At 35.9% G+C, this 237,489-nt stretch overlaps 1 protein-coding gene across 3 annotated transcripts; it reads left to right on the forward strand.

Moving 5' to 3' along the window:
- Window positions 1–5,073: 5,073 nt before the first annotated feature.
- Window positions 5,074–114,762, forward strand: LOC124410141 (protein bric-a-brac 2-like). Of its 3 annotated transcripts, XM_046888287.1 has the most exons (9): window positions 5,074–5,399; window positions 7,789–7,983; window positions 8,140–8,391; window positions 9,094–9,229; window positions 9,322–9,387; window positions 60,565–60,734; window positions 74,580–74,799; window positions 87,448–87,562; window positions 113,955–114,762. In XM_046888287.1, the coding sequence occupies exons 1-9, from the start codon at window positions 5,211–5,213 to the stop codon at window positions 114,004–114,006; spliced, it is 1,395 nt and encodes a 464-aa protein (XP_046744243.1). In that variant the 5' UTR covers window positions 5,074–5,210; the 3' UTR covers window positions 114,007–114,762. The 3 variants fall into 3 exon arrangements, with proteins under 3 accessions (XP_046744243.1, XP_046744242.1, XP_046744244.1); XM_046888286.1 differs by lacking the exons at window positions 60,565–60,734; window positions 74,580–74,799; window positions 87,448–87,562; window positions 113,955–114,762 and adding exons at window positions 11,630–12,041; window positions 12,078–12,582; XM_046888288.1 differs by lacking the exons at window positions 60,565–60,734; window positions 74,580–74,799; window positions 87,448–87,562; window positions 113,955–114,762 and adding an exon at window positions 48,760–49,324.
- Window positions 114,763–237,489: the final 122,727 nt, after the last annotated feature.

Below are 237,489 nucleotides of genomic sequence, written 5' to 3' on the forward strand. Positions count from 1 at the left end.
TAAAACATCAAAAACTAACATTTTGTTACACGAGACTCAAAAAAAAAAAAAAAAATAGTCGATTTTTTTGGGCCATCCTAGTATATATGTACATATTCTTTTTTTGAGAATTATTATACGACAGAAAAAAAATATCTATGCAACAAAAATATCTATCTACGGGGGGGGGGGGGGGGGGGGGCAATAACTTTCTCGCAGAAAAAGCAACAAAGAAATTGGTGTGAATATTAAAGAAGAATATATTATGTAAAAAAGAGGCAACATCGGTTTTTTCGGGCAGAGCGTAAGTTTGCAATATAAGTCGTAGATGAGTAGAAGACGAATATTGCAACTACGCGAGGCGAAAAGACAGTCGCATCCTTGTTGCAGACGATTTTTTACACAAGACGAGTACGTTACACATTTTTTCACAAAGCACGAATTTGAGGTTAGGATCGCGTAACGTCTGATTTGTTCGCTACAGCGCATGCGTGCGGTGCAGAAAAGACCGCTTTCGACTCGTAGAACTTGAAAGTGGTGTTTTCAGTACTCCGCGCATGCGCATTCGCAGATTCGACTCATTCGGTCGTCATAGAAAAGGGTACTTTGTGTACGGAAAAAACATATAAAATAAGTTCGTTTGTTTTTATATTTCAGTAGGTATTGAAAAATTTTCGCAGTTATCTGATGATCCGAAGCTTTTACGTAGATTTAAAATAATTTTAGCTCGACACGTGTAATTCGTGATTAAACGGGATATAAAAAGCCACATTTTTACTCTGTTTCAGGTTCTGATAGCAAAGGTGTATCAATATTATACATACATTTATCAGGGATACCACCATGTAGCTGTTAATGATCGAACGTAAGGACTAAGAAGAATAGGAGTAAGAAAACGAAAAAGAAAAAGAAAAAGAAAAAGAAAAAGGAGAGGGCGAGAAACTTGTGGGAGGAACTGTACAGTGTTAAGTCCGGCCGACACCTAGCAAGATTAAGGTAATGCCAGCTGCCTGATAATAACATGATACACAATAGTTATGTAGCATTTCAGTGGTTATGGTGCTTCACAGTGGATTGCAAGGAACGAACGCCATTTCTTTCTTGCACCAGACATATTGTTATTCATGTAGTCGTCGTCGTCGTGTGAGGGATAAAAAGAAAAACCTATTTTTACGTAAAGTCGAAAAAACAAGACTGGATCAGTGGGATCGAGAATTTGGAGAGTGTGCCGATACGTAAAACATAACAGCCGAAGAGTGTGGTACGTAAGTGCGGTGCAAAATCAGCTTATCTAGTTTCACAAATCAATTCTACGTAACAATCGGTGTGATTTGATCGGGTGATTTGATTTATTTAAACAGCGATTCATGATTATTGCAGTTTTTGTTACTCAACAGTCATCATCTGAGCTATAAAATATGATTTTTTTAGTAGGGATCTAAAATGAGTTCCAGTAACTATTATTTCGATGATTTGATGTTAGTGCAACAATAAGTTTAGTGTACTGACCAAACTGTTTGGTACGTAAAATAAAATTCTCGATAACGTTTTTCTCAAAAGTTCTGTGCAAAGATTGAATACAAATGAATTGATGAAAAAATATGAGGGTGAGTAAAAAATTGAACATGATCTGGTGAAGGAAGATCGAAAGTTTTTAAGTAATGTATAATATATATATTATACGTAATCTGATATTGCTGTTTGATTAATTCAATACCCTTAAATCGCTCGAACGTTAATTAAATAATATTCAAGATTTTCTGTTAAAAAATTTCCTAGCAATTATTCGATGATTCGTATAACATCTGAGTATTTTTATATATATATATATACATACGCATAAAAATTTTGAAACAAAAATTATTCTTTAGAATAAGGTTTTTTTAAATTTTTCAAAAATCCATGATCAGAAATGGAAGTAAGGAAGAAAAAATATGTTTTTAAATATCTTCTCGAGTAAATAACAGAAATTTATTTTAAATAGAATCTCATGCATGGAAAAAATAAAATCCATGACTCATATAAACTATTTCCCATTTATTTTCATCGAATAATTGAGTTAATTGTAACGAACTTCAACGGCAAGTAAAATAGTCACAAAATAGGTAAGAATACCTACAAATAAAGTGCATATTCCATATTGGCAACAAATTTGTGTATCGTGTATCGCTAATTATTCATTTTTGAGTGTATTTTGTTCAAGAGATTTTTTTAAACAATCAGGATTTCATACTAAACAATTAATAAGTGGATAGTTTGAGCTCCCTTCACTCCGTTAGACTTACCGTTAGCTAGTACCGAGGTCTCGGTTTCCACACTGGAAACCGCAATGATCACCAGACGATGGCCAAATCTGCCTGCTGAAATTGAAGAAAAAACGATACAATATTAAAAAATTGTTCAATTGATATTCATTTCTTTTTATATACAAATATTTATATACAAAAGTCATTCGCTATCAGGCATATATATATATAGTCAACATCGATGTTGAATACTATTTTCATACTTTATATTCTATTTCTTAGCTTCTTCCTTGGATCAGATTTATTATTACAAAAACATGGGAGTATAATAATCTGCTAAAAGTGAAGTCAAAACTTTTTCATCCAAATAACTTTCTAAAATATTCCACTCGTTGCGCACAAGCGATAAAAAAAATAGGAAAATTGTAATAAAACACTCGCCTATGAGTGTTTCCTGGAAAAATTATAATCAAAAAACATAGAAATAATATAAATTTACTGTTTTTCTATGAATCTTGGGTAGAGGAAGGAAAAATGTTCCCATGAAATAGAATATATATAACATCATTTACTCGCTTACAGTTTACTCATATTCAATGAAAAAAGAAACAAAAAATGAACTGAAATAGAATGTCGAGATTCTTAAATTTTTTTTTATTTTTCTATCTCTGCTTGTCGAAGTCTATAAAAAAACTATTTTCAACATAACAGATATATATTGGATTCAGAAAAGTTTTATTTAAATAACGATGATGTTGACCGGCAAGACTTGACAAGCTTGTAAAACTTTAATATCGATCGACCTTCTTCCAACATTCACGTAAACTTTTCAAATTTTCTACGCTTCCGTAAGAAAAGAAAGGCGATTTGTCCTCCTTTCCCGATTCACATATAATCCTAATATTTGCTATAGGGAGAAATAATGAAATTTGAAAATCAGTTTTTATCCCAAAGCGACGATAACGGAACAACAATAAAAACTATAAGCATGTTCTCGGCGTTGTAAAAAAAAAAAAAAAAAAAAAAAAAAATTGATCAGCCGTCACTTTCATGAAACCTTTTTCAGCTTCGTAAACAAAAAATAATGAAAAGAAAATTGAAAATGTGAAAAAAAAGACATTCATACAGCACGTATTGTAAATAACCTAAATCAGAATGACGAAAAGTCAGTGACAGTTTTATTATTGTTTCTGAAAAGTGACTCAGAGTGATTTACCAGGCAACTAAAGGGGCCCGAACCGGTTTTATTGACTCCAGACGGGACTCTAAGGCCCGTGCGAATAATCGTATGCATGACGTAAATCGTAACTGTGATTATCAAGCGGGTATGACGTCACGAAGACGATTAGTGCCGGGACACTACTAGCGTGCTCCGAGTAAACTTGCAAGGAATAAATGCGTAAACGGACTTTTCAATCGCACTTATAAATCGAGCCAGCTAACAAACGATCGTCTTTTTTTATCCTACGACGATTCCGATTGGTCGAAAGATCGCCGCAAGGCACGCTGGGGCTGCTCGAAGCACGTTGAAAAACAATCGAACGTAGATGCAGCAGATTTCGATTTCAACCGACCGCGTAAATTGATGCAGATTTTCGAACCCATAATTAAGAAGAAGAAATGACGATCGAGACACGTAACGTAACGTAACGTAACGTAACGAACCGTAGCCGTGAGGCGATTAGATCAGCTGTTGATTACACGAATCGAAACCGCGTGTCGTTGAAACGCAAGGAGACGCGGGGAAGGAACTGTCACACACAGGAGAGGAGGAGGAGGAGGAGGAGGAGAAGGTGCAGAAGGAAAAGCAGTGACCGCATGTTTTCCTCATGTCGTCTGTAATACACGCGATAATAAGTCGAGAGTATCGCTTGGTGCCCGGGTGATCGCGTTTCTTGGAAGCGGCGTAAGTATCGATCGCTCAAACCCGAGAAGGAGGCTCCCCGAGGTCGACTGAACGATCCGCGACGACGAAATTAGGTTAAACTCGCTCCTCCGAATTATTCCCGTCGTAGATTAACTTTCGATCGTTTATTCTTTCGAAGATCGTCGTCCGCGCGTCATTGATTATGTCCGGATTTCTAACGCCTTGGGATATGAAGAAATGAAAATCGAGAGACGACGATTGACTCACCGATAATTCAGAGCCGGGTTGCATCCTCGGTTAAATTTATATTTGTTGACACTGGCACTGCTGGCACTCATGCACCCCACAAAACTGCCATTTTTATCCTCATAACACACGATTCACAACCACTCGAGTAGACGACACCACCGCGGTTTTCAATTGTTTCGCCGAACCTTGGAATCTTGGAAACGGGGTTAGGCCACCTTTAATTAAAGTACACCCTGCGTGATATTTTTTTTTTTTTACTTTATTACGCTCGCTTCCCCCCCTGCGCCGCTCTCTCTCGCTCTCTCTCTCTCTCTATAACAGTTAAAAAATATCGTCGCTCATTCTCTACGTTTCTCTGTGTGCTACGTGCATTTGACGAGACGTTAAAAAGCACCGATATATCGAGGACGCTCGGCTGCTCCGCTGCGCTGCGTACACGCCGTACAGATCAGCGCCATATGCCGGAAGTACGTGATACTAGACCAGCCGCGAAACTCACGGCGTCGTCTGCTACGTTCGAAAGTAACCATCGATACGTATTTTTTGACAATTAGACTTGATTTCCGATCGATAAATCGGTCGGATTTTGTCTAGTTTAACTCGATCCGTGAAGGATTATCTCACTTTTATTACACTTTTGATAAAAATTTCTAAATTCTTAAGATGGAGAATTTTTCCGCCGTCAAGTTGCCCGGACTGAATATCGATTGTCATTATTTATATCGTACGTTTCCTCTTCAGTCATCGATTCACTTTTTACATTTTACATTTTTACAGTAATGAGAGAAATAAGTTTAGTTTATTATACGGTACTTTAGGCTTTCCCATATGTGATCATAGGTGTATAAGGGAGTCGTCGATCGAAGAGAATGACGGATAGCCAGCAGCAGTTCTGCTTAAGGTGGAACAACTTTCAGGCAAATATCACCAGCCAGTTCGAGGCCCTTCGCGATGACGAGGATTTCGTCGACGTTACCTTCGCCTGCGACGGCAGACGTCTTCAGGCCCACAAAGTCGTACTCTCCGCCTGCAGTCCTTACTTCAAGGAGCTGTTCAAGGTTAGATCATGCCTTCACCTTCTTCAACCTCACCTTCCACATTTCCACTCATTTTCTCGGGACGATAAAAAGCCGATCTTTGCATTGCACGCACGCCATGGATCGTTCGGCTTTACCCTTCGACCCCGTCACGAGTCTGCTTAACAATTTTCATCAATTCCATTATCCTTATTTTTTTCCATTTCCAGTTCTTTTTTGCCGTACAAATTTATCCCATCAATTTCATGGCCAACCATTCTCTGACAAATCTCCAAAGATACACCTTGCGAGATACGCATCGAAAGAAACGCCTTTCAAAATGTCGACGTCGATTCGTTCGCCTAATCGTCATTGGTTACAGGAATTCGTTCTAACTTCGAATCGTCCTTATGGTCTGGATAACGTTGTCTGTAATTATTTTTTACACAGGCATATTACTCTTCGACGACGGACTCGAACGCAGTCTCGCGTATCTAACGGGACGTCAGCCTGTGGCTAATTCTCTTTTCATTTGTTCGGTATTCAGAATTCGTCGAGTAGATCGTGAGACTTTGATATTTCAGCGAAGAAACTTCTATACGTCATAATTGCTTAGTTTCGTTTTCAACGATGACCTAAGTTTACGGCGTTTGGTTTTTGGATAGTAATTTTTATTCGCAAACATCCAGATTTTTTTCAGAACGGTTCGATTAGTATTGTCGCTTTCCATTTTTTTTTTCTTTATTTTTTTGCTTTTCTTTTAGTGATATTATTTGATGACGCCGACATTACCTTCTGTTATGTAACAAACAATATGGTCAGATGCGAGCAGTAACGCTTCGAAATCACTCGTGGGACTCATTTTCATTGTATTCGATACCATGTGACGTAAAATCGTCGTGCTGGATTATCGCAACGAATTTCATTTGCCAAAAGAATTATAAATTACGACTGAAAAGTATCGTTGAAAGATAAACGACGATCGCATTACAGTTTTTCCAATTTTTATACTAATTTTAAACCATCTATCGACAGATAATATTGTATTTTCAATTTATTTACAATCGTTAAATTATTTACGATTGCAAATTTACGCTGCAATTAATCGATGTTCAATTTTTCTTCATATGCGTAAAAGTTTTTTTTCAAAAGTAACCATAAATTACGTAACAGATGCCGAAGTCTCACCCGTCATGCTTAAAGACATGTTGGAATTCCTTTGAATTTTCAAGCACTTGCGCTATGCATGTAATTGGCGTTATACCCATTATTTTACCAAACGTCTTCTTATTTCTAATACGGTATAAATTAAATATTTACGCAACTGGTGTAATGCAAATGAATCATTGTATTATATTATTACCTTGTATTCGATGCATTGCATTGTTTTCTATTATACATATTATATATATATATATAGGTACCTGTATACCTGTATCTGAGTGAAACCAGTATTATTTTAGATTATTTTGTATGTAACCTGATTTGTATCACCTAGACAAGTTTTTTATTCAATTTCTTTTTACACGACACTTTCTAAATCGGCATCATCCGGCTTTCAGACAAACCACGATATATACATTATCGGTACTTCTCCGATTGAAATAGTTAGACGAGTATACATTTTGAGATATTATCAATTTATGCATCCGCAATCCTTAGAGAATTCTGTAATCTTTCTAAATTGTAGCTACCCGATATGAAAAATATACGTTTCATTTTCTAATCATTCTAATCTCATTAAGCGCCTTGGCATTGTTATTCATCAGTCTTTTGTAACGACGGTCAATATTCTCGAAGCAGCTCATTTTCAAGAATTGGTCTGTGTAAATAAGAAATCTACTTTTTTTTTTTTTCAATCGTAATTCGATAAAAATTACAGATATTGTAATCTGTAGAAGACGCGAAAGTAAAAACCATTCTTTAAATATAACTCGCAGTATTATTCTTGATCATACACGTATGGAATTTTACAGAAATATTCTGCAATTACGTAATTTGGGGAAAACCCAGCAATTTATATATAGACATCCAACGTCACGTGTCATTCTTCATTTTGAAGAATGCAACAAACGTTATTCCTTGTATGTACAATATTTGCTTAAATTTCATTTAACGTTCGACTTCAAATCAACACGATAAAGAATTGATTGTAGCTTTGTGGGTTTTCTATTAAATTTCAAAGGTATGCGTTGAATTCTCAATTCAATACAATTACCGAAATTACTCGATATTTTTAGCAAAAAGAATTTTCATTCGCACAATAAAATCAAAACATTAAACACCATAGACAGTGAAATACGTTTCGGCTTCAGGAGAATTATTGTGTGCACAAATTTTTTTATTCTTTCATTTTTATGTACATACATACATACGACAAATATTGACGTGTGGCAAGAACAACATCCACTTGAAATTATTTTCTTTATAGACAAATCCATGTAAACATCCGATAATCTTCATGAGGGATGTCGAATTTGAACATCTGCAGTCGCTGCTGGAGTTCATGTACGCAGGAGAGGTAAATATCTCTCAAGCAGAACTGCCCACCTTTCTGCGCACCGCCGAATCTCTTCAGATCCGTGGTCTCACCGACTCTCAGAGTAATCGACACAACAACGAAAAGGTAGTTCATCCCTTACTTTTGTCTCGCTTAATTGTCAAGAATGTTAAGAATCTGTAATAATCTTTTAAATAATTGAAATCGGTTTACCCACAAATGAATATTCATTTTTTTGTCCTTTATTCTGTGGTTTTATTTCAACAATCATTTTATCCGTAGCACTCAAAGACTAATAATATCCATGCGTCGAACGGCCGTGGCCTGATCTCACCGAGCTTGGATGATGAGCGTAGCAAGAGTCCACCGGCAACGAGTCCTCCGCCGTTGAAAAGGCTGTGCAAACGAAGTGATTCACCTCAAAACTCTAGTCCAATACCTACGGTGCCGGCAGGCGCCACTTCCACGCAACGTTCTCGTCCGCCGATCGAACCTCACGTTCAGCTTGATTATAAAGATCTCGATATTGTGGAGGTGTGTTATCTCACTAAGGATGGTTTTATCTCACACTTTTTCAAACCTAAATTATATTCATAGTAGAAGGGATAATTATTAGTACTTTATTCTCAAAAATGAGATAGTTTTATCGAGAAATAACGAATTTTGCCAGTAAATCAGGAAATGCAAAATCGACGTATAATGATGGTTAATTATTATTGGGTTTTTATTGATTCAACTAAAATTTACCAAGGAGATCGAATATTAATAAGGATTTGACATATTCTAACTCCAAATATTGGAATTCAAGTATAGAAGAAATCTTTTGCTTATTTACTCGTTCGTTTGTGAAAAAAAGTTGTGACAAATTTGTTACATTTGTTTATTGTGCTGAGATTAACAGTTTCTTGAAATTTTTTACAAACTTTTTTGTCGGAACGATGACCTATTAACCAGATTTTTCAAATCAGAAAAAAAATACTTTAATATAAGATGAAGATCGTTTTTGTTGAAATCGTTATTTCGCAACGTCAAGTGTGTTTGAAATTAAATTAAATCATAACAGAGTCAAAAATGCTCACATTTCGCGAACTCAACACTTTTAAAATTATTCTAAAGTTAAAAAATTGTAAATTTTTGGCCACAGTTTCGTTACGTTAACATTACCAACCTCTTTCTAAAGCCTCGCTTGTAATACTTTTGCCCTTCGATTATGAAACAAGTTTTTTTTCTTTCCAGCCAAAAGTAGAATTACCAGAATATGGCAGCGACGACGATTGTTCTACAAAACCTGAGATCAATGCATTGCCGGGCGGTTTCCTCAGCTTGGACGGAGGCATGGAAGTCCTCCCTACGTACCCACCTTCATATCAAGGTAAGCGAAACGAGAATTGTCCAACGATTTCGAAAATCTTAGAATTAGTAACATAGCTGTTTAATTTTAACAATTTGCTGCTAACTTTTCAGGAAGCGGAATGGACGGAGGAATGGCAGGACCTTCGCACGGGACTGAGTTGAACCAGGAGCAACAGGGTGAGTGAAGTTTCAAATAAATAATACGGTAGTGCGAGCACCATTACAAACAGCAACAACCTAGCCGTTACATCAAAGTATCGAATGTGAATAGAGAGAAGGAAGGAGAAAAGAGTCTTGACGGTTTGAAATGGTAAGCTCGTGTGTAGCTCGGTAGGTCTTGGTAGGCGGTAGGAGACATTTGACACTCAAGAGGCTGGAGAACGGGCAAAGTCCACACCGAGTGCAGTTTGCAGCTAGTCGGCTGTGTTGTATGAAAGTTTTTATATAACCCAAGATGATTTATTATTAACAACCGTAATATCCTGTGTGTAAATATTTCTAAAAATTATCTACGTCCCACTCCCTGATGCTTTGTACATAATATATATTAAATCGTTCTTTTTTTTTTTCGTTTTTTTCGTTTTTTTTTTTTTATTATTCTTATCACATCTTTGTTTTCGTTGGGTTTTTTTTTTTTTTTTTTTTTTTCTCCTCCTCCTCATACATTCTTCTAATTTTACTTCACATCTCTTTGTTGTCATGCTTTTTGTAAAAATTCATATACCGCAATGCTGTACATAAAACGCTGATTAACGCTATTCGCTTGACAAGTTGAGAAAAGAAAAAAAGAAAAAAAAAAAAGAAAAAAAAAGAAAGAAATCAGCATAAGCAAAACCACATGGTACTTAAGTGTACTCAAAACTCAATGTCCAAATTCATGCTGTTTATCATCTTACGATCATGCTTTTGTGTTCGATAATAGTAATACCCTAAAGCTTAATCAGGACTCGTCGTAGGTTTTTTTTTTTTTTTTTTTTTTTTTTTTGTATTTTTTTTTTCTAATCAAACAATCGCGAAAGAGGTAAATTTTTAAAGCCAAGTTTTTTCAACCACCCTAATATATAATACTTCATTGCAATTAGCATCATTTATGAAATTTTTATGGTCAGTTTATAAAGGATGAAAATTATTATTTTATTTCTTTCATATTTGCATATTATTTCGACGTAGGTAATCTAAATAGGTACTTTCTGCGAGAAATATTCAAGCAGCAGTTTATCAGTAAATTACGTTTATTTGCTATCAATTCACTCGAGTCTTCCATAAAAAAATCGATATTGTTACATTTCAAGGAAAGAACATTTGTTGAAATTATTATTATTATTATATCAACTCAATCGGTAATTGTACAGAATATTTTGTTTACTTGATAATTCTGAGTACCTTGGACGGTGGAAAGGTAGAAGAATTTTGTTTTAGTTACTTTGTAGCCGTGACGTCACGATTTATTTTGACATGTCGATATCCGTGATTTTTTTAAAATATTATCATTAACGTCAAATAAAATAAAATTGCGTTTCACAAAAAAAAATCAGACAAGCTTGAATACGTTTTCTCAAAGTTTTGCTTTAACTTTTTTGACAACCGTTAATGTAAAATCATTTCTCAAAATCTACAGGAAGAATTAAACGTTTCACTATTTATTCTTCTTTTCAAGTTAAACACGATCAATTATAAAGAGTCGAATCGTAAGACGAGTCGTTCAGGATTCTTCTCGTTTCGATACAAAAGAAAAAGATAAAATTATAATATTTACAAAAATCTCTGCAACAACGTTAAAGATAACAATTCTGCTAATCGGATTATCATACTCGAACTCTCTGCCCGAAACGTCTATAGATTAGAAAAATTGAAATGATTTTGAATAATAACGTAGTTATTTCAACTTGCCATGCATACATTATTCACCGTCACCTTCCAGTCATAAATATCGGTTGTGCGACTAGATCATACATGACTTTAGAGACTCCAGTCTTCTCACCTCTAACGTGTCGATAACAAAACGATAACCCATTTTTTGTTTCTTTTTTATCTCCTCCGTTGAACATACAACGTATATCCGTAACTCACTTCACATTACCACGATTAAACAGAAAACAAAAAATCAAAATCATTGCTATAAATGTAGTGACAATAATAATAATAATAATAATAACAATAATAATAATAACAATAATAATATCAGGCACCACACAATATACTTAATTGGGTAGCGCTAATAGGGCTGTTTGCTGGTTGTTGCTGTCCTGTGGTGGGTGGTATTTTGATATCGTATGGTGTGAAAAGAAAAGTAAAAGTAAAAAAAAAGAAAGAAAGAAAGAAAGAAAAGAGTAAAAGAGAAGAGGTGTGGTGCTATGTTGTGGTAACGTGCTATGCTGTGGGCTGCTACCGGTTAGAGCAAGTTGTGTGTGTGTTGCAGCTGACCTGCGTAAACTGCACTCGTTGGACCCGCGCCCCTGTCCTGTGTGCAACCGCATGTACAGTAACTTGTCCAACCTGCGCCAGCACATGCGCCTCATCCACAACCCTCAGAGTGTCACATGCCCTCTATGTAACAAGCCATTCAAGACCAAGCTCTACCTGAAACGACATTTGGTCAGCTTCCACGAGCTCAGCATGGCAGACAGGCAACGACAAGAGGAAATCTACCAGCATCAAGCTAAATCTCAAGGCCAGGGAACGGGGCAGGTTCAGGTTCAGGTTCAGGTTCAGGGACAGGGACAGGTGGAGGGAAAACCTTGTTTGACCGCGTCGTCTTTGCCTCCTCGGCTTCCTCCCGGAGAGGGAGGAGGCTGCGGAATGAGTACCAGCGGAAACGCAAACGCAAACGCAAACGCAAACGCAAACGCAAACGTAAACGTAAACGTAAACTCAAGCGCTGGCGTCAGTGGCAATCCTGGCGGCGTTGACGCCAAGGCGAGAGGAGTTTATCAGGCACAGGTAGCCGACGGTTCGTACATGATGGAGGTGGCTCAAATTGGTGATTCAAAGCATTTTATTGCCGGTATGCAACAGCAATTCAATGCTACGCATCACTAATCTTCAAGTTATATTTATTTTACATCCATTCTTATTGCCCGGTATAATTTTGTGATATAGTTAAAAAGAGAAAAAAAAAAACAAAGCTGAAAAAAAAAGAAAATTAAATGAAATGAAATGAAAAAGAAACGAAACGGAAAAAGGAAAGGTAAAAAGAAAAAAAAAAACAACAAAGAAAAAAAAAAACTACAACTAAACCGAAGGAAAATGGATGAAGCGAAAAGAAAAGAAACTGTGAAATTGATTAACAATATTGATATATATATACTTACCTATACTATATACTTTTTTAAGTCGTCGTACGATTCGTTAGGAAACGTCTATAATATTGACTAGAAAGAAAAAAAAAAAACAAAAACAAAAGAAGAAAACAAACTGAACGACAAGATAGGTAGAAATTATGTGACTGTGTATTGGCTGAATTCGGTATTCAGCATACGGTAAATAGACGTAAACGTGGTTTATTTTTAATTGAAATTTTTCTTTCTCTCGACATCATTCAAATCAAATATCTTTTCAATTTCTTGGCCAACTAGTCTTTGACAATTTTTTAGTCGTTTTATTCATAAATCCAGATTACAAATCGATCAATTTTATCTGAAATCTTTATAAACAAGAGATAACGTGAGTCACGAAAGCAATGTGATTTGATTATTGAAATTTGAGAAGGAACGCTTACGTCTATTATACCCAAATATAAGGGAGAGAGCGACTAAAATCCCGTAGGTGGATAAGCCACCCCACCTCGTACTGATATTTTCCGCAACCGGATAATTGTTATTTCATTTAATGCTACTATAAAGTGTTATACAAACTACAGATATTTACAACAATATTATATTCTTACAGAGAATTATATTTACTTTAATATTATTATATTATGGTTACAGCGCGCAATGTGCAATACATATAGCTCGTAACATGATATAAAAAACTATTTTTCACGTGCATACAATTACAATATACAGCCAATCCAGCAGCTCAACACAGTAAATAATACTTATTAATTAACAGTTATTCTACATACCGTGATTTGCAACAATGCAGCTAATTCAATTAAACGACGCATTAGGATGCCTTTGTGCCGCTTCTTTCTTCTGTCTCAATGCTAAGCGTTCTTCTATTTTAAAAAGTTACCAAAACAGTCTTCTTTTTTTTTTTTGTTCTTATCATAATCTTAGACGCGGAACAACGATCGATCGAATGAAATAAGTAATTCGATCGAAAGAAATACACGAACAATTTCTACGATAAACGCTCGTCGCGTTACAAATTACTTTCAATATTAAAGAAGTAAATACAATGGATTACTTTCTAAATTAATAATCAAATTTGCAGATAAGACGGAAGTCAAGTTATTTCAAACATTTGTGTTCGTTTTAAATCTCCTTTCATTTTTGCAACGGATGAAAACAGAGAAAATATTAATTTATAGTTAATATTCAGTCAAAATGTTACAACTCGATTCGGTTCCAGTTCTTGATAACAATTCGTTTACTTATATTTGTCACGCATGTTCTTCGAACGTGGAAAGCGAGCAGAAGAGAAGCGGCATTCAGCCATTTTATGCAGTTCCATAGCCATAGTACCACACAGTACAACTCAGGATCTTTTATAATTATATTTTACAGATGACAATAGTTCCATATATAGGTATTATCTTAGGGCAATTGACTCTAGCGAACGTGCCTATTAGCTCATTTATTAGGGCTTGGCGATGCCTTAAGGGATACCGATCTTGAAAAAGAACAAAAAAAAAAAAAACAAAAACAAAAAACAAAATAAAAATAAAAATAATTAAAATAACAGGAAAATTAAAAGATAACCAATATTAAACAGGCTCTTTACCTCACATACAATCAAATTACTTAACAGATGCAGCTATATATTATTATTATTATATATAATATATTTACATACAACAAGTTTACAATAGCAGTGAAAAGTCGCAACAACTGCGGCCCACACAGATTAATTAATTAATGATATTATACAATAGAAAGAAAAGGTTTTTTATTATCAGCTGTTACTACATTGGTAAGCAACGGGACGTTGTGTTTCCGTTTGAGTTTGTTTGTTTGTTTGTTTGTTTGTTTTTTTTTCTTTCTTTTCTTTGTTCTTTTTCTTTCTTTCTTTTTTTTTTCCGTTTTCCTTTTCTCTATCTTATGTAACAACATTGAAAGAAAAGAAACAGATATCAGTTTTAAATTGTTATCAAAACTGAGGGGGAAAAAAAAAAAAAAAAAAAAAAACACAACAAGTTTCAGTTACAATATCTACTCATGGATGCCCAGCATTACTGACTATTAGTAAACGAATAAGATTAGATTATAAATGTTGCATATCATATTATAAATATTGTTATACATTTACCAAGCAGTGTTACATTGGCCACGTCTCGAGCTTTGGCTTATAACGTCATTTCATTTCAATCATTTGTCAAATCTATGCATTTTTTTTCTACAGTTCTTAGTTTCTTATTTTACGACAAGTTCAATGCTGTCGATTTATAAAAAACTTACTTACATTTCGTATCTCGTTTTTTGAATTTAATCTTTTTAAGTGTCTTAAGTATTATTTTCTTCTAACGTCGTAATCTTTGATTTCTCATCGGAACTTATGGATAGATCATTTATCTTCAAAGTTTTTTTTTCCACCCATCGCTCGAGGCCCGCAATTACTTAAAAGTAAAAGTGCATTACAGAACTTGATTATAATAAATAATAGACTTCATTATATAGACAGGCTGGTCTTCGCTGGGCATTATAAACCGGTTACCTAGTTGTATTACATTACAGAATTCACATACATACAATATACTCTTATACATATTGTCTGTGCCTTGATTTCCAAGACACGGCGTTATTCTCAAATCGTATTGAAATTTTAATCATTACTGGTATTTGACGAAAATTCATTTTTTACCATCGAAGTGATTTTCTTCCCAACGGGTAAGAAAAATCTGATATAATCTGATAACGAGAGAATAATTATCGTTGCGATCGGAATGAAAGACACTTTCTATATTTATATCTACGAAATGGAAAACAAATAATTATAGTAATGAAATAATAATATTAATTTCTTGCGCAAAACGAATTTGCATAACGCATAATAGAAACCGTTTTTTTTTTTTAACGCAATTTATACGTAAAATTGTTATAACCACGTACAATAATCTTAAATCATTGAATTTAGTCAAATTTTATCCTTTAATCAGATCACAGACTTGATTTTATTCGTGATTTAAAATATAACGACATTACTACTGATTCTACCGATAAGGCGAAAGGCTGAGACTGTGAGAGATTAAAAGAATTTTAACTTAACAATCAAAACTTGAATTCTTCGACTATTTCAGATAAGAAAATGTCTGTATAAAGTTTCATTGTTTTCTATGTTGAAACGTTGTGCTTTCTAACAATTTCGTATCGTTTATTTATATTTCAATTAACAAACCAGCATTATACATATATATTACTACTATCACCACTCTAAATTTATGTCTTATATTTATGTATATATGTAAATTTTTCATCGATTTGCATTCGCTTTAGAATTTATTCACCCAATCAACTCGCTGCAGTTGATGTAGTTCTTTATTTCTGTACATTGTACGCCTAGAAGCGTTAAGATTTACTAATTTCAAATCACCAATATTCATCGATAATGCAATGAAGGGAAAAAAGAAAAGAAAAACGGTTGAAACAAAAAAAAAACATGAAAAATTCATTTTGTACTCTAGTCAATCAGCAGTAATAATAATAATGAATAAATAAAAGGAATAAACGTTAATAATAAAAAAAACAACAACAACAACATCAACAACAAAAATAAAAAAAAAAACATGTTTCGTCGATACTCTGATGCGACGAACAAATTGTGTTGAGCAAATTCCTAATGACAAAAAAAAGTAGTTATCGTTTATCCGATGATCACATACATATATATATATATATACATATATATATATATACACTATAGCGAAGAACAAATATGTATCATAATATCACGTCATTCGTTATTGTTAATTAGGTATTTATTTTTTAAGTATTCTTTCATTGATCAATGATCAGAAATGCGCTGTTTACATGTATTGTATTGTATAGTTGTGAGACTGAATTATGCCACACGATTCGGCAAAGCGTATAAGATATTCTATATATATATATATATATATATATATATATATATATATATAGATATCTGTGTGTATATATATATATCAGTTTTATTAGTAGGCCTTATTGACTAATTAAGAAAAAGAAATCTGTACGGTATTACATATATATATATATATTCATAGGGGTACAGCGTTTTCAAGTCGGTGGTACATATACATATAACTTGTAAGTATAATAAGTGATTTGAAGAAGAAGAAGAAGAAGAAGAAGAAAAAAAAATAATGTCAGCTATTCCATGTTCCAATGCGAGAATGAATAATATATATTTTTTTTTTTTTTTTCTTCTCGTACTATCCGATTTTAGTAGAAAGATAGATATTTTTAATTAACTTTTTATTATATTTGATGATTTTATTGACGACGATATACAGAGGGTTTATCTTGAAAGGACATGATAGAAAATCGCAAATCGCAACTCGCGTCTATACAGTTTATAGGCGTATACAAGTTCGTAAAAGTGTTACCAACATAATTGTAATTGTCGGATGAATGACCGATTTATAGTGACTCGCGGGAGCGTCTTGAACCGGTGATTTTTAGGCTACGTTCCGAAATTAACTTCTTTTATCTCTTTTGCGCTGTCGAGTTTGCGAGTAGCTTTGCCTCTGTCCTGGGGAATTTTCTAGCGTTGGCAGTTTGTTTCGGAACACACATTTGGTGGACGGGAGGTTATGGTTGACTGTCAATTGTCGATCAGTCGAATCTAGGGAATTTTTTCTCTCGTCAGCGAAGGGTTTGCTTCAGGCTTGCCAGCACGCTTGTCGGCCAATCAAAATTGAGAAATTTCGTGCGTGTCCTTTCAAGAAGAACTTTCGTTATGGAAAGCTAAAAAAAGAAAGAAGAAGAACAGAAAAATCATGAGATAATACGAAATAAGGGGGAAAAAAAAAAAATAAAAAAAAAATAAAATATATAAAAAAATAAGATAGAACTTGGAAATAAAAATTAATGAATGAATGAATGAATGAATGAATGAGTGAACGAATGAATGAACAAATAAATAATAAAAGTAAATATTAATAAAAATTAAAAGATATATAGTGATCTCTTACTGGTACTCTGTATCAAAATTAATTGTTAAAAATTTATTTTTTCGAAACGACACTTTCGATTATTCAAAAAAAAAAAAAAAAACTTTCATTTTATTCACATGTATAAGGATTCGGTATAGCTATCTATTATAGATAGATCGTAGTGATTGGGATCTGTATGACGCTCCAAGTGAAACGAGTATTTCGAAAACAAACAAACAAAAGCAAAAAAACAAAAAACCAAGAGAAAAAAACGAACAAAAAAAAAAAAAAAAAGAAAAAAAAAAGAAAGAAAAGTACAGCATTTGTGTAAATAATTATTAGCAGTTTCAAAAACGTATGCTCATCGTTTGATAACTTTTATTATTTTCGAATCGATAGTTCAGCAGCTATTTGACGTAATACATACACGATTACACGAATAATAAAATCAAATGAATAAACAAATAAATAATCATAATATTTATTCAAATATAATTCAGTATAAACGAGGTAATTTAACCGTAGTTTAAATTATATCATCACTTACATCAATAGAATTTTGACGAGTTGTAAAACACTATCTTCGACTCCTATTAAGAATTATTATTATTATAACGACATTAATACTACTACTACTACTACTCCTACTACTACTCTTACTCCTACTATTAATAATAATAATAATAATAATAATAATAATAATAATAATAATAATAATAATAATAATAATAATAATAATAATAATAATAATAATGATAATAATGATAATAATAAAAATAACTTTGATTGTAATTGCAAACCACAATAATAATAATGAAAAATTAATGATTAATACGATAATGATAATAACAATAATAATAATAATAATAATATATATATATATACATTCATACATACATTAATATTAATACTGATGAAAAGTAACGAGAAATCACTAGATTGATTAAGTGTGACTGACGTGCATATTGAAGTACGTATAGATGCGTCTGTTTCTGGGATAGATTATTAATTATTATCTCCTATTACGTACGCAATTGTGGATGAAATAATTATTTTGCATTATGGGAGGGTTGAAAAATCTGACATTTTGAGTACTTACGCTATGATTTAGAATAAATTTGGGAAAATCGGGGGGGGGGGGGGGGGGGATTGATGGATAATTGAGGTAATGAAACAATTATTAAACCGAATTACAGATAAAAAGTTTGACACATCTTAATCGCAGTTAATTGTTTTTCAGATTTAAATCACCGACTTGTTCTTATATTTGAATTATGTATAAGCTTTTGAACTAGTATAAATAAGTATTATAGTTTTATGGACGTACTTATCGCAACGATTTTGCTTCCTTTCAACCCAAAATGCAAAATGCAAAAAAAAAAAAAGAAAAAAAAAAGAAAATAAAAAAAATTTCGTACGTATACGTAGAAATAGTCGAAATAAATAGCAAGTATTAAAACATTTACCGATCACTGTCTGATTTTCTTCTAAACAAATGAACACACACGCACACACACACACACACACACTGGCAACATGTTCACGTTCAGCACGAACCTGATGGGGAAACTTTTTCTTATTCAAAGTTTGCGATGAATTGTGAAATTTATTTAAAAATGTTTGAATGGATTGCGAAAAAAAGAAAAAGCACATAACAAAAAACAAAAAAGCAACAACGATATCCAGAGAGACGGTAAAACGTCGAGGAAATTTTCAAACAATATCTGTAAAAAAAAAAAAAAAAAAAAAAAACGTTGTAATATCAAAGTAATGAAATAAGAAGTAAATTGCAGGAAATTTGAAAGAAAGGCAATAAACTGTACGATCCTGGAGTTGGAAAAAAAAAGAAGAAAAAACGAAAGAAAGAAAGAAAAAGTCGATTCCATCGGGGGTCAATCAGACGAATTAATGCTTAATACATGTCGTTGTTCGATAGATACTATGAAATTTAGGTTAGGTATGGAAAGTGAAGTAAAGTAAAGTAAAGTAAAGTAAAGTAAAGTAAAGTAAAGTAAAGTAAAGTACAGTAAAGTAAAATAAAGTAAACTATCAGTTTTTGTTCCTTTCGCGTTGTACTGTATTCTTTTTTTTTTTCTTTTTTCTTGTATCCTAAATGTTTGTTTTCACTTTTTTAACAAGTAATAACTGTGTGCAGTGGTGAATAATTGTGATGTTTTGAAGCTATAATAACCCTGCAGCATACCTATTATATATATATATATATAATAATTAACGAGGCTGACTTGTCAGGATTAATATTGCTTTTAATGGACCTCGACTCCGTATTTCCTTATTCAATTCTCGAACATATATATATATAATAGATTTATATAACCGTGAAAAATATTATAATTACACTTCTACATATATATATATATATATATATATATATATATATATATATATCAACAACTATGTATATAATACACATATACATATATATATACATCAATTATTCATACGTACATAGATACAACGTACATGTATAAATAATATTATTAAATTTGATTTGTAATATTATATTTCAATACGCATCCTATATACCATGCATAATATAGGCCTGAATAATCAAGCCTCACGGTGCAATCCTTTTTATATTACGTAGTAGATAGTTTTTTTTTTTTTTCCTCTTTCTGTTTGTTTATATATTTATTTTGTCCAATTTTGCCATAATAATTAATCAAAATTGAATAGATTCTTACGAGTTTCATTATTATCATCATAATCATTATCGTCATTATTATTGTTATTGTTATTATTATTATTATTATTATTTTATTCATCAGACGTACGCGCGTCATGTGAAATTTACGTTATTACATAAGTATTATTATGTAGTGCTATGATGTGCGATAATAGCAATGTTCCTATTTGAAGCTTATTTTTTGTATTGCCTTTTGATATATATGTATATACATACACGCATAAATATGCGCATGCATACATACATATGTGTGTATATATATATATATATATATATATATATATTATGTATAAGAAAATAAACATCGTATTTTTTTTCTTCCTAACGCTGACCTCTCGGTTGAAAGTTTTTTTCATCTTCTTCTTTGTGCCTCGATCAATGAGTTACAGTTGATTTTGCAAATCAATTGAACTGTGCCGGAAATTTGTAATTTAGAGTTTTTTTTTTTTTTGCTTTTTTTTTTTTCCCAACGAAAATAACGACGATCCGTTAATTTATGTTAATTTTATCAAATCAGCAAGCATCTTTTCTCCTCTGGATTAAATTCATCCTCGTATACATAATTATTGTAAATTTTTAACCCCGGCGAAAGTTTTTTTTCTTTAAATTTTTTTTTTCCAAACTCTGTACTTCTTTGTTAATGTAATTATGTATTTACTGTACTAAACGTATGATTGTGTATCAAATATCACTCACCTACGGTATGCATGTATGATACAAAAAAAAAAAAAAAAAAAAAAAAAAACAAAGTACCAACGGTCATTGATATTATATATAACTGAAATTGAGAAATAAATAAACAAATAATCAAACAAATCGAAGTCCGAATTCATGCACAATGAGAATAGCTTAGTTCGACTATCAAGTGTAAAGTTTGGTGAAAGAAAAAAGAAAACAAACAACTGTAAATTGCACTTCGTCTTGCTTTTGTCGATCAGCTGAACGGTGAGGAAAAAAAAAAAAAATGCAATCTGTATTTCAAAAACCCACACAACTCCAGTTTCTTGAATGTGTAAATTCATTCAAGTGTCTTTAAGTTTTTTTTTTTTTTTTTTTTTCACTTTTTACTGAAATTCACAAGAACAGACAATTTTACAATCAATTTTTGTGTTCGAAATTTTTATTTTTGCATCTTTTCTTTGTTTAAATGAAAAATGTTTATAAATAAATAAATTTTTATCCCATTATGTTCGAATAAATGTTAAAAAATTTTTTAAAAACTGTCCATTTTTTGTTTTCTGCACCCACGAAATTTATAATCGTTCTCCGTTTTACGTGTCTCAGGTGGAATTTTGAACTTTGAGAATTGTGAAAGATTTTTGGACGAATAAAAAAAAAAATAAATAAAAAAAAAAAAAAAAAAAAATCACACACGTTATACTTGGAATTTATTTGACGCAGTTGATTCCCGATGTATGTACTATATATGCAAATGATGTTTGCATATTCAAGAAAATGAAGGTGTGAAAATTTTCAAACAATACGCAAATCCCACCAACAGTAAGGGAAAAAAAATGATTTCCATTTCATTATAGATCAGCACGTTTCAAAATTCCGAATTACACATGGATCAGTCATTTCACGGATGGTTGAATTCAGGTGAAGTAATCAGTTCCTGTTGGTGAATTAATATGGCAATAATGGAAATGAAAAACGTTGCGCGGAAGATTTTTACTGTATTTTTCTTCCTGTCATTTTATAAAAATTTATCAGTTTTTTGCATAGAATTTTATTCGCGGTCATTATTTGCACGATAATGTCTAGAAGTTGGTATAACAATTCAGACTTTTTATTCGGCTGAAAAACACTTGAGCCTAAATAAATTTAAAGTGGCTAGAGGAAAAACGAAACTTCAATTATCTCTCATTATTAGATTTTGAAAAATTTCAATTTCAACTTTTCCCCCCGATTTTCTTATAATTTTTTTGTGGTTATTAGCGTTGACTTTGTCTTCACCTATTTTGTGCTTTAATAAAATATATATAGTTAATTTGAAATGAAAACTTTCACCGAATCTTAAGACATTGCAGAGTTTTCACTTATTATTTAAACAGAATAATATTATCCAACCGAAGACTAAATTCGACAACATTTTTTTAACCTTTACTATATACTAGACAATTTTCTTCGTTCCTACTGTTTTTTTAAATTTTCAGACTGAATAGTCGCTGTGATTCAGATTCAGGATTTTTTTTTTTCTTTATTCAATTTTACTTGGCAATGAAAAGAAATATCAATCGGTGATTAGGTTTTACAATATTATAGTAAAAATTATTTCTAAAATGTGTTTTCCTTTGTGATGAAATATCGGAAAAAGTGACAATCATTGATTTTCAATTCCTTGTAATTGAACAAGAGATTTTTAGTGATTTTGAATTTTTTATTCGCATCTTGATTATCCTCGGTTTTTCTCTAATTAGGATCGTACATCATCGTATAAAACGTGATATTATCGAATCTCTATATTGACGAGAGGGGTTTCGACCCAAAGACTGACGAATCTGTAACACAAGTCAAGTATGCAGGGATTCGGTATTTCGATATCTCGTTGGTTAAATTTTCTCTTTCCTCAGAGTTGAATATTTTGTTATAGATCGAATTCATCATTTAATGTATTAATTATCATTATCATGTGTGCGTCTGTAAAAACGCTGAGATATTTTGTACATTTAAACAATATGGTATTGCAAAGTAGTTGAGTAGATGTAAATTGAGATTAGGCCTTTTGATATAATAAAATAACACAATGTCGTACAATTTGCTTGCACATTTTTAATACTTCATCTAGTTAAACTGCATAATAATAACATACATACATACATACATATATATATATATATAGCTGTATAATAAATATTTGAGCGTATGGCTGTAATATAGAAAATTTAATCTGTATAATCTATGCGTCATCATATATATATATATAAGAAGAAGAAAAGAAAAATTATAAATACCCGATTGTATACTTATCAAAAAAGAGAGAAAAAAGATTTTCATCCGAGTCAGTCAAACGTACTAAACGAGTATTATTTTACCGTGAAATAATATATTGTTTAACAAGGAGGCAAAATCGAACTTTTCGGACCAAGCGTAAGTTTGCAATACGAGTCGTAGGCGAGCCGAAGACAAATACTGCAAATACGCGAGACGAAAAGAAAGTTTCCTCCTTTTTGCACACGATTCTTTGTATAACAAAGGCACATTACGCTTTGTTTCACGAAAGTGAGGTTAGAGTCGCGTAATATCAGATTTGCTCGCTACAGCGCATGCGCGCGGTGCAGAAAAGACTCACGAAAGTGAGGTTAGGGTCACGTAACGACAGATTTGGTCGCTACAGCGCATGCGCGCGGTACAGAAAAGACAGTTTCGACTCCTAAGACTTGATCACGTGGTCTCTCCTGTACTCCGCGCATGCGCATTCGCAGACTCACTCGACCGTCATAAAAACGGGTACTTTGCCTGCGGAAAACGCGTAAAAGATATCACGTGATTGGAAAAAAAAATATGATAATACTGTCATCATTATTCAATGAAACTCGATTTATTTTATTCAATTCCGAAGTATCGGAGAAAAATACACTCTTTTCGACTAAACAGTTTACTCGTTTGGCAAAGTAAATTCGACGAATCTCTTTTTTTCTCTTTATATATATATATATAGTATATAAAATTACAATATCTTAGATTAGTGATTGAAAATATGCAAGTAAGTCGCACTAAATCTGTAATCCATTGAAATACGTATACACACGCATAATAAGCTGTATAAGGAAATCATTTGATCGACACAATCTGTTTCAATTATCGTCATATGTGTATATATATGCATATATACTTGTATGCATACTTATATATGTATACATATAGATATTATCCGCAAGTATAATACACGAAATCAGTATTAATGTTATCATTGTGTTTCAATTGAAAATATATATCATCTTTGTACGGCAATATATGTTTTTATATACTTATCTTGTTCAATATTCCAATTGCGTAAGGCCACACTCGTGACTATTTACCATTCCACGAGAGTATTTTTCTTTCTTTTCTTTTTCTTTTTCTTTTATTTTTTGGTTTCTACCCTTCTTCTTCACGGTGAATTATCAAGTTAAAAATTGACGTACACGAATGACAATATTTGAATTCGAGAGGATTGTTTTACGCGCATTTACTTCGTCCCGATTAATAGATATGATTTTCGTAGGTCAATGGAAAACGAAATGAACTTTCCCGAAATTCAAACTCGAATATTTTCATTTCACATATATTATTCGTTTGTACTTTTTTTTTCTGTCTCTTCTCTTCTTTTCTTTCTATGCGATAAAAAGCGTTCATTCGGATGTAATCTATCTCATTGTCTGTGAGCTTGCACAGCGGACAAAGAGCTTCACGCATCCCGCGAGTCAGTTCGTATTCGTAACCCCATTAATAATTAATTCATGCAGCAAGTTTAATTCTCATTGGGAGGATACTTCATCAGGTTTCGCTAGATTAAGCATGGACTTCTCTACTGCAAGTTTTTGCAAAAAGTAATATATAAAAAAAAAAAAAAAAAAAAAAAAAAAATAATAACGAAGTATAATAAATGAAAAATAATGGAAAAAAAAACAACAAAAACGTTGAAAGACTAGCTTTTCGCACGATTGAACATCGTTTATATTTGCTGTGAAACGTTTGAGAGTCTCGTAATGCTGGCGATGTATTATTGTATACGTAGAATTTTTTCACACCGTCGAATTGTGAAATACATATTTCAGTACTTTGGTTATCAAGTTATTCACGCCATTAGAAATGAACATTTATCGAGAGAAATCATTGCATTTTATTGACCTTTTAACTTGCAAAGTTTATATATAGGTGCAATAAGAATAGACCGCTGAAAAAGTGAGCTAATATTTGGGTTTTCGTATGCATCGATATTCAATTATTCAATTCGATTGAGGTTTGTTTTTCTTGTTAAAAAGTATTTCGATAGAGTTTCAATGGATTTTCTTTTTTATTTTCTCTTAGACAGAATCAATTAATTGGATGTATTTTTATTAACAATAACTTGCTTTTGCGGTACCAACGATATCTCTTTATATTTTTTACCCACGATGTCACTTTTTTATCTTGATATTTTCTTTTCTTTTTTTTTTTTTGCTAGCTGAATGAGAAAAACCGTATGATTAGAACGAAAAAACGAACGTTAACTTCAAAACGGTTTACATTTCGATGAATAGAAACATTTCAGATAGTGGAAAAGTTAATGAGCTGTCGAAAAATTCGAAGTAAATCGATTTAACCCTTTACTCAGATATGAGAAAAAAATTGTTAACGTTATTGTCAATAACAATGATTTATAATTACTGATTCAAATGAAAAATGCGATAATGCGTAGTAAAGCTTGATTTACATACTTTGGAATGAAATAAATACAAGCTAAATTGAATAATTGATTTTTATCGAGTTATAAATTCTCAAAATTCGCCCTTTTTCGGCTGATTTATAGTCGTATATACTCGCTTAAAAAAAAAACAAATAAATAAATAATAAAATAAACGCATAAATATAACTGATCTCTTCATAAATTATTATTGGAACGAACTTTTTTTTCTGGAGTCACGCGTATGCGTTACAATTTATATTCACATTCATTAAAAAAAAAATCTGCCGCCATTTTTATCCTGAGTCAAATTCTCACCCTGCCATGCACTTTAGATTAAATCCTGCAGGTTTTTATCCTGGGCTTAATTTTTTAGCAAATATCCATTATGTGAATTTATGCTTCAAACTTTGACGAACATTTTTCTTTTTCAATGCAATTTTTCTTTGCGGTAAGAAAGACAAAAAAAAAAAAAAAGAAAAAGGAAAAAAAACTGAGAACATCTGGCTTCAGACTAAAATCGTAATTAAATTGTTTATTATCTTAAGCAGCCGGTTCTCAGACGAATTGATTTATACTAGATCGTATCGTCGAGACAATTTAATAAACCGATTATAATCTTTCGATTGAAGCTTCAGGCGCAACGATGACAATTATTATTATAAACATTTTAATCAGCGGCTTATGTTATCAGATAAGAATATTTTTTCAGGTTGTCTATCTCCTTGAAAAACTTGGAAGTCTTGAAAATTTCAGGGAATTCTTTTAATCCTGGATTATCCTGATATTCTCAGGGAATTTTTCTAAAAGTGATCGATTCAAAAATTCATTCTTAAAAATTTAAAACCATTATTAATTTGAGAAAAAAAAAAAAAAAAAAAAAAATATTAGTCAATTTTCGAAATCTAAGGACGCGAAAAAATTGACAAAAAGGAGAACGAAAATAAATATAAAATCGCCGTAAACCTTGACGTGTTTATGTTTCATCGCCGAATGTTGCTTCTCGTTGTTGTTGAAACTGTTATGTGAAAATTTACTCGAAATTTATTCACTCACATAAATTACGGTCTCTTTCCTCTTCTCGAGCTGGGATTTTGGATACTCAGAGAAATAAGGCGCGGAAACATCGAAATCTTAGATTGAACTTTGTGCCTATCGATTTTAGATAAATTTTATACCTTTGAACCTACTTCAGGAAGCGTGCCGGGTTGTTGTAGTACGTTTCCAATCTCAATTGCGTGGCGTTTTTCACGCCTCTTGGTCGAAATTTACGACCGAGGTACGTCTAACAGACTTCTTTTTACTCGAGCCTGTATCTGCGTAACTTTCCAACGTTTTTCGCCTCACCTTTTCCACGTTTTACATCTCAAAGTTCAAACAAGGTAAACAAAAATCGATCACATCTCGAAATTCGATTCCAATGCTTACTTAACGACGAGTCAAGTTCTTGAATAAAAGTTCAAAAATGCAATTCAAATTACAGTTGTTGGTGAAATTTTTCACGTACGAATAACGAAATTTATTTTACCAACATTCTTTGTCGTATCGGATTTTAATTCCGAACTAAAAATGGTAGAACAGCCCGGATGAGGGTTGAAAATTGAAACGTTTCGAGTTTGGAGTTTGAACCAGACACTCAGATAATTGCAGGCCATTTTTTTGCAACCTGGATTCACGGTGTTGAATGAAGATGCGAAATAGAATTTTTTGAAATCTTAAAATATCATTTTTGCGATTCTAAAGTACGACAAAATCAGAAAACAATTTGGAACCTACTTTTGGCGTAATAAACGGATCTCTGTTACAGTTAATTAGTTGAAATAAAAATAGATCCAAAGAATATGTCAAAATATGCATTTGAAAAAAATGTATGCTGAGAATGAGCGCTATTTTTCTTGATACTAAAAACTTGCTAATCCCAAAATTATTAAAGTTTTTTTTTAAGAATTTTTTTTTAAAGTTTTGACTATAAACATTGATATAGGCTTTGTTAGGCTTAATACATACACTCTCGAATTAAATATAAAAAAATTTTTTATTGATTTTTATCACTTTTTATACACCAAAATCGTAGTTGAAAATTAGTCTGAAAAAAAGGTAGCTCTGTGGTGTTGATGATTTCTTGGAGATGGTTTCCTGAAACCAAAGAATCGAACGGTTTTAGATTCAGCATGTTAATGGCCTTGGAATGAATCATACGATTTTTGATATGCGGAAAATTAACAAAATGGCGGCTATTTTTCGAAAAAGTTGAAAAAGACTGCTTTTTTCGCCGTTTTTTTCAAAAAAAAAAATAGTTGCAATCAAAATTTCAAAAAAATGTATGATTTATTCCAAGGCTATTAACATACCGAACCTAAAACCGTTCGATTTTTTTTTTTTCAAACTAATTTTCAACTACGATTTTTGTGTATAAAAAGTGATTAAAATCAATAAAAAATTTTTTTTAATGTATTTCAAGAGTGTATTTATCAATCCTAACAAAGTCTGTATCAATATATACAGTTAAAACTTATTTAAAAAACCCTTTTTTTGCTCGTCAGTTGAGTAAACCCCTTAAGAACCACTCTTTACTGTAAAATTTGAAAAGGAATTGTAATTTACAATCTTCCATTTGCAATTGCCTATAGTTTACTTATTTTCTATCATCTTCGTTTTGTTTCCACCGAAAATGGCTTTTCAATTCGAACATAGCATATAACTTGACAAATATTGCTTACAAAAAAGCGATACTCTTAACGATTTTCTCGCACATCACATCAGCAATTAAAGAATTTTTATCGGATATTTCTGATCTTTCTCTTTCGTCTGGATTCTAATGTGTTCTAATAAAGGACTTCTTCAGACTATTTCCCATTAGGAAAGATTTTCTTTTTGCTGGACTAAGGATATAGTCGTTTTGAGTAATTGAATTATCTTAAAAAATGATGATGTCATTTTAATAAGAGAAAAATCCGAACTTTTCATACTTTTTGTACGAAAATGGTGGACCAAACATGAAAAAAAAATACTTTATTATCTTAAATTAATTAAAATGAAGCAAATTGAATAAATAACCAAAAAAAATCTTTGTCCACATCTTATAATATAATAAAATTTTAGATTTATGTCGAACCGCGGTCAGAATTTTTTGGTACCGTAACGGATTGCTGGATGCGATGGTAATTATAAAACGGGTTGTGTTTCCATCGAATGCATTAGCAGCTCTGATTTATGGGTCCGTAGTCCATGAGTTGTAGGATGTAGCCTCTGGGCATCGTTGGCGAAGGAGCTTCTGGTCCTGATTTATCGAGTAAATCCCTGTCTGAGTCGGTGAGGTGCTAGAGAGAAGGGATGATAAAGAAAATCAGGCCATTTTTCAACCCCCCTTTCCTCTAACCACCCCCTCCTATTTTTCCCGCGATTGTTTTATTCAGGAGAATTTAAAAGGAAATCAGACTCTCGAGTAAACAAAACGTGACTCTCAAATTGAATCTCCTTAAATCACTAAGTTCGAAGATTTTTCCTTTCTTCTTTTTCTTTCTTTCCTCTTCGAGTTTACGATTTCCTCGCGGCTTACATTCACCGATTTGAAATAATCTGGGGGTGGAACAAGATTTCGGATTACGGTTCATCGGTTGGTGTTATGATAATTCAATATTATTATTGTTGTAGAAGGAGTTAATCGCAAAATCTGATCGTTATCCGAAAAAAAAAAACTCGACTTATCGTTATTCGATTCGAAGAAAAACAGTTTTCATAATTCGAGCTTGAAAAATTCCTCCCGTCGAGTTCACCAGAGTTTAGCAAATATTTACATCACGGTGAAAAAAATGGGAAATTTTTCATCGAAATCATAAATTCCAAATCGCGTTAAATACTGATTTTTATTCACTCACAAATAAGTCTTTGATCTAACTTTAGCAGCAGCAAGATTTTAATGAAATTATTTTTGCACTACACGAAATCGAAACTTGAAAAATTTTCAACAGCTAACAAAAAAAAAAAAAAAGAATTTTTCCCACCTTCCAAAACCAGATTCGTATGACAAATCTTTTTGAGTACAAATTCAGGTTACATTAATGGTCATAAAAAATATCAAATATAAGGCAAAATCCGGGATTGAGAGAATTAGATCTGTAATTTACAAAGCGAAGTCTGAAAGCCGGATGTAATTTTCACTCGACTCGATCACGTAGCTACTCTCTTCCAATTTCTGTTTAAATTATAGAAAATTGTTCGAAAATCGAGCTTCCGAAATGGATGGATCTTCTCAACATTTTCACACGTCACGCCGGATTTTTGAAATTTTTTCCAAATTTTTTGCAAGAGTTTTTTTTTCTTCTTTTTTCTTTTCTTTTTTCTTTACTTTGCTGACAAAAGTTTTTTCAATCACGATCAAATAATAAAAAAAAAAAAAAAACCTAATTTGTGATGATAAAAAAAAATTCTCAATAATCCGGTTTGAGATATGAAAACTTTTCGGCAACCATCTATGGTAAAATGATTCCCGCTTCTAATTTTTTCAACGTTTTCCTTCGGAAAAATGTCCTCATTTCGACACTAGGCTTAAAAATTTTCGTATCTGAGATTCGATTTTTTTGTCAATAATTAAATTCGGCAAAATTTAAGTAATCAAGTATTCAATTTATCATCGCAAGTCCTGCAAACTCGTTTTCAAATTTAAATATATCGATTTTATTTTCGTTATATTTAGTTACATTAACCTCACGAAGTTTAATCTTGTGACAATTTGGTTTTCAAAAATATGCGATTTTTCGAAATTAAGTCTAAATTTGTTGCTCAATCGTAAGACAAAAGATGAATCATTCATTACGAGCTGAAATCGTTTCTCTCATCTTTGATATTTCACGAGTTGAGAAGAAAGAAAAAACAGTTTTGAAAATCTCTGATAATGTTATTTGCGCCAATGATTGTTGTGAATATAAATGAAACGCCATACTTACGAGGAAAGGTTTTGAAATCAGAAAATACAAAATTAATAAACTCCGGTATTTTTTATCCCATTCTAATTATGATTTAGGTCGAAATATATAGACTGTCAAATTTTTTTAACACTTCAGAAGGTCTAATATTCAATTTTTTCACAATTTGTTATAGTATATTGAATCGAATGAATCTCGACGTCAACTAAGCCTAAAATTGTAACGTGAACCTTATAATTTGTGAGTGGATTTTCGAACGTTTAAAACTCGTTGACGCTTGAATTCTGTCGATATTTCAGAAATTCTTTCAAATTCATTTGTCGATTTGACATATTTTAGTTAATTGACATAAATAGGCTAATTAATTATGAAAGATAAAGTGGAAAACAAAGGAGAAAAACTTTTTAAAAGTAAAAAAAAATTTCACATTTTCGTAAAGTGTTTCTACCAGCGCACAAGGCGGAACCTGTTTATAAGTAACCGAATATTTCTTTGTGTTTAAATAATCAGAGGACCCGTCGAATATCTTTTCCCTTCTCAAATAACAAGATTTACCGTAATAGCAGTGAAAACCCTTTTAAAACAGACCTTAAAGCTGAGTGAAGTTGCGAGACATTTATAATTGCCTAACAAATTTACGATTTCAGAGAACTTTCCACTTGCGATAGCCTCTCATTAGTGTTTTTTTTACCTCCGTGGCTATAGTGTGCTCGTTTTAATTAGAATACATAATTTCCACTCAAAATTACACTCGTTCTTATTATGTCGTTAAAAAAGGTCAGTGTTTAATTGTGAGAAATTTTAACAATCTCGATTCTCAAGAGATATTTAAAAATATTTATTCGCTTAAGGAATTATATACAGTCAGGAGGCCGAAAAAAATCGATTTTCCAAAAATTTTTCTTCAGAAGAAGTTTTAATTTATTATAGTAAAAATTTGTACACATATTATGGTAACTTTGAACTATTTTAACATTTTTTCTTGTTGTCAATATTTTTCGGATTGTCAAGAAATTTTCTGTGTGTGTAGTTAAATATATTACATTACAAAAATAAGATTTAAAAAATAAAATCGATTTTTTTTTTTGAAAATTTTAACTGGATATAACTCCTTTAATTGAGTGATTTATTATTATTTACTTTTCACAGTATTATAGTAATACTCGATCACGTGTAGAGAACAACATTTCCTTGTTTTTCCACTGTGAGAATCTCAGGTTTTATTGAAAATTAAAAGAGAAACACGACGGTATTATTTTCATAATTTTTGCTTGTGTCGATCGTGTAGACAAGTGTCTAAAAATTTTCATACTGAAGAATAACATGGTGGTCACATTCCTGGAAAACCTGGCAAACCTGGAAATGTCTGAGAATTTTTATTCTGCTCACGGGAAAATCTCTAAATATCAGTTTACTTAAATTGGAATTAAAAATGATTTTTTTTTTAGCTGACAAATTTACTCCTTTCTTAGAGGCAAAGAAAAAAAAATTGGCTTAAAATAAATTTTTCTGTGGAAAATCTGGAAAATCTGGCAATGTAATGGAAATTTTTTCCCAAAAATTTGTGACCACCCTGTGAAATGTGACTAGAAACTGTATTAAATCCACGATATATGGTTTTCTGACATATTTTTCCAACCGTTTTACTTTATTATCGGTACCGAGGAGAAGCAAAAATAGAAGAGAGGTTAGGAGTCGTAGAGTGAAAGTATAAAATCAAGTCGTCAGCAAAAATCTACGAGGTGATATTAAATTCATCACGGTGCAACGATTTTACTGCGGACTCATGTGCCAGTCGTGTGAGGAAGTGCCCGCCATATTTTTTTTGCTGATCAATCGTTTGAGTATAAGACGAGAGACGGTTTATTGCGATAAAAATACTGGAAACCAGTAAAGTAAAAGTGCATTAGAAAAATGGAAAAAATTTTTAATTTACGGATTATGACTTTGAATAATTGATTCTACACAAGGATAGGATTAATTTTACTTTATTTTCCTAAGTTTTATGCAATTTGATACCATTTTGAGACGGTAACTTACAATTAATCCAGTACTCTCAAATTTCGTTGGTATTTCGTTACTTCAATGTACCCGCGATATGGTGTCGAGTAAAAGCTTTTTTCAATAATTTTCCTTGTTTATCTGGCGTAAAAATCAGGCAGAGAATTGAAACAAAAGAAGCACGAAAAGGAATAGCAGAGTATCGATTTTGCGATTTAATTGGAACCAGGTGCCGTTCGGATAATCGAAAATTCGAAAAACCGAAGAGAAAATTCTGTAACTGAAAAAATTACTGATCTGTTCGAAGTGATGGGATATATTTATTCAAACACCATTAGAAACGATCGCATCGATCGAGCTCAGATTACTCGAAATTAGTTTATTCCTCCTCAGATATCGATGAACGAAAATTTATCGCACGAATAAATGTGAACCTCACGTCACTCACGACCGCAAAATCTAATCCAAAAATACAAAATTCTACGCTCTTGGGTTAGGTTAGGTTATGTTTACCATGATTGATAAATTGCGAAATAGAAAAAATCTTTGTGGACGTAACGTCACCCACGACCGCAGAATCTAATCCAAAAATACAAAATTTTAGGCTCATAGGTTAGGGGTCGTTCATTAATAACGTAAGGGTCTCAAGGGGGGGGGGGGGGGGATTAAAGTTATTCTTACGTAATATTTTACAAGTCGGAATGTGCATGATAGACATTTTTCATTGCGAAAAAATGTCCGTACAGCAACGTCTTAGGAAGTAAAAATTGCACAGAAAATGAAAGAGCAGTTTCAAAACCTAGAAAAAATGTCTATTCAGACGTTCTAAAAACTGTAAGATCTAGTTTTTTATTTTTAATATACAATTTCACTTACATATTGTTATTTGTAAAAAATTTTATTTCATAATAAGTTTTTAAAATCGTAAATGTGTTCATATTTACACACTTTGAAGCTTATAAATAAAATCTTTCAAAATAATAATCTTTTATGAAATAAAAAATTTTAATTTATGTCAAATTATGAGTATTAGTACAACTGATCCTCTTCTAACGACATTTAACTGTAAAAGAAAACTGTAAGTAAAATCTTATGTAAGAAGTGGGAGGAGGAGTCCAGGAAATCTTATGTGTTCTTACATGGGGGTAGGGGGGGTTGAAAATGGCTAATATCGTCCTTACGTAATTAATGAATGGCCTTTTAGGTTATGTTTACAGTGGTTGATAAATTGGGAAATAAAATAAATATTTGTGAACGTAAATCACTCACGACTGCAAAATCTAATCCAAAAATACAAAATTCTGCGCTCATCGGTTAGGTTATGTTTACATTGATTGAGCCCGTTTCGCGGCCAGCCGTCGGTGGCGCTGCAGGCTGTTTCGGCATTGCCAACGTAACTGAGTTGTAGCAAAAATTAACCGTTTCAGAATAACCGTGGCAACGTGGATCTGTAGGTACCTATTCCTGCATAACTCGACCAATTTGCAATGAACGCATAGCGAGTCTCGAGGATTTTGAACGACGCGTCCGCCCATAAAGGGGCTTTACTACTTCGCCCGCCATAAACTGGTTCCGCCTTTATGCTACTTCCTTATTTCCGAGATCTAACTATTCCCGTATGACATACTAGAGCTACTCGATGAACGAATTCTGTACGGAGTTGAATCGCGGATCGTATCGTAAGGCAAAATGCGTTTACAACCGACGAGCGTTAAAATTTAACCCATATCCACCCCGATTCTTGATGTCGTTGATACATTATTATGTATAACGCTAGTGAAACGGAAATTATTCGAGTACGAGGTTTTTTTACGTTAAAGTTACACTTTTTATATTCACATATTACTCGCGTTATTAGCATGCGATTATAAACAAAAAGCAAAACTCGCGGTTTGACTTTTCAGTTGAATTATTGTTTACGTAGAATTTTATATATATCAATTAACTCACTCTATACGGTAAAGAAGTTTCATTCAATCCGAATTTGAACGTATGTATGTATTTTGTTTTGTTCGAAAAAGTTTACTGGAAAATTTGTGTTTTTATTCATTTTGAAGCAATCACGTGATTGAACTTTACTTCAAACGCGCCAAAAGTGGACGGATATATACTTGAATCTCGATATGCAGGAAAAAGTCAGTTGAATCGACTAAATCAGCGATCACTGGTGGCGAAAAAAATTTAATCGCTGCAAGTAAACATTAGTTGATTCAATCGTCAGTTACGGCAATTGATGGTCAACTGCAGCAACTAAACTTTCTTCTTCTTCTTTTCTTTTCTCAGTCAACAATTTTTTTCATCCTTTTGTCGATAAATAATTCAAATTCACTATAAATCCTATGGAATAAATTTATCTTTCTTCGTCACCTCAAAATTAGTCAATTATCAATATTCAAAATTATTATTAGATAATAAGACCAATTGATATTTATATTGATAAAAAATCGAACAAATTTAAAACATGTGTAAATAACCTGTAAGAAGCATTCATTTATCTAACTCCGCATCGACAATACGATGTGGAGAATATTTATAAGTTTATTTTGACGCGAGAAAACGCATTTCTGCATCCACAAATTGACTTCCATTTCGACTACCGTAGACCGCATAAAGTTTTAGGAAACCCTTATTGCACTAATCGAAACACGATAGTTTTCACGGCAATAACGGAAACGTGATAGTTTTCGTAAAAAGTCGAAACGCGATAGTCTTCGTAAGAATTTTGAAATATGCTAGTTTTCATAAGAAGCATCGAACTAAACCTTTATCTGAACTTGTGGCACTCGATTTGGTATGAGGATGAAGTTGGTAACGTTATTGTAACGATCAACGTTTCGGAAAATCGTCATTTCACAATTGCAGAAATATCTGAAATTCAGTAAATCATAATAAGGCAAAACGTATTCATATTTTGAAAACTTGACTACATACTTCAAAATCCCTATAAGCTTACAAAATCGACATTTTCCCCCCCAATGTTTCGTCGCGTTAACGTTACTAAGTTCAGCCTCATGATTCGGTCCCCTTTCTTTCCAGTTGCTAGATCGCTAAATTTTCGAGTACCTATTACTTCAAATTTCTCGAAACTTCTCCGAAATTCTGATCGTAAAATGTGTTACTAATGAGGTCCCTTTGTGAACAGAGTTAAACGCATTATAGGTGGAGGGTAATGTGCCTTGTAGTCTCAACGGAAGTGATTTTAGCTCACGATTCTCAGGGACGCTGGTATCCGCCTAGCTATTGTGAAGCTTCAGGTTTCTATGTTATTAAATCAGGGCCGAGGATGTTCCCCGAATATTGAACAGCCAGGGTACATGATACTTATTTCGGGTCTGAGCGAAAACTTTAATCTTCTCGAATTCCAAAGTTTTCCCCACAATGTACCGTGTAATACATGCCCATGCATTTATATAACAGGATACACAAACATTGCATGATTTCGACTTTTCATGGTTAAAACCGAGAGATCCCGCAAACCAAAATCCGTACAATGTTGCCAAGTGCCGAGTTGCAAAACATTTCGCTATATCAGTATTCAGAAATCACTAGAAATCTCCAGTATTTGTCAAAAAATTGACGATCAATATATACAATAGTTAGATGGCGAAGATATATTCAAATTACAACCGTCAAAAAACTATAATAATATTTTTCAATCATTGAAGAGCTCTCTATTGCACTCGTGTCAAACACCCCAACTATAAAACCCTATCAGTAAAAATACTTGAGGTAATTAATGTAAACTACCGACGGTCGGTAAAAAAAAAACTATAATCTAACTTGTTCGAATATCTTTCAAATTCCGTCGACGAATCTAACGGAAAATTCTTACACTTTAGTTATCGGACGCTCTTTTTCGAGTTGATTTCGAATGATGGAACACTGGCCTCGTGGTACAGTGAAAAAAAAAAACACTAGCACTGAAAAATCATTAGATATCCCTAGACAATCGCAAAGAACTGCAAAAATCCCCAGAATTTTCCAAAACTCCTTGAAAAATCGCAAGTTTTTATTCTCCCTAATCATTTACCGCTTGTTCAACTAAGGAACGACTTCTTTCGTTTGTTCGTTTGTGCAAAACCAACGAATGTCAAGACTAATGTTCAAATAGAATATGGGACCGGCCGTGATCGAGAGGAAAATTGATGCTCTTCCAGCATTTTATCCCGAGAGGAAGACGAGGGCTCGTTGTTTATCAACCTCGGAGTCATCTGACCCGCTCCTTTGGGACTTGATGCAATCTGTACGACTTAGCCAGAGTCTCGAAGCGGGGGATGAGGAACTAGGCAAACTCGCTGACGTCAATTTAACTTTATCGGACTTCGTTACACACCTCGGCCTGCTCGGTTGTAACATTACGTCGATGCACCCCAGCTGCACTTTCTGATACAGGTATGCATCAACCAACCAACGAGCTCGAGCTTACCGAGTTGGGTTTAAATTGCATTCCCCTGCAGACTTGAGTTACTGCCTCACATGGCAGAGAGATTTTCTTGCTAGTGCTTTTCGAAAACTTTTTTCTCTCGCAATTTTCCTCACGGATACATGCTGATGGGGATTCCATGGTTATGGTCGCCACAATAGCGTTGGGAACTACAGTTACTGCGGAACTTGCAATCATATTCAGTATCTATACGACTCTTTGCTCATTCGCAACGAACGATTTTTATTCGAACTGCATTGAACTGATGATAGGTAAGCTAACTTCTGCAATTTCTATTCAAATCCAATTCATTCCACTCGTTGAAGACAATTATGTACCAAATTCAAACTTAGGTATTCAATGCATAGGCGGTGCCTGATTCGACCCAGTTCTCTCATGTTCATCGAAGGGAGAATACTCAGTCCTAACATGACATGGCATGTAATCGTTCAAGTAAAACTACATTCTGACCAACTTGGAGGTGTTATACAGTTTCAAAATATACATTTTTTTGCGCTAATCAAATTTTGTCTGATGTCATTATCTATGGAACTAGAAGTATTTTAAACATGTTGTACAATAAATTCGAGTCGATTACACGACGTTACTGGTTACATAGACTCTGCGTTCGACACCTGATTAGAATTTCATATTCTTGTGAAAAGTTTATTACAATTCAAGATGGCGAGTTGTTTAATCAACTCTTGACAATTTCGACTTTCATTTTGTACATCAGTTGCGATTTGATGAATCGTGTTTGCGTTTGTTCAAAAAATAATTCCTGACCTAACCTAAAATTCGGTTCTCTATTTTGTATCACAAGCTTGAATGACTAACCGTAATGCATCGAGCATATTTCCTGGCTTTTTGACGCGTTTGGGTTAAATCTGAAGCCCAAAACACGCGATTCGTGCAGCTTGCCCAGCCCACGGTCTCCTTGCTCTCGAGTTTTGATCGTGATTGATGAGGTTTTTCGATCACGAGCCTCGCGGTAATTCGATAACATCTGTTAACAACGGCTTGCTGCGGTTTGCCCATCGACGAAGGCGCATCGTCGTTAAACTTTGATAGCCTAAAAATCATTTTACACGTCGCAAATTTGACCGCTCTACCGGTGATAAAAATTATCAACGGAGCGAACTTTATTATCATCTTTTTCTCCACGTTCAGTATCACGAAGAATACTTAAACTAATGATTACTTTTTTACGGCACATATTTTTTTTAAATCCATTCTTATTTTCCACCGTCACGCAGAGTTCAAAATAAATAAGTTTTTGGTTTGTTTTTATCTTGATAGATACCGTTTAATTAGAAGACTCAATATTTCAATAAATTTTTTAACAGACACTTTTTTTTGTGTATTCAGTGCGTTGCATTTTTTACGATTAACTTTTCATCCTACATTTTGAAAAAATAAAATTCTTTTCTGTTACAATCAAACGGCTTTAGCCGTGACTTACGTTTTTCACGGTCTTCCGCAGTTTTTTCTTGCTCGTAAATTGACTTTCTTCGTTGTGAAAAATGCTGTCCGTGTTAAGGATAAACAAGAATTCCGAACCTTAATCAACGATATCCTTTCCCCTTGCTAGATTAACTTTATAAATAAATAGGGAAGTGATTAAGAAATCTAATTAACTCTTGTGTTTCCATTCAACCTTGTCTTCTTGCAATTAAGTGAACCTGAACGCGGGGAATAGAAAGACTGTATAAGGTGGCTGGAAATTGCAGTCTCGTGTCACTTTGTTGAACGAGAAATACTCCGATCTTGCCAGCTACCTTTCGTTGTCCTGTCACGTCGGCGAATCTGCACCGTTGCAATTTCACGCTAAAGATTAAAAAATATTTTATAAACGAGATTTCTTTTCTTCCGTGTTTATTTCACCTCTTTAGATAGAGGCCACGTTAATTTTTGTATTATGTCATTTATACTGAGACAGCAAAGACGACGCAGAGTGTCCAGTGTTCATGGAAATTATGGAATCAAGGAATTCTCAGGGAATTTGACATTCTCTGGAAAAAACCTGGAAATCTTAGGGAATTTCATGTCGTATCTGGAATATAATAATTTTCATCCTAGGTTCATAACAATTTAGCCATTTGGTGAGGAAAAAAAATTTTCTTTCAACTTTCAGGCAATGGTCATGAACGAAGTTCTGATTTCTTAAAAATTATACGTGCTAATGAATTCTTACAAATTTGCCTGACAATGAGCTGTGCACTAGTCAAATATAATTTGTTCGTATGATTATTGCATTTTTCATTTATTGTGTACATGAGAAGAAACTGGATAAATAATGATTCTTGTCCGGAAAACCTGGAATTCTCAGGGAATAAATGTTTTCACAAATAACTGGAAGAGAAAAAATAATATCTTATGATTGCAGTGTAATAACCGTTTGCATCTGATTTCGAGAGATGTTTTATCGCTTCAATATTTAACTTATCAGCGTTTTTCAATTTTCGGTGGCCCACTTGATAAAAGGGATTGTCACCACGAGAGATGGTCATGAATCGTATCAAGAAGTGAAAACTCGTCGAACAGTTTGCACTTTTTGACTATTTTTCCGATGCAGTCTTGCCTGTAATTTTATTTACGATCATTTACGCCATTTTTATTTAAAATATTTTCAAGACATATTGTTTCGTCGAATAACACGTTTAGATTTCCTAGAAAATTTTATCACACTTCACAGAATTTGTGATAGAATTAATAAAGGAGCAGCTAGGATGATCGAAGAGTGAAAAAATGAAACAAATTCGTCATCACAGAAATATTTCAATTCTCCAAAGAGTTTCGAAATATACAAAGTTGTTAGATCTTCTCCTTCCAACGACTAAATTCTCGGTAAAATTACAATCAATCCCGCAGCAGAGATACAATAGAAAAATGAATTCTTTTCTGCATTCTTCTTTTTTTCTTGTTTAGGATTTAAGAACAAAAGAATTCGTTTTGAAAATTTGAAAAAATTTTTTGCTCTACTAATTCTATTCCCCACTATTCTCGCACTCGCAGTCTTTTTCTCAGTATTATACTCATATTCTAACTCTCAACAACAATAATACATCTAGACTTCTTACCTACTTTCCGAACAGCGCACGTCGTTTCTACCGTTCCATCAACTTCCTCATAATAATCATATAATTGATATTCCAAACATACCTATAAGGTTATTTAACCCTCACCCCCAACTTCCGGTTGTCCTAGAACGTAAAAGCGAAGCCGAACCAGTTCATTCCTTATCGTTCGGGAATGAACGACCTTTACCGACGTAACGAATTCACAAAATTTTTTTCAAACTGGTTTTAAGGGGGTATTCTGGTCTAGAAGCCTAAATTTTAGGCATTTTTCAAACTAGGATAAAAAAAAAATGAAAAACATTTTCACCATTCATTCTTTTAGATGATTATTATTGATATTTGAAGAATACAAAAAAAAAATTAAATAATCGTCGAATTACGGGCCGGTGAAGTGGGGGCTACAAAAAAAAAATGGTGCTCCCTGGTTGACATGATTCCAACCCTTGTAGTGATCTAAAACAAACAAATTAAAAAAATTCTTCATTAGTAAATATGTCGCTAGTGGATTGACCTTTGCCAAAGAAAAAAAAAAAAAATTCACAAAATGGCGTCGTCATAAAGAAAAACATTTCTTTTACTTCCTTTTTTTGACCTTTTCGAATTTTTAAAAAATACTTAAAATTAAAATTTTCCAAAATCCAAGGCAGGAGCGATAGAGAGATATATAAAAAAGATTTTCATCAAATATCAAAGGAATCGGTAAGGTAGAACTTGAGATATCATGACAACCACCTCGAAAAATGTAGTTTTGAGAAAAACGCGTTTGAAGTTTGAGAAACAATTCCAGTAGAATAACTCAGATAAGAATAATTAATACTCACATGGATTAATCAGCGATCCCAGATCCATACATTGGGTCTCTTTCTTTTTCACAAGCAATATCTTGCGAATTTCTTTCTGCTAACCGAGCTGTTCTGCCTTCTTTTGAAGCAGCAGAAGCACGCAGTTCAGAGCGATCAATTCAAACTTCGTTACGTCTGTAAATCCGCTGTATCTCCGAAAATAATTCGAATTTTGAAACATCCGTTTAAGGGCATATTTTTGAGGGTCTAAACTTTGAAAATATGCAAAAAAAAGAAATCGATTTTTCCAAATTTTCAGACCAGAATACCCCCTTAAGAATTTAAGAAAAATTTGAAAATCTTCTGAACCCCTATAGTCGAAAAACACGTCGTCGAGTTCGAAATAAAAGAAAAAAAGAAAAATCGTTCTTATTCAACTTTGCAGAAAAACTGTGGAAAACGGGAGAAAATCCAGATACCAACTCCACACACGATCCCTACAAGTCTCGTAAATTCAACGCCGGGTGAAAACGACTCAGCACGACGGTCGGTTATCGCGATTGATCAGCGTGCGGAGGGCGAGAAGAGAAACATCGCTGTAAAGCGAAATATCGCTGGGATCCGGGTCGAGCTTAACTCGCAGGGTCGAGGGTACGAGGGATGTCCGTAAGCACACAAGGACCTCGTAATCCGGGCGACGCACGCGGCTTCGGTTGATGTACCAACCTTTTTTATCACCTCGTGTAATAATTATATCCTCAGCGAAGTTCGGGACGCTCGGTGTTCCTCGCCCTTCATCTGATTGATCTGAACTCAGCCGCAGTTGAGGGTTGGGCCGTTTAATTTCCGCCTGTTTAATTCACTAATTACAGGATTGTGTTACACCATCAAAGATGACGAAAGGATACGAATTAACGAGCCTGCTCTGGCGTTTTTTGGGCCAATGGAAACGCGTTTCGCGATAGCTGTTCGTCATTCGCAGTCGACTTCATGGGGATGGAAAACAGTTTTCTGCATTCTAGTTTACTCGTCAAGCACGAACCTAACAAAACGCCGACGATCTCAAAACTAAACACCGCCAAATCTTGTGATTCCATTGGTAGATTCGTCAAATTTTTCGATTCATTGTCAGGTTTACCAACTCAGTTGCGCCCGGATGTAAACTACCGAAATTTGCATGCATTTTGAGGTTATCTTGCGGCGAGGATTCGAGGAGATCAAAACGTGACGGGTCTGCACTTGAGTCAACGTAACCTCAAAACGCTTGCGCGTACTGACAGTTCGCCTCGAAGCCCGACCAGACAAAGTTGGCCAGCCTGTCTACACGGACGAAAAACTTGACGCATGCGCACTCGGGCGCTTAATTTACCTGAGACGTTCTGGCGTTACACGGAGGTGGATAAAATTCGCGCGATACCTTCGTCGAAATTTCGCTTCATGCAAATTAATTAATGCTTTTCTTACTCGCTGCTTCATAACCCCATTTAGGTATACGTATACGAATTATGCATAATGCATAGCCACTTGGAAACGAATAACTATCCTGCGTTCGAAATTGCCAACGATTTATTTAAACGATGAAGGAGGGGGGCGGGGTTAATTATCACAACATTTCTGCTGGCATGTGCGGTGTGGCAGACATCAGGGCCGGATTTAGGGGAGGGGAAAAGGGGCTGAGGCCCCGGAGCCTCTATAATATAAATTTTTAGGTTAAATTTGCTAACAAATGGTATGCAAAATGTGAGAAAAATCACTCTTCGGACAAAAAAAAAGTTCTTTCACTTTTGTGAGGCATTGTTTTTTGCTTTCTCATGGAGGAAGTTTTGGGACGATGAAATTTATTTTTCAAGTTTTTGATCTCGATTTGTTTAAAGTTAATATTTAAAAAAAAAGGTCCGGATGTGCATGTGCGTGTGTATTTTCTGGCACTGTAAAATTGAAACGATTATAACTTGAGAACTGTTTCAGTTATAGTGATCTTGTATTGCACAGATATTGATCTACATAACCTCTATATTCACTGCGAATTTTGTCGAAATTGAAAATGAAGAATAATACGGTATTTTAAAACTTTTAAAAACCTCTGTGACCAAATAATTTTCAACAAATTTTCAGATTTTGTAGACAAGTTTGTTTTTTATAAATAAATTATCATGGAAGGACGGTCGGATTTTTTGAGTTTTTGGAAAAATGGTTGAATTACTCTAACTTGTAAATTCCAAGCAATCGTACTGATTTTTTTGAAAGAGTATCTCGAAAGTAAAGTTGGTATATAATTTGACGAAAATCGGTCAAACGGTTCGGAAAATGAAAGAATTCGTAAAAGTGTACAAAGACGATTTGGAACCTTATCTTAGCAATGAGTTGGTCCAGCTTGTATCATTATCAAATTCTCGAAAGCTAAACTTTCAGAGCTACACTTGCAAACATTGAAATTACGCTGATAGTGTCGAATTGCATTGGAAAGCGTTTATTTTCCGAAATGAAGGTTATGAAACATAGGCTACAAACTACGATGAGACAAAATGTCTTGTTAAAGTCATCCATCCTCAGCATTGAAAGTGATATATTTTAGGAACTGGATTTTACCAAAACCATTAATGATTTTTCGTTGAAAAAAGCTCGCGAAATTTCGATCGCCTAACGATTTAATTCAATTCGATTTGTTTCTTGTATTTTACGACATTTGCACGATATGTCGTAGTTGACAGGATAGTATTTTGTCGCACAATAAATTATTGAAACGTTTTGAAAATGAAAGTTGTTTACCTTGTTTGAAAAATGATTGGAGAACTTCGCCTTTTGTGACATTCTTAGTGCGACGTTTTTCGTTTACTCTTCATTCTCGTGTTTTCTTCCGTTCTATGTCAGTGCGTGTTCCTGTCGGATCGAGTGCCTTTCACTTTTATGCTCCCGGCTATCTCGCATTTTATTCACTCTCAGTCAGCTTTGATTTGAAACAGATTTAAAGGGTAAACCTGCACCCCTATAGATATCACCGAAAACCCATTGATATGCATTCCATTATGTGGCCTAAGAAAACACAGACGATTTTCCTGCCACCTTGCATATTCTCAATTTGATAATCGACACCCGATACATTAAGTACTAAATTAAGGGGACACATCCGAGCAGAATATTTAAAAAATCGATTTTCGTTCTCCTCACGCTTCTGAAAGTTTAGAGTATAAAGAATATTGTGTGTAAATTGTATGATGAAATCCGATAAATTGCCAAAGTTGCGGCCGATTCGCCGAACTTAAACTCGATTATCTCCAAACCACGTTTCCGAGTTCGTGTCTGGGATATTTTGAAAACGACACGATGAATTTTTACCAAATTTGGACACAATGTTTTTGTACATTTTGTTTCTTTTGCTGCGTATGATTTGTTTTTTTTTAATTCAATTATTTATTTTTTTATAGTCCAAAAAAGGTGTTGAATTTAGGCGGTGTTAATTAAAAAAAAAAAAAAAAATTTATTCCACCAAATCAAGGTACCTAAAAATCGTCACTTTTTTCATAAAAATTCATCCAATCCTTACCTTTTCCATGTTCGCGCGTACTTTCTACTCCACCTGATACCCGAAATCTCTACCGATCGTACCGCTACCAACAAGTTGCGGTAAGTTTAGGCGCGATCGCGGGGCTACGCGATTGAGTGGTTCGTCGTTAACCGCAAAGATGGCGCTGATCGTTGGAAGAATAAATAACTGACCGGGAATCGACGCTCGGTTAGTCAGTCTAATTCGAGTCTCCAGCCATTCCAGTCGCGCTCGGAACTCTCTTGTTCTCTTCCTTTCTTCTCTAATCAAAAACAGTAAATTCTCGCCATGCGATCGAACCTTCGTAGATTCACGCCTTCGGCCCTCTGAATTTCACGGCAGTTCTCCACTTGCGAGACACAAGCATTGATCGTACACTAACACCTCATACGCTCTTGAATAATTATAAGGAGTTTTTATGCCTCAGCGGCTTTTCCCCTGTGAGCGAATAAATTGCAAGAATTTCTCTTGGCTCAATTGAGTATTTAGACGAATTTATTTCGTTCCATATTTCATCCTTAAATCCTTATTTCTTTTCGTATAGAATCACGGAAGCTAGCCGTTTCATGTTGGAAAGTTTTTCGACGTTACACACAGTTTTTACTTTGAAGTTTGATAATTTCGTTTTGCTTTTGTTTACCCTACGTTCAAGTCGAAACGTCTGGAATCGGAGGATAGAAACGCGTGTCTCACTCGTTTTTCGTAATTCCGACGTCGTCTGTTCTTCCGCCACTTTCTACGAATTGACAAAATTTGGCGTCCCAGCGAGTTTGTAAACCGTCTAGCTCCCTTGTGCTAACTTGTGTGGAATATAATGTGCTTGTTAACACTGCAGCTATTTAGTCTCGCCAACGCAGTTTGAGCTCACAACGGAGGGCAAAAAACGATGACGAAAAACCTTACTTCAGTCTCGTGTGAATTTTACACTGAAAGCATCAGATGTTTGTTGAAAATGAATTGAGCGCTTGACGACGTCACAACAACCAGACCCAAAGCTTTAATAAAGAAAATTTCGAGAAAATGAAAACACATTTTTCATCATTTCATTTTATGTTATCACTTCTTTTTATAACAAGATCAAATATCACTTCAATTTTCATACGGTATTTTTCGTTTACTAAATATATCTACCAATACGTAGTAACATAATGTAATCGACAAAATGTACTTTAAACTACGAGATAAAAAATTTCCTAGATTTGGGCACGTTAGATTGTTTCTGAGACAAATAATTTGCGATTTTTCAACGTAGCATCGCTTGAAAAGTTTGTTTGGGTTGAAAGAAAGATTCTTGAAAAAAAAACGAGCGTTTTAGGTTATGTGGTGCATCTGTCTCATTATATTTTATCTGTTTCACATTATATCTTTTTTTTTTTTATTTTTTAGTTCACGAAGAATCGTGGTGAAAAATTTTTTCGTCGCTCAAATCAATCAAAATGTCAATTTACGTCGCGAGGAAGACTCACATTTGTAATATTAAGTCTCCAGTTGGTGTTTGAAAAATGTATCGAACAATTTTTTCATTGTTTAGTGCATTTCATAAAATAGTCGTATTTTGACGTGAATTACGTCATGACGTGATTCCCATGCGATACAGTGCTGGGATAAAGATCGAGATCTTCGGGTTGAATATAAATTTCAGGAAAGAAACAATAATTGATTTGCTACACGTGTTTTTTCATAAATTAAAAATCAAAATTTTTGAAAAAATCGTTTCAATAAGTGTAATTCTAATTTCGGACAGTTTTCCACACGACTTAAAACGCTCATTTTTTTCCGGACTCTGTTTTTTGATCTAGAAAAAAAAAAAAAAATTTCGTGGATCCCACTTTGGAAAATTGCAAGTTATTTTCTTATGAAAAAACTCTGATATACACATGAAGTGAAATTCTATTAACAGCGATAAAATATTTATAAAAATCGAAAGAATCGATATTGCATTTATTTCCAACCCGAAATCACTCGAGTCTTTTTTTCGCGTAGTTTTTATTCGGGAGTCGAGGGCGGATCGTCGCTCGACGAATATATTCCAACCCGTCAATATCTGTCCAAGCTATTGCATGTAGCGAATTCCGACGGAAATAAATGACAATCTGAAAACCGAACTGTAACCCTGCAAATTTACGGCTTTGGCAGCTACTTCGGTATACCTACGTTAGCGTGATGCGAAATCGCTTCGAATATTTGTATCATGTATATGCTGACGTATTAAGGGTGGCACATCCATCTTGGGCCTTCGAAATTTCAACCGTTCTTCGCGATCTCCAACTCGAGGCGTGTTTTCACAGTTGCGTATGTTTTATCTAGTTCTGAAATCTCATTTTTTTTCGTTACTAGGTTAGTATTGGAAGCAGAGGTTTAATCTTGGAAAAGAATCCACGTAACTAAATACAAAAACGCGAACTAGAGTGTGCTAAAACGAAATTTTAACACTGTAAAGAAATATTCCGAACCTATTATGTAGCGTTTTTTTTTGTTTTTTTTTTTAATTTTTGCGTACGTGTGATCAAAAATGAAAGCAAAAAAAAAATAAAATTCATATTTTTGTACGCTATCGTAAGGAATTTAAAGTAAAGATTTATTATATTCAGTTCAGTAGAAATTGATTAACTGTCATGTGTAGGAAAAATTGTATCCTGAAAGAAAAAAAATATGAATTGATATAAAAATTTAAAAGCTTCTACTCTAAGAAAAAATCTATTCGGTTTGGTAAAAACTAGTCGGAAATCCAATTTTCAGAATATTATTTTGGATAGCACATCCGTGATTAAAAATCCAAAATCTATTTGCCAAATCCATATTGATCGTGTAGTTGAAGCCTCAGTCTCAATTCTGAATAAAGCTAAAGTCATTTTCCTTTTTTGAAAACAATTGAAAATCCATTTACCAGACACAAAAAATCGAATTAGGAAATAAAATTGATTCTTTAATTACGAGATAGCTTGTAAAATAAAAAAAAAAAAAAAATTTGAATAAAATATCAAACGTCGATTCAAGAATAATTCTTATATCCTATTTTTATACCACTTTTTTTTTTATCCATTGTGTAACGGAGTTGATGTCCACGCGAGATGCACATTGTTATCGAGTTAACAATAAGCCGATTGTCGATGCACGACGAGCTGAGTAGACGTAACTCGTTAATGCGAGACGATCTAAATATTGTTCCAAAGTTGTTACTCGTGAAGTTTCTGCTAAACTACAATGTCGGATATTCTCGCTTCGTTGCACATCATGGCACCTAATTTGCAGCCACAACAAGAGAGCGCAACAACAATATGCAGCTGTTGAAACGACGCGAAAATTAAACTCATTGTCAACACGACGCGCGAGAGCTGCTGCTGAGATGAAAAAGAACATTTCTTGTGTGAGAAACGTTCCCGACTTTGTAATTAACGAAATACGATATTCTCGAGTCACTCGTAGAGAGAAATTCTTCCGCGGTAGAAAAGGACAGATTATTCCATCACGTGATGTCACAATGATCAGATGAAATGCGATCAGTTTCATTTTATTTCATTTCATTTGAACAGTTCAACCGCTTTTTCGTAAAAATTCATTAGTAACAAACTGACTCTTACCTTTTGTTAACGACTCGACTTGCAACAAATGCGAAAAGAACAAAAACAAAAAAAAACAAAAAAAAACTAGAGTTTAATCATTTTGAACTTTATAATCGTAAAACCTTCGATCAAATTGTTGATACCTGGTTCAGCTTTTGTTATTCGACTTCCCTCATACTTTTTTCAAACACCAGTTATAATAACGTTACCGTAGATTTGTTCAACGACTTTTAGTCTCTTCCTAACCCTTTATTTAGACTGTGTCGTTCATTCTTAATGTCGTTCCATTTTCCAATTACTCGGTGACATTCAATGACGACAGAAAGGAGAATGAGCGTAGAAAATATAGGTATCGTTAAAATCAGGATCTCTAAAATATTTGACACCATTAAAACTCGGTTATTTATGCTCACTAAATCCTTGCGATCTCAATCTCACGAATTCACTGTTCAATTAATGGCTCGTTAACCATCCGGGGTGAAAATTTCATCAATCGAACATGATGATTGATTGAAGAGTCATCGTCATACCCATCACTTGTCATTATAAACTCACGTACCATCGATCGGTAACTTCATTCCCTGTTTCACTTCCAAGTCAACGATTTTTCACATACTTATACCCTTTGCGTTGGTGGATAAAATTTGGCGAAGTTTTCGCAGGACGATGATTGTTCCCGACTTGCCCTCACCGTCTCGCGTAATCTCTCCTGATCCAGGATCAGATCCGTCAGTCCCATTGAGAAGTGTTTACGTCCCTTCGTGATCGGTGACTTTTCCACATGATAAACTTTCTGTCAAACAAACAAACAAACAAACAAACAAACAAACAAACGTTTCTCTCTCGACACGTGCGACAGGAGAGGCAGGAGAGTGGCGGTGGGATCCAAGGACTAATCCATTTGGTCGGCTGGTGTGTTGCAGTCGCCGTCGGCGCGGACGGATCCTGCGGAACCTCGGCCACCTCGGGAGGATCAGGATCAGGATCAGGATCTGGAGGCACGGGTCCAGGTGATCCTTGGGGATCAGGAGCCGAGGCTGCAGCCGGAACTTGGGACTCTCCTCGACTCTGTCCACTCTGCGCCCGCGTCTACAGCAACAACAGTAACCTCCGAAGACATCTGAGATCGGCCCACGCGACGGCGACGGATCTCTTGGAGTTGACGTCCCTGCAACGGAGGCCTCCACCACCGCCGCCGCCGCCGCCACTCTCCCCCTTAACTTCCGTTGATCATAGATCGACGACAATCGCCACCGCTAAGACTGCGACTTCCGCCATTCTCGAGCACCTGCAACCGACCTCCAGCTTCCCTCTTAATCCGGTTCAGCATCAGTTGTACGGCGATGTTCGAGGCACTTCGTAGTCTCCGCGAAATTCACACTCGCTTTAAACAGTGTATGGCTGGGATATATTTTATCAGGAACACGCTGCTTTTTCACTTTAACGAGGTCCGGACAATGGTTTTTGACCCACCAAAAAACGTCTTGGATCTGAGATTTCAAGCTTGAATTTGAGAAGTGCCTCATTGCGTAATGTTACTTTTTCTCATTTGGATGACGGGCAGTGTTGGAAAGTACATTTGTTGAAGCATGGTTTGAGGGTTTGATATGAATTAAAACTGATTTGCTTTTGTAAATATCAATATTTCGCTTTTGGTTCGTCCGTTTTTAACAAAAGATATAAAATGTCGTGATTTTCTTAGTGTTTGGTTTTTGCTTTCTGTAAGTTGACAAAGCCGTTTACCATTCCCGAAGACCATTCAACTGGAACAAGTAGTAACGTTTCTTTGCACGTCGTTTCAATGGGAAAGAGTTAGGTACAGTAAAACGCGTGAATGCCAACCTTCTGTCTAACTTATACGAATTACGCGACGATGCAGGACACGAAAGAATGGGCTGCACGTCGACTGCAACAAATAACAACAAACTAATATCACAGAATTAAACTCGTGTTTTGTTTCCGACTGCAAAGAAGTTAGCCGGAAGGTTAAGGCTTTTATGCATTTTACTGTCAATGGAATAAAGAAGCGCCTTTTACATCTGAGACGAATGTCCTATACTTTGGCTGAATATCCTATATTGCTCTAATCGGAAACAGTTTAGTGTACACTCCAGGCCATTAATGTCGCCATTTATTTTCTCAGGAAATGTCTGAGTGTACCGATCGAGCGAGCAAATCGTATGTTACATACTTTTCTATCTCCTGAGTAATGGGATGGTTTCAAACCGAGGAAATCGCAGAGCTTACAATTGAACGTGATCATTAAACCGCGGACAGAAATAGTTCTATGAATATACTTGCGACTGAATTTTTTTTCTTCCTTTAAGGGTACTACGACACGCTGCTGCAGATAAGAGAATCCCACGATTTGATATTTTTTCATTACACTCCAAGCGTTTTCAGTGATCACGTGAACCCCGTCATATTCCAAAGTTTGAAACGATCTTACTGTTTTGGAGAAGAAACAAAGTTGCAAAACGATTTGCTCAAGTTTCGACGAAGCTTTCAAGTAGTTTCATCATTCTCTTGAAATAATGTTAGATGTATTTATCAAGTTTCTTAAATATTCTCCCAATATATCTGGTAACAAGTTTCTGCTAGATTGACATTTCTAAAAAATGGTTTCGGTGAAAACCATAACGGGCACATAATTTGCAATAATCTTATATACGTTTTATTTATCAATTGTATTACATCAATTCCGTTGGAACACAATTTCCATAGGATTCGTTCAGGGCGTTTTTCGCTTTTCGTTAGCATAGAAAAGGCCAATACAACGAAAGGGGTGATAAATATTTGACTAAGCCTTCGCAGATCTTGCAGAACAACGTTTTATGTGGCTTGATTTTCGGGATGACGTTCATCGGCGTTCCAAATCCAGATTTGTGCGGCCACAGAACCAGGATCGATGGTCTGAGCTCTCAGCGTTTTATGTATCGCGATAGGATGAGACGAAATTGAATTTACAGGCAGTTACAGAAGAGAGGAATATAATGCGATGCGACTTTTTTCGATCTCTTTATATGCGAAAAGACAGCGTTGAACATCCCTGGATTCACACGCGGATACTTTTTCTTTTACTCCTCGTCTCGAAAGGGATGAAGATTTATACTCCATTCGATACTATTCCCGAAACTTGATGAATTTCATAATTATTTGCTACCGATGTTAAATTTTTTTATGTGTACTGTTTAATTTTGTAAGAAAAAAAAGGAGAGATTTCGATTAAAAATTCACATATCAAACTAGCGTTAAACATAAAACATAAACTTAAACCGCAAGAAAAGTTTTTCAACATTTATACGCGGGATTTAATAAATAAAATTTTGAGAGCTGATCGTTGTAGAGAAACCTACGCAAAAAAGAAAATCTTCTTTGGACCCTTAATAAAAATGAGCAAAGGATAGCAAGTGTCTGTCTTTTGTTTCAGAAAATGGGCAAACGATGGAAAATTATTTGAAAATTTGCAAATCTGCAAGCTCACGCCTTTACCAAATTCACATATAAATTCTCTACAAGAGTTCACTGCTTCTTGAAAATTGCTTTGTGTAGATTGTGCAGCTCGTACGTGCAGATATATACACACACGCTGCTGCCTATATTTGCGTGCGGATTACGCGACGACCGCCCGCAAGGTGATGCATGAAAATGGAAATATTCCACCGAGATAAAGTTTCAAGCTCAATATCCAGGCTGACGAGATACCGACGGAGTTTCGGGTTTACAGGGCAAAGTTGATTAAAGACTGCCGCACCGTTTTTAGCTCGAGCAAGGGTAGATTTTCTTTCTTCTCCCTCGAAATGGGTGGATTAGTCGCGGCTGCGAACAGTATACAGAAGTATCTAGTTTCCAAAGTTCATCAATAAGTCTTCTCAATTTCGCGAGAATTTCAAATTCCATGAAACCGAAATTAATATATAGTTCATCCCATTTCGACCCGCGTCCGACCCTTGATGACTCGGATTTGACCATCGATTTTTCATATAATTATTCTCACATTAAAAGGCCCAAATTTTTTTTTTTCCAATTTTTCCAACTCAGTTTGAATTTTCTACAATTTTTTAAAACCATTTTATTCATCGGAACAGTTTAAAAATTATGAAAAATAGCTCGTCAGATATCAAAATTTTCTAAGCCTAGAGTCGAAGTGGGGAGGTTTTTTCTTCTAACTGTTTTCAAAAAAAACGTTGAAAAAAAATTTGAAGTGGGAATTATTTTATCGTATATGATTTGTCCGTGAAAACATTTTCATATGTTACAGGATTTTTCAGCATTTTTTTACCATCTTAAATTAGGTTTTTTTTTTTTCATTTATTAATCGTGATTGAAAAAACCTTTATTAGCAAAATAGTAAAAAACTAAAAAAAAAATTTGAAAATCCGATGTGTCGTATGAAAATGTTTCAGAAAAGATGAAGAAAAAAAAAGAAGAAAAGAATACAATATAGTACAAATTAATCTACCAAATTTAAAATGATTTTTTACAACTTTCATTAATTTTTCCAAAAATAATTGCCAAGCGTTGTAATTTATCTTCGTCGCAAACTCTGGCAATTTTTCATTTTATTTTTCGTCCGAGTTCACGTATGTTAGAAAGAAACTTGAAATGACAGGAAAAAAGAAGAATAAATGAAACAACCGAATCCTATTATACCTGCACAATGCATGCACCCCATGCTTTTTGGGCAACGCGTGTCGTTATTGTAAAAATTTTCCGACAGCTTTTAGAAACGAGTTCGTTTCGAAAAATATTTTTTTTTTAAATTATCCATCCTCGTAGCGATCTGCATTGTAAATTTTCTACGCATATTTGCATTGTTTCTCTGTAAAATTAATCAGACTATCATCGTACAGTACACACATAAGTTTATTTTCATAAAAATTTTGTCACCGAAGAAAAGCTTCTCACCTTCATCAATATGGAAATCCTCAGCCTTTTTTTTTTGAGATATTTTTAACATCGTTGAAGACTGATGCTTCGATGAAATCTACCAATTAACCTAATTCCAAGGTGCCAAGCACCCTCGAGGGTTTGTTACTTTTGGGTTACCCCCGTAAACCCGATCTGTACATTCACGTATGCCCATGAGGTATCAAAACAAATCAATGCGTTACAGTATTTTACCGCAAACCGTGTATTATATTATAATATAAACATATAACAAATAGACATAAATTCTCTACGTGTACATTGCTGTAATGTCTACATATTTCGGATTATATTAGGAACGAATGAACGGACGGATGTATGAATAACTGAATAAACAAATAAATAATTCATTAATTAACATCGATCTTCGCACTCTTACCTTACACGTCTAAAATAACTAAACTACTTTCAACCTGAAGATAATACACAAAGTAGTTACAGACTTTTTGTCCGCCTTTCTCTCCTTTCTCATTTCACGAACGAGAACTGAGCTCTCAATATTGCAAGCGCAACGTACTTTAAGCATCGGCAAATGTTGTTTTTTTTTTCTTTTTTTTTTTTACCGGGTAAAGTAATTAGCGGCTCGTAAATATCGATTACGAAAGCTTGGATAAAAAATTTACAAGTTGTTCGGTACTCAGCGCGTGTGGAACCCAACAGCCTTACTTTTGCTCTTCGTTTTTTTATTCCCCCAGCTTTTTTTTTTTTTTTTTTTTTTTATGATTTATCTTCCGAGTATCTGAATCAGGTTACACTCGCTGGTTTAATTTTTCTTGTTTCGCCCTGGGATTTCTCGTGATTCGTATGGAGCTGTATTACCCGGTCGGAATTACTAGGAATCAATAATTCAGGGCTTTCAGATGTGTTAGCGAATCACGGTGATGAAAACAGCACGGTTACAAAAGTGATTTCATATTATCTGATCATTGATTTTACACTAAAAATTGTATGGAATAATTATTCATTTTTTCTTTCTATAATCGAAGCTAACTTAAACTTTCTTCTTGAAGTTAAACTTCGATTTCAATCTTAAGGTGCTTATAAAGACCCGTTGTACACCTCGAAAACGCGGGGATGCAAAACTCCTATACCGCTCAAGGGATCAGAGTGAAACTTAGGCAGTTAATGCCTTCTTTTGGCAAAAAGTGGAGCGTCTTTTTACTTTTTCAAAATTTTGCAAAAAAATTTACAGATTGGTTACCACTCACAGAAATTGGCCAAATTTTCACACTTGCACTGAATGGATTGGACTTTCCGGTATGATGCCACTCGGCGGTGATGAAACACACATTTTGAGCCCAGTCCCATGAGATTTGATGGTGAAATGACGAAATGGCAGCTGATCTGGTTTTCGATTACGAAGTACACCTAAATCTCATTTTGGAGACATTTGTTATCGACATTACGCGCATGCCGGTAATGTATGCGTGTATTGTCGGTAAAATATTACCGGCATGCAGGAAAGGTTGGTAACAATTGTCGCCAAAATGAGATTTCGGTGTTCTTCATAATCGAAAACCAGATCAGCTGCCATTTCGTCATTTCACCATCAAATCTCATGGGACTGGGCTCAAAATGTGTGTTTCATTTCCGCCGAGTGGCATCATACCGGATAGTGTGATCCATTCAGTGCAACTGCGAAAATTTGGCCAATTTCTGTGGGTGGTAATCAATCTGTAAATTTTTTTTCAAAATTGTGAAAAAGTAAAAAGAAGCTCTACTTTTCGCCAAAATAAAGCATTAATTGCCCAAGTTTCACTTTGATCGCTTGAGCGGTATAGGAGTCTTGCATCCTCGCGTTTTCCAGGTGTACAACGGGTCTTTATAAGCACCTTAAGCAATTCTTGCAAAAACAAAATTGCAAATACGAAATAATAATTCTTATTCGCGAAAGCTATACTAGTACGAATATGAAAAATGCTGAAAGCTCATTGTTTTCCGACAATGGCCGGACACGTGACGCAGTACTGAGGTTAGTTTTCCGTAATAAACTCTTTCTCAGAATTATGAACATAGACGTGTCGTATAATAACGTATTATACTTTTCCAGACCCCATACGGGGTAGTTTTTATTATCTTGCTAAGTAATATCTCTTGGTATAATCTAACTCAACAGCGCAACGGTATATTCCCGAAGGAAGAGGGTGAAGAAGAAGAAAAAGAAGAAGAAGAATAAAAAGAAGAAAAAGGGGGATTATCTAGTTAAATAGTCTTGCCAGTGCATGGGACTCTGCATGGGAGTCGATATATATGTGTTCACTTTTCCATTTCATAGTCACAGTTTTTTCCTACCAACCCTTGGGCTATGATTTGAAAAAATGAATGAAGAAAACGAGATATTGAATGTAAATGAAGAGAACCTTCTGCACCCAGCTCGAGCTATCAAGACGCTTTTCACGGTCTTGCGAGTTCATTGCAAACTTGAGTAGCCTTCATCCTCCGTCATGAGAAGTCTCCGTAATTTTGGCTGCAGTAAAAAGCGTTAAAAAAAATCAAAAAACAGTCTCAGTTTAGGTGACCAGACTTACGTTACTTGAAACTAAACCAAAAAGCATTAATGAAATCGTTCGTTTAGTTTTCGTTCCTTGAATTTGATCAAGTAAAGACTGATCTTTGTGAAATACTCAAATTGTAAAAAAAAAATTGAGTTTTCCAAAGCAATAAATAATTAATTTTGATTATCGTTATTACATGTTTTTTACATATCAGTGATATCAGAGATAAACTCACGTACATAGTTGAAGCTGTGCTAACAATTAACAATTGTTAAATTACGATTCGCGAACCGTACAATCGGCCGTAAATATTCTGGAAATCGAATTTCATTACACAGAAGAATATTTTCATTTAAATTTTCTGCTTCTATCTAATTTATCATCGAGTTGTTATTTCATACGAATGGAATGAGGAATGAAACAAACGAATAATCCCAGCGACTATATGATTTTGCAATTACACCATACCGACTTGAGCTCATTGATGGTTTAGTATAATTTTATTCATTTAAGGGTGACTACCATGAGAAATTACTTGCAATTAGCATATCGTACATCTATATTTTCGCGTTAAAGTAACCGAGTGTTATGGCTATAAAAGCGTATGTGTATGTACCAATCTAATTTGTAATGGGTTATATAATGGATCTGTTTACCTACTGTGGTGGGATTATTGTATAATTCTCTATGCAAATTTTCCACCGTATCGAATATGTCGAGTAATTTTCATGGCTGTTACCGTTTTCCGTTCCGTACGATGGCTCGCTCGAATATAAACATATTAATTCTCGTCGACTTCATTTGTATTGGGTTTGCTAATTCGACTGAGAATCCTGAATATTCTCAGATTCGGAATAACGAGTTTAACGATTTTTTGATAAAGTGTAAAATTCTATTAAAAATCTTTAATAGTGTTAATTCGTCAACTCCTCGTGAACACGAATGAAACCAAATCTCTGGTGCGTAGTAAAAATGAATCTGAGCAAATTCGAAAAACACAAGCTGAGATATCAAAATTTTGAGAAATCTCCAGACGTGGAACGATCTTGGATATGAATGTCATTTATTAACAGCAATAATTTTTTACGTCAACGTTTCGACTTACTGATTGGAGTTATCCTTAGGACAATTTTTCATTTATACATCTAAAAAAAGCAAACGTTCTTTACAGAATCTTGCTGATAACGTCAAGATGAACGAGGAAAGTGAACTGCAAAAAAATGTTTGTACTGTAGTATCATGTAAGATTTTGCGAACGTTTTTCAGACAATCCATGGCGATCATGGGTCTGTGAGTAAAACGAGTCCAAAAGCATTATAATCGGTTCAAGACAACAGAGTTTAAGTGATTTTGATCATTCTTATGATAAAATTTTTTCTCAAACTGCAAATGTCTCAGCCCGTGTTGCTCAAATGCGCTCTAATTAATTTTTATCACATATTATAAATATTGTTTCATTCGTGCATTGTTATTATCATTGGTGCATTAGGGTGGCGCAAAAAAACGACTATTTTTCTTTTCAGTCTCGTGTGACAAAATGTTAGTTTTTATGTTTTGAGAGCCCACTGCAAAGGACAGTTGAAAAAAAAATTTTCAAGAGGTCGCTCCAAATTTTTTAAAGTGTCAAAAATCGTCAAAAAATTAAATTAAAAAAATTATATTTTCAGTATTTTGTTTGATTTTTAATTCATGTCGTGGTGTATTGTTATCGATTTTTTTTTACTAAATATAAGAAAAAAAATTTATGAAATTTTAATATGAATATTCAATGGTCGCTCGAAAAAATCTAAAGAAATGCACTAACAAATTAAAAAAAATTATGAGCGACCTTTCGAAATTCAAATTTTGAACTAAAACTTTCGGAAACTTATTTTTTTTGGTCTATAATATTATACCGTAACGAGAAAAAAAAAAAAATAGATTTTTGACGTTTTCTGACGTTTTAAAAAATGTGGAGCGACCTCTTAAAAATTTTTTTTTCAACTGTCCTTTGCAGTGGGCTCTCAAAACATAAAAACTAACATTTTGTCACACGAGACTCGAAAAAAAAAAAAAAAAAAAAAAATAACAATCGTTTTTTTTTTGCGACACCCTATTGGTGCATGGAACACTGCTGGAGATTTTTACATGTTTTTCTTTTCTCCTAGACTTTGGTTCAGACGCTACAGCCTATTCGTCATTAAAGCTCTTCGTTCCTATTCCGCCTCGATTTTCTTCACAAAACTAGACATTGTAGTGAATGGTCGTTTTTTCGTTTCGATTGGAAAAAGTTTGCCTTCACGTTGTCTCACTAACGTTTACCCAACGCGTGGGCGGTCAGCGTCTATGATCAACCCTACGCTGATGGACGGAGCAGTTTATTTTTAATTAAAAACTCTTAACGAGAAAACGTATCGACCCCGCTTCCCAAAACGAAGGGTGTCTCTTCCGCAACGCAACTGTAGCCTTTAACGAGAAACGTAGTGACCGTTGAAACGAACCTGACGATCATTGGGATATAAAAAAATTTTGACCACATACTAAAGCGGAAAAAATTTCTTACAAAGGAAAACTGGTCACGTACAAAAAAAAAAAAAAAAAAAAAAAAAAACAATGAACGATTTGGCAAGATAAAAAATTAGCTGATAACCTTGGTCCCATTTTGTTCAAATAAACCGGTTCGAAAATTATAATCTGTATCTTTTAAGACTCTTTGTCGATATTTCTTACAATTAAAGACGCGCTCTAGATTAATTGTACGGAGGCTTGCTGACCCCGATACGATGTAAAAAGGTCGAGAGCTTGAAAACCGTTGACGCGAGTACACTTAAGCCTGTTTCACCGCGTTTCTATTTCCGGCTTTTCTCACCTCGTTTTCCGATCCAATTTACTGTCACTCGCAGCTGTTCTCCATTTGTCGATTCTCTTGCACGTCAATTACCGTGTGAGACCAAATTCTCAGTGCTAGAAAATGTTAGTTTGTTTCTTTGTCTAATCGACCGAAACAATCGAGAAATTTCATAAAGAACCGTTGAGAATTGCTTTTTTACAAAACTCCGGCACTTTTTTTTCACATTATTTTGGTCCTGTTCTTCGGTATAGTTATTGGATTTTCAATTTTTTAGTTTCCGATTACGCCGATTTTTTCCCTTATTTATAAACGGGAATTTTAAATATTATATCAAAGCTATTATCATGGTATGAGACACTTCTCAAATTTGAGCTAAAAATTCAATACATTGGCAAGAGAGACTGCTTGAGAATTATATTCACTGATTTTCATCATTTCCCTGCCAATTGCTTACAATATTAAAAGCGGTGACAAAAATGAGATAACTATACAAAAAAATTAATCTTCTAGGGCAGTCCCCTCTCTATTAAAACTCGCTAATCTCGTCAAACCTCGGCGAGTTCAATTACAATTAGCTGTAGGTACCCTAATTGCGACCCAAATTAAATCCAGATAGTATATAGCTAAGATTCAGCGGTTCTCAACGGTCGACCCCTGCGCCAACCTTCGAAAATCTCGTCAATATATTCCGGCTACATGTAATACCCTGCAAGTATCTGTATGGAGAAGCTCTTCAGCTCTAATTGTCAGGTTCAGCAGGTGTTTTCCGTCAGGAAAGAAGCGCGCTCGTGCTGCTCTCTGCAATATCATTAACAACACCTCAAGAGTCTGGAAGCATCAGCCCAGAGATCAAAGACACGTCGAAGTGACCTGGGGAAAAACATCCCTCACAATATCGCGAGCAGAAACCTACATCAAGCAGGGTTGCGAACTATGAAACTGTGTAATGAAAACCTGAGCCTACCTTCATTATCCTTGGGCAGAACTTGGGGGAATAAATTTTCCCCACTTTCACTCTCGTAGCGAAGCTTAGGCGGATCGTCCCGTAATACGTTGTCTGCCTTCACGCTGTCGCGTTGTCCCGAAGGTCGGCTCTAATTCGCCAGGATTAGCCCTCGAGCGTTTAGGTGGTGTAAAATTATCGGCTAAACGGCCCGGCGCGTAGATGAACTCATTGTAAGTATGCACCCAACATCTGGTTCCTCAAAGATCGTAATCGCTTGGTACCTACGTGAAACGAGTCATCGTTTGGAACAAGTCGACAGAAACCTTGCTGTGTCGGTGAACCTCTACCTCTAGTATCATGTGAAATTTTTAACTGACATCATCATTCATCGGGCTACTTCATTTCTGAGAAAGCTAAATGATCAGTCTGATGTAATTCCAACCAGTGACCATTGGTACTCGTACTACGTTTTATGGTAAACTACAAAGCATCTCGTAGAAGTTGGTAGTAACACCAATCGTTGGTGTGCCAGACAAATTGAAAAGTAGAACTGAGAACTTCTATTGGCAGTTGGAAGTTGACAATAGCGAGACTTAATAGTGGTATTAGCAAAACTGTTGCTATTTTCACGGTACTTTATAATAAATCATACAATTCAAGCTGCTAGTAGCTATACTATAATATTGTGGTAGGTACTATCAGTCTCATCGACGTCACGGTAGTGAAACTGCAACAGTTTTTGTACTTATTCCTACAGCAGAAATGTTATAATATTCATGTTGTACAGCATCATTTTTTTTTTCATGAGGTTCAAGTTGATAATGTTATTTATAAAGTTGAAAATCACTACTTTGGAATTTTTAAATTACTTTAAAATAGTAGTACAAATGCTTTTTATATCGTGACAATTGACGGAATTCCAGACAATCCCAAAGTTGCGGAATAAAATTTTTTCCTGAACACACATCGTCAAGACAACGTTATCGACTTTAACTTCATTTTTTCCGTCATACGAATCTTACTGATCAACGTAACTGTCAGCGGTGTTACTATTGTCGTCCGATACCTATTTCGAGTCTTTAAAACTGGAAACCCTTTCTGCTTTCTCGGCTTGACAAACGAGTCGATATTCGATAAGCGATACACCTGTTCCGCATCTTGGGCTCGCATTTGTCGTACTCTGGTCTGAAACCTAATCGGTTCTCCAGTTTCAGAGAACTCCATACAATTTTTATCACTTCGGAAACATTTTTCTCCTCGTTACCTGTCGCGTTGTATAAAGACAGTCAGCGAAACCAGCTGACTGCTCAGTATTATTATGAATCTAGAAAACTGTTAATTTTAATGTTCAACGAAAGAAAATCAATGGAACGAGTGTCATTGAGTAAAATCTGAAGGGAAAGTTGATATGGTTGAAAAAGTTTTGTTTTTCGTCGAGGAAACTGAATTGGAGATCTGCGGATTCGTGTCGTTCGACGGCGAGTTGAAGAAGTGATTTCATTTTTTTTTTTCTCTTTCTCTTTGACAGGTCGAAGAGTGCGACGTGGCAGGCCACGTCTTGGGACTCGAGGAGGACGTCACCTTTCTCTTCACGGAGATTCACCGTCCCGTGGGGATTGGCTTCCTTTGGACATGAGGACCGCCCCTCCTGCTGTACCAGCATTTCGCGGCTTCGAGGAAGCTACCTCCGATGGGGTGGTGAGTTATGAATAAGTCTATACATTTTAACCACGCTTAACAACGTCACGCAACGGATCACGGTTCAAGATGCTTCGCTTCTCGGTTGGCTCAACTTGAGTAATACCTTCAATTTTTGTTGCGTATTATGCCACGCTCGATGCAAGCATCTCATTCAAATTTTCCTCTATGAGAGAATGTTATAAAGTTATGCCAAGTCAGAAATAAACAAAAACGTCGTGAAGCGCATATCTGCTAAAAGGTCTGCAGTCGCCAGTAAACAAGGTCGTAAAGTCATTTAGCCCATTGTGCTGAACTCACCGCACTGCGAGAGACGTTTGGTGACCAAATGTCCACCTATGAAGTCAAATTTTTTTATATTTTTACAACTCTTTCTAAGAATTTGCAAAATCCTTCATTCTGTGTTTTCCATTTAGTCCGACTGGACATCATATATCTAATATGTGCATACATACACATCTTCTAAGAAAGGCCATTTGACAGCCCTTCACGTCAAGGATCTCGTTCAATTCTAAAAATCAACCAATTACAATAATCAACAAATAGCAAGCATTTTGAAGGCGAAGGAGCAATCTGTGTCGTGTGTTTTTCCGAATTTCAAAATTCTTTTCCAGAGTCGTAAAAAACGACACTGAAAGTGAGCAAAGTTCCCGTCGTAATAAAACAGGAACGAATTTTTTTTTCAAAATTCTACGAAATACACGACACAGATCCATCCTTTACCTTTAATTTAGGACTAAGAGCAATAAAATCGAACTTGAGAGTTGAGAGAAAACTTGCACGAGCTGAGGCAAGAAACAGCGAATTTTCACCGCGAAAAGCGATCGTTTGCTAGCGCCATCTTTGGCTCAGGCCGCCCGTCGTGCGAACTAACGGCCGTAGCGTGAAGTCAGCATCGGACACGTGCAGACTCGTAATTTAAACCGCGAGCCGTGAGCGTTATTCAGTGCGTCCTTCGCGAATAAACATTAGTAAAGTATCTGAAACTCCTTGATAAGTGTTCGCTAGTCGTTCACGATGTCTAAGATATGGAAAGTGTTACGGAAAAGTAAGAAAGAGGGCCAGGGTTGGAGAAATTTGGCGGCTTATCAGCGGGAGAGGTTGAGGTAAGTTTGTTTACACGGACTCGATTGTTTTCATTTTCAGACCGACTAACTAACATGCACGTTTTATTAATTCAGAACACCGCATTTTCCTAACAATCTCTTTGAATTGTTATTTACCGTCCGTTTCTCAATGTGTATTTTGTTAACCTTTTCTTCCGAAAATCAATTTCCATCTTTCGTCCACTCGCAATCACAAACTTATCGATGACTTTTACCGTACACTGATCTTCCTAACTGACTATTTGAGAGTTATATTTGGTATGTAATTGCCAAGGTCGATGCACAATACACTATTGACCTGAAAACATGACATGCTGTCTAAGACATTGTTGCAGCGTAAAGTTTCAATGCTAGCTACGTCCGGTACGCTACATTTACGTTTCGAAATGAGCCAATTATTCAGCTCCATGAAACCTGAGATTTGACTCCGGCACTGATTCAGTTTTATCAGTTTTGTTAATTGGAAAAAAAATTGAATGAGCTAGCACTGTCCTTTTCGAACAAGTGTGTTACTGTTTATTATTAGTATTTATATATAGTATTTTCCAGTCGCGATATATTTTCGCCTAAAATATCGTAAATTTGACTCGCAAGTGGCGGATGCAAAAAAATTAATTTCTCTTACGTATACTCCAAAAACTTGATCATTTTCTCATTGTCAACACATCTTGTATCTAGAGTCAAGTGTTGTTAAAAAACACCAAGTTCTAACTAAGTCTGATGCAAGTGCAACTCACTCGTTTCATCAAAACATTCCTACCATTAAACTAGTCATACAAGGACGTTGTAGGCGTGTGACACGAACCAATTTTTATAGTATAATTTGTAACATTTGGCAACCATTTGTTGATAATATCAAAATTCAATCTCCTAAGGCCTTTCGGATGACTTTAAAATTGGATCTAACGACTAACAATAAAACGAATCTTTTTTCATTGAGAGTGATGATACTTAGGATAGGACATTATATGCTCCTTTGTTCAAAAATAATTAATGAACATTAAAGACAAACCAATTTGTGTAATCATGATAAATTTTTATCCATCTTCACACGAGTTGCGCGTCCAATTTTCCAAAAAGAAGAATTCTTATAATTTAATCACCTTTTATTCAAACATGGGCTTTCAAAACAGTAATTGAAATAATTTGAACTTTTCAAATGACTAGAGCTTACTTACACTCTATACACACCACTACCAATGAAGAGTCAAGTAAGATAGCCAGAAAATAATTACACCTTGGCCGAGTGTTTGCGTTTACCCCACTTGGCAAAATCAACTCGCACCTTGTTCCTCTGAGATTGCTCCACTGTTTGAATTGCTTACTCGTGCCCTCGTTTAGAAGGACGATGACGACGCGACGGTACGGTACGGCATGGCACCATAACCGTAACTATACTCCTCGTAATATAAATTATGTCCGTTTTCTAGACACCGGACTCTGCTTGTTGGTTTCTAAATTTATAACACTTGAAAGACCCGAGACGTCATGACTGACATTGCTAAGCTCGTCATTCCTCAAGTCTACGATAGTATTCGCAACTCCTAGGCACTAGTTAACTAGCAAGAGCCACGCCCGGCTTGCCCATATTTCTCATTACTGCTAATCTCGCTAGTCTGCATTGCTGGCCACAAGCAAAATCTCCTCAAGGATTATTGTGTGTGATATCCACCGTTGTGTAGTACTACATCAAGAAATATGACAGAATATCGAAAAATAGTCTCACCAGTTTGAACCCAGTGGTCCTTCGATGTATGTAGGAAGTCATAAATTCGACAGTTGAAAATCAAATTGTAAAATTCCGAAAGAACTTACCAAGGGATCTACATAGTTGTTCAATGATTTTCCACGGTTTTAGGTGAATTTAAGTCATTTGATATGATATCCTGTGATTCTATCCAATTTGGAAATTTAAAAAAAAAGTCAAGCACACGCAGAAATCATTGGAAATTAATGGAAACCATTTGGTGAACTAAAAATCAACTATAAATCACATGACAGGATAGAAATCAATAGAAACCAATCTCAACAAATTCAAGTGGTTCGAAAGCTACCCAGATTCTCTTCCACTCACAATAACTTTCTTTTCCTTCATACGCCAACAATCGTACTTTGATAGATGTAAACGCAACTCTATTTACGATAGCTGGTAAATGCAAGTCACGGTTTTATCACTTTCGAGGTAGAGTCTTGTCGAGATGCACTTTGTGCTTTTACAGTGTAATACGACTGTATGTTTATTTCTTTATGCGCATATTTTACCTATTTCCAGCCAAAGAAGATATATATGGAATATGAAAGACGATGTCGAGGTTGACGGAGAAAATGTCCCGTCAAAGGATTGTTAGAGAGAGACACTTCATAAATACTCGTATTTCCTGCCAACTGTGTAAAGTATATACCTGATACAATCTTTTACAAGCATAAAGATTGGCGCGTTGGAAATAAGACTTTGAATTCTCGGTCTCTTCGTCTACCGGGACAGAAAACTCGACCGAACTCCAACAAACTTTAAGGGCTTTATTTTTCTCGGAGGAATTCATATCCGTATTCCATGAGTGGTGAAATTCCTCCAGATAAAATATCAAAGACCGCGCGGACTAAAAAAGAGATCTAATCCCTGAAAACGATCTGCGGTCTACAAAGTTCAGAGGAGTTAATCTTCTGAATAAATATATGCTTGGCGAGTTCTGTGTTCTTATCTACAAATCAGTCATTTCGTATGAGATTTTTCGGAAATCGAGACAATTTCCCCCATATCACGTTAATGTTTATTTATTTATTTTTTTTTTTTCTATTTAGATAAGAAAACTTATGGCAGTTTTAATATTGTCATAAAATTTTGAGTTTTTTTTTTTATGGGGTATTTTTATGGGGATTATATGGGGTTTTGGGAATTTCTATGGTGTTTTGAGATTTTTTTATGGGGATTTCATGGGGTTTTTACAAAATTTAGAAAATTTTGTGCAGAATCTGTATTGCAATTAAATGAAAGGGTCTGAAACTTTTATGGGGTTTCAGGAATTTCTATTCATATAAGAACTATTCGTGAATTGAATCAATTTTCTACGGAGGATATTGGTGAGAATCTAACGGGGCCCTATACCTTTGAATTCTTTAACGTTACGGCAGCGAAGCGTGCAGGCGGCCATATATCTGTCTATTATAATATGAAATTTTTGGATAAAATGTTTGTCCGCTCCTTATTACCGATCTACTCCATCAACGTGACATCCAGGAATTGCTGGACCCGTGCGAATACTGTGGATGTACATATTTAATAGAAATATGACGACCGGTCGTATGATCGATAGGGATTTACGTTAGTTTAAAATTGAAAAGCGCCTTTTCTGTCGAGGCTGTGATACAGGCACGGGTATAATAAATAAATACATGGCAGATTTCATGGTATTTTTTTTCGCATCTGAGAGAACGTTTAAGTGATGGAATTAAAAACTCTTTCTCTCTTGAACGTGAAACGACTCCTGAATTGAGTTGTTAACGAAACGCTTACTTCTCGTGGGTTTGCTATGTCGTCAGAACCCAGTAGTGCCGAAAATAAAGGTTCATCGTTTCGGTTATAATTTCTCAGCAAAATATCTCCTCGTTATTCGGTTTAGCATATTCCTGCAGTATATCGATGGGCAATGCTGGGGTGAATAGTAATTTTGTCTCACCCTCACTTTTTCCCGATGTCATATACCTACTCCACGGCTCACGTTGCGCTGACCTCAATAACACGTATAAATTTAAATATTTCTACATTTTTCGAACATTCCAATAATAAATCGAGCTTAGCGGTTCCGGATTTTAAGGTCTTTCAATTTTTCTTCAAAATTATTCTGCAAGTGCAATCCAATTTTTTGACAGAAATTGAGAATACTTGAAATATTTATCATTTTTTTTTACAGTTGCGTTGTGGAGGAAAGTGAGGACGATATCCTAGAATGACGATTTTTCTCATCACATGAGGCTGAAATTAGTAACGTTAACGTACCGAAACATGAGAAAAAAAGTCATTATTGTACAATTTTGGAATGACTTTCTAGGAGTTGGTTTTGCAAAATATAATTATATTCTATTTATCATCGTTTACTAAAAGGTGCGAAGTTACGAGCTTTCCAAAAACTTGACTTCATACTCATCTCATCACTGGGTACTTCCACGAAGAATATTTTCGGCTCGATGTGCAATCGGGTCATCATGTTGACATTAGCCTAATATCCTCGATATTGTGTACATAACAAATTGTTTACCATGGAAGGAGTCACCGACGTTTCATTATTTTTCTCTGCTTCCTTTTCCTGTGGGTACTAAACAAACCCAGTTTCTTCCTCCTTCTTGTTTTTTTATTATTTCAAGATTCTACCCATTGAAAATCAAACCGTATCAATTAATTGTATATGCCATGGAACGTGAAATGAGCAGGATGTAAGTCTTAACATCCATCTATAATATCCTCCTTGGTTTATCTTCCATTTTCTATTTTACTGTTCATCAGAATACAGAATGGCGTTCGGAATTAAAGTTGGTAGCAGCACGTTTTTCAAGGCTTTCAAGCAGAGTACATACGTCGGTTTTATTGATGAATAAAAATGTATTATCGATGCGTGACAAGATGAAGCATACCTGAGAGTACCAGCATCAATCTTCGTAAAAAATATTCCCCTCATCTCCTATATCCCTGCGGGCAGAGGAAGCTCGTAAAAAGAACGGAAATTGAGAAGCTTCGACGTCTAATTTGGAGTTCGGATTGTCGCTGTCAGGCAGCGAGCAGATCCCGGAACGAAACAATCAAAGCACTTGCGAATTCGAGTTGTACCTGTTTCTGTACGAATAACGAACAAGCTTTGACTCGCAATTGTAAATTACGTTGAATCCATTACACTCCTCGAAAATTTTCATGTGCTTTCGAGGCAATCCCCAGGGGCTTTTGGAGGCCCTATAAACTCGATATCGCTTCGCTCCTTTGCTGCTGGTATTTCATGAAAAAATTTAACAAACGATGTTCACATTCAAGAAGTGAATATTCTTGAATCTGAAAGTGCAGCGTTTGATATTAATTGTATTATCCAAGTTCAAACTTTAGACTTTTCTTCTTCTCTCTTACCATTTTACTAATATTCATAATTGCTTTAGGTTCGTCAAGTTTTGCGCTTCGATCGGTCACCAGCTGCCCTCTTACCCAATTCAGCTTAAATTTGAACGATTTTCATTCTCTGTAATGGTTAAGAATTCATTCATTTTGTCCAAAGGGAACAAAACTGAAGAAAATTGCACTTCGAATATTATAATTTCATTAAAATAAAAGTATAAAGTTATTATGATATTATATAAACAGTCGAGTGACGGAATTTCACGCCTCTTGAGACGAGATTTATTTTTTCAATTTTGTCTCTCTTTTTTTTTCGGTATCAAGATGCGACCGTCAAAAGCCAGGAGATCAAAAAGTGGAGTTTAAATTCATTCTATTTAATTAACTCGGAGGATATAAAATGTACGTAATTCCGGTGAAAGCTCAGATCTATTTACTCAACGCCTCTTGTTGACCTGCCGTGAATATATAAGTACGAGTTTTCACTCATCCGCGAAGTGTACGATTCGATTATGTAATGCCTACCTACAATATTCTCTGTTTAATTAATTATAAGCCTAAATTTAAATCTATTCGTAACTGCCAAACCGCGAATATCGAGCGCACATATGAAAGCGAATTTAAGGGATTTTATTTTACTTCATAAATTCATCTCGAAGCCAATTACATCTCGTCAATGTTGAAAGACAGGTGATGCTGGTGAATTATAACTGAATATATATTTACCTTTCAATGCGTTTTACCTTTGTACCTTATATTCCCGAAATATTCAAACTGATTTTAATATCTCAGGTGATTTTTTCAGCGTAAAAGATTTCTGGTCCAGCAGGCGTAGCTGCTTTCAAAACTTTTCACGTTCGACTCTGGTATTTAAATAAAATTTTCATTCCTGACTTGAATTGTGTAGATATGTGCAATATATACATGTTATATGTATAGTCACATGTAGAACCTTTCAAACTTCTGATATTGCCATTTTTGCCATTTTTGCGAGGCCTCGTGTAGGTATAATTCATACAATCTATACGCGCAACGGTGAAATATTACAGGGAAAGGAGCTTATGACAATAGGATAAAGATTTCAATATTTTCACCTCCGACTTATTTTCGTCAAATATATCTTCACAGATACTCGAGCACAAAGTTACCGATATTTGAAAACGAAAAAAGGGTCCTTTGAGCCACACGAAGAACGCACTTGAATGTACCGCTTGCACGTACCTACTCTAAAGCTCGATTCAATCAAAATCACATCCTTTGGTTAGCGACTTCAAATGCCGAAGTGTCGAATTACTTCTGGAAAGGACCCCGCAGAATCCTTATGGAAATTGGCTCTCAATCGAATTGGCTGGAATTTCAGTGTTTTGTAGTACAAATCCTCCTGATCGAAAGTTCTCATGAAGACAAGTCCCAAAAATCAGTAGTTTTTGAGATGCGGGCTTCGGAAGAAAGGTGTCCAGGTTTTTTTATATTCATGACTTGCGCGATTCTTACGTATTGCAAAGCTTCAAGGGTGACTTGATACCAAATACATCACTGAAAAACTTCGTGAATGGAATCAATGCAATGACAGAATCGATCACAGCTTCTTGCCTATCTTTGAGAATCAATCATCCAGTCTTTGAGTGATTTTTTCAATTCCAAATCCCTTCGAAGGATTATAATTCATGAAAATCACGAAATCCATAGATATTAAAAAATTTGAACACCTTTCTTCCAAAGCCTGTATCTCGAAAGCTACTGATTTTTGGGACTTGTGTCCATGAAAAATTTTGGTCAGGAGGATTGTACCTACTATGACATACTGAAAATCCAGCCAATTCGACTAGCTGACAATTTCTATAAGGATTCTACGGGGTCCTTTCAGCATACGTTCAGCTTTCGAGTGCGATTTACTAAACTGACTAGCAGAATACAGTGAAGTTTATAAGATGAAGACCCTACGTTTTTATAGCTGTATCGATTTCTTATATTTCAGCATACGATCTGGTAAAAACAAAAGAGAAAGTAACAGCAACAGGATTTAAAGACTGAACTTAAAGTCTTTCGAGTTGAATTTTATCAAAAGAAACTTTCCTTGACAAGAGAAAAATTAAAATTTACGTTATTGTTTCGTAACATTGATACAAAAATCGTATTGTTTGTTGGACGGTGATGGATAGAACTGATTTCGTTTTTTAACCGTAATTGAATAACGTTAATATATTTTTTAATTAAGCACAAGTTCATCAATCAGTCTGCTATTACGATTTTGCCCAAGGAAGAATTTTTGTGAAATCGGACAAGATTTTAAGGTGCAATTTTTTATTTTTTGTTTCGTTTCCATTTAATTTTGACCTGCCTATGCGAAAGAACATTCATCATTATTTTTATCTCATTTCGTTCTTGTGTTATGAATTTTCAAAAAGTTTCCTGTTCTAACTTTTGAAATGAATATAACTCGAGAACGAAGAGATATTGAAAAAAGTGAAAAAATATTGTTTTGTCCTCAGACACAGATTTGTGTAAAAAATATGAAGAAATGATATCTCCGTTGTGACGAAAATCAAATTTTTATCTGACATTCCAACAGTTCGTGATTCGGAAAATCAGTTTATAACTTTTTCATACTTTTTTCACGAATCTATGATTCTGGCTGCAAAAAATGTTTTCTGTTTTTTCAACATCTCTTTTCAATTTCGAGTTACATTCATTTTCAAAGTTCTGTAACGTCTCAATTTAGCGATTGGACGCTGGTGGTGGAACGTACTTCTTTTTTTCTTCTCGCGCATTGGTCATTCTTGATAATGTGATTGACAATGAGAAACAGCTCGACCTTGTCGAGTTTGTTCAACTTGGCTTTTTCAACATCTCTTGATGAGAGGACGTGCCACCGATCACTACAAGAGCTCCCGGGAATGCCGCAAGCTGTCGTGGGAGGCCAGACGTCTACGACTTGCCATAAGATGCAGCAGACATGCCTCGTATATACACCACTTGAGTTGGATGTTTCGTGTATCTGAATCCCCATGGATCACTGACAAGCTCGCTTGACAGTGCGAAGCATCTGGATGTAATCCAATTGTCAAATCACGAAACCCTATTGATTAATATACCATTCGACGTTTACATATATTTTTTCTTATGGTGAACTGGGTCCTACAAATCATTCCCAAGAATCATTGATGGAAAATCTTGTCCGATTTCACGAAGTATGCTCTAAAGCTATACGTAACGTTTTTGTGGTTAACTGAAAAGCAGAGGAAAGAATTCATCATTTTTAGCATTGGAAAGTATATCGTTATAGTATATCCCATTGTGTACCATAAATGGTTCTGAAACGATTAACGATGTGGCTTGTTCGATTGTGAAACCCATGGGTTTGGATTTAATTGTTTGGAGACGAAGACGTCGTTTTAATTAAATTCATCTTAATTCATTTGAACCAAAGGTTCTGAGCCACCACTTTGACGTGGTTTTTGTCTAGACTGTACGCCTGATGCATCATTAACTTCTCATTATAGTATATTATCATCAGAACGTGCAGAAGTGTCTCTCTTAAGATCGCACGCCTTCGGGTACATTCCCAGACCATTCCTTTTCGCCGCAGATTTCTTCAAGTCACTCGTCTGGCTTTCCGAACGACTAACACGACGTCCAGGTACCAGCATTGAATGACCGAGTTCTTTTACCCTCATCTCCAACGCCTCTCATTCCCTTCCAGTGTAACGTCACAAGATGACTCGTCATTTTCTCTAAAGAAAAACTCTGCTCGACGCGGCGTGACAGTGCAGCACACTCCTTCTTCTGGAGAAGAAGTCCCGCGTGCTTTATGTCGCGTGATATGAATGCTCCTCTCATCACAATGTCCACATTCCACATCATCTTTCGTGCAATACCTACTTTCCAAGCTAACCCCACATCCACGCGTCAATGTACCGCACTGCCACCTTACGAGTAATTAACAATGCTTCCAAGGACGCTTGTGAGACTAGCAGACATACCAACCCCGTTTTCCGCCCCAGAGTCAGACGCAATTTTACACTCCATGATCCTTTTCTTTCCCACTGTAATCTCGCCCCGGAATAAACCTTTGAGTACCTTTCCTCTCGTCGACACGGAATCCTGCATTCTCGTTTTGCCCGATGGCATTTTTGCGTTCCACAGACCATTTCTACCATCGACTCTCCCTCGCTTCACTTGCTTGGCGCAGAGTCCAGAACGACTGCTTTCTGGCTTCGATAAGCTTCTCGGACAAGCGACATGAGACGACTTTTCCCGCCATTCGCAAGCATCAGCGAGTAGGTTTTCCGAGTGACTAAGCATGTTCCAGTACTACTCTCGCTTCCGTTTGTGTTGAATCAAAGCATCTCTCAGCACTTTTCTACTGGCCTTTTCTCACCCTCTTTAGTCGATGAGTTTAGTGTGTTACGTGTGAATGACGCGGTGAGTCATCATCATATTTTTGGTAAATCCTAACGATCCTCATCCCCCTTTACCGGTAGACGAAACGCTTTGCTCCCTTCGTATGGATCATCTCACAAGATGGACTGTCCCTTGCATGTTAGTCTAGCTTGAATGTCTGTCGCACAACTGTTATCACGACAAGGATCAACTTGCAGCCGTTCTATGGCTGAGTGATTTCGCTAAAGCATTCGACATTCGTGTACTTCTGTGCACACACGACCATCGACAAGTCCTGGCAATCGATAAGGATCCACGTAACGTTCACATGCGTGTGCAATTCACCAGGTAACAAGGCTTGTTGAGAATTCATCAAACTTTATCGTGAACGATCGAAACAACTGACGAACTTGAAATATATCTGCCTTGGTACGTTGTACGAACTTTGACAAATAAGATGAAAAGACAGACAGACGTCTGTGCATAATTTACTTCAGGTAGTTTCTAACGCACTTTCGCGTTTGGTGTCGCCGGCATTAATAATTACTCCAGAAAACAGGCAGCTGATGCCTCATCTCAGACGGTGAATAATATTTTTCCATGTAGCGACTGGTGAACCAATGATTGGATGGAGAATCTCGCCAAGTGCGCGAGGAAGTGGAAACGCCTGGCAAGATCAGTGATACATTCTGAAGGGAGGAATTCTGCGAATTTGTACAATTCACGGTTGTGATAACCGCGAGCTTTTCCTCTTACGAGCCTCTAAATGCTGCGTGCGTTTCTCTCGCTTCCCATAATCTCTCCTGATTTATGCCGTCGTCGATATCGCTCGGAATAAGGGCGGTGAATTTTGTTTTCTTGGGGGTTTCAGTGTCGGAAAAAATTATTACACGACTTGTAAGCATGCGTTGATCAATTCAGGTACTTACGCCGATCAGTAATGCAGACACTTGGGTATCCTTATCATTGTTGTCGACGAGTCTTGATCGTGAGAGAATACCCACCCATTCGATGTCCCTTTTTTCATCAAAAGTCTGCGAGTCTCGACTATAACGCCGACCGAGTTACGCCAATTTTGAGTGGTTAGCTTTTTTACGACTTAGAAAATAACTTGTACGTAGTTTTCAGGCTCGATTTTCATCGGATCTGCAGACTTATTCAGGATGTGAAATTGAACATTTACAATACAGTTTTTGAAAATAATGAAACCATTCAATGTTGTGTCCTGAATTTTGGGAAAATGGCAACATCGATTTCGATGAAAGTTGAGTGAAGAATCAAGTATTGGGTGAAGATGATCCATGAAACTTTTCAAACTCGATCGGACAGGTTGGGCAATGGAGTTTTGTGTACAAAAAAATTTTGTCTCTCACTGTACTTATACACGGCAATAAATATTGTATTTTTATTACTATCGCAAGGAAACTGAAACAAACTTTACTCAATCGAACACTTCGGTATATACTTTATACAAAAGTTTAAAAAACCTACAAAAAAATCAGAATAGTGGACATCATATTTGAGATTTATTGCATTACGAAGTTCGGTGAAAAACTGCTTTTTTCTATTCACAACTTTTTTCGCCAGACCTACTAGACATTGAATCAATTGTATTATCTCCTTAAGTCTTTCCACATACAACACCTGACTTTATTTACTTCGCATTCGAAATTTTATTAAAACTTTTTTTCATAGATATTTCTAATAATTGCAAGTAGTAAACAAATTATTCAATCACCCGTTCCAATCGAGTTTAATTTCTTCTTCAAATCTGTTCAAGTTTAGAATGGAGCAAGTTACAAGAAAAAAATAATTCATCTATCTAAAAAGTTTCCCAATTTCATGAACCTTCAGTGGAATCGATCAATATTTCTATGTTCATAATACTGATTTCATCGGATGAATCAAAGTTTTTTTTTCGTTCAATGCAATTGGCTCGTTTGGAGTTTCATTTGCAGTTTTTGAGTAATATTTTGGGTTGCGTCTAGAGCCTACAAAAAAGGTTACGCTTTAATGTAGAAGTGAAAAAATATTACAGTGAACGTCGTAAGAAATTCTTCCCTGTGCATTCAATTGAATTTTATTACATTGGGTACCAATACTTCAGGTATTCAAATATTTTCTAACGTTTATGCATAATTTTATATTTTACATGTATATTAATACAAAGATTATAATACATATTTTAATTTAATAGACCTCTATCTCATGCCTCATGGCCAATACACGCTAAAAATTGCTGAAGCTGTTGAATTTCCTGCAAATATCACGTAAGAATTCCATCACCCCAAAGTAAATTCCAGGCTTAGCCTTGTCGCTATTTTTCTCGTTGTTTCCCACAGCGGCACAATATCTGCAATAAGAACGCCGCGCTTATCGGATTTCGTTATGGAAATCCTTACTCGATGAAAAATTTACTGTATAGTATATATGTTAGATTGTTTTAAATTAGGGTAATATTTTTATTTTGGTGGAATAAATTCCAAATGTTATTTTTAAACGAGCAAAAGTTCTCCCGAAGTCGAGGATTTTGAGGTTAAGTCTTAGGACGTGTCTCATTTCATGTTATTCTTTCCCACTCGAAAAACTTGTCAAAAAAGAAAATTTTTCCAGTTTCTTCACGGAATTTTCAAAAATAATCGTGTAGTAACTAATGACAGATGGACTGGCTTCATCTTTATATAAATAATAACATATTCACTTTTCGTATTCTTTAAAACAGTATACAGCATCATTTTTGAAGACAATTTAATTATCCGTATGATTATATCCACATAAATTTACAATCACATTAGTTTTGTAAAATTCTGTGATTAAACTAGAATAAATACGGTTATTGAACATTTTATTCAATGGTCAAAAGTCATAATACATGATGTGAAGTACCACTAATACTTGAACTGCTGCAAAAACTAACGTTTGTGCCTTCTTCTAGGAAAGAAAAGAAGTGGTATATTGTGTAACAAAGAGGGAAAGACGATTCTTCGTATAACAAGTGTATGTTACACATTTTTTCATCGAGCACGAAATTGAGGTTAGGGTGGCGTAACGCCAAACTTGTTTGCGATTGCGCATGCGCGGAGTACTAAAAGGACCTCTTAACTCCTAGAACTCCGCGCATGCGCAATTGTAGTTACTTCGTGGACGGAAAACACGCATGAAAAAACTCTGAAACTGGATGAGGTTTAGAATTTGCATAATCTCGATATTCGCATCTGTGCAATAGACTACAGCTCCTCAATTATTTTCTCACAACTGCAGGTTCACTTGGGCGAGGGAATCGCCGTGTGCGAGGAGCAGCTGCGTGCCGTGAAGTGGAGCGACTACCGTAAGCTGACTCGCGGATTGGCCGCAATTCTCTTCAGCCCTACCGAGCTTGCGACCTGTTCTGTGACTGGACAGCGCTGGAGCAGAGCGGGCACCGCGACGGAGCGCCCCGTCAAGCCGGCCCTGGACCGTGCCAAGGTGCAGGCTATCATATGTGAGTACTAGCAAGTAGAAGGTAGCTGCTCACGTGTGTTTCATCACCGCCGAGTGGCATCATACCGGATAGTTCGATCCATTCAGTGCAACTGTGAAAACTTGGCCAATTTCTGTGGGTGGTAACCAATCTGTAAAATTTTTTTCCGAATTTCGAAAAAAGTAAAAAGACGCTCCACTTTTTGCTAAAATAAGGCATTAACTGCCCAAGTTTCACTCTGATTGCTTGAGGTTTGCACGTTTTCGAGGTGTACAACGCGTCTTTATAAGCACCTTAATACGATAAGTGACTCTCGATATTTTTTATTGCAAATTTAAGGAGTTTTTATCGGACAAGAGGTTGTAATTTATTTATAAGTTTCATTAGTTTTTAATAGATGGTGGCGTGAGTTGATCTATTTACATCTGAATTAAGCATCTAGCACGGCAGTCAAACATCCTTTGTTATCTAGGTTGTGTAAGTGTTCAACAGATGGAGCCGTGTTTCAATTTCAAACGTTTCCATGATGCTACAATTTATTCCACGTAACACTTGTTCCACAGATATAAGACGTAATCAATGTGTGTGTTTAGTTTTTTGCGTATCATTATTTTGAGCTGAGCCGCAGCAGCGCGTGGTCGGGATTGCTAGTAATTATATGAAAATTCTATTCAGATAGAATATTTGAATAAGCATTACAATATCCAACCTACATAACCTGACTCAATCTCGATCCGTATAAAATAAAAATTCTGTTCTGTTAAGACAATCTTGTTTACGATTAAGAACATTTAAATCAAGATTAATAATACCCGACCTAACCTCAAACTCGACGTCTTCTAACATCGTTCTTAAAATTCTACCATCCCAACCCAACCAAATCTAACTTAACCTAACCTCTATCTGTATGAGGTTAGTCAACGTCCACATAATTGTATGACCCCGTTTCGATTTGGCTTACAAATATCGTTATATTTCCAAAACTATTGATTGTAACGAAATATAGCCTAAAAGCTGGCCAGACGTTGTAGCTATCCCCATAAAAATATTAATCAAAATCGGTTCAGTAATTCTAGAGATATGAGCGAACATTCGTCAGAAATACTTTGAGTTTTGTGTCGTGAGTTTTTCTAACAGCGGAACGATCCGTGCGCCTGACGCAGGCAACTGGAGTTACAGCTCATGTTCAGGCTGAGCAACCTATCGCGCTCCGGCCATCCCAAGTGCCAAGTATTATTTGTAAAAATAACCTAAACATCAGGAAATGTGGAAACCAAAAAATTTACTTTGGACAACCAACTATGGCAATAACGAGACGATTGATAGTGGGACGTTCATCAAGTTCGGTTTGATGTTTGGAGTGACCGTGGCGGTGGTGACGGGGCCGCGGTGCTGAGATGATTTGTACCTCCGGTTGCCTGCTTCAGGCGCACGGATCGTTCCGCCGTTAGAAAACCTCACGGTATGTGTAGCGAAAAAAGGAAAGCAAAAGATGATAAGCTTTTGATTTTATCGGAAAATTTTTTCCCGCTTCTTCCGCATCATTTTCTGGGAAACTCGTTTCTTGCGGTAGCCGGAAACTTGAGAAAGTTTATGGATTTTCAGCCGACAAACAAGGCGATATAATAAAATTCGCAAGGGCTTCGAAGTGAGCTTTGAACGGCTCTCCCGGAAACTTTGAAAATTGTTTTATATTGGATGTTATAATAATCCTTGAAAGTTTTGCGGGGTGACGAAAAGCCGGCTTATACTCAGACCAAATTTTTCTTGCCGACGGATGAAAAAAAATATTATTCCTCGAGAAATTGAATAATCGATTCTCATCGATGGAATATTTTTTCGAACCAATTCGCCTGAAACAACATTCAAAAATCCACAATGTCCGAACTTCCCGAGATAGTAATGTAGGTAATAGAGCTAACAATAATGTTGGATGTAGAAAATATAACCGACGATAATATTTCCACATGGCCAATGGAAACCCTGTAAATGTTCGACGATTCTGACATGTTTTCGGTAGTAAATAGATAAATAGGAATAGAACTTCATAAAACATTGAAGAAATCGTGGCTTCACTCAATTCCACGAAAATGGTCTAACTAATATTATGAAAATCATATTATTCAGCATTTGTCTACAGTAAATCGGATGAAAGTGATCCGCATAATTGAAATAAATTACGTTTAGTTCTCTGACTTTAAATTTTGTGGATAATTATAATTCATTATATTTCGAGAGAATTTTGTACGGAATTTGCAGTATATATTGAGTTTGTGGCGATAACTGATTAGCTTCGGTAATTGCTGCAAGTATTTCTCAACTCCAGCTGACTTTTCCTCTGATCTTTTCAATCTGAAATGAGATTTAAAATCCCTCGTATAAACGTCGAGGCGTAGTTGTTTTCTGGCCCTACTAATTATGTATATTTGCATAAATTCCGAAAGTACGAATTTAATTTAATTTCGTATGGAAATGAGCAAAGGTCGAACTATGTCGAAGGTAAAGGCAAAGGACAGTGAAATTTGACGTTAATGAGACGGAGTCGCTCACCTCCGTAATCGAGAAGCCTTAAGCTAGAGGCGTACATAGAGGGTGTAATAAAAGTCAAGTTCGCCCGTTAAAACGACGGATCGTTTGACACTCGAACACTGCGATACGTCTAATTCAAGGGCTGCACTCTGATTTGCGGGGCATCGAATTTCTTAATTAACGACACCCGAAACCCACTCAAACATACTTCGTAATCACCCCCTACTTCCAATCTTATCGCTAAATCCACCCTGTTCCACAGTTTCGCCGTTCACCTTCGAACGAATCCAGCAGATACGAATTTTCGCTTTTGTCTAGTCTAGCTCATGGAATGACGATAAAACTACTCACACTAGGATTCACAGACAAGTTTGGATACGAAACAAAAAAGTTAGTTGTGAAAGAAATGTTTTTTCGATTCAAACAAATCTCATTCGATTCAACAAAAGAAGTGGTCACGAGAATAATTTGTGTTATCAAGTGTAACCATGTTTATTTCAATTAACAAAACATATCTTCGCGGTATCCAATCCCAATATTTGGCAAATTCCACAAATCCATTCTTCGTGTGCATGAGATAGTTTATATCTAACTAGTCGACCTCAACAAAACTTAGCCCCTCTTAAACCTCCTTCCAACTTACAATTAGTAGCTAAGGGTACGTATGATTTTTTTGTAGATTTGTAATTGAAGATGTTTAGACAACAATATTAGGGGATAGTGGAGCACAACGGCCCCATAAGCCGGTTACGACTTCTTGTGGCTTTTTGCCATCAAATAAATTGACTTTTGTTCTACTTTGATCAAATTCACCGAAATTTTATTAAAACTCTGTAAAACTCTGTAAAATTTTCTTTTTTCTGGGGCACGTTGGCCCCCCTCTAAAAAATGGTAAAAAGAATTTTTTCGGGCAAAGTTTTTAGGGGGTTAACGTGCCCCACCCTCCCCTATAAAGACATTTCGCCGCTGCCGCCATGTCAGGAATCCAGGAGGAAGGCCGCCCTTCTTTCCACGAAACACCGTCCCCTACGCTCTCCCTATTTGACCCTTGACCCTTTACATATATGTATACACCCTTATACTTGTACAGATTGAACCCTTTACCCCATATGTGTACCCTTATACCTATGCACATTTAACCCTTTACCCTACATGTATACCCTAATACCCTTATAGATATAACCCTTTGCCCTACATACATACTATTACATACCCTCATGCCTATAAAGTCTTAACCCTTTACCCTATGTACATATATACAGCCATCCAGGAATCAGGGATTCAACCCGTTACTCGATAGTATATGTATATCAGAGTGGTCCTTAAAGAGGTCATTCTTGAATTTCGACTGTCAGGAATCCAAGAATCGTGACATAAAATCTGACCCACCCCTTCCACATACACGAATACACCAGAAGATACCCGATAACACTCGAAGATACCCGAACACACTCGAACTCACACGAAAACACCCGAACTGACACGAATATACCTGGAACTTATTTTTAATGATGGTTTCTTATCGTAAAAAAAAAAAAAAAATAAAAAAACACTCCGTTCTCGTAAAATTCGATTTTCTTTTCTTTTCAATAGTAAAACGAAGAAAACGAATTTTTTCTCAAATTAGCATCGTTCTCTTCGTTTTACTCTTGAATTAAAAAGAAAATTGAATCTTACAAGACGAAGTTTCGTTTTTTTTTTTTTTTTTTTTACTTTTTGATTTAATTTTTTACTACTAAAAACTATTACAAAAAATAAATTTGAAGGAAAACATTTTTATTTTGAAAAACAAATGTTCAAAAAAAAAAAAAGAAAATGTTCAGCATCTTCATCCTATTATCTAATCACGATGAACAGATTTGTTTTCGAGTCCCTTATTTTACAAAAAAGTTTCATCGATTTAAAAAAAAAAGTCCATTTTCACGTCAAGGATATTTTGGGTCGCCACGATTTTACAAAATGGCGGAACAATTTCGAAAAATTAGACGTATCATTTTTGACCGAAACAAGCCAAAAAATCCATTGAACATCAGAATTACAGGGGTCAGGCCGATAACCCGTTGGTTTAACGTGGAATGCTTCATACATATATTAACAACTGACGTAACTGAGCAATTAAACTCACGAGATGAGATTAATTTTTTCCACTGGTATAATTATTAGAAAACTTTCTGACAGTCTTATAAATCATTTCGCACCAAATGGGTATACATTTCCTTTTCACGGCTGTGAAAATTGACGAGGGTTGTGAAAAGGGACAAAAAAGGAACCAGTAATGATAATATAATCCAGCCCTGCAAGGCCACGTCAGAGTAGCGGCGACGACCGGAATTTCATCTCGTGAAATGAATTCTTCTATTTATCTTTCACTCGTGCGTATCTGAAATTTGGTCGGCCTGCAAAGATCACGGCACATTTCCCGTTGACCGGAGAAAATGAAGCTGAAGGACCGAAACGCCCTCGTCACCCTAATCCGTTCCAGTCACGATTCTATTGGCTGTTATTCCAGCCTTGACCATATCCTTTGGGTGCCTTGTACAACATTGTCAAGAAACCGAGTCAGGATTAAAAGGAAATTGGTCACCAGGCGGAAATAGGTAGTTTCGCCTAAGGGAACACGTCCCGGAAAGTCCGGAGTTCTTGTTTTCCGAACGTTTTCGGCTCCCTAACCTATAATTTTCGATTCGATGATCCAGGTCACGTCTTGTCAACTTTTCTTTTTGATTTATATCGCAGTCATTACTTTAATGTGACAACATGGTCATCATTGACCATTGAAAATCTTCAACGTGACAAGAGAATCATCAAACGATTTTATATAATGTCATTTGATCGTGTTATGAGTCATTTCATATCAAATTGGACATTCTCGAAATGGTCCAGTTTTCAAATTTTGTAACAGTTGGTTAATGATGGTGGTCCTTAAAAACATCGTTTCTGAATTTCCAATGTCTCACCCCAGTCAAAAAATTATTCCCTCATTTTTTCAGATTCTTATCTTAACTCTAACCTGTACCGCCAGAATTGAATTTCCCATAAACCCTCTTCAAGGGAACAGCAAATCTGCTGAACAGATTTCGATGAAATTTGATAAAGGGAGGTTACTTGGGTCACTGATTAAGAATCTAGACTTAAAATTTCGAAATTCAAAATAACGGTTCTTATGTTTGTCCGCCATATTGTTTCCGCCATTTTGATTTTCGCAAATTCGAGTTCAGATTGGTAATCAGCGACCCAAAGATATCAAATTTCATTGAAATCCCTTCGGCCGATTTACTGTCCCCTTGAAAAGGGTTAAATTGGAAAATCAACTCTGGCGGCGCGGGTTAGAGTTGAGATAAAAATCTGACACAGTCGAAATTCTAAAATAACCTTTTTGAGGACTGGAGATATTACAGTTTTTAAAGAATTTAAAAAAAATTTGAACTTTCGTTCCATCCTCGTACGCACGCTCCACAATCTTCGAAAATGGAACCTTCCGAGCAGGTCTTGGAGAAACAAAAATTATTTCCAGGTAATGGATGTCACCAGTTCTGAAACTAATACTCATTACTTTTATGCCGGTAAAAGTAAGCCGATGATATCAAATAAAATCTCGCTTTTGAACCAAAATACTAAAAAATTTCGAGTTGATAAGTTTTCTTCCACGTTTTTTTTTGCCGTTTTCCGTAGTGAAAAGATTATTTGAAGTGATTTGAAATAACGTATCGATATCCATGCATTTCTTTATAAATCTAGTATTTCCTAATTTTGGATTTTTTTCAAAAGATCTGCGTTGCTTACGAATACAATAATTCGAAAAATGCTCAATTTCCATACCAACGTCTATCTCGTAATGAAATTATTAAAAAGTACAAATTATTTCAACTGGCAGAGAATCCCGGCCAACAAATGAACAGTACAAACAATTTTTCATTCATGGCACAATCAAGCAGTAAGAAATGAGATTGAAAAAACTGGTATTTCAGATTCTTAACTTATCCAAATTTCGTCCTAAAGATCTAGTGACCTCACGCAAATTGATAATTTTCGTAGAAAATTTTCACTGGTTTAAATCAACCGTTAAGATAATTATCTTGAAAATAATAAGAGCGTAATCATTAATTAAAACCCGTCTCTCGTTATCTCAAATTTCGCATCAGCCAGCTTTTATCAGCTCAAGTTCTCTCCACTTAGTCACTGGATTTTGACTACCTGAAATAAACAGCTGTGTTCTCATATTTAAATAAGTACAACGAAGACAAAGTAAACCTCGTATAAATTTCAAACTTACTTTTCGTTTGTTTTATTTTCCCTTTTCACTACACTTGAATTCGACGTAAAAAAAAATTGACGCCATTGTTGATGGTTATTTGCTGTTGAGAATATTAATTACTTATAGGCAATTAAAATTTAGAACTGAATAGCCAAAGCAACAAAGCATTATGAATTTCCTGTTGAAAGATAGAAGGAAGATAAATACTTTGAAGTCAGTGAAAATCTAAAAAACCGCTTTCTTACATCTATTTTCAATAAACTCTGGCATGCAAATGATTATTCGTAACGTTTTATTTTCAAGAGTGAAAATAAATATTCGCAACTCACTTCTGGATAATTAATTCAAAATTTATTCACTCCGTTAAGCTCGTTGTAACACATTTTTCGAACGATGAAAGGACTTGTTTCAGAGTTTTTTCATCCCCTCAATTCCAATTTCATTTAACGTTTTTCGAGAACAATACGATTAATCACCCGAATAATGAGAAGTTCTTTGCTTTTCGAACGTGTATGAAAATCTTGGAACGACAACTCGATATCTGTTGGACTTAAACAAACGCTAGAAGCCAATAATTCACCGGGAAAGATGTTGGTAATTGGCAAAAAGAGAAAGAAAAAATTGGCTCAAGAATATCGGTGATAACGAGGGTGGAACCAATACGAAGAATGTTAAATAATTGACAAAAAGTCGACATTCTTTTGCACGTCTTTATTCTGACTGAATTATTCGATCTGTTGAAAAAGATTACACCTAAATATGGGTAATTCTGGCTCAAGTCTAAAGGGTTCTGAATTTTTAAGCTCAGATTTTTGTGGAATCAAAGTTTTAAGAAAGTGAAAAGAATGGAAGAAAAATTAACAATTCTGTATACAATCATCGGTTTTATTTCAGAAGGCCCAAATTCAAAAATTCGTTTTTGAATAACATAAGAGTATTTCTTTTTACATAAGAGTATTTCTAAAAAACATTATTGAATACAAATTTCAATTTTTATTCGAATTCGAACATGTGAATTATTGTAAAATCGAAAAGATCTGAAATTTTTTTTTTTAATTTTCCAACGCTCGTAACTAACATTTGTTTTTGTAAATTCAGGACTTACAATGTACTGATGATCTTGTTTTTATTTAATTGCTCCATTTTGAAACCAGTCTTAGAATAATTGAGACTAAAAAACGGAATTCTTAACCAAAAAATTTGTACTCTTTAAACAAGTTTTAGTATTCGTGACTTGAAAACGATGGTGTAGAGGGGGCGAAGTGAGCACCTCGAAAATTTTGATATCTCAAAAAACTTATGAACAAAGTGGGTCCCTTGAAATTTTTTAAATAACAAGGAACAAATTTAAGCACCTTAACTTTTTATTAAATATGTATTATTCGGAAATTATTTACTCGCAGTAATTGCACACCTCATAACACGAAACGTATGAATTAAGTTGTGCTTTACTCTCAACTCGTCAAAGTCAAATAACTTTCTGAACTTCAATTTACGATTATTTTTTCTCGAGAAAGCTAGACAATAATTAAACATAATTGTTCGTATGAAAACTAAAGATTTTATTCTGATTTTAAGCATTATTTTCTTAAGGGGCCCACCTTGCCCCCCCCCCCCCCCCCCCCCCCCCCCCCCCATTGAAGCAGAGCAATTGATTTTTAAGACACTGCTGTGTAACTTAAAAAACATTTTAGCCAAAAATTTAATATCTCACCTCATGAACATGACGATAAATTTCCTTTTTTCTCGTTCGTAAAAGGTTAATAGGAAAATCTGTGTACCGGAAATGTTGGTCTCTTTACCGCTTCATGCTTCCCGTTGCCGTTAACGTGAAATCGATTTACCCGTGATTGTCTTTCTTGAAATACTTAAGCCTGTTACAACGTTTGTGTAACGCTTCAGATTCATTCGCATTTGCATTGTTCGTATAATTAACAAATCAACGCTGGGAACTCAAGCGGATCAGTAACCTATTGAAAAGCGCCGATTCACTTCTCTTTGGCGTCCAATAATTTTACCTAATGAATATCATCCTTTGCTTCGTTATTGCGAAATTGTGTAACGACGTTTAGTTAGTCAGTACATTTCCGTCTGCTCGAATCTCACGGACTTTTAAGTATCCCAGAATCTTTCAAAGCTTGTTCTTTTTCAGAACTGACTTTAATACAATTTTCCCGTTATAGCAGCTAACCAAAAAATTCTCATGGTATTTGTCGATCGTTGATTTTGAAATTTTTCAAATGGAATTTAAACGTCAACGGTAACGAATTTTTTTTAGCATAAAGGCAATTTGGAGAATTTTCTGCTTTGGTTACTCCTTGGAAAATTAGTTGACTTTTTAGAAAATAATCATGATACGAATTGATTTTCTCACATGTAACCGTCCCTTTTTTTTTAAATAAACCATCTTCGCATTCGTTTTCCCATATTACACCATAAATTTTATTTACGTCAATTAAAAAGAAAAGTATTAAACCTCCGGTTCGGAAATTTTTTTTTATTTTGAATTTCAAAATTTCGACTTACGATTCAAGCTCATCAAATGGAGAATCTTAGATTTGTGCTGATTCTTATTCGGATTGGATGAGTTTCAAAATAACACCATACGTCACCATATTCGATTCAAAATTTTGAATTTGCGATTTTGGATTTCTGATTCAAAACCCGAAATCATAAAAATATCCGAATACCCATTTTCACGCATGAATTTTAAGATCTAAGTAACGTCATTTCGGATTCGCCAGTTTGAATTTTGAAATTATGAATTCAGATCTGATTTTATTGCATTCTTACAAAAATTTGAATATTTATTGTAACATGTCCACTAAATTGGTTCGAATAGAATTATCGCAGAAGAATAAGGAGCATTTCAACCTGTCTTTAACCTCATAATTTTCACCATCACGAAAAACAAAATTTGCAAAGTTTCAAACTTGCAAAAAAAGTCAGATAAATTCTTTGTTAAAAAATGAATTCTTCGAGACTTGAGGCGTGCATTCGGTTTGTGAGATATGAAAAAATCAATTTATAACAAGAAAGTCAACAAAAATTGAGAAAAGAAATAAGTTTCGTCGCGATTGAACATGGATTTCAAAATTTTTACTCTTTCACTGACCTTTTTTCTGCCCTTCGAACTATTTAAATCAAATTTCGCACGTACGTATTGCTCAATTGATTTTCAAGAATCTCTTAAGAAAAATCCACCGTATACATAAGCCTACAGGAAAGTTCATCTGGTATAAATATAAATGTTTACTCGAGTCAATGAAGTTTTTTATGCCTGCAGATCCCCGTTGAAGTGGAAAATTTCTTCATACTGAATTAAATCAATTTCAAGCTGAATTCATAGTCACTCAATTTTCAATGTTAGTTAACATGCTGAAAAAAAAAATGCACGTCAAAAAATTCATACCTCTGGCAATTCGTTTTTTATGTGCGCAATCCTTTTCTCTTTTTTACACCTTTTTTACGCGCTAAAATGGTGGGTGAGATAACCTTTCATTCCTCAAGGGAAAAAACGAGGATGGAACTTCTGCTCGGGAAGGTCTAGGAGTTTCTGGAACGGCGATCTATTTCTCGGTGACACCAGGCATAAGTGGGTCAATTTTTTCCGGCTCCGCTTCCGGTTCCGGTTCATGCAGAGACAGAGCTGCTTTGTTTCCCACGAGAAAAGGCGATCAGCGGTTATCGCGACTCCCACCTTCTACTTATCTTGGATTTCAAATTGCAGAGGTCAGAATTTCGGGAAAATTTCGAAATTCTAACGTCTGCTAGGAATTTTTATTTCAATGTTGTACTAGATAATGAGTATCATAAAATAATAATTATTTCTTGAAGCCAAAGGGCGGGTGTCAAAAAAAAAAAAATTAAATTTCACTTTTTCCATAGATTTATACATTAAAAACATTTTTAAGTTGATTGGAGAAAATTTTTTTTTTTTTCGTGATACGCCCTTTTGTCATTAGTAACGCGATATTGTTTAGTTAAGGATAAGATTATTTATCCAGACAATATGAACGATAGTTTATCACGCGATCATCTCTGTGAAATGAAGATGAACTGCTGAAGTATCTAGATAAAGAAGAAAGGTAAACTTAACTGTAAGATAAAAGATGATGTAACTTTATTCGACATGACTATCTAATACAAAATTATCTAGATAACGTCCAACACTGATTTTCTATTTTTTGGGATCGTGAAATATTTCTGCAGAACTTGGAAAAGATGAAAAAAATCAAATTCTGACCCTCGAAAATTTTTAAGTTGTTGAAAAAAAAATTCTTTTCTTTCGTTACAATCATTACGAAGATATTTTTAAGTATTTGATATCTTAACATTTATTCTAAATCCGTGGAAATACGAATTTGTTCGAAACATTGTTGCAGCAGCGTGGAAAGTTTAATCGGGCCAAACTCATTCCAAGTATAAGTAAAAAGATGAAGAATTTGCGATTATGAAATTGGATTTCAGAGAGTTCTGATTCTGAATCCTAAATTATAGATCCAGTGACGAAATACCGCTGGCTGCATAGATATAAAAACGGCTCACTTCCTTAGAGCGGAAGACGAAATACGATGTGTAAAAAAATTGCCTAAATAAATTGCGAAAAATTGGCTCGTAACTTTCAGATCTTGAAGTTCAAATACTCGCAGAGTTATTGTTCCTTATTGGCTGTTCGCCGGGCTGAAAAGCGCGTGAAGAAAATAAAACGGGGCGTACATATTTCAATTTCCATTTCAAATTCCATTCCAGCCAAAAGAGGATTTACGTTACCGTACCTCACGGAGTCGCTTTTGCACTATGGCATCGCAGCCGAGACACACAGACGTGGCTCTGAATTTTCCGTAAAATTCAATCACGAATCAGCCCTTCTACTTTTTACTCTCATGTTCGTCTTTCGGTAAATAAAAGTACAACTTCCACGGATATTCTTAGCATTGGTATTGTGTACAGAAACCGATGCGAAAAATTGCGATTTTCGGATGTTTAATGCGCACTGAGATACGCAAATAATCCTTAAATTTTTTCTACTTTCTAGACTTCTTTGGAACAAAAATTTTTCACTTATTACGAACCTATTTTATTGTTTACTTGGTTTTTGGTGAGTCAGCAGATTTTCTAATAGGCTCGTACTTGAGGAGATTTATTTTTTTTCTTTTCTTCTTCAAATTCGAAAATCGAAAAAACGACCTAATTCACTCAATTAAAGGCTTTAAGGTGCTTATAAAGAAGCGTCGTACACCTCGAAAACGCCGGGATGCAAAACTCCTATACCGCTCAAGCGATCAGAGTGAAACTTGGGAAATTAATGCCTTATTTTGGTAAAAAGTGGAGCGTCTTTTTACTTTTTCAAAATTTTGCAAAAAAATTTACAGATTGGTTACCACTCACAGAAATTGGCCAAATTTTCGCAGTTGCACGGAATGGTTCGAACTATCCGGTATGATGCCACTCGGCGGTGATGAAACACACATTTTGAGCCCAGTTCCATGAGATTTGATGATAAAATGACGGAATGGCAGCGGATCTGGTTTTCGATTATGAAGAACACCGAAATCTCATTTTGGCGACATTTGTTACCGACCTTTCATGCCTACCGGTAATTTTTTACCGACATTACACGCATACCTTACCGGCATGCGCGTAATGTCGGTAACAAATGTCGCCAAAATGAGATTTCGGTGTTCTTCATAATCGAAAACCAGATCGCCGCGTTTTCGAGGTGTATAACGCTTCTTTATAAGCACCTTAAGGCAGATCTTCTGAAACTGTCAAAAAACACGTTTTTTTACGTTTTTAATTCTGCGTATTATGTGAAGATGATGGACGTTCGTAAGAGGTGAAAATTATTGTTTTATTCAACTTGTGTTATTGCTTAATTCCAGCCTATGTGACTTCGAGATTTCCAACGGTGGACGTGAGCAGTGTGAAGCAAGTTTTGGCCTACAAGTGCAAAGAAAATTCGACCGCCCTCAAGATGAAGTCCATCCGATATATCTGGTGAGTTTTCCTCCATATTGAAAGATATATTCACTCTGCGTCTCAAACGAGATACTTTGTTTCGGAGCAACATATTTCCTCGCGATCCCTTCCGTAACACTTGTAGTACATAGCAAAAAACTCACTCACCCAAGGCCCCTAAGGATATCTGTTAAATCGAATTTTAAAGGGGCGGTCTTGGAATTTCAAGTTTTCTCGTTCAACGATTTAAGTCATAGCGGTAAGTATTTTCAACATATTTCTTTGCGGTTTTTTGCTATTTCTGAAAGTATATTAATAGATTTTCAATATTCGAGAGGAATTATTATTATAAATTATTATAGCGAAAAAAATTTTTGACTGTACTCGATCAAATTTGAAATTTTCGTCGGCCATATTGGATGCACCATCTTCAATTTTGAAATTCTGATTTCGTATTCATAACCAGCTACCCCGAGAATCCCTGCTTAGAATTTTTTGACTCGATTCGATCAAATTTGAAATTTTTGACCGCCGTATTAGATCCGCCATTTTGAATTTTGCTAATTCTGATCTTAGATTTGTAATCAGCGACTCCAAATCCATAAAGATACTATCTTGTTATAAAATTTGAGTCAGCACAATAATGTGTGACTCGAAGAGTAAAATAACTTGGAAAAAAGAATTTTTTTTTCAAATTCTAACCGTCATCTTGCCGTAATTAATGATATCGACTAAATTCTACAGGCATTATGTAAAAAATTCAATTGCATCCAGATTTATTCTGTGGTTTTTCCTCAAAAAAATCAATGGATTGTCACTTAAAAATGATTTTCAACACTTATATTCTGTAAACCGTTAAAACTACTGACTTTCATCAATATTTTTGGCCAGTTGAATTTATATTCGGAAACCAATAATTCAGCCACTAAAGGCGTTTGAAGATGAATTTTCACGCAACATTGTCTCCGACTCGAGACGAATGATTTTTGAATCGTTCAAGTTACGGATTTCGTTCATTAGTTTAATTCTCTCAACAATTTTTTTTCTTTTTTTGAAAAATCGACATCTTCGTATTATTTAAACGGAAAACCTTCCAATTCCGAGATTGTCCTTTCAAAATTTGATACCAGAGACATCCTTCCATAAAGATTTTTTATTTCATTTTATTTTATTTATTTATTTTTTTTTTTTTATGGCATTATACAAGTTTTTCGGTTAAAAGCTGAATAAAAATAAAAACATGAAAATGTTGCTTCGAAAGGAATCTCATCCTATTTCCCCATATACCTTCATTTTTATACCACCGCTTCCAACTTTTTTACGATAATTTCTTATTCCCTAATCCTGCCGCTGGTATTTCTCTCGCGATAAAAATCCGCCGCATTATTTTTAACTCCTAAAACTTTGAACGAATCACAACGAATTCGCAAAAAATATCGAGGCCGAGACTCGAGACCGAACTTAAGGGGCTTCTCGCATTCCTGAGTCCTGAACAACGATCGACCGACTAACCCTTGCCTTTGTAGACGGCGAGGTCGTTTACTTCAGGCACATTAGCGGGGTCTTTTCCTCCCAAATAGCTCTAGGAAACGCCGGGAAGTTAACGGGGATGAGAACTGATCCATAGACCATTCACGCCTCACTTCAGTTGATTCGGCCTCGTTTAGCCGCGACCAACCCATAACCGTGATTTAAAGGACCTCTGAAAATGTCTCCATCAAAATCGGACAAAGAAAAAGACTTCTTTCCCAACAAGTCTCAATTTGTACACCATGAACTTTCATCGTTTTTTACTGATTTCGGGATAAAATTTCAACATTTCCTACAAAATTGCAACAAATTTTTCATTTTACACATCAGTAATTTCTGATCACCGGAAAAAGAGATTCGATTCAATATGTAATGCGTATAAAAATTACTCGTTTTTTTTTTGGTTTTTTTTTTTTTTTTTTTATCCATCAAAAGTATCATTCAAGCAAGTTTGGATCATTGTTTTTTTTTTGTTTTTGTGTTTTTAATATGTTATAATTTGATTGCACCTATTTTTACTCCAACCTTCTAACTAGTAGCAGCCTTTAGCACTGGTTGTGAGACAAAACGATGAAAAAGTCTTGTGCTTAAAGTCAAAATTACTTTTCGAGTCGAAAACAGTACGGTAATATTCAGAATCTAAGAATTGTGGAGGAAACGGTGATGAAAACAATTTCATTTTTGAATCGGGTTTTTCATGAGAAAGTAAAATATTTTCAAATTTGGCGACATTCTTTTTTACGTGATTGGAAAAGAATCATGTATAATAATTTCCGAAATTTAGTATCATTACCTACCAAAGTAAAAAAGAAAAGTGCAGCGAAGCTTTCGGAAAAAAAAATTTGATGGTTAATATAACTATTTTTATGGTGAACCGTAATATTACTCAGATGACATCACAGTTCAGCAAAGACATCAAAATATTTATCCTGACTTTTTTTCTCTGAATGTAGAAAATCCAAGTCCGCGATTTCTGAATTCATTCCGATAGAAAGCACATCTCGTTATTTTCCCCCACCTTGAGGTCATGTAATACTCCTACCGTTACCGACCGAGCAAACTCACGTTTTTCTACCTATACTAAATAAACAAACAAGCAGAAAGAGTTTAAATTACGACATTACATCGCTCTTTTGTTGCGAAATTCAGAAAAATTACTCATATCCCGAAAATTGTGCTGAAAAATGTTTGGTTTTTTGACACGTATGACAGTATTCCCACATTTCCCGCATTTCGGGAACCAATAAGAACATGGCTGAGATATTTTGCGCAAAGAGCGACGCACTATCGAGATGTGAACCCTTTCAGGTTAGATCATTTATTTCAAAACATGGGAAGAAAAAGGGTGAATTTACTCGGTCGATAAAGGTAGGAATACCGCATGGCCTTAAGAGCTCGCTTGAGCCAACGCCGTTTGTTTCTGGAATGCGTCATAGTGCACACATAGCCTGTCCCTGCAACGAACGACGAACGAAATGAAGGCGACATTCGTGTACACACAGACTGTCAAGTTTATAAAAAAGTCCAAGCACCTGCCATCAAGCCATTCTGAACAAGAGTCCGGGCGATAGTAAACATTGTCTACGAAATCCACTTGCACCATGAAGAAGACGAGGCACTCGCCTAAGCTTTAGTCGGTAAAAACGTTACTCGAATGACAAACGCCTTTACGTCGGTTTAATTCGAGATCTTTTTCGACGACCGCTAAATCACGAATGTCGAAATTATTTTAACCGTATGTTTGTTCTTATGGTGATTCGGCAACGACTACGAAGTTATGGAAAATTTCAAATTTTCATTTTTCGCGAGTGAAGAATTACTCGAAACTGGAGTGAGACAAGTTTTTTCAACTGAATTAATTAACGTAATTCAATTTAGTTTTTTTATTTCAAATTAATTTCATTAATTCAGACTTATTTTCTTTTAATTCGACATAATTTGTTTCATTTTTTTCTTCGATAATTCACTGGAAACAACTAAGGAGTCAATATTTATTAATCGAAAAAATCTATTCCAGTAACTTGTTACTGGAAAAAAATGAATTACTAAGAAATGTCGATTGAAATGTTTATAAAAAAAAAATATGTACACAGCAATCATCAGGAATATCATAGAATCACTGTAAAATTTGGAGAAAAAAAAAAAAAAAAATGTGACACTGTCTGTGGGCAATAACGAATCTGCGAAAATATTGTTTTTACTTTTATGGAAGAGGAACTTTTCAGACTGCGGCACGATGAATAATTGTGCATTGAATACACTAGTAAACGAACTCCATAAATTTCACGCTCGTTATTATTAAAACTAACCAACGAGAGTTGTTTTTTTTTTTTTGTTCTTTTCTTTTAATTTTTTTTTCGAATTTCAGCATCATTTTCATGCAAAGTGTGCGTGGAACGTCGTTGAGTAAACGCGAGCGTTGAATTTTATGCATAAATTCATGAAGTTCGACTAAGTGCATTCAGCCTTTTACTTTTGCTCTATTTCCTTCCTGCTGATTTTCCTCATTACAAATTGCTACTCGTGTAAATCCTTGAATATAGAAAAGCTCGCGATTCGTCTCTGATTTTATTGCTTACACGGGTTACTCTTACCTCTGCCTAGAGTAGAGAAACTAGGAAATTCTAGAATTTGTTGCTGTAACTACACTTCCGCCGGGGATATAACTTTCGCAATAAAGTTTCAACTTATGTCGGTCGGCAAGTCTCGTATAACCGTAACGTTCGCTAACTCTTCAGGGAGCGATGTCAAGTGGGTGGTATATGGTCCTATGCATATGGAGTGTTTCAACGACCATCGCCCACGGTTCCATTCCACTTTCTCGTCCATTCTATGGCTCTAGATAAAAAGTGTAGTTTCTGATTTTTTGCCAAACTTATTAAGTTCATCTATTTTTTTTTTTTTTTTTTTATGAATATTCTTCATTTTGGAACGATTGAAATAATCAGTTTCGATCATAGAATATCGAACATTTTTACCGACAAAAATATGGAATAAACAAAACGATACGTTATTCGTCGAAATTTGTATTTCATTTGGAAAATTGTCATTAATTGAGAAAAAAAGAAATCACAGAATCATAGAGAAAAGTACAAGAATAAAAAATTTCCGCATTTAATGTAGTGACATTTTTCACATAATCGTTTCACAAATACCAAATTCAGTTTTTACCATATCCGTACCTTTTACTGGCGATTAGAGTCATGTTCCAATGCGTTTATGCCTAGAACGTGGGATGATTTTATTTTATATAGATACGTATATTAGGGTGGCGAAAAAAAACCGACTATTTTATTTTTTTTTTTTCTTTGAGCCTCGTGTGACAAAATGTTAGTTTTTGATATTTTAAGTGCCTACTCCAAAGGACAGTTCAAAAAAAAATTTTTAGAGGTCGCTCCACATTTTTTAAAACGCCAGAAATCGTCAAAAATCGATTTTTTTTTTTTTAATTTTTTTAATTTTTTTTCTCGTTACGGTATAATTTTATAGACAAAAAAAAAAAAAAAGTTTCCGAAAGTTTCAGTTCAAAATTTGAATTTTGAAAGATCGCTCATAATTTTTTTTAAATTTTTTGGTGCATTTCTTTAGATCTTTTCGAGCGACCTTTTAATATTCACATTAAAATTTCATAAATTTTTTTTCTTTAATTTAGTAAGAAAGAATCGATAACAATACACCACGACATGAATTAAAAATCAAACAAAATACTGAAAATGTAATTTTTTTAATATAATTTTTTGACGAGTTTTGACATTTTAAAAAATTTAGAGCGACTTCTTAAAATTTTTTTTTTGAGCTGTCCTTTGGAGTGGGCTCCTAAAACATCGAAAACTAACATTTTGTCGCACGAGACTCAAAAAAAAAAAAAAAAAAAATAATAGTCGTTTTTTTTGCGCCAACCTAACGTATATGCATTACATAACAGCCAAAAACTTTTGTCAGTAAAACATTACAGAAATGTCGTTGCCTTTGCATCGTCGGTGGAATTTAATTTCGTGTTATTCGACATCAACTCTGCGTTTTTCTGTTCCAACACTTGATAACGAATTTTTTATAATTTATTTTTCTAACCAGTTTTCATTCTAGATGAAATAAATATTTATCGAAACGTCAGAAGTTAAAGCCGGTAAGCTTTGATCTTGAGAATATTCTCAGTTTCTTACAGCGACTTTTGCAGTCTTCTTTCGTTTGCTTTTCTCTTTTTTTTTCTCCACCCCTCCATTTTCTGGGTGAGCATGAAATTACGTGAGCTAAAGTCTGCGGCATACGGCGGTTGTTTTTATTTCCAACTCACAGCACCTGCCAGACAGAAGAACAAAAATATAATCTGACGCAGGAAAAAGTTTCTCTCTTCCTTACCGGTAAATTAAGACGCCCCCTTATAATTTTCTCTCTTGCAGCTTATGAAGAATAGTGGAGCATGGGGTTAAAAAGATGACAAAGACAATGCGTCGTATAAAACAAAATTAAAATTTATCTCAAGTCTTGTCTTGGAAAATTTATGCCACATTCCCGGGATTCGTAATTTTTTTATATCATTTCTGTTTTTTTTTTGTCAATTTTTTTCTGCCAAAATTTCATTCCCCAGTTTATTCTCGGATAGAAGGAAAATTAAACTCATCCAAAAATACCTTTTTCAAAATTTCAATCATTCATACGAATGCAACAGATTTTTTTCTTGGAACATTTATTTTTCGAAACATATTTGAATTTCTCGTAAAAAAAAAAGTCTAGTTTCATACTTTTGTTTCGTGATATTTAGTACGAGTAGCCGCAGAAACTCGGAGGGTTTGAAATATTTCTTTAAAATTTTATGAATGCTCGATGCGTCGATTATTCAAATCAGTACCTGCCTTTCAAATGTATTCACTTCAAGGTTTTCATCGCATTATCGAACCCTGGCGCAACTTTCTATGCATAAAATAGAAAGGAAGCGTTAAAAAGCGCGAGATTCTTTTTCCCAAGAACTTTTCCAACCGCGCAGTTATTCAGTCGACTTGATGTGTATTTAACCAATAGTGTGCGTACAGATATGCATAGTCAGAGAATAAATTGGTGTAAATTTTTTTGCTGTCAAAGCGTCGTCGGTGCCGCAGCGAGAAAAGTAAACTTTCTCTTTCTTATTCAATATCTTTTCTATGGTAGAAATAGGTGGTGGATCGTTTCAAAGCCATAGAAAATTTATCGCTCGGCTTCAACACGGGGGGTGGGGAAGAAAAATAGAAAATGGAAACGAAACAGTTATCAACTTTTTGCTCGATCGCACTTTTTATGCACTTCGAAGAAGAGAGACCACAATTCCTTCCAACAATGATGTTCATTTACATTTATCTTGTATGGAATAAGAAATTTTTCATACCTTCTACCCACGGTGATGAATGTGATGGCAAAATTCCATTTAAATGTTGTAAATCATACGATAATCAGGTATGTAGATGAAATTTTAACAAACTCTCGTCGTACTTGAAGAAACTTTTTTATCGTAAAACTTTCATAACTTTCGTGTGTGAACTTGTTTAGGAACCTAACAGTCATAGAACTAATAAATTCTATATTTATGGATTTACGCTATCAAACTCACTCCTACATACAATGAATGAATGATCACCTAAAAGTATAGTTCGGCAAGGGAGAATAGCTATTTATGTGGCATGCCCGTAAACCGCCTGTTTTTAGCGAGGATAAAGATTTCAGGACGAGCTGAAGGCGAGCCGGAAGCGAGTACTGAAATTATCCGAACCAACAAACGGTTTACGGGCATGCCACATACAATATTTTTTACGGTATGGGCATTGAAAAGCAAAACGAAGAGTGAGGTTATGTCGCAATTGTTCGTCGAAGCTACTTTATAAGGCAGTTTGGGAAGCGCACTTCGAACTGCGCATCAAAACTGCGGAATAAAGACTTTATTCCGCAACTTTGTTCGCTGCCGTATAAAGCGTTACTTTACGGAACGAGAACTGTCACAAAAAGAGGACTTTTCAATACCCGTGGCGTAAAAGAAAATTTATAAGTTGCTACTTCTATTTCGGTGACGTCATCGAGCCACGATGATCCGATCAATCGCTTCTTATAAAAGCGCCACCATTGAGCGAGAGCCTCTTCTCGTTTGATCATCGCCTTTCACGAGAGCATTTAATTCATGCATTGTACTTAATTGCACTTGGTTGGTGCAATCTAGTCCGCAGCGCCTAGTTGGCGCTATTTTCCCTAAACGACTTGATCGTTTACCATTATTGAACGCATTTTCTGCATACCTTACTTAATTCTGAATACGAGATCTACTCACTTATGAGAATATCTAACTTGTGACTACATTTCCGGACCAACTTGTTCAATCAACAATTAAATAATATTGTTTTTACGGCATGGGCATTGAACAGTCGACTTTTTGTGGCAGTTTTCGTTCCGTAAAGTGACGCTTTATACGGCAGCGAACAAAGTTGCGGAATAAAGTCTTTATTCCGCAGTTTTGATGCGCAGTTCGAAGTGCGCATCCCAAACTGCCGAATAAAGTAACTTCGTCGAACAGATCGCGACATAACCTCACTCTTCGTTTTGCTTTTCAATGCCCATACCGTAAAAAATATTGTATGTGACATGCCCGTAAACCGTTTTTTGGCTCGGATAATTTCAGTACTCGCTTCTGGCTCGCTTCCGGCTCGCCTTCAGCTCGTCCTGAAATCTTTATCCTTGCCAAAAAAACAGGCGGTTTACGGGCATGCCACATAAATAGCTATTCTTTACTTTTCAGATAGTTCCGACGTAAAGGGCAATTTAGTTGTAAAACCTCGATTATTTTAACCTTTCTATTTTAATTATTATCATTTTTTCTGAAATAGACTTCCTGTTCAAAGGTCAGGTCTTGTCCTTGGACGGTTCATCCAAGCCCACCTCTCAATTTAATAATTTAAACAGAACTCGTTGTGTGAATTTTCTGAAATTTTGAGTTATTTTATAACATTGTGCCCACTTGGTGTTGATATTTTTTTTTTTATAAATATCGATTTTTCACCAATATCTGCGCTTTGAATAAATCCTCTCGATGCAAAATTATTTGCTCACCGATTGTAGTCATCTTCTGGTGCTATGGAACGAAAGTTTCTTTCTAAACCGACTAAATCGAGAAAATGTTCTTGACGAAAGCTCAACGAACCCTAGTTAAAAAAAAAATTTATCGACCCACCGTATGCATAACCTATCAGTATGATGTTACGGCAGCCGGTTTTTGTCATAAACGACTCGCCAAGGGCTCATAAAAGTCAGGCAGATTTTAATGCCGATTCAAAATATTCATAAATTCATGTCTAACAAGTTATATTTTTCAAGTCAACGCTCATCGTCAACACACAATGCCGCAATCCTTCACTGCAGCTTTAGCAATCCATCTGCCATTCGAGCTTTTCAATTCATAACTGGTAACGTTACCAATCAGACCTTTTCGTTTTCACAATTGACTAATCAAACGGCTAAAATTGAATCGTCGACTATCTGGGACGGGGTTCAAGTTCCGAAATCGAAAAGTTCCGAAAGCGCAACTTGAAGTGAAGAAATGAAATTGGTGAAATTTCACCAATCCAAAAATTCAGAGAGCTGAAAATTTTCGATCATTCGGAATTTCGATGATCCAGACTTTTAAATTTTATCATTTTTGTAACTTTTTTTTCGGAACTTTGCACAGTCAAAACTCCGATCTTTCGTCAAAGTTTTGAGATAAAAAAAAAAATCCGAATTGGACGCTTCCGGAACTTTTCAAATTCGGAATTCCAACCCCGCCCCAACCATCAACTTTTCGGTGGTCTCTTGATGGCTACCGAATCGAATATCAAGGCAGTTGCTTCGGTGGTATCAGATCATAAACCACGTTCAGCATAAAGCAAAATACACTTGAATGGCACCGACGAATTAATTTCACCTCACTCGTGCAAAACGCCGATATTCATTTTGGTGAAAAATTTCTGCGATTCGTTGAACGAAAAATCAATGTTAAACTAAAATAACAAAGCGTGCTTAGGGAAATTCGGCGCTTCTCGAATCGCTGCCAATCCAGCTTACAGAGACAATATCGCCTCGGTACCGCGCTTTGCCAATAACGATAATTGGTTGGGGTCTCAAGTGGCAGCTGTATTATCGAGGCTTTGATTTTAGCGGCGCGGTCCTCGTATCTGGTATAGAATGTCTGAGTTCCAATCAATCACGCTAATTATGGAATAGTAATCGACCGGATGATTCGGACAAATTGCGATTCCAAGGTCATCAACTACGATGTTTCACCGCCGGTCGATTATCTTTGACTGCTCAATTCTCTTCTGGAAAATTTTGTTGCTGATTAAAGTCATTCATTAGATTCGATTGGATTTTTTCCAATTAATTACGACATCGCACGATAATATCACGCCGACAAGAATTATCCTCAACGTTTATAACAATTTGAGATGCGTTTACTTTTTGTTTTCGTTCTTATTCAGTTTTTACTTCCGTGACATGATAGTCTGGCAAGCTTCAAGGTGCTTATAAAGAAGCGTCGTACACCTCGAAAACGCGGGGAAGCAAAACTCTATACTGTTCAAGCGATCAGAGTGAAGCTTGGGCAATTAATGACTCATTTTGGTAAAAAGTGAAGTGTCTTTGTACTTTTTCAAAATTTGAAAAAAAAATTTATAGATTGGTTACCACTCACAGAAATTGACCAAATTTTCATAGTTGCACTGAATGGATCGACCTATCCGGTATGATGCCACTCGCCGGTGATGAAACACACATTTTGAGCCCAGTCCCATGAGATTTGATGGTGAAATGACGAAATGGCAGCTGATCTGGTTTTCGATTACTAAGAACACCGAAATCTCATTTTGGCGACATTTGTTACCGACATTACGCGCATGTCGGTAATGTATGCGTGTAATGTCGGTAAAAAATTACCGGCATGCATGAAAGGTCGGTAACAAATGTCGTAAAAATGAGTTTTCGGTGTTCTTCGTAATCGAAAACTAGGTCAGCTGCCATTTCGTCATTTCACCATCAAATCTCATGGGACTTGGCTCAAAATGTGTGTTTCATCACCGCCGAGTGGCATCGTACCGGATAGTTCGATCCATTTAGTGCAACTGTGAAAATTTGGCGAATTTCTGTGAGTGGTAACCAATCTGTACATTTTTTTCAAAAATTTGAAAAAGTAAAAAGACGCTCCACTTTTTGCCAAAATAAGGCATTAACTGCCCAAGTTTCACTCTGATCGCTTGAGCGGTATATGAGTTTTGCACTCCCGCGTTTTCGAGGTGTACAACGGGTCTTTATAAGCACCTTAAGGGGTCTACCCAACTGAGGTGGAAACAAAAAAAGGGTTTTTGAAGAATTCATTTAATCAGTTTCAACTGTAAAAAAGCCTAATAAAGCCTATATCAATACTTACAGTTGAAACTTATTAAAAAATTCTTGAAAAGATCCTTTTTTTTTGTTCATTAGTTGGGTAAACCCCTTAATACTGCATCGGATGTACCGAAAAAAGTCCTGACCGCCACCGCGACGAAAAAACAAAGTTGAAAAAAAATTGTCATCTGCAAAATTTTTCCCTTGCAGTTTCGTGAATTTGACTTGTGAAACGAAATTTCATCACGGTTGAAAAATTACGAGATAATGTATCAGGTAGAGTTTCGTTATCATCTTTCCTGAAAATTACTCAAGTGATCGATTGCACGCCTGGGCTTGCGAAACGCGAATACGAGCACCTGGTGTTTGTTTTCTTGGCTCACGAATCCATCGCAAAGTAATTTACCACAATTTCTTAATTTTATTCGCGCCATTTTGCGCTGCTTCAAATGCAAGAATCAATATAATACATATTATATTTTTACTTTTCGCACTTGCTGCGCTGCGCTCATTTTACAGACACTGATTGCCGATCAACCGCTGTCACCAACAAAGTCCATCGCTGCTTCAATTTTGAACATAAATCTTCTTGTCCTCCATGTACTCGTTTATTTATTTTCCAGGATTTCACGTTCCTCGTGAAATCCCAGGCGTAAAATAAAATATCCACTGGAATATTCCGAGTTGTGAAGTTATGAGTTTTCTTTCAACAGGGCAGAAGGATAGAGGCAACAATCGATCGCGAATTTCGATTCTAGAAAGATATCATCTTAACATACGGTGGGGGGGGGGGGGGGGGGGGGGGTTAATTCGGTCAAAAAACAGCATATTTTTAGGATTTTAAAAAAATTTTTTCCAAAAATATGGTGAATATTAATTATTTATTAATAAAACATCTGACCGAGTGAGGTTCTAAGAGTATTCTGTGAAATTTTAATTTAAAAATATGAAAAAATGAACTGGTGACATCAACTCTTAGTGGGCGCCTCAGAAAAAAGGTGATTTACGATGGACACGAGAACTTATTACTGGATAATCTGAAATGAAAAAAATAAAAAAGTTTTATCAGTTGATAAGTTTTTCAAGGTAACGCTGTCGTGTGATTTTTTTTTTCATTTTATGATTTTTAGTAGCTTTTAGAAGTCAAAACACCGATTTTTGACTAAAGAGTCAATAATTCAGCTATTATAAAAATTAATTAAAATTGACAAAAAAACAAAAAAAACGGACAGCGTTACCTTGCTGGTAATGTGTAGAATGAATGTGCAAAGTTTAAAAAAGATCAATGCAGTAGATTTCGAGTCGCAGTGAGTTAAAGATTTACACCAAAAATTGTAAAATTAAACATCAATAAACAAGTTTTTTCTTTTTTTTTTCACTCACACAGAATCATCAATACCAGGTCCATACAACGGAGAGCTTTCATCTTGGATGCCTATTCATTCATATTTTCACATTCACATTCCCGCTGCGCATGCGCTATATTTAAAATCGTATGAGAGGCACGGAGACTAAAAACGCTTTGTCTCTGTCAGTTTTTTTCTGATTGATTTGAAATTTTAACACAATAATCTTGAAATATTGTACAATCATCTGACAAATTTTGAAATTAAAAGTGGTGAACAGGATTAGCTAATAATTGAAAAGACAGTAGAAAAAAAAGAAAACCAAAAGACACAAGTACAGTTATGAAAAAAGAAACTTTCGAAGACCTGAAGTGTGATGTTTTAATAAATGTAAATATCACGCGGCAACAAATCTGCACCTCTTGAATGTATCAGGACTCCAGACAAATCTCCATTGCTTCAGAATCAATGGTTCGTAAATCCGATCGAAACGGGTTTCGGACCAATCGTTCGCATCTGAATAGCTCTCGAGGCAATTTAATCCGCCGCTTATTTGCCCGGCACTCGACGCGACGCCACGATTTTCATCGATTATAAGCGCTGAGCTATGTTGGAAATAGATCGGAGAAAATGAAATAAAAACGGCACTCGATAGATCAACTTAAAGCAAATTTAAATCGGGTCGTATCTCAGGGTTCATCCATTTAACATCGGGCCAAAAAAGTTCCGATTAATCGGTCTGCGAAGCCCGACTGACGTTGAGGAAAGATTTTTCCAATTGTAGAAAATTCCAATTGTAATACGTGAAAGGATGAATTTATCTTCCCATGATTTTCTCGTTAGTTTAGTCGGTGCTTATTTCCTGGACGATTCAGGAACCCAGTGTTCCTGCTTTTATAAGACTTGACTTTTGTACAAAAATATATTATCTTTGGCAAAATTAAACGAACAAAGAAATTCGAAACCGAAAATCTAGAGCTTCGTTGTATTTCGGTTTCAACTGTTTTTCCAGATTAATCAACTGTAAGTTCGTCTAGAAATTTTTCTGAGTCAGACTGGAAACAGTAGACATGATTAATGGCTGGTCAGATAAAAATGATAACAACTTTTATTTTACGTAGCATCCTCTTTACGGATTAAAGGTTTTATATAACGCAATATATCATCGTCCCTTGTGTCTCATGACTATTTTTGGGGCTCTGATAATTGAGTAGATCTTTCGCCTCGGTAGAATAGACGGTGGCTCAACATAAAAATAAACGATTCTCTTCACAGCGGGTCCTTTAATTTTGAAATTCAAAATCATAGTACAAGAAATTCTGTGAAATTGAACAAAGGCACATTGCTATGGGAGTCATCCCACGTCAGATAAGACAGAAATGCCATCTTGCTCTCACCGATTTCGACCAAATGTTGCACAATTTCGGGTTTTTGAATGAAAAAAAAAACGAGTTTTAGCTTTATTTCGAGTATTAGAAGCTTGAATAAATCCCAAATGTGAAATCGAGCGGAAATTTTCCGGGGAACACGTTCCCGCCATGAGTTTTTCGATATTTTCACGTAAAAACCTGACAAATCGGAAAAACCCATAGAATTGGAAAATGAAATAACTCAAAAACGTATGCTTCAAATTGGCTCTAATTTTCAGAAAAAGTTCTTTGAAATATGTACTTTCAGTCCACTGTACTTGCGTTTCTTATATCAGACCGATAGATATAGTTACTTTCCCTCGAAAAGGTATTAGAGGCTAAATACTTTAATACTAACGTAGAAAATTCCTTGATGGATTTAAAAAATGTCATGGTCAACCGTTTACTGAGTTGGCATGGAATGCCCCATATACTTTGTACATACACTTATACATAAATGTGATCAGTAAAGTAAAATCGGCGAGGTCACGATGACGTTTTCGTCTTTCCTGACGTGGAATGACTGATGGATAAGATGTATGTATGTCCAATGACCAGGTAATGCGGCGTTACGTCAAAATTATCAAAGCTTCGTCACGTCGCGTCGTCCGTTCGTCGGACTTGTAACAAATTTTGTTCAGCCCCGACATTGCGTCCCTTAATTAGTTGAGTCGAGGTTAATGGCGTGACTTTCCAGTTTCCCGTTGCAGGCTATTCGTTGCCAGCTAGATCACGCGCTGGTGTTCTCACAAGTTCTAACTCATGGAAAAACGACCCGTGAAAGCAACGGTAAATTGTTTATCCAACGAAAAGGGATTTGCGGCAGGTAACGGGCTCGCAACCCATCATTGGTTTGGCGGGAAAAGAGGCTTTTCATTTTTCATTGGACTGTCTTTTTTTCTTTTTTTTTCATTCTACTTCTCTTTCATTTTTATTCACTTTACTGACTTACACTTCCAGCCATTTTCTTTCTAAAGAAGATCAATTCTCAAGAAGATCGGTTATGAGTTAATCTACCAATTTTCAATCAGCTTTTTAGAGTCAAAATTTTTATACGGCCGCAATTTCGATTTCTTTACAGTGTATTTTTGTACAGAAAAATCTGATTTCCTTAGATATTTCAAAAGAACATTTCATTTTGGACATTTTCAGTCTCGTACACGCAAAGTCAAGAACATATTTTAATTTTTATTCTTATTCTTATTATTATTATTTTGTTACAAACTCGACATTTTGGAACATTTCCTGAGGTTTTTTGAATTGAGTGAAAACGAGTTTATAATTAAATCGGTATGCATTCCCGGGATCTCGAATTTTCTTTAAATATTTTATATCTCTGTGATATTTATACCGATTCAATTATGATCCCATTTTTATTTCACTATCAATACACTCCAAAGTCGCTTTTGGAATAACAATTCATTTCATCCTCTGGGAATATACAGGACTGAAAACGTGAATGAAATGTGTTTCTTATGCTTTTTTTTAACCGTTCCTGAGAATCTATCTCAAAATATTTTTGTGAATGACAAGATCAGAATATTTTGTGCAGAAAACACATCGAGTAACTTTTTTTTTACTTACAGGAAGTGGTAAAAATTCAAAGACAAAGATTCAATTAAAAAATGTGAGACAATTGCTCAACCTGTTTCTCAAAATCGTCAGGTCTGAAGGCCTACAAATTTTAGTTTTCTGATATCTTTGTGCACACTATAAAATATCGAAATTATAGCCAGATGGAAACTTGGAAACTTGAAATCAGACTGAAGGTTTCCAGATTAACCCATATTCAAAGTTACCTTACCGAACTTAAAAAACGCGGACAGTCGCGTACTGAACCGAAGAGATTGCACTCTGTGCCCCACTTTGGTGTAATTTTTGAACGTAATAATGAAAATGGATAGATAAAAAAAGCAATTACCAGTTGACGGGAGCTCGCCCATAATTTGAGATGTATTCCGAAGTCTCGATGAAGCACTTGACGTAGCTGAGACGGGCCTAACAACCCTACACAAGTTTTCCTAATTTTGGTTGAGTGGTAGCTTCCATTTGCATGAATACCGTTGGTATCCTGATCAGAGAACTGGACCCAAATTCTGGTGGCTAATATTGGCTCGGAGTCAAGTAATTTGGGAAACCTCGACTTCGAGTAGTGCCGATGTCAATGATTCTTAATTAATAGAATCTGATTGACTTCGGACAATCTTCCCAAATGACGCAACAACTTTGATACTATAACCCTCGAGGAGAGTATCGAACCTCAGGATCACAGACTCTGGCTGAAATCTGTTGGAATGTTTCTTTGGTCCAAAATACGGAGCTTCTGATATGTAGTTCCATCCATTGGGCCTTCACTCGCTCGATTTACTATTCATCAGGTCTTCGAAAATTAGCCATTTATATTTTACTGTGGCTTTGAAGTAACGATACATCCGCTTACACTTGAATCCATGAGAAGCTGTCATCAAAACGTCAAAAGAGTATGATGAAAATTAATATTTCAGATAAAAATGAGCAACAGCTTTCGTTTAATAAGCCATTCCATTCAATGGATGAAAGTACACTTTTTTCTTCAACAGCTCCATTTTTCAGGAAATTTCATAAAGAAATACTCATAGAAATTGCAGCACGACCATCCGATCCGGAGGTCTGATACTCTCCTTGTCGGTGTAGCTATTCACTTCGTCTTGAGTGGAGTACGTGATGTTTTTTTCACGATTCCATCGACTTGATTACTCGTAATTGCGAGCCGAAATTGGTGATCTATGGTTCATGTAAGTCAAGAAAGAGGCCTAATTTAATAAATCACTGACGTAAATTGTCTTAATTTGTTTTCCTCAGTCGGAAGCAATTGACTTATCCTGCATACGATTAACCTCGATGTTTGGACAGACGATATGTAGGACGATATTTCGTTCTTTTTTTAGCTTTTTCGTAAATTAACTCGCAGATGAAAACCCAAAGTTTTACATCACGGATGTTCATATTTTCGAGTATTTGGTACCACTGGACATGGATGATAAAACAAAGTTCATTATGAGTGTTATTGTGTTTTAGTTATTTCACACAAATTATAAGTTTTTGGGGTCGTTGATTACGAACTTAAAATCGGATTTAAAGAGTTCAAAATGGTGAATCCAATATGGCGGACGAAAATTTCAAATTCAATCGGACCCGGAGAAAAAACCCTGATCAGGGATTTTGGGGTCGTTGATTACAAATCCGAAATCAGATTTTGAAACTTCAGTACGACGAATCGAATCAGCGACCCAGAAAAGTCCTGCATCGAGTTTTTTGACCGTATTCGATCAAATTTGAAATTTTCGTTCATCATATTGGATCTGCCATCTTGAATTTTTTATATTTGATTCGGAATTCGTCATCAGTGACCCCAAAAATCATAGAATACTATATTGTTATCAAAATTGACTCAGTCTAACAATGTGTGACTCAAAATGTTAGGACGGTGGATAATACAGGATATTTTTTCCGTGCGATCAAAGTTCGATAAAAATATTTAACAATAGATGATAAGCAAAGTATGTACTGCAGATTCTCGGTTCATCGGCACGAAATGGATTCTCGTTATTCGCTTCTCTTCCCTTGATTCTGATTCTTCTTCTGCTTCATCTGCTGAAAACACGTGCCAATAACGTTGGTAATCATTTCCCAGCAGCCAACTAACATCCTCTCACTTGATTAAACCAGTACGTTCTAACTAATGATATCAACGCATCTACTCTATTCTTTACGCGTGGTAGCTTCTGTATGCTCTTTCCTGTGACATACGCGGATTACACGTTCGTACAACGTATAATCTCTCATTTCGCGTGGGATTTTATCTGTTTCTCGTTACCCACCTTTATCAGCAATTTACGGGTGTGTCAAACACTCCTGTTTTACCGACAGGTTCGAAAATCGTATTTTAGGAGTAATTCTAAATTTTAGGAAGTCGTAGGATTTAAATTCTAGATTATATCCCCATCAAGGGAAGTTAGAAATATTGACAGAAACTGTATAAATTATAATACGTCACGTTACTGTGTATCAGAACCGTGTTTTTTTTTGGTGTGTATGTTTTTTGTCAATTAGTCAAACTACTCATACTCAACCGCGTGTCTTTACTCAACGTTTGAAGCCATTTTGTCGTTCAAGAATATAAAAAAATGTAAACTATGTTAAGTTGATTCTGTCGGTAAGACAGGAAGGTTCGACTTTTTTATTCCTTTCACTTGAGGTGCTTATAAAGACCCGTTGTACACCTCGACAACGCGGGGATGCATAACTCCTATACCGCTCAAGCGATCAGAGTGAAACTTGGGCAGTTAATGCCTTATTTTGGCAAAAAGTGGAGCGTCTTTTTACTTTTTCAAATTTTTGAAAAAACTTTTACAGATTGGTTACCACTCACAGAAATTGGCCAAATTTTCACATTTGCACTGAATGGATCGAACTATCCGGTATGATGCCACTCGGTGGTGATGAAACACAAATTTTGAGCCCAGTCCCATGAGATTTTATGGTGAAATGACGAAATGGCAGCTGATCTGGTTTTCGATTATGAAGGAAACCGAAATCTCATTTTGGCGACATTTGTTACCGATATTACGCGCATGCCGGTAATGTATGCGTGTAATGTCGGTAAAAAATTACCGGCATGCATGAAAAGTTGGTAACAAATGTCGCAAAAATGAGATTTCGGTGTACTTCGTAATCAAAAACCAGATCAGCTGCCATTTCGTCATTTCACCATCAAATCTCATGGGACTGGGCTCAAAATTTGTGTTTCATCACCGCCGAGTGGCATCATACCGGATAGGTCGATCCATTCAGTGCAACTGCAAAAATTTGGCCAATCTCTGTGAGTGGTAACCGATCTGTAAATTTTTTTTTCAAAAATTTGAAAAAACAAAAAGACGCTCCACTTTTTGCCAAAATAAGGCATTAATTGCCCAAGTTTGATTCTGATGCTTTGAGCGGTATAGGAGTTTTGCTTTTCCGCGTTTTCGAGGTGTACAACGCTTCTTTATAAGCACCTTAAAACCATACCAAGACAGCTTTCGCTATTATACCTATACCCGGGATATGAAATTTGTTGACAAAATGGTGACTCGCAGTCACGTCGTGTTGAACCCGTCAGAGTGAATTTGCAAAACGATTGAATGGGTATAAATATAAATATGAATAAATAGAAAAAACTTAGATCGTGCATTAATATGCTTGGCAGCGTACCTCGCGATACACCTTGGATCGATAATATCGCCAGGTCGTGAGTTTTCAATACTGCCAACAAGGGTACCTACAGGAGACATGCCATCGCCATTATTCATGTGACATACGTGACTTACCCTCGGATCGAACAGACGCGATCCATTTGGTATCAAGAACGGAACAAATAATGAGACGTACAAGTGCCGCGGTTGTGTTTCGAGTGTGGAACGAACGACAGTTGGACCCTTTTATACGCGTATCACCGATATCAGTTGAAAAGATATTTGAAGAGATATGGGAAAACAGTTCATGTATCGAAGCTGCATTCACGCTTTTGTCGGACTGTATAACATCGAGTCCGTCGTCAGAAGAAGAAAAGAAGGGGAACGAATAGAAAATCCAACTGCGTTTCAGATTCACTGTATTCCCAGTGACATTGTTATTATTATTATTATTTTTTTTTTATTGTTGTTATCATTATTGGTACATTAAAGTTGTTCCTGGCACTGAGATCTGGGCGAACGATAAAGATGAATGGCTTCATTTTCTGCCCTTGTGTCCGTCTCGATTCCGCCTACGTATTTCTGTATTGGTCATAAAATCGATATTCTTTCATAGATGGAACGAACTTGGCATTCGCAACACCGAAGGGTGATATCTTTTATCGAAAAATTATAGGAATATCGACGCCGTTTATCTATGAATAATTGACATTCGAAATCGCCGACTCATTGGATAAAACGAAGACTTGCTCTGCAGATTTTATCTTGAGAATGAAAGAAATCCTGTAAAGTCACCAGCAGGGCCACCTTTACCTTTCGGTAAAGGGAAATCTTCTATGGTGTCTGATCTTTTCCACTCGAAACCCCACGATGAGGTCGTCTATTTCTGTTTTTGAAAATGTTTCGTCGCGTGTCCATATTTAAAACCTAAACATTCTAGGTTCGATGAAAAACTACCCTGTTGTTTGAGTACTTGTCTCCTTTCTCAAATTCCAGGTTGAAATATCGAAGGATCATGTCTTTCTAATCATACAAATTAGGGGATGCTGATACTAAATTATTTTCAAACCTCTTCAATTTTTTTCCAACTTGGTTTTTGAAAAACGTGACACCGATGTCACTTCTTGAACGTTGTGATTTTTACTGGTGGAAATTCTCTGTTGGATTATCGGTTTTTATACACTTGACTTCCGATTAAATGAGAAATGCTATCGCTGTTATGAATTGTGTTTAACCCTTTGAGGTCACACTGGGACAATCGACCTATCGATCATCTTTTGGCTTTAATATTTAATAGTCCCTGGCTTCAAACGCGACTTTAGTTCTGATATACCTGCGGTTTAAGGTTTTCCCTATGAGTACGGACGATTAGTCATTTGAATCAAGCTTCAATGTTGACCTGACACCCGATCAAACTACATCGTGCCCACGGGATAATTACGTTTTTTAGGACGTGCACTATGCTACTAATTTTTTCTTAACAGTATTATATATAAGAAGTATCATCTCCAAATTTTAGTTGAAAATATAATAAACTTATAAAGTTATAATTTTTTAAGCGAAAATGTTCTTTTTGCGCATTGACCTTCTCATGATTTTTTTTTTTTCAACATGTCACCATTTTATTTCTCATGAATAATTTTTTTCTACATCATCTAGAGTGTTCAAAGCATATTCCGTGATTTCTTGAACCACTTTGGACGGATAGTTTGCTCATAATGATACCTTTTTGGAAACCGATTGAGTATAATCGACCCAATGTGACCACCGTGATTAAAATTAGAGGTGTGACCAGGAAGGGTTAAATGTGAGGAGTTTTTTGTTTTTCTTCTTCTTGATATTCAGACTGAATTAATTTTTGAAATGTTTTCTACGTCTGACCTGTCAGTCAGACATCTTCCATATCCTTTCCGATCATTCGTTACGTATAACTTCCACTTACTAACTCTCCTAGAATTCTTTATATTAACCTCATAGTCACTTTCCAGTCCTCATATTTCCGTCGATTATTTTGAGTTTTTACACCTTACCTAAATTCACACTTTTTGACTGTAACTCAACTTAACATCAAAATTCAACCAATTAATTTCTACTTTACAACTCAACAAGACCAATTCCCAACTCCAAGTACTGATTTCATTCATTTCAATATTCACTTCGTTTAACTAAACAACCTCTGAAATGCTTAGTATTCGGCTAAACTATTCGTGCACTCGAATAGAAACCTTCCTTACATCATTTCTTACTCCTTCCTCCATTCTCTGAGTTGAAAGGAACGACCAGAATGGACCCAAAGGTACTCGAAATAGCATCTTGAGTCGGTACAGAGGTAGGTTTGTCCACCGTTCGTCAATATCAGACCTCTATTCTGTAACATATTTGAAGAGTCACAAGAGAAAAATGGTATATTCTGTAGCAATGAGGCAAACTCGGTCTTTTCAGGCTGAACGTTAGTTTGCAATATGAGTCGTAGGTCAGCCGAAGACGAATCCTACAAATAAGCTAGACGAAAAGACGTTACGCGTTGTTTCACGAGGCACGAAAGTGAGGTTAGGGTTGCGTAACGTCAGATTTGTTCGCGACTGCGCATGCGCACAGTACAGAAAAGACCACTTTCAACTCTTAGGACTTAAAAATGTGGTCTTGTCTGTACTCCGCGCATGCGCATTCGCAGACTCACTCTACCGTCATAAAAACGGGTACTTTATGTACGGAAAACAGACATGGAAAAGCGCATAAAACATACTTGCTTTGTATCAAAATTACTATTGTTGTAAATGAAAGAGAAGAAATCTTAAAGACCATATTTAACCCACGGACTCGTAGTGAGTGTAGTTTCGATTTTTTAATGAGCTTTAGAGAGAGTTCAGAACACTTTTCTCAATGAAGATACCAAAGGGGCTTACAAGTCTGAAAATTTTTTAATGCCTCCGCCTGACGATGATTTGCTAGTTCAGTTGGCCAATTGTGACAGTAGCAATATATATTTATTTCAATTAGATTATTCAATGCCGTTATCTCGATCAATCACAAGACGTAAGCTTTTTCGATCTGACAGCTTCGTGACGAGGATTACCTCGCGTTTACACCGCGAACATGTAAAGACTGGCAGGTAAGGAGGGTAGAAATTGACGCCTTAGTCTTTAATCGAAGCTCACCGCAATTCACGGCATGACGCGACATTTAGATCTGTGTGAGCAAAGATGTATCAAATCAAAGACGACACCAGATGGCTGGGCTGCTGTAAACCTGGCAACACCCCATTTACCCGGTAATGGAATAGTTGATGTACGATTTCAGGCCTGGCTTCAAGCTCCGATTTACCGTCACCGACTTGTCAGACAAGCATTGGTTATAACCAATGTCGCATACGACATTACGCATTAAATATGAATGTGCAAATCTCGTTTGTCACCGGAAATCACGCGTGGTTATTTGCTAACGTACCTGAGGATGAAGCTTCAGTCCAATCGGTGTTACCGATATGGAACGGAAACTCATCCTTGTAATTTGATCTATGAAGTAATTAGACAATAAAAAGTCATGGAATACAAATCCTTGAACTGATTTTGATCAGAATGCGAATTTGCAATAACATTTTCAAGTGTATTTGTCAGCTAGTGCATCATAAATAATCATGAGCTAACAGTGTTTGCGATCCAAAGTGTGATCTGGAACCTGATCACTTGCGACTAGGTCGAGTGTGATTAGCAGGTAATGTTTCATTAACAAAATACAATTATACCGTAATACAACAACCGTAATAGCCATTGTATTTCCCGTTTTAATTTCATTTTCGCATCCGATTGCGGTAGATAGATCAACATCGGTATTGCACACGCGATATGGTTGAATCAATGATTGCTCTCTCACGAAGAACAATTTATCAATACTGGTCACGTGGTCATTCCAGGTGTTTTCAGTGAACTCGATTAGACCAACTGGAAGTTTGATTTCTCACCATAATTAGTTGAGCAGTGATCCAAACATCCATGATATTAAGTGCATCCGATTGACGAAAGGTGTTACTAATTTATTACCCGAGTTTCATTCTTCAAGCGGATAAACCGAGTAGTTGAACCATAACTTAATGGAAATAGATCGCTGAGTTCTGAGTCTATTCCAGTTGTCAGCAAGAGACTTACTTTCTGGAATGAAAGGAATACTGCAGGAAAGTAAAGGTCCATCCATTATCCGTGATAAAATTTGACGCTTCCACATAGTAGTAGCATCCATTCAAGCGTTATCGGAGAAATAGTGACTGAACGGGTGATCATAGCAACGATGACTGTTTATCCTATTCACGTGCAAATTCCTGTTCGATGAAAGAGCTATCGGGCATGATACAATATTCCAGCGGTACTTCAGTTTCAGCATGCAAAGCGGCCAGAATTCATTACGTGCGTACGGGGTTACGCGAATGTTAATTATTCGACTGTTCTATCCAACGAGTAAATTTTGCGTTATGAATTAACGCAGGCTTCTCGGGGAACCGCGTTTTGCATGCTTCACCAGATTTTCCGTTCATCGAATACCTTACAGCCCTCAAGCAATCGACTATAACGAAACGATAACTCTCAACTCGTCCAAAAATTCTTTTGAGAACTATACAATCTTCGCACCATAATGTCTGTCACTAGCTACGTACGCACGCATGCGAAGAAACCAGATTGCGTGAATCTGTCGCTTCGTTATCATCCTCAGTAGACTCGATCCCACATGGAGGCACGTGACGGAAACTAATCAAATCAATTGTCTTCGTACAACTTGTCAGTCCTACTGTGTAAGCCATTGTCTGAGAACGAGCTAAGTTTGGAAATAGTTAAGCCGAAGTTCATCCTTTTGATTTCCTGCGTAATCACTCTGACAATTAAAATCCGCCAGTACTTCACTCTTGAATTACTTTGGTAGTTATTCGAAACTTATTCTTTGAACTTTGTTCCGGCTTTTTTTCGTTCACCACTGCCAACGAGAGGATGAGATCACTCGAAGTGTGTCACGATCGTTTGACATGCTTGGACTGATAACGGGAACAGTGAATGCATAAAAATATAGATCAGTCATTATTACCGGGAGTGATACGTATTTTTCTATCAGCAATCTCGCCAGCATGCCAGCAAGGCTTATTGTTCGCAATAATAATTTACGACGCCTAATATTTTATGTAAATTGGTCTAAGTACGCGGTTCGTTTATCATCGCTGCATCGCCGTGGTATACGGTTGAGCTTTGCAATCAAATTAATGCCTCTTTCTCCATATTATTTCTGCGTCGCACCCTTGTTCCTATTCATATACGAGCAGCCAGGTACGCGCCATGGCAGGACAAAAAGCTTGATGCAAAGCATTCATCATTCGCCGCTCGGTTGATGTGGATAAAAGTATTAAAGAAAATTCACAGCTAACGACCCCAGTGCCTTTCTATTTCCATGAGTAATCTCTGTTAGTAAACGAACTGATGTTGTGTTTGCCCGAGAACCATTATTCACTGCGCTGCACAACACACGTGCCCTACCTGAGCTGCAAAAACTACACGGTAAAATCGTTCTAACTACGATTTATGTTGTGGTTCATTATTGATAATTGAATTCAAAGAGCAGTCAATATATGTACTCGTGTAAACCATTCAAATTTAATCACTTCTCAACGTCGATAGATGTTCATGTGATGAATAGGGAAAAGTCGACTATCTCGTGCCATCAAGTAAATCGTTATACTCTATATTTATTGTTTTATATTATTTCCCTTACTGACGCGAAAAGTACGGTAATCGAAGCCCAAGCTACTCACGAATTTTCCAAGTCTTTTACAATATCGTTCTTGACGGTGATTTCTTCAGCTGTGTTCATGTAATCATTAAGGGCTCCTATTTCCCAGATTATTTAACTGGTGCTTTGAAAGAGCACGACGTTACCGATTATCGGTAGTAGAAGGTTCGTTAGGATCGTTTGTGAGGCAGCCTTCGATTGCACGTGTTCCCTGAATAATTATGCAACTTGTCACTACGAAAAGTGTAGTGATAAGCATTGCCACTTAACCGTCACAACACTAACTTCGCCTTAATTTCGAGCTGATGCCAATTAGTGGGATTCGCGGATCTAGTTTTTGCCAGTGTACTGGTGTGACTAATTAGCTTCGACGATTTCATGTGAAACGGTGGAGTCAATCAATACAGCTACTGCCCAAGTCATGATTACAGCTTTCCCGTGTTGTTCTCGTTTATCTTGAAACCACGATTTTATACCATCAATCGTTAAGGTGACAGAATCGCGAACTCCTTGAAAGTAGACTTATGTTCAAATTCGAGTATTTTCAAATTAACGGATATACCTTTGCATATGGGGCAGTCCACGAAGTATCGATCAAGATCGGAAATTGATATTTCCGGTTTGATCCAAATTCTTTTCTGCGAAATTATTGGTTGGAAAATAAAGCCTCGACTTTTGAAAAAAATATCCCATCATCCGTGTCTGAGCTATTGGTATTTCGAGACCACAAAAAAAAAAATCAGATAATTCTAGGAAAATGTAATCAAGTTTTTAAACCCTGTTTAAAGATGGTGATTCCATCGCAAATGAACAGTCACTATTGGTGTATTCGGGTTCGTAAATTTCCGAAAAATGCACGAATCTGACATTTGAAAAGTAATCTTGCCTATTCTCTCTAAAAAAAAAAAAAAAAATGTTGGTGCAAATTTATTTATCCAGTTTTGCCTTTCCAATTTTTATTCTTATTCTTCTTCAAGACAACTCTCCGTATTTATGGTCTTTCTACGTTGTTCACTGTCTGTCATTTGACTTTCGGGATTTCGTTGCGTCGATTTTTTAGTCTTTCGCATTTTTGTCTCTCTCTCTCTCTTTCTCTGTTTAATTTTTATAATTTCCTTGTTTAACTCTGCTGTACTCCCTTTTCCCGAAAAAGAAACAATCTTAGAAACAAGGAGCTAACTCTTTTTTAACTTTTCACTTCTCCTTCTTTACAGATAAGAGAAGTTAATGTAATCACTCTCAAAATTAAATTCGTTCCACTATATCTCTACGTTTTAATTTCATCCGACGATATTTCGTGGTTGAATTACCGGATTGTGATGACTTTGGTCTCAATCAACAGGGCTTTTCCTAACTTAGGATTGTTTAGATTTCGAATATGATCGGTCCAGCAGTTTTCGAATCACTCGAATAACATCGAGTAAACATAAAAAAACCAATTACATTCTAATATCTTGAGCACGGCTCAACGAATTTCTACCATCTTGACCGATGCGGCAACTTTAAGCTAATAATCGCTTAGCTTCTAAATAAGATCGATCCAGTATTGGTCGAATGACTTGAGTGAAATCATTAAGAAAAAAAAAACGATTCACTTAACGATGTTGCTCAAACTGAAAATGCACCTGAGCGTAAATCTTAAGGTCAGCCAAATCAGGATCGTTCCCATGAACTTCGCGTTTCCTTCGAAGCCACAATCGTTGGTTCAATCTCTAGTTCCATTAACCCTCCAGCTTAAACTGTAATTACGATTATCGATACTTAGAATTAAACCCCTCCCTTCGTTTGTTTGTTTCAGTGAGAGGCAGGACACGGAGACGTCGCCGATGGGTGAGTCGGAAGAGAAGTGAGCCGGGGCACCGGGTGTGCGCAGGGTGGTACCTCGGTTGCCCTTCCTGGTCCGTCGCGTCCTCCCGCACCCCGAGCCTCACCCTCGCCCCCCTCCACGGACCCCCTCCCCCACCCCTTCCCCGTCATCCTCTCCATCCCCATCCCCCACCCCACCATCATCCCTGGGGGGTCTCATTCGGCTACACGCGATCCACCGCGCCCTAGAAGCCACCCTCCATGCAGCCGCTGTACGCGCCTATTTTTAATAATGGGACTCTTACTGTTAGGATGGAAACTATCTAAAAGGTCCTGATCAGAGAGAAGCCTCTGTTAAATATTTATTCTCTGCCGATTGTTGCCGTAAACCGATTTGATCTCGCGCACTTCGGTGCTGACACTGGTTCGCTCTTGGTTCGCTCTTCCTGAGTCACCTGCATTACCGACAGTAGGTACAAATCGAACGATTCCAAACTTCGCCACGTGCGGACCCGTTTCTACTTATTCTGACCCCTGAGTATTCGGTTCACGAATTACCCTCGGCGAACATCTGAATATTTTACCGTCCAATTTCTTTCTTTGACAATGACGTTAACTCGACATTCAACTTGTGACCGAAAGTAGGGTAGTTTAAGTAAAAATACACCGAGAGGAACGCTCTCAGCCTACTGAAAATTCATGTAACATTGCTTCCTAATATTTTCCTCCAGGATGATCATTCTCGCTATTGATATAAAAATTGTACGGAAACGAGGCAGGAATTTTTGCGCGGGATTTGGACGAGGCATTTATAAAAGTTTTTTTGAGGTTAAAAAAATCAAGCTTCATTATGTTCCAAGTCACAAAATCGGTTTTTTATCGTCGATAAACAACGACAACGAAGTTTTTTGCATATAAAAATATCAAGTATAGGAACCAAGAAACACTCGATTCAATTCATTTAACCGACTGTGCTAACAGTTTTCGTTAAATTAAAACAGTCCAAACTATTTCATGCGTTGAATTCAGCTAGTCAAATGAGTGAAAAAAAAGGTAAAGTTTCGAAGTCGGAGGATTACCCATTTCGAGACTTCTTCCTCGGGACGATAGGATTCAAAAAAATGTAATTCCTTAATCGAAACAAGAACCTTGTCAGTAATAAAATTTTACAAAGAAGTTAACTAGAAAATATTGGCCACGCGTGTGCGAATAGAAAAAATATCTGGAACCGAGCTTCTCAACTGTAACAACATCTCTCGTTGCTGCTTAGTTCAGCGCTTTGCAGGTTATAACCTATTAGTGCAGATATTTTTCCCTCTTGAGCTTGAAAAAAGAACACATCCGAATTTAAAAAAATTGAGGAACGGTAGAATTCTTCGCAATGCGAACTTTGAAAACTCGGTGGGTCAGAACTTATGAGTCGAATGCCATTTTGGGATTGTCAGTTAGCGATGCGGCGTCTGGCGGCAGAAAACCAAACTAGTACAATATGGGAACGCCGATGTGCCGGTGCGACATCTGGTGACAAAATCCATATTATATAAGTTTTGCATCGTATTTCTTGCAGTACATAGATTCAATGTGAAAAAACTGAATCCCCACAAATCGCAACAAGTCCATCGTATTTTTCTGTTCGTATAATTGGCCTAAAGCCGTCTACTGACCGCCCATTTTAGTCGCCATATTGCTTAGCTTCGCCCCAAAATTTATCACCGAAACCGTAGTTCGACTACAGAAACGAAAGTGACGTTAGTTGAAGGAGAATTCATGTCGTTCTCTGGATTGCGCGAGATCAAACAAATCCCGGTTCGGTGTTACAGTGATCTAGCTGTGCTAGATACGCCAGATCGCGAGGTGCAAGAACATGAGAAATTTGATATTTGCAACATATTACGAAGCGAGCATCGCGTGGGGGGTGAAAATTATTTGAGTACAGTGACGGACGGGAGGCGGGAGTTTAGCAGATCGGAATGTATAGACACGTAGGTAATAATAACAGGTAAGTTACGTAATATTGCATAAAACGGAGAAAGAAACGAAAAATGGTAGGTAATATGAACATAAAAAGAGAACTCCGGCCTACTCCGGAAGGCTTTGCCCTCTCGGCCCTGACCTCACCAATGCGGCTGTAAACATAAACAAACGAATAGAAAAGTAAATAAATCAATAAATAAATAAAATCTCATATATATATATATATATGAGAATGTATTTTGTGCGATAGATAACTGGCAGGCGGGTCGAGAGTAATAAGCATATACATATATATATATAGATTAGTAAGTACATAATTGGTGATATATAAACTGAGAAGGAGCGGCTACAAGGGTGATAAACCGTACTGCAGTAGTTTTTGCTTATCTAATTGATTTCCTCTTTCTTTCTTCTTACCTTCTTTTTTTTCTTCTTCTTTTATTTTATTCTCCTCCCTTGGATAAGATTCGAAACGCCGAGAGATGCTGCTGTAAACTACTCGTGCAGGTTTTAATGTTAATAATATATATACATTGGTTTGGCTGTGAGCTCTGACCAGACGAAATTGACGATGGGAGCAGGTATGTAACTATGTAAGCAAGCAACGCGGAGATAATGGGGCGGGAGGGGGGGGGGGGGTCAGGGGAAGCGTTATTTAAAACGGAAATAGAAAGGGCGGGTTCGAATTCGTTCACCGCCCCTTCCGGGATACAAGGGTAGTTTTTCATAGATATGCCTAATATATTAATATATTATACGAAATATAATATCAATTAACGAATAGATGAACTCTAAATATATATATATATATATTATATATCGATATTATATACATACGCAAATATATATACATATAGTATATATATGTGCGTGTGTGTGTTGGGAGAGAATATTATTATTATTATTATTACTGCTACTACTACTACTACTACTACTACTGCTACTACTATTATTATTATTATTATTGTGTATATTTAATATATATTAGTAGGGTATTTATTTGTTGATTTTTTGGTGATATGATTTCATAAAGGCTTAAGGCCTATAAACCTTCTACGATATTTACACTATAAATTATATATTATAAATACATACATGCGATATATACGATATATAACATCGAATACATTCGTTAGGCGAGAAAGGATTAGTAATAGTTGTTTAACAAATAAAAGGAGTTTGGCTACAGAGAGATTATAATGACGAATAAATGTGTTTGTGGACACGTTTGTTTATTAGCGGAAAAAGGAAAGGCGGTATAAGTCGAGGCGCAAATCAGTATATTATATGGTTGCTGAAAGTCGTTTTAGTTTATTAAAATCAACCGAGTTGTTTTGAAAAACTTCAAAAATTTTTTCTACTGTTTTACGGAATTCGAAAACTATTTCACTAGACTTGAAATAGTGAAATAAATAAACACTAAGGGATTTGAAAAAACGTAAAACTTCGACGATGTATTACTAACATCTTTTACCTTTGATACGAGAGAAAAAAAAAACAAAAAAACAGAAGACCATCACAGTTTTTCGAAAGCAATTAAAACACTATACTTAGTAAATCCTTATACCGAATTATCTTGACATGCCGAGTTCCTTGAATAAAATAATTTTCCGTTCGAAATATTAGCTAATTGAAATTAGAAAATAATAGGGAATTATTTATAACGTATCGAGTGTCACTTTGCGATGCATATAATACGTATTACTTTCTATAAGCATGAAAAACGGTCCTGATTCATGTCTGTCTTTCCTCATGCTGCTCAAATTACTCCTCATACCGTATCATGCGAATGTAAAAAAAAATAGATCTACGCACGCTGGATTATTGGCATGAAATTTTACTCGTAAAATACATCACGTATGTCTGTAGCAAAATTTTTTGAGTGACTCGTTCTGTCCCATCGAAAAAGATTTAAAAAAAAAAGATAAGACAGAAAAAGTCGCTGAGCCAACAAAACCTGTCTCTACACAAACGGATCTAAACTTCAGTTGAATTTTTGTTTTTTCGGAAAATTGAATCGATTTTCAGCTGCATCATTGAGGTATGGATTAAAATTAATTTCGATCCTCGCGATCCCTGAAATTTTGACTATTCAAAAAACGTACGACGTCTCCGTTATAGTTGCGGAATGTAATTTATTGCACGAAGTAATTTACAGTCAATTTTTCAACTCAAAAACAGTTTTAGTTTATTTTCAAATTGTGAATTTGTCAAAAACGACTTTGGATCATATCTCGCGGCGCGAGTATTTAATTCTCTATTGCATTATAAATATTATACCAACACTGATTTCTTACCGATGAATTTTTTTCTAATGTAACCACAGATATATTATCGATAAATTCTGTTTTCGTTAGGAGATACTTCTCAGTTCAGCCGCTTCGTAAAAACGAGAATTTAACCGCTTCTGGTAAGAGAAAGAAAAGTTTTCCGAAACTTTGATGTCTGGTTAAGAGAACTTGGAGAATTTTAAAGCCGAGGTTGAACCTTGCGTACGTTGTACAAAACATTAGAGAATATTTTTCGCGTGAATTTTTATTCGAATAACAAAAGTCGTTCCATTAATGAGCGACTAGCGCGAGTTATTGCAATAATTATATAGAAAAAAAATATTGGGTTGGAAAGTTCCTTTTCTTTTAGTGATTAATTTTTCTCTTTTTTCTTATTATCATCATGAATTTTGCGACAATTTTACTTGGATGATAAATAAATGTTATACGATGATTGATGTATCTGAATACTGATATAAATACGGGTTTCGATTACGGGGGAAAAACGCAGGGAAAATAAAAACCCGATTAGGTAACCCACGCGATGCAAGAAAAGCCATTAATCACAAGTGGCCAAAGTTCAAGATCGTCAAAGATTTTTCAATACTCTAGCGTCTGAAGCGTTAATTGACTTTTTATTCTCCTTCGTCTTTCGTCTTCATCATTATTGTCATCATTGATCTTGTTATGTGATTATTACTGTCTCTTCACGATCAGAAACCGATCAGACTCGACAAACCCTTTCAATTGTCTCGCGAATGCTTTACCTACAGTCGGTAAAGGATTAAAAGAGAAAGAAAAAAAATTCGTAGCCAACGAATATTCTTCAAAGGAAATGCTGCCAACTTTGAGTGAACTATTTACCTCCGTCTCCAACAACCAGCTTAATTGCAAACACATGCATGGCGTTTGAAGCGTTTAATTAAACTCAAGCTTCGTATCCTTGCGTTTAATCTTAGCCGCACGTATTTCCACGGCAGGTAAAAATCTTCCGCTACGTGTACATTGCAGTGAAAGAGTGAGTCTGCGAATGCGCATGCGTGGAGTACTGAAAAGACCACTTGTAAGGTGCATATAAAGACCCGTTGTACACCTCGAAAACGCAGGGATGCAAAACTCCTAGACCGCTCAAGCGATCAGAGTGAAACTTGGGAAGTTAATGTCTGATTTTGGCAAAAAGTGGAGCGTCTTTTTACTTTTTCAAAATTTAAAAAAAAAAAAATTTACAGATTAGTTACCATCCACAGAAATTGGCCAAATTTTCACAGTTACACTGAATCGATCAAACTATCCGGTATGATGCCACTCGGCGGTGATGAAACACACATTTTGAGCCCAGTCCCATGAGATTTGATGGTGAATTGACGAAATGGCAGCTAATCTGGTTTTCGATTACGAAGAACACCGAAATCTCATTTTGGCGACATTTGTTACCGACCTTTCATGCATGCCGGTAATTTTTTACCGACATTACACGCATACATTACCGGCATGCGCGTAATATCGGTAACAAATGTCGCCAAAATGAGATTTCGGTGTACTTCGTAATCAAAAACCAGATCAGCTGCCATTTCGTCATTTCACCATCAAATCTCATGGGACTGGGCTCAAAATGTGTGTTTCATCACCACCGAGTGGCATCATACGGGAAATTTCGATCCATTCAGTGCAACTGTGAAAATTTGGCCAATTTCTGTGAGTGGTAACCAATCTGTAAAATTTTTTTCAAAATTTTGAAAAAGTAAAAATTCGCTCCACTTTTTGCCAAAATAAGGCATTAACTGCCCAAGTTTGACTCTGATCGCTTGAGCGGTATAGGAGTTTTGTATCCCCGCGTTTTCGAGGTGTACAACGGGTCTTTATATGCACCCTAAGCCCTAGGAGTCGAAAGTAGTCTGTTCTGCACCACGCGCATGCGCTGTAGCGAACAAGTCTGACATTGCGCGACCCTAACCTCACTTTCATGCTTCGTAAAGAAACGCGTGACGTACTATTGTTGTATAAAGAATTGTTTGCAACAAGACATTCGTCTTCGGCTCACCTACGACTCATATTGCAAACTTACGCTCGGCTTGATAAAACCGAGTTTACGCCCTTGTTACATAATATACTATTTGTGAATCGATCATTATAAAGCGACGTAGGTTTATTCACAGCTCGTTTTGTTATCGGTTTGTTAGCCTCCCAGAATATCACGAAGCACTTTCGTCTTTTGTCATTTTATCGAGGAATCTTGCCGGGAGTAACGAAATGAAATAGAGTGAGACGGAGGAGAAAAAAATTGCGAAGTTTTATTTTCATCGAGCATCTTGCGTCGGTTTATTTCGTTATTATTAAATTTCTCAAAGATTCTCTCATCCTCCATGTCTTCTAATATCTACTTTTCATTTGTCTATACGTCGTATTCACCGGCTTTCGTATAATACAATCGATACGACCCGATCATATTGCGTCTAACTTATGAAATATCAGGTACATCGCACACGTTTAGAATTAAAAACGAGTAAACATAAATAAAATATAAAATAACCCGTTCAATGATAAGTAAAAAAATAATCGAATAGTAATGAAAATATAGTAGAATGTTAATATAAACCAAAAATAACGCGAAGAATGAAGAGAGTGAGTAAATATGTATCACTCTATAACTCTATAAATTGATTAGGGAAAAGGAGTCAGGTCACTCGACGCAAGTCACATACTCCATGCCTTACAATGATAGCTAAATAGACACACGTAATATATATAAACAAATAAATAGATACATATATTATACAGATATTATACATGTAATATCGATAATGAAGTTGGTTAAGCGTAGATAGAAAATTTTTAGTAGCGATTATTAACTTATGTGTAACACACGCATAGCGTGTTACTTTCGAGATGTAATTCAAACGTCTGAAATATCGTCAACGTTGCTTTGACGACGAAATACCGCAATGAGATAAACCAGCGGCAACGATTTAAAATCCTCGCTCGAATCACGAAGACTCTTGTCCAAAATCACATGTTCTATGCAATACGACTCGATCCACCGAGCTATACATGTTTTATTTATTTTATTTTTTTTCCAAATGGTTGCCAACGTCGAGTCGTTTAGTGAATAGCTGAGGCTCTCCTCGAAACATCTTCATACACGCCAATTTAACAACAAAAAAAACAAACGCGCGACTTTTCATTCCCCGCTATTTTATTTTTTTTTCTTTCTCTCTCTTTTTTTTTTTTTTTTTTTTTAGCTTCACCTACTTTTCAATCCCTCGCCGAAATACGTGAAGAATTTCCAGTATTAACATGTCTCTCATCCGTTAATAGAATTTCGACGACAATACTTCTCGATAACGTGTTTGTTTGTTTGTTTTTTTTTTTCGCACGTACCTCGACGGGCTTCACTTGTAAAAATCGGCAGAAATTTTTTCGGAAATACGATTCGGAGGTATCCGTTTCTTTTTCTTTTATTTTCTTCCCCCGCCATCATCGCAAATCTCTACACTTATCTGTATTATCTACGAACGCGAGTCTTGCTCGGCAAAAATGATCACTTCTTCTGGTCAAATTTATTTATAACACGTCGGAAATCTGTAATATTTGTAAAAATATTTCAAGACTTAACATTCAAGTGATTTTAAATATGCAGTAAATGCGAAAATTTTCATGCAGCAAAAATTTATAGGTATCTCGTCGTAGAGGTATGCAAGAAATTCAAAAAAAGAATTTATTCCGTCATCTGAAAACGAATTTTCATTCGCAATGTTGTAATTCAGAGTTTACTCCAAATATTTATGTACCTATGTTGTAAGAAATTTACGCATTACATCACATTAGGGAGTTTTTTTTTTCTGTTTGTTTTCTTCTTCTACTTCTTCGCTTTTACAGCTTAAAACGAACCGTCGAATAATATCTAACAGGTATGACAAGTCGTCATGTTTCTCCGTTCGAGCGATATTTATTAATCGAAAAATTTACATCGTATAATATTTTATTGAATTCGTCGCGTAGAGAAAAAGAGGATTAAAGCAAAAAAAAAAAAATAAATAAACGAAACAAAACGAACGAACCTCTCCATCGATCTATATACGTATGTAAAAAAAAAAAATCTCTCAATCTTCTTTCGACGAAGGTGTGCGCTCTTATTTGTGTAGCCTTTTCACATTCGTTGTATATTATATATATATATATATATATATATATATATATATATATATATATATATATATACTCTTCGCCCTGCCTTGACATAACAAAAACAGAAAGCAATAACGCGGGTATAATATGACGTGTCGTAAATCGTTTAAAAAAATAAAATAAAAAAAACTAAATAAAATAAAATACGAGCGCGACAAGCCCAGAGGATAGTTTACGAGTTGAAAATTCTAAAACTGTGTCTGTTTAACTGTGTATGACATATTGGTATATTGTAAAAAATACGATACGAAACGGTAGGCGATTTAATATAAATGTGCAAAACATAGAACGCTGCATATTCGTACTTAGGTAGTGTGATTTTTATACGAAAAATATCGACGCGTCGTCGTTGTGTCGTAAAAACGGAGACCTTCACGCACGTTATATGACGTATCGGAATCGGTAGGCAAAAAAAAAGTGAGAACCAGAGACAATTTATAAACCTGTGTAATATGAAAGTCGGAGGTTCTTGCCCCTGTTTTTCGTTTTTTCTTATGTGGTTCAGTCAAAATTTGTTTGAATTCTAAGGCATTCGACCCTCAGGAACTGAAATCTGATGTCAGTTTTCAGCTGCATAACCAGGGCTTAGAGAAAACTGCTAAATTTGACGGTTTTTTACGTTTTCCTCAAAAACTGCTTTCGATAGATGAAAAATGACTTGACCATCGCGTAGTGCGGAAAATTCTACATGGAATTATGTCCTCACACATCGGAAACGGAGTCAGATCAACTAATAAAGAAAAACTAAATTATTTCACCAAAATTCCCCAGACTCCGTCGATAAGTAGAATTTCTTTTTTCAAAATTTGTTGATCCGACTTCGTTTCCGACATATGAGGACATAATTCGATGTAGAATTTTCCGCTCTACACGCTAGTCAAGTCATTTTTCAACTATCGATAGCAGTTTTTGAGGAAAATGCAAAAGACGTAAAATTTTGCTGATTTCTAGAATACCCGGCTATGCAGCTCAAAAATGGCTTCAGATTTTACTTCCTGAGGGTTGAAAACCCCTGTAAACCAAAATACAGCCACGAACCAAATATTTTTGATTCAAACCTATTTTGACTGGACTATATGGAGAATGTTTTGGGATTGGTTCTCCAAACTGAGCAGCCTTGTCTCTATTTATTTTTATATATTTTATGGTTTTCAATGTCTTTTTGTCCTTTTTCCTCGGTATTCTACCTCTCTATAGGAAAACCTAAATCATTTTATTTTATGCCCAGCTGTTAGAGTTGGATGTAAAAATGTTATAGTTCGGATTTCTGAGGATATAAAAAATGGGAAACATATTTACTCTCAAAAAGACTTTATCACTCTACGAGGCAGTAAAAACGTACCCAAGACAGCCAAATGCGTCTTGAAAATTTACGCTCGTTTAAAGAAACATTTAGCTACAACTTCGCGGAAATATATTTACTGATTTTTCTTTTCTCTCTTCAATTTTGACCCATATATTTGAAATTTTATCTAAAAACATTGAAAACCAACAAATTTGAAGTGTTCTCAAAAATTTTAAAAACCACAAGCTTTTTTTTATCGTTAATCTATTGTATACAACATTTACTGAAAGCGATGTAGAGTGAGAGTATAAGAACAAAAAAAATGGCGGTAGTTGAAACGGAAATTTTTCAACTTTGCAAAAAATTCATGAAAAAAAAATTGAAGCTCGAGGGGAATTATTTTTTAAATCAGATGAGATTTTAGGTTTGAATTTTTTTTTAATCTATTTTGTTTCCTCTTTCGTATCGAAAGGACAATTAAGAAATTTGAATACAAATTGACTTGAATTTATAAAAATTGTAGTATTCATTTGGAAAATGAAGGAACAATAACTGTTTTAAAAATCATAACCAAGAGAATAAGTTTAGGTAGCAAATTTCAAAAAATCATTAATGATACTTTCGATAAGTGAAATCGAATTTGGAAAAAGAATTGTATTCAATATTCGACCCTAAAATCTTATCCGTTTTAAAAAATAATACCGTACAATTTTTGTAATAACTATTTGTTTTATGCTGAGACTCGTAGATTAAATCTCAGAGAGATATTCATTCCAAATTTCATATTGACCGGTACAAGAGCTTTTTTAAATCACTGAGGCCGTGTAAGAAATTTTCAATTCCAAAATGAATAATTTCAAAGTTTTCAATCTGCTTCTCAAAGTCCCATGAATCTGTTAATTTTTTGAAAAATCATCGTAAGAGTACCCTGACATATTTTGAATCCTTTTTTGGGCAAATTAACCCAGTCAAAAAAAAAAAAAAAAAAAAAAAAAAAAAACTCATTTCAGGAGCATAAAAAATCTGGTTAACGTTCGTTTCGGCATTTTTATCTCAACGATTTTCCTCCTGAAGTTGATACGACCTCGATTGAATTAGGCTCATTATATACCCATAATACCTGTAACGTAATAAAAACGGTAATAAAAATCAAATGTTTCACTAGCGAGGTACAATGAAAAATTTTAACACTGTTGTATGATATTATTATATTATTATATACACTGAGCACATATATATATATATATATATATATATAGTTATTTATTTGAATATCGATGACGTCGGTCGTTACGGGCTTCCGTCGCTGCAGACCGTTAACTGTAACGCATTGGTCGCACTCGTTTCAGCCACTTTCGCCGTAACTTATCGCCAAATTATTCGTTATTATTCCAATTTTATTGTCGCTTTCGTTTTATGCGTGAAACAGTAAAATCCATCTTACACGGCCATCTTATACCGCAAATTTAAATCGATTTTAAATAATTATCCTTTATCAGATGTAAATTTTTTTTTCTACAAAATTTAGTTCAACCTTTTTCAGGTTTTCAGAGAGAGAGAGAGAGAGAGAGAGAGAGAGAGAGATTGATTAATTGATTGGTTTATACATGCCTTGGTTGTGCCTTAAGGCAATTTTAAATTTCTTTCAAAGTTAGGAAAATTAATACAAATAATATAAAATGAAAAAAAAGTGTGAGAGAGAGAGAAAGAGAGAGAGAAGAAAAGGCAATAACTGAAAAGACTTTACAGTCTGTTACGTTTGATTAGATTGTTTAATCTACTCCTATTTTGGTTTACAAATATTTTACGATCACGCGCGTAACTCAATATTTTCCATTTTATTTTCTTTTTTTTTTTTTTTTTTTTTCAATAACCCTTATTGCAATTCCCGTTTCAATTTCGGTTGAATGGTATATATTTACCAAACATCCGTATTGACGTTGGGAATATCCTCCCCTCGCTTTTCATCTACTCCGCTCATTCCATTTTCACCTGTTTTTGAAGGCAGACCTTTGATCGAATCCCCACGTAACGTGTTTCGCTAAATTGATCCGTACGATTTGGAAATATTTTTCAGAATTACATTTACCCAGAAACAACCTGCATCGGTCATCTTCTATCCGATTAGTTTACTCGCTTTAACTGCAATTTTGAAACGCAAACTTACAGCTTTTGGCCTTTCAAGCACACCATTTTCACGTTATTTTATTATGAAATCACAGTTTGACCCCACCAAAAAAAAAAGAACAAAAAAAAAAACGGACTACACTCGCTCTGCTTTGCATCGAAAAATAAGTGAATCGTTTTTTGTCACTAAAAACTCGAGAACTATTCCACCCATTCGTTTGGAATTTGAAAGAGACTTTTTGCCACTTTTCCTGGCTATGAATTTTCCAAATATTTTGATTTTTTTTTCAATTGTTAGTATCTTGTGAATTTTTCGAAATTATAAATTTACACTCGATATCGTTTTTTTTTCTAGTTTCGGTAATACTCTGTTAATTAACGATAATGATTAGCAGTTCCGAATTCGTTCCATTTCACTTTGGGATGATCAATGTCATTCGAAATAATATTTTCTACAAATTTATTGCTACAGATTTCTGTCACGTTGGCATCGTTAACTATTTACTTTTACAAAATTACACCATAAACAATATGGATAGCAATTATGCATAAAATAAACGATCGTGAGTGAAACCGAACGAATCTAATAAATTTTCAACAATCTCAAATTCAGTTGAAAAACGAAGCATCGATATCTAAGCGTTTATTTATAATTCCACTATTAATTAATTCTACTTTTACTATTTTCAATGAGACTTAAAATTTTACTAATACATTAATTTTATTAATAGTTCACTCAGGATCACCTCGTAATAAAAGAAATAAAAAAAACATCCCCTTGGTAATAATGCATTAACCATAAAAAAAAAAAAAAAAAAAATTACGCAATTTCTGTAGCCACCAGAAAACGAATTCGCTGCACTCTTCACTTTTTCCTTTATAAATTGAATTGAACGTCACTATTTAGCGTAAACTTCAGCCTCCGGCTGTCTTTTGCACGCTTTTGCTTTCAGACTTAGGTGTACATAATAGCTAAATGAATCGATCAGTCTGCCAAACCGGAAGCTCCTCGTCGATTCCATCAATTTTCCCTGTTCACTCCACGTTTCGTCGCACAACTGATTGTTCCTGTCGCTTTATCGAACCATTTTACCCCCTCAACTTTTCCCTCCGGCATTTTCGGGTTAGCTTTACTCTGGTCTTCTGACTCTTTGGACTTTTCGGCGTATTTTTACCACTCAAAAAAATGAAGAAGTCAATTTTCATTCGATTTGTATAACCAGATGAATTTTACGGGAATTTTTGAATTTTTTTCACTCTCGATAAAATTTTTTATTTTTTTTTCAATTTTCAATTAGTTGCCTTTTTCAATTCATTATTGCCGGTTACAGTGAAAATTTTCAAAAACCCACGTGCAAAATTTCAAGATTCAAGGTCCTTAGAATTCACGAGAGATTGAATCTGTGATTTTATCGAAAATCTAATCTCAAACCATTTTAACTGGGAATCAAATTCATGAATATTATTAACGGATTCGTAATTCAATTATTCAATTTAATATCAAGGAGTAACGAATTTCACAATTTACTGCTTTTCAAAATGTCTGCGTAACATCTGCGGGCGAAGGGCTTTGTAAAACGAACATACATATAACATATAATCGGAAAGTTTTCTTAATTGCCACGGCAAAAATTAATTAGCAGTTCTGCTAATTCTACCGGCAATCATAACGAATGAAAAGTGGAATAAAGAAAAAAAATAAAAAAATTTAAAATAATGCTCAAATATAGCCAAGAGCAACTGATATAGGTGAAAAGAATTCAAAGTCTGTCGACATTTGTTACGGAAGTTCACTAACGAACCCGAACTCGGCGTAAAACTTTCACTAAAAAATATACGTTTCATTAAATTTACCCAGCTGTACGCCTCTCGAGATTTCAAAGGCATCGAAAACTTCGAGATTTTCGTATTCTCTACGTAACCACCGTTACATTTCGTTGTATACAGCTTTTTCAATTCAATTTAGAACGTTTTGAATCCCGTCTGTATTCTATCGTTCGCTTCTTGTTTTCATATCTTTTTACCGCGATTTTTTTTTTTTTTTTTTTTTTTTGTTTTGCTTTTTGCTTCCTTTTTTTTTTATCTATATCGCTTTCTGTCCATACCACGTTATCGGCTTTCACACAATATACATGTTATCTTAATTAAATCTGCCAAATTGTATTTTCCCATTTACGTAGCGTTATTTCGCGGGCAACCGGAGATATTAATTGAATCTCTCATCGTTTATTTGTTCAAGAAGGTTAGTTTAAGCTAAAAATCAATAATTTTTATCAATTTTATGAAGAGAGGCACCCGCGCACATATCGAGGATTTTAGGAAATTAAGAAATTCTTAAGCTACAAAGTTTTCCATGACAATATAAATTCAAAGCATACTAGAAGTACGTATTTAAACAAAAACTTTCGTACCTATTGATTTATTTAAAATATAAACGATTATTTTTCTACGATACCGCTGAAACACTTTTTTTTTCAATCACGTTGTTGACATCTTTGAGAATTGAATTTAAAAACGTTGCACCGTAAAATTTACCGATTTTAACAAACAAATGATAATATTAAGTTTACTACTGAAAAAAAAACACAAAAAATCCATTTCAATAAATTTGTAAGAAAAAAAATAAATAACAGAAAATAGTCTTTTGAATAATATAAATCATTGTAGAGTGAAATCGATCAAATCTACCATTCCTTTGAATCTATCATTTTTACGGTTTTCAAAAGTAAGAAAAAAACGCCACGAATTTAGTAATACCATAAATACTCGAATGTGCGACAGTCTCGTAATAAAATTAATAATTTTCCACTATAGAATCGTACAATAGAGGTATGACATTTCAGAAAGAGAGAAAACCGTTACAGAAAGTACGTGTCAGCAAACATGACCGTCGTAATGCAACATTACAATTGTGAAAGCGTATCCAAATTAACGTGAAAAATGGTTTTCATCCCCGAAACAACGGATCCCATACAAACAAGAACGGCGCCATTAATCATCTCTTGTACAAATTTCTTTTTTTTTTTTGCATCAAATCACGACATTGAAAAATTAGGTTAGTGAATTTGTCGTGTTAATTTTGCCAGTCGGATGGTTATTTCATTAATGTTGTGCAACGTCCAAACAGACGTCCCATAAATAATCCAATTTCAATTGTGTTTCGACGAGTCCTTGTACTATATCGTGTATCAGCCAATGAAGCTGAACAGTTGGTGGAAAAAAATGGAAAAGGGGGGAAAGTGGAAAAAATTATCGGCTTAGAAGTGATTTGTTTCGGATGGAATATTATCGGTGAAACAGCTCATCCATCTACCCGGTCGTAAGATAAAACACAGACGCGGCAAATGAGAGGGAAAAAGGTGAGATACGAAAACGGATACACAAACTGCAGCTTCATGAGCGTGCATCTTACAAATTGAGTCGTAGCTTCGCGAGGGTGAAGGGATGAGAGGCCGCTTTCGGCAAGGGTAAATATTTGTCTAAGGGAAAAGGGCGAGCAGTTACGAGGGGTGGAAATATTCCGAAGAGGAACAAGATCTTCCGAATGGAGACGAGGGATGGCTTTGACTTGAGGCAAGTAAACTTGCGAACTCCGCTCGGTTTATGAAAGGGGATTGTAAAACGTAAAAATGGCCCAATGCCTGATGTTCAAAGACCCCGAAGACTCCTTATTCATAGAATTTTCAAATATAGAAAGTGGAAATTATATGAAGCCAAAACGTCGTGGAATTGTTGGAGTTTCTACATTTGTTCTGACGATTTTGTATTTTTGATTCCGATGTTTTTCTGTTGCTACGTCTAGTTTGACGATTCTAAGCTCTGCTAGTTTTCATTTTTGTCTGAGTTTCTATATTTCTCTGCGTTGCAATATTCATTCTGATAATTCTACATTTTTGTTTCCAATGTTTTTCTGTTTCTACGTCTGTTTTGGCGATTCTACGCTCTGCTGGTTTTCATTTTTGTCTGAGCTTCTATATTTCTCTATATTTTTACATTTGTTCTAACGATTCTACATTTTGGCATTCTAATTTATCCTGTTTTCAGGTCCATTTCGACGATTCTACGCTCTGGCGTACTTCATTTTTATCTGCGTATCTACATTTTTCTATGTTCCAATATTAATTTTGTCAATTCTACATTTTGGCTTCCTATAATTTTCTACGTTTCTATGTTTATTCCGTCAATTATACCTTCTAGTGTTCTTCATTTTGTTACTGAATTTTTATATTCTTCTACATCCCTAATTTTATTGTGAGGATTCCACATCTCTACATTTCAATTGATTTTTGCCGGTTTCATGATTAAATCATAAATTGAATGTAAGAAAAAAGAAAATATGAAAAAAACCTATGAAAGTCGAAGAATCAAATGAGGACGATATCCTACATAACGTAGAACGCTCATCTTTTCTCAGGATCTTTCTTGTTAACCAAACTTTTCAGGAAAATCGCAAATTGTTTCCTTCTGAAACACCGTAATGATCATTCTACTTTTCAACGCTTATCCTGTTCCTTAAAAAGTGCGTTAGAATTGTACGGAAAAAATATTCCACGAGGTACGGTTACAATTTAGGTGTGAAAAAAATTCGATGAATACCTTTAAGATGATCGGGAAGAGCCCCCCTTTTGTATTGTTAAGAATACGATATGCTAATCGGCGGGAAAAATCTCAGTAACGGCAACGTTCATGTATGCGAATTGATCATATATCCTTTTCTCTTCTTTTTTTATTTCTTTTCTTTCTCTTTTGTCCTCTGGAAACGAAATCTTCTGCAGACTTGTGAAAAAAGAAGTGATATCATCGAGGGTCCGGATTTGATTATACTTATCTTATAATACTCAATCCGTTTTAGAAATTCTTTTATTCGTTTATGAGATAGACGCTTTTATCTATGAAATTGTAGATTTGAACGCTGAAAATGCTTTGCGAAAATTATTTCGAAAAAATGCTGTAATCGATTGTTGCACACAGCTTTTCTTCAAAATTTTTAAAAAATTTCAGTGTTTTTAAAAGTTTTTAATTCAAAATTTATCAAGTTTTCTCAGCGCTGGGATTTTGTGACATTGAAAAAAAGTTAAGGATCTTAAACAACAAGAAGTAAATTATCGATCATCTACTAAAAATAAGTATCGTTGATACTGAACTTTTATTTGCATGTCTGATACTTTCTTGAGCGTATTAAAAATTGTAGAAAGCTGTTTTGAAATAACCGAAATATTTTTAAACTTACCAAATATAATTGATTTTTTCCGAAATAGTTACTCAAGCTTTTCAAATGTCTTCAACTCGAACAAACCATTTCTTCATCATGTTAATTCAATTCGGGTAATGCGAAAAAATGAATTCTCGACACAATTGTGCCAACAAAATATCGATTATGCATAGAAAGTCAGGTAAAAAAAAAACTCAAAGGATTAACCTTTCGTTCTTTCTCAATATATTTTTTCCCTCACCGGGATAACTAAATTTGGCAACAAGTATTGATTATTTCCCCCCAAAGCTATAAAAAAATTGGCGTTTTTTCTGACCTACGTCAAGATCTCTTTCTAATTGAATGTTCACGGCATTTCGTGTCGCAGGTAGTCAATCGATTTGTTAGACAATCGTGTGAAAGCCTGGAGGTCTAAAACGCCCAGTTTTGGAGAAACACGTTGATAAACTTGATCACGTTTTTGAATTGACTGTTTGATTTTGAATTTTTAACACTTCCCGTGGTAAGAAAAAAAAATGTTACGTCATGTTTTTTTTTTTACACAAAAAACGGCCGATCTTCCTGAATATGAAAATGACTTTCATGCGAATCTTAAGATATTGAAAAAAATACGTTTTTCGACATTTTCAAAGGCGATGAGAATAATTTTTTTTCTTTGCCTGTGACAAAGTAAACATTTTTAAGTTTATCCCAACATCTTTAGAGTAGGTCGAAAATCAATATTTCTGGAATATTTATACCGATTCAATTATAATCCCACCATTTTAATTCCACTTTAAAAATTATATGATGTACTTTTACTCGAAAATGTTAACTTATTTTCGTTCCCTCTGCATACGCTAGACTGAAAATGTTGGAAAGCAATATTTTTTCGGCAGCTCCTCTACATTGAAGTACATTTTATACTCCGAAAGATCAGACTTTTAAGTACGAAAAGCACATACCATAATTTTTTTCTTACCGACGACAGGAAGTGCTGAAAATTCAAAGAAAAATGATCGATTCTTGAACGTTAAAAAAATCGATAAACGCATTTCATATTTTCATATCCTTAGAGTACACACTTGAGCATATTGAAATTGCAGCGGGATCGAAATCTTGTGGTTAAAAAATTGGTGGATTCACCTGCGCAGATTAGCGGAAAAAGTTTTGCAACCCTCCGCTTGAAAGAGCAAATACGCTCCACCAGTACCTCCGTAAACAAGAATTCCCAACTTTTTAGAGGATTGATCTATTCTTCGAGTTCCTCGGGTGCGTGTTTAGGTTCCGTTAAGTATCCCAACTACAAAATTGAATTAATTCCGAGGAACAGCCAACCCCAAACGACGGTCCATTCACGCACATCGATTCCCTTTGAGCCCTTAATCATTTCCAACATTATGACGGCTGCACCTTCGCTCTTTTATACCCTTTTTCTAACACACCCTCACACGTCTTCTTTGTTTCTCTTTCTTGTCTCTCTAATTCTCTCTTTCTCTCTGTCTTTATTTTTCACGCCGAGAGAAAAACTCTCCATTTTTACTAACTTTCTGTTTATTAGTCTCTGACGAATACTCGATTTTATCTACCGTAACAAAGAACAAATATTATCAGTGATTCCAGTCCAGACGAAACTAATACCAGTTTACTTTCAATCGGGATTGGCGATGAAGTTATTCAGAAATTAGTTGATTATAATGGTATTAAAAAAAATTACTTCTCGTCAGCTTTCAAGTCTCCATTAATTTAGTTAATATATGACTTCGGTTTATCGGGTCTCCGTTTTCAAAAAAAGAAAAGAAAAGAAAAAAAACCACTATTTTGTCGTTACGATCCCCAAGAATTTATTTGTTTCGCAGGCGAGTTTGAAAAAAATTCAGGAAATAATCTGCTTTAGTTGCATTTCGTTATTAAATATTTCCTCAAAAATTTTACAACTGCTTGATTGGCAAAAATAATGTGTAAACGAATCTGCTCCATTTAATAAAATCAATATCAACAAATCGTTCTGTTAACGTGCTTTGGTAATTACTGAAATTGGATAAACCCGCGAACTCTGAAGCTTGCAAAAACTGCAATCCACTTAGCCGAATAATGATGAATCAACTGAAACGCGTATCGTAACTTCTAAAATATCTTTCCCTGCACGGTCACTGATAAACGGTTATACAGGTGTGAATAATTGTTCGAAACAATTGACTGACTAGATCCTATCACGTATAGTCCAACCCCTTATCCAAGGTGATCTTAAACGTTCGACAGAAGCCCGGGTTTGTCTAGACTCCGAAGGCTTATCATCACTAGATAATTGACTGATGTTGTAATCGAAGGATCGCATGTTCGTCAAAAACCGTAGTCGAAGTAGTGAAAGGGCATTATTTTCACCCTCGCTAATGTCACTCGTTAATTAATAATTATAGCTTGCCTCTTGAGTTTGCCTTTTTCTCAACAAAATACATCAATTTCCTCAACGTCTCTTTAAATATCACGAAAATCACAACTGCTATCTTGATCCTACGAATTTAGCTACGGATAAAGAAAGAAAGAAAGAAAGAAAAAAAAAAAAACAAATCTCTTTCACAAAAACGAATAAAGAAAACGAGTGAATTAATGCGTGAAAATATAGGTTACTTTTAACGAGGAGAGGATATTAAAAAAAAATAAAACCGAAATATCATAAACGTGGCAAAGTTGCCGATCAGAAAGTTTCTTCGAAAAAACGAGAACTAAAAAAAAAAAAAAAAAAGTACGAAATTTATAAATAATGAAGGTAGCTGCATTTCATCTATTTGCGAACTGAATTCTATTTTTTTTATTCCTGGTGTCTCTTTGCACTCGTGCTGAAAAATTTGATTTATTTCGCTCCGTCACCTCCCCCCCCCCCCAAAAAAAAACAAAAAAAAAAAAAAAACAAAACGAAAGACCCAAAATAACAGGATAAAAAAACAAAAAACTCAAATAAAAGAAATAGAAAGAAAATACACTCTATACGACCGTCGTTAACTATCATATAAGTGCGATGCAAGTCAATGTAAGAAACCGACAGCAATAATTAAGATTAGTAGGGTCTCTAATGTCGATTAGAAGGAAAGATGTGAAAACCAAAAAAAAAATGAGAAAAGAAAAATAAGTAAAACAAATAAAAATTAAAAGCATAAAAATTCTTTAAAAAAATTTTGAAAATTCTTAAAAAAAAATAAATGAATAAATATATTTAAAAAAAAAACAACAATTATCAAGTCAACATTTTTAGAACCAGGCACTCGAGTGTTTCAAATCGGGGCGTCATCGCCGTGTCCTTGCCACCTTGGGTACATCTAAACGATATTTAGATTCATGGGTGTTACGTTCCCAGGATAAAAATTCTTTAAAAAAATCGAAATCACAAACTCATACTTTTGTAACTAGTGTGAATTGAAATTTTTCACAAAACTGTGAGACACCTTAAAATAAAACATTGTTTTTCCAACTGTAATAAAATATTATAATATACAGATAAATATTTTGTTAATAGAGTAAATTCCTGGATTCTGTGATTCTGTTTTCGGATTTATAAGCTACAACAGATAAAATGATAAATTTTTTTTTCCGCATGGAAGATCCTTTGTATACGTGTATCAAAATCGTCTGACTCAATACGGAAAATTTCAGGCATATAATAATCCTGCCTGAGTAAATATATATATATATATATAGTTACGTAGACAAATTTAGGAAATTAAAATCCGTATTAGGTGGGAAATGATTTTCTGCAAATTGAGTATACAATTCAAGGTGGCGGGGACATAAGGACGAGCATTAGGTTAAAAAAAAAGAAAAAAGTTTATCAATTATGAATATCAATAAATAACTCATGATGGTTTAAACTAGAAAAAGAAATGGAAAAGACGAAACAACATAGCCAACGTCATCGTAATGGGCCAAAAATTATTCAAGGTCCCCGTGTGTTTGACCAATTTAAAAATTAACCTAATACTCGTCCAAGAGCTAATGATAAACCGTACTTGTGATAAACTATATTAATAATTAGAGAGTATAATGTATAAGTGAAGTTATTAGATTATATAGTATACATATACATATATATATATATATATAATATATACATATTGCGTTACTGGTATGAGTTATGTTTATTATAATTATTATTACTATTATTATTGTAATTTTTATCCTTGTTATTATTATTATACTACTACTACTACTACTACTATAATAATGATTATTACCATTATTATTTATATTATTATTATTATTGTTGTTGTTGTTGATATTGTTATTATCATTGCTATCATGAGCTATTATTATTATTATTGCAGTTGTAATTATTATAACGAGTATAAAAAAAAGAAAAAAAAAAACAGATACAGGGAAAAATATATGAAGAAATCATTATTAACCAAGATTATAATAATAATAATAAATAAATATATAAATAAATAAATAAATGATCAGGTAGTTTGTAATAACTCGTAGAATGGTAATAACTAAAAATAATAAACAATTATTATAATTATAAAATATGGATTATTATTACTATTATGTAACAAGTAACAATGTACTTGCTAGTCAATGTTCAATGTTGAGATATTTATCTGAATAAAATGCATATACGTTGTTTACACCATTTTTACTTATGTTCATCAATTTTTGTTTTGGACCATCCATTGAAAAACATTTCACCATATTAACTAATGTAGATATCAGGATTCCAATTGAGATTGTAATTGTCAAAGAGTACCAAATTTGAACAAAGATTAAATATTGGAACGTGAACAAATATTTCGTGATGCTTCTAGATTGAATCATGTTTGAGAAACGTTTTAATCATTCATTGCAGCACTTGCATTCATTTTTCATGGGCACGCGGCAAAAAGACAGTTTCTGCGATTGCAATAATGGACTAAAGTCTACTTATTTCTGACGAATGTTCGTAAGAAATCTAATTATTTATAAACTCTGGTGAAATTTTCTGCATTAAAATCTTTGTAATTTAATTCTTTTAAGTTTGATAACAACCCTGAAGAATTTCGGAACTTTTCAAAAACTTATAACGAAGATGGTGGGATTGTTATCAACTTTTTCTGAAGTATTTGAAAAATCCTCTGAGAATTTTTTAAAAGTATTCTTAATCAATTTAGCAAGTTCAGGGTTTTTCAGATGAATTCTTGCTACCATCGTACTTGCTGGCAGGTAAGGATTTGATTTTAGCATTTCCCGAAACATTTGAATATAACGATGTTCATCTGAGATACGATCGGGTGCAGATAACTATTCTTTCGAAAAGTATTTTGAAAGTGGAAATTTAAGTCGTGTTTTCGCATTTTGAATACCTAATTCAAATGAAACACCGTCAAAAGTTACTCATGAACATAATGAATCTTGGATGCGAAGGTCAATGATAACGACACATGATGACGTTTCGATCCGAGTGGCGGCCCCCTCGGAACGTAAGCTTGTTAGTTTTTCATCTGTCGCAATCAAAGACAAAGAATAAAATTACAAACGAGTGTTACAAAATAATATTACAAGTGCTGAGCAGTTGAACCGGAAAAACTTAACCTATAGTAACTTTGAGTGTGAGGAAGAAGCGAGTAGATTAATATACGTTGACAAGAGTAAACTTAAATTTATTAACAGCGAGGCTCTTAGTAACCATTGCTGGAGACCAATTTTCTACTTCCATCGTTTCATAGTAGAGAATAAATTTCTACGAATAAATTGGTGAAAAGTAGAGTACAATTAGAAAAAACTTAGACTAGGACAAAATGATATGAAAGGGAAACGTGAAAAGGCATTCAATGTCGTGACAGTTCGATCATTAACGTCACATGTGTGTTACCCACTGAGAGCTTAAACGGTTTTTCACTTTTCACATTTCTCACTATCCAAGCGTTCTGATTAGATGGATTGGTTGACTGAACTTTACAAACCAATTGAGATGCTTGGATGATGGTAAACGCGTATGGTGAATATCCGTGGTTACCCTCCTGATGCCAAAGGCATAGACATCAGTGGGATGCTCTTTGAGTTAGCCTTACTTTTTTTGGCATTCTCGGGGCCAAAAATTTTTCGTCTCAGAATTGATTTGTATGACGTTCTCTAGAGTAATTGTACACCCAGCAACTGAGAGTATACGTTTGAAAAAGCATAGAACGAACGGCTGCAAATGATGATGTGAATCTTCAGTTTTTCGACCGTAGCTTTTTGGGCGTTGCTCGCAGCGTGTTGAGACTGCGCTTGTTCAATTTCTCTTGCGTATTTACGTCGTCATAGTGCCTCAAAGAATTCATTGCAGCACTTTCCAAACTCGTCGAAATTTTCGCAAAAAATCCACAGGGATTAGCCTTACTTTTTTGTTCATTTTTGAAGCCGAAAATTTTTGGTTTCAGAATCGATTTGTATGACCATTTCTAAAGTAATTCAACACCCAGAAATTGAGAAAACACATGGAAAAGAGCGTCGGACGAATAGCAGAGAAATGACGATGAAAATTTCCAGTTTTTCGGCTGTAACTTTTCAGCTATCGGTCGCAGCGTATTGGGACTGCGCTGAATCGATTTCTCTCGCAAAATTACGTCGGAATAATGCCCTACAGAATTTACTGCAGCACTTATTGGAATGGTCAAAATTTTGGCCGAAAATCCAAAGGGGTTAGCCTTACTTTTTAGGTCATTTTTAGAGCCGAAAATTTCTCGTCTTGAAATCGATTTGTATGACCATTTCTAGAGTAATTTGACCCCCAGGAATCAAGTAAGCACCTGGAAAAGAGCGTCGGACGAATAGCAGAGAAATGACGATATAAATTTTCAGTTTTTCGGCTGTGACTTTTCAGCTATCAATCACAGCGTATTGGGACTGCGCCTAATCGTTTTTTCTCGCAAAATTACGTCGTAACAGTGCCCTACAGAATTGATTGCAGCACTTTTTGGAATCGTCGGAATTTTCGCCGGAAATCCGAAGGGGTTAGCCTTACTTTTCTGCTCATTTTTGAAGCCGAAAATTTTTCGTTTCGGAATCGATTTGTATGAACATTTCTAGAGTAATTCGACACCCAGAAATTGAGAAAACACATGAAAAAGAGCGTCGGACAAATAGCAGAGAAATGACGATGAAAATTTTCAGTTTTTTGGCTGTCACTTTTCAGCTATAAATCGCAGCGTATTGGTACTGCGCTTATTCGATTTCTCTCAGGAAATTACGTCGTAACAGTGCCCTACAGAATTGATTGCAGCACTTTTTAGAATCGTCGAAATATTCGCCGTAAATCCAAAGGGGTTAGCCTTACTTTTTTGGTCATTTTTGGAGCCGAAAATTTCTCGTCTTGGAATCGGTTTGTATGACCATTTCTAGAGTAATTCAACACTCGGAAATCGAGAAAACACATGGAAAAGAGCGTCGGACAAATGGCAGAGAAATGACGATGAAAATTTTCAGTTTTCCGGCTGTAACTTTTCAGCTATCAATCGCAGCGTATTGGGACTGCGCTTAATCGATTTCTCTCAGAAAATTACGTCGGAATAGTGCCCTACAGAATTGATTCCAGCACTTTTTGGAATCGTCGAAATTTCCAACAAAAATCCAAAGGGGTTAGCCTTACTTTTTTGTCCATTTTTTGAGCCGAAAATTTCTTGTCTTGGAATCGATTTGTATGACCATTACAAGAGTAATTCGACCACCAGGAATCAAGAAAACACATTAAAAAGAGCGTCGGACAAATAGCAGAGAAATGACGATGGAAATTTTCAGTTTTTTGGCTGTAACTTTTCAGCTTTCAATCGCAGCGTGTTGGGACTGCACTTAATCGATTTCTCTCAGAGAATTGCGTCGGAATAATGCCCTACAGAATTGATTGCAGCACTTTTTGGAATCGTCGAAATTTTCACCAAAAATCCAAAGGGGTTAGCCTTACTTTTTTGTCCATTTTTTGAGCCGGAAATTTCTTGTCTTGGAATTGATTTGTATGACCATGACTAGAGTAATTCGACCCCCAGGAATCAAGAAAACACATCAAAAAGAGCGTCGGACAAATAGCAGAGAAATGACGATAAAAATTTTCAGTTTTTTGGGCTGTAACTTTTTAGCTATCAATGGCAGCGTATTGGGACTGCACTTAATCGATTTCTCTCGGAAAATTACGTCGAAATAGTGCCCTACAGAATTGATTGCAGCAATTTTTGGAATCGTCGAAATTTTCAACAAAAATCCAAAGGGGTTAGCCTTACTTTTTCGTTCATTTTTTGAGCCGAAAATTTCTCGTCTTGAAATCGATTTGTATGACCATTACTAGAGTAATTCGACCACTAGGAATCAAGAAAACACATTAAAAAGAGCGTCGGACAAATAGCAGAGAAATGACGATGAAAATTTTCAGTTTTTTGGCTGTAACTTTTCAGCTTTCAATCGCAGCTTATTGGGACTGCGCTCAATCGATTTCTCTCAGAAAATTACGTCGGAATAGTGCTCTACAGAATTGATTGCAGCACTTTTTGGAATCGTCGAAATTTTCACCAAAAATCCAAAGGGGTTAGCCTTACTTATTTGTTCATTTTGTGAGCCGAAAATTTCTCGTCTTGAAATCGATCAGTATGACCATTTCTAGAGTAATTCGACACTCAGAGATTGAGAAAACACATGAAAAAGAGCGTCGGACAAATAGCAGAGAAATGACGATGAAAATTTTCAGTTTTTCGGCTGCAACTTTTTAGCTATCAATGGCAGCGTATTGGGACTGCACTTAATCGATTTCTCTCGGAAAATTACGTCGAAATAGTGCCCTACAGAATTGATTGCAGCAATTTTTGGAATCGTCGAAATTTCCAACAAAAATCCAAAGGGGTTAGCCTTACTTTTTTGTCCATTTTTTGAGCCGAAAATTTCTTGTTTTGGAATCGATTTGTATGACCATTACTAGAGTAATTCTACCACCAGGAATCAAGAAAACACATTAAAAAGAGCGTCGGACAAATAGCAGAGGAATGACGATGGAAATTTTCAGTTTTTCGGCTGTAACTTTTTAGCTAATAATTGCAGCGTATTGGGACTGCGCTCAATCGATTTCTCTCACAAAATTACGTCGGAATAGTGCCCTACAGAATTGATTGCAGCACTTTCCATAATGGAAGAAATTTCTGCCGAAAATCCAAAGGGGTTAGCCTTACTTTTTTGTTCATTTTTGGAGCCGAAAATTTCTCGTTTCCGAATCGATTAGTATGACCATTACTAGAGTAATTTGACCACCAGGAATCAAGAGAACACATTAAAAAGAGCGTCGGACAAATAGCAGAGAAATGACGATGAAAATTTTCAGTTTTTTGGCTGTAACTTTTCAGCTTTCAATCGCAGCGTATTGGGACTGCGCTTAATCGATTTTTCTCAGAAAATTACTTCGGAATAGTTCCCTACAGAATTAATTGCAGCACTTTTTGGAATCGTCGAAATTTTGACCAAAAATCCAAAGGGGGTAGCCTTAATTTTTTGTTTATTTTTTGAGCCGAAAATTGCTCGTCTTGGAATCGATTTGTATGACCATTACTAGAGTAATTCGACTCCCAGGAATCAAGAAAACACATTGAAAAAAGCGTCGGACAAATAGCAGAGAAATGACGATGAAAATTTTCAGTTTTTCGGCTGTAACTTTTTAGCTATCAATCGCAGCGTATTGGGACTGCACTCAATCGATTTCTCCCAGAGAATTACGTCGGAATGGTGCCCCACAGAATTGATTGCAGCACTTTTTGGAATCGTCGAAATTTTCACCAAAAATCCAAAGGGGTTAGCCTTACTTTTTCGTTCATTTTTTGAGCCGAAAATTTCTCGTCTTGGAATCGATTTGTATGACCATTACTAGAGTAATTCGACCATTAGGAATCAAGAAAACACATTAAAAAGAGCGTCGGACAAATAGCAGAAAAGTGACGATGAAAATTTTCAGTTTTTTGGCTGTAACTTTTCAGCTTTCAATCGCAGCTTATTGGGACTGCGCTCAATCGATTTCTCTCAGAAAATTACGTCGGAATAGCGCCCTACAGAATTAATTGCAGCACTTTTTGGAATCGTCGAAATTTTCACCAAGAATCCAAAGGGGTTAGCCTTACTTTTTTGTCCATTTTTTGAGCCGAAAATTTCTTGTCTTGGAATCGATTTGTATGACCATGACTAGAGTAATTCGACCACCAGGAATCAAGAAAACACATTAAAAAGAGCGTCGGACAAATAGCAGAGAAATGACGATGAAAATTTTCAGTTTTTTGGCTGTAACTTTCCAGCTTTCAATCGCAGCGTATTGGGACTGCGCTTAATCGATTTATCTCAGAAAATTACGTCGGAATAGTGCCCTACAGAATTGATTGCAGCACTTTTTGGAATCGTCGAAATTTTCACCAAAAATCCAAAGGGGTTAGCCTCACTTTCTTGTTCATTTTTTGAGCCGAAAATTTCTCGTCTTGAAATCGATTTGTATGACCATTACTAGAGTAATTCGACACTCAGAGATTGAGAAAACACATGTAAAAGAGCGTCGGACAAATAGCAGAGAAATGACGATGAAAATTTTCAGTTTTTCGGCTGTAACTTTTTAGCTATCAATCGCAGCGTTTCGGGACTGCACTTCATCGATTTTTTACAGAAAATTACGTCGAAATGGTGCTTTACAGAATTGATTGCACCACTTTTAAGAATCGTCGAAATTTCCACCGAAAATCCAAAGGGGTTAGCCTTACTTTTTTGTTCATTTTTGGAGCCGAAAATTTCTCGTTTCGGAATCGATTCGTATGACCATTTCCAGAGTGATTCGACACTCAGAGATCGAGAAAACACATGAAAAAGAGCGTCGGACAAATAGCAGAGAAATGACGATGAAAATTTTTAGTTTTTCGGCTGTAACTTTTGAGCTATCAATGGCAGCGTATTGGGACTGCACTTAATCGATTTCTCTCAGAAAATTACGTCAAAATAGTGCCCTACGGAATTAATTGCAGCACTTTTTGGAATCGTCGAAATTTTCACCAAAAATCCAAAGGGGTTAGCCTTACTTTTTCGTTTATTTTTTGAGCCGAAAATTTCTCGTCTTGAAATCGATTTGTATGACCATTACTGGAGTAATTCGACCACTAGGAATCAAGAAAACACATTAAAAAGAGCGTCGGACAAATAGCAGAGAAATGACGATGAAAATTTTCAGTTTTTTGGCTGTAACTTTTCAGCTTTCAATCGCAGCTTATTGGGACTGCGCTCAATCGATTTCTCTCAGGAAATTACGTCGGAATAGTGCCCTACAGAATTGATTGCAGCACTTTCCAGAATGGAAGAAATTTCTGCCGAAAATCCAAAGGGGTTAGCCTTACTTTTTTGTTCATTTTTAGAGCCGAAAATTTCTCGTTTCGGAATCGATTTGTATGACCATTACTAGAGTAATTTGACCACCAGGAATCAAGAAAACACATTAAAAAGAGCGTCGGACAAATAGCAGAGAAATGACGATGAAAATTTTCAGTTTTTTGACTGTAACTTTTCAGCTTTCAATCGCAGCGTGTTGGGACTGCACTTAATCGATTTCTTTCAGAGAATTGCGTCGGAATAATGCCCTACAGAATTGATAGCAGCACTTTTCGGAATCGTCGAAATTTTCACCAAAAATCCAAAGGGGTTAGCCTTACTTTTTTGTCCATTTTTTGAGCCGGAAATTTCTTGTCTTGGAATCGATTTGTATGACCATGACAAGAGTAATTCGACCCCCAGGAATCAAGAAAACACATCGAAAAGAGCGTCGGACAAACAGCGGAGAAATGACGATGAAAATTTTCAGTTTTTCGGCTGTAACTTTTTAGCTATCAATGTCAGCGTATTGGGACTGCACTTAATCAATTTCTCTCGAAAAATTACGTCGAAATAGTGCCCTACAGAATTGATTGCAGCACTTTTTGGAATCGTCGAAATTATCAACAAAAATCCAAAGGGGTTAGCCTTACTTTTTCGTTCATTTTTTGAGCCGAAAATTTCTCGTCTTGAAATCGATTTGTATGACCATTACTAGAGTAATTCGACCACTAGGAATTAAGAAAACACATTAAAAAGAGCGTCGGACAAATAGCAGAGAAATGACGATGAAAATTTTCAGTTTTTTGGCTGTAACTTTTAAGCTTTCAATCGCAGCGTATTGGGACTGCGCTTAATCGATTTCTCTCAGAAAACTACGTCGGAATAGTGCCCTACAGAATTGATTGCAGCACTTTCCAGAATGGAAGAAATTTCTGCCGAAAATCCAAAGGGGTTAGCCTTACTTTTTTGTTCATTTTTGGAGCCGAAAATTTCTCGTTTCGGAATCGATTTGTATGACCATTGCTAGAGTAATTTGACCACCAGGAATCAAGAAAACACATTAAAAAGAGCGTCGGACAAATAGCAGAGAAATGTCGATGAAAATTTTCAGTTTTTTGGCTGTAACTTTTCAGCTTTCAATCGCAGCGTATTGGGACTGCGCTTAATCGATTTTTCTCAGAAAATTACTTCGGAATAGTTCCCTACAGAATTGATTGCAGCACTTTTTGGAATCGTCGAAATTTTCACCAAAAATTCAAAGGGGTTAGCCTTACTTTTTTGTTCATATTTTGAGCCGAAAATTGCTCGTCTTGGAATCGATTTGTATGACCATTACTAGAGTGATTCGACTCCCAGGAATCAAGAAAACACATTAAAAAAAGCGTCGGACAAATAGCAGAGAAATGACGATGAAAATTTTCAGTTTTTTGGCTGTAACTTTTTAGCTATCAATCGCAGCGTTTCGGGACTGCACTACATCGATTTTTTACAGAAAATTACGTCGAAATGGTGCTCTACAGGATTGATTGCACCACTTTTCGGAATCGTCGAAATTTCCACCGAAAATCCAAAGGGGTCAGCCTTACTTTTTTGTTCATTTTTGGAGCCGAAAATTTCTCGTTTCGGAATCGATTCGTATGACCATTTCCAGAGTAATTCGACACTCAGAGATCGAGAAAACACATGAAAAAGAGCGTCGGACAAATAGCAGAGAAATGACGATGAAAATTTTTAGTTTTTCGGCTGTAACTTTTCAGCTATCAATGGCAGCGTATTGGGACTGCACTTAATCGATTTCTCTCAGAAATTTACGTCGAAATAGTGCCCTACGGAATTAATTGCAGCACTTTTTGGAATCGTCGAGATTTTCACCAAAAATCCAAAGGGGTTAGCCTTACTTTTTTGTCCATTTTTTGAGCCGGAAATTTTTTGTCTTGGAATCGATTTGTATGACCATGACTAAAGTAATTCGACCCCCAGAAATCAAGAAAACACATTAAAAAGAGCGTCGGACAAATAGCAGAGAAATGACGATGGAAATTTTCAGTTATTCGGCTGTACCTTTGTAGCTATCAATCGCAGCGTATTGGGACTGCACTTAATCGATTTCTCTCAGAAAATTACGTCGAAATGGTGCCCTACAGAATTGATTGCAGCACTTTTTGGAATCGTCGAAATTTTCACCAAAAATCCCAAAGGGGTTAGCCTTACTTTTTTGTTCATTTTTTGAGCCGAAAATTTCTTGTCTTGGAATCGATTTGTATAACCATCACTAGAGTAATTCGACCTTCAGGAATCAAGAAAACACATTCAAAAGAGCGTCGGACACATAGCAGAGAAATGACGATGAAAATTTTCAGTTTTTCGGCTGTAACTTTTTAGCTATCAATGGCAGCGTATTGGGACTGCACTTAATCGATTTCTCTCGAAAAATTACGTCGAAATAGTGCCCTACAGAATTGATTGCAGCACTTTTTGGAATCGTCGAAATTTTCAACAAAAATCCAAAAGGGGTAAGCCTTACTTTTTTGTCCATTTTTTAAGCCGAAAATTTCTTGTCTTGGAAATGATTTGTATGACCATTACTAGAGTAATTCGACCCCCAGGAATCAAGAAAACACATTAAAAAGAGCGTCGGACAAATAGCAGAGAAATGACGATGAAAATTTTCAGTTTTTCGGCTGTAACTTTTTAGCTATCAATCGCAGCGTTTCGGGACTGCACTTCATCGATTTTTTACAGAAAATTACGTCGAAATGGTGCTTTACAGAATTGATTGCACCACTTTTAAGAATCGTCGAAATTTCCACCGAAAATCCAAAGGGGTTAGCCTTACTTTTTTGTTCATTTTTGGAGCCGAAAATTTCTCGTTTCGGAATCGATTCGTATGACCATTTCCAGAGTGATTCGACACTCAGAGATCGAGAAAACACATAAAAAAGAGCGTCGGACAAATAGCAGAGAAATGACGATGAAAATTTTTAGTTTTTCGGCTGTAACTTTTGAGCTATCAATGGCAGCGTATTGGGACTGCACTTAATCGATTTCTCTCAGAAAATTACGTCAAAATAGTGCCCTACGGAATTAATTGCAGCACTTTTTGGAATCGTCGAAATTTTCACCAAAAATCCAAAGGGGTTAGCCTTACTTTTTCGTTTATTTTTTGAGCCGAAAATTTCTCGTCTTGAAATCGATTTGTATGACCATTACTAGAGTAATTCGACCACTAGGAATCAAGAAAACACATGAAAAAGAGCGTCGGACAAATAGCAGAGAAATGACGATGAAAATTTTCAGTTTTTTGGCCGTAACTTTTCAGCTTTCAATCGCAGCGTGTTGGGACTGCACTTAATCGATTTCTTTCAGAGAATTGCGTCGGAATAATGCCCTACAGAATTGATAGCAGCACTTTTCGGAATCGTCGAAATTTTCACCAAAAATCCAAAGGGGTTAGCCTTACTTTTTTGTCCATTTTTTGAGCCGGAAATTTCTTGTCTTGGAATCGATTTGTATGACCATGACAAGAGTAATTCGACCCCCAGGAATCAAGAAAACACATCAAAAAGAGCGTCGGACAAACAGCGGAGAAATGACGATGAAAATTTTCAGTTTTTCGGCTGTAACTTTTCAGCTATCAATGTCAGCGTATTGGGACTGCACTTAATCAATTTCTCTCGAAAAATTACGTCGAAATAGTGCCCTACAGAATTGATTGCAGCACTTTTTGGAATCGTCGAAATTATCAACAAAAATCCAAAGGGGTTAGCCTTACTTTTTCGTTCATTTTTTGAGCCGAAAATTTCTCGTCTTGAAATCGATTTGTATGACCATTACTAGAGTAATTCGACCACTAGGAATTAAGAAAACACATTAAAAAGAGCGTCGGACAAATAGCAGAGAAATGACGATGAAAATTTTCAGTTTTTTGGCTGTAACTTTTAAGCTTTCAATCGCAGCGTATTAGGACTGCGCTTAATCGATTTCTCTCAGAAAATTACGTCGGAATAGTGCCCTACAGAATTGATTGCAGCACTTTCCAGAATGGAAGAAATTTCTGCCGAAAATCCAAAGGGGTTAGCCTTACTTTTTTGTTCATTTTTGGAGCCGAAAATTTCTCGTTTCGGAATCGATTTGTATGACCATTACTAGAGTAATTTGACCACCAGGAATCAAGAAAACACATTAAAAAGAGCGTCGGACAAATAGCAGAGAAATGTCGATGAAAATTTTCAGTTTTTTGGCTGTAACTTTTCAGCATTCAATCGCAGCGTATTGGGACTGCGCTTAATCGATTTTTCTCAGAAAATTACTTCGGAATAGTTCCCTACAGAATTGATTGCAGCACTTTTTGGAATCGTCGAAATTTTCACCAAAAATTCAAAGGGGTTAGCCTTACTTTTTTGTTCATATTTTGAGCCGAAAATTGCTCGTCTTGGAATCGATTTGTATGACCATTACTAGAGTGATTCGACTCCCAGGAATCAAGAAAACACATTAAAAAAAGCGTCGGACAAATAGCAGAGAAATGACGATGAAAATTTTCAGTTTTTCGGCTGTATCTTTTCAGCTTTCAATCGCAGCTTATTGGGACTGCGCTCAATCGATTTCTCTCAGAAAATTACGTCGGAATAGCGCCCTACAGAATTGATTGCAGCACTTTTTGGAATCGTCGAAATTTTCACCAAAAATTCAAAGGGGTTAGCCTTACTTTTTTGTCCATTTTTTGAGCCGAAAATTTCTTGTCTTGGAATCGATTTGTATGACCATTACTAGAGTAATTCGACCACCAGGAATCAAGAAAACACATTAAAAAGAGCGTCGGACAAATAGCAGAGAAATGACGATGAAAATTTTCAGTTTTTTGGCTGTAACTTTTCAGCTTTCAATCGCAGCGTATTGGGACTGCGCTTAATCGATTTCTCTCAGAAAATTACGTCGGAATAGTGCCCTACGGAATTGATTGCAGCACTTTTTGGAATCGTCGAAATTTTTACCAAAAATCCAAAGGGGTTAGCCTTACTTTCTTGTTCATTTTGTGAGCCGAAAATTTCTCGTCTTGAAATCGATCAGTATGACCATTTCTAGAGTAATTCGACACTCAGAGATTGAGAAAACACATGAAAAAGAGCGTCGGACAAATAGCAGAGAAATGACGATGAAAATTTTCAGTCTTTCGGCTGTAACTTTTTAGCTATCAATGGCAGCGTATTGGGACTGCACTTAATCGATTTCTCTCGGAAAATTACGTCGAAATAGTGCCCTACAGAATTGATTGCAGCAATTTTTGGAATCGTCGAAATTTTCAACAAAAATCCAAAGGGGTTAGCCTTACTTTTTTGTGCATTTTTTGAGCCGAAAATTTCTTGTCTTGCAATCGATTTGTATGACCATTACTAGAGTAATTCGACCACCAGAAATCAAGAAAACACATTAAAAAGAGCGTCGGACAAATAGCAGAGAAATGACGATGAAAATTTTCAGTTTTTTGGCTGTAACTTTTCAGCTTTCAATCGCAGCGTGTTGGGACTGCACTTAATCGATTTCTCTCGGAGAATTGCGTCGGAATAGTGCCCTACAGAATTGATTGCAGCACTTTTTGGAATCGTCGAAATTTTCACCAAAAATCCAAAAGGGTTAGCCTTACTTTCTTGTTCATTTTTTGAGCCGAAAATTTCTCGTCTTGAAATCGATTTGTATGACCATTACTAAAGTAATTCGACACTCAGAGATTGAGAAAACACATGAAAAAGAGCGTCGGACAAATAGCAGAGAAATGACGATGAAAATTTTCAGTTTTTTGGCTGTAACTTTTTAGCTATCAATCGCAGCGTTTCGGGACTGCACTACATCGATTTTTTACAGAAAAGTACGTCGAAATGGTGCTCTACAGGATTGATTGCACCACTTTTCGGAATCGTCGAAATTTCCACCGAAAATCCAAAGGGGTCAGCCTTACTTTTTTGTTCATTTTTGGAGCCGAAAATTTCTCGTTTCGGAATCGATTCGTATGACCATTTCCAGAGTAATTCGACACTCAGAGATCGAGAAAACACATGAAAAAGAGCGTCGGACAAATAGCAGAGAAATGACGATGAAAATTTTTAGTTTTTCGGCTGTAACTTTTTAGCTATCAATGGCAGCGTATTGGGACTGCACTTAATCGATTTCTCTCAGAAATTTACGTCGAAATAGTGCCCTACGGAATTAATTGCAGCACTTTTTGGAATCGTCGAGATTTTCACCAAAAATCCAAAGGGGTTAGCCTTACTTTTTTGTCCATTTTTTGAGCCGGAAATTTTTTGTCTTGGAATCGATTTGTATGACCATGACTAAAGTAATTCGACCCCCAGAAATCAAGAAAACACATTAAAAAGAGCGTCGGACAAATAGCAGAGAAATGACGATGAAAATTTTCAGTTTTTTGGCTGTAACTTTTCAGCTTTCAATCGCAGCGTATTGGGACTGCGCTTAATCGATTTTTCTCAGAAAATTACTTCGGAATAGTTCCCTACAGAATTGATTGCAGCACTTTTTGGAATCGTCGAAATTTTCACCAAAAATCCAAAGGGGTTAGCCTTACTTTTTTGTTCATTTTTTGAGCCGAAAATTGCTCGTCTTGGAATCGATTTGTATGACCATTACTAGAGTGATTCGACCACTAGGAATCAAGAAAACACATTAAAAAGAGCGTCGGACGAATAGCAGAGAAATGACGATGAAAATTTTCAGTTTTTTGGCTGTAACTTTTTAGCTATCAATCGCAGCGTATTGGGACTGCACTCAATCGATTTCTCTCAGAAAATTACGTCGGAATGGTGCCCCACAGAATTAATTGCAGCACTTTTCGGAATCGTCGAAATTTTCAACAAAAATCCAAAGGGGTTAGCCTTACTTTTTTGTTCATTTTTTGAGCCGAAAATTTCTCGTCTTGGAATCGATTTGTATGACCATTACTATAGTAATTCGACCACTAGGAATCAAGAAAACACATTAAAAAGAGCGTCGAAAAAAATAGCAGAGAAGTGACGATGAAAATTTTCAGTTTTTTGGCTGTAACTTCTCAGCTTTCAATGGCAGCTTATTGGGACTGCGCTCAATCGATTTCACTCAGAAAACTACGTCGGAATAGCGCCCTACAGAATTGATTGCAGCACTTTTTGGAATCGTCGAAATTTTCAACAAAAATCCAAAGGGGTTAGCCTTACTTTTTTGTCCATTTTTTGAGCCGAAAATTTCTTGTCTTGGAATCGATTTGTATGACCATTACTAGAGTAATTCGACCACCAGGAATCAAGAAAACACATTAAAAAGAGCGTCGGACAAATAGCAGAGAAATGACGATGAAAATTTTCAGTTTTTCGGCTGTAACTTTTTAGCTATCAATGGCAGCGTATTGGGACTGCACTCAATCGATCTCTCTCGAAAAATTACGTCGAAATAGTGCCCTACAGAATTGATTGCAGCACTTTTTGGAATCGTCGAAATTTTCGACAAAAATCCAAAGGGGTTAGCCTTACTTTTTCGTTTATTTTTCGAGCCGAAAATTTCTCGTCTTGAAATCAATTTGTATGACCATTACTAGAGTAATTCGACCACTAGGAATCAAGAAAACACATTAAAAAGAGCGTCGGACAAATAGCAGAGAAATGACGATGAAAATTTTCAGTTTTTTGGCTGTAACTTTTCAGCTTTCAATCGCAGCGTATTGGGACTGCGCTTAATCGATTTTTCTCAGAAAATTACTTCGGAATAGTTCCCTACAGAATTGATTGCAGCACTTTTTGGAATCGTCGAAATTTTCACCAAAAATCCAAAGGGGTTAGCCTTACTTTTTTGTTCATTTTTTGAGCTGAAAATTGCTCGTCTTGGAATCGATTTGTATGACCATTACTAGAGTGATTCGACCACTAGGAATCAAGAAAACACATTAAAAAGAGCGTCGGACAAATAGCAGAGAAATGACGATGAAAATTTTCAGTTTTTTGGCTGTAACTTTTCAGCTTTCAATCGCAGCGTATTGGGACTGCGCTTAATCGATTTCTCTCAGAAAATTACGTCGGAATAGTGCCCTACGGAATTGATTGCAGCACTTTTTGGAATCGTCGAAATTTTTACCAAAAATCCAAAGGGGTTAGCCTTACTTTCTTGTTCATTTTGTGAGCCGAAAATTTCTCGTCTTGAAATCGATCAGTATGACCATTTCTAGAGTAATTCGACACTCAGAGATTGAGAAAACACATGAAAAAGAGCGTCGGACAAATAGCAGAGAAATGACGATGAAAATTTTCAGTCTTTCGGCTGTAACTTTTTAGCTATCAATGGCAGCGTATTGGGACTGCACTTAATCGATTTCTCTCGGAAAATTACGTCGAAATAGTGCCCTACAGAATTGATTGCAGCAATTTTTGGAATCGTCGAAATTTTCAACAAAAATCCAAAGGGGTTAGCCTTACTTTTTTGTGCATTTTTTGAGCCGAAAATTTCTTGTCTTGCAATCGATTTGTATGACCATTACTAGAGTAATTCGACCACCAGAAATCAAGAAAACACATTAAAAAGAGCGTCGGACAAATAGCAGAGAAATGACGATGAAAATTTTCAGTTTTTTGGCTGTAACTTTTCAGCTTTCAATCGCAGCGTGTTGGGACTGCACTTAATCGATTTCTCTCGGAGAATTGCGTCGGAATAGTGCCCTACAGAATTGATTGCAGCACTTTTTGGAATCGTCGAAATTTTCACCAAAAATCCAAAAGGGTTAGCCTTACTTTCTTGTTCATTTTTTGAGCCGAAAATTTCTCGTCTTGAAATCGATTTGTATGACCATTACTAGAGTAATTCGACACTCAGAGATTGAGAAAACACATGAAAAAGAGCGTCGGACAAATAGCAGAGAAATGACGATGAAAATTTTCAGTTTTTTGGCTGTAACTTTTTAGCTATCAATCGCAGCGTTTCGGGACTGCACTACATCGATTTTTTACAGAAAAGTACGTCGAAATGGTGCTCTACAGGATTGATTGCACCACTTTTCGGAATCGTCGAAATTTCCACCGAAAATCCAAAGGGGTCAGCCTTACTTTTTTGTTCATTTTTGGAGCCGAAAATTTCTCGTTTCGGAATCGATTCGTATGACCATTTCCAGAGTAATTCGACACTCAGAGATCGAGAAAACACATGAAAAAGAGCGTCGGACAAATAGCAGAGAAATGACGATGAAAATTTTTAGTTTTTCGGCTGTAACTTTTTAGCTATCAATGGCAGCGTATTGGGACTGCACTTAATCGATTTCTCTCAGAAATTTACGTCGAAATAGTGCCCTACGGAATTAATTGCAGCACTTTTTGGAATCGTCGAGATTTTCACCAAAAATCCAAAGGGGTTAGCCTTACTTTTTTGTCCATTTTTTGAGCCGGAAATTTTTTGTCTTGGAATCGATTTGTATGACCATGACTAAAGTAATTCGACCCCCAGAAATCAAGAAAACACATTAAAAAGAGCGTCGGACAAATAGCAGAGAAATGACGATGGAAATTTTCAGTTATTCGGCTGTAACTTTTTAGCTATCAATCGCAGCGTATTGGGACTGCACTTAATCGATTTCTCTCAGAAAATTACGTCGAAATGGTGCCCTACAGAATTGATTGCAGCACTTTTTGGAATCGTCGAAATTTTCACCAAAAATCCCAAAGGGGTTAGCCTTACTTTTTCGTTCATTTTTTGAGCCGAAAATTTCTTGTCTTGGAATCGATTTGTATAACCATCACTAGAGTAATTCGACCTTCAGGAATCAAGAAAACACATTCAAAAGAGCGTCGGACACATAGCAGAGAAATGACGATGAAAATTTTCAGTTTTTCGGCTGTAACTTTTTAGCTATCAATGGCAGCGTATTGGGACTGCACTTAATCGATTTCTCTCGAAAAATTACGTCGAAATAGTGCCCTACAGAATTGATTGCAGCACTTTTTGGAATCGTCGAAATTTTCGACAAAAATCCAAAGGGGTTAGCCTTACTTTTTCGTTTATTTTTCGAGCCGAAAATTTCTCGTCTTGAAATCAATTTGTATGACCATTACTAGAGTAATTCGACCACTAGGAATCAAGAAAACACATTAAAAAGAGCGTCGGACAAATAGCAGAGAAATGACGATGAAAATTTTCAGTTTTTTGGCTGTAACTTTTCAGCTTTCAATCGCAGCGTATTGGGACTGCGCTTAATCGATTTTTCTCAGAAAATTACTTCGGAATAGTTCCCTACAGAATTGATTGCAGCACTTTTTGGAATCGTCGAAATTTTCACCAAAAATCCAAAGGGGTTAGCCTTACTTTTTTGTTCATTTTTTGAGCCGAAAATTGCTCGTCTTGGAATCGATTTGTATGACCATTACTAGAGTGATTCGACCACTAGGAATCAAGAAAACACATTAAAAAGAGCGTCGGACAAATAGCAGAGAAATGACGATGAAAATTTTCAGTTTTTTGGCTGTAACTTTTTAGCTATCAATCGCAGCGTATTGGGACTGCACTCAATCGATTTCTCTCAGAAAATTACGTCGGAATGGTGCCCCACAGAATTAATTGCAGCACTTTTCGGAATCGTCGAAATTTTCAACAAAAATCCAAAGGGGTTAGCCTTACTTTTTTGTTCATTTTTTGAGCCGAAAATTTCTCGTCTTGGAATCGATTTGTATGACCATTACTATAGTAATTCGACCACTAGGAATCAAGAAAACACATTAAAAAGAGCGTCGAAAAAAATAGCAAAGAAGTGACGATGAAAATTTTCAGTTTTTTGGCTGTAACTTCTCAGCTTTCAATGGCAGCTTATTGGGACTGCGCTCAATCGATTTCACTCAGAAAACTACGTCGGAATAGCGCCCTACAGAATTGATTGCAGCACTTTTTGGAATCGTCGAAATTTTCAACAAAAATCCAAAGGGGTTAGCCTTACTTTTTTGTCCATTTTTTGAGCCGAAAATTTCTTGTCTTGGAATCGATTTGTATGACCATTACTAGAGTAATTCGACCACCAGGAATCAAGAAAACACATTAAAAAGAGCGTCGGACAAATAGCAGAGAAATGACGATGAAAATTTTCAGTTTTTCGGCTGTAACTTTTTAGCTATCAATGGCAGCGTATTGGGACTGCACTCAATCGATCTCTCTCGAAAAATTACGTCGAAATAGTGCCCTACAGAATTGATTGCAGCACTTTTTGGAATCGTCGAAATTTTCGACAAAAATCCAAAGGGGTTAGCCTTACTTTTTCGTTTATTTTTCGAGCCGAAAATTTCTCGTCTTGAAATCAATTTGTATGACCATTACTAGAGTAATTCGACCACTAGGAATCAAGAAAACACATTAAAAAGAGCGTCGGACAAATAGCAGAGAAATGACGATGAAAATTTTCAGTTTTTTGGCTGTAACTTTTCAGCTTTCAATCGCAGCGTATTGGGACTGCGCTTAATCGATTTTTCTCAGAAAATTACTTCGGAATAGTTCCCTACAGAATTGATTGCAGCACTTTTTGGAATCGTCGAAATTTTCACCAAAAATCCAAAGGGGTTAGCCTTACTTTTTTGTTCATTTTTTGAGCCGAAAATTGCTCGTCTTGGAATCGATTTGTATGACCATTACTAGAGTGATTCGACCACTAGGAATCAAGAAAACACATTAAAAAGAGCGTCGGACAAATAGCAGAGAAATGACGATGAAAATTTTCAGTTTTTTGGCTGTAACTTTTTAGCTATCAATCGCAGCGTATTGGGACTGCACTCAATCGATTTCTCTCAGAAAATTACGTCGGAATGGTGCCCCACAGAATTAATTGCAGCACTTTTCGGAATCGTCGAAATTTTCAACAAAAATCCAAAGGGGTTAGCCTTACTTTTTTGTTCATTTTTTGAGCCGAAAATTTCTCGTCTTGGAATCGATTTGTATGACCATTACTATAGTAATTCGACCACTAGGAATCAAGAAAACACATTAAAAAGAGCGTCGAAAAAAATAGCAGAGAAGTGACGATGAAAATTTTCAGTTTTTTGGCTGTAACTTCTCAGCTTTCAATGGCAGCTTATTGGGACTGCGCTCAATCGATTTCACTCAGAAAACTACGTCGGAATAGCGCTCTACAGAATTGATTGCAGCACTTTTTGGAATCGTCGAAATTTTCACCAAAAATCCGAAGGGGTTAGCCTTACTTTTTTGTCCATTTTTTGAGCCGAAAATTTCTTGTCTTGGAATCGATTTGTATGACCATTACTAGAGTAATTCGACCACCAGAAATCAAAAAAACACATTAAAAAGAGCGTCGGACGAATAGCAGAGAAATGACGATAAAAATTTTCAGTTTTTTGGCTGTAACTTTTCAGCTTTCAATCGCAGCGTATTGGAACTGCGCTTGATCGATTTCTCTCAGAAAATTACGTCGGAATAGTGCCCTACAGAATTGATTGCAGCACTTTCCAGAATGGAAGAAATTTCTGCCGAAAATCCAAAGGGGTTAGCCTTACTTTTTTGTTCATTTCGTGAGCCGAAAATTTCTCGTCATGAAATCGATTTGTATGACCATTCCTAAAGTAATTCGACATTTAGAGATTGAGAAAACACATGAAAAAGAGCGTCGGACAAATAGCAGAGAAATGACGATGAAAATTTCAGTTTTTCGGCTGTAACTTTTTAGCTATCAATCGCAGCGTTTCGGGACTGCACTTCATCGATTTTTTACAGAAAATTACGTCGAAATAGTGCCCTACAAAATTAATTGCAGCACTTTTTGGAATCGTCGAAATTTTCAACAAAAATCCAAAGGGGTTAGCCTTACTTTTTTGTCCATTTTTTAAGCCGAAAATTCCTTGTCTTGGAAATGATTTGTATGACCATTACTAGAGTAATTCGACCCCCAGGAATCAAGAAAACACATTAAAAAGAGCGTCGGACAAATAGCAGAGAAATGACGATGAAAATTTCCAGTTTTTTGGCTGTTACTTTTCAGCTTTCAATCGCAGCGTATTGGGACTGCGCTTAATCGATTTCTCTCAGAAAATTACGTCGGAATAGTTCCCTACAGAATTGATTGCAGCACTTTTTGGAATCGTCGAAATTTTCACCAAAAATCCAAAGGGGTTAGCCTTACTTTCTTGTTCATTTTTTGAGCCGAAAATTTCTCGTCTTGGAATCGATTTGTACGACCATGACTAGAGTAATTTGACCCCCAGGAATCGAGAAAACACATTAAAAAGAGCGTCGGACAAATAGCAGAGAAATGACGATGAAAATTTTCAGTTTTTTGGCTGTAACTTTTCAGCTTTCAATCGCAGCGTATTGGGACTGCGCTTAATCGATTTTTCTCAGAAAATTACTTCGGAATAGTTCCCTACAGAATTGATTGCAGCACTTTTTGGAATCGTCGAAATTTTCACCAAAAATCCAAAGGGGTTAGCCTTACTTTTTTGTTCATTTTTTGAGCCGAAAATTGCTCGTCTTGGAATCGATTTGTATGACCATTACTAGAGTGATTCGACCACTAGGAATCAAGAAAACACATTAAAAAGAGCGTCGGACAAATAGCAGAGAAATGACGATGAAAATTTTCAGTTTTTTGGCTGTAACTTTTTAGCTATCAATCGCAGCGTATTGGGACTGCACTCAATCGATTTCTCTCAGAAAATTACGTCGGAATGGTGCCCCACAGAATTAATTGCAGCACTTTTTGGAATCGTCGAAATTTTCAACAAAAATCCAAAGGGGTTAGCCTTACTTTTTTGTTCATTTTTTGAGCCGAAAATTTCTCGTCTTGGAATCGATTTGTATGACCATTACTATAGTAATTCGACCACTAGGAATCAAGAAAACACATTAAAAAGAGCGTCGAAAAAAATAGCAGAGAAGTGACGATGAAAATTTCCAGTTTTTTGGCTGTAACTTCTCAGCTTTCAATGGCAGCTTATTGGGACTGCGCTCAATCGATTTCACTCAGAAAACTACGTCGGAATAGCGCCCTACAGAATTGATTGCAGCACTTTTTGGAATCGTCGAAATTTTCACCAAAAATCCGAAGGGGTTAGCCTTACTTTTTTGTCCATTTTTTGAGCCGAAAATTTCTTGTCTTGGAATCGATTTGTATGACCATTACTAGAGTAATTCGACCACCAGGAATCAAAAAAACACATTAAAAAGAGCGTCGGACGAATAGCAGAGAAATGACGATAAAAATTTTCAGTTTTTTGGCTGTAACTTTTCAGCTTTCAATCGCAGCGTATTGGAACTGCGCTTAATCGATTTCTCTCAGAAAATTACGGCGGAATAGTGACCTACAGAATTGATTGCAGCACTTTCCAGAATGGAAGAAATTTCTGCCGAAAATCCAAAGGGGTTAGCCTTACTTTTTTGTTCATTTCGTGAGCCGAAAATTTCTCGTCATGAAATCGATTTGTATGACCATTTCTAAAGTAATTCGACACTCAGAGATTGAGAAAACACATGAAAAAAAGCGTCGGACAAATAGCAGAGAAATGACGATGAAAATTTCAGTTTTTCGGCTGTAACTTTTTAGCTATCAATCGCAGCGTTTCGGGACTGCACTTCATCGATTTTTTACAGAAAATTACGTCGAAATAGTGCCCTACAAAATTAATTGCAGCACTTTTTGGAATCGTCGAAATTTTCAACAAAAATCCAAAGGGGTTAGCCTTACTTTTTTGTCCATTTTTTAAGCTGAAAATTTCTTGTCTTGGAAATGATTTGTATGACCATTACTAGAGTAATTCGACCCCCAGGAATCAAGAAAACACATTAAAAAGAGCGTCGGACAAATAGCAGAGAAATGACGATGAAAATTTCCAGTTTTTTGGCTGTTACTTTTCAGCTTTCAATCGCAGCGTATTGGGACTGCGCTTAATCGATTTCTCTCAGAAAATTACGTTGGAATAGTGCACTTCAGAATTGATTGCAGCACTTTTTGGAATCGTCGGAATTTTCACTAAAAATCCCAAGGGGTTAGCCTTACTTTTTTGTTCATTTTTTGAGCCGAAAATTTCTCGTCTTGGAATCGATTTGTACGACCATGACTAGAGTAATTTGACCCCAAGGAATCGAGAAAACACATTAAAAAGAGCGTCGGACAAATAGCAGAGAAATGACGATGGAAATTTTCAGTTATTCGGCTGTAACTTTTTAGCTATCAATCGCAGCGTATTGGGACTGCACTTAATCGATTTCTCTCAGAAAATTACGTCGAAATGGTGCCCTACAGAATTGATTGCAGCACTTTTTGGAATCGTCGAAATTTTCACCAAAAATCCCAAGGGGTTAGCCTTACTTTTTTGTTCATTTTTTGAGCCGAAAATTTCTTGTCTTGGAATCGATTTGTATAACCATCACTAGAGTAATTCGACCTTCAGGAATCAAGAAAACACATTCAAAAGAGCGTCGGACACATAGCAGAGAAATGACGATGAAAATTTTAAGTTTTTTGGCTGTAACTTTTCAGCTTTCAATCGCAGCGTGTTGGGACTGCAATTAATCGATTTCTCTCAGAGAATTGGGTCGGAATAGTGCCCTACAGAATTGATTGCAGCACTCTTTGGAATCGTCGAAATTTTCGCCAAAAATCCAAAGGGGTTAGCCTTACTTTTTTGTCCATTTTTTGAGCCGGAAATTTCTTGTCTTGGAATCGATTTGTATGACCATGACTAGAGTAATTCGACCCCCAGGAATCAAGAAAACACATCAAACAGAGCGTCGGACAAATAGCAGAGAAATGACGATGAAAATTTTCAGTTTTTTGGCTGTAACTTTTCAGCTTTCAATCGCAGCTTATTGGGACTGCGCTAAATCGATTTCTCTCAGAAAATTACGTCGGAATAGCGCCCTACAGAATTGATTGCAGCACTTTTTGGAATCGTCGAAATTTTCACCAAAAATCCAAAGGGGTTAGCCTTACTTTTTTGTCCATTTTCTGAGCCGAAAATTTCTTGTCTTGGAATCGATTTGTATGACCATTACTAGAGTAATTCGACCACCAGGAATCAAGGAAACACATTAAAAAGAGCGTCGGACAAATAGCAGAGAAATGACGATGAAAATTTTCAGTTTTTTGGCTGTAACTTTTCAGCTTCCAATCGCAGCGTATTGGGACTGCGCTTAATCGATTTCTCTCAGAAAATTACGTCGGAATAGTGCCCTACAGAATTGATTGCAGCACTTTTTGGAATCGTCGAAATTTTCACCAAAAATCCAAAGGGGTTAGCCTTACTTTCTTGTTCATTTTTTGAGCCGAAAATTTCTCGTCTTGAAATCGATTTGTATGACCATGACTAGAGTAATTCGACACTCAGAGATTGAGAAAACACATGAAAAAGAGCGTCGGACAAATGGCAGAGAAATGACGATGAAAATTTTCAGTTTTTCGGCTGTAACTTTTTAGCTATCAATGGCAGCGTATTGGGACTGCACTCAATCGATTTCTCTCGAAAAATTACGTCGAAATAGTGCCCTACAGAATTGATTGCAGCACTTTTTGGAATCGTCGAAATTTTCGACAAAAATCCAAAGGGGTTAGCCTTACTTTTTCGTTTATTTTTCGAGCCGAAAATTTCTCGTCTTGAAATCAATTTGTATAACCATTACTAGAGTAATTCGACCACTAGGAATCAAGAAAACACATTAAAAAGAGCGTCGGACAAATAGCAGAGAAATGACGATGAAAATTTTCAGTTTTTTGGCTGTAACTTTTCAACTTTCAATCGCAGCGTATTGGGACTGCGCTTAATCGATTTTTCTCAGAAAATTACTTAGGAATAGTTTCCTACAGAATTGATTGCAGCACTTTTTGGAATCGTCGAAATTTTCACCAAAAATCCAAAGGGGTTAGCCTTACTTTTTTGTTCATTTTTTGAGCCGAAAATTGCTCGTCTTGGAATCGATTTGTATGACCATTACTAGAGTGATTCGACTCCCAGGAATCAAGAAAACACATTAGAAAAAGCGTCGGACAAATAGCAGAGAAATGACGATGAAAATTTTCAGTTTTTTGGCTGTAACTTTTTAGCTATCAATCGCAGCGTATTGGGACTGCACTCAATCAGTTTCTCTCAGAAAATTACGTCGGAATGGTGCCCTACAGAATTGATTGCAGCACTTTTTGGAATCGTCGAAATTTTCAACAAAAATCCAAAGGGGTTAGCCCTACTTTTTCGTTCATTTTTCGAGCCGAAAATTTCTCGTCTTGGAATCGATTTGTATGACCATTACTAGAGTAATTCGACCACTAGGAATCAAAAAACACATTAAAAAGAGCGTCGAAAAATAGCAGAGAAGTGACGATGAAAATTTTCAGTTTTTTGGCTGTAACTTCTCAGCTTTCAATGGCAGCTTATTGGGACTGCGCTCAATCGATTTCACTTAGAAAACTACGTCGGAATAGCGCCCTACAGAATTGATTGCAGCACTTTTTGGAATCGTCGAAATTTTCACCAAAAATCCAAAGGGGTTAGCCTTACTTTTTTGTTCATTTTTTGAGCCGAAAATTGCTCGTCTTGGAATCGATTTGTATGACCATTACTAGAGTGATTCGACTCCCAGGAATCAAGAAAACACATTAAAAAAAGCGTCGGACAAATAGCAGAGAAATGACGATGAAAATTTTCAGTTTTTTGGCTGTAACTTTTTAGCTATCAATCGCAGCGTATTGGGACTGCACTTAATCGATTTCTCTCAGAAAATTACGTCGGAATAGTGCCCCACAGAATTGATTGCAGCACTTTTTGGAATCGTCGAAATTTTCAACAAAAATCCAAAGGGGTTAGCTCTACTTTTTCGTTCATTTTTTGAGCCGAAAATTTCTCGTCTTGGAATCGATTTGTATGACCATTACTAGAGTAATTCGACCACTAGGAATCAAAAAACACATTAAAAAGAGCGTCGAAAAATAGCAGAGAAGTGAGGATGAAAATTTTCAGTTTTTTGGCTGTAACTTCTCAGCTTTCAATGGCAGCTTATTGGGACTGCGCTCAATCGATTTCACTCAGAAAACTACGTCGGAATAGCGCCCTACAGAATTGATTGCAGCACTTTTTGGAATCGTCGAAATTTTCACCAAAAATCCAAAGGGGTTAGCCTTACTTTTTTGTCCATTTTTTGAGCCAAAAATTTCTTGTCTTGGAATCGTTTTGTATGACCATTACTAGAGTAATTCGACCACCAGGAATCAAGAAAACACATTAAAAAGAGCGTCGGACAAATAGCAGAGAAATGACGATGAAAATTTTCAGTTTTTTGGCTGTAACTTTTCAGCTTTTAATCGCAGCGTATTGGGACTGCGCTTAATCGATTTCTCTCAGAAAATTACGTCGGAATAGTGCCCTACAGAATTGATTGCAGCACTTTTTGGAATCGTCGAAATTTTCACCAAAAATCCAAAGGGGTTAGCCTTACTTTCTTGTTCATTTTTTAAGCAGAAAATTTCTCGTCTTGAAATCGATTTGTATGACCATTACTAGAGTAATTCGACACTCAGAGATTGAGAAAACACATGAAAAAGAGCGTCGGACAAATAGCAGAGAAATGACGATGAAAATTTTCAGTTTTTTGGCTGTAACTTTTTAGCTATCAATCGCAGCGTTTCGGGACTGCACTTCATCGATTTTTGACAGAAAATTACGTCGAAATGGTGCTCTACAGGATTGATTGCACCACTTTTCGGAATCGTCGAAATTTCCACCGAAAATCCAAAGGGGTCAGCCTTACTTTTTTGTTCATTTTTGGAGCCGAAAATTTCTCGTTTCGGAATCGATTCGTATGACCATTTTCAGAGTAATTCGACACTCAGAGATCGAGAAAACACATGAAAAAGAGCGTCGGACAAATAGCAGAGAAATGACGATGAAAATTTTTAGTTTTTCGGCTGTAACTTTTTAGCTATCAATGGCAGCGTATTGGGACTGCACTGAATCGATTTCTCTCAGAAAATTACGTCGAAATAGTGCCCTACGGAATTAATTGCAGCACTTTTTGGAATCGTCGAAATTTTCACCAAAAATCCAAAGGGGTTAGCCTTACTTTTTTGTCCATTTTTTGAGCCGGAAATTTTTTGTCTTGGAATCGATTTGTATGACCATGACTAGAGTAATTCGACCCCCAGGAATCAAGAAAACACTTCAAAAAGAGCGTCGGACAAATAGCAGAGAAATGACGATGAAAATTTTCAGTTTTTCGGCTGTAACTTTTCAGCTTTCAATCGCAGCGTATTGGGACTGCGCTTAATCGATTTTTCTCAGAAAATTACTTCGGAATAGTTCCCTACAGAATTGATTGCAGCACTTTTTGGAATCGTCAAAATTTTCACCAAAAATCCAAAGGGGTTAGCCTTACTTTTTCGTTTATTTTTCGAGCCGAAAATTTCTCGTCTTGAAATCAATTTGTATGACCATTACTAGAGTAATTCGACCACTAGGAATCAAGAAAACACATTAAAAAGAGCGTCGGACAAATAGCAGAGAAATGACGATGAAAATTTTCAGTTTTTTGGCTGTAACTTTTCAGCTTTCAATCGCAGCGTATTGGGACTGCGCTTAATCGATTTTTCTCAGAAAATTACTTCGGAATAGTTCCATACAGAATTGATTGCAGCACTTTTTGGAATCGTCGAAATTTTCACCAAAAATCCAAAGGGGTTAGCCTTACTTTTTTGTTCATTTTTTGAGCCGAAAATTTCTCGTCTTGAAATCGATTTGTATGACCATTACTAGAGTAATTCGACCACTAGGAATTAAGAAAACACATTAAAAAGAGCGTCGGACAAATAGCAGAGAAATGACGATGAAAATTTTCAGTTTTTTGGCTGTAACTTTTCAGCTTTCAATCGCAGCTTATTGAGACTGCGCTCAATCGATTTCTCTCAGAAAATTACGTCGGAATAGTGCCCTACAGAATTGATTGCAGCACTTTTTGGAATCGTCGAAATTTTTACCAAAAATCCAAAGGGGTTAGCCTTACTTTTTTGTCCATTTTTTGAGCCGAAAATTTCTTGTCTTGGAATCGATTTGTATGACCATTACTAGAGTAATTCGACCACCAGGAATCAAGAAAACACATTAAAAAGAGCGTCGGACAAATAGCAGAGAAATGACGATAGAAATTTTCAGTTTTTTGGCTGTAACTTTTCAGCTTTCAATCGCAGCGTATTGGGACTGCGCTTAATCGATTTCTCTAAGAAAATTACGTCGGAATAGTGCCCTACAGAATTGATTGCAGCACTTTCCAGAATGGAAGAAATTTCTGCCGGAAATCGAAAGGGGTTAGCCTTACTTTTTTGTTCATTTTTGGAGCCGAAAATTTCTCGTTTCGGAATCGATTTGTATGACCATTACTAGAGTAATTTGACCACCAGGAATCAAGAAAACACATTAAAAAGAGCGTCGGACAAATAGCAGAGGAATGTCGATGAAAATTTTCAGTTTTTTGGCTGTAACTTTTTAGCTTTCAATCGCAGCGTATTGGGACTGCGCTTAATCGATTTTTCTCAGAAATTTACTTCGGAATAGTTCCCTACAGAATTGATTGCAGCACTTTTTGGAATCGTCGAAATTTTCACCAAAAATCCAAAGGGGTTAGCCTTACTTTTTTGTTCATTTTTTGAGCCGAAAATTGCTCGTCTTGGAATCGATTTGTATGACCATTACTAGAGTGATTCGACTCCCAGGAATCAAGAAAACACATTAAAAAAAGCGTCGGACAAATAGCAGAGAAATAACGATGAAAATTTTCAGTTTTTCGGCTGTATCTTTTCAGCTTTCAATCGCAGCTTATTGGGACTGCGCTCAATCGATTTCTCTCAGAAAATTACGTCGGAATAGCGCCCTACAGAATTGATTGCAGCACTTTTTGGAATCGTCGAAATTTTCACCAAAAATTCAAAGGGGTTAGCCTTACTTTTTTGTCCATTTTTTGAGCCGAAAATTTCTTGTCTTGGAATCGATTTGTATGACCATTACTAGAGTAATTCGACCACCAGGAATCAAGAAAACACATTAAAAAGAGCGTCGGACAAATAGCAGAGAAATGACGATGAAAATTTTTAGTTTTTTGGTTGTAACTTTTCAGCTTTCAATCGCAGCGTATTGGGACTGCGCTTTATCGATTTCTCTCAGAAAATTACGTCGGAATAGTGCCCTACAGAATTGATTGCAGCACTTTTTGGAATCGTCGAAATTTTTACCAAAAATCCAAAGGGGTTAGCCTTACTTTCTTGTTCATTTTGTGAGCCGAAAATTTCTCGTCTTGAAATCGATCAGTATGACCATTTCTAGAGTAATTCGACACTCAGAGATTGAAAAAACACATGAAAAAGAGCGTCGGACAAATAGCAGAGAAATGACGATGAAAATTTTCAGTCTTTCGGCTGTAACTTTTTAGCTATCAATGGCAGCGTATTGGGACTGCACTTAATCGATTTCTCTCGGAAAATTACGTCGAAATAGTGCCCTACAGAATTGATTGCAGCAATTTTTGGAATCGTCGAAATTTTTACCAAAAATTCAAAGGGGTTAGCCTTACTTTTTTGTCCATTTTTTGAGCCGAAAATTTCTTGTCTTGAAATCGATTTGTATGACCATTACTACAGTAATTCGACCACCAGGAATCAAGAGAACACATTAAAAAGAGCGTCGGACAAATAGCAGAGAAATGACGATAAAAATTTTCAGTTTTTTGGCTCTAACTTTTCAGCTTTCAATCGCAGCGTATTGGGACTGCGCTTAATCGATTTTTCTCAGAAAATTACGTCGGAATAGTGCCCTACAGAATTGATTGCAGCACTTTTTGGAATCGTCGAAATTTTTACCAAAAATCCAAAGGGGTTAGCCTTACTTTCTTGTTCATTTTGTGAGCCGAAAATTTCTCGTCTTGAAATCGATCAGTATGACCATTTCTAGAGTAATTCGACACTCAGAGATTGAAAAAACACATGAAAAAGAGCGTCGGACAAATAGCAGAGAAATGACGATGAAAATTTTCAGTCTTTTGGCTGTAACTTTTTAGCTATCAATGGCAGCGTATTGGGACTGCACTTAATCGATTTCTCTCGGAAAATTACGTCGAAATAGTGCCCTACAGAATTGATTGCAGCAATTTTTGGAATCGTCGAAATTTTCAACAAAAATCCAAAGGGGTTAGCCTTACTTTTTTGTCCATTTTTTGAGCCGAAAATTTCTTGTCTTGCAATCGATTTGTATGACCATTACTAGAGTAATTCGACCACCAGAAATCAAGAAAACACATTAAAAAGAGCGTCGGACAAATAGCAGAGAAATGACGATGAAAATTTTCAGTTTTTTGGCTGTAACTTTTCAGCTTTCAATCGCAGCGTGTTGGGACTGCACTTAATCGATTTCTCTCAGAGAATTGCGTCGGAATAGTGCCCTACAGAATTGATTGCAGCACTTTTTGGAATCGTCGAAATTTTCACCAAAAATCCAAAGGGGTTAGCCTTACTTTTCTGTTCATTTTGTGAGCCGAAAATTTCTTGTCTTGAAATCGATTTAAATGACCATTTCTAGGGTAATTCGACACTCAGTGATTGAGAAAACACAAGAAAAAGAGCGTCGGACAAATAGCAGAGAAATGACGATGAAAATTTTCAGTTTTTCGGCTGTAACTTTTTAGCTATCAATCGCAGCGTTTCGGGACTGCACTTCATCGATTTTTTACAGAAAATTACGTCGAAATAGTGCCCTACAGAATTGATTGCAGCACTTTTTGGAATCGTCGAAATTTTCACCAAAAATCCAAAGGGGTTAGCCTTACTTTTTTGTTCATTTTTGGAGCCGAAAATTTCTCGTTTCGGAATCGATTCGTATGACCATTTCCAGAGTAATTCGACACTCAGACATTGAGAAAACACATGAAAAAGAGCGTCGGACAAATAGCAGAGAAATGACGATGAAAATTTTCAGTTTTTCGGCTGTAACTTTTTAGCTATCAATGGCAGCGTATTGGGACTGCACTTAATCGATTTCTCTCGGAAAATTTCGTCGAAATAGTGCCCTACAGAATTGATTGCGGCACTTCTTGGAAGCTTTTTTAGCTATCAATGTCAGCGTATTGGGACTGCACTTAATCAATTTCTCTCGAAAAATTACGTCGAAATAGTGCCCCACAGAATTGATTGCAGCACTTTTTGGAATCGTCGAAATTATCAACAAAAATCCAAAGGGGTTAGCCTTACTTTTTCGTTCATTTTTTGAGCCGAAAATTTCTCGTTTTGAAATCGATTTGTATGACCATTACTAGAGTAATTCGACCACTAGGAATTAAGAAAACACATTAAAAAGAGCGTCGGACAAATAGCAGAGAAATGACGATGAAAATTTTCAGTTTTTTGGCTGTAACTTTTCAGCTTTCAATCGCAGCTTATTGAGACTGCGCTCAATCGATTTCTCTCAGAAAATTACGTCGGAATAGTGCCCTACAGAATTGATTGCAGCACTTTTTGGAATCGTCGAAATTTTCAACAAAAATCCAAAGGGGTTAGCCTTACTTTTTTGTCCATTTTTTGAGCCGAAAATTTCTTGTCTTGGAATCGATTTGTATGACCATTACTAGAGTAATTCGACCACCAGGAATCAAGAAAACACATTAAAAAGAGCGTCGGACAAATAGCAGAGAAATGACGATAAAAATTTTCAGTTTTTTGGCTGTAACTTTTCAGCTTTCAATCGCAGCGTATTGGGACTGCGCCTAATCGATTTCTCTCAGAATATTACGTCGGAATAGTGCCCTACAGGATTGATTGCAGCACTTTTTGGAATCGTCGAAATTTCCAACAAAAATCCAAAGGGGTTAGCCTTACTTTTTTGTTCATTTTTGGAGCCGAAAATTTCTCGTTCCGGAATCGATCCGTGTGACCATTTCCAGAGTAATTCGACACTCAGAGATCGAAAAAACACATGAAAAAGAGCGTCGGACAAAGAGCAGAGAAATGACGATGAAAATTTTGAGTTTTTCGGCTGTAACTTTTTAGCTATCAATGGCAGCGTATTGGGACTGCACTTAATCGATTTCTCTCGGAAAATTACGTCGAAATAGTGCCCTACAGAATTGATTGCAGCAATTTTTGGAATCGTCGAAATTTTCACTAAAAATCCAAAGGGGTTAGCCTTACTTTTTCGTTTATTTTTTGAGCCGAAAATTTCTCGTCTTGGAATCGATTTGTATGACCATGACTAGAGTAATTTGACCCCCAGGAATCAGGAAAACACATTAAAAAGAGCGTCGGACAAATAGCAGAGAAATGACGATGAAAATTTTCAGTTTTTCGGCTGTAACTTTTTAGCTATCAATCGCAGCGTTTCGGGACTGCACTTCATCGATTTTTTACAGAAAATTACGTCGAAATAGTGCCCTACAGAATTGATTGCAGCACTTTTTGGAATCGTCGAAATTTTCACCAAAAATCCAAAGGGGTTAGCCTTACTTTTTTGTTCATTTTTGGAGCCGAAAATTTCTCGTTTCGGAATCGATTCGTATGACCATTTCCAGAGTAATTCGACACTCAGACATTGAGAAAACACATGAAAAAGAGCGTCGGACAAATAGCAGAGAAATGACGATGAAAATTTTCAGTTTTTCGGCTGTAACTTTTTAGCTATCAATGGCAGCGTATTGGGACTGCACTTAATCGATTTCTCTCGGAAAATTTCGTCGAAATAGTGCCCTACAGAATTGATTGCAGCACTTCTTGGAAGCTTTTTTAGCTATCAATGTCAGCGTATTGGGACTGCACTTAATCAATTTCTCTCGAAAAATTACGTCGAAATAGTGCCCCACAGAATTGATTGCAGCACTTTTTGGAATCGTCGAAATTATCAACAAAAATCCAAAGGGGTTAGCCTTACTTTTTCGTTCATTTTTTGAGCCGAAAATTTCTCGTTTTGAAATCGATTTGTATGACCATTACTAGAGTAATTCGACCACTAGGAATTAAGAAAACACATTAAAAAGAGCGTCGGACAAATAGCAGAGAAATGACGATGAAAATTTTCAGTTTTTCGGCTGTAACTTTTTAGCTATCAATGTCAGCGTATTGGGACTGCACTTAATCGATTTCTCTCGGAAAATTACGTCGAAATAGTGCCCTACAGAATTGATTGCAGCAATTTTTGGAATCGTCGAAATTTCCAACAAAAATCCAAAGGGGTTAGCCTTACTTTTTTGTCCATTTTTTGAGCCGAAAATTTCTTGTCTTGGAATCGATTTGTATGACCATTACTAGAGTAATTCGACCACCAGGAATCAAGAAAACACATTAAAAAGAGCGTCGGACAAATAGCAGAGAAATGACGATGAAAATTTTCAGTTTTTTGGCTGTAACTTTTCAGCTTTCAATCGCAGCGTATTGGGACTGCGCCTAATCGATTTCTCTCAGAAAATTACGTCGGAATAGTGCCCTACAGAATTGATTGCAGCACTTTTTGGAATCGTCGAAATTTTCAACAAAAATCCAAAGGGGTTAGCCTTACTTTTTTGTTCATTTCGTGAGCCGAAAATTTCTCGTCATGGAATCGATTTGTATGATCATTTCTAAAGTAATTCGACACTCAGAGATTGAGAAAACACATGAAAAAGAGCGTCGGACAAATAGCAGAGAAATGACGATGAAAATTTCAGTTTTTCGGCTGTAACTTTTTAGCTATCAATCGCAGCGTTTCGGGACTGCACTTCATCGATTTTTTACAGAAAATTACGTCGAAATAGTGCTCTACAGAATTGATTGCAGCACTTTTTGGAATCGTCGAAATTTCCAACAAAAATCCAAAGGGGTTAGCCTTACTTTTTTGTTCATTTTTGGAGCCGAAAATTTCTCGTTTCGGAATCGATCCGTATGACTATTTCCAGAGTAATTCGACACTCAGAGATCGAGAAAACACATGAAAAAGAGCGTCGGACAAAGAGCAGAGAAATGACGATGAAAATTTTGAGTTTTTCGGCTGTAACTTTTTAGCTATCAATGGCAGCGTATTGGGACTGCACTTAATCGATTTCTCTGAGAAAATTACGTCGAAATAGTGCCCTACAGAATTGATTGCAGCACTTTCTGGAATCGTCGAAATTTTCACCAAAAATCCAAAGGGGTTAGCCTTACTTTTTTGTCCATTTTTTGAGCCGAAAATTTCTTGTCTTGGAATCGATTTGTATGACCATTACTAGAGGAATTCGACCCCCAGGAATCAAGAAAACACATTAAAAAGAGCGTCGGACAAATAGCAGAGAAATGACGATGAAAATTTCTAGTTTTTTGGCTGTTACTTTTCAGCTTTCAATCGCAGCGTATTGGGACTGCGCTTAATCGATTTCTCTCAGAAAATTACGTCGGAATAGTGCACTTCAGAATTGATTGCAGCACTTTTTGGAATCGTCGAAATTTTCACTCAAAATCCAAAGGGGTTAGCCTTACTTCTTTGTTTATTTTTTGAGCCGAAAATTTCTCGTCTTGGAATCGATTTGTATGACCATGACTAGAGTAATTTGACCCCCAGGAATCAAGAAAACACATTAAAAAGAGCGTCGGACAAATAGCAGAGAAATGACGATGAAAATTTTCAGTTATTCGGCTGTAACTTTTTAGCTTTCAATCGCAGCGTATTGGGACTGCGCTTAATCGATTTCTCTCAGAAAATTACGTCGGAATAGTGCCCTACAGAATTGATTGCAGCACTTCTCAGAATCGTCGGAATTTTCATGACAAATCCAAAGGGGTTAGCCTCAGAGTTTTTCTGGCTAAAAACATATTCGTACGGCAAACGATCCGTATGCCCCTTTCTGGAATAATCAGACGCTCAGGAACTCAGAAAACACACCAAAAATAGCGTAGGACGAGCAGCAGAGAAATGACGATGAAAATCTCCAGTTTTTTGGCTGTAACTTTCCAGGCATTGCTTGCATCGTGTTGCGATGCTTCACATCTTGTCACAAGTTCAAACAATTCGTATGTTGAACAACATCACACATTGCCAAGACTAATTTTCTCTCACACGAGGGCTCCTCGTCTAAGAAAGCTACTTCTTGTATCACATCAGATTTGCGTAACACCTTCACATCGTCACTTTCAAACTAGGACAAAATAATATAGAAGGAAAACATGAAAAGGCATTTAATGTCATTACAGTTCGATTTGTAATGTCACATGTTTGTTACACACCGAGGGCTTACATGGTTGTTTACTTTTCACATTTCCCACTTTCCAAGCATTCTGATTGGATGACTAAACTCCGCGAACCAATTAAAACGCTTGGATAGTAGTAAACCGTAATAACCCCTCTGATGTCAGAGGCATAGATATTCCTGAGATGCTCCACATCTTGACACAAATCTCAACAATTCGAATATCATGATTATATTAGTTATTATTATATTATATCATATTATAGTAATATCACACATTTATAAAAGTAATCTTCTGTAATACGAGGGCTCCTTGTCTAAAAAAGCTACATCTTATACCCAATTCGATTTGCGTAACACCTCTATTGTCCTCTTTAGGCTGCTCTGCGCATCTTGCAAACGGTCAATTAACCTAATTGACAGGCCATGCTCCGATACTATCTATACAGGTATGTATATGTGTATAATGTACGACCCCCTTTTTCATCCTGTTTACACAAAGCTCCAAACATCCGGAATAACGTTGCTATATGTGCACATTCGAATACACGCCGCGTATTGCGTTGCCCGATAATCGATAAACGCTTATTTGACAACTCCACGTGATTAGACTCATACCTTTTCTCACAATTGCGGATTAGTTTGAATTTTAGCAAAATATATCAAGTCAGCTGCTTCCGCACGTTCGTCGTTTTGTAGAAATCCATTTACCTGATTGCGGAGCTATTTTTTTTCTTGTCACTAGGCTATGCAAAGTTGGAAGAAAAAAGTGAGGTATAAACAGAAAATGAGTAAAAAGTATCCTTTGAAACGAAATTTGTGCTGTCGCTTATATTCAGAGCTCATTTCACGTATCTTGCTTTGATCGGTAAAATTAATAAATGCAATGTGTATAAAACGCAAAAACTAATGTATGGAAATAAATGAATGAACTCCATTTAGGTACGAGAAGCAATCGATAGCAATGCACAATTCTACTCAAGAACAGGCCTACCAATCCATTTTTTCTGACGTTGGGTACGAAACTAATTTCGGTCAAGGAAAACCTTTTTCTTTTCTTAGCTTAATTTACTTCTCTTGTTTTCCGTCTCCTGGTGTTCCTTGGCCTCGCAAATCAGTGTCAATTTAATTATCTTCACAACACCCGAGTTCGTTAGGGGGATCGTCTTATTCATTGTATACATTACTTCCTTTGTTTTTCATTTTATCATTCTCGGAACAACCAACGCTCGAATTATTGTAAAAATTAATTGGGTGAAACTGAGCGAGCTTGAGAAAGAATTTGAAGGTAATTGGCGCGAAAATCATCGGGATGTAATGTAACTTTAAGCAGGGAATAATGAGTCTCCAACCTCAATTTGCACTCACAATTATTGCGAGTGTAAAATTCTCGTGTAAATGTCAAAATTTTCTAGTCAAACTTCACACATTTCTAACATTTCACTCGTCGTTTTTACAGGTCCAGTACCGATCAATATCAGTTGCAATTAAACACGCTTTTCGATATGCTGTTAATAGTTTAATTGCCATCAATTTCATATTGTAGCCTGATGTAGAGAAGCCCCGTAATGTTATGTAATCATTGTTATCATTTGTAATATCTTGATATTCTTCATTTCATCTTTGCAATCTTTGAAATTTTTGAAATATTTTCAATAACTCGTAATCTTTGTAATCCCGTGTATGCTTTCTCATTATTTATAATCTTTGAAATATCTTTGCAATTGATGTTAAGCGCTTCGTAACTTTAGAAACATTTTTGTAATCTTTGAAATCTATGTAATGTTTTTAATCACTGTGGATCTTTGTAATGCTTTGCTTTCTCTGTCATTGTTCATAATCTTTGCAATATCTTTGTAATCCTTAAAATTTTTGTAATATTTGTAATCCCATGTATTATCTGTCATCGTTCATAATCTTTGCAAGCGCTTTGTAATCAATGTAATCGCGAGTGGCATTATTATCTTTGTAATAATGTTCTAATCTGTGTAATCTTGCTGTTATCTTTGCAATCCCAGTAAACTCTGTAATCAACTTGTAATTTTTTTTGTAATTGTAATCAATGTACTCCATTACGATACAAGGATTAACCTCTCTTTTGACATTATCAAAATGTCAAACCACCTGTAAGCTATTCAATACTTATGGTTTTTTTACACGATTAACTAGTTTGGAAACGAACCCAATAAAAAAAAAATTGGCAATTAGCTTAAAAAACCTACGTGTCATGCACTTTCAACTTCGAGGAAGAGTTCATTCTGACAAAATGTAAGAAAGTTTGTACTCGCAGAAAAAATCACATAAAATGTAATGTTTGATTTATTTGAAGCGTATAATTTACGATACAAACTTCATAAAAAATTTAAACTCATTAAAATAATTTATAAGTGGTAGGTTGGTTCATTTTTCTGTAACATTAATCTTTTTAGAATAGTCAGAAAGTTTCGATTCTGGAATGATCGAAGCTTGATTCTAACCGTTGACTATTTAAGATTGTAGTCTCATACAGGAAATTCATATCACTTGCTGCAGTAGCTGTTATTCCTGTTATATCTGGCCATTCCATCTGAAATTGAACACCCTGTATCGTTAATCGTTAATCGGATAAGAAGGTATAAAAATATGCGACGAAGGAATATAAATTCAGAGAAGTTTCTTCATAATCGTGACTGAAAAAGATCTCTGAACATCATATTTATTCAAGTAGAAGGACTTTCATCGGCAAGATACTCACTTAAATCTTATCCTGCAAACTTTTCTTTATCCTCTAGTAATCCCGCAGTGGATCATCTTTCATCGATAGACATTTCGAGTTAAGAGAAGTCAGAACTCTTCCTTCAACTGCAAGGGTACTTGTGTCAGTACAGTAGTGATGATCAAAGTTGTAATCATTCACATTTACTGTCACATTTGCACATAGTGATCTGAAAAAATTTTAAAGCCCAATGACGGTATATTTTATTTCAAATCCAAAGCACGATGAAATTAGTTTATTTTTTATTATCAAAATTTTGTAAGAGGTATAATTATAATTATTAGCTTCTTGCTATATCAATGATTTTTTTTTGTTTTTTTATCTCTATTTGCAATCACAGAAAACTTTACTTTATTTCACATTGGACTCGTGACTTCGACCTTTTCTTCGACCAACCAGGAGGTTAGCTTTCTTTTTTTTTCTTCCTTTCCTTAGCCATTTCGATTCGGTCGAAATTACAATTACTATTTCAGTGAAATCAGCTCTGGCCCGATGCAAGGTAAAGTGTCTAATCGAAGTTGAACGCAATCTTGTGGAAATAATTAACCATCTTGAGACTTGTCGGGTTGTTGACATCCAGTGTCTCGCCGTTTCATAAGCCAATCATCTCCAGGGATCTTTTGTACGTCGTGACGCGTCAAGCGGATCAATTCACCCTGGAAGTGAAGAGAATACGGGGAAAAAGAGAAGAAATAAAAGAATATCATCGGAAAAAGTCGGGTGAGAGGAAGGGGGAGAAAAAAAACAACAAAAACAAAAAAGAAAAAAAAACAGGCGACACCCTCCGACGCGCGACGAGACCAACCCTGATATCGGAAACCATTAATACCCGGAATATCCAATCAATTTCCGTTTCGGGTATTCGTCACCGACCCTCGTGGATATTCGAGAGATTTTCTTCTCTCTCGCTCTAAGATAATCATAACAACTACTGGAGACGTCACATCGTTGACCGAACAGTGGGTGTAAGGCAATGCCGAAAGCAGTTGCTGTAACAGAAAGACAACAATAACTTGCCAATAGCGGTGGTGATTGAGCACAGTAGGTATGAGCAACATACCGTGTATTGAGTATCTAGGGTGGATTGAAGGCGATTTTTATGAGCCTGGCGAGGGCGGCCATTACAATAGTCAAAATCGCTTTCCGTCCGTGATGCAGACGATACTTTTTATCCTACTCTATTTGAAAAAATAGTTTTTCAAAGCATCTGATGCAGAGACATGGTGATCGGTGTACACAAAGCTTCATAAAATACGAGAAAGAAGCAGAAACTTTAGCGGATGGAAAGGTAATGAGGTTAAGGGTCTATGGGGGGGGGGGGGGGGGGGGGAGCTCGACTATTTAGAAAGCAATGTTCTCATTTGGTTTTGATAAAAGTATTCATAGAAGGTGAAAAACAAATCATCATTCTTTGTTTGATGCAATATAATTGCATTGTTTGAAGTTGAAAAAAAAATACAAATACGATTTATTGTGAGATACTGTTAAAGTATTAAGGTTTGACGATATACAAAAAAAGAAAAACGTTTTTCTTCATCACCATTTCTTTTCATGTTTTTTTTTCAATTTATAATATTCAAGGTATAATAGAAATATTCATAAGTATATTAAAAATGAATTTTACAAACGAAGCAAATGTTTTATGGCTTGAAATACGATGATTAGATGTTATTCATTAACATCATAGTCATTTATCATAAATCAGGTTATATATTTCACTCATCCATCCATTCGTTCGTTCATTCAACACAAATTATTGTTAGTAATACAGTGTATACAATAAAATTGTAAATGTAAATTGTAAATTTGTATGAACAGAAAAAATGTCTCAGCCACGTTCAGTAAAATTATTTGTATAAATTGTCGTGTTTAGTTTAAATTGTTCGAATCATTATCTCCCCACAATTCAGTCATTAAATATTTTTTCACTGCATTTTATAACTTACGACGAATTTATATCTCGTTGAATGTTTGAATGTTTCACCAGCTTTACTTATCTTTAAATTTCCATCAGCGTAGATCAGTCGTTGAACTGAATGGACTCTCACATGTTGAATCGTTATTTCATGATGAGTCCATTTTCCAAGATAATTAGTTTATTTTGTTGAAGTTATTATATCATGAATACTATTGTTTAAATATTTTATGTGTTCAAAAATATTATATTCTTGACTATCACAGACTAAATTGTCAGAAGTATTAAGGAGGAATTTTTTTTGAGGTGACACGGTTCTCACTGCTATCACTGGTTGAGTTTTCAATATTTTTTCAAGAAAATGTAGCAGAATATTCTGAGAATAATGCTTAATAATGTACAATAAGTTTAAAAATATCAATAATTAAGATACTCTGTAAAAAAAAATCACAAAATATGCTTCTTTTGGTATCTCAGACCCTTGTTCCTCCTTAAGGAATAATATCTACCGATAAAAATAATCACTCGCAATCAGATCGAGAGAATTCATGTGCAGAGAACCACGCATCGATTTGCCATGGATTACAGTCCAGCAATTTTGTAACCAGAGTTTTGAAATTGGCTATCATTGACCAAGTGACTCGAGAGAAGCACTTCCCTATTGAGCTGTGTAGATTAGGTTGAACATGATTCGGGAAGGGAAATCGGATAGTCGGAAGCCAGGGCTTCGCGTTTCAATTAAACTGTCTTGTCGGTTCCAGGAACAGTAATCCCTGCCGCAAAGCTCGTTTGAGTGATTTATTCAGTTCCTAGTCGGTTCGACATCGACGAGACCAACCGAGAATGGTTCTCCAACCGTTTAAGACTCCTTCAAGAGATCTTCATTGCGATGCGCGGAACCCCAAGTTGCAAATTGCTTCAAGCTTCAGATTAGAATCCTCCATCAGCATTTGCAGTGTCACTTCAAAGGTCGCCGTTTCTATCAAGTCGTGCTAATTGCCTTCGATACTCTGCAGAAGCCCGATGTCTCGATTTCGAAAGATTTTCTCTCTTCTCTTTTTAACATCACTAAGTCTACACTAAAATGTTTCTAACATTCTTCTGACATTTTATTGGTGATTACAATTTGTATCCGAGTTGTTAGACGCTAATATATGAAAATTTACTTCCTGCAGGTGGTTTCAGAATTTCTCCTCAACAAACAGTCTCGACTTTATAGTGACGTACTTGAGAAAAAAATTGTACAGTTTCACAACGAGTTCCGGAACTTGTTGTTCGTTATTTTTATGAAATGTGTGTTTCTTTCTAAACGTCAATCATCTGACGGATTCTCACTTCATAATTACAACGGAGAAAGAAATATAAATATCCGAACTGTTTTAAATAAATTATAGGCGAGTGACTGAGTAATGTGATAACTGAGTAATTTTCAAAAGCTTTTTTCAACCTTTGAAAGTTTCGTTTTGAATCCACAATATCGATAACACTTTTCAGCTTCGTACATTAATTATTCAGATAAATGTGAGACTAATTATGAATACCTGTTGTTTGAGTTACGATTTTGTTTAAACAAATAAGCCAATTTTCTTCTCAATATAATGATGAGGTTTTATCACAGTCACGTGATGACTGAAGATTTTTTCTTTCCTTCTAAGTATCCAGCAGAGTTGCTGTAGGAAAATTCAAAACTGAGAATTGTTTAAAACAATGTAGGTAATTAATCGTCAAAAATAAAGACGTTTTAGTGTTATTGAGAATTTGTAAGATATAGCGAATGCGAGACAGAGAAAACGTGGTTGAAAGTACTTTGAATTCACTTGAATAGACCTTAAGACACGTTTAAAATCGTGTGCATTCACTTGAGATAAAACAAATCCAGTTCACGCCAGTTGAAGTCGTAAGAACTATTTGAATTAAAGTGAAATTAGCTAAACTTTCTTAAAGTTTTAAATCAGGCGCTCGTGCAATAATGAATTTCTCGAGCATAACGCGAACTAGGAATTTATAAAAACGAAACGAGATGCCTTTTAGGTGGTTGAAGAAAGTATAAATGATTTTAAAAAAGCGTAAAGCTATATCATTGATCTCAACAAAATTATATGATGCAAATGGATAAAAATTCTAACCGCAAGATTTGAAAGTTCTCGTTTTGTTACTTTATCCTTCTCTCGGTTACGCGGTAAAACTTTTATAGACTCACTACGTAAGCTCGGTTCCTGATCTACTCGCACTTATAAAAATTTTCGCACTAGTTAAAAAACTTTCTTGCATAACTTAACTTTACCGAACTTGATTCTGCGGGTTTTAATCTTTTAAAAAGAGATTGCTCTTTCTACTCGCGATGCCGATTTTTGAGCATGTGTCCTGCTGCGCGCAGCTGCAGAACTGCCACGTCAATTTGTGATGAAAATTGATTCCTCAATCTAATGGACGACTAATCGAATTAACCCGTTGTTAGGGACAGACTGCAGTGGCTGGTGCAACCTTGTGCCACGGTGGTACTAAATCGATTTGGGGAAAACCCCGCATCGTGGAAACTTAGGAGATGCAATTATGGCGAGAAAGCACGTAATTTTCCTCTTCTCATACAATATAGAAATTGAAATTATGCCGCGGTTTGGGTCATTTCGAAAAGCCATTCGTTCAAATAATTAGTCATAAATGTAACAGTTAGATATTGATTTAATAAACGTCAAAGGAAATTATAAACGACTCAAAATATGTTCTTTAGAATACGAGGAATCAGTGGAGGTTACTAAAATTATTGGAAATCATCGCAAATCACTAGAAATCTATATACGCTTCATTATTATAATTCGTTAACGTTCTATTCAATTTTGTCTTATAATGTGCTTTCATTCATTTACAGCCTACCAAGTAATTTTCAACGATTTCTCAGTATTCTGGATGATTTGCTTTGATTTCTTACAATAGTATAATCCGTAATTCACTCAAAATCGACTACAATGTTCGAAAATCATTGAAAACCAAGGTAAACATTAAGAATTAATGGGGATAGATGAAAATGAGTTGATAAGATAAAAATTTCTATTGATTCGAAATGAATGTTAACGAATTGAAGTCATTAACTTCGTTACCAAGCGAATAGCCTCCATAGGACGGTTTCTCAACAATTCTTGTCATCTCTGAATTTGGCCATCAAGAAAAAAAGACTCGATCAACGTCCGCAATTGTGAAACCGGTTGGTGCATTGTGAAAAATGGCAAAAAAAATTTTTTACAGTGAGTTCCCGTCGCGCAATAAGTCGAAGGTGACCGAAGAGTGACGGAAAGAATAATTCGAAGACCGCTTAAACTGCGAGTAAAAAGTGCTCAAACACCTACGTTCATTGGAATGTAATGATCCCAAAAGGTTTTTGTCCCAGTCTTCGTAAAAGCGCGGTCAGGTTCGAGGTTGAGCACTTCGTTTAAAAGTAAATCGCAATGGTCGAAAAAACCGAATTACAGAATACAGACGTGTGAGATTTCTTCGAGTGGAAGAATATGTTGCAGCAAAAGCAGATTGCGTGTATGTGGGCGGTCAGAGAGAGAGCAAGCATCTTTCTCTGCTAATTATAACGATGCCTGACAAACAAGGCGAGTCCCAATTACGGTAGAGAAGTTACTGAGGTCTCTTCGGTGCAAGGCTGATGTGGGTTGAGGAGAATGCCTTCACTCAAACGAGGAGAAGATCGACACTTTGGCAAGTTATACGCGCGAAGCATCTTCTTGAACGAGGCGCACTTTCCACCCTGTTTGAAAAGCCAATGCAATTTCCCGAGTCACTCATGCTTAAAAGCGTTTAATGAAGTCGTTACTGGTAGGCGCATTCGGAAGGAGAGAAAGTCGAGTGAGAGGGGGATTTAAAAAGAGAGGGAGAGAGAGAGAGGGAGAATTCTCCAGCTCGAATAGAGGTACTCGATCTCCGACAAGACCGTGGTGTGAGGTGTGAGTATACAATAGTGTGTCTAGAACTCCGACGACACGCCCCTTTCTTCGAGGTTAAGGTGCTTATAAAGACGCGTTGTACACCTCAAAAACGTGGGGATGCAAAACTCCTACACCGCTCAAGCGATCAGAATGAAACTTGGGCAGTTAATGCCTTATTTCGGCAAAAAGTGGAGCGTCTTATTAGTTTTTTTAAATTTGGAAAAAAAATTTACAGATTGGTTACCACCCACAGAAATTGGCCAAATTTTCACAGTTGCACTGAATGGATCGAACTATTCATATTATGAAGAACACCGAAATCTCATTTTGGCGCATTTGTTACCGACATTACGCGCATGCCGGTAAGGTATGCGTGTAATGTCGGTAAAAAATTACCAGCAGGCATGAAAGGTCGGTAACAAATGTCACCAAAATGAGATTTCGGTGTACTTCGTAATCGAAAACCAGATCAACTACCATTTCATTATTTCACCATCAAATCTCATGGGACTGGGCTCAAAATGTGTGATTCATCACCGCCAAGTGGCATCATACCGAATAGTTCGATCCATTTCATGCAACTGTAAAAATTCAGCCAATTTCTGTGGGTGGCAACTGATCTGTAAAACTTTTTTCAAAATTTCAAAAAAGTAAAAAGACGCTCCACTTTTTGCCAAAATAAGGCATTAGCTTCCCAAGTTTCACTCTGATCGCTTGAGCGGTGTAAGAGTTTTGCATCCCCGCGTTTTCGAGGTGTACAACGCGTCTTTATGAGCACCTTAAAGCCTTTAAGTGAGATGTGTACCAACTGTTCAGAGAAATCCCCATGTTGTTAGGGAATTATTTCTCTGGCGAACGCTATCCTGCTCGGCAATGCTATCACGTATAGTTACGGTGTGAATTATTTAAAGTCCCGCTCATTTTTTCCCCACGCAGATTCAACGTCTCAACAACTAATCACCACCGATCTATGGAATTTTGGCGCCGTTGGTACACATTTTACTTAAGCCCAGTCCAGCGTGAGAGAGAAACTTTTTTGAAGAAAGAAGCTGCACTCCTAGGCACACCATGTATACTCACATGACTCACACCATGGAATGAACCTGGAATCGGAAATTTCAGTCTACTCGGCAGGAACAGAATTCATTTTACCGTGTATTTTGTTTTCCATCTCGGAAGGATGTATGAATAGGGCGTAGAGTAAGATGAACAAGTAAAATTTGGCTGCCTTTTTAGGGGGCCAACCTAAGAACTTCCTGCTGAGATGCCTTTCAAGCTCATAAAACGTCGATAAATGGATTATTTCATTTCATCAAATAACTCGAAAACGACGTGGCTATGAAAAACTGCGTTGATTGAGACCAGAATCATACAAATCCGCTAGTGAAGAACTCGAATAGAAACTACTGAATCAGCATCGTTGCCGATTGAATCGAGTTTCAATGTGCTTAGGAAATCTCTGCACAATTAGTTAGGGTGTGTGGACTGTACTTTCTGAATGAAAAGTTAGTAATAGAGAGAAAACTATTCAACTGGAATCGAATGAAAAATGCCACAAATAAATCATTTGAAATTTCCTAGTTATAAAACCTTTTCTCAAACTGTTGGTATCTTCTTAGCCCGTCTTATTCGAATTTGATCAGTTTGGTTTCAAATACACAGATAGGGATGTCGTCACACATTTTTTCACTGAGTCAACTCTTATGGCAAGACAGTATTCTATGGATTTTGGGGTCGCTGATTACGAATCTGAAATCATATTTCAAAAATTAAAGATGACGGATCCAACATGGTTAACGAATATATAAAAATTAATCAAATCTGGTCAAAAAACTCGATGCAGGGGTTTTCAGTCAATTCAAATTACGACGCAGAAGACATTTATTAAACTTTCATCCTCGCCAGGAATCCATGTATATTTCACTAAAAAAGCTTTATTTGACATTTCGTCCCCGACGAAGCATCTTATCTAATAAATACTTTTCGTAATTATATTGACGTTTGCATATTTTTATTTCACACGCTGACATGTTGTAACTCGATCAATACGTGTAATTTTTTATTAACTATCTATTTCTGTTCCCTATTTATTGACGTAAGATTTGAAACTGTCCTATAAAAATAAAATATGTCAACACATTAAACTATTTTTAAAATGTATGAAAGCGTGATAGAAAAGTTTTTGCGGCTAATTGCGCAGCGTGCAGAAAGGAAAGAAAAAAAAAGAAAGGTACTTAAATATTCTTGGGGGTAAATGCACGCTTGCGACTATCGTGAAAGTTTTTATACTACTGCAGTTCTGAGACTAAAGTCGGTGTAAGTGATTTACCGATATCTATAAAAGTTTCCGCCATATTTCAAGAAAAAGTTTTAAAAGCACGTATATATATATTATATATACTCAACTAACAATAAGTAGACACCGGCAACGTGTGAGAGGATCTTTAACCGAAACGAATTCCGAATGGAAAGAATCGCGAAGAAAAATGAAAGAAATACAAAAATACTGAAACTGCAGCAGCTGGGATGAAAATTGTGAAAAACTTTCACAGTAAAAAAGAAAAGTCGGATATCCATAATTTCATTTTTATTCCAATTTATACAATCACACAATATTAACGTGAGAAAGTTTTTCAAACCAACTTTTATTCCGCAGAAACATCGTTTATTAGACTGTTTTATTATAGTTCAAGAAAATACTATTTAGAAATATTTAGTTTATAAAAATACTTATTTTCTTATACAAAAAAAAAAAAAGTTAAAAATTATAGGGGGGGGGGGGCGGAGTACTTAAGAAAATACTTTATTTTTGACCACTCACATACACTAAATATTTTTTTTTAAATTGTAACCAAAGAAAATAAAAATGATTTTCAGATGTCAGGGAGGAAAAAATTTTTGATAATTTTTGAAAATTCCAAATAATGCTCAATAATGTTTATAGGAGTCATTTTTGACTATTTGAAAAACATTTTGAAAAACAAAATGCTTTTTTAAATTTCAATGGTATCCCATTTCACCCCGCCTACCCCATTTTACCCGCTCCTTCCCTATTCATTCCAGTTTCCTTGGGGAATATTCGAAAATAATTGTGTTGTATTACTTGACATTCAGACCGACGTCATTCTCATATAATAATATATCATACCTGTTTTCGTAGACCTTGGCAGGTCAGCTTTAGTCCGCCATTTTGTGCATGATGTACAAACATCTGTGTTTTTCAGTACCTGATATTATTGATAACAATTAAGTAGCCATAAGATTGCGTCGATAATTAACGACGGACTTCAATGCACGAAATGGATCGATTTCGGTTTTCTCATCCCCTATGTTCGATCAATTTATTATTCCTAAAGTTCTTCGAAACTTTAGTATCGCAAGGCAAATAGTTGAACGCAATACGCACATAAAATTTCAATTTGAATGGATATAATTTATCAAATTTGACGAGCGGTAGCTTCTGCAGAATGTCGGTTATATTATCGTCCTTTGCTGAATACACCCTATTCCGATAATAGTCGTGAAGAAGTGCATCACTCGTCCCAATTAATCATAGCATATAGCCTTTGACGTTCAATATATGCCAACAAATTAATTTAACCGATGATTAATATTGATCCCTTATTGACCAAATATTCCGCTTAAGTCGTTACTTGAATGCCTGCAGCACGTCGTCGTCTAAAATATGATAACAAATCCTTCATTTCCCAGCCGTAAAAATCCATACATTCCAACAAAAAATTGACAATTTTGAAAAATTGTTGGTCAATTCATATCTATAGCTGCACTAGGTGGTCCTTAAATTTTTTATTGGGACGCCCCCCATTTAAACGTTGCACAGATTTTTTTCAAATGATTTGGAAGAGATCTGGGTGGCGTGTCAATGAGAATGTTTGGCCTGTTTACTTCTCTTTTACTACCATAAAAAAATCACAGAGTGACTACACTAACATTTCTCAAAATATATTTTTCGGAATCGAGGAAAAAAATACCAGCAGATGTCCCAATAATTTTTCGAGCTTGCGAAACTCGGCGCTAATCATTTCCACGTATAGGATTAGTCGTCAGTGGATTAATGATCAGTGATTAGCTAGACTGGACGGAGCTTCTGATGCGTGTAAAAATAGCGCGATTAGCAGCTTCGAACCATTGGAGTGAACGTCCAGCCCATGGGAATGTGTGACAATAACATTCCATGTATTTCCGGGAACCACAAGCCGAGGCAGGGAAATGGAATGCTTGGAAAATCGATGCGTTACAAGACGAGCCTGTCTGTTTGTAATTAGAGTTTATGGAAGGGAAGATCTGACGTCTGTGATGTGGCTCGTTCCGTTGGTAGAGGCAAAGTGCGGTTGAACCCAAGGGATTGTTACTTGCGACCTGATTACGAACTTCAGAACTTGTATTTCATCGGATAGATTGTCAAGAGACTCGAGTCGCTGTTAGGTCTCCTTAAGTGAAAATCCTCTCTGATTCCAAATCCGTTGTGTACACGTGATATTGCATCAAAAGAGCCTAACGACTTCCGAGCCCGTCATCCTCTCGATGTTCAAGATCATTATCGTCGGTAAAAATCGCAGAAGAATGCTTTAGCGTATTAAAGCATTCCGTATTGTGATTTCACGGAAACGATACCGCGTCGTTATATTCACAATACATGTCTGTTAATGGCGCAAAATTTGTTTCCATATATGTGACACGTGAGATTTGGATGTCTTATGCCACCGCGTTGGTGGTTTAGTTCGACGACTGGCTATCAAAACTAACCTTACGACAAACCTACATGAGTAGGAAGGAGGATAGACGGGAAAGGAGATGTCATTATTCGGTGTTTGGTAATGACCAGGAAGGAAGGTAATGACACTTGACATTTACTATAACAGATATGATGGTAGTGAGTTGATTTGGGAATGATTGAATCCAAAGGAGAGAGTTAAAGATTTATGCGCAGTTAGGAGGCCGATAAGAAGCGATTTTTCAAAGATTTTTCATCAAGAGATATTTCAATTTGTTAATATAAAAATTTGTTCATATATTGGGGTAACGTTGAACTACACTCTGATATTTTTTTAAATATCCTAGTCGCGTATAAGCTTTTAAGGAAAGAATGAAAATATGCAGGAGGATATTAAAGTGTCTAGTATGAAAAGTAAAGTATGAGTGAGTGGCTTTTAAAACATAATATTATCTCGAGAAAGATGTAAGAATTGGATAAGAAGGCGGAAACTGAGTAAGTAGAATTGCATCTGCCATGTGCAGCCATCGTCTAGATATGCATACGTGGAGCTCGATGAAGTAAGAATATAAAGTGAAAAGTGTCGAGTGACTTTGATGAACGTCGTGAAATTTGAGGATCGTCGAATTCGTGTGATTATTTTTCTTTTCAATGACATTTTCTCCTTTAATGAGGTACATCATCCATGAAATTATACGTTTGCTGTCGGTTGGTCGGCTAAGATGATTAAATCAGTTCAAGAGAAAAACTGAAGCGAAGCACGTCGGAAGATCAGGGTGACAACTTAACGCTCTTGACACCAAATCTAGTTTTTTTAAGACTAGAAGCATTTTGAAAAGATTTTTTCTCATTCTAATTTCATAATTATTGAATATACAGAAAAAACTACCAAAATAAGTTTCAGTTGCGTTTTCTAGTGATTTTTTTGCTTATGTGGTCTGACTTTTCGTGTTTAAGAGTTAATCACTCTGCAGCATGTTTTCAATCAAGAAGCTAATAATTTGTCATCGAGAAAATTAGTTCAATTAATAGACAAATAATAAAAAAAAATCGATTACTAGAAATTGGCGATACAATTCTCAAAAGAATCCCAGCGAGTACGGTGAGTACTTAAAAAAAACCGTCAAAATTTAGACAAATTTGCGGAAATTGTTTTGAATTGCTTGAAACTTTGAAAATACTGCGTGTAGGTATTCTTATAGGGGAGGAACTTTTTTGACTGCGGCACGATGAGTTTGAGTTGGATTAATTCGCAAACGAGCTCTGGATGATTCACGAAATATTAATATCAAGTTATTCTCATTGACACCAATCAACGTGATTTTTTTTTTGGAAAATTTTGGCATCATCTTCACCAAAGGTGTGGAACCTCTTTGAACATATTATACGTGCGACATTTCTTCAAACGTATTTCACCAAAAAACGCTACAGAAAAAGTTTTCAGCACGAAAGCTTTGACTTGTATGTCTGAAAGGAATTTTTTTGGAATAACACCGCGAAGGATGTTAGACAAGAGTGAATTCGAGTTAGAATAATACGCGTGACGCCTCGACAACAACCATTGTTCGTGCTTTACATACTTTATTTTCACGACCCACTGAAGAATACATGTGAGCTACAGTCAGGACAAGAAAATAGTATTAAATGAAAAATATTATCAAAAAGCAGAGTTCAAAAACTTTACTGAATTTGATCTAGTTAGAGCTACCTGAAAAATGCTCGCGATAGAGGAAAAAATTTTAAAGCATCGCTGTTGATCTATAACGTCTGATAAATATGTTAACAATATCGAAGGAATCACATTATTCAGTTTTTTTTTTTTGTTTTGTTTTTCACTGAGCGTCCATATTTTTTTATCACTTCTGACGAACAATACGGTATTGCATTCATAAACGAAGACTCCATGAATCATCTAACAGAAAGTTAAATTTTTGCTAAACAAAACGTATTTTTGGTTCGCTCGTGAAAATTCTAACGACTTCTAACTCAGTACAAAATTTTTTTTACCAACCAACGTTTGCAAGAAAAAATTCTAATGTATTTCAGGCGAGTTTTAGATGATTCATTGATAAACGAACTGTATTTAACTATCATGAGAGGATTGATTCAGTAGTTTTTGAGTTATTCGATCAAAAATGTAAAAAAAAAAAATGATATCTCGCGAGTGGATAAGCGGATTTGGATGATTTTGGTCTCACAATCAGTCAACGCAGTTTTTCATAGCCATGTCGTTTTTGAGTTATTTGAAGAAATGAAATGATCTACTTGTCGGCGTTTTATGAGCTTGAAAGGCATCTCAGCTGCAAGTTCTTAGGTTGGCCCTCTAAAAAGGCAGGCAAATCAACCACTTGTTCGTCTTACTCTACGCCCTATTCATACATCCTTCCAAGATGGAAAATAAAATACACGGTAAAATAAATTCCGTTCCCGCCGAGTAGAGTGAAATTTCTGAATCCACGTTCAGTCCATGGTGTGAGTAATGTGAGTATACATGGTGTGCCTAGGAGCACAGCTTCTTTCTCCAAAAAAGTTTCTTTCTCGCGCTGGACTGGACTTAAGTAAGATGTGTACCAACGGCGCCAAAATTCCATAGATCGGTGGTGATTAATTGTTGTGACGTTGAATCTGCGTGGGGAAAAAATGAGCGGGACTTTAAGTAACTCACACCATAAATATACATGATGGCATTACCGAGCAGGGTGGCGTTCGCCAGAAAAATAATTCCCTAATAATATAGAGATTTCTTTAGACAGTTGGTACACATCTCACTTAACGGCTTTAACCTCGAAAAAAAGGGCGTGTCGTAGGAGTTCTAAGCACACCGTGTATACTCACACCACGGTTCAGTCTGAGAATCTCGGACATCGATTCCACTCTCGGAACGTGCAGGAAATGACGTGATCGAATTGTAGACGAGAACCGTGGCAGCGCCGAGTCGATATCGGAGGAAGTGTAATCCGGAGTGCCGTTGCCTACATTCTACGGTCATTCCGTGGGTTAGCATCCTAGAAAAACGGCTATCCAGGATTCCTGAAGAGACGATGCGAGTTGTTTGCTGAGGAAGAAATTGAGACGGCAAAAGCGCAAGACCCGGCAGCTGAAGAGACGACGTGACGACGCAAGATTAAACGCGTCAAATTACCATAATGGTTTTAAGACCCGATAAGGAAGTGGGGAAACCTGTCACTCTGTCGCCACCTCGACACATTTCCGCTATCCTTAGACGCGGTAACGTCGTGTTTTTATTCGCCTCTCGCCAATTTCCGACGGCACTCTGCAATGCAGCTCAGCTACGAATCCGATTTTCCATGCGAGTATTTCAATCTAGTAAACTGCAAGAAATTACTTGTGAATAATAAGGAATCGACCTCTCGAGAGGCAATTCACCCGTTTTTCATATAATATTTTTAAGGTTATGTAGTACTCCTTCCATTACCGACCGAGCAAACTCATCCTTTTCTTTCTATATTATACAAACAAACGAACGGAAAGGGTTCAAATTTCGATGGTGCATCGCTCTTTTTTACCGTGCCGGGGATGCGCTTTGCTAATAGAAAAATAAAAAGCAAATGCGAAGTAGCAAAAAGTAGAAAAAGGGAAAGAAGGTAAAACAAAAAGACAGCAGAAAAGGGAAAAAAGAAACTCAGATAACATATATCCGCTAATCTGATCTTGCTCAGTGATTAGTCAGCGCTCGTTATAGAGACCAAACTTGAAAGGGTAATATGAGAACCCATACGCACAGAATACAGAACCAAACGACCGCGTAAGTAAAAAAAAAATTATCGATTCCAGATGAAATTGTGCATATATTTGTTTTGAAAACGGCATTCTGCGAACACTGGCAGTAAATGCGAACATTTCTCTTCCGCAAAAGGATACACTTAATAGACCGTTCGGTGAATAGAGGAATTCAAATTTACTCAGAAAAGGAAGAACTACCGATCAGTATTCTAAATCATCAGCGTAAGGCTTTTGCTATGAGGCCCGTACCAGTCCTACTGCAAGGCACCTGCCTGTTTCACCCTAAGGTCCTACCTGTTTTACCCTAAGGCTCTACCTGTTTTACCATGAAACCTCTACCTGTTTTATCATAAGGCATCTGCCTGTTTTACCATAAAACCTCTACCTGTTTTATCATAAGGAATCTGCCTGTTTTACCCTAAGGCTCTACCTGTTTTACCATAAGGTACCCGCATCACTGCACTGGTTTAATGATAAATTTGAGACCTCATTGTACTCAGTGGTACCTACAATTCACAGATACTATTTTATTACTGTCATGGCATATATAAGCGCATTGAGTCATGAAAAATTCAATGGACTTAGTAAATGTTTGTTTGAAATTGTTTCCTCGCGGTAGCGTGCTTCTAACTACCCTTAAAAAAAAAAAAAAAAAATACAGAATGTTTCTCTAGACGAGGTTCAAACTGAGGGAGAAGGAAATTTCCTTTCTCCCCCTTTCTGGCTGTCCCTGGAATGGATGCAAAGAACTTGATATCTCTGCCAGGAGAATGAGACGTACCGAGGGTGCCGGTTTTGCCAGCTAAGACTATACAATCTTGAAAACTCATAAAATACCTAATGTATGGTTGAGATTGTGTGTTGCTACGCAAGTCACGAGCTTCCCAGTCGTTACTGTCATAATCTGTACTATCCTCTGTAATTCGAGCTCCGTCTTTCTCAATGAGTCTTTAGGCCCGAAGACTAACCGTGTTTGGAATTCCTGAAGAACTGACGATACTCGCAGGATTCAAGTTGATCCTGATTGAAACAATGTCCAAGAACATTGGGCCGTTAATCATTTCAGTACAATCGTATTATTGCGTCTTCGTATAAAGTTAAAAAGGTACGTTTGCCCAATGTTAATTAAATAAAGCTTAATCCGTTCGTCAATGAATTCTCTACGCCATGCTAGAAGAAATTTATAGTTGTGACATCTCTGAAGTCCTTAACTATTTTAATTTTTTCTCATAACCGGAAGATATAGCTTTAAAAAGAAAATGAGTTTCTGCAGCTGTAACCCAAAAATTTAGTATGTATTACTATTCTTTTTTTATGGTCGCTCATCGTACTATATTTTCTAGTAACTATGGCAATAATTCTATATTGTTATTAATTATTTAACTAGAGTCGTGTACTCAATTAAACGAACGAATTTAACGTAAAGTTGTTTTAAAATAATAATAAAATAATACACAATTTAAAATAAAATTAACGACAATTCATAAAAATCAGACAAACTGATCTGGATGTTTGAAAAACAAACGGACAAATCAACTAATCCAATAAAAATTCTGTAGAACTCAAGCTTCTTTACAAAAATCGAAGGAAGATATTTTTTCAAATATAATTCAGCTCAAACGGTTTCCGTTTTCTGGACTTGTTCGATGATATATTTGGAAAAATAAATTTTCGTCCAGTATGGTTGATCTGAAATCCCTTCGGCCTGAATCTCATCGTTACAGTTGAACGGTTCCCACAAAATGTTAGCGATTTTCCGTACCCTCGATGGCTTTGGCTGAGTGAAGCATTCTTGGCGACGTAGAATCGGTCGGTCCCTCACAAACTCCGGAAAGAATCTTCAATAGCGGATAAAGTAAAATTTGTGCATTCGTAAATCAACCTTTTACGGCAATATCATGAGTCCTGCATTTATCAGGGAAGAATCCTGGGGTCGTCGAAGAATTCCGTCGCATTGAAATCTGAAATATGAATTTTTGGGAACTTATTTTCACCACAGGAAAATATCTGCCTCTGTATAATGTACTGAATAATTTACGAGTCTTGTACGTGCAGGAATATGCAAAAGTGGAAGCTATATTATATAATTATAAAAAATATATCTATATATATAATATTAATGAATTAGATTTAGGTATAGCATTAATTCCTGACAATTTCATCCGTTGATTAAATCAATTTACGCTAGGGTGGCACAAAAAAACCAACTATTTTTTTTTTTAATCTTGTGTGACAAAATGTTAGTTTTTGATGTTTTAAGAGCCCACTCCAAAGGACAGCTCAAAAAAAAAATGTTATGAGGTTGCTCCAAATTTTAAAAAATGTCAAAATTCGTCAAAAAATTATATTAAAAAAATTATAATTTCAGAATTTTGGTTGATTTTTAATTCATGTCGTGGTGTATTGTTATCGATTCTTTCTTACTAAATTGAAGATAAAAAATGTATGAAATTTTAATATGAATATTAAAAGGTCGCTCGAAAAGATCTAAAGCAATGCACCAAAAAATTGAAAAAAAATTATGAGTGACCTTTCAAAATTCAAATTTATAACTGAAATTTTCGGAAACTTATTTTTTTTTGTCTATAAAATTATACCGTAACGAGAAAAAAAATTGAAAAAAAATCGATTTTTGATGATTTCTGACGTTTTAAAAAATGTGGAACAACCTCTTAAAAATTTTTTTTGAACTGTCCTTTGGAGTCGGCTCTTAAAACATCAAAAACTAACATTTTATCACACAAGAGAAAAGAAAAGTCGGTTTTTTTACGCCACCCTAATCTACTCCTATGACGAAAATATTCCTTCGCGGTTAACATTGTACAAAATCGCAATAATTACATTCTTGAGTTCAAAATATACTCACTTCGAAATGCTTATTGTACTAAAATTGTGAATTTTTCTGACTAAAACTTATATTTCAATTACATCGAACATTTATTCAGTCTTCGACTTCTCGGTTATTCTCGTATTGTCAAAATTAATGAACGAACCCAAGATCGTCTGCAGGAAAAAGAAGATTCAGTTGAATACACGGTGTATAAAAATTCAATATCATCAACATGGTTTCAAAAGTGAAACTGGAACTGATCCACTTGAATCTTGGTAAAAAAAAATCTCCTAATGGTGAAAAAAAAAAATGATAATTCGAGATTCATTGATGAAAATTGTATTATTTTAATAACTTCACATTTATAAGAAATTTTTGTTGTACTACCGATGGAGTTAAAGACTTTTCACGTTCCAGAATAATTTCTGAACTTCTGAACTTTCGAATCATATTCTTGTTTCGTTTTATTGCAACAAAGTGTTTTGTTTCAACGATTTCTTGTTGCTTTGCCATACATGCATGATAAACCGTTTCAAAATCCTGCGCGTTAGAATCTCTATATTGTATTTCCCTAAATCAGCTCACGAAGGGCTGGATAATGATTTGAGACCCGCGACGTGGCGAAGAAGATTTTGTGATTTTGCATATGAATACAGAACTGTTTCTCTCGCAGATATCACTGCTTGGAATGAATTCAAATGAGGCATAATACCTCCTCCGTTGAAGACGTGGACACGCGGGAGAAAAGTACCCAAGTTAAACCAGATTAATGGAAATCTGGGTTATCAATAGTACAATGGAGCCCTCTCAAACACGGAGAAGTAAACTTTACAAACCTCGTTTGCCCAATAGTTCCTCCGAGAGCTCTTCGAGTCACTTTATACACCCTTGGCTTCTTGGTTACTCGATTAACGTCCTGCCACCACATCGGAAAAGGAGGAACTGCATCTCCGTGGACGATGAACTCCACCTGCTGGCAACCAGACCGTTTCGCGGCTGTATGTCCAGGGAATTCGACTTAGGTAATCAACTACTCGAGTCAAATCACCCAATGACGAGGTAGGAGGCAGGGATGAAGTTCGGAAAGTGCTTAGTTCCGAATTGTTTGATAACGAAACTTGAAGTAAAGAAGTCAAACTTTTACGAAACAACGAGGGTTCGAATGGTCGGTAACCCGACGGCTAAAAGTTCCGGTAGAATAAAATCCTTGAAAATAAAGTTTCGATAGAGTTAAATTCCGAAAATTAAAATATACTCAAACGGTATATTCAATCAAAAAATCCGAAAATCAGAATTACCTGCAGGATTCCGAACGTAAGAATATGGGAAATCGAAAACAAAGAAAGATCAAAGCGGTGAACTGAAAATCTTCGATCGGTGTTTCAGATCTTTCAGAAAAATCTGAAATGAAAAAAGTTTTTTGATCAGATTAATTGAAAACAATTAAATTTCAGAAATAATTTTAATGATATATTTTGACACGTTTATTATTCGTTTTTTTTTTTTTTTTATCACTTAAATTTTTTGTTTTGTTTTGTTTCTTGCAAACGATCAAGACTCCCAAGCGGTGAAGCGAGAGAATTAGCAAAAACATTTGAGTGTTGTAAAGGTGAATTAATTTTCGAATCTCAAATCCGAATCAAACGTCTGGATAAAATAATTTCTTGAATACTGATTTAGTGTCGACTTTGTTCCAAGTGACATACGCCGCTTCGGGCGTATAAAAATCGCAGGAAATGTAGCGTAAAGTCTCCTCAATTCACCATTTAATATCATTCCCTTACTTCAGACCCAATTTAACGGACAACGTAGCTCGCGTATTTCTGCAGAATGATATAAGTAGAAGAAAAAGAAGAAGAAAAAGAGAAAATGAAAATGGGTAAGAAGACGTAGAAGTGACAGAAGAAATCACAGAGTATGAATAAGGAGAACGGAACACCGATTTAAATCAACACATTGCTATGAAAAAAAAAAAAAAACTTCAACTTTATCGTTATTGTATAAACTGCTACCGAATTAAATTTTCTTCAATGGCTATAAATTCTTCTGCACTTTGTAAAATCAACTATCCTGCAAAGAAGTGCAGTTACTTACTATTTTTTATCTGCTCGCTTCTATCGCTATTTATTTAACTCATATTTTTTATCTTTATTTAAAAACTTTAGTGTATAACAAAAAAATAATTTCATTACATCAAAATGTTGTAAACCTTGAAAAAAAAAAAAAAAAAACGAAATTAAGATAAATTTTATGGAAAAAAATGAACACATAATACCCAAGATCTTTTCTCTTGTATCGTGGTTCGATCCACGACGCGATTCGTCGAGGCGACGGAGAGGCTTGATTTATTCCAATTTACAGGAGCTCCCGCTTGCGAAGCATGTTGAGTGTACGGAAACGGGATAAAGAGATTCCCGCTTGATTTATCGGCGATGTCATTATATCCAGGGTGGATAAATTATCGCCGGTTTATAATAAGGCGTTTCACGGGACGTTGCGTGCTTTCGAAAAAGGGAGGAAACCGAACAGAGAGGGTCTTCGAAATCAAACACTCGACATTCACCCCTGAGCTAACTTTTGATCCTGTTTGTTCTTTAGCGCAACCTTCTTTAAATATAACTGCTGATCTGCAATACGAATGCAAAATCTTTTCCGACCCGTACTTAACCAACTTTCTTTTCCAATTCCCACCAAAATTTCACGGTTACTCGACATTTTTCATTCCATTTCGAAATCTGTCGTGTCATCTAGGGTAGATCGGATGTGTTTGGCACGAAAACTGTAATCTGCGTTAAAAATTTAACCCAATCGAATGACACGAGGGTTGAAATTTGTTAACGGCCATAATTCGGTGTGCGAATGAAAAATTTCGTTGGTATCGTCGGATAGAATGTCGAAAAATAATTGACACGTATTTTTTCTTTTTTCAATTCAACCTTTCCTAACGTTAAGATATACTAGAATGTGAAAAATGTGTAACATTATGACGTCACGCGGAATCCGTGTTGCTATATATTTGTTAATAAACAATGAATGGAAAAAAAGAAAAAATACGTGTCAATTATTTTTTCATATTCTATCTGACGATACTAATGGAATTTTTCATTTGCACACCCAATTAGTGTCACACGTGTTAAGGTCATGTAGTATTCCTGCCTTTACCGACCGAGCGAACTCACTCTTTTTCGACCTTTATGGAGCGATGCACCGTTGAAATTTAAACCCTTTTCGTTAATTTGTTTATTTAATATACAGAGAAAAAGGGTGAGTTTGCTCGGTCGATAAAGGTATGGGTATTACATGACCTTAAGTAGCTGAACGTCATGCCTCGATTAAAAGTAAACAGTTATTAGTTATTTTATTACGGGATGAAAAAAAAAATAGTAAACAAAAGCTCAGGCAGCAATATTTCGTTTTGAATCGCTTTTAAGCGGTGAAAAAGATATTGAATCGATTTCACTCTTGCACTGATAATTTTATTCAGAGAATATAGTCCGCTACAATCACAATATGAGAACTTATATTTTATTACATTAGTTTCGTTAAATATTTAATTTTTCAAGATTGAAGAAAAAAAAATTCTGTTATTACAGATTTGTACAAAAAAGAGTTTTCCAAAAAAAGTAAAAGTCATCAAGAGGTGAAACCTTTTGAAAAATCGTTATCGAAGCTCTTGTTCATGATTATAAACTCTTTTTTTCTTGCATTTCTTGGGAATCGGCTTAGCTTGCAAATGTGATAATTTGATAAATACTACTGACCACAAAAGTATGCATTCCCAAGTGTAAAATCGCTGTAAAAATTCAAAACCTATCAACTATCCATATGCCAAGTATGATTACAAATCAAAGATCGCCTAATCTATACATTTTTTCGAAAGTTTTTTCATTCACGTGTGTAAATCGTTTTACCTCTGTGGTTTGAAAAATCAAAATGACCTTTTTTGTTTTGTCTGGATCCACGGCTACAACAAAAAATCGTTTGCTGTCGCAGCATGTAAATACAAAAACTCACAATCAAATGGGAACTCAATTTTCTCGAAGAACGTTCGAACAAAAGTCGTCAAATTTTACTACGAAACCTCGCGTTGCCTACACAAGTATAACGAAAAAGTGTCAACTTTTGTCATTTTCAAACGTCTTTGCGCATGACAAAATTTTCAAACTCTTTAATCGAACTTTTAGCGTTTGTTTTGTGTCTCCGTATAAAATTTCGGCCACATTTCTTCCTACTTTCGTATTCAGGGAACGAGTGCAAAGCGAAGTGCCTCGTAAATTTATTATCGCCGGAAACTTTCCTCGGAAAACAAAAATTCGTTTTCAACTTGTAACATGTTTCATCATTTGTGCATACATTTTCTGGAGATCCTGAAAAACCGCTTGATTATCCGAAAACTTGAGCTTTCTATCAAAATATTCCACTCGATGTTATTTTTTTCTGTTTTTTTTTTTCTTTCTTTGTTTTTTTCTTTTTTAAATTGACGTTGCACAAAAATATGAACAAACTTTCAATGCATGTATCCATATCCATACTTAGAGGACTTCATTTGTAAAAGATGTGATGTCGGCACGTCTTTATAGGTACACGTACCGAAACGATATTACCTACGTATGCATCGGGACAAAAGTTTTATCCTAAACCTGCAATTTAAGAGAAACCGGAGTTCGCAATAAATGTTTTTTGGAAAGATATTGAGGGGATTTGAGCTTTTGAATAGTAAAGGCCGGCTGACGCAACGCTGAGTGGAACTCCTTCCCAGGACGATGTCGTCCTGATGGCGTGCATGCGGTTTTCAAATTTACATTTTTCGATACGTGAAATTTGCTCGCTGAGATGGAAATGCGGAAAGTCTTCGTATTGTTGGTTCTGATGCTTTCTATTCTGTTTTATGCATTTTGTTTGTATCTGTTTAAATAGCGCGTCTACCGCGTGAATCAAATAAGAAAGTCATGAAATAGAAGCAGTGTGCGTGGACGAATGAGTTTACCGGATTAAATTCCGCGAGAAGACGTCGAAGAATCAACATCTAATCAATGCCTCGTGGTCCACATATTCGGTCTATTCGCACATTTTGATTTATCCAATTTCACAATTCACATTTCTTTCCATTAAACAAAGTCTAGTTAGATTTTTTCTAAAACTGTATATGAAAACACAACAATTTTAACAAGTTTATGTCAATTAAAAGTGAAAAGCCATCTACGAAAATGGAATTTATGTAACAAAAACGTGGCACAACGACTTTACAAAATCTGTCATTGGAATACTTTCCTCCTTTTTCACCAACAAACTACGGAACCTGCTTGAACAACAACGAAGAAAAGTAAAAGCTAAGTAGAAACTAAAACTATTATTGTTCAAAGAAAAGAGTAGTGACGAAAAAATTGTCGAATTAGATTTGAAAACGAACATTTATGTATAGAAAAGGCGTAATTTAATTTTGCGAATGAATGAATAGACGAATGAATGATTAAAAATAACCAATATTTACAATTTTATTTACACAACCTTATACGCCTCTGATTGATGCATTTTCTAAACAAAAAGAAAATATCTACAGTTTACCTAAAGAGAAAGAAATTCGCTCTAAATTGATAATAAAATAAAATTGACTGATTATACATCTATAAATAATAGACTGTATAAAAAAAAATCAACTATTTTTTTTCAATATTAAGTCAAACTTACTGTCTCAAATAACGGAAAAAGATGCTGTCTAAATTTCAGCTTTTGATATTAATATTTAGCGGTGCATCATCGCATTTTTCTATTTTCCTTTCAAATAAATTGGAGAAATTTTTTTCAAAGTTTGGAATTCTATAACTCGTCAACGCATTGGTATACTGAATAAGACCATGATTGATTTTTTTAGAGACTTGGACGCTCTACAAAAAACGTCTGTTATCATTTTACGATAAATCAACTCTTTCAAAAATTATTTAAGGTCCTTAAATAACTTTTGAAAGAGTAGGTTTATCGTACGACCTTTTTTGAAGAGTGTTTAATTTAAAAAAGAAAAAAAAACAACATTCTGGTCTTATCAGTACACTAATTCGTTGACGAGTTATGAAACTCGAAAATGAAAAAAAAGCTTTTCCCATGTTTCTAAATGGGAAATAGAAAATCGCGATGATGCACCTCTAAATAATAATACTAAGAGCTAAAACTTGGACAGCCTATATTTTTTGCCATTTGGAACAACATTTTCGACTTGGATTTTGATGGAAAATAGTCGAATCTGTTGATACAGTCTAATGAATACAATATGTCTAAAAACCTTTTTTCTTTATTTTGTACCTTGCATCCTTGATAATAGGTTTTATTTTTATTTTTTTGTGTCAACGGAATATTTTTCGTGATAGACAACTACCGTTAGACGTTCTAGCTACCGCAGAAGAGAAAACGATGCACAAGATTTAAACAGAATTAAACAATTCCATTTTATTCGTTTAATTGAAGAGTATGGAGCTTCAACTCATTATTTGTTCGGAGTGAGGTTTATTTCATTTCATTTCATATATTTCAACTAAAAAGTGAAATATTGAAAACAGTAATGATACCAAATACTAGGTTTGACCATATTTTCTTATAATTCTAAAAATATTTAATTGCAACGATAACCAATCTTACTAGAATTTTCTATAGTAACAATGACAAATGACATTTTTTCGCAATGGATGAAAAAAAAAATTTGGCTGAGTCGAATAAACTTTGTTTAAAAGGTTTTTTATGAAAAACTCTTTATTTTATTTATTTATTAATATTTCTTTCCAAGTCCACGAAAATTGCAAGCTTTCTAGTGACGTGGCTTTTCCTGTTCCTCGCTATTCGTTTTCTTCGTCTTTTCGACAGTTTTCGGATCAAACCTTCTATATTGATTGTGTTCCAAGTCCCCAGCCGCGGCCAGTTTAATGGCTTCCAAAGTGAAGCCCCGTGGGAGAAAGTGGAAAATAGTACCGAAAGAAAAGTCCCAGGGATTTCATTTCATTTTCACGACAAAGAACTGCGCCAGACGAGAGGATTGCATATGATGCATTTTGTTTTTCTACGTTACAATAAAATCTCGTTTACTTTTCTTTTTCTTTTTTTTTTTAACGCATTACAATCTCTATTATTCAACTAAATGAAAAAGATCGTCTATTCGCATGCCTAAAATAAAACCGTAAAATTTGTAAAAAAGTTTTCTCGTCAATTTTTGTTCAAATTAAAATATAAATGGTATCGTTTTTATGGCAGTTTTTAAGAAACGAGATTTTTTTAGTTAATACAGTTGATTTTGGGCGTGCGATATAGAAACAAACAAATTTCAAGCTGCTCAAAACTGTTAGCGGAAATAATTTAAACTTTCTAAAACTGTGCCCTCTTGATTTCAGAGTAAAAAAATGTGCAAGCAAAAATTTAATCCAAGGAGTCTCTGTTACCTTAATGAACGACTCACTGTGTGTAGAAAGGTCCTGTTTTTTTGTTTATTCATTGTTAATTATTCAATTACCTGAAATAATTTCTATTTCACCGTTGAATTGTATTCACTACAGATTAAAGTTTTGTGTCCTAGCCACTTAATTACACCAGCAAATGTAATTTAATGGGAACAAAACCTTCTACGACGTATATTCGAGAGAGCTGCAATGCTGCCATACCGATGTCCCATTCATTCGAATGTCTGTCGATTTATCTCTGCAACCGTCTCTTTGCTGGATTACAGTATACTCTATTCAGCCCATTAAGCGTCAAATTCGCGTCTACATACATGGGGCATTCCATAAAATTTAAACCAAGATTCGTCGATAATGTTTCAGGTCGATTCCAAATATTATTCTTTTCAAAAAACGTTTTTTGATAACAAAACCGAAACTTTGATTGGATTTTTTTCAACCAACATGACACGGAACGCCCCATACGTGGGCAACACCACGTGATGCTATTGAGTGTGAATGGGCAAGCAAAAAGACGGTTCCTAAAAACTTTAGTAATGGTATCTCCGTGCCTATGGTGATGGTTAAAACGAATAAGAGAACATCACTGTTGTCACAGTGCTGCGTCATAGAAATGAAGTTGAGAAAAACAATGGAGAAAATGTTTTATAACTCTGACATTGAAAATGATAAAACTCTGGTGTTTTTCGTCAAGTTCTAACGTTTAAAGAATTATTTGACTTGGTCTGTTTTCTCAATTTATACGCTATGGGGTTGCAAGGACAAACTGCAACCCAAGGATGAATATCGCGTGACGTCATACCTCAGTCACGTGAGATGCGTCTCGTCTATTCTTGCAGGCCTGCAGCGATATTTTCCATTGACTGGGTAAATAAATTATAGGGACTATAGAATGGAAGGATTGATTAAAGCGAGCCGCTCCGATGCAAAGGGGCTGTGGATAGCCATGAGCCACTTCATTTTATGCAGGGTTTCTCGAGGGGTGTAAATTTCTTTCAAGGAACGGCAACGTGGCGGAAGTTCGAGGTTTGTAACCGTTTTTTATCTATCGCAAGAAATATTCCGGTGACACAAGAAATGAAATTTATTATTAAGGATACAATGTTCAAACTATAAATTTTTTTTATTAGATATGTATTTACAGGTGTAAAATCAGTCGATTTTGTTTTTTATTATCAATTTTGAGTGAATTTCTTTCTTTTTAAGTAAACTGTAGATATTTTCTTTTTGTTTAATAAATGAATAAATCAGAGGTATATAAGCTTGTGGAAATAAAATTGTGAATATTGGTTATTTTTAATCATTCATTCATCTATTCATTCATTCGCAAAATTAAATTACGCCTTTTCTATACGTAAATGTTCGTTTTCAAATCTAATTCGATAATTTTTTCGTCACTACACTTTTCTTTAAACAATAATAGTTTTAGTTTCTACTTAGCTTTTACTTTTCTTCGTTGTTGTCCAAGCAGGTTCCGTAGTTTGTTGGTGAAAAAGGAGGAAAGTATTCCAATGACGGATTTTGTAAAGTCGTTGTGCCACGTTTTCGTTACATAAATTCCATTTTTGTAGATGGCTTTTCACTTTTAATTGATATAAACTTGTTAAAATTATTGTGTTTTCATATACAGTTTTAGAAAAATCTAACTAGACTTTGTTGAATGGAAAGAAATGTGAATTGTGAAATTGGATAAATCAAAATATGCGAATAGACCGAATATGTGGACCACGAGGCATTGATTAGATGTTGATTCTTCGACGTCTTCTCGCGGAATCTAATCCGGTAAACTCATTCGTCCACGCACACTACTTCTATTACGTGACTTTCTTATTTGATTTACGCAGTACACGCGCTATTTAAACTATTACACGTTTCATCCCTGAATTATTTATACGGGTATCTTTTCTTACCTTTTTTTAGTCCTTGTCTTAGTCCTTTGCACCGTTCTCACGAGTCAATAGTTTTACAGTCTGTATTAAGTTTGAGATAATTGATGTAATGGAAACGTACGTGAATTGAATTGAATTAATTGCAGGAAGAGCAGAAAAAAGTAAGGAATACATGTTTTTTCGTTCAATTAACATTCAGGGAAACAATTAATTAGATATACTTACTTATCTTTGAATGGAAAACGTAATTTCAATCTCTTTTTGTTTTCCAATAAACTTACGCAGTCTTTACGTGTAAAATAAATAAATAAATAAGTAATCATGACAATTGACTTGAAAAAATCGAGTTTCGTATTGTTTCGAATTCTAGATTTTTTCAAGCGTATCAATTAGCTGGATTCCGAAACTTTTTGCATTCGAAATATTTGAAACTGAAAATCAAAAGAAAATAAATTTCGCAAAACATCGCAAGTTAGGAACTTTTTCCCTGTAGAAAAACGCGCTCTGCAAGTATCGCACTTTTTTCGCAAAGACTCGATACACCTCAGCTTATGAGAAGATAAAAAGCAAATTTCAGGGCCTTGACTGTTAAAAATTTCAATTATAGAATTTTTTTTACTTACCCATAGTTTTCGAAATGGTAAATTATCTTTTTACCTATAATTTTGAAACTATTCATGCACATTATTGTATACAACAAAAATGTGGCCAAAAATAATCCATGGATTATTGTATAATAACTTTTCTAATTCGTATCACAAACAATTATAAAGAGTTGTTTAGACTGTAAATAGTAAATTTACTACAGTAGAAATTCAATTAACACTTTTCACCAAATTCTAAGACTATCGGCCTGGCTTTTCCACTAACTAAAAAAATCTTTCACGTGTTTTAGTTTTCCAGTTTTCACAACATCCTGAATATTTTCCATGGTATGTACGACAGCCCGTTAAAATCTCGAAAAACTTGCTGAATTTTTTAAAACTCTAAATTCCTTTCTATAAAAATTGCGCTCAGCGAAAGGCTGAAAGGCTCGACACTAAAGCTAAAGAGAAGTAACGAACAAAAAGCACTCGACCTCGAGCAACGAGGAGGAATACTCAAGGGTGATGATAATGAGATACAAACACTCTTGAAAATTATAAGTACTGTGTAAAGATGGCTGTGAAATTTGAGACTGAGGTATACAGGGACCGGAAAATGTACGCCGTGCACGAAATCCGAGGAAGTATTCAATTCCAGTTGAGCATGATCAATGTTTACGTTACGAATTGTTAGTAACAACTTTATGTAGATCGGAATTAGGATGACGTTACGTCATGAAAGCGAATGAGAGAGGAAATTTTCAGCTATGCAGAATTTATTGAAACTCCTTCGTAGTGCAAATCTCACCGATAATCTGTAGTGTTGAAATCAAGAACATCTAACTAGTTATATCTAACTAGGCTAGCCTAGTTATATATAGCCTCCACATACGAGTATAGGTGAACCGGAATATAATAAATATCGTACAAAACAGGGTTGAATTTTTTGAGGTTATGTCGACCTGATGCTAATCTCTTGATGGTGATATACAACTATAATATATCTTGTAAAACTACTTTTTACGACACGCTTACTGTACTAGACACATATGTTGGATGGAAATTAAATTTGGTATATCGGCAATATAAGAATCGGCAATATCAAGAACATCTAACTAGTTATATCTAACTAGGCTAGCCTAGTGACTTTTATATTACTGCTGTACACTCTAAAAGAGAAATTCTAACCAGATTTGCAATTGGTTTTTGTAACCTACGCTTTTCGGAAAGCACGTGTCACGGGGAATCTGTACTCTACATACGAGTATTGGTGAACCGGAATATAATAAATATCGTACAAAACAGGGTTGAATTTTTTGAGGTTATGTCGACCTGATGCTAATCTCTTGATGGTGATATACAACTATAATATATCTTGTAAAACTACTTTTTACGACACGTTTACTGTACTAGACATATATGTTGGATGGAAATTGGATTTGGTATATCGGCAATAGCGCAAAGTGCGTAAAATAACTAGACGTACCTAATTGTAAGTTGCGCTCCATATTATGTGCTGGTACCCTTATACGTTCCACTGTTTATACTCTGTGTGCTCCATCGTTTCTATTTTCCGCCCTCAATCTTGCTTACAATTAATATATATTAATACATAGATCCGGCCTCTGGCATGTACACCTAGTTATTAACATCGGGTGGGTATATGAGGCATTCCACCAGTGATCGTCTTGGCCGTGATGTGAGTATACATGGTGTGCCTGGAACTCTCCTGCAACGACACGCTCTTTTTTTCGAGGTCAAGGCTTTAAGTGAGATGTGTACCAACTGTCTAAAAAAATCCCTATATTGTTAGGGAACTATTTTTCTGGTGAACGCTATCCGTCTCGGTAATGCCATCGTGTATAGTCGTGCTGTGAGTTATTTAAAGTCCCACTAATTTTTTCCCCACGCAGATTCAACGTCACAACAATTAATCACCACCGATCTAGGGTATTTTGGCGCCGTTGGTACACATCTTACTCAAATCCAGCCCAGCGCGAGAGAGAAACTTTTTTGGAGAAAGAAGCTGAACTTCTAGGCACACCATGTATACTTACACTACTGTCCTGGACATGGTCTCCTTAAATTTAACTCAAACTTTGGGATATATTTTTGACGGTTGACAATAGTGTGGGTAAAACTTGGTGGATTTTTATTCGAGTTAGACGTTAAACGTTAGCAGCTGATAAAATATAATATGCAAAAATCGACAATGTTCGAGTTTCAATTCGGCCTGTAATTAAAAATCCACATGTCATTAAAAAAAAAAAAGGGTTAAGCCTTGAAAAAGTTCCAGTTTTTAGTCAGTTTTGAAATTATAACGTGCAAAAAGTATCGAGCGCCTAAGAATTATTAAGAAACGAAAAATCTTAGTTTTTTTATAATTCCCGTAAATTATGCGTGAAAAAATACTTATGGTTTTTGAGAAACGTATCATCAACATCCAGGAACATTTACATCTTTTTGCATATTATAACTTTAGAGACCTAACCAGTTAAAACTGAAATTTGTTTGTGCTCAAGTTTTCTGTTTATACTTTTCGAATCATAGATAATTGGAACTTGTGCGTTGTCAGTTTTTGCATATTTATATACTTTATAGATCGCTTGGACGTCCGATGGTCTCAGAATAGAAATCCACAAAAAAATCACGCATACTGTTTTCATCTAACGAAAACATTTCACAAAGTTTGAATACCGCGCTACCGAAAGAATCAGGGTTTTGATCAGGTCAATTACACATGGAATGCCCCATATACCTACCCAACGTTGTGCTTTATGTGCACATACACACTGTACTCTCTAAACGACTCTAGTTGCTTAATAGATTTTGCTTTAATTACTTAGAATTAATCGAAACACATGCAGTTACTTGGTAATACGCCTATGATATCAGGTATGACGCAAATACATAATGAGAACAATGTTGATGTTAATAATTACGGTAAATACCCGGAAACCCTTTGAAATGGGATATTTTACTCGCGTACGATGGTCGTGAAAGTTTATCTGGAGGTTTATCTCATCCCTTCATAATTCCCTAGATTTGTGGTCAACATTTCCAGTCTGACATCACTGGATTGAATAGTAAATTTTGTTCACTGAGCTTTTTGAACTCTCTTAATTTTGAATGCAGTGTCTGGTTACGATTTCGAAAGTTACTCGCAAAATCACTCAATTAAGAATTTCATTGAAATCACAAAATTTTCATGAGATTGTAGATATATCAAATTACAGAAGATATTGAAAGATTTTACGTTAATGTCGTACGATTAGGAATCAAAGATATTTCATCGCTCTAGCCGATTTCAAAAAATGCGAACGTGTCGATATAGATTTTAAGTGCTTTTAAACAATCCCGCTGACCCGTGCACACCAGATTTCATCAGCGCCAAGTTTCTCGATTTCAAGTGATATACGAGCTCTTAAATTTCTCAATCGATAGCTGATTCGTTTCAGTAAAAACCGTGGTCTCAGTATACATGGTGTGCCCAGAACTCCTACGACACGCCCCTTTCTTCGAGGTTAAAGTCTTTAAATGAGATGTGTACCAATTGTCTAAAGAAATCCCTATATTGCTAGGGAATTATTTCTCTAGCGAACGCTACCCTACTCGGCAATGCCATCGCGTATATTTATGATCTCATACCCTGCTCAGTAAAGCCATCATGTATAATCGTACTGCGAGTTATTTGAAGTCCCGCTCATTTTTTCCCCACGCAGATTCAACCTCACAAGAATTAATCACCACCCATCTAGGGAATTTTTGCGCAATTGGTACACATTTTACTTAGGTCCAGCTCGAGAGAGAAACTTTTTTGTAGAAAGAAGCTGCACTTCTAGGCACACCATGTGTACTTTCACCACGGTCAAAACCTCCCTTGTGGCCATCGTACCTTTTCACGAAACACGACGTATCAAATTCTTATCCAAACGGCAAGTCCCAGAGTACAACATTCGAACAAGACTTATTGACGTGGTCGGTCAATAATATATCACCTGCATGTAATTCGACACCAGTTGCCAAGGTTACTGCACGGAAAGGGTCCTCGGTGTTTCAGGATCCATGCAATACGAGTAGGGAGACCAACCGAGAATTTTATTTAATTACCAACCGAAGGGCTACTGCGTTTGCTTCAAAACTTGACGTGTTTGATTTGCTTTTCACTTTCAATTCGGGCCTTGCAACGGCGCTGGATTAAATTCCTGAATTTGCACAATACGAAGCAAATTGCCAAATCAGGCAATTACGCACATGTGGTGAAAGTGTTAGTGGAGTCATTACGGGGCAGTCCAGCTCATTTCGACCTACGTACTTGATCTCTCGAATTTGGCCCGCGATTTTTTATACGATTGTTCTCACTTTGAAAAGCACTAATTTTTTTTTTCAGATTTCTTCGACACAGTTCAAATTTTCCACTGTTTTTCAAAACCGTCGTATTGATCGACACAATTTAAAAACCTGAAAAAAATCTGAAAAATCATGTGTTGGATATTATAATTTTTAAGCTTAGATTCAGAGCGGGTTGATTTTTCTTTCTTACTATTTTCAAGCTTTTTTTGGTAAAAGAAACGTTAGAAAAATTGGATGCGTGTTGGATCCGTCATCTTGAATTTAGATTCGTACTTAGCGATCCCCAAAGCCTAAGAATACTGCTTGTTCCAAAATTCAACTCTACACAATAAAGTGTGACTAAAAGGGTTAAATTAATTCTACACCCTTGTTTGTCAATTCCTTTAAATATTAAAACTTTTTGACACGACTATGCATCCTCAGGTTTTCAACAAATTGCGCAGAGATGGTTTTGTGAGTTCGAGTGAACAAATTCAAATTATTGAGGATATACGAGCGCCAGGTCGTGACTTTGACAAACGAGAAAAAGCCGTGTTTGTGCGTTTTTCACAAAGAGTAGACATATAATGTTCTCGCGTTTTTTCCCCTGCAATAAGCAACACGTCACGGCTTTACCCACGCGTGAGAAATTAGCCAAGTACCTTCACCCAATTAGGGAACCGAGCGGGTTCGAAAGGGCGTTCAGGGAGTTTTGCATCCGAGGTTAGTGAGAGCTTGAACAAAAATGTAATCCAGGCGATGGAAATTCTCCGCCAAATCGCGTAGACGACAGAAACCCTGGCGATAAAATCGGGAGCAAAAAGTTTCGCCTCTTGTGGAAAAATGCGAGTTTCAGGTCACACGAGTCGCGGCTGCGATGCACATACGTGAAAATAGAGGAAGCCATCGTCTTTTCTTGTCAGGACGTGAAACGAGCTGCAAGCGTAAGAAACGAAGAGAGGAGAAACAGCAACAAGATAAACGGGGCGACCGGACGAAGAAGAAGAAAAATGGATGGACAAATGGGACGGAGAAAAAGAATGATAACCACGATGTGGATGGAAACACCGGGCCGAGCTAAAAACAATTGTCATATCATTCACGCTGAAAGCCAGCTTGATTGCAGCAGGACGCGCATAATAAAACGAGGAAAAACATTCAGCCCATTTTTCGAGGGGTTGAGCTTAATTCTGCAAAATACACTGGACAAATGGGACGAAATGAGCCGCCATCATGAGTTGAAATTTGATGATTTTTTCGATTGGTTTGAAACACTTTTCTTATTTGCCTTCGATCGTGAAGAAGGAAAGTTTGCTAATTTGACCTAATCCATGTGGATTTGGCCAGGAAATCCCGTGACCCTCTCCGGATGATTTTAAACCATGGAAGGCTGTTCTTAGACCGATTTGAGGAAACTCGTGTCTCAGGATTTAGCCAGAAAACGCCCTAGAAGCGACTTAGGGTGGCTTGAAGTTTAGGTGTTGTATGGCGTTTTTGACTAAATCCTGAGACACGAGTCTTTTCAAATTGATCCAAGAATAGTTCATGGTTTAAGATTGATAAGAGAGGGTCACCAATTTTCCTGTTTAAATCCACATGGATTGGGTCCATAATGAAATCCGCATTCCATTCCAGGAGGTATAAGGATTTTATTTCTATTCTAAGGGATTCGTTTCACGTTGAAAGCTGCTTAACGAAATCCTCAGTACTGAATGAAAACTTTTCAAGTGTTGCTCCCAAAAATGTTGAAATCCTTGAAAGTTCTTTCAGCGTTTGGGTAAACCGATTCAATGCATAATAATACAGGTACTGCGTTGTGTGCGAGACTTGAAAAGGGTGAACAATTACGAATATAATCGGACTTTTGTCCGCCGAGGTTTCACTCCAGAAATTTTTCCGCTCGTGAGTATTAATTACGAGTTTAAATCTACTTGTTTACTCATCTCAGTAAAACCAAAAACTATGAATTATAAAATGATGGGTAAGCTGTTAAGGGGTTGGAAAATTTTTTTTGAGTTGTTGAGAAAAGAAATGTTAAGAAAAAAATAAATTTCAAATATACACGATTATGAACAAGAAATTGTTGAATTGGAATTCAAAAATCTACCTACGAGCACGAATCGATAAACAACTTTTACAGATTCTGTCAAAATTTCAATTCGATCGGATAAAAATTGACCGAGATTGAAAACGTGGCCATTCGCTACTTATATTTTGTTATCAACTTCAATGAAAAAATTGTAAAATATCCTTGAAACTATAAATAATAAAGCCCTCAAACTCAAATTGCTTGAAGTGTTTTCATTTTCTCGAAAAACAAAAAAAAAAAAAAAAAAATTTGATACTCTTATGAATCTCATGCGAATTAAACTATGAAAACAATTGAAATGAAAATTTCCAAGTGAATTTACAGAATTTACATTTCCACGTCTGCTTCGCAACCATACTTCCCAGCAGTTTATACTGACATCATCATCTCGATTAAGAACTCTCGATGCAATTATCGGCGTTAAAAATTGGCTAAAGCTAATGAAAAAATGATCATTAATGCCGGACACGTTGTTCTGGGTCACTTGCAGTCGAATGTTAAGGAAGCAAAGAAAAAGGCCGACACCAACTCGCTGATATCGGTGATTTCCCAACGGCTGTTGTTCTACTCCTTCGCCATCATCCCTTGGGAGTTTCTCCAGCTCACTCACTCTGCAGCTTGACGACGTTAACCATACGCGACGACGGATGGATGGATGAATGGATGGATGGATGGATGGTAGGTACATATAAGCGGTGATATAACGTGAGTACCTGATGATATTGGTTGCGGGTATCGCGTTTTATCGTTCATTTATTTTTACTCACAAAATTTCAAATTGGCGCTTCGTAAAAAGATGTTCCATATCAATCAGTTCCAAGGTTTTTTAAAACCATGTATAATCAAGATAGAAAAAAAACTTGTCTCGAAACACGATTTGGTGTAGTTTGAAGAAGTTGGTTGGCCAAGAATTGAAATTTTTTATTAATTTTGTAACGAGATAGTCGTACGTTGATTAATTATTGATCTAATTATTATATTCTTAAGCTAGGAAGATCTACTTGAAAATAGAAATAAATTGAACACCGGGATTATAAGCAAAGGTTAAAAAAATTAGTCATCAATGCTTCACTATAAATCTTAACAAATTTTTACCAAGTATAAGCAATTTTGCATAATAAAACAATCAGCACTTATTTTATCATTGTGACAATTGTCATTTTGTCAGGTTTGGTTAATCAACGGGGGCTGATGATTGAAAATAAGTTTGTCTACTTGCGGTGGTTTTTAAAACTGATTCACCTTTTTTATCGGCAGCTCAGCTTTAAAACAATAATTGAAGAACGCGATGATCGATCCGTGCACCATTTGTACTACATCATTTATAGACTATACGGACGAGTTTAAAAGTTTTGCTAAACGAGACAAATAAAAACATTAATAAATAATAAATGTAAGGAAAAAACAGATCATAAAGATGGTGATAAAGATGAACAAAAAATAAGAAACGTAACTTAATTAGATGTTTGTGTGTGTGTGTGTATTAATTATTATTGGATGTGTTGTTTATTATAAGTAGATTACGAAAATAAAAAATTTGTCAATTTCAATTCAATTTATAAGAATTTTTTTCTTTTTCCGTCTCGCTTGTGTTTGATAATTTAAAAACGATTTGAATCTGTGATTTGTGACGGTAAAATTGAAAATAAAATAATGATTTCAGCAGAAATGATGAATAAAATTAAGAACTATCCAAATGAATATTTTGATTCGATATAAGATGATTCCTTTTCTTAATCATGACTGTAAAATTATTATTCCTGTTACTCAATTTTTTTATGACCAGCTTTAGTATATTTACAAAAATGTGAAGTTTTTCGAACAATTCGTATTAATTTAAAGAATACATTTCGTTTATATCACAAGTTTAGTAAATTGTGTATTTTTGTAAGAAGAATTTTAAAAAAATCTAATTTCATTATCAAATTTACAACAAAATATATGGCGATTCCAGTTTTACTTCACTTTTGTGTATTACACACATTTTTAACAGCGTGTTTCTATTTTTCTCTACATACGTGCTGCAGATGTTTTTCAACTTTTTTATGTAATATTTTTTACTCGGGATTATAATTTTCTCTTGAACTTGACATACAATATTCCTTTCATCCTTATAATGGACAAAATATATAAATATATATATATATATATATATATATATATATATATGGGAACTGCTTTACTTTACAATATTATTCCACCCATATATGTGGGCGTTGATTTTTTGCATATAGTCTGCATTTTTCCTCTTTCAACGGGCGAATAATAATTATTAAAAAAGTTGTCTTCTGACTGAGTTCGAGAAAATATTTGAATACAAAATAGCTTTCTATTAAGATATTATATATATGCAAGGCTCCGTTTTTTTTCTAGAATATCAAGTGACCAGAAGGCCTTAGAAAAATTCGTAGCATGATTTTGACAACTAATTTTTCAAAGCATCGAAATATTAATTGACCATGATCAATGTGTGTAGTTTAATTTTACATAAAATTACTAATTTTGAAAAAACTAAATCGTCAAAAATACATAGAAACCACGACTCTTACCACGATTTGAAACCGGATACTGAAGGCCGTAAAAAGATTGACGTTTCGTTCCGTCTGTTTAAATCAACAAGTATTAGCCGGCCTGAGTAAATCTGACGAGTAGAGAACTTGTGAAAAATCGAAAATTCTAACGAGTCGCGTGTAAGTGAAGAATGACGGAAGTTTATCTTTAGATAAATTTTTCGTTCACTACACGTCCGTGTCAGATACTGATAAATAAAATATCCCTCATAATTTTAGTCGCGTAAGCTTGAAAAAAATTTCGTTTGAAAAAACTCTTAACAATTCGACGTAAATAATTTTTTAAAATCGTTTTACCATGATCCAGTGCGGAGATTAACTCCGCTTTTGAATCGGCGAGTTTTAGATAAATAATCGGCTTTGATATAGCTCAATTTCTTCTTCCATTTTTTAAACAACATGTTTACATGCTCGTATAATTTTCATTTGCCTAACATTTTTTTGCCCGGAATGCTAACGATCTCTCCTATAAACATTAAGATCGTGTAACGATCGAAAGTCGAATTGGCGATTGAAAAATCTGTAAAAGCTTTTGGGATTTATCCTGGTAATGATTTACCGAATTTATTAAAAGTCTAAAAGCTAAACGTCATCTGGATATCCCGACTTATTTTTTTCTACATATAATAACACCATTCTTATTTCTGCAATGCAATATCTTTTGCTCGCTCGGTGATTTGGCTTGTTGCCCGCTAACCTTTCCGGTTTCCATCGTCAAACTTATTATAACAACCATCTGTCCCGAAAATACTTCACAAGGTTCAGTCTTCACTTCCTATTTATGAATCTTCAAACGGTTTGTGTTTCCCTATTTTATTAGCAGCTTGTTAACCGCTTCTTTAATAATTTTGTCACACTTTAAATACTGCGAATTTTTTTCCAGCAGTTAATAATCTCGTCGCATTCCTTGAGACGACGTGAAATCAAATTCAATTTTCAGACTGATCGCTGAGTAACACATACCGTGTGTCCATGAGGAAAGTGCACACCTTATGCGCGTGCGTCAAGTCGTTAGAATTTTATTGGCCGACGCAATACCAATTACGGCTGTAAGAAAATATCCCTAGGAGCCCACAGCTAACGGTGGGCTCCTAGGGACATTTTACTGACAGTCGCGATTGGTATTGCGTCGGCCAATAAAATTCTAACAACTTGACGCACACGCATAATATGTACACTTTCCACACGAACACACGGTATAATTCTAGTTTCATTTGGAATAGAATTTTTTTCATTTCGTTTTATGATGGTGAAGCACCATATATGCGTGAAAAAAAAATATTATACATAAGCATAACGCCGTTTGATGGTTAATCGTATTTTCACATGTGGTGATTTGATATTGTGTCGCGGCATGCCTTTTTTTACACAATGAGACAGAGAAAAAGGTGAGGAATTTTTTTTTAGACCAATCCAGGGATTTGTCACGAACGCAAGTCTGATTGATTACAAGCGCGCTTTCATTCGAAATACGAGAATTGTGAAAACGCATCTTCGTGAAGTAAAAACCCTCAGACTTACCGACTTTTATAGTAACTGTGCGTCACATAGGGACGTGTTTTTTTTTTACTTTTATAACTCGGAAATTTCTGAGTTCACACGCATATAATATGTCCAATGGACTAAACTCAGTTGCAGGTTTTCAAATCGGTAAAAAAATTTTCGATTTACTGCAAACGTATTTCGTTATCTCCTTTTTTCAATCAGTTATTCAAAATTTACATATTATTTTTGAGATATCACTGTAATTTTTGTTTTTTTCTTTGCGTAATTGCGTTTTCTTAGATTGTGTGAACAATGTTGAGGTTTTTGAGAGGTATTATTATATTGATTCCACAACTACAGTGAGCGCTGTAAATAAGCATAGTGTTGAAAAGACGCCTGTTTTTACAGAATAAATGTAATTGTAGGATCTAGAAAAGTGAAACTCGGTAATCTTGAGTTTTTGGGGTCATCGAAATCGAATCTGACGTCAAAATTCAAAATAGTGGACCCAATATGGCAGACTGAAAATATAAAAATTGATCCCATTCGCTTGAAATTTGCTACTCAGGGGTTTTCGGGGTCGCTGAAAAGATCCACAAGAAAAAAATCCCGAGGAACAAGTTTCAAGCAAATCAGCTTAATTTTCATATTCTCAATCCACCATATTGGATCCGTCATCTTTGATGTCGTAATTCTGATAACGGAATCGTATTTAGTGACCTATAAAACCCCTCAGTGTTCATTTTCGAGCCATTCTCATCACTTTTACATTTTCAGTCTACCATTTTGAATTTTGAAAATATCTCAAATCTGACCCTATTTTTGAAATCAGTGATCCCGGGAATCTTTATAAACCTAGTTTAAAAAAATGTGTCTTCAAAGAAAAATCTAAGCTTCCAAGTGTAGCTTCCAATTAACATTTCAAAAAAAAAAAAAAAAAACGCTACAATCAGCGAATAATCGATTAACGACTAGCGAGACGACTAGGATTGTGTACCAAAAAAAAATTACGTAGTGTGTAATTCCGTTTGCATTTTGAAATGACGTGACATTTCTAGGTTGCAGCTAGAAAAGAAACTGAATCAAATATTTGAACCGTGCGGTACGAAGACTGTAGAAAAAGTTGTTTCTTTCCTTTAAAAATGTTTTTCTGTCCGTCCAATTCGCACAATTATTATTCCTGAAAGCTATTCGCGAGCGAAATTAAACCGCGGGTGTTTCATCTGCCTACACAAAACCGTAACGGCTCAATCTGCGTAGGTCGCATATGCTTAGCTGTGAAAAGCATGGAATTCGCAATAGCCTAGAATCTGCGACGAACAAGTTGTTTTCGCCAAATTCCATATGCTTTGAAGAAGCTGTCTCGCCGAATTAAAAAAATCGTTTATCAACGCACAATTAGAAGCACATAAATTTGTTGTATAAGAAACGATGATGATGTTCATTCCGCACTTTTTTCGACAACAGTTTAACGGCCACCGAATTACGAGAGGGAAAAAAGGGATAAAAAAAATTAGAGGAAAAAAAAATAAAAAGTCACTACGAAGCTCTGACTCGGTCTGCATTCGTGTTATATTGCCAGTCCTGAGAATAGATATACGAAGATTTAAAATTAAACCCGAGGTATATTCGACGCTGACGACTAGATTTAGATCAACCAGACATGCGGATTAATAAACACGCGGATAATGACCAGACAACGGATTATTAAACACGCATAACGATACGGTAAAAAGCACAGAATGTTCTGATCAGTTTATGACAAACGTTTTCGTGACAGCCGCCCGAAAAGGTGAACAGTGAGAAAAACGCAAATATTTTTACGTATCTCGTTGTTTGACAGAAGGATCTTTTCAATCGTCTTCACGCATACGGCGTAAGCTGCAAAAACAAATGTGGATAGCTTCAATTTTTTCCCGTTAGAAAATGATTATGAACTCGGAATATCAACGGAAATTATTCCGATATCTAGAAAACAGTTAAAAAAAAAGGCTCAAAATTAATAAAAAGTTTTCATTTCTTAAATATATTTAAGACGATAGAAAAATCCGTTTCATTGGTCGACGAAAGCAATTCTAATGATCCAAAAACCGTTGATTACGTTCCAGAAAGCGTTGATCGAGCCACCGCTTAGTAGAAGCGTCGTAAATGTTGCGGAAAAAACGTCATGTGGAAGCAATAATTTTTTTCTAAAAATAGACGATCTCCAACTCTTTGTGTACCTTAGAAAACAGATTGAATCACAGAATAGTGAAATCTTTATTTGCGAGTTCGATCAACGGCTCGATCTCTAAAAAAAAAATAGAAGTGGCTAAATATGGTTGGTCCAAAGTAATGAAAAAAATTTTAAACCTTAGTGTTTCTGAAAAAAAAGACGACATAGTTATCACCAGTACAAAAAAACTTGACATATTGCATTATAAGATATCTCAGATCGAATAAGAAATATTTTTCGATCATCAAAATGAATTAGACTTACGTAAATTAAAATGTTTTAAGATTTTTCAAAATTCAGAAAACTGGTTTTAAATGTGTTATGAGACGATCGAAACACTGTATGCCTTTTTTTTTATGGAAAAGTAGATTCTTCGGCCGCAACATAATGAAGTTCGTATTTGAATTACGCGTGTAAGGTCGATGCTGATAAAATTAATAATGTTGCAACAACTTAGTCAACCAAATCTTGTCAATGGAATTTTTTTGTTTTTTCAATTCTAGCACTATTTTCGCAGAAGGAGATGAAAATGATACTCTCCAAGCTTTTTTGTCAATTTATTTAGGTATCAGTTTTTCTAGATCTTCAAACCGATGCAGTCCCACACAATTTTCAAGGTTTCTGTCGCTTTCATTAATCTTGTAACTTTCTCATACAACACTCGAATCTCTGAATAAATGTACTCTCTGCGAATACGGCATGTCACGTGATTATGCAGGCTGTAGAGCTTTTCTAAGCTTGGAAAAACCGCGTCGATTGAGACCAGAATCATTAAAATCCAGTACGTAACTCGTTTTCGAGATTTCGTCGATTCTCTAGACCTTGAAACGTCTAGATCTAGTGAAAACTCAATTTTTCATTTTCGCGATGATTACAATAACTTCCATTTTTCTCTATAAACAGAAAAGCCGGAAGTTGCAAAACCGTATCGCACAGAGCGAGTGGGAAGCCTTGGGTATACCGCGAAGGCCAGAAATTACAGTCTGAATTTCCGAGGTGATTATCGACTCGAACCTCGGCGAGTCCCTCGCAAGTTAGTGAATCGCTTTATGTAGTGTGTGGAAAGTGGGCGATATCGCTCGTGGGTCTAGGAACCTGGGGTTTGGCCATTAGCACGTTCAACTAATCGGCGAAACCTGCCGATGTTGTGAGTCAATTGCCAATTAAGTCTGGCCCTAGATCGGATGGATTTACAACTGCGAGATGGTTGCGGTGCACTACAGCATCCGCATCTTGATCAAAACGTGCAAGCCCCAGTGTCCTTGTTATAACAACTCGCAACGACTACGCCGCATTATTTCCTTCCATGGAAGCTTAGCTGCTGTCTCGTCGAAAGCTCCACCGTCAAAGTTAATGAATAAATAAGAAGGACACGCTCCACCCTCTTGCTGTGATGAGATGAGATTCTTGCCTCATTTACATGCCGCTCGGTCTACAGCATCAACCATACCAATACGCAATATGCAACTCTACGTGGCGGCGAGACAAGCCATGTCTTGAACAGGGAGAAACGGTACATTTTAGACTCTCAAATGCAGTTATCCTTTTATATTTAACAATAACGTCGAGCCAAGTCACTATTGGGTCATGAATGTACTCGGAGACATACATTTTCGGCGAAAAGGTATGTTAAAATTGGTATCGACTTACTAATGTCGAATACCAAAAGCAAATTGCGCTACCGCTTATACTATCACCATTTCCACTACTACCAACACTATCGATACCATCACTACCGTCACTACCGCTTATACTATCACCACTTCCACTACTACCAACACTATCGATACCATCACTACCGTCACTACCACTTATACTATCACCACTTCCACTACCACCAATGAATACAATCGCTGCGATCACTACCGTCATTACCGTGATCACTGGGGATCAATGCTCAGACAGACTCCGAATGATCGAAACTCTGAACAGTCGGAACTTTGAATTATAAAAATTCCGGACGATCGAAACCCGAATGGACCAAATAGGTCAAAGGTTTGACCCATTCGGAGTTACCACGATTTAAGATTTCAACGTGCATCTTAATGGTCTGTATAAACTTTGACAATTCAGAACCACTACTATCAATAACTACCCCTACGACCACTACCATCAATGTTACCACAATCACTACGACCACTTGCACCAGAACTATCACCACTACCACGACTATGATTACTACCTTTACTACGACTATTACTTTAGTGTACAGCAACTGGAGCTGGTGATAAACCTGGATCAAACAAGCGGCTTTAGGCTGCTGGTGAGCCAGTCCTCGAACTTCACGTTTTCACACTGCAGGTTCCAACTTGACAAAAAAAAAATTTATCAATATCCATTTCGAATTATAAATTCAGATTCGTAATTACCAAATTAAAAGCTTTCAGGTACCATGTTGCATGAAAAAATAACGATTTGTTTTATTTTGAACGATATATGGATCCACCATTACAAATTTATCGGTTACGAAAAAAATCTCCGACTATTAAGTTGTATCAAAATCCGAATATTTTTTATTTTTTTCCCCCATCATGGAGGATTCGCCATTTTGGATTTCGCAAATCTGAGCTCAGATTCGTGATCGACCACCCAACGAACCTTCCATTACCAATTTTCATCAAAATCCAAAAGTTTTTTTTTTTTGCATATTGAATACGCCAAATTTTAACTTTGCAAATCTGATTTTAGATTCGTAATCCACGAGCCAAAAAACCAAACAGTGCCAATTTTCATTCGAATCCATTCTCAAGATACCATAAGTTTCATTTCATATTTTGGAATTTTGTTGTTGGAATAATTCAAAAAGTACTGAATCGATCAAAGCGAAAATCTAATCAATTCTTAGTTGATAAAAGTCTCGTCGATTTCCAAAATCATGAAATCTGGTAACTCGTTCTCGAGATATCGTCGGACAAAAAAATTGATCACATACACATACACGGGCGTCCATCTGAAAACGATTGGAGACGATTTCCTAAACTTCAAAATATGAAGGTCTGGTGAAAACTAAACCTTCCATTTTCGGTGTGATTACAATAACTTCCGTTTTTTTTCTCTCTGAAAACAGAGAAACGGGAGGTTAAAAAGAACCGAATATGAAAAACCTGGATTAAGATTATACGTCCCTGTAAGTCAAAGCTTGTCTCACTCACAATATCGCGAACAGTGTTCCCTCGCAGCTGACCTAAAATGCCACCAGAACGTCTAGGTATCATATAATTATTCGCCCAAACAATGGGAGAGGCGACAGCAACACTTAACAAAAAAGTTTCCCAGCCTCTTGAAGTTAGATTACTGTAATAAATTTGTGGAGGACCTGCAGGACGCTGTGCATCAAAAATGTATATAAAATAACAGTTCCCGATTTAGTTCCAATTTCCGTCACCAGACGTCGTGACAAAATGTTTTCCGAAATCTTTTTTTCACGTGTCAATCAAATAGGAATTTCATATTAAGACAACTTTTTTTCATTGGCGGAAAATTTTTTGTCACGATCTCTGGTCGCGGAAATTGGAACTCAATCTAGAAACGTCATGTCATATCTGCGCCCTTTTGTCACGCCTTCTAGTAGCGGAAATTGAAACTATATCCGGAACTGTCATATCATGTCCACTATCAGACACTTCAAAAGATTAGTACTTTTTGAGATAAGATGGTAAGTGTCTGGAAGGTTCAACTTGTCTTTGGTTGATCGTCCAGAATGACTGTCTTAGATCACTTTTATCGCTTCCGTTACAATGAAAGGGTTCGCAGGACTTGCGACTTCCGGTTGCACCCTTCTTCGAGCTGACAAGGCAGGATAACCGCCTTTTCTTGCTTCTTAATCCCTTTGATTTTCGTGTCAGATCGAAGAACATTAATCCTGGTTATATTGTTTAACCGAGACAGGGAGAAGCCACACAATACAAACTTCACTGAAGGAGGGTACTTGAGCGGAACTAAGTCGAAGCTATTTCAGCCTACCTCTGTGATCCGGAGAACTCTTTTAACTCGGACACTGCAGGCCCCTGGAGTCTCTTGTGTCCTAAACAATTTATTACCGTAATAGCAAACTCTTGGGGACATTTTGCGACAAGTGGAACGCCCGTTGTTTGTCTGCAAATAATAAATTACTGAGGTGGATCCCAGCAGACACACTAACATGAAACTATGCGACTGCGGTTAGTTCACAGAAAAGGATGAAGCAGGAAAGGAGAACAGTTGCATTATATGAAACAATTATTATACGGTCAAGGGAACGATGTTGAGGATAAAATTGTTTTTTTTTCTTTAGGAAATCGTCCAAACGATTTCACCACTAAATAACTTTCTTGGTCCAATTCGATTGCATACTAAAAATACAGTCAGGATTTTGTCGACTTAAAAAATTTGACACAAAGAAAGCAAAAATTTGTGTTCTCAAGTGACATGTTTATTCCAATTAATAGAATACTTATTTCACCATATTGATTAAATTAATTTTTTCTGTTTGTCGTTTTTTTCATAAAATAGCAACACCATTCGCTTGAATTTAACAAAGCGTTATTATATTTGGTAGTGATTCTAATCAAACATGTATAGATTTTCCTGTTAAATGTTGTTAAATAAATTTTGCCAAACACAATTTTAATTTATGTATTTATGTTATAAGAACGAAAAATATGCGATCGAGGTAATATTGTTTCTAATCACGTCGTGAGTAAAAAAAAAATTTCTCGCCGCTAATCTAGACTTTCAGGTGAATCAAAACTGAACGGGAGAAAAAAAATGAAAATGTACATGAGGCTTAAATTTGAAACTCTGTCACAGCAGAAGAACGGCTGGTACAAGTATATAAAATAAATTGCTTATCCAGAAGCCATGATTCAACTGTAACGTTTCATGCTTGCGTTGATATTTTTTATTCCTCCTGAATTTTCACGCGTTCCTTAATATTAACCACCTTCATCCTGAGCTCGGTAGATTTTTCTTGTCACTTGACTATTTTTTTCTTCCACATTTCGTTTTACTTTCGACGAGATTTATGGAGAGACGCAGCAGTCGACACGGGAAAAAAGAACACGAAAAGTCGAGAGAGCAAAAAGGAAAAGTGAAAAAGGGAGCGACCGTCGAGGCCGAATGACTGAACCCAGCTAATACGCAATCCCGGAATCTTTGGTGGGTACCACCTATGTGTATTTCCGTTTCCTGGAGTTTGAATCAACAGGTGTACAGAAACGTACCTTTCGTCGTTTGAATATAGCATACACCAGGCCAAACGCATCTGTTTATACCAATTTGACGCTTGTTTTATGTGATTTTCAACATTTCTTATGGAGTATAAATCATCAGGGCTTCAAATTTTGACACTGCATCGCAGTGTAACGTTTGAAAAAATTATTCTAACCCGTACGTCAAACAAACTTGAATACCAAGTCAATCACCTACTGACATCCATCTGTTCCTTGGATCATTTGTAGTTCATCAAACGATTAACTCAATCTGACACATTTATTCTAGTATCGATCGGTAAGCAAAGAAATATAGCGAACGAACGGTGTCAGTTATACTGTCGAAATTGTCATGTATTGGTGATTTTTTGTTTATATAAATCATCTCGCTTGAACTTTCAAGTCAAATGCTATTATTTTTACTTCCCGCGGTATCGATGCATCGGATTTTACTTAGATCACGGCACTATTCCGGTCGGTTTTAACTTCCGGATCCATAAATCCGTCCAACAGATATTCTTAACTTGTTTTGTTACTTACGAATCTATTGTCTAATTGTGTCTATTGTTAATACAAAATATCCTTGTAACGATAGACAGACCATGAAATCATTATGATTTGACGTCGTTGAGTTCCTGCATAGAAACGCCTGACTGATACTGTCGAAAATAACAAAAATTCATTGGCTAAATTCTACCGGAAAATTGCACTCAAAGGAGTGCGCTTGATGAATCGAACAACCGAGTTCAATATTCAAAGCATATACTGGATACATTTTTATTCTCCCGGCACTCGTTCTTCGCTGATTAAAGCGAAATTTATCGAACGACGAAAACAAGAATCGTCTCTCCAGGTGAATACCGTCTAGCTCATAAATCAAAAGGTACTTACGTACTCAGCCTGAATTCGCACGGGAAATTAGGTAAAAGCTACTGGCTAATTCAGTCACCGTCGGATCAACGTGCAATGGACTCGTCAACTGGCACGAAGTTATCCTGAGTACTGATAAAATCATCAATAATTGCTTCCGAAAAAGCAGTCAGAATGCTCGAAGAGATTCAACGCAATGAATTTTTCAGGGGAGGCTGAAGGGTTCCGAGGAAAATTGCACGGAATCTTATTTGATTCCAAAAAGAACGTTTTGGTTCAACCGAACCAATCAATATCGAACTAGCTATTTACCTGTTGCGAACGAAGAGAGTCGATAGATACTCTTCGTAATTTTAAATAACAGTGTGAAATTTGGTGGAATAATTTCCGTTATATCTTAGAAGGCAGCAAGTTTGCTCCGAAGAGATCAAGGTAATCCCCGGTTTTTTTCACCGCATGAAATCGACGTTGACGACCCATCAATTCGTTCAAACTAATTCGCTTTATCCAGTCCCAGACTCTGGAGAAAAATATCCCTGCCAGACTTTTCACCAGGGTGATTTATGGATCTTTGACTGTCAATAAGTTTTCTGTCTCCTCTTACAAATGACGCATTGTTGCTACTGCCAGTTCTTCTTATCTTCGGATATATATTCGGCATCTACAATGAATCCTTCTAAGACAGTGACTAAGTAGAAGGATTCGCGCACGGAGCTTAATGAGATTGTAACTAATTGCTCGGGTGACTCTGACTGCCTCACGTGTCGCAATACCAGGATGTAGATGCTCCATTTCCCCGTTTCCGACGAAGAGAAAAATTTATCAAGGAATTTTTTAAGCGTCCAAGCTCGATGTCAATTCAATCTAGACAAGAACATCTGAAGCGTAAAAAAATCAGTCAAGTTACCAAAACCACATTATATTTATATTACATTACGTAACAAGGGAATAATCGACTTTTATTCCCGCGTTACACACGTGGACTTTATTTCCGACTCAACTCAGGCCACAGCATTGACTCAAAAGTGTTTTCCATTCATGTGTGAGTGTGGTCTATCAGTCTTAAAACTATAAGCTTTGACAGCTGATAAATACGGAACCATTTGACCCATTTAGATCAAATTTAACACTGATATTCCAATGAAGAAATTTTTCGTCAAACCAAGACTCAGTTGTTGATAATTGCGTTACAAACCTCGAACGTTAACACTTATGATGTTAAGGTTGGTAAGAAAATTGACTTCTGTTAACTGGCGTTGTAAGCTGCTGATTCTCAAGAGTATGAACTTTTTTTTCTTTCTCCAGAACTCGTGCAATTCGCAAAAAATTAATGTCTTCATACGCAGTTCGCAGTTTTTTCCCATTCCACTGCTGTCACCAGTTTCGTTTCATGTTGCAATAAGTTGCTGCTTTTCCTGACAGATTTCGATCTAACTTCATAAAAAGTTGTACTGAAGACGCCATTTGCACGTAGTCAACCAGAATTCTCAGTAACTCTAGTTAGAGAACGACTCACATCCCAAGTCAAGCGTGATCGTTTTTACCATGATTCCAGACAATTTTCCTCGTCTTCGCGGCTGACAGATTGCTCGAGTAAAAATTAATAAGATTTTTTCATCTCCGACAGTTATTACAAGTGATATTTATCACGTTGTTTGTGAAACCTGCAAAAAGATTAAGTTTAGTTTTATCTTTAAAGTATCGATTTCTCGTCCTTCCATGTACGAACGGATTGAAAATCGGACAACAGTACCGACAAGTACCGACGTTTTACATAAGCTTTATGCATTTTTAGATGGCCCTTGATGGTTTAGCTCATTCACCCACTGCTGTGACTTCTTGCCAACTTCAGTGGTGATGAATTAAGTCACTAAGATTGTATCAAATAAAGAGACTCAAAAACGATGTAAAACTTAAGTCTCAATTGGTCTGGCAGCTCGGTATTTACTTGCTCGTTGAAATCTAGTGATTAATTATTACTGGAATATCACTGACAGTTTGTCGAAGACGATTCTTAGTCAAGATTATTCGATTACAAGTTGTGATGCCATGTCCATTAGCAAATGAATAAGTTATGTCACTTGGTTATTTCGCTGATGGTAAAGAGCTCATAACGCATACCATCACGCTCCTCCTTTCCCCCTGTTAATCCCCTATAGTCAGAGTTTTTTTAAGGACCTTAGGGTTTTAATTTCATTGATTCATTTTTAGGTTTTCAATTGAAAGTTTATAATTTCATCAGTTAATTCATTCTCTGCGATAACGAACATCTTCATCACGTTTGTGGCTTTCGTAATTGGATGGAAGTGAAGTGCCTGACTAGTGACTATATGTATACGTACCTACAGAAAAAGCGGTATCGATTTCAAAACCGTGGACTCCCAAGTTGACGAAGTAATATTCCTGCAGTATTATTCCGTAGGTGTAAAAGGTGTGATAACCTGTGATTCTAAGAACAGAAAAATTTCCCACAATTCCAATCTCACCCCTGGTCTTCTCTGCCCAGAAAAACCTTGAAGAAAAAAAGTAAAGATCCAATTCCACTTGGATTCTAATTTGAATTCAATCTCAATGGCTGAATGTAGCTGTACCGGTGAAATTGTTTGCCATTTTTCAATCCTGCCCCTTTTATCTCTTTCACATTAATCCCACTGGGGCAAGAGCTGCTTCCAAAGTGGATCGGTGCCCAGAAGAAGTGAAAGCTTCTACACATCCGTAGGAATGTATTGTTGTATAGTATATACGAGAAAAGTTGAACTTTGAGTGACGGATAGCGAAATTGAATCCGTGCGTGAAATTTCTCGCTCTCTCTTCTACCCTTCTTTCTCTCTTACAGACCTATTTTTTACCCACACATGTATGGACATGAATGGGTGAACAACGTGAACGTGGAAGAATAATAGGGCGGCGAGTCCCGAGAAGGTCGCGAAATCGGGCCATTCAAATGGAAATTATATGCAGCCAGAAACACGTAAGTTGAATTTCTTCTGTAAGTAATTGCAGACCCTAAAGAACGTCGAGATTGCTTCCGTTTTAATATATACGAGGATTTATTCACGTAAGTAAGTCTAATGGTTGAGAATCAAATCGCAAATCCAAGAAAGTCAAATGACTGAAATGTTATTTAAAATAACGAAGAATCAATCGAGATTACTGAAATTATTGGAATCGTTGCGAATCACTTCACATCCGCTTTAAGGTGCTTATAAAGACACGTTGTGCACCTCGAAAACGCGGGGAAGCAAAACTCTTATACCGCTCAAGCGATCAGAGTTAAACTTGGGCAATTAATGCCTTATTTTGGCAAAAAGTGAAGCATCATTTTACTTTTTCAAAATTTTGAAAAAAAATTTACAGATTTGTTACCACCCACATAAATTCTCCAAATTTTCACAGTTGCACTGAATGGATCGACCTATCCGGTATGATGCCACTTGGCGATGATGAAACGCACATTTTGAGCCCAGTCCCATGAGATTTGATGGTGAAATGACGAAATGGCAGCTGATCTGGTTTTCGATTACGAAGTACACCGAAATCTCATTTTGGCGACATTTGTTACCGATATTACGCGCATGCCGGTAATGCATGCGTGTAATGTCGGTAAAAAAATTACCGGCATGCGCGTAATGTCGGTAACAAATGTCGCCAAAATGAGATTTCGGTGTACTTCGTAATCGAAAACCAGATCAGCTGCCATTTCGTCATTTCACCATCAAATCTCATGGGACTGGGCTCAAAATGTGCGTTTCATCATCGCCGAGTGGCATCATACCGGATAGGTCGATCCATTCAGTGCAACTGTGAAAATTCAGCCAATTTCTAAAAGTGGTAAGCAATCTGTAAAAATTTTTTCAAAATTTTAAAAAAGTAAAAAGACGCACCACTTTTTGCCAAAATAAGGCATTAACTGCCCAAGTTTCACTCTGATCGCTTAAGTGGTATAGGAGTTTTGCATCCCCGCGTTACCGAGTGATTTTTATCGATTTCCGATGCTTTCTCAACGACTTGAATAATTTCCTGTGATTTTACCCAGCCTGAAAATCATTGAAAATCGCCTATAACATTAGAAAGTCATTGGAAGTTAGTAGAAATATGACTCGGTACACTACGGAAATCAACCAAAAGCACATGATGGGGTAAAAAACAATAGAAATCACTCAAAATTAATGTTAATGAATTGAAATAATTCATTTGATTTCCAAGTAATTGGCCTCTCGAGCATAATATAAGTCCAGTAAGGAATAATTATCAAAACTGCAAAGACCATGTCTCCAATTGTTCCAAAACAAACTTGTCAAAGTGCATAGCTGATCTTCTAGTCCTGGCATCTTAAAAATATTTAAAGCCATTCCTGCACGGTTAAATACTATAGCAAAAAACTTGATTGCCTACCAAAATAAACGTTTGGCGAGTATCTTTAATCGAACTTATACCTCAGACTCGTATCGACGAGGATCCTTTTTGAGGTGATTCTGCTCCTGGTGATGACAATCTTGTAATAAACCGAAGACGAAGTAGCCAAATGAAATTCTGTATGAGCCCATGAGTTTGACGATTCAAAAATACACCCGTTCCAAGGACACGCTTTACGGTCTCCGTTATTCCACCATTTTTTCTTTTCTTGTCTTCTTTACTTCCTCGTTTACTTTCGGGCAAACAGCTGATATCGATAGAAATGAAAATAAGCCGGTGCGTCTGCGACCTGCGTGAAACAATAAACCTCACACAAATTATACGCCACGTTCCTCTGTAAATCGTTTCCGATTCTACATGTGTGCTAGATCAATGCTTGCCTTAAACCTCGAGAATGGTTATTCGATCTCGATTATAGGAAGGTAATCGTGTTCTTAGCATGAACGATGAAAAATCCCACCGAATCTCGATCAAATTTTTGTTAAGTAAATATCGATCAGTCAGTTCCACTCGACATTGAACAAAGGAATTGTTGCAAAATCCGAAGCTCTAGAATAATCTTTAAATCTTTTCAAGATTGTATTCCTAACCCGTAAATACCTGCGTGGGCAAATTAATTCGTGAATTGTGATGCTTGCAGCAAAGATTCGACCGAGCCAAAATTGCGAAACACATACTTTTTTATAAGTTGGTTTGACCGAATAATACCTATTTCCCAACCTTCGTGATTAATTGCTTTGTCAAGAGTTCGCCGCAGTTTACAAAGCTTTTAAAATAATCCAACCTGCGAGAATGGCGAACGAACTGATCGTAACTGTCGATCAACAATGTGGTTTCGACAATACACACAACTCACAATGAGTAGGTTCATTGTTTTTCAAAATGTGAAAAAATATAAGAATAGTTCTAAGTGCTAAGATCGAGATTTCGAGATCCGATTGAAAGGGCAATATATTTATGCGAGTTAACGGCTGAACAAGTCGGTGAATTTATAGAATTTATATTTCGAAAACCAAGTATTTTTTCGAAATTGGCTCTAATTATTTATTTTATCAACATTTTCGTGTATGACTCAAAAAAGCGATGTTCAGATGAAAAATTCGATTTTTCTTAGTACCTTAAGTTTATCAGATTTTTATGGTCCAGCAGTAATCTACCATCATGTGACTAACCCATCGACCCCGATATCGTTCCTCCATCACTCTCAAGTCCTGGTGAAAGCGTTGACGTCCACCTTCCGTTTTTATTTCCAAAACCTTCCAACCCCCCCTCCTTCCCTCCCCCTCTTTCGATACTACAATAACATAAAAACTAGAGGCAGACTAATGTAATCAAAATTTTATTAGTAAATTCTACGTTCTCAAACAGAAAGATTCACGGAAAAAATCAGGGTAACAAAAAAGACTTTTTTTTTGGCGAGCTGTGTTCCTTTGTGTCGTGATCCTATTTTTTTAAAACCCAATAAAAAACGTCCTACGTTTTTTAAAAACCATCGAACTCAAACTCCAAACCTCGACATTTGCTGGCAAAAAGGAAAGAGAAACCCGATTGTGGCAAGAACGATAAACTATTCAAGAATACTGTATTTAAATTTCAAGTCAATCGGTTGGTATTGTCAATAATAAAGAATTCCTGTTGCGTGATTGGAATAGAAAAAAAAATAAGTTGAGCTCAATCTGTATAATACGTTTTCAATAAAACAAATCCCAATCGAATTGAATCGAGATATGAATTCCTAAAATTCAATCACCTTTTCAGCCAGCTACTCGTGCATACTTCTTCAACCATCCAGATCTTGGGATGAAAATGAAAATTTCGCCCACGACCAGTAAAGGAAATACTCGGATGTTCCTGACGACGACGGTGTATGGAAATAATAGCATAATTTCTGTGCACTCTCGTTCTTCGTTTCGTTATACCGCGTCGTGAATCCACCTGACTTCTTTTATTCATAAGCGAGAAAAAAATTGCTCAGTACAGAGCGACGGGAATTAATTCTAGACGAGTAAATTTAGCTCTTTGTTATACAAGGTGGTTCATTGACCTCTGCCACCCTGAATAACTTGGGTATTATTGATTGTGACGAAAAGCTGTTGCATCTGAAGAGGGAAAATGAGTTTTGGAAGTGAATATCATCTAAAGATGGTGGTCGTGATGTTTTTTTCAAATGGGACTACCTACTTTCTTGCTCACTACAAAGAAGCTGACATCAAAACGAGTCCAACCATGCGCAACAACATGACCTTCGGCTCCAAAATTTATGATTAAGTAATGGCGGTGGGAATTTAAGAAGAATGAATTGTATCGGCATATTCGATACTTCTTTCACGTAATTTATTTTATCAAGTGCTCAAAATTTTGTCCATCAACCGCAATGCACTTTTCAATACGTCTAATGAAGGATTCTATAGCTCTGCTTATCATTTCCGGAATAATGCTTGCACACGCATTGATGATACGTTCCTTCATATCTGTGAATAGACTACCTGATATCCTATGCGTATTGACAAAGCATTGTAGTGAGCAAGAATATAGGTAGTCCCATTTAAAAAAAAAACAAGATTTTATCTTCAGATGACATTCACTTCCAAAACTCATTTTTCCCCTTCAAATGCAACAACTTTTTCACATGACACTTGTTGGGAATATCAATAATAACCAAGTTATTCGGAGTTAAATGGACCACCCTGTATAGTGATTTTCCCAAGTGCGCAAATACACTCGCAGCCATGATTCAGTTGAATGAAATATTCTGAGGGTAAAATTATTAATCTTTGAAACATTGCAGCTGTTTTTTTTTTCATAAATATGTTACTGAGTGTTCATCCGCAAAAAAATGGGTAATAATCGCACTGCTGTCTTATCGCACCCATCCACCCTACGGATCGATATCTCGACGCGACGGAAGAAAGTGCGAAATTCACAAACGCACGTATAAACTGCAGGATAAATGTTTGTAATTCCGTTGCGAAACGCGATGATGATGGATTTAAATGCAGGCGTGGGTTGAGGTAATGTTGCGACCGTATACAATGAAGAAAATTTCTCTGTGATTAAAATGAAACTCTTTCTGCGACTACAACAGGGGAGAATTGTGTAATTATAACGTAAACGCATTATACATGGCAGTTAAGGAAGTTAGTATCCCTAAAAAAGCATCTCAGGTGCAAAAACCATGTGCAAAATACTTTAAAGTGGAAACTACCAAGAGATATTTACTTTGCAACTTGAAAACCAGCAAAATGACAATCTACGCAAATAAATATCCTCGCCGACAAAATATATTGAAAATCTATTGAAATTAAAATCCTTACTGCCAAATATAACTGTTCTGCAACGAAATCCTCCTTCAAACAAAAATATGATAGAAATGAAGGTATTGAAGTGGCAAATTAGCTTTCCATTTTATGCCATCACGTCTATGATTTTTTTTATTTTTCAAATTTTAGAATTTGTAATTTTTAGAAATGTTTTTTAAAGAAAATGAAACCGCTGAAAACAATTCGAGTCGAAGGGCTTTATTATTTATAGTTTCAGGAACATTTACAAAAATTTTCATTAAAATTAATTACAAAACGGCGGCATGACGCATACTAGTAGCAACCGATATGCACCATGCCGCCATTTTGTTATTAATTTCGATGAAAAAAATTCTGAAATGTTCTTGAAACTATAAATAATAAAGCCCTAATAAACTAAAATTGCTCCAAGTGTTTTCATTCTCTTGAGAAAAAAAAAAAAAAACTTTTGAAAACAGGTATGTTCTAGACCGTCCAAGCTGCCCCCGCCCTTAAAAAATCATTACATGAAAAGTATACGTGGTACATACTTTTTCTTACTATATTTTGATTCAGGAACGTCAAATCTATGATTATCATACGTAATAATAAAAAGGAGAAGAAAAAAGGTTTTTTTGCAGAACAGTGATACCCAACCTCTTTGCAACAATAAGAAATCAACACGAAAAATAGAGAATTAGGGACCAAATCATAGATTCAGAGTTAATTGTACTTGGCAGGCTTGTTTAGAAGGCGAGTTATTCAAAGTCCCGCTCAATTTTTCCCTACGCAGATTCAACGTCACAACAACTAATCACCACCCACCTAGGGAATTTTGGCGCCGTTGGTATACATCTTACTTAAGTCCAGACCAGCACGAGAGAGATGTTAGTATACATGGTGTGCCCAGAAGTGCAACTTCCTCCTCCAAAAAAGTTTCTCTCTCACACCGGACTGGACTTAAGTTAGATGTGTACCAACGGCGCCAAAATTCCCTAGATCGGTGGTGATTAATTGTTTCGACGTTGAATCTGCGTGGGGAAAATATGAGCTGGACTTTAAATAACTCGCACCACGATTATACATGATGGTGGCATTACCGAGCAGAGTTGCATTCGCCAGAGATAAAATTCCTAACAATATAGGGATTTCTTTAGCCAGTTGGTACACTTCTCACTCAAAGGATTCAACCTCGAAAAAAGGGCGTGTCGTAGGAGTGTTCTAGGCACACCATGTATACTCACACCACGTGCCAGACTACTCGTCAACGTTAGTGCAAGTCTTGGCCATAGGGACAAATTTTGCCACTCGCGACGAGTTGCTATTCGATTGGAAAACTTACAAATTACCATTTTGTGGCAAACAGAAATTTCAAAAAGATGAGAAAATTGTTTAAAAATTCACGTGTAGTCAGAAAAATCAACGAATTCATTTCACATGACAAAAAAACAACAATATTCCCTGAAAATTTGTTGAACAACGTTTTTTTTAACTATAAATTGTCTATACCTGGGCATTATTAGTATTCCAATTTAATTTTCTTACCGTATTTATTGTGGTTAAAATTTCTCAGATTTTTGAGACTCACATTTGGTTGGCAGTGTATATCCGATGCTGCCTTGACTTCCTCAGCAATTACGTCTATCATTTTGTGTACTTAGTCCTGGAACATCCTGTATATCTCAGCTCTCTGTTCGCCGATTGCATTGAAATAGTGCTTGAATGGAAGCTTTTCAAACCCACTTTCTAGATAAAATCCTCGAACTTTACAGTTGATCGTAAATCGGGAAAAACATGGGATAATATTTTTGCCGTAAAGGCGAAAACAGCTTCTTTTCGCAATAGAAACTGCGTCGCTCGAGCGTGACTTTTTTAATCTATTTTTTCAAATCTATTTGGTACGAGACCCTATCGAACCTTTTGATTTTATCATGAATTGCCGTACAACCGATACGGAAAAAAACCCTCAACTTGGGTGTGAATTCGCACACTCACCTCATAGACAACGCTAAATTCCCGTAAAAAAAAAAAAGTTAAGGGTACGAATTCACCCCCAAGTTGAGGGTTTTCCGCAAGGGAATTCTCACCCAAGTGCTGAACATTTGACCGTTGAACGTAAAGTTACACATGTAAGATCGTTTTACTCGTTTTTAATTCACAAGCTTCTACCTCTGGCTCTGATTACCGCCGAGCGCCGGGTAGAAAGAGCTTTCTTTTAAGCCCCGGCTTTGCTGCTATCGCAAATATAGCTGCAGGGTAGACAGTGAGACAAATTTTTTGCATTGTTAGACTGTTTGTTTATCCTTGTTTTTAAGATCTGTTCATTTCTTCAAGCTTCTCCGACGAACTATTTTCAACTGGTTATCCGATGCTTTTTCTTAGAGCTATAAAAGTTTCTTCTCTTTTCACCGTCTGGTCATTTTATGCTATTGCGATTTCTGGTGCCACCGGGCATTTACAAAAGATTCTACGACCTGATCTTATACGCTATCCACAAATCACGGTTTTGTGAGCGGTGAGACTGCGGAGCTTGGAAATTGACTGAGACTGGCAATTTATAATTTGAGTGCAAGTGCAGCCGAATTTTCATGGCGAACGATAAGCCATTTATTCAGAAACTGTGGCTGTTTTCAAACTACAACCAATTCGATTGCACAGAAAAAACTCGACCTAGAATCTTGATGCTTTCAGGCTTCTCACGTGTGTAGTTTTACAGTACCCAGTATTCTTCGGTAAAACTGATCTCTACTGTACCGATCAGTCACTTTGAGTTAAGTAGTGCGAAAAATTCCACTTTGTTTGTGTCAGCTCGAAGCGGTCTTAGAATAATTGGAGTGGAAAAACGATTAGTGTGCAAGGATATAAAGCAAGAAGTAGGGTTCGAAGTAAGATTCTATTGTATTCCTTAACACCCTCGAACAAAGCTCACTATCAAGATAAATAAAAATGTCGAAGCAGTCGTAACCTAATTGCTGTGAAATTAGGACCTTCACTTTAGGATAAAAAACCAATTATGCAAAGAATTTTTTTCAGTCACCTAATTTTCCGCGGAAACATACGAGAGTTATATGTTGGAAAAAGTGTCTGTCAGCTTTTCTCGGAAAACTTTTTTCACATCAAGAATCCTTGGGTGAAAAAAATTTCATTATAATTAGTACTCATCTTTTACGGTAGAAGAAAAATATGGTTTTGGATAAAAAACGAAACCAGATTCTACAGTCAGACTCGTATTACAGTTTTTTTTTCATAGATACTGTATAATAGATTGATATTGATTAAAGAACAAAGTTAGGTCAGTTCTTATTTAACTGAAAAAATTTACTAAACCAGAGGAACAAATTATTGTTGCAATTGTCAGAAGGCTGGCTACTCCAGCCATATTGACAACAATAATGATTAGCTTGAATAGTTATGCACTAGTTGTACCGAAATTCCAAAAAATAAAAAAGATGATATATTGAGAATGGATGAATCGATTCGAATGAAAATTGGTACAGTAAGGTTTTTTGTGTCACTAATCACGAATCTAAAGTCAAATTTGCAAAATTAAAGTTTGGCGTATTCAATATGCAGAAAAAACTAAAAAATTTTGGCTTTTCATGAAAGGTGGTAATGGAAGCTTCGTTTGGGTGGCTGCAGATCACGAATCTGAGTTAATGTTTGCGAAATCCAAAATGTCGAAAAAAACAATCCAAAAATATTCGGATTTTGGTAGAAATTAGTAGGCAAAGATCTTTTGCGTAACCAATAAATTTGTAATGGTAGATCCATTACAGTTGTTAAAAATAAAACAAATCGTCATATTTTCAGTAGTTTAAGCGTGAAAACGGAAGTTCGAGGCCAGCCTAAGGCCATTTGTTTCCACCGAGATCATCTTCACCTTTCTCAAATTCCCGACCATTCACACTATCCATACGTACATCCATATACGTCGACCTACGTTTGTTGTTCAACTGACACAAACATCTGCGATAAGGCTTGTGTACGCGGGCCACGAGAGGTAAGCATGCAAGTTTCTAGTTGAAGGAGCACAAATTAGTTTACCGCTAATTACAAGTCACGAATGATTCAACGAGAGCGTGGGTGCTACGTGTGTTTGTAGTCACAAGAGCGAGTGTCGACGCGTTACTGTGACGCAGATGAAGTAACCAAGGATTAAATTCCGTCCGTGTGCTGCTTGTGTTTATCCTTGCCCTTGTTATGGGCGGCCATTGAAGGTTGAGGATTAGACGATGTGGGAGTAAATTTGACAGCATGTTCACGCGGACGACAAAATTCATACGACATAAGCCGGCGGAACCCAAGAGGCTCACAACTCGATTCAGTGAAGCGATAAATGTCCGGCCAGACCCAAAGTTCTCGTCCTTACTGTTTCCAGCCAGCCTCACAGATCACTGAGCTATTTCCACGGTTCTGCTGCTCTGATCCTGTCATTCTCACATCCCACAACCAGATGGGCGAGGCGCCTGAAGCGAGAAGTTATACCTTTGATGGGCCGACCCGGAAGCGAATTTAGATCCGAAGGGTATGACTTTACAAGCGGGTGCAAGCCGATGAGGGTCGAGGTCCGTACAATCACCCCATGGTTTTCACGTTCGCAATCCCAACTTCCATTTCCGCCTCGAAGGTACCGTCGACCTGATCATGGTATTCGCCATATGCGCATGATCCAAAATCGTGATCTCGTTACTTATTAATTCACAATATTTTGAACGATCCGCCAAATTTCAGCCACATTTTTCTACTAGTGCTGTGCGATTTTGTTTTTTGTTTTTTTTTGTTTCACTAAATTTATCGATTTTTTCTAATTTTGCGAAATTTAGCATGCGGAATTAGTTAACTTTTAATCTATTCTAAAAAAAAAGAAATTAATAATCATTTCCTACCAAAAATACTGCTTAAACGCGTTTTTCTCGAAACAGCTTTTTGCAACTGGTGTCCACGATATCTAAAAAACTATTCAACAGATTGCCTTGAAATTTGGCAAGCATGATCGGTCAACATGCTTCTATCGTTTGATGAAAAAGAAGAGCAACGAGTTGGATATTTTTTTCTTTATAACGAAAAGAACGATATATTTTGTATGATCAATCGATATTTTGAGATCAAAACATCACCGGATCTACAATTTTCATTTTTTTTTCTTCGCTTCATCAAACGATAACTATATATGTGTAAATTAAAATATTTTTGGGGTTTTGGGCAAATCATGCACACCGTCAATTGGGGATCATCGCGCGTCGAGGGGGGTCGTAGGCATATTTTTGGGAGGAAATGATTTTGAATTTTTTCGTGAATAGATAAAAGATAAATAAATCCACATGTCAAATTCCGCATTGATCCGTTATACAGTTTCTTTGCCAGAAAATTAGAAGAAAAGCGATAAATTTAACGAAAAAAAAAAGAAAAGCCCCTCTTAATCGCAAAACGATTAACTGACATCGTCGATTAATCGATTGATCGAAAAAACGATTAATCCAAGCTGCTGATTAAGCGATTCATTACACAGCATTACTCTGTACAGAAAATATCAATATTTACGAGAAACACGCCGATCAATTGAATCACATTTTTGAATTTATCCTGTGTCTTCGAGCCTTTAACACCTTCTGACATCGGATAAAAATTTAACTTCTTTTGTCATTTGCGTAAAACAGTAAAACAAAAACAGTAAAAAAAAAAAAAAGTGAAAGCGACTTATTCTAGAAATTTTTAATCCTGTGTATCTATTTTTTTATTCAACATGCGTAGGAGATAAAATTTTGAAATGTAGCCGTAAATTCTTAAAGTGTGGTGAAAATAGGATCATAATTTAATCGGTATAAATATTACAGGTAGATAGAATTTATTCACGAAATTCAGGATCCCTGGAATAACCATACCGATTTAATTATGATCTCAGTTTACCAACCACTCTAAAAATCTTAGAATATAATCGAAAATGTCTACTTTTTCCACACAGTAATATACAGCCAACTTATTTTTATCTAAAGCTTTTCATCCCCTAAATTTTTACACTGAAAATCTGACAGAGAATTGGTGGATCGGTCTATACAAAAAACGAGAAAAATAAAATAAAATAAATAAATAGCAAAGACCTTTGAATCATCCTAATATAAGATCTTTGTGTGGATAATCGTTACGAAAGCAACAACTTGTTATAAATTAATAGATTGGGCAGAAATGAGTGTTGAAAGAGGGCCAGAATCAGTGCATAACTAACATCGAAATGTGATCCGAACGTACATGATTATATTGAGATTTTTAACAACACTGACTTTTGTAAAATTGCTTAAGGATATTCTTATATTTCGCTGGGAGATGAAAATTCCTGATATCTCCGGGTATAAGTGAAGTAGCCCATTATGGTTTTTTCCTTTCTTCGGTAATAACGAAAGTGACGTTAGTTTAAAGTAGCGAAATGTCTAGGCAGAAGGCTAAGCGAGCAATTTCTTCACCCCTGTAAAACGAGAAAAAAGAAATTCCACTCTCTAACAACAAGGAAGTAAAAAAATTCGATAAGAACGATTTCCACGGTGTTCTTACGAAGAGCTAACGAAATTAAAAAGTTAACTAATGCAATGAAAAACATGAACAGGAAGAGACGTAAGGAAAAGTGATATACCTACAGGCACTTACCACTTAACTCTCCCCCATATTTATGGTGGAGCAAAACCTTTTGTGAAGCCGCTGGGAATTCTCCTTTTTCTACCATCTATATTATCTGCATTAAAATTTTATTTCTGTATGCTACAAATTTAACTTGATTATATTCCGCAGCGCTTTTACTTTGAAGTATAATTCACATTGCGATCGTTTTTTAACATAAAATCGTTGTTCTGACGTAAGGTTTTGATTTTCTTTTGATGTTCGAGGCAATTACGAATTCCAAAACCGAATTCCCACCATATGATTCCTCACTTTCTTATCCGTAGACAAATAACTGACCTTTGATTCATCGTTGCTTAAAATTCACTTAAAGATGTCAACTTTTAAAAGATCGCCAAAATTTGATTTAGACGTGCGCAGTGAAAATGAAAAGATAAAAACTTACTCGCACACATTGAGTAACAAGTTACGTGGAATGAAAAATGTCATAAAAATTAAGAGAACTCGGTTGTCTCTGAAAATTTTAACGTTCTCGGCGTACTTCAATAAACAGAAAACAAAAAAAAAAAAAAAAAAAAAAAACCACAATCCTCTCCATAAAAATATCCGTACAGAGACCAGAAAAAACCCTGAGGGTTAAAAAATCTGCTTTTGATTTCAGCTAGAATGTGTCAGGTTTTCCGGGACCCCCCATCTGACTGAACGAATGCGTGATGAGCTCAAAGCCATAAACCTCGATGCTTTTTTCCGGTCGCTTTTCCAATTCAGTCATAAAAATAGCGTTTGAACTGAAGTGTGAATGAAGAAAAATTGAAGTACCTAATTTGGCAGATGATCCTGTTGCCAAAGGGAAAAACAAAGAAAGGCACTTTACAGTTAGAAGAACTTTTTCCAGTCGTGCACCATCGAGGGCCAGAAGAAAAAGCCGTTCGATATAAACCTCATGAATGTCGAGGTGTGTAGCGAAAATGTTGACGTCGATACTCAATGCTGAGGATATTTATCATCCGGATACTGAAAGAAGGCTTGAGAGAGGATCCGCGTCGCAGCAACGAAACGCGAAGAAACGTTGAAGGAGCCAAGACGTGAAAATGTTCTCCAGATGCTCAAGCTGCAGCTTTCCTTCCTTATTGCGAATCAAAGAAGCTCTTAGCTTAGTGTTCCAGCGCATTTTGTGTTAGATTTGTTTATTGATTCGAGCCGAAAACGCTTCACAGAAAAGTAAGATACACCGAGCCACAGACGCTTGCACGGAAGCTGCTTGAAAGCCGGAGAAAATTGACTTGACACTCTACTTCGTGTCCCAAATTGAACAGAGAGTGCAGAATAAAACCTAAAACACTCCTGTGTCTTTCTTAGACGATACTCGTTCGGGGACATTTCGATGGAAAAAAGTATTTCCTCTAGTCCAGCGGCGAAAAGAAGAGGCGCAAGAGAACAGGAAATGTCATTACGTGCCGCAGGGAGAAAGAAATGATTCACACTGTATTACCGGGAGTTCTTATGCTTGGATGAACGGAATTGTTTCACCGAATATGGCGCGGCTAAGTCTGTTGCTTTTTTACAAAATGCCGGAACTCCTTTACGATATTTCAACGTGCGAATACGCTTTACTGTACAATACATGGCGTGCTTAGAATTCCTACGACACGTCTCTTTCTCCGAGGCTAAAGCCTTTAAGTGAGATGTCTACCAACTGTCTAAAGAATTCCCTATATTATTAGGATATTATTTTTCTTTGTATACGCTACTCTGCTCGGTAATGCCATCATGTATAATCGTGGTGCGAGTTATTTAAAGTTCAGCTCATTTTTTCCCCACGCAGATTCAACGTCGCAACAATTAAGCACCACCGATCTAGGGAATTTTGGCGCCGTTGGTACACATCTTACTTAAGTCCAGTCCAGCGCGAGAAAGAAACTTTTTTGGAGAAAGAAGCTGCACTCCTAGGCACACCATGTATACTCACACCACGTGTCCAACTAACAAGAAAGTATGACACAGTCAGGCAATTCGATTTGAACGACAGAAATTTGACACAGTCATAGGCTAAAATAAAAGGACCTTTATTCCGGCGTTATCTTAACGCGCATTTTCTTATGAGAAAAACAAATATTGAAAGTTTGTTTTCAATGTCTTCTGAAAAAAGTTCTATTGTTCTGAGAAATTTTTCAAAACATGTTGGTCTTTTTTTGCATCTAAGTAAAATAGTTATATTCAAGAAAATAAGGCTACGAGCTATAATACTTAAGAAATGATTTATGATGTTCTCATTTCATCGTGACTCTGATCAAAATAAATATGCAAAATTAGTTCTATTTAAATACCTAACCCTCTTCGATGTAAATTTTTGCATTTTTCACGAAAATCGTCAGTCAAGTGATAATGAAGATATCTAAATTCGTGCCGTGCGATTAATCGATTAATCTACGTTTTCGATCAACCGTTTTTCCGCTGATTCAATTTATCGATTGTTCGAAGTTGATTAATCGATTAATCGCCCGGCACTACTAAATATCGTAACGCGTGAGCATTTCTATTCATACCAAAAATAAAATAACGGCCGTTGATTATTTCGTAAAAATGTCGACATCAAGATCAGCCAGACTTATCTGTATAAAATTGTTTTTGCATTTCTTTGTCAAGTATCATTATTCTATAATCTTGTATAGTAATATTTCCTTAAACATTCAGATTACGTTGAATATAAAATATTTATAAAATCTGAGTTAATCGTCAAATAAAATTTTCCAAACAGTTTTTAATATTCCTTTTTTTTTTGCCAAGCTATTCGGCAAAAGCTAAAACACGGGTCATTTGATGATTCATTTTGTTCTAAGAATATTTAAGAATTTTTTTGTTCAAATCAGCTTACCTTATCACGCTTTGCGATGGAGTATTTTGATGGAACGATGATCTTACATCGTGGGCGCAAATTCGGTCGTGTCCTAACAAATGATCGCTCGCGAATTTCCTGCAGCTTTGCAAAACTATTCTCAGCGTGGCCGCTGAGCCTGGCTATCCAGAGTTGCGAAACCTGAACAATCTTGATCCGACCACCGGCACTCGTTTCATTAAATTTCGCTAGTTCAGTTCCACGGAATTTACGTCGACCGATCTCAGGACGTTAGTCACTGTTCTTCTCCCAGCCTTGCCAGCTAACGTAACATTTTTTTTCCTACGAAAATGCGGAAAAAAATTCGGTCTAAACCACTCACAGAATCGTGCTAACTGGATTAGCTCTTTGAATTATTACTGTTCACAGTGATGAGGAAACTTTTTCTTACATGACTGGATGGAGAAAAATTTGGCAACTAAGATGCTTACAGCCTTAGCAAGGGAAGAAATTCAGCAATTCTTTGGTGAAAAATTTCTTTAATTTCACTCTGAAATCCAGACTTTGGAACTAATATGTCTCTTGTTCACTCCATAAATCGAAAATCTCGAAATGAAAATTCTTGGAGAGTTTTTCTGCGGGCATATAATATCAAACTCATCGTTTGAATTGAAGTTCACAGCAGATCTGACAACAAAATCCGTAACTGATTCACCAAACTTATTCGCTGATATTTCGAAAAAATTTTATATCGCACGTCGTATCACTCAGTAATCCTATTTTACTTGTTCTCTAGAATTTTTCGATCCTATTCAACTGTCGTCGACTGAATTCAATATCGACTTTGATCGTCTTACCGCAAATTCTCGGCGGCCATCAACGCAAACTGCGTTAGTCAGTATACGTGCCGTAAAGCTTTTTACTCTCAAACTGTACAGAGAGGATGTTTTTTTTATATATAACAGAGTTCTAAAGGGTGCCAATATCGTATTCTTCCTTTTGGCAGGACTTTAGTAATTACCTGCCTTTGATCACCGCTTCATCAGAACCATCTGGCTGACATTTTGCAGTGTCAGAGCCTCAGGAGGCGCTGTTTTTCTTCGAATCTGAGAGAGGAGCGATATTTTTCAATCTTCAATTTTGAAAGATTAATTTCCTCCACTTTTATCCTCCGACAGCTTGACGAAAACCTCTGTGAAGTACTCGTCATATCCAATGAAAAAATTACGAAATCATAAGACTCTTTGAAGTCGAAATTATTCCAGAAAGTTACGAGTAGATAATTGGTCTCAAGTAAAGTATTTCGCAAATACCCTCGCTGCATTAAGTGATTCCGAAAATACTTGTCAAAAACGAGATAACGAAATAAAAAAAGGCAAGCAAAAGAAAACACTCAACAAATTGAAAATTGCACGTCGGCAGTTTGACCCTGCGGATATAAAAAGGCGATGTCTTCGGCACCCCGTGAATCCTGAGGGGTCATAAACATTTTCACCTCCTGAAGAAAGTATAAGCAGGTCACATGTGCGAGATCAGCACGCCTCGCGCCTGCAAGCTTTGGTAAAATCGCGAGATAAAAAGGCAGACCCTACCAAAAATTATGTGGGCAGATCGGAGGGTGTGAATATTCGAAGGTAAAATGAAATCTATAAAGTAAAAAAGGAAAGACGAAAGGGATTTGTCAGCGATAATTTACCTTCGAGTTAACACGTGTCACGTGCACATCGCGCTGAATTAATTCTCTTTCAAGTATTGCTAGCGACCTAGAAATTCTTTCACGCAGGAGGGAAACGAGGAACTCGTTTAAACGTGTGCTTTGAAATATTGTCTTATCTCCGAATCGGGATCAGGGCTCACATTATTGCTGTTCAACGCTGAGTGCTCACCGCGTGACAGCTGGGTACTCTAATATTCATATAGAATGTAAATATATTTGAACTTCCGCCCACAATGAGTTGTCAATACTTTCGACATGACGATCCTCGCTCCTATTCCGATAAGTCTACCAGATTTCACCAACGTTTGTATTTTTATCAGGGTATAAAAATACTCAACCGTTTTTCTGACTTTCTACTAACATCCGGCAAAGTTTTGTAAATTGGGAAATAGTTCGTAAATTAAGAAAAAAACAAAACTACGTTTGCTCGCAGTATTCATTCAAACGAGTACAACTGTCGTAATAATTTTTCAAAAATCTTTATATGTATACGATATATATCAGTCTTAAGACAAAAGATTAAATGATATTCAATTAAATTATAAGAATTTTTTCCGCTGAGTTTAAAGTCTCAACGAAATCGGAAATAAAAAT

The sequence above is a fragment of the Diprion similis genome, chromosome 9 (genome assembly GCF_021155765.1).
Source record: "Diprion similis isolate iyDipSimi1 chromosome 9, iyDipSimi1.1, whole genome shotgun sequence".
Taxonomy (NCBI): domain Eukaryota; kingdom Metazoa; phylum Arthropoda; class Insecta; order Hymenoptera; family Diprionidae; genus Diprion; species Diprion similis.

What these genes read in the sequence shown, in the direction of transcription:
- LOC124410141 (XM_046888286.1), top strand. Translation starts at nt 5,211, where the DNA reads ATGACGGATAGCCAGCAGCAGTTCTGCTTAAGGTGGAACAACTTTCAG. An exon ending in ATCGACACAACAACGAAAAG is followed by an intron (nt 7,984 to 8,139) that starts GTAGTTCATCCC and finishes TTTTATCCGTAG; the next exon opens with CACTCAAAGACTAATAATAT. An exon ending in GTTGAACCAGGAGCAACAGG is followed by an intron (nt 9,388 to 11,629) that starts GTGAGTGAAGTT and finishes TGTGTGTTGCAG; the next exon opens with CTGACCTGCGTAAACTGCAC.